This window comes from Leptinotarsa decemlineata, unplaced genomic scaffold (genome assembly GCF_025532065.1).
Source record: "Leptinotarsa decemlineata unplaced genomic scaffold, Ldec_3_MD MMD2_P_RNA_scaffold_5, whole genome shotgun sequence".
Lineage (NCBI taxonomy): Eukaryota > Metazoa > Arthropoda > Insecta > Coleoptera > Chrysomelidae > Leptinotarsa > Leptinotarsa decemlineata.
The window spans coordinates 16,453,955-16,742,312 of record NW_027412532.1 but is presented as its reverse complement, the minus strand read 5'-3'; the positions used below and the strand labels follow the sequence as shown (position 1 = coordinate 16,742,312).

The following is a 288,358-nucleotide window of genomic DNA, read 5'->3' as shown; positions in this document are numbered from 1 at the left end:
AGGCACCACTCTGAGTGCGCCTCAATGATTTTCCTGTAGTGCTTGTGTTTTGTCCTCAATGGTTTCTGATGTCAAAATACTATTGAGGTGAAAATGATAGATTCCAACAATAAAAGTGGCTACAATTGGGTTCCTTGGACAACTTACTCGTGAAAATCAATAACACTTATCCATGGTGATATTTATAGAATTTTCACAATCAAAACGCATTTTGCTACACGGTAGGTTCATTAGTTACTGGTACTACAAACTATTTTTCAATATGAAAAATGAGAATTAAAATTTCCTAGGTTATTAAACTACTCTCAAATCAATACAATTTTGTTGTATTCGATTGAAAATATCTTCATGGGACAAAACTGCAGTAACCCCACTTACAAGAAGTGGTTTCATTTCTCATTGTCGTCGTTTCAACATGTGTTTGTGAGAGCTCCATTGAAATTGTTGAAAATCTAGTATTAACAGTAAAACTTAGTATATTGAACTAAAACGAATATACTTTTGATGCACTGTTCGGAACCTTTGGTGTAGTGATGAATATTCATTCAAAACGAACATGTAACTAGAAAAACTCCGATCATTCTCTTTGGAGCAAAAAGTAAATGTTACCTTGAAGACTTACGAGGATATGGACAATTTATCAGCAGAAGAAAGCAACTTTAGAAAAGAAAATAAACTGCTCACGATAAAATATACACCCTAGAGAAGAGATTGGACATTTTGGAATTGAAACAATACTGTTCAGTTTCAAAAGAGGCTGAAGGATATCACAGTGAATTGGAGAAACGTATTTTGAATATATTGACGACCAAACTAGGTCTTATCATTCTTCCATAAGTCGCCGAAAGAGTGTTCGCATTAGGAAATATCAATACTGATAACCGGCCAGCGGTTAAAAAATTGATTGATGTTGAAACGAAATGAAAAAAGCGAATACTTTCAAAAATTCAGGTTTTGCTGTTTCACCATTCTTCACTAGAAAAGAGGTGCAAAAACGAGTAGAGTTCAAAAAATTCTTGAAGCAAGAGAAAGAAGCTGGTACTCGTAACAAAATACGAATGGAACCTAATGAAATCTATATAGATGGTAAAGAATACACAATGGATAAATGTAAACTTCATTTTAGTCTATGTGGAAGAGGCGTCGAAATCTAAAAATGTTGCCAAAAATCAAGATAATACAGGAGTCAGAAAAGTAAATATCTAGGCCAAGCAGAACACAACTTCTCATGAAACTTCTACAGACTGAAGGGTAGTGTTATCTCAATGAATTGTTCGACGTCTCTCTTCTAGATTCAACCATCATCAAAAAATTTAAAAAAAAACTGATATTTTTTCATTTTTAGAATATTACTCAGTTTCAAAGCTTTTTTCTTCACGCTCTCCCAACGAAACTTATTATAGTAGGGGAGCCCACGATGCAAAATGGGGATTTACTCGAGCGTCATAGAGACATATTAGGTTGCAGAGCTTAGATGATAAAAAGAAAAAAATGTTATATAATATATACCTTTTCATCATGGGGAAAGCGGCTATAGATTTTTAAGTACGTAAAAAAATACTGTTGCACGGACATACTCGAGCGCGTCACATATTGATAGCATCAATGTCCTACGTATTTTTAATAATGTTCGTATGTTAATCAGATCGTTTGCATGATGCGGGTGGTGGCACGTAAGGGTTAAAAGTGAAAAGAAAAAAAAATCGAGCGCGTCAGGTTTTCTAAGGGGTTGTTAAGTGCAACAAGAAAAAGCTCTCATTCAATAATCTGATGTTTTCGATCTGATGTAAACTCGCGGCCATTATTATAATGTGCAGAAAAAGTTCGCCATTTTGAAATACTCAAGCGCGTCAGATTGAGACATATATCTTTCATCTTTATGTTCTAGACGTGCTGTCTCATAATCTGACGATTATCTATAGAGATTCGCCTAATCTGACAAAAAAAAAATTATTTTTTTTCAAATCATTGAACTCAATTAATTGAAAAGCTCAGGAAATAGCATGCAAATAAATAAGTGTATGTTTTTAAGTAGAATACTTGTATTTATAGGAAAATAATTTAGAAAAAATGCTCAAAAAAAATTAAATTTTTCATAATCAATTGGTTAATTAATCATCATCATCATCTTCATCACGAATGAATCTCTGTGATCAGTTGTGATGGCGTCATGGCAACCGAATTCAGAGTGGGGACGGAGTGAGAGAGTGATAGATAGATAAAAAGTGAAAGAGGAATAGACACTCGGAGAGGATAGGTATCACATAGCTGCACGCATTAAACTTTGTCGACGAATTTTTGTTATTTCGGCTTGCGGAAATTGTCAGATTATATATTTTTTTGGTGGAGGTACTTAACCGGGTACAAGGTATCCACCTGTATATTAATCTGCCGCGCTTTAGTAAAACTCGAAATCCCAGCTTAGGCTCCTCTATTGTTAAGATAATTATTAAATCTGTTAAAACAACTAGATTGTGAATAAACGATTGGGTACAATAAAATATTGAAGGGGTTATATTTTTAGGAGTGATTAATTTTTGGAAAAGAAAGTGTTTGGCTTTCTACTACTCCTTCTTGATACAAAAAAACAAGGATGAGGGAATCTTTCAAGGAAAGGAAGGAAGTAATCAATTTTAAAATAAGTAACTCTATATATGGATGTGTAGATCATGCAAAGAAGTAACTTTCAGACACAAACTGAAAGAAAGTCCTCCTGTATTTTCTATAATGTTATCCAACTTGGTATTGAAGAGCCTTGGGACAAGTGTCTTAAGGCGAAACATCGGTGTATACCAGTGAGGGTGACAGTGTTCCATGTAAGTGCAATTTATTACCATTCATTTAAAGTAGAACTCATGTGAATGATATCTGATTTTTAATCCACAACGAATGTTTGAAATACAAACTGAGTAGAGAAAAGTATCTTCTGTATAATTCAGTGTTCATATAGAAGTATTTGTTTCGAAAAAATTTCTTTCGTGTAATTCAATGTTTATTTGGAAGTAGCTTTTTCAGGAGGACTTTCTTTCAGTTTGTGTCTGAAAGTGACTTCTTTGCATGATCTACACATCCATGTATAGAGTAACGTATTTTAAAATTGATTACTTCCTTCCTTCCCTTGGAAGATTCCCTCATCATTGTTTTTTGTATCAAGATGGAGTAGTAGAAAGCCAAAAAGTTCCTTTTCCAAAAATAAAATATTACTTCTAGGAAACAGGTAGAATTTTGGCATTTTATATCAAAACATAATCAGATAAAGGATTAATTCTGGCAACAGATAAATTTAGAAAGCATAAATAATAATATATTATTCCTAGGAATACTCTTATGTAATTTTTTTGATCATTGACATTTTATATAAAGTTCAGTAACGGTTAATGACTAACATTGTGTTGACACACCAAACCGTTATTTAATCACCTCGACACGTGTTTCGATCACCAAGTAATCATCTTCAAGAGGAAGATCAAAGTTTCATCTTCCTCTTGAAGTTTGATATGCTATGTGAAAGTTCTCTGTTAGAAGTCTTTTTGTTCTATTCAAAGATTTTCCTGAATATATGAGTGTTTTGTAGGTATTTGTTATTTTTGAAGTAGGGGTTCACTTGGTTAACGACCTGTTTAAAAAGTTTTTTGTCAAGGAAGTGATGAATCATATTTGGGTTGAAGTTGTTGTTCACTGCAAATAGTTTCATCAATTTTAATTCCTCTGTGAACATCAGGATGCTGGTGAGTCTGTGCTGAGCTGCTAATTTATGTTGATGAGGATGATTAGAATGATTGAAGATAGTTGTGTATGGGTTGGTTTGTGGTGGGTTTGTTGTTCACTTCTGTAATTGTAATGATGAGTTTCTAGTTCCATCACATATTTTATGGTTGATTGCGAAATCATATTTGTTTTTGATTTTTGTGTTTGTGATATGTAAAAAGTTCATTGAATTATTGGTTTCTAGTTTTTTTGTAAATTTTAAGAACCTTGCAGAATTTTATGACATCATATCATCCGCTGAGACATTTTCGTTCTTATCACAATAGTCACAAAGATTGCTGGTGAAAAAAAACATTCATTTGATTGTTTCATTGAATCCCAGCTATAAGCTTTTCATTAAATGTAGATGGAAATTTTCCAAAAAAAAATGTACTTTTTAGGAATGTGTTTTACAATCTGTTATTCCAACATTAGCAGATGTGTCTCTTTCGGTGACAAAACGTGGTGTGTCCAGTGTGATTTTTTTCATAATCATCCAAACAGGTGCTGATGAAAAAAAAATTAGGTTCCACACGAAACTTCGATAAACATCTAGAAATCGAAAGTTTTTCATAAAGGAATGATTTTATATAAATACACTTTAATACAGTACGTTGTGCAGTACAGAACAAAACACATCGATTCCTGTGCGAAAGTAGTGATTTTGGGGGTGAATCGCTGGGGATTAAATTCATTAGAAAATACATTCTCAGGATGTTCATTCCACATGTACGCAGTTCTCCAAATGGAAGAGTTCTTAAATAGTGGAGTTCAAGGTGTACTGAGGTTTACCCCAAAACGATGGGCAGCCACAGTCCGTGGCGTATTTCTGACATGTACCGCTCTTGGTGGAATCAAATGTGCCAAGTCACTTGAACACCTCTCGTGAAAGTATTTATAAAAGAGAGACAAATCTCAAACCTTTCTTTGATGTTTCAGACCATCAAAGTTGCCAGTGATGTTCGCGTCTCCAATCAGGCGGATGGCTCTTTTCTGGATGGTATCCAGCAGCTTCAGGATATGCTCAGAGTCGAAGCTCCATATAAATTAACAATACTCCAAAGAAGATCTGATCTGAGTTTTATAAAGCATCAAAAGTTTCTAACCTACAAATGCTTGAAGAACAAAATGAATGGAAACCAGCCTAACTTGATGTTCATGTGTGTGAAAGAAGATATTTTAGATGTATTTTCTCCAGTTTGTATCTGAGAAAAATTGTGAATGATCCTTACATTTTGTAAATTTTTCAGAGATGTATTCAATGACTTCATGTATTCATGGCGAGCTATCATTGTCTCTTCATCGCAATGCCTGAGGCTGCGGTCCCTGTTATAAGGCAGTATTTTGTTCGAGTTTTCTCGAAATATTTTATATAAATGCTGCGGATTGCTGCATTAATGAAGCAGTTTTAAAGATCTTTTTTTAGACGGTCCTTTTCATAAATGTTTTCGCAAATTTCTCGGGTATATTTTCACAGTTCTTTTCATATTTCTCATAGACTCACTTCCCAATCTGTTTGTAGTTGTAACCCCCCAAATTTTGAAAAGGCAAATTTAATAATTCAAAATTTGGGATGCCAACACCTTTTGCTGATAGGCTACTCAGTTTGATACGGGTGGATGTGAATAAGTTCAACACAGGTCTGATAAATAGCTATAACAGTTAGTTTACTATTAATCAAATAAACCATGAGTTTACTTGATTAATTCTGATATTTGGGCGCCAGGTTGCAAAAGGCAAAACCAAAGAGAAAGATATGACTTGTACCTAGCTTGGATTGAAAGGCAAAATAAATATAAAAAATTAAGAACTTTATTTCCTTTTTTACAAAATGGCTCAAAGCCGGAAATATATATATATATATATATATATATATATATATATATATATATATATATATATATATATATATATATATATATATATATATATATATATATAAAGATGGTGATATAATATTAGAAATATAAAATAATGATAAAAAAATTCAAAATATTCACAGTGTCGATAGTTTTCTGATTCAGTTTCACTGGTTGGAATACCTGGGGTGGCTGAGGAGTCTTGAAGAGGGCTGCAGAGACTTGTAACCACCTGCTCTGGCTGGAGATGGATTTAGAGCTCACGTTGGAGTGCCTCTTTGATTAAGTTATTTAGTAGGAACCTCCTGTCTGTATCAGCCCTTCACCCAGTATACAGTTTCTCGATATCATGCGAAACAATGAAATGAATCAGATACAATTCTACTATGATGGGAAACACAGATATCCTCAGAATTTTAATACTATAGTCTGAATTAAAAAGATAAATTCCAATGGAATTCAGTTACATCAAAGGGTAATGTATCTTAAACTAAAAAAAAGGAAGGAAATAATAGTTTGGCAATCATTAACTATTTTAATACTACACTGAAAATCATCAAACAAATTGACAACTAATCCAAGAAAATATTAAAGATAAGGTACTGAATTGAAGGCAAATAAAAATATGCTACAATCTTTGATAGCTTGTCAATACTTTAAAGTAATGAGAAACCAAAGCTATTGATTTTGAATCAATTAAGGGGGCAAATCCTTCTAACAAAAATGCCAGGGAAATAACAAGCAAAGTGCATATATACAGAAGGGAGGATATCTGGTTGACCTTATAGGATGAAGTTAATTCAGATAAAATGGACTGCTTAAGTATTCTTGATAAGACAAATCGGAAGATAAGGATAGAATGGTATCAGTCATTTACTACAGAACAAATCAGGCCAGAAAACAAATTCTCTCAAGTTTGCATTTATTTCTCAAAAAGAAATTAATTGGACCAAAAGTAGGTCATATAGAAAATAAATGCTTACCTGAGGAATTGTCCTGGAAAGGTACTGCCTGAATGTCACCAAGCAATCAACTTCAACTCTCCTGTCCACTCCCAAATGTACTAGTAATAATGATAACGTCACTGCAGCAACAGGTAGCTCGAGAATAAAATGCCAAGTATCCAGTATCTGAAATTTTATAAAGCGTAGATACTGATTTCCTTAAGCAATTCAAAGATGAAGGAGGTGTGCAAAGCAGATACTTCACAACTGTGTTTTTTTTATTTTTAGAGCAAATTCAATTTTTAGAAAAAAATATCATCAAGGTAATCTGATGTTCTCTAGAAGAAACTCTGTGATCTCACTGTATTTAGAGGATGACTTGAGATTACGAAAATAAAAAGAAATGAATCCTCTAACCTAAAAAAATACCACGATGCAGAATTTCTTCTTAGAACAGTTCTAGCCAAAAATATATTAAGAAATAGAAATTTAGTGAATTAGCAATCTTTGCAAGACTCTAAATTTCATCGATGACTGAATAAAAGCCAGTATAAGGTAAATTAAAAAAATAACCTTCAATCACATGCAGTGTAATTATCACTAATTACAGAAATAAACTGATTTCTATGACTGAATAGAAAATCCAGGAAAGGCAAAAGATATACTTAAACAGATCTCCACAAATTTACTATGAATAAAGATAATTTCAAACAAAAGGTCAACACGTACCAGATATCAAGCGTTCTCGTCAAACGCTGGGAAGGAAGAGATCTTTCTATCGTTTCCGTCGAAAACGAATGCCCTCGGTTTTGCGTTTTTTTTTTCGCAGATTCTGCCGGCAGTGACTATTATACCATTTACGGAGAATAATATGATCGAAATTGTGGTGATTAAACTATTGATATTATAGGTAACATTAAGAATATATGAAGGTAACGAAATATTCGTTACATAGTTCAAACTATGGTGACCCCATAGCTGCTTGAGGGCCTATATATGGAATTGATGATGGTGATACCTGAGTATTCTGGCATTCCAACAATATATTTCTGTCTGACAGGCTAACTGTCTGTGGACATATTGATCTGCTCATAACGTTGAGTCTTCGAATTGATATTCCTTGTGCATTGCAAGATTGCATACACTTGGAAAACTTCTTCAACTTGAAATCTTTCACTTTTGAGATTCTGGATAGATAGAAAGCAACGCCCTGGCAATTTACAAACCTGCCGCCCAGGTAATCAACTGGAGGAATCTAAATAGAAAACTAAGTTTACCAACAGAAAGCGAAAGAAATTCTAGAACATCATCGTGATTTGTATGTCTGGACAGATCAGAGGTGAGACACAGTAAATATTTTGTCTATTCGGATTGAAGTACGATACTTTTACGAATTCTTCCATCAGAGTTCATTATTTGTTATGCATCCTGTGAATTTCGTTTCCATAAGGATACTAATGATGCTGATTTCACAAATAACATGTTCTTGTTCAAATTTGACCCGTAGACGTTTCGACGATTTTGATTTCTAGAATGATGAATTCCTATGCGTTGAATTGAAACCGTTCCGTTTGCTTCGTTTAGGAAGCCCTATAATTTATTTAATAATCGGTATGAAATGAACTCCTATTCTGCGTGGAATCGCCTCTGGCAAAGCCTCAAAATTCAACCATATGCTTTTCTCGGATCTTGTTCTGCGTCTACTTTCCTTTTGTGATTTCCCAACCCTCCAAATTAGTTTGCAATTCCACTTCAACTTGATGACTCACATGCAGACATGAACTGTTCAATTGTACTTTATTGATCTATTTCACCTCCCTCGCGAAGACTGAAATACGTTTCCTGGGTATTCTACAATATTTATAAAAAATTCAGTTCAACCAAGGAAAATTTTTATATCTTGTTGAAGTTCTGTCATTTCAGTACAGAATAGCATACTCATTTATACCGTTCAGCTCATGAAATCTTCGAGAGCAGTTGCATTTCCATTCGAAATGTTTTTAATCAAAAATATAGACATACTCGTAGAACCCCAAACACTTGTAATTACATCTCAGACTATCCGGCACTTCAGACTCAACTGTAATAATTATTTCATAACGTTGCTTTTTCATTCTTGGTTGTTGCCATTGCATCGTTATTATACACTAAAGAGTTTATTGCTAGCTCATAGCGAATGCGCTGACATTTGCTATCTTCGCCATTTCTTCTTGTCTTATTCACAATTCCATCCAAAGTCATTTCGCATATAACGATCCATCCACAAGTGAAGACAGCTGTGCTGCGTGAAGAAACATGCTCACTTATATGGAATATATCCCTAATGTCACCTCACAAACCACAAGAGGAGACCAAATCATCTGTCGGTAACAAATAAGACAGATGGGTATCCGCGGCTAAGCTAAACAGTGGAGACGGGAGTGGGTTAAACAACTTAGCAAATTTCAAATAGATCTTAATGGGCGCCAGGTAAATTTAATCCTCCAGATACCCTAAGTAACTCACAATATCAATAACTTACCAATTAATATTGGAAATAAAAGATAAAGATCCCCAATATGATTTATTTAGTAATCCTAACTTATATGGATTAACCAACAACGCTTCTAAGACAACAATGCGATATTCACACTACTACGCGATGTTCAAATGTCAATACAAGAACGCGGTGTATATAACCCCGAATTCAATCAGCCATAAATTACGGTAGTAACGACGCTCAAAAAAAACTACATAACGTCGAGTAAAACTACCACGAAAATTGAGTAGGTGAAATCGTAAATACTAGTATCGGATGGTAAGACAAACTCGTTTGCGTCGCGTGAGCTCAGGCGTAGGCGCATCGGTGTCAATCAGTAATCGTGAAAGGAAGAATATACCTCAATTTCCGTTTCACAAATATCTATATCAATCAGGTATCAATAAACAAACTCTTAATCAATAAACGATAAACAAACACTATATCAAACAGGTACCAATAAACAGAAGGGCAAACAATTATTTAAATCACTCAGTATGTCACCAATATTCAAATAAATCAATTATAACTTGCGTGCTCCTTTTGGGCCACCCGGTATATGGTGTTAGGCTACTCCGTGGTTCGACGGAAGTGGATCACCCTGTAGTACGGCGGAGATGGATCACCCTGTAGCACCGGTGGATCACCCTGTAGTACGGCGGAGATGGATCACCCTGTAGCACCACCAAGATAGATCACCCTGTAGGGCACGACAATCTGGACCAGTAATGGATCACCAAATAAGACCCAAAAAAAAAATAGGGAAAAAACCCTTAAAGAAGAAAAAAAAAGGAAAACAGGAAAAAAAAACAGAAAAAAAAAGGTAAACAGGCGAAAAAAACAGGAAAAAAAAAGGAAAGAAGAAGAAAAAGGAAAGAAGATGAAAAAAGAAAACAGGAAAAAAAAACCCTACGGAAGAAAATTCTCAATCAGAATCAGATAAAAACAAGGTGAGATTCAACCCCCATTCAATAGGGACTATTTGACTAATCAATACCCCTGGTATATTTTCATTAAGCAAAGTAGCAAGATAACAAGAGTATATTTTTGGGTGCCCTGTATAACCATATGACCCCTAAAAAAAATCAAGAAAATTGAATGAGTGTTGAAACCTCTCTTCAAAACTAATATTCACTTGAATGACAACGCTGGGAGCAAATATTACTAAAATCATTTAAAACACATTTAATGGTAAAATTCTTACCCTGGCCAAGGGGTTTTCTATACGTTTCTTCGTGTGCGGTGCTCTGCACGGAAGTCCTACTGGGACTTGAAGAGTGACTAAGGGCCTTCTGTTTCTTATGAATCTAGAGACGAGAAACGAAGGTTGTAGAATTGAAGAGGTGATATCATAGCTAAGACCACATGAGAAATGCGACAGTGATTCAGACATACCTAATTTCGGAAATCCTTCCACCTGGCACGAGTTCGGTAACCACCACAAATCCTCAAAAGAGCTTAAGTTTCAGACTGCAAGTATCCACACCAAAATGACCAGTCTTCCACTGTACAATCCTGACTTGTAGAAATAATCCCCGTGAAGGATGGTACAAATACAACCAAATATATCCTACAATCAGTCTGATGGTACGCTTTGAACTCCGAACCAAGCTCATCGAAGCCAACTTCCGAATACTAAAAGACTGCCACATCTGACAGCTAACCAGTTGTTGCCACAGTGCGTCCAACCTACCCTACAAGCACCATGGGGGCGCTGTGCGCAACATCATATATCTATCAATTCCTCCACAGCCACTTGAGACAATATCAACAAGTCCATGACCCATCAAAACTCCTTCTCAAAGCAATGCAACCCTAAAACAACCCTTGACAACTTGAGTTACCGATCAGTCCTCCACCCGTGAACAACTGTAGAACTAGTTCGGTGTAGTTCGTCGGAACGACACTACGAAAGTTCGGCGGATGTCAACCAACAGCTGTCTCTTAACCTTGTATATTAGAATGTTTACAAAAGTATTCACTCCAACCTATTTTCAACTATTTACCAATCCTTATTCATGCGATGGAATAGAAACATATAAGGTAAGTCGCCACATCCTTCCCTCTCAGTACAAATATTTGAGCATTCGTATTATGCAGAATATTTACCGAAAATAACAAACAGTATTCAGAAACCAGAGCTAACTAATATTGTTTTTCAGGCGATTTGGCTCTAATATGTAAGTAATCCTTCTGGAAGTGATGAATAACAATCTATGCAAGAAATATTCTTGGAAAGGTATAGGGAATAAGGCAGACAACGGCTGAAAAAAATGATAGGTGATAGCTGTGCTGCGTGAAGAAACATGCTCACTTATATGAAATATATCCCTCTTATGTTGGTTTTCTGCATGAAACCTAACAGTTTGTGTATCTTGTTTTCGGCCGCAGGGCTAGTCAACTACGTCTGTTGGCGTAGCTAGAAAGAATATTTGCACCATTCTAACATTTGAAACAATCGGAACAAACGAAACTCTAGAAAATTAGGCGTCTGAAGCCACAACAACTGGCACGCTTGAAGACAGAGGTTCACGATATTATTTCATAAGAGGTCGACATCTGGCGAATTAAGATCGCCATGTATACCATCATTTTATCGCTTTTCAATTCGAAAAAATATATTTTCTGTTTGTAAGCATAATAAACTGCGCGATACGCGTTCTTTGGGCTTTACTGTGTCAGTCCGAAGGCACTATAGACTCTATGATGGAAAAGTCTACTGGAGATTAAATTAGGCGGTAAATCGTTGGGGATTGAATTCATTTGAATTAACATTCTCAGGAAGTTTATCCCACATGAACGCAGTTCTCCAGTAGATTTCTAATATGTACCGCTCTTGGTGAATCAAATGTGCCAAATCTCTTGAATACCTTCCGTGAAAGTATCTAGGGAAGATTGACAAATCTCTAACCTTCCTTTAATGTTCTAGACTGTCAAAGTTGCAAATGATTTCTCGGATCAGGCGGATGGTTCTTTTCTGGATGGAATTCAGTAGCTTCCGGGTATACTTGGGCGTGGAGCTATACATGAGAACAATTCTCCAAAGAAGGTCCGATCTTTTTGAAGGATCAAAAGTTGCTGTGGTGTGTACAGTTTTCTGGTTTGGAACATTGTTCCAAGCTTCTGGGAAGCAGCCTTTGCAATTCCAATGACATGATTTTGACAAGACATATTGGTGTCCGTTTTAATCCCCAGCAAACTTTTCTAAGCAAAAATCTGAATTGTCTGTCCTGACATTATTATATCCGGTTCGGAGAGATTGATCTTTCTGAAGAAAACCGATGCCTGGGTTTTCGTTGCATTGAACCTGGTTACTTTTACTCCAATTCGAAATCAACTCTAGATCCTTATTGGTATATGCAAACTCTTGCTGTAGGTTAGGTGCATCCGCAGTCGATGTCCTGGAATCCAAATTGAGTGAATAGAAAAGTATTATGTCATCAGCAATTGCATGGCTGCAGGATTGGTTTGTCGGAGAGATAATTTGTGTTTGATTTTTGCGAATATCTTACAAGAATACTATACACAGTTCAATTAACATTTGAACGAATATACTCGTATGAACAGAGAAACGCAAACAGAGGAGCCTCTCGGTACAAGGAGAATATTTTCATCGATAAATGTTTCACATAGGAACCGATAAAAAATATACGTATTCTCTTTATGGCTTTGACAATTAAATACTACGACGAAAAATTTCCTTCAACATAATATCAGATCGAATATCAAATAGATTTTTTCACTTTCAAAAGGAGTAATTTAAGGGCGATTTTGTCGTCATCTTTCTTTTCTGCATCTCACTCACTATTGTCATCATCCGTTACACTTAAACAAAATTAAAAACATAACTGTGGTAATTTCAGGAACCGAAGGCACGACGTTAACGTTATACTTCTTGCATTTAGAGAAGGAGCTCCCCGTCAGCCCTCAAGGGAAGTATAATAGTACATCAGAAGACTGCTATACCCGCAGATAATGAAATGACAATACACCCAACCAACCATAAGTAGAATGTAAATGAGAAGAACATTTAAAACATTATTGGGAGTGCCATTGATGTGAGTACATCCTTATAGTATTGATATTTCAAACAATACCAACTGTAATTTCTACATTCATGTAAAAAATAAGGATTGTTGAATATTTGAAAAAAGCTTCCAAAGCATTCTTTTGTAATATTTTTCATTCAAAAATCGTCTTGTCAGATTATTATTTGAAAAAGTAATATTTAAACTTCACCTTAATCGAATTGATAATATTGCCATGGTAATTTTGAACACGAGCGTTTTCGAATATTGAATATGAACACGAGTACCTTGATTTTATTTATTCATTTATTCATTCAACAGCAGAGACAATTTACAAAAATATATTTAACAAAGTGTGACGAACTACAAAGCATTCAAAGTATTTTGAATGATCATGTAAGATGTCTACATTACAATTTACAATTTCACAAAACAATCAGCGTAAAATATAAAACAATTATTGTGAAATACAAAATATCAATAAACCCTTATGTCTAGTGACTACATAAGTAGAAAATGAAACAATTCTGGTACTTACAATGAAAGAGATGTAACAAATATGGTACTCATAAAGAAAACGATAAGGTAAAGAAAAGCTTCGAAAACGCTATAGCCTTTTCAACTGATTTTTGAAGACCTGTAGTGATACATTAAACAGATCTAAGTTATTATGATATTGATTGTCCAGCTTCAGATACGAGGAATTGGACGGTTCAAAGCATAATTGGTATTGAAAAAATTCATATGAAAAATGTCAGGATTTCTTGTATCTTTTTGTTTGGTATGAAAAGTTATTAGTTGAAGTAGTTCTGGGTAGTTTATCTCACTATTTATTAATTTGAAGAGAAAACTCAAGTTCATAGAAATTCTTCTATCTTCCAATGATTTTATATTTAACTTGGTTGAGAGTTGACTGTACTCATAATAATTTCGTTGAACATTCTCAATCAAATCGATATTTACATTATAGTATGGTTCTCAGGACAAAACCTAGCATTTTGAAACTTTTTGCCACAATTTCTGATACTTGATGATTAATATTAATTTCGCTATGCAATTTAACTCCCAGATCGAGAATGAATATTTCTCTTTCAAGATCAATATTATAAAATGTATATTCAAAGAATATTGGACTAATTTTAGCGAACGTAGAGACTTGACAATTATCGATGTTTACCTCTAACAAATTATTTCTACACCACATGGAAAAAGCTTCGGGATCTTTTTGAACTAATTCAGCATCTTCCCGGCAAATAATTGCGATAAAGTTTGAGATCATCCGCGAACATAAGAAATTCTGAATATTTGAAAACAAACATGTCGGATACAAACAAATTGAATAGCAGTGGGCCATATGGGATCCCTGCGGTAACCCTGATGGATCCTGAATGGGCGTAGATGTTGTATCTCCGTATTTTATAGACAAAGTTTTACTAGTTAAAAAGCTATTTATTACTTCCGCCTATAACAAACGCTTGAATTTTAGATATAAGTAGGCCGTGCTTGACTCTATCAAAGGCTTTGAAGAAGTCAGTATAGACAGAGTCAACCTGTTTTACAAAACGTAGTATCAATAAAAACATTCATAAAATCAAATGAGGTGAAAAATCGAACAACCATCTTTACGCAGTAAAAATATACGAGCGTGTAGGTAAACAAAGAAAGCAATTCTCGGTGATAAAATTTGATTCAAATCAATTAACAAACTACCAAGTAATAATATACACATGTTTCTAATCTCAAAGCAGACCCTTTTCAATAATGAAAACAAATAATTTCCAAGCTATGTAAAATCCAACCACAAACGAAACATAAATCTATTCTCAAGTGCATAACACGAACAAACATTTTCCTTCATGTTCTTTCAAATTTTGTCGACATGTGGAAAGTAGAATATATTCAAAGCAGATTTTATAAGGCCAGAGAATAGTCAAAGCTCTCAAGTGGAGAGCTCATCTACACACATGTTAGTTTTTGTCTCTAAGGGAAAGCTCTTCCACTCGTTCCGAAGTTGTGTTCGCCTCAGATGCAGTTCAAGGAACTGAAATACGAGGACGATTCTGTAATGTTTCACAAATGAAAATGATTCTCACGATTCATTGAATGGGTTGAATATTCCTCCAGAGCTTTAGAAATAGTTGACATCAGTAGTTGTTTTCTTTTTCTGTGGCGCTGAAATAAACCATCTGCATCTGATTAACGGGAAAACATATATTTTTTAAATGTGAATCAAACCCTGATTACCGTCTTGTTGTCTTAAAAAATTATAAATTCCACACGAATGTTCATAATATCACATACAGTGTGTAAAAGCCAAATGGAATAAATTCATTATTTTAGTTATGGTATATATTTTAACAAAATCCCGAAACACGTCAAATTTCAATTATGATTCGACAGACTTTAAGAAAAAAATTATACCCCTACCTTCAACTCCCGTGGAATGACAGGTACAGGAAATATAGACATGTAATATATCGTTGGAAAGGTCCCTCCATTCTCAATTCAAAAATATTATCGCATTCAAGTTTATGGCATCAATTAAGATAAAATAAATTAAAATCATGTGGTTACCGAAATTCGATAAAGTACAGTCAAAACTTATTGCAATATACTCAAAACTCATTTCATGTTGAGGTATTGATAAAAAGAAAGTAACACTTTTGGAAAGCAGCCTTTGCAATTCCAGCGACATGATTGAGCTAAAACATATTGGTGTCCATTTCAACCCCCAACTCAAACTCATCAAAGCAGGAAGAGGAATTGTCTGTCCTGGCATTATCATATCCGGTTCGAAGACATTCATCTTTTTAAAGAAAACCGTTGCCTGGGTTTTTGTGGCATTGAATTGAACCCGATTAGTTCCACCCCAATTCGAAATCACTTTTAGATCCTCATTGAGATATGCAACCACCTGCTACCGGGGTACATATCGACATCCGCAGCCGGTGTCCTGGAATCCAAATGGAATGACGAGACCGGTGTGCTGTCGTCAGCAGAGCAATAAATTGAATTCTTTTTTTGTTTTCAATAAATCGTTGGTATACAATAAAAAGAGGGTTGTAGACAATACGGATCCCTGGGGAACACCATCGTGGATGATATAAGTATTTGAAAAGTGTCTCCCATCCCAGTGTAACTGAGTTGGTCTACAGTGACAAGTGTTGAAAAAGATATAGTTTTTCTAGACACTTTTGTATATGGCGTCCGAATGAGATCTTTTGATTTGGTAACCTTTTTGATCACCGACCTGCCTCCTTGACTCCACAAATCAAAAGATAGTCATTCCTTTTTTGATTTGAAAGGGTTATTTTTTTAGGAGTGAATAATTTTTGGGTTATTTTGAAAGTTACTTCTTTGCATGATCTACATATCCATGTATAGAGTTACTTATTTTCAAATTGATTACTTCCTTCCTTTTTTTGGAAGATTCTCTCATCCATTTTTTGTATCAGATGGAGTAGTAGAAAGCCAAAAACTTTCTTTCCCCAAAATTATTCACTCCTGAAAAAATAACCCTTTCAAATCAAATAAGATTCCTCATGGCTGGGATTAAATCAAATAGGTGAATGACTGTCATTACGATGTCATCGATGACATAAGCAGATCAAGCTTATTCCGTGACATTCAAAATCGTAATTCATGAATGAAGTGTGTGTATTTTCTATAATGTTATCCAATTTGGTACTGAAGAGCCTTAGGGCAAGTGTCTTAAGGCGAAACACGGTGTATACCAGTTAGGGTGACAGTGTTCCATGTGTGTACAATTTATTAACATTCATTCAAAGTAGAACTCATGTGAATGATATCTGATTCTTATTCCTCAACAAATGTTCGATATACAAACTGAATAGAGAAAAGTATCTTCTGTATAATTCAGTGTTCATAGAGAAGTATTTGTTTCGAAAGAATTTTTTTCTTTCGTGTAATTCAATGTTTATATGAGAGTAGCTGTTTCAGGAGGACTTTCTTTCAGTTTGTGTCTGAAAGTTACTTCTTTGCATGATCTACATATCCATGTATAGAGTTACTTATTTTCAAATTGATTACTTCCTTCCTTTTTTTGGAAGATTCTCTCATCCATTTTTTTTGTATCAGATGGAGTAGTAGAAAGCCAAAAACTTTCTTTCCCAAAAATAGTCATTCCATCTGGTCACAGGTGACGCTTCAAGAAACGAGTCGGAAAACGGGTCGAGAATTTGACGCCCAAAGTGAGGCGACACATTATTTATCTCAAATTCAAAATTTTATTCTCTACAGAATATACAGGTACCCAATTATTTTCTGAAAACCACAAAATCATCAAAATTCTTATACCGATTCATGAACAGGATAGATTCTTTCGAAATTTCATCCTTCACACATAGACTCGGTTTCAGTTCAGGAGCCAAGCAATGTTACCACCTGTTTCATCAGTCCCTTTAAACATATATACGGAGCCAATCGATTCTAAGTATGACATTATTGCAAGTAGATATCTCCTTACTTTATCTACTTTAATCACTATGAAAAATAAATCTATGAATGAACAAAAAAAAGTGTTTGTTCACGTCAATTTGTATATCTTACTGTGAAATGAATAGAAATAATCAAAAGCGAACATCATGGACTTTCAATTGGTGTCAGGATTAATTTGTTGTACTACTGCAGAATGCTTGAAATTTTAAATAATTGGTATGTCAGAATCTACAATTCAAATTTGGAAAAAAGGATTTTCTCGTATTAGGATTGTATTGCAAACAGTATAAAATGAAAAGTGGAAAAATGGAATGTTACAACAATGCCAATTTGATTTTTGATAGTTTTGCCATATTGAGTGGACGAAGAAAAAAATTCGGAAATGTTCTACACAAAACTGTACATTACTGACATTTATTTTGCAATAATGACCTGAAGCCTTCAAAATTATTTGATCATCAATACAAAAATATACACCAAAACGTATATATATCAAAACGAATATATCGTGTATACGACGGCACTGATAACTCATTAGGTAGGTGTTCAAAGTAGAAACTATCAATATCAAATTTTTATATTTTGATAGATCATAGTGCCTATAAAATTTCGAAAGAAACTATACGTAAGTTTTCTTCGAATTGTCATATATTGCGCACAATTATACTCATGTGTGAATCTCAATAATCTTACACAACTTTTAGAACTTGGGAATTGTTTCGGAAACATTCATTTCATATTTGAATGAAAGGTTACCTTCATCCTACTGGAACTTACCAGAATTCTTCGTACATACCATCTGCTATTGTATGACCATTAGCACCTGACCAAAATAAATCTGTGAAATTCGTGGGTCAACAATGAATCAATTGTACACAACAAAATTCTTGATGATTCAGTGTATACTAAATATACGCAAGGTGAATTCTTGGATTAATGAAGACGCGCCTATTAGTGTTTTCGTAGTAACAGTAATTGATTTCTTTTCCACTCGGTTTGTATTATCATATATATAATGTGTTTTGGACGTGCTCAGTCAGTTGAGTTATAAACTTCAGTGAAGATAAACCCTATACCCTACTGCAGTAATATTTTATTTTGATCTTTGTTGGAGAATGGAAATTGTTTTCTATGTAAGTACACATTTTGATAATCTTGAGTTGATTATGAGAATTATATGTTGTGAATTGTTGTAGTTGTTTTTAAGCAATATTTCACTGATAAGCTTTGTATAAATATTTTCAAAATTTTATCAGTCGGACTTCGACTCAATTCTATGGACATTTAGAACCACAATGCTCCAAATTATATTTCTGTTTCACAAATTATCAAGTGTTAAGTTCATTTCTGTTGCTAAAAACATGAACGTGATTTCCCAATGTTATTCTCTTCTTCAAAGACATTTTTTATCAATTTTCCTCAATTTTTCAATATGGTGGAACAGGGAAATATTTTTACCCAACTGTATTCTATTTCTATGAGTCAAATATTAATGCCATCGTTATTTATGAACAGCCGTTGAAACCGAATTTATCAAACACCCAATGAAACTGGGCTGAAAGAAATAGAACAGTTACACTGTATTCCAACTTTCAGTGAATTTCATCTCAAATTTGGATGATTATTCACATAATTTCACAAGAATAAACCACACACAGTATACTATCAAAAGTTTTTCAGACAACCGTAGTACAAAATCTAGGAGGCAATTATATCATATTATTTGGAACATTTTGAAATTTTGGAAACTGTTTGGTTAGTTGAATGAAACGAGCATTACCGAGCAGTAACATTCATCTCCAGAGCTAAATACACCGACCATTGTAAACCGTTATTCATAAAACACAAAATTTTCACTGTGAGCTCCATTTTTATACTTGAAACTCTATGTTTGGAGCATAAGCACAAGTCCAACGTCTCCGATACTGAGAGCACTCGAACAAGCCATAATACTCGCCAAATAACAAAAAAAACTTACCTCTCCCCATCCCTACTTAGAATTAACGAAAAAGTCAATAATGTATGAGAGCAAAAAGATATATAACAACTTGCCACCCTGTTTAAGAGAAATCTCCATACACGATATTTCTCGAAAAAGATCCAACTAATTTGATCTCCCTCTTGAAGATGATCGGTTGGTGATCGAAATAGATGTCGAGGTGTTGAAATAATTGTTTGCTGTTAGAAAAAAACTCCAGTGACATTCAACAACCGTTACGGATGCTGAAATATACCGCCGACTTCAGATTTGGAAAAAATTTGTTGAATCTTGCAAGTTTTTTCTTTAGTTTTTTTCATTTTCAAATATCCTCGATAATTGTGGAAGAGTGAAATATGCCAATGTTGTTTATGAGTATCTGTATAACTGTATAAATCCTTGTTCCCTTCTTTTCAACATTATTAACCCCAATCAACATGGTTTCATGAGAGGACGTTCAAATACCACGAATTTTGTAACAATCACTCAATGTATTGCAGAGGGTATTGATTGTCAGTCTCAGACTGATGTCATCCACACTGATTTTTCTAAAGCGTTCGACATACTTGAACATAGTATTCTGCTCAACAAGCTTTCGACTTAATTACCCTCTTCAAATCGTATTTTCACAACCCTGAGCAGTACGTCCAACTCAATGGCCTCAAGTCTATCGAATATATAGCCACATATGGTGTACTACAAGGATCAAATCTAGGACCCATACTGTTCAATATGTTCATTGATAACATCGGAGCTGAGATTGTTGTCAATTTCCTTTTATACGCAGATGATTTGAAACTCTATCACAATATAACATGTTCTAATGATTGCGAACGTCTCGCCCTGAATTTAAATCGCGTTGCTACATGGTGTCGAAAGAATAATCTATCTCTCAACTTATCCGAATGTAATGTAATGATATACTCACTGAAAACAAACTTGAAATTACACAACTACGTCATAAAAAATCAAGTTCTGGAGCTTCATGGCACGCTCACTGATCTAGGTGTTTTGATTCATCCCTCTCTTTCAATAAACATATTGACACTACTCTAACAGCAGCTTATCGCATGTATGGATTCTTAGTTAGAAATACAAAAGACTTCGAAAACGCTTCAACATTGAAATTACTTTATTTCACTTTTGTTCGATCTAGGCTGGAATATGCATCTGTCGTGTGGAGTCCCTACTATCAGGTTCATATAAATCAACTAGAAGCCCTACAGAGGCGCTTCCTGAAACATATGTCTTTCAAAGTTGAAGGCACGTATCCTACTGTAGGAATACCCTATTATGAATTGCTTGTAACTCACAATTTTTGTAGTCTCGAGGTAAGGCATGAATATTATTCATTTCTTTTTCATTCAAGGTCATGAACAATATCATCACCTGCTCTCAACTGTTATATATGTTGAATTTTTGGGTTCCTAGACGGTTATCTAGGAATAGTATCACATTTTATCTCAACACTCCGCGTACAAATATAATGGAAAAATCTCCAATTCGTACAATGTGCGATACCTCTAATTCTGTTGGTCATGTCCTAGATATATTCAACTGCCAGATTATTCAAATCAAAACACATTTCTTAGCTAACTGACAGTTCTGTTGTTATTTTTATTTTCTATATGGATTCACAAATTATATTATGTAAGTACATTTTTGTAAATGCCACTGTTACTCCCTATTCTGTAACTGAGTTCATCCTGTAGAATACTGTATGAAATAAATGAATGAATAAATAAACAAAATTATTGAATACTATATAAACAGTTTGCTCTTATGAAGTTCTCAATTACGATGTTTATGCTTTTTCAGAATGTGGAAGATGAGAAAACTCAAAAAGTAGATGAAAATCCCAGATTTTCTTCACAGAGAATGACTTCTGTTCAATATTAAATCATTTTTTCAGATCGCCTTGAGCGTTTTCATTGTACTTCCCATCAACAGTCTACCAGTTTCAAAAGAGAGCGATGGTATTTGGGAACCCAATGAAGTACTCATCCTGCACTTGAACGATATCATTGATGAGGAATCGTTTGCTCATATTATCAAAAAACGAGAAATTTCACAAGACGGGGCAAAACTTAATGAACTAGAGAGCTCGAATGCTTCAGAAGATGTTGGAGATGCCGTTGAGAGTTTAGAAGGAGCAGAAACTAGGAATTACAGACCTTATTTCCGATTCCGCAAAACCTATAAGACTAGATATAGTAGGCCACAATATCCTCTATCCAATTATGCGAATGATAGAGACAGATTCCCAACGACTTTTTAAATGGATACGCTAACATATTTGTCATTTGATAAGAGATATTAGGGGAAATTAGGTGTTCATGTATCAAAATCTCCATTTTTTAGGAATCGTCGAAAAATGTACTGATTAGTTTAGGAAACGAAACGATGACGAAAATAATGTGTATGTATATATTATTCTAGTCATTTATAAATAGGTACTGATGATTCCTTAAAAAAATATCACTTTTGTAGAGTTATAAGTTGAATATTTATTGAAAAATTAAGAAGAGATAGAAAGCAATATTATATCGATTTCAATCATCGTGTATTTGGTAATTTTCCAGTGTCCCACTATTTATTTACACAATAAATTGTTATCATTGCTCATTGAAAGTTTTTTATTATTTTCATGAACTCGCATATCCAAATATAAATATATCAGTTAGTTCCATATGACTGATTCAAAACAAATCTATATTTAGAAACTGCTAATTATTTAGGAATGTATCGCACTGAAGAAATAAATCGGAAACACTTTCAGATTTTTTCAGGGATTGTGTTTTGACTTTACCTGTAAATTAGGTGTTATTGGAAATATCCACTCTCGAAGAACCAAATTAAAATCCAAAATTTTGTGTGTCAAACTCTATTTTTTTCATTAACGTCAGAGCTAACTTATACATGTTATGAAAGATTTACAAAACATCAAATATAATTATACAGAATGTAACAATTTTGAAATAAATAAACGAAATAAACTCCCAACAGATTGTATCAAAATTCCATTATGCAAATGACTTGGATACGATAAAGTCCCCGAATCGACGAATTTTACCTTCAATTATTGAACAAGAAAGCAATATCTTGAAAGCAAAATTTTGAAAATTACAGGATAATGGTGTACAAGGAATACATAAAATTATCTTTCAACGAAATATAAACATAGGGATTCATGTGGAGTTTTTGAATATGATATAATTTTTTGAAAAAATGTCAATATCTTTTTCAGGGTGTAGATAGTCCTGTGATGCTTTGTTATTATTACAAGAGAATTTCTCAGTTCTCTATCTAAAATTATCTAAATTCGCAATTCCTAAACCTGTTATAATTGGAAGTCATATGCAACATATGTTAGTGGAAATATTTTGTTCAACAGTAAATATCATATATTTTCATTGGAACTAATGTCCTGAGCAGTCAACATTCATTTGCTGAAGTTGATCTTATAATGTTGGTATCCAGAATATACGTATCACACATGTTATGTCGATGTTGAAAATGGTATTTATGGAACTAAGGTGGATTTATGTCAGACAAGTAATCCTAGTTAGGAACTTTTAATAAAAAATTAATGAGTATATCAGAACAAGGGCCATGAACCTCAACTGAATGAAAAAATAGAACAAACGAATGATATTGTGATTTTTTTCATTTCTCAATTCTATTAACAAAATGTGAATCTTCGATACAAAATTGGATACTTTCCAAAATTACGCGAATACGCAAAGCCAAAGGGTGAAAGTATGGATTGTCATCTGAACAAAACTAATACTCTCTCTGGAAAAAATATTCATAACTTTTTCAATAAGTCGCAAACACTGCAGACAGTTGACTTGGAAATGTCCTTTCGTGTTGTAAATTTTTCAAAATGATTTTAAAACATTCCCCGTTTTCACCAAGTCTTTGTGTTTATCATCAAGTGTTCAAACTTTACGAGTGTTCGTTTATCCCTCAGATTTTACAGTTCATCAGGAAACATTATTTCTCATGCTGGCTCCTTATGAACAACCTCACCTTGCAATTCTTGAAGAAGAGCCAATAAAGTCTCGAAAGCTTGAACAGCAAAATAGGTCTCATTATCCTTCTCTGCATAAATGCTTCAATCCTATGCTTGTTTTTCAACTTAGCCAGTCGAGCTCACCTCCACACTTTATAGTGCAAACAATAGATACGTGTTTTGAGCTTTTGTTCCATCATTAGTAGATATGTTGCAGTCAATACCTATAACATCTTCATACCATTAGCGACGAGACACACATCGTCCACACACGTGTCCATATAATCGTTTTGAATGATAAAAAGTGAAGTGTCAAGAGTTAGCTGATATTCTAAAAATATCTACTTCTATTCTCTTAACCTGCTGTGATATCTTTAGTCCAAAGTCTTATTGTTATTTTATTGTATTTGTAACTCATCTACAGTGTGACCGATTTTTAATGGAAACACCCTCGTAAAATTTGAAGTTGTAAACCGATTTTAATTTTTTTTTTGAAATGTCAAGTACTGAAAGGTCTACCTTGGGACAAAATTTGAAATGTTTATTAAAGTTTCAGGGCATACTACGATATTTTTTCTTAGTCGCAAATCGGGATTTTTTATTGAAAAAATCACTATGCCACTGGATTCAGAGTGCCTCTAAACAGGTGTGACAAAAATTTCATGAAAAAATATTCATTATTAACAAAGTTATGACAACTCAAAAATTTGAAAACTCAGACAGCTAACAGTAACAACAAACACCCTATATCAACAGATATAGCCATGAGAATATTTTTTATGATTTCAACAATAAAGTGCCGCCAGATGAAAAAAAAAAACAAATAGCGTAAATATTTTTAATGATAATAACGGAATAACATTCAAGTTTTCACGCAAATTAACTAAAAATGAGACCTAATATTCCAATTTAAATCTTAGTTGCTATGGAAATGATATTACATCAGTTTGACACTTGTGAAAGATTTAAGTGTACTATTGTCAACAATATTCACTTTACAGTTCTTCCAATTATTTTGTGTCATGGCTGCAAGATTCAGCGTAAGAGAGAAAATTGAAATTGTACGCCTTTCGGGAGATGACGTTAGAAGTGCTAGAGAGGTTTGTAGAGTATTTAATGAGAGACATCCAGATCGTCCTCGTATTAGCTGCGGTACGGTAAATGAAACAAATAAAATATTCAATGAAACTGGTGCAGTATCAAAAATAATGTTAAAAAGTAATCCTGTACAAAGATGAAACAGGAATGACAGGAATGATCAAATCATTTTAGATTATTTCGGAAATAATCCTAATGCCAGTATAAGGAATGCCACTTTAGATTTGAATATTCCAGGAGAAACTATTCGGAGATGTCTCAAGGCGAAGAATATTAAACCTTTCAAGCCAAAATGTTTACACACACTTCAAGAAGACGACGAAGCAAGACGCCTGGAATATTGTTTATGGGACCAAGGGAAATATTTAAACAATAGAAATTTCCTAAAAAATATTTTATATACCTACGAAGCCACTTTCACTACAAATGGAGTATATTGGAACCTTTCAAGGCCGAAATTGCGAAAAATCGACCCCATTCGAAAAAAAGGAAAGTGCTGCTTGATCAAAACAATGCATAGTGTCACAAATCAATGAAAACAATGGTGAAATTTCATGAAATGGGCTTTGAATTGCTACCGCATATACCATAATATCCCCAGATTTAGCTCCCAGCGACTACTGGCTACACGCAGACTTCAAAAAATGCTCATCTGTAAGAAATTCCGCTTGAATGAAGAGGTTATTGCTGAAACTGAAGCCTATTTTGAGGCAAAAGGTTATTCTTTCTACAAAAGTGGTATTGAAATGTTAGAGCGGCGCTGAAATGATTACATCGATCAATAAAGCCAATTTTGAACAAACGAAACGCTTTTTTTTCTCAGGCCCAGGATTTTCCAGCACAGGTTTTTATAAGTATGCAGAATGGGGCATATTCAAGTATCTATTTGAAAACACTTTCAACAATACCCGTTGGTAGTATTCAACTACTACCAGTTAGTGTATGCTAAACTACTTGTTTTTGTATTACCTCTAATTTGTTATGTATTTCCTTTACATTTTTTCTGTCATCTGTTTAAAAATCTGTTTTTCTGTTAATCAGCTGTCGCCCCCATACGAACGACACCTCTTAGAAGTTGAGAAACTTGTGCGAGCCAAGGACTGACGAGGTCTTACCTTTTAACGTGTAATTCCTAATGTTTATCTATTTTTTCATTTAGAATTATTACGTATAGCACCAAACAAAGGAATTTTGTCGCTATTCATAGAACTCATTCCACACTTTTCAATTTCCAAGCTTTTGAATGCATCCAGAAACCTATTGTCATGCACTGGTCCCAACACTTTCAAACATTTGCCACTTATTCTGTGATCGTTCTCTATGGCAACTTGAGCGACACTTGTTTTCTTGTTTTCAAACATTTGTCACTTATTCTGTGATCGTTCTCTATGGCAAGTTGAGCGACACTTGTTTTCTCCGATCGTTGAAACAAAACATGCTAAACATTGTCCTTGTAGCGAGATTGGATAGATTAGTTTGTCGCGGAGCTGGCCCATGGCTTGATTTCCTGCGATCTTTTCAGATCTCTTGTGATACTTCTTGGTTGTGAGAGCTCATTCTCTAGCTTGATCTCTTTGATAAGACTCCATATGCTTGACACTGACCCCTTCATATTATAGCTGGCAACATCTCTTCCCCGCATCTTGCGTGTCACAGCCTTGCTATAGTTTGCATTCACAGAGCACATGCAGTGCGGTTTCTTCCTGTTCTTGACAGAACTTGTATTGGGTTTTTTCTGTGAGACCCATGTGGCTCATATGTTTCCTGAGTCGTCTATGCTCCGTTAGTAGAGCCGCCACTACCCTTACAACCTCACGGTTGTAGTTTAGCAGGTCTTCCGTGAATCTGAGCGATGCTTTCTTTATGAACTCTTTCACCAGTCTCATTCCTGGGAACCAATCTATCGATTCGGCTTGCATCCATGAATTTATGGATGTCTTCGCTACCCCGCAGAAGGGTTCTGGGCCGGTCATAGCCTTAGATGCGCCTTCACAGGCTATTACATCAGCCTATTCATTTCCCTTGTGATTCTCATGTCCGGGTACATAAGCTAGAGTGACCCTATTTGGGATACATACTTCCTTGAGTTCGCTCAGACAGCTTCCGACCAATCTTGAGAAGACTTGAAATGAGCTGAGCGCCTAAATTGCTGCCTGACTTTCTGAGAAAATGGTTTTATTCGTGATCTTCTGCCTGTTTATTTCACCTATACAGTATTCGATGGCCGCTACTTCTGCCTGAAACACAGTTGCATTATGTCCGAGGCTGAGTGCGATTCTCGTCTTTGCTCTACCTCCGTATATACCGGCTCCCACTCCTTCTTGGATCTTTGAGCATCAGTATATCAAGTGTCTTTCGCTTTCACAGGTGGGTTATTTTGCCAGCCCTCTCTACTTGGTATGATGATTTTGAAATCTTTTTGAAAGTCGAACTGCGGAACTGTGTTATTCACGGACATTTCTGGTATTGGATCTGCCTTCAGTTCATTTAACAGTTTCAAGAATTCTGTACCGTGTGACTGGCTGATTGGGGTTTGCCCCTGCATTAGCCTGTGTGTCACCAATCGAGCTTATCTTTGTATGTAGATATGCAATGATGGAAGATTGAGTAGGACCTCAAGTGCTGCAGTTGCGGTCGTTCTCATGGCTCCCGCGACTCTTAGGCACGCTAGCCTTCGTATGCCGCCTAATAGCCTAGCCGTACCCGATTGCTTTGTTCTTGCCCACCAAGTCACTACACCGTATGTTATCATGGGTCTCACTACCCTTATATTTTACCATTGTGTCTTTTTTGCGTTCAGCGTCCAGTTTTTCCCGCACATTCTTCTACAGATACCCAGGGCCATCTTGACCTTATGTGCTGACTTTTGGATGCGGAGGTTCCACGTGAGCCTGGGATCGAAAGTCACACCTAAATATTTGACTTTCAAGGCGAAAGGGATCTCTATTTCAATGAGTATTGGTTTCAGTCCACATCACCATTTTCGTTTTAGCGAGATAATATAGTCAGTTTTGTTTGACCAACATATTTCTTATCACAATTCCGCGCAACTCATTTCGTTAATTCCAGACTTTTATTCCAACGTCTTGTCTTTCGGACTGCACAACACATGTTGAAATGTACGTGCAATTTTGAAAGCCACTCATATATTCAATGGTTTTAATGTTCGGACCAACTCATTGGTGTACTTGGGTTCATGTGGAAGCACTATGTATTCTGAATCTCCTTCTTTTCGAAAAGACGAGGCATCACGAAGCTATTCCTTAAATTTCAGTTTTCTAATTGATTTATTCATTATGTTTGATTGATATCTGTTGCTTTCAGCCACCTCCCTAACAACTTTTTTCTGTGTCTTATATCTTTCTTTGCTTATCGGAACAATTACAGGTGGTGAATATTACTGGAGTTTTTTCCCAACACCAAACCGTTATCTTAACATATCGACACGTGTTTCGATCAAGTGATCATCTTTAAGAGTAAAGTCAAAACTTGATGTTAGTTTTGATCTTCCTCTTGGTGATCACTTGGTGATCAAAACACGTGTCCAGGTGTTGAAATAACGGTTTGGTGTTGAGGAAAAAACTCCAGTAATATTCATTACTACACTAAAGGTTCCAAACTGTGCATCACAAGTAAATAACAGTTAGTGGTTACGTAATACTAACCGGTAGTAGTTAGGTATTACTTACAGGTAGTGGCTAGGCCATAATGTTGTAAATGGAAATATTTTCGTTGAAAATATTTCCATGGTAACGGAAATATTGGAAATTAATAAACATACCTTGGAAACATTGAAAAATGTTATAAACAATTCGAATTTGATGTTTATTGAGCCATAAACTCACAATAGAAGAATTTTCGAATATGAAAGATTCATTAGTTTGCAAATAAGTTGTAAAGACATACTGCATAGTATATAGCTGAAGAAATGGGTAAGATAGTTAAAAAATACGGATCAAACAAATTCTTAGGATACGTATCAGATAATGCAAAAAATATGCAACTTGCTGGAATTTAACTAAAGGAAAAATATGGTATTATTCCATATGGTTGTCTTTCCCATGGTCTTAATTTATTATGTAATGATTTGCTCAAAATTATTACTATATCGACACTGATTGATAAAGTTACAGATATTGCAAAAGAGATTAAGAATAAACAAGATTTGTATGAACTTTTGCGGATAAAACAAACAGAAAATAAAAATGTAGAGTCAAATGCAGGTGCCAATAATTGCCCGTAAAAACTCGTTGCTTTTCAATTTTGAACAGTTTAAAAAGTGTATACAAATACTAGACTCAGTTCACAAGTAGTTGCAGTTAGCCAAGAAGCACACAAATCATTATTTAAAATGTTAAACAGTGGATATTAGATATGAAGTATTTTGGGTCAAATTTCCAGCCTAATTAATATCTTTGAATCTATTGGCGAATGGCTGAGAGTTGTAGAGGAAGATTATGGCACTATCCACTTTGCTGTAAAAGCATTCAGCGATATTGAAAGGGTAATTCAGAACAATCTTGAATTGTTCCCACTTAATGATAAAGAGAAATTTGAATTGCTAGAGTTTCTTGACAAAAGAGAAAAGTTTGTTATTATGCCATTATAATATGCTGCAGAATTACTTATTCCAAAATCACAAGGTTCTAAACTTGATGAAACACAAACTATTTTAGCCATAGAGTACATAATTAATATAACAAAAACTAAGCTCAGTATAAACGAGCAAGACATAATAGATGACATAGCAAATTACCGTTGTAAGAGAGGCAAATTAATTGGAAATAACTTCATATGGAAAAGTACTTTTGATAACCCACTCTCCTGGTGGAAAGGACTTCATATTCACTATCACAAATGGCGACACGAATTTTGATGATGTCAGCATCTTCGGCAGCAACGGAACGCAGCGTTTACAGTCACATTCATTCGAAAAAGAAAAACAGACTTACTAATGACAGAGCTGCCAAACTAGTCTATGTATCCCATTATCAAAATTTGCTAAATAAAATGGAAAAAGGCGATAGATCAATTTTTATTTTGGAATCTATTGAAGATTTTGAGGCAATAGACGTGCACGATGAAGATGTTGAGTGTGATGATAGCAATGCTCTGGCTCAACTTCTTCATCAAAAATAAGTTTATTTTTTAATAAGTTTAATATTATTTTTCTTTGTTTGTGTTTAAGTATAAGGTATTCTGTGTTTCGTTCTGTTTTTTAGTTTTTTTGAGGAAATATTTCCAAAAAATATATTTCCGGAAATTTTACAACACTACTAGGCCACTACCATATAAAAACACCAAATTCAGGCATAATGATCTCCTGAGGACGCTAACTTGGTTAGCGAAACGCCATATTGCTATTCTGTAACATACATATCAGTCAAATAATTGAACAAGACAAATGCATTGATGACTCAAACTTTTATAGAAAAATTTTATCAATACATTCACTCCACATCAACTATATGCTTCTTTCTTTACAGAATAACATAAAATGTGTGTATTCAGTTTTACTTCGAAACCATTATAGATAATCAAAATCATACGAAATCTCACAAGAATAATGAAAACATTGTAAACCAATTTCCCGGCACCCAGACACAATACTCCTTCGGATATGGATCCTAATCTGGTTATAATAACTCAATACTTATTCATACGCATTCAGCTACACCTTTCCCTTGGGAATTCCGTCTTAGATTAGCATGAACTCTAAAATTCATAACTGAGTCAAAGGGTGGATATCATTAACCACATTGTGTTGTTGCGGAGTACGAGTTTCCCTGTTGCCGGACTTAACTAGACGTGGGATATGGGGACTCGATTGTTTCGCAGTAGACGTAATAATGTGGCCCCAGGATGCCCCATTTCATGCTCCCTGTTCCGTGTCTCCTCTCAGGTAAATTCCTGATTTACAACACGGAAAAGGGGATTATCGGGCGATGAATTGTGGAATTGTTATTCTCGTGTGAGCCCTTCTGGCAGGGGGATCCGGGTTCTCATCTGAAATGTAGGCACATAACTGACATTTTCGAAGCACAATTGATTCTTTTGACGTATTCTTGATTGAGTTCACCTTTCTGAAGGACACCTGATAATATCAGTAGAAATAATCTGTGATTTTTGTTTTGTTTGTTTTTATGAGGCTACTTCAAATTATAATATCTCAGTGAATACTCTTTCACTTATTCAATTCAATCGAAATAAACGCCATTCGAATCAGTACACTATTGTCAAAGTAATACAATTCGATCAATCTCATCAGCATGAAAATGTGGTGCTCGAGATTCTATGAAGTCGAGGAAGGCCGTTTTTGCCTGCTCCTGATTGGCGAAAGTTCCACCGGTGAGACATTTATCGGAGTGCTGGAAAAGATGGTAGTCGGTTGGCGAGGGGTCTGGGGAGTATAGATATATGGTGGCAATTTTTGGTACATTTCATTGGTTTGGCCCGGTTGCAGAAAGTTATAGTTAATACACCAGCCGCTGACCACCATACAGCAACCATGATTTTTTTGTGAGTTTTTGCTTTTGGGAAGTGCCTGGGTGGCTCATCAGTGTCCAATCACTGTATTTTCATCATATGTGACAATCACATAAAAAAAAAAATTGGGTTGCGCAAAAGTAAAGAAGAACTGACTTCAAAACGTGTCAATTCATTTCGGTATAGGCATTTCGGATGCCGTTCAGTTCTTCCGCCATCCCATGCACCATTCGTGATAGGTCGATCTTCACCAGGGTCTTCGAATCCTTGTCCTGGAATACTGCTAGTCGACTACTCTGAAGCTCATTTTCGAAGCTGAAATCTCCGGAACAAAATTTCGTGATCCAACGTCGAACAGTGCGTTCATTGACACTATCATTGCCGTTTCTACAGTGCCTTGGTTCAATTTGAATTCAGAGGAAAATTGGCCAACAATATTTTAACGAAATCATATAGTAATACGCTGAAAAAAAAGAAAATATTTAAATGCGGAAAAAAATTAACAAACGACTCATTGAGATATGGAGCTACAAAAATACATGAAATCAAAACGGAAAAAACTTTCCAAACAGCCTAATGATATAATTCTCCCCAGGCGAAAAATATTTGATGATTTTTTTTTCAATGTGAGATATATCGACTAATTTGCATGACCATTTCTATTCTGAAGACTATGAAATGATAGCTTGATTATCCTTTTATTTTAATATTTATTTTATGGATATTCTGCCAATTACTGTAATTCACAATTAGTGTGAAGTTTCCCACAACTTTTCATCCACAGTTTATGACGAAGGACAATCGAACAGGGTTTAGAATGAGATTTGCGAACAGTGTTGCCAGATTGCAAATATTAAGAATTTTACCTGTATTTCGATGTTATCATTTTAAAAACACGATATATTATTGAAACATGTCGAATGAATGAGTCAGCATTTTACATAAACTCATTATATCAGCCAACAGTCCGTATACAAGCATTAATACCGAAAAAAATGGGAAATAAGAATAAAATATTATTCACGAAAAATTCATTTGTACTGAAACAGGTAGCGTATGAGAACTGAAAAATTAGTTTTTCTGTAAAAATTTTATGACTTGTGAAAAGTATGTCAATTGAAATATCCTGCGTTAAACAATACCGAATGCCCCGGAAAGACTCATCCACAAAATATCAAATTTCTCACTTATCAAAAATAGCTTGTTGACGAAAATTTCAGAATGAATTATTCTAAAGTATATCTATCGACGTGCCCAAACAGATTTGCGTACCATATGTTCCTTCGGTGTGAAAAAAAAAGTTCCGTATATTGGGAACTGAATTACTTATAAAAGTCAAATTTCTCACTCATCAAAAATAGTTTGTCGATAAAAATTTCAGAATATATCATTTGGAAGTATATCTATCGACGTACTGAAACAGATTTGTGTACCATACGTTCCTTCAATGCGAAAAAAACAATATTTCCTTATATTCGGAACTGAATTACTGATAAAAGTCAAGTAACTCACTTATCAAAAATAGTTTGTCGATGAAAATATGATAATATATTCTTTGAAAGTATATTCATCGACGTGCCGAAACAGATTTGCGTACCATACGTTCCTTAGGTGCGAAAAAAAATTGTTCCATATATTCGGAACTGAATTACTCAAAAAAGTCATGTTACTCACTTATCAAAAATAGTTTGTCGATAAAAATTTCAGAATATATTCTTTGAAAGTATATTCATCGACGTGCCGAAACAAATTTGCGTTCCTTCGGTGCGAAAGAGAATAGTTCCATGTATTCGGAACTGAATAACTCAATAAAGTCAAGTTACTCACTTATCAAAAATAGTTTGTCGATGAAAATTCGGGAATATATTCTTTGAAAGTATATTTATCAACGTGCTAAAACAGATTTGCGTACCATACGTTCCTTCGGTGCGAAAAAAAAGTTCCGTATATTCGGAACTCAATTACTTAATAAAGTCAAATTTCTCACTTATCAAAAATAGTTTGTCGATGAAAATTCCAGAATATATTCTTTGAAAGTATATCTATCGACGTGCCCAAACAGATTTGCGTACCATACGTTCCTTCGGTGCGAAAAAAAAGTTCCGTATATTCGGAACTGAATTACTCATGAAAGTCAAATTTCTCACTTATCAAAAATAGTTTGTCGTTGAAAATTTCAGAATATATTATTTGAAAGTATATCTATCGATGTACTGGAACAAATTTGCGTACCATACGTTCCTTCGATGCGAAAAAATAAGTTCCGTATATTCGGAATTGAATTACTCAAAAAAGTCAAGTTACTCACTTATCAAAAATAGTTTGTCGATGAAAATTTCAGAATATATTCTTTGGAAGTATATTCATCGACGTGCCAAAACAGATTTGCGTACCATACGTTCCTTCGATGCGAAAAAACAATAGTTTCATATATTCGGAACTGAATTACTCAAAAAAGTCAAATTTCTCACTTATCAAAAATAGTTTGTTAATGAAAATTTCAGAATATATCACTCAAAAGTATATCTATCGACTTGCCTGAACAGATTTGCGTACCATACGTTCCTTGGATGCGAAAAAAAATAATTCCATATATTCGGAACTGAATTACTCAAAAAAAGTCAAATTTCTGACTTATCAAAAATAGTTTGTTGATGAAAATTTCAGAATATATTTGAGAGTATATTCATCGACGTGTCAAAACAGATTTGCGTACCATACGTTTCTTCGGTGTGAAAAAAAAAGTTCCGTATATTGGGAACTGAATTATTCAAAAAAGTCAAGTTTCTCACTTATCAAAAATAGTTTGTCGATGAAAATTTGAGAATATATTATTTGAAAGTATATTCATCGACGTGCTGAAACAGATTTGCGTACCATACGTTCTTTCGGTGCGAAAAAAAAAGTTCCTTATATTCGGAACTCAATTACTAATAAATTACTTTATTCATTTAAATGTTCAACCAAATAGTCAAATCAAAGATGTAATCAAATAAAAAATCTAAATTTGAAAAGAACAGAAGAAAAGTATGTTAATCAGATCTGTTCATCTGGAAATTTTTTTAACAACTTTTTTTAAGTGAGAAATTTGACTTTTTTGAGTAATTCAGTTCCGAATATACGGAACTTTTTTTTTCGCATCAAAGGAACGTATGGTACGCAAATCTGTTTCAGCACGTCGATGAATATACTTTCAGAGAATATATTCTCGAATTTTCATCGACGAACTATTTTTGATAAGTGTCTGTAGTAATATTCTGTCTATCATCCTCACTGGTGGGCTTTCGATGTTTCGGCGTAAGACTCGCTTCATCGCCTCGTCAGCAGCAGATCTGGATAACATTATACCTAAAAGCAGTCAGTACATTCATAAAATCACGACTTCATGTCACGAATAAGTTCAATCTAGTCTACTTCCATATAAACATTGAATTACACGAAAAAGAAATATACTTTCGAAACGAATACTTTTATTTTAACACTGAATTATAGGAAAGACACTTCTGACTATTCAGTTTGTATTCCAATCATTCTTATGGAATTGATTGAGATATCATTCACATGATTGCTACCTAATAAACTAAATGAAAGAGGATACATTTCATCCTCACTAGTGGACATTCTATGTTTCGGAATAAGACAACAGCCTTATCGCCTCCTCAGCACCAAATCTGGAAAGCATTATGAGATAAAGCACTCAATTCAAGTAATAAGCAGTTATTTGAAGTTACCTTGATATTGTTTTCTGCAAATAATTGTTCCATACACTCACTTTGTCATCTGTCAAGGAATATATTTGGGGAAACAACCGGCGTGACATTCCGAAGGTAACAAAATCACTGTCGTTCGATAGAATCAACAGAGTTTGTTCTGAACTGGAAATGTTGCGACAATTGATTTGAACGCCATATTCTCAAGAATGAAACACAATCATCACAGGAAAATCCCTAAGGCGCCCTCAGAGCGGTGCCTGTGCGAAAGTAGCGATTCACATTGGATTTGAATCGCTAGAGGTTCAATCCATTTGGAAAAACGTTCTCAGGGAGTTTACTCCACATAAAAGCAGATCTTCAGATGGAAGAGTTCTTACACAGTAAAGTTCGAGTTGAACTGAGTTGAACCTCAAAACGATGAGCAGTCACAGTCTGTTGCGTATTTCTGATATGTATCGCTCTTTGTGGAATCAAATGTGCCAAGTCATTTGAACATTTTCCATGAAGGTATCTATAGAAGAGACACAAATCCCCAACCTTTCTTCGATGTTCCAGGCTATCAAGGTTGCACGTTATGTTCGCGTCTCCAATCAGATGGATGGCTCTTTTCTGGTTGGAATCCAGTAACTTCAGGTTATGTTTGGGGGCAGAGCTCCATACATGGGAACAATACTCCAAAGAAGGTCTGATCTGTACTTTATAAAGCATCAAAAGTTGCTGAGATGTGTACAGTTTTCTGGTTCGGAACAGTGTTCCAAGTTTTTGGGAAGCAGACTCTGCAATTCCAGCGACATGAATGTGCCAAGACATATTGAAGGATTCATGAAGGTCTACCTCTGTGGACCTGGATCTTAGTATCTGGTACGTAGATCTCTCCGTTGAAAACCATCCCAAAAACTTCTTGGAGCAAATTTAGACACATCCCAACCCAGAGCTGAGTAATTTCAGTGGTGCACTGAACAGGGACAACCAAATATTTTACGAGAGAGACAAGCGCAAGACGCCGACAAATCATATCCAAAGACCAACACCAGGAGTCACAGTCTTGTGACTGTGGTAATTTTAACATCACACACCTATTACAGACACATACAATCCCGTACTACAGTCGCACCCTTGGTTCACACTTCAACAAATACGCATGCATACACACACGGGTGCACTCACACGTGTCACAAGATCACCATGCTCATGAAAAGTTGGATTTCAATCTCGATGAAGTGCAAAGCAGCAGGTTGAGGACCACTTGGAAACGAGCGGAGATGAATGATATTGAAATTCTAGCTTCTGCACACATCAAGAATATGTAAAAGCATCTCTCTACCTTCGACCACTCAACTTCGGGAAGTGGGGCATGATACTCGTGGACAGTTTCGCATTTCCCGCAAATGAAATATAAAAACATATAGATAGATAAATAGATCCATTTGACTGTTTTACAATAAGTTAACAGCATGTCATATATCAATGGTCATAGAAAGACGTGGTATATATAAATCAATAAAAAACTTTTTGTTACATTTAGTTTTAAAGGGACAGCACAGTATAGTATAACGTACACATTAAAAATATGTTGTGAAGTAACATACTTCAGAAATATGAATATATCAGTGAAGTATTATTGTTCAATATATTAATCAATAGATTAATAACTATTTAAAAATTCATTAATACTATAAAAATAGTGATCTAAAAGTACATTCCTGAGTCTTCTGATCATTTAATTGCATGAAGTTGGCGGAAAACCAATTTTTTGCATTGTGAATGGATTCATCTGCCATTTGTAAAAGTGTAGATAGATTTGTAGAGGTGTTGATAAAAGAAGTATCGTCAGCAGAGAGAATAGTAGAAGTACCATTAGTAGTATGTAGACAGATGTCGTTTATATATATGATAAACAATAACGGTCCAAGTAACGAGCCTTGGGAGACTCCATATTTGGTGGTCCGAAGATCAGAAATGTTTGTACCTATTTTTACTAGCTGTTCTCTGGTATTTAGATGAGATGATAATAGTTTGAGAGGTACACATTTGATACCGTAACACTCTAACTTAAGCAACAGAAGGTCATGTGAGACACAGTCGAACGCCTTGGAAAAATCGCACATGGTGATAATTGCATGTTGCTTGTTCTCAAGACCTTGGCCAATATATCCAATGATCTTCAGTAAAGCCCTTATTGTTGATTTTTTCTTTCGGAAACCATATTGGGTGTTTGATATAAACTTATTTTTTTCGAAATAATATGTCAGCCTATCTTTCAATAATACCTCCACTTTTTTTGAAAAATATTTATGATTGGAATTGGACGAAAGTTGCTTCAAATATTGGTATCTTCTTTTTTAAATATCGGTTAGACTCTAGATATTTTAAATATGTCAGGAAAAATTCCTGAGGTGAAGCACTGATTGATTAGGAGTGTTAAGGGTTCAAAAAGTAGTTCCGATGGTGTGGTTGGAGATAAAAAAAACTATGTTTATGTGATGGTAATTTTCTTAAGAGATCAGTAGGAGATAAATGGGAGTTCGGTAAACTTTTAATAATGTTATCTGCAACTGTACTGAAATTATCAAGGAAGTCGTCGGGATTATGATCTGAATGATCATTTTTATTGCAATTTTTATGGTATTCAAAATTTATAATTCTCCAGCTATCTTTAACTAGATTGGTAGATCTAGTGAAAAAGTTCTCATAGGCGACCATTTTTGTATATGTAATCGAATTTCTGTAGTCGGTTTTCAGTTTTTTGTAAAATAACCAATATTCCGGATTGTTAGTATTTTTGCAAATTATATTGATAGATGATAGAAATTTTCGTTTTGGAGGACATCTTTTTAGGGGAAAACAATTCTTTACAAGATTATTGTAAGCACTAACCAACCAATCGGCAGATTTTTTCACATCGTTACCCAAATATTAAAAAAATAAATGCCAATTTGCTTTTCTTATCAGGTCACTGAACATTGCTATTGATTTTTTCGTCATCTGTCTTCTGTAATCCACTATTGTTTGCGATCCGTTTAAAGGGACCCTTATGTATTGTCCCATGTGGTCTGACAGACAAGGATCATATATTCCTACGGTACGATTTCCGTCAATATCTGTAATTATGTTATCGATACAAGTTGCAGATTGGCAGGTATCTCTTTTATCTTCTTGAATAGTAACTTCTAAATCAAAAGATTTTAAAAGGGATAAAAACTGTAATAATTCAGAAGATTTTGAAGTCACCAGTTAGAACTATTTTGAAATATTTAGTTGTAATATTCGATAACAGTTCCACAAGGTGATCAAGATAAATATGGAAATCATCAGCACATGATCGATATGAAGTAATAATAATGACTATCAAGGTGGGTAGTTCTGAGGCACAGAATTCTGATACACATTCTTGATTATAGGCTTTCGTTTCTGAAGGTCGACATCTAATATTTGCCTTTAAGAAAATGCAAAGCCTCCATGTTGGTTTATACTTCTGCAGTATTAGAAAGCCAAATAGTATTTCGCTATATTAAAACTTCTCAGGTTGGATTCAGATTGCCAATGTTCAGACAAACATAAAACACTGATATTTTTGTTATTTGAGAAAAAAATGAGTTCATTTATTTTATTTCCAAGACATTGAATATTCAAATGGAAAATAGTAAAATTATTAACATTTTTGAAACAGATCTTGGGAGGTCTATCAGAGTTAGACAGCTATAGACAGTGAATATGCTGCATACTCGGATTCGAAATCCGAAAATGGTTATAATTGAAATACAACATCAGAAACTTTATCCCAGACATGTAGATAGATTAGTACTTTATGAATTGTTCTGTGTACGCAATAGTTACGAAAGAAACGTATATCAAGACTCTGAACTTTAACGTGAAGCATTGGCAAACCAAATCGATTTTCTACTATTTTACTGATACTTAGGTATCAATCAAAAGTCTTTCTATGCCAAAAGCTGATCTGTCGTGAGAATAATCCTCTTTTTATCAATAATCAACATCATGATTTCTTACTGGATGTAGTTTATCAAACGACATCAAGATGGAACTTTCCCGTTTCAGATCATTCATTAACAATTAAGAAGTGTTTTCTCCGTTGGCGGATATTCTTCGCCCTCAATATGGCGTCACTGCCAAAATATTCAACGCACGATTGTACGGGACTTCGAATTAGCCTTCTCCAGAGGATATGCTTTGAATCCATCATGACGGCAACTTGACAAGATACAAAATATTGTCACGATTGGGAGCTACAAAATGTGTCCCAGTTACGTTTGAGATTCCATCATGGAATTCATTCATTGTACACGTGTTAACGAAGAGGAGAAAGACGTGGTAGAAAAATAATGTGAAAGATCAATTCGTTGTTATGAAAATTTGAATCTTATCATACTTCACATCGATATACTCACATGCTTATACTCCGAAAAGTGAAAAGCAACTTAGAATAAGTTGAGTATTAATAAATTGATATGTAGCCGTAATAGAACTTTCTATGTTTTTCACCACTTTTATTTGTAACTATCGTTACTGCAGTTTCATCCTATAGTATTTTCGAACGAAGTATCGAAATTTGAACTCAACGTTAATCACTTAGATTCTTCCAACAGGGACTTCCAAACTTTGACAGCTGCTTGTTGAAGTTACATCTGTCAAATTATTTGTCTTTTGGAAAGTCTGTTTTGCCAGATCACCATGGATGGATATAGCATTCAACAACAGATGCAAATAAACATATATCAAATAAACATAGTACAACGATAAAAATAAAAACAACAATAAAAATTAATTGGCGCACCGGGGCGACTTCGTTGATTCCAGAGGCGCATTTTCTTTTTCAGCTGCAGGAAAACCCGGAAAAACCTGCAGCACCACATCATATGAAGATCTTGATTTACCAATGTCCTCTCTCTTATAAAACAAAATGTTGGGTATCTCCAGAGGCTCCAATAGATTCAATGAATCGCCAGAACACTTCGTGACACGACTATCATCAAACTTAAACCAGTCCGTTTCGTCTTTGACTAAGGCGTAATAATGACCAAATTCAACGCCAGAACCACAGTAAACAATGACTGCATGAATATTATAATAGTGGTCTGCTAGATTGAAATGTTGGTCTATTTCGAACCTTCCTTTAAAGACCATCAGTGTTATCATTAGATTGACTGGTGCCTCAGATATACTTGTTTTCTTATAACAGTTAGTTAGTTTCACGCATGTTTGGCAATACAGTCGATCATCACCTGTTAAAAATTCCATTTTCAGATGATTTAACAATAAGCTTTGCACAGACTGGTTATTAGTCATATTAGGAAAAGCTAGGTGAAGTTCCAGAAATTCACATAAGTTTTCGCTACCCCTTGAACATTTACTACAAAGTAAACAAGTGAGGATTTTTCCAGCAAAAGATTTAAAAACACAAGACGAGATGGACTGTACGGAATCATTCAATCCAGAGCAGTCAGGAGTATTGATTTTGCTATTGTTTTGCTCACGAAGAGTATTCAACAAGAACCCCAAGAATTTGGAATAATTCTCTTGTTGTCCTAACGAGTATCTAGTGGACTCCAGGACTCTAGGAAATCGGTTGGAGGAAAAGACGATACATTCTTACAAAACTGCAGTTGCATGAACAGGTGTTTGAGTTTGATGAATAAGTAGGAAACATTCCCGTTCTCGTTCATCAGTGATATCTCGTTCTTGAAATTCTTCGTCATGAGCAACATTTGTAAAATGCTATTCATGTAGCAAGTGCTTCCTAAATTATCCATTCCAATTTTCTTCTCTAGATTTTCATGACAACTCTCTACTGATTTGTAAGGAAGAACACGTTTTACAGAATCTCTATAAGAACCATTTCTCAAGCTGCCATCGATCCTTCCAAGTGAAGAAGGGTTTCGTAGAAGGATCGATTTGACTCTTGCTTCATGAAGCATAATAATTTTTTTTATCAAAATGAGTGTTTTGTTCGGGCAACGAACCGCTTCTTCGGTCGCAAAAATTGTCTTACCGAGAGGACTTTCGCAATGTGGTGGATGAATTTGAGTTCACTGGTTTATTAAACGAACAACTTATACCCGACGAAACGCAAGATCTGCCAAAAACATCGCCGTTATCTGTGAGAGTATGCAGGAGAATCCAAAGGAGCCGATTTCGCGTCATCCACATGAATTCGACTTCTAGCAGACCACAACTTGGCGAATTATACATTGTGCCTTTGGTATGCACGGGTACGAAATTCAAATAATTTGGAACTGAAGATAAACGACCATAGACAACGACGTGTGTACGCTGAATGGGCTCTGAAGCAGTTGACAGGTGACCCTGACTATCATCGAAAAATCATCTTCAGCAATGAAGCCAATATCTTGATGAATTGGTGGTACGTGAAAAAACAATTTTCGAATTTGGGACGATAACCATCTACTTGAGACTTAATAGCGTCCAATACATCCCGAAAAAGTCAGGGTTTGGTGTGGACTTTGGGCTGGCGGCGTCATTGTTCCATATTTCTTCGAGAACGACGTTGGCCAGGCCATCAAAAGCCAGTTCCATAGACCGATGAATACCAATTTCTTTTGGCCTGAATTGAAATATTTGGACACTAATGACATGTGCCACATTGGATATTCTGTACTACGATTTGAGAGCATGTTCATCTCACATGGCGGTGATGTGAACTGACTTCATTAGAATTTTTCTTGCTGGGTTTTCCTGAGTCGCAGGTGTATGCGAATAAGCCCCAAACCACAGCGGTCCTCAAAACCAACATAACCCATGCCATCGGTCACATCCAGCCTGATTTATGCACCCACCCAGAGAAGCCATGCCTGATATTGAAAGGATGTTATATTCCATACATAATGTCATCAATAGACCTTTCAAACGAATAAAAAATTTCGTTGATATCTCACACACATTGTTTCAATTGAATTTCAAAATAGGAATCGCCTAGTGAAAGACCCTTTGAAAAATTTCAAGCGAATTCAAAAGTGAAACTACTACTACGGAAATATCTGGTAGCTTCAAAATTGGTGATTTTTCCTCCATTTCCAATCTTTCTCAAACATCTCGAATTCTTTCTTGTTGGTTTTTGGATCATCGCTCTCTTGAATTGGCATTCACATGTGAAATTGAACGTAAACATCCACCTGTCAATGTAAATACCGGAATTCACGCAATCCCGCTCTCAGATCTGTGAGGACACATAGCCGGGATTTTAAAAATGATTCGGATCTTTCGCTGAGATAATTAACTTACTTTTCAATTTTAGAGAGGGCAAATTCCTAAAATGAAGTTCACTCGTTTTTAACACCATGCCAATGAATTCAGATGACGTTTCTATTTTTTGGGTGGAAAAAGGTTCGCATTAAATGTGATGAATGCTTTTGGAACTGAAAAATGAGATATCTACTTGATCTGGAGTGAATCCCGAAACATACTGAATGCAGCAAAACATACAATAGGCAAATAACTTTAGAGTTATAATATGCAATGAAACATATAAAGGGTCTTTTAACAGGGACTTCTGAACTCTCTCAATCGATAACCATGGACGGATAAAGCATTCAACAGCACGTGCAAATAATAACATTGTTTTATCAAAATGGCTGTTCCTTTCGAGCAACGTACCGCGCACTTCGCCCATTTTACGGTCGCTATCATCGTCCTAGTGAGGAAACTAATCGCAATGTGGTGGATTTATTTGAGTCCACTGATTCAACAAATGATCGACCAACACCCGTACGTCAACGCAATACAAGATCTGCCGAAATCATCGCCGCTGTCTGTGAGAGTATACAGGAGAAAACAACGACGCATGTTAGCTGAATGTGTTCTGGAAAAGTTGGTAACTTACCCATTTCTGGATAAATGGGTGCGTGAATTTGGGATGATACCAATTCACATGAGATCTAAGAGCGTCCAATGCATCCTAAAAAGTCACAATTTGGTGTGGATTTTGGGCTGGCGACATTATCGGTGGATACTTCTTGGAGAACGACGTTGGCCAGACCATCACTGTCAACTGTCAATACCGAAGATCGATGATAATCAACTTCTTTGAGCCTGAATCGGATGATATGGATACGACACGACATGTGTTCAAATAGGACGGCGCTACGTGATACACAGCTCATGCCACACTGGATATTCTGCACGAGCGATTTGAGGGAATGGTCATCTCACGTGGTATAGGTTCCATCACCTTGCTTCTTATCTTTCCGAACGGGTCAATTATAGGAACTTCGTTTTCTTAGAACCGAGTATACAGTCTGGAGTGAGATAAGCCCTGTAAACCAACAGCCGATGGAAGAGTTGAATTCTCCCTCCAGGACGCGTCTAGACTACTGTTTCGTCAGTCTGGTCGTTATTATAAACATTTATCGGAAAAGAGGTTGTTGATCAAGTCTAATAGGTACTGGCAGAGCCCCGCATTACCAGAGGAAGGCTGATTACAATGAGATTTTGCCCGTTTCCCCAAGGGGTTCGTTTGTAACCGCATATCACCCTACGGCCATTCCGCTGTTGGCACGATTCCTTACACCTCAGCTTGGGTAGGCTGGTCCACGGTGGCATGTTCCGCGAAGGCTTTTGAAGAGTTTCAGTTCCCCTCACCCTAATTATTTCTGCCAGTGACCTGGAATCCGGCGATCCCGTCCGTATGACCACATTGGATTCCCGGACAGGGCCTCCAGTCCCCACGGGATGAAACTGAAATATATTCATCCTGGTTTTTGTCGTTTTTAAAAGTCGAGATTTCGTTTATTCTTAACCTTCAGGTTAAGAAGCCTGTGAAGAAGGTAACCAACCGCATATCCAAAATTTGCCCAATTCCTCGTATAAGGAATGAAAAACTTTTCACATATAGTCAGTGGGCATACTTCCATACAGGCAGATGGATTCCTGTAATCCAAACAATCATTTTGAAATGTGGGGCTAGAGTGTGCAAAATTCGAAGGGTAGAATTTCAATATTTTATACATTTTCACCTCTTCCATACAGAAGGTGATCACTTCACATATCACATTGGAGGCTGGTTAGTTTCAGTGTGTCGAGAAAACTTTATTCCAAACATAGCTCTATTGGAGAAATTTTTAATGGGTGGTCCAACCCAAAACGCACGATGTTAATTGTGAATAAAACAAAAAGCTTTCAGAGCATTAGCTTAATGTTTCTTATTATAATAGAAGGATTTATTACAATTATGTGTTGAACAGAATATCGGTCAAATGCTTGCCTCGCCGAATTATCTCATCCTTCAGCAGTGGAATTGTTCTTGGAATCTTGACGTACACTTTTATTTCCAAATATCCAAAGAAAGAAGTCCAACGGTGTGAAATCACATGATCGTGGCGGCCAATTAACATCGCCATGATATGAGATAACACGGACAATTATGTTCTCGCGCAAAAGGTTGTGTGGCAAGTGACGCCATCCTGTTGGAACCACATATCGTCCAGATCCATATCCTTAATTTCTGGCCACAAGAAGTACGTTATCATACCGCGATAGTGAACAACATTCATGGTAACTGCTTGGTCGATCTTACTTTCGAAGTACTACCATTGTGTACCTCTACATGGTTGAATTTGTCAAACTACGAAACAAAAAAATGTCAAATTGAGAAGGGCAAAAATTTTGACATTGAGATATGACAATTAATATCGTACTAGTAAGTAATATCGTATTAGTATCGTATTAATATTAATATCGTATCGTTGGACCATCTTATAGTATGATTTTTCAATGCCTAACCTAATTCATTGGTTTCATGAGTATATTTTCAAGAGTTACAAAAGTTTCAAAAGGGAAAGTCAAGCATTCTTTCAGTTCAGTTCATAATGTTTCTCCGGTGATGTGACACATTACATTTCATGAAGTGGAAGATTTATGGGTTTTGAATACAATGGAAGTATAAAAGCATATTTCATCTCTTTTTTCAAGAAAGTGATACTTCGGAATGGTTTTTTTTTAGAACCTCTGGCGTAGAATAAACCCAAAACAAACACTAGAAATATCTTCTCAAGATGCCAACTTGGTTGAATAAACGCACGTGGGGTTTTTCATTTCTGGTGATTGGAGAAAGTGTATATTTAGGAGAAAAATCCTTGTTGTTTCTCCACAAATATCCTTCAAAGGATGCATCTGGATCAAGTCAGATCATGCTCATTAAACTCGTAATTGAATTCCAAACCCAAATGAATAAGTAATTCATCTCATCTTCGTTGCCGTCCTTTACGAATGTCGGCCGAGAAGAATTAGAGAGGACGTCGCAAAGTGGGCCGCGACAGCGGAGCAAGGAACGACGCGCCACTATATCTACGGTGAACCAGGTGAGCATATATATTGATTTTGTGTCCCGAGTTGTAGGTTTGTAGAGATTCTGGGGGCTTCACCTGGACTCGGCAGCTGAACAGTTGAACGTTGCACTGCCCCCCTTCGACGTGGCGTGCGGGGAAAAGTGGTTTCTTTCGGAGTCGCCGCCGCCAGGATGAGAGAGGGGATGCTCTATGATATATTCGCCGTTGGTGGCTGAGCTATCAAGGGCAATTTGAGCTGGTAATGAAAGTATTTTCAATAGCGTGGTTATTAACGGAATGGGGTTCATTTCATGAAGCTGAACCGGAACGTTTTTAAAAAATACTCGTATTTCTTTCGATGGTATGGAGAGAATAGGAAATTATCTGGAATTGTTGTCGATTCAGAGAATAATATCATTCATCGTCCAAAAAGTTTCTCCTTGGATAATTTCATACTTTTTATTTCGAAAATACAGTCAGACAGTGTCAAACAAACTTGAACGCCGACCATACACAATTACATTCTGTATCTGTATCTGTAGTTTAGGGAGGGTGAGGGTAAGCCCACAGCACTTAGGCCACATGTGACCCATTATACATCCTCCCAAGGAGTTGTCCTCCTAGGTCATCGTTCATCCTGTCCTTTCCAAGAAGGTGGACAGGTCACTTGGAGACATCTCCTTTATATAGGCAGGTGTAGGTCAAGACTCGCCGAACACACACTCTCTTATTGACGGTAACTCCGGGCACTCGCATAGGACATGCCTGACAGTCTCATCTTCCTGTTCACATATTCTGCAAATGGTGTGTCCACTAGACCCATATTATGGAAGTGTTTCCTTAGTTGATAGTGGCTAGTCTGAAATCATACTGTTAAGCGTAGATTTTTCCTGGTCACCGCCAGATATTTCTTCGGCGCCAGCTTCCCAGGGTCGCTCAGGGTGATCCTGATCTTAGGTCATCGTCCATGCTGTCCTTTCCAGGACGGCGAAGAGATCACTAGAATACATCTCCTTTATATCAGCAGGTGTAGGCCAAGACTCGCTGAACACAAACTCTCTTATTGACGACAACACCAGACACTTGCATAGGACATGCCTGACACCTACCTGATCACACATCCTTCATTGAGTTGTGTCCACTAGCCCCATATTATGGAGGTGCTTTCTTAGTTGACAGTGGCTAGTCAGAAATCCTACTGTTAAGCGTAGATTTTTCCTGGTCATCGCCAGATATTTGTTCGGCGCCAGCTTCCTCAGGGTCGCTCAGGGTGATCCTGGCAAGCTTGCATTATATGATTTCATCCCATCTCTCTAGGGATTGAGCATGGGTGTAACGTTTGGCTAGTTCTGCAATTGTCGAGCTTTCTGTAAATGATGCGTTTCGAGCGGCCACCTCCAGGGAAGAGTGTCCGCTGAAGAGCTACAACGACTTTCCCCCTCGTATCAAAACCTTGATACGAGAGATGAATCGCTTGAGAAGGCTCTATCAATGAACCCTTTTCCCAGGGGACAAAATTGCGACAAATAGGATGGCCAACCAAGTTGAGCAGGCCATCATTGATCACCGAAACGAAAGGTGGGCAGAGCTCTTGGAATCCTTCGAACCTGGGAGTGACGAGCTTTGGCGAATCACCCGCAGGCTCAAGGGGAAGAAGACTGCTCTCTCACCCATTCACGGAGAGCGCAGAGTGTGCTACTCCCCCGCCGACAAAGCGTTAGCCTTTGCTTAATGTTGACGAAGACGACGACATCGACCGCGATATGCTGTTGGAAGACCGGGTTCACCGAATCCTCAGGGACGATGACGATGATGATATCCGTCCAGCTTCTGAGGAAGAGCTGAAGGGATACATCAGGGCCGCAAAGGCCAAGAAAGCTCCGGGGGTCGACTCAATAACTAACAAGTTGTTGAAGAGGCTCCCGGATAACTGCGTCGAATACCTTCTACTTATAAACAGTTCGTTGGCCCTCAGACACTTCCCCAAAAGGTGGAAGCATGCGATCGTTGTCATGATCCCAAAACAGGGTCAGAACCCGCTGTTCTCACAGAACTATCGCCCGATCAGTCTACTCTCGTCGGCGGCTAAGCTGGCTGAAAGAGTTGTACTCCAAAGGCTCAACGAAGAAGTTAGGTACCGAAATGTTCTGCCTGATGAATAATTTGGCTTCAGGAGAGAACACTTCACTGAGTTACAGGCTCTAAGGCTTGTCGAAAATACCATCCAAGAGCTTAATACCAATAAAAAAGTGCAAATTGTATTACTAGACATCTCGAAGGCCTTCGACCCTGTTTGGCATAAAGGCCTTCTGCACAAATTGAATGCGTTCGACCTGCATCGGGGCATGATCCGGTGGATTGGGTCTTTTCTGAAAGACAGAAGAAAGAGAGAAAGACAGAGAGATCCTCGCTGGAGTGCCACAGGGAGCTGTGCTCTCTTCCACACTGTATTCTCTTTACACCAGTGACCTCCCAAGGTACAAGCGTGTGTAGATATCCCTGTACGACGATGACATGGCTCTTCTCTCATCTTCTATGGGTCGGGAGCTCGGTGTCGTCTAGATGCAACGTGCATTCGACGACCTCGAGCGCTGGTACCTCGATTGGAAAATCCGAGTAAACCCAGGCAAGACCCAGGCGATAACCATGGGAAGATTACTATCTTCTCCGGCTAGAAAAGTGAGAATCTCTGGAAGGGAGATTGACTGGCAGGCGCGGGTAATAGACCGTAGGCTCACTTGGAATCCACTTGTACGTCAAATCTAAGATCGAGGGTCGGATTGCAAGTCTGTACCCTCTGATCAACAGAGCTTGAAAAACAAGATTACCATCTACAATACGATGTTCAAACCTGTCATCATGTATGCTTCAGGCATCTGGGGACAAGCGGCGAAATATAATATCTCCATTCTGGAGGTATTGCAAAATAAACTAATGAGGATGATTGTGAATTCTCCTTGGTTCGTGCGGAATGAAGCCATCCGCAGAGATTTGCAGCTGCCTTCCATTCGGCAGTCCATTCAGTCGAGGAATCGGCGAGTTTTTGAAGGTGCGGAAACTCACGAAAATCCGTTAGTTAGGGAAGCTATATACTATGCTGTAGACAACCGCTCCCGATATAGAAGGCCACGACACTCCGTCGGATGAGGCCCTCATGTCCCCCGTTAACGGACGAATAGCTTTTTCATCCATCCTACCCCAGCCAGGTAGGGGTATCCCGTGAAGGGCGGTACTGATGTCTGTGGACTTCATACCGTCATCCCCTCAGTCATGAACCTATTCGTCCTTCTTCGACAAAAATCAGCCGAAAAGGTAAGGGAGCTGGCTCCATCCCGATTGAACTCAAGACATTGGTCAGTGCGAATAAATCCAGTTATCACCCGAAGACGATTGTGGATACTATGAATCGAAACGTCGTGAAGTAACTTGGTTTGGAATCTTTTAATTTTTAATTTTCATTCCTTGTTATCAACTTTTTAGTTTTATCTCGTATTATTGGTTCAATTTTTTTAAATTTTTTGGTTGTTGCTTGTATTATATTCCGTTGTAATTTCAGTTTTTTTGCTTAATATAATTGATATTTTTCAGCTAACCTATTTAATTTTTTAGAGACTCTTTCAGGGATTTGAAATCAATATATTATATTCCTTCAGCAGTTTTTTTCAGAACAAACAAATATGTATTTTCTACACCCGTACTTTAACAATACACTTATATGACCATAATCCGTTTCATAATGATATCCATTATGATACATATTTTTAATAAAGATACAGATTATCAACCAATAGAAACCCATAATTTTTCAATCAAGAATCCTGTTCCTTTGTTTGTCCTAGATTCTAACCTAAGTAACTAATTGCTTTATTTGTCTAAATCAGTTTTCATATTACCTACCTATATTATCAAAATGTCTGAAAACAGCGATATAGAAGGAATACCATCGACTCCAATATTTTCAAAAGATCAGATTAATTACAGTTGTTATATTCAATATAAATATAATTAGAATCTTCATAGTTTTCATATATCCATGATAATACCATTAAGTATGTGTTTTTTTTAAATTACTGTAAATGTGTTCAATACAAATATAATATTTATAGTTTTTCATTATTTATCGGGCTTAGAAAAAATAGCGTTTGCAACTCTCATGTAATGGTTATTAATACACTCGCATATACCATACAAAACTCGCCTTCGGCTCGTTTCGTATCCCGGTTAATGCTCGTGTCTTAATAACCATCATTACATGATCGTTGCATAATATACTATTTCAATATAACCCGTTTACCTAATTTTTCTTAACAATAAAAACTTCAGTGATAGTTAATTTTATAGATTCATTAATAATTTCTATTAAATTCTGGGGCTGTTTTTGGAAAATGATATATTGGAAAAGTTGACTTCAAAAGGAAATATTAGGTATTGAATTTCAATTTCAGTTAAGCAACAGGCTAAAGGAAATATATTTTCACTCGATTTCTGTATGCTCTATGCCAGGAATAGCGCCGTATCTTCGAACAATAAAAACATTGTGATTGAAAATGATGCGATACCACCAACGCTATAAAGGTCTGAACATCATCTTTCCTACCTGAGGGTATGATAATCAGCACATCAGTATTCATAGCTGTAGAACGTTCAAAAATCATTTCATTTTTACGTCACTCGAGGTATATCAGTTCTCATTTGGAAAATGCTCTAGACTGTTTCACAAGTTGAGAAGTGTTATTTTCTACTGTAAATTGATGAATATTCGAAAGCTCATTTGGATACGTGATGACATCCATAAAAACGTGCTCATATTTTGGACTCGAGAATAAATCATGGAAAAAGTCAACACTGAAAAAAGTCTCCATTTTTCTGAATGATGATTAGCGACCCAACTTGGCTTCGTATGCGTAGCAAACATACAAGGGTGATCTGAAAAGTTTTCGACCACAACATGAAGATGGCAGCACTAGTAAATAAAAGCTAATGAATTTCATTGTTCATTTGTTGACTATTGGGTACCAAGTTTCAGGCATTCCTGATGCGCAGTTTTTTGCTTAATATAGTTTATTTTTCAGCTGATCATTTGAATTTTTTATAGATTCATTAAGGGATTTCAAAACAATTCATATCATATTAGACAATGGAAGTCCGCACCAATAAAATGCACTACGAAACATTGTAAACCACCTCCAAACAAGCCTTGTAAAATATTTGAACTAGCTGAGTTGACAATTTTATCGGTATTAACTATTAATTCTTGAGGTGAAGAGGACGATGATATAACGCTGATATACAATAAAAATAGATTGATCGATGTAACCCTCAGCTACTGTTGTAGACTTCCATCCTCTGTGCTTCTCAATATCCGTTATATTTGCTCCTGATTCTGCTAGCACAGAAGCAGAAGAGCTTTAAAACAGTGACCTGTATATTCCGGTAGGTTCAGAAACTCAGCAATGGTAGAGGGCATTTTCCCAAATATGTTTATACCAACTGAGTTGGCACTGCATTTATAACACAACACAACAAAGTTTTTGTTTCGGGGTTGAAATTAGATGATTTTAATGTATTTCCACGTGTTAAAACCGAAAGTTACCATAAAAATTATATATTAGCTCTTGTTTTCAAGATATAGTATCATTATATTATATATATGTATATTGAGTTTTCAACAAATGAAATATTTCATCACCAACAGTTGGTACACATGTTTGTTTACATAACACCCCTCTCATCAGCTGTTCTTAAGTAGTAAACATAACCTATGTGAGTTTGTCAATAGTACGCACGTGGTTGCTATTGAAATTATCATGTGAAGTTGATTTTTAAATTAATTCAAGTGCTGATCTGAAATGCCTCGAAAGTGTGTGAATTCTGTCGATAGCTTTTGCTATATATGTGGTGAAATAACATTTAAGGCTCAGAAACGTAAAATGACACCTATCGTTAAGACAGCCTATGAACATTATTTTGGTGTGAAAGTTGGGGACCAAGATAAATCATGGGCTCCTCATATATGTTGTAATTCTTGTTCCGTCATATTGCGAGAGTGGCTGAAAAATAAAAACCGGGCAATGGCAATAACAGACGACTGTTATTTCTGCTTAACTCCTCCCATTAAGCAAGGTTTATCTATGAAGAAAAGAGGAACGGTTAAATACCCTAATCTCCCATCTGCTCTTCGGCCTGTACCACACTCAGACAATTTGCCAGTCCCTTCTCCACCCCTAAACTATGAAATTTTAGAGGAAGGTGACGAAGACTGTTTAGAAGGAGCAACCCATCCTTCTACATCCTATGACCCTGATTTTGAGGTAAGCGATAGGTCTAGTGATCCGCACAGAATTAGTCAAGCAGAGTTGAGTGACCTTATAAGAGATCTTCGCTTGTCTAAGGAAAAGGCTGAGCTGTTAGGGTCAAGACTACAACAGTGGAATCTTCTAAAACATGATGTGAAAATATCTCAGTACAGACAGCGTCAAAAAGATTTGCTTCCTTTTTTTGAGAAAAAAGAAAACCTCGTAGTTTGTTCTGATGTTAATGGTTTGATGGACTGCTTGAATTTGGATCACACTCCATCTGAATGGAGACTGTTTATAGACTCTTCAAAACTAAGCTTAAAAGCTGTACTTCTGCATAATGGAAATCAGCTACCCTCTATTCCTATAGGTCATGCAGTTCACATGAAGGAAACGTATATAAATATGAAAACACTTCTCCAATCAATCAAATATGAACAACACAAGTGGCACATCTGTGGTGATCTGAAAGTCATTGCTATACTCCTAGGAATGCAATTAGGGTTCACCAAGTACTGTTGTTTTTTGTGTCTGTGGGACAGTCGGGATAGAAAATCTCACTATAAAAAAATGAACTGGCCTACACGAGACCTAAACCCTAATGAGAAAAATGTAGTTTAAGAGCCTCTTGTAGATCCTAAGGATGTTCTCCTTCCCCCATTACATATTAAGTTGGGACTAATGAAAAACTTTGTGAAGGCCATGGACCAGGAAGGACAAGCTTTTGAGTACTTGAGAGCAAAGTTTCCCAGGTTGAGTGATGCTAAAGTCAAGAAAGGCATCTTTATTGGGGCTCAAATCCGTGAAATCGTAAATGATCCTGCTTTTGACATGATTTTAACAGGAAATGAAAAAAGAGCCTGGGAAGCCTTTGAGGGGGTTGTACATGGGTTTTTAGGTAACAAAAGAGATGATAACTTCACAGCATTGGTTAAAGAGCTTCTTCAAGCTTACCACCAACTTGGATGCAACATGTCCTTAAAAATTCATTTTCTTCACTCTCATCTCAATTTCTTCCCACAAAACTGTGGAGCTGTGAGTGACGAACATGGAGAAAGATTCCATCAAGACATTGCCTTAATGGAACAGAGATATCACTGCTGGTCTGTGTGTAGGGATGCTCCAGAAGTGTTTTATAAAAGACAAGCTAAACGACAGCGATCTTACAATGAATCGGATGGACTTAATTGAAATTTGGTGGTACAAACTTCTTTTATTTGTCAAAACACTAAGAATAATGTTTTTTTTATTAATTTTGTACTTAAAATATTCTAAAAGAAACATAACAATATTGTTTTATGTACTTTCACTTTTCACGTATAGTATAACTACTCTTTAAGATTAAGTACTGTGTATCTCAAAAACCAGAGCTAATAAAAATTTTTCATTGTTATTTTCGTTTTTATCACCCCAAAATTAGTAGAAATTGACTAATTTAGTGTAGGAAACATTCAAAAAATATTTTTTTGTTGTGTTGTGTAATTTGAGTTCGCGTAGTGCAACGTATTTATTAAAATAGTCGATGTTTTTTCCAACAGTGCAGAAAAAACGACCTATTTTCGTTTTTTATTTGGAATTTCATTTATTCATTCATTTATTGTCTCATATTAATAAATGGCACAGCTCTTCACGCTGGCAGGCTCCATATATTCCGAAAATAGTACCAATTTCATCATCAAATATTTTTCATCTGGTGCCTTCATTTATAAATCCCAAAAAAATTAATCACTCCTAAAAATATAACACCTTCAATTCAAATCTCTGGACTTTTTCAAACGTAAGAGTTTTTGATTTTTTGGGCCTATAACTTTCATTATTTCGCCTGAAGAATGCTATTACCTTGAAATATTTGCTTGTATTGCCACCATTTTCAACGAGCGCACTCGACTTTATCATTGAAAACTTTCCCCACAAATTTGACGAGTTCCATTTTTTGATTTCTCTTTAATTCTACACCAGCTAAGAAAATCAGAATATGCAATGTCGTAATGCTTGGCCGACTATTTTGGAAACATTTCAATTGAAGTTTTTTTTGCAGTCTCTGCAATATCATCAAGAACACACTATCGTTCTTCATTATGCAAGACATCAAGTACCAGCAAGAAATTTGAATGTGACTTTAAATGAAAAGCGTGAGCTGTAAATACTGTTTGTTGGTAACCAGGTGATTCAGGGTCACCTGACACGGCTACTTCACAGCAAATGCTATAACATGAAAACAGTTAACTGACAAGAGATATCAAAATGTGTTTTTATAGAAATATCAAATTTATCTATTTTATGATGAAAACAGGACAGGTGTACAAAAAACTTTGTATGATATTTGTGTTAAAAGTAGGTTTTATTTTGATGATGAAATTGCCCAACTCGCTACGCTCGTATCACAAACTTTTCCACTCACAAAATAAAACCCTATTTTTTTCACTCATACCATTAATAGCTAATTCATTTCATAAATATGGGATCGAATACAAACTGTTTGATTTTCCTAGTTTTTTCAAATATTTTCTAAACAACTGTGCAAGGCCGTAGCCAGAAAACAATTTCGGGAGGGGTTTGGTTTGGTGGAACAGTAGAAAAACATGAAATATAACGAAAGAAAGAAAATGGTGTTACATGTTCATATATATTTATAAGAAAACCATTATTGAAATATTAACATCTTTTAACAAAATCAAATTTAGTTTTCTAGCTTTATTTGCACCAAACAAATCAATTACCTCGGTGTCGATGTCAGTTCTACGGTGGATTGACATTAACGCCAAACCGTTTAGTCGTTCCTGACTTGTGGAGTTTCTTGAATAAGTTTTGAGGCGTTTCAGAGAAGAGAAAGTCCTTTCAGGGGTAAATCTGGAAACAGGTAGTGTCGCCAAGACCTTTGAAAGTTTATACGCACATTGTCGTAAGGTTTTTCCATTGTGTTTCAGGGAAGTTTTTTCAATATTTTCTTTCAAGCACTTGGTTCGTTTTGACAAGAACTTGATGGAATTTCTAACGGATTTTATAATTACAATAGTATCTGTATCTGTAGACTAGGGAGAGTGAGTGTAGGCCCACAGCATTTAGGCCACATGTGACCCATTGTACATCCTCTCGAGAAGTTGTCCTCTTAGGTCATCGTCCATGCTGTCCTTTCCAGGACGGCGAAGAGATCACTAGAATACATCTCCTTTATATCAGCAGGTGTAGGCCAAGACTCGCTGAACACAAACTCTCTTATTGACGACAACACCAGACACTTGCATAGGACATGCCTGACACCTACCTGATCACACATCCTTCATTGAGTTGTGTCCACTAGCCCCATATTATGGAGGTGCTTTCTTAGTTGACAGTGGCTAGTCAGAAATCCTACTGTTAAGCGTAGATTTTTCCTGGTCATCGCCAGATATTTGTTCGGCGCCAGCTTCCTCAGGGTCGCTCAGGGTGATCCTGGCAAGCTTGCATTATATGATTTCATCCCATCTCTTTAGGGATTGAGCATGGGTGTAACGTTTGGCTAGTTGCGCAATTGTCGAAGTCATCAGGCCGTAGGTGCCACTGGGTCCTAAAATTCTTAGTCCAGCCGCTTCCTTGGCTAATGGGTCGGCAATGCCCTTCGATCCACCTCAGGATAATGTTATTATCTACCAAGGCTTTGGCTAAATCTTAATGCCACTCTAGTACTAGCCCTGAGGTAATACGTTGTCTGTTCAACGCTAATAGGGCTGCTATCAGTGCAGATTGTTAAGTTTTTGCCAGAAATTCCTTTCCTGATTATTTCTTTTGTGGCAATTGAGATACTAGCCAGTTCTGTTTGAACCACGCTAGTATTTTTTGCCATTCCCCATTTAATCCTTAGGCTTAGTGATCTGGAGTGCACTCCACATCTTGAGCCTTCTATAGTTTTTGAGTCGTCTGTATATATGCGTATTGCATTTGTAGCATCTAACTCTGTGTTCTGTTTCATTTGTATTTTGTAGGGTTTATCAAACACAAACCTGGATTCAATTGCATCACTGGTTGCCTGCAGCAGAGGTTGCACAGTGAGCGGCTTCTCGCCGTAGGCTCAGCCTCAATTGACCCATTCCAACTTCGACCAGTAATCAGTTCCATTGCCACGGTTGGTGTTGTTCTCATGGCTCCTGTGATGTTAAAACAAGTCAATCGTTGTATTTCTTATAATTTTTGGATGGCCGTTGCTTGTAGAACTTCCGTGGGGGAATCAATCCCCCTTGATCCCCCCCGGCTACGGCCTTGCAACTGTGTGAAAGTTATAACTGACTGATCACTGAGATCACTGAGTACTGAGAACAATTTCAAAGTTTCTTACCGCGTTCTGGTAATATTCGAAGGGAGTATGACAATTTTTTCCAAAATAATCTGTGCTGATGGATCCGTCAGAGCCAAAGCTGTTTATTTATTGTGAGAAATGTCATTTTAATTTTTTATCCTTTTGCAATATAAGTTGTCATTGAAGTTTTGCCAACTATCCCGTTATAAGAAATGAAAACGAATGAAAATTATTCAAATTATTTTTAGGAAACTACTTTTTCTGATGGCTAGAGAGTTACTGAGGAAAGGCACATGCATAGATTACAACATTTTCGAAGAATATATATGAACACACAATCTAAATCTACTAGGAACTGTCTTGTCAAACAAAACATTCGAGAGCCACTTAACCCATCATAAAATATCAGTTGTGAAGGTATGATACGTAATAAAGTATATTACATTGACACTTTTCCAACATTTTTCATTCAACCTCATGAGTCCGTAGGGCATAATTCGTAAATACGTTTGTCGAGAGAGATTTCCCGGATGACACGTCTTCAAGCCCCTGAATTTTGTTTTGCTGTCGAGTAAACACTTCATTAAAATCGCTAATGAGAGAAAGACCGGAAACAGGAACTCCGGGAGTGGAATAACCTAAATAATTGACAAAACATAACAATAAGAAACGTTCCGATTTTAGCAGAACTCCACAAATATTTACATCAATCTGTTGGGACCAGGTTTCATTGAAGCACCATCACATTATTTTGGTGAATTGACTTTGTTGAGTTAGTCATGCTGTAGTTCCATACAGAAATGTCTCACAATGCTGATAGCTCCAATTGTGCCAGATCCTGTAGCAACTTTCCGTAGATATAACATAATTGAAGAAAATAAAATACGTGAAAAAAATTATTTTGAACGGTTTTATTGAAAAATGTATTGAAAGCTGAAAAATAATTCGAAAGGTCCTAGATAGAAGTCATCACACCACTCTCCTCAGCAATCTACGGTATTGATCAGATAATATAATAAAATAAAAATTATTTCAACCCATTGAATATCATTAAGGAGAAAAAAACTACACATACCTTCTAGCCACTTGAATGAACGAAAATCCATGGAAATTTTTTTTCCCGTGATTATTTTATCAGATATACTTTAGTTAAGTAATTAATTTTTACAAGTTTTAAATTTACATAAAAACCCTGATAATTTTTAAACTGAAAACTTCAAATCCTGTTCACTTCTTGAAGCTTTTATTGATAGCCTTCAAAATAGATTTCCGTTGAACAAATTGAAAAATTTTGATTTTCCACTTTGTTATTAATAATCAAAGACGTTAAAAAGTGAAAAATTCAATTAAAGCAATGACATTTTTTCTTCCTTATTCAAATTTATTCGTATTCTTATTATTTAGAGTTACATAAAAATTAGTTTTCATAATTTTCAACTCTATTTGTTTAAAAATTTGTTATGAACAAATGTAATGCATATAAGATATTTGAAAATTTTTCGGGGGGATTTTTATCATTGATGAATATTATGATGTTTGAAAACAAAATTATTTCTTAAAAATTTTTTGTATTGCTTAAAAACGCATTTCTTGATCAACAATTTTTTTTTGCTACCAAATATGAATTTAGAAATGAAATTTCGAAATATTCATCTCTCACAACTGCCTAGATAGTTATTTCTGGTAAATGACTGCCAAAAAAAAACAAATACTGCCCCGACGAATACCACGCTGGATATTGAATTATATCTGACATAGAATTGGCCGCGGTCGTGGTGCGCCCGACTCACGATCGGAAGACCGTGTGTTCGATTCCCGCCTCGACCAGATATTTTTCTCGAGAGAATTCATTTGGTTGAAGCTGGAATGAGTCTGCGAGCGTGTTAGCAATCACACGTCAAAAGGTAAGACCTCGTTAGTCCTTAACTCGCAAAGTTTCTCAACTTCTGAGAGTTGTCGTTCGTATGGGGGCGACAGCTGATTAACGGAAAAACAGATTTTAAACAGATACATTTATCCAAGATATCTCAGCAGAACCATGTTGAAATCATTCAAGTAGATCGAAAATGCGGTCTGCAGGTGATCTACTTCAAAGTTTCATTTCAAGTATTGATTGAAAGCGTTTTTGTATGGAAACAACTCATTGTGTTCAACCTTCAACCTTCGGGTACAAGTTATAAAAATTGATTGTCTAAATATTTATACAGGGTGTTCCAAATTGAATCGCACCATTGCCAACTCCGTTATTATTGATGCTACGAATTCGGTTGAATGGCCTTCTCGATGTCGAAAACAAGAAAACAATTGACAATCGCTTTTTCAAAATATTTCATAAAATGATATTTTTCATGATAATATTCACAGCAACAAAGCTCATATCACCTTTCTTCCTAAAGTTGAAAATGAGCGACTTATGTGGAAACATTCATTTCTTTCACTAGTACAAAAAATGTCTTCGTTTTGGCTGTAAAATATCGAGTTTCCATTCAGAAACACAACTTCCTTGTTGAACATATATTTGGGACGTTCTCTTGACACTACATGTTGCTTTCAACACAATTCGGTCATTTGTTATATTGATTATAGTTTCAATATAATTTTTCAGTTCATCTACATTCATTTTGTACACCTCATTTCCCAGCAATCCAAGAAAATAAAAATCTAGAGGTGTCATGTCTGGTGAATGAGGATGCCACTTAACACGACTATTTGTAGCAATCCATCTGTTTCAAACAGTCTCGCAACATTCTTTTTACGCCACTGAAATTATGTGCTGGTTTTCCATCCTGCTAAAAATAGATCATATGACGAGCCTCCAGATCAAGATCATCTAAAAACTTTTCCAACACTCTTGTTGATGAATTAATATAACGGGGTCCGTTCAAAGAACCATGGTAGGAAAATGGACCAATAATTCTGTCTCTAAATAGACCACACTAAACATTAATACTAAATCGTCTTTGCGGATTGTGGAGATGGACTAGAAATAGATCATTTCTACTCCAATAATGAAAATTCTTTCTGTTATACACCCCACAATTTGAAAAATTAGCCTCATCACTCCATATAATAGTTTGGATCTCTTATGCATTTATTCATTATCCTCCGACAAAACTCCAATCGTCTCTCAAGATCACCAGGTTCTAGAGTTTGCACTGGTCTTAACTCATGAAGAGGAAACTTATGATTCTTCAGAATTCGTCGAATAACAGAATAACAGATATTATAAAAGTTTTTGAGTTCACCTCACACACACAACACAACAAAAAAAACGCCTATTAGGAAATTCACTATCGGGGAACGAAGTGCTGTAGTGTTAGAGTGCTCTTACGCAATTTTTCTTCAATATTCGAACATTGGTTGGCAGTTACAATAATTTATGACATTGGCATGATGTACTTGAGAATATTTGAAAAATAGTATTTCAACAAAGTTTCAAGACAACATGATTACTCATAATAATTTTGTTTTATAGAATCGAACACATTTTTATCCAACCGCATTAATAAGACGCCCCAGTTCTCCTGTTATAAATCAATTATTGTGGAAAATGAAAAATGCAATTTCTCATTGGCACACAAAAATGAACCACATGATGATGGTTTTTGTAGTTGAATTTTGAGAAATATGACTTCCAATTGTGAGATACATGAAGTAAAAAATGGCATTCAATAATAATAATAATCGACTATACTCATCAACGTGATTAATTACCTACAAGTTCAGCTTGAGCTGAAAATATTTAATTTGAACTCCGTGAGTTGCTGAAAAATATCAGTTCTTGTTTGAACTCAATAGCAGGGGAGCCCACGTTGCAAAATGGGGATTTACTCGAGCATCATGGAGACATATTAGGTTGCAAAGCTTAGATGATAAGAAGAAAAAAATGTTATATAATATATACTCACCTTTTCATCGGTGGGGGAAGCTGCTATAGATTATTAAATATGTATATAAAACTGTTGCATGGACATACTCGAGCGCGTCAGATATTGATACCATCAATGTCCTACGTATTTTTAATAATATTGGTATGTTATTTTGATCGTTCGCATGATGTGGGTGGTTGTACATAAGGGTTAAAAATGAAAAAAAAAATATCGAGCGCATCAGATTTTCTAAGGGGGTGTTGAGTGCGCCAAAAAAAAAGCTCTCATCCAATAATCTGACGATTTCGATCTGACGCAAACTCGCGGCCATTATTATAATGTGCATAAAAAAATCGTCATTTTTAAATACCCAAGCGCATCAGATTGAAATATATATGGTTCATATTTATGTTTTAGACAAGCTGTCTCACAATCTGATGATTATCTAGAGGGATTCGCCTAATCTGACAAAAAAATATTCAAAAAATTTTTTTTTCAATCATTGAACCTAATTAATTGAAAAGCTCAGAAAATAGCATGCAAATAAATAAGTGTATGTTTTATGAGTAGAATACTTGTATTTATAAAAAAATAATTAATAAAAATGCTCAAAAAAATTAAATTCTCTATAATCAATTGATTAATTGGTGAAGAAAAGCAAAATTAAACTTTCTATGTTTTTTACCTATTTTATTTGTAACTAACGTTACTGAAGTTACTTATAAAATATATAAGTTTGAAAATTACCTTATAGGACGAAACTGCAGTAACGTTAGTTACAAATAAATGTGGTAAAAACATAGAGAGTTTCATTTCTCTTTTCTTCATTATGCTTTCCTACCACGAAGTAACGGCTACATCCATCAATTAATTGATTAATTAATTATCATCTTCATCTTCATCACGAACGAGTCTCTGTGATCAGCTGTGATGGCGTCATGGCAACAGAATTCATAGTGGGGACGGAGTGAGAGAGTAATAGATAGAGAAAAAGTGAAAAAGGAATAGAAACGCGGAGGGGGACATATAGGCATCACGCAGCTGCACGCATTAAACTTTCTCGAAGAATTTCTGCTATTTCCGCTTGCGGAAATCGTCAGATTATATATTTTTCGATATCCTTGAATTATTTCCTTTAAAATAAAAGAAATATCAGCCATGCTCGAGAATATCGAGATAACTTTTTTTTACAACTTTGCTGCCCTCCCCTTTCTTTACGTCACTCTCAAATTGTCAGATTACTGAAATATACACTTCTTAGCATGTAATTAACTCACCCTACCTTAATCTGACGCGCTCGAGAATTTCTGATGATCAATTTTTTTTTACAAATCTGATCCTTCATCCTTCACGGGTGACCTTATATATGAGGCTCATATTTAGTGGAGGTACTTAACCGGGTACAAGGTATCCCCCTGTATATTAATCTGCCGCGCTTCAGTAAATCCCGAAATCCCCGCTTGGGCTCCCCTATTACAGAAACTGAGCAAATTTCGTCGTTTATTTTTTGGAAAGAATGGCTTTTTCGTCCACATTTTGATAGGAAATGGTCACTAGTTTTATATCTTCGGAGAGAAAATTTTATATTCTACCCAATGCTTGGTTTTCGACTTGGGTTCCATACCTGGTTAAACCTCAATAGATTTTTTATGAAAAATGTCGGGTCTGATGAGCTGAACTTTCATTCCAAATTTCTCACCCCAGAACCAACATAATGACGGTGTGTGCAAATAATACGTTGTCAATTCTCTGAGTTTTTGAATTTTTTATCAATCAAATGAGATAATCCCAGTCTTCTGCTGAATATCCGCCCGCACTAGTAAATTTATCTCAATTCTAAAAAACAATCACTAGTTGGTGTCCGTTCCAACCCAAATCCAATAAAGGTGCGTTGCCGTCGGTAGAGTGAGTCGTATATTAGATGAAGGAGGAAACTTTTCCGATATCCTTTATAGTTATAGGAAATAACATTAATTTGGCCGGTCAGTAAGCATGTAACGGTGCCATGTATTGCCACGTAGGGAGCAATCCTTTCTCAAAATGGTCCTACAGGGATAATGGATTATTGCCTACCTCAATTTTCTGGATAGAGACTCTGATGGCAAGAGAGTAGTATTACACTGTTGAATCAACAAGTACTTAAAGTTGGGTTTTCGTATTGGATTTAATGATAATTATCTTACCTCTTAATCATAACGAAATCAGTAGGAAACCGAAAATATTAAAGAAAATTCTGAAAGAGTGGAGCTTTCACTTTTTATTTTCGTTATATATTTTGCTTGCTGCGGATGTTGTATTTCAAATGAATATTTTGCCCTGAGTGGTAGGTATCTTCTGATAACTGGTCTGAATACAGACGAACAATAAAGGTTTTTTCTAAAGTACCACCGTCCTGATTTTAAAAATACTGATGATTTAATTTAGATCAATATTTTTCACAGTACTGAGTATGGAGACTTGAATGATCTTCATGATCACTAGATTTGTCGCCTTCAGATATGTCGCCAGATTTGTACCTTTTATACACCTTTATCAAAAACCTTCAGTTTCTAATAGTTTTTTGCTCACCTTAGAGAATTTTCACGTATTGTGGTTACTACAAATGTCATTTGTCAAACTGAATATATTCTATAATTGATGATGACCTTATGTCTATCTCAAATTTTCACTCCCTTTTCCTCCTCGTACTCTTTCACGCTGGAAACTCAGAGTAGAGTTGTGCTAAGGTTTTGTACTTTGATTCTACAGGATCTTCTTGTATATACTTGACGAGTAAGTAACTGAAAAAAGAAATTAAAGTTCAACTTCAAACACATTTCAAGACTATTACTTACTGGCATGTATCGCACTGGAGATGCCGTAAAAGCCGAAAGCGCTTTGTAATTCACAAATAAATCATTTACACAAAATAAGATTCCATTACTGATTTATCAGTCACGTGTATGCAACTTTGACAAATCTCATCTAATACAGGTGTATACAATCGCAGATGCAGGACAGATATATCAACCGGCCTAGGGAGCTATGCGACTCCAAACGGAAAACCACGCCGTCCACTTGTGTGAAGCTCTTTCCGAACAGCGGCTTTGAAAAACTTGGCTTCCATCAAAGGATGTCCAAATTGGTAGTGGTAGGGATTCCTGGATTTCTGATAGGGAAAGTGATGAGATAATGAAACTGCTGCATCTATTGGACCATAATCGTGGCATCTAAAAGATTTGATATAGCATCAAATAACATCTTCACTCAATTTGTAGATGACACCACAATACTTTGGCATGATAAAAATGGCGCACAACTGCATCAAATGATTGAGAATGACGCTAATAAATTATTTTTCAATATATCAAAAACTAACACCATATAAGAAATCAAACTATCAGTTATATGTCAGAAACAAAATTTCTGGGTTCACATATTGATGACAAATTGAAATTCGGAAGTCACATTGAAAAACTCAGAAGAAAATTGGCATCAGGTTGTTTCACAGTAAGAACCATTTCATGGGAACTTGGTGTAGATATGGCAAAAATGTGTATTATGCTTTAATCGATTCACATCTGAGATATGGAATCTGTTTTCGGGGATCATGTAGTCAATATTTCTTCAATATGATTTTTGTCTTGCAAAAAAGAGCAATAGGGTATATGTGCAAAGCTGAATTCGCTTTATAAAACACAAAGTTTCAACACTACCTTTTATTTTCATTTCAGATGCAGTATATCTCATGCAAGAAAATTTATAAGCACTATAGCACTAAATATAACATTACAAATTCCAAAATCGACACAAATAAGAAAATTCCAGATTTTATAATGGTAAAAAAACTGTTCAATCACCTACCAAACAATATGAAAATGTTAGATAGTAAAAAACAATTCAAACATACCGAAAAAAATGTCTACTGACTAATGCTTTCTATTCATCAGATGAATTCTACTGTGAGAACTTTGAATGTTTTGAAATTTGAGTTTGCCTTCAAATCCTAGTTATAGGTACATTATTATTCAATTTGATATGTTCCAGTTATGATGACGAAAAACACTATATTGAAAGTAGTAAAGAAAAAAGTAATACAAATCATAAAATTATGAAACAATAACAACAAAAATTAGTTGGCGCTCCAGGGCGACTTGATTGATTTCAGTGGCGGAAAAACCTGCAGCACCATATCATCTGGAGATCTTGATCTGCCCATGTCCTCTCTTCCATAGAATAGAATGTAGAGTGTCTCCAGAAGCTCCGATTAATTCAAGATATCGCTAGAATATTTAGTGACACGAATATCTTTAAACGTAAAACAGTCCGTTTCGTCTTTGACCAATGCGTAATAATGACCAAATTCAACGCCAAAGCCACATTGAACAGTGACTGCATGAAGATTATATTAGTGGTCTGCTAAATTGAAGTGATCATTCATTTCGAACCTTCGTAAGAGTTTGGTGCTTCCGTCAAAGGTTGAGTCATGTTTGAAAATCATCAGTGTCATTATTAGATTGACTGGTGCCTCAGCTATACTTGTTGTCATATAATAGTTAGTTTGGAGAATGTTTGGCAATACAGTTGATCACCATCCGTTGAAAGTTCAATTTTCAGATGATTCAACAATAAGCTACGCAAAGACTGGTTATCAGTCATATTAGAAAACACTTGTTGAATTTCCAGGAAGTCACATACTTTTTTGCTACCTCTTTAACATTTACCACAAAGTAAACAAGTGAGGATTTTTTATCAAGCACAAGACGAGATAGACTGTAACAGAATCATTCGATGCAGAGTAATCAGAAGAGCTCACGAACAGTGTTCAACAAGAACCCCAAGAATTCGGAACAATCCTCTTGTTGTCCTAACGAGTATCTAGAGGACTTCAAAGACTCCAGAAAATCGGTTGGTGGGAAAGATGATACATTTTTACGAAACTGCAACTGCATGAACAATAGTTTGAGTTTGGTGAATAAAAAGGAAACATCCTCGTTCTCGTTCATCATTAAAACCTCGTTCTTGAAATTCTTCGTCATGAACAACACTTGTAAAATCCTTTTCATATAGCAAGTGTTTCCGAAATTATCTAATCCAATTTTCTTCACAAAATTTTCAGGACAACTGTTTACTGTTCGTGAGGAAGAACATGTTTCACAGAATCTGCATCAGAACCATTTCTCAAGCTGCAATCAATCCTTCCAAGTGATGAAAGGTTTCGTAGAGGGATCAATTCGGCTCTTGCTCCAAGAAGCTCTCCCAAATTCACTTTGATTTATTTGTGCGTCCGTTGTATTCTTATTATATTTATTATTAGTTTTCCTACCTGACTATTTACCATATCGATAGATATCTAAAGATGATCGTTTTTTGTACGCTTTGTAAACGACTTTGTCAATGGGAATTAAGTACTTCAGAAAATAAAGAATATTTGGTTTGATTTAAATTTAGAAAGAATGTAAATCGGTATGAACCATACTTAACTTTTGTGGGTTTGAAAAAAAATCTGTTTTTCCGTTAACCAACTGACTCACCCCTACGAACGACAACCCTCAGAAGTCGAAACTTGTGCAAGCTAAGGATTAATGAGGTCTTACCTTTTGACGTGTGATTCCTAACACGGGTTGGACGATAGCAAGTGAAGATCGATTGTTCAGACTAGGGTTTGAACCAATGACCAACACGGCAGTCAATTCGAGTGAGTGAACAAAGCACCCACGCCGAACCGCTTGGCTACCGACCGGTTTCAATGGTACATCGAATAGATGCAACCACTTTGGATCCATCTGCGCACCTATATGGATAACATATTTTTGGAGAGGGTTTTATTGATATTATCAACTTGATGAGTTCTTTATGCGTTGATCAATAGAAAAGTGTAAAGCCAAACCCTGCAAATTATTGCCAACAAATCAGAGGAAAGTTCTCATTCATGCTCGCCCCACGTAATAATGGGGATAATAAACAAATTATCAGACTGACTTCAACCAAGTGCGTGCAACATGACCATTTTTCATTTTTATCTAATAATCTCATTTACACATGTTAAATCGTCATAACTGTTGGATTAATCACAAACCATATTACAGTACATTTTAATTGTCAACATGATATTAGGTGAAATTGAACTATTACATTTGTTCACATCCGTTTCAGAATAATCCCTATTTTAATAGAGATTCAGTATAGTTATAATGTTTATGACATTGATTTATTTACAGAAAAAGTGTTTAATCAAATTTAAGAAAGTGAAATTTATTCGCCATAAGTAAATTTTAAATTATAATAGTGGGATATCGTATTTTCGACAAATTGGAAACTTTGTCAATTTTTATTTCCACAAATCTGAAAATATGCATTCAACGGCCTGAAGTAAACTGGAAATCTGTATAATATATAGAAGACGAAGGCTCATTAGTTATTATTAGTCGTTTTATAACTTGTGCCCGTTACCTACTACCTTAGCTAGACCATGTTTATTGAATTATTGGAGGTTGATTGATTTGTCACACTAAGTACTAACTGAAAACTAAGTACACACTAACTGAAAATGCCTTTGGAAAATCATCAAGAAGAAGATCAAACTCGTGAAGGTGATCACTTGGTGATCGAAACATGTATGGGGGTGTTGAAATAACGGTTTGGTGTTGGGAAAAAACTCCAGTAGTATTCATTGCTAAACCAAAAGCTCCAAACAGTGTATCACAAGAAATAGGTGATCTCACTGAGCTCAGTATCCTTTGAAAAATGCACAATATATATTGACTCACTGCCAATCGAATAGAACTCCGTTGTTGAATCCGATTTGGAGCATTTTCTGACTTATTTTTTGTCTATATTCCCACGAAATCTGATATTATTTCAGAATCACATAGTTTACCAATTTTTCTTCAGACTTCTTTTCCTTTCCAAAGTCGATGATCAATCACCTGATGTTGGCGATCTGATATTAGGAAATCGATATGAAAGAAAAAACAACTGCAGCAAAGCAATAACAAGTATTTCTGGTATTTTTAGTAAGTCTCTTCTTGTACAATAGGAAGGTTGAAAACAACATGGATCCCTGGGAAACACCAGCATTGATGGTGAAGATATCCATTGGAGAACCATCAGTGGCTACTTTTGAGAAATGATCTTTGGGAAAGCTGCTGAATTACGAAGGAAAACAATACGTTGAATGGAAAAACTCTAAAATAAAATTTTCAACATCATGGCAGAGAAATTCAAAGATGTTGGAAAAATACACACTACAATCCAACACTAATCGTCTTCTCAGTTCCACTATTTCAAAAATAAGACAAATAAAACAGGTGATTGTTCATCGTTGATTCTAGACACCATGATCTGTTTTCGAATAAGCGTATCCACATTGTCACAGATAAACAAAATTCAGGTGATCAATTGAGCAGAGTACTTCTGTTATTACTCACAGTGGTGTTTTATAAGGGCATTTTTAGTTTAATGTATGAGTTTGAAAATGTCCTTATAGGACGAAACTACAGTAACATTAGTGACAAATGAAAGTGGTAAAAAACAGAAAGTTTCGATTCTCATTTTTCGTGATGATTTCCTATCACGTAGTAGGTATCCATCAATCTCAACCACGATCAGTTGGAATATGCCAGCATTTCCAAAATTCAGAAAAAATACCTTAAATTATAATATCCTCTTCTGTTTTCCACATCACTGGTAATGGAGCAATTGATCTCAAAGAAAGGGAGAAACCTTTTTTCGTAAGCCGGAAAAGAGCTTGTGAGTTCACTGGTGATTTATTTTTTGATTACGATGACATTGATTTCATCAAGATTTGAAGCTTTGTTGATGTTGATGTTGAAACAGACAGATTTTGAAACAGATTTTTTTAAAACAGTCGTGGGTGCTATTTCATTAATTATGTGGTGGAATTTGTATTGTTTGAGAAGTATTTCCAATAACGCAAAATTTTTGAATTTTGGGTATTTTAGCGTCTTCCTATCGAACTTACAAAAGACTGGGAAGATTTGAATCGAAGGGGTTATATATTTTTTTTATATTTTGATAGCTCAACAAGACTGGTATTCACCGACTTACCCAAAATAAATTGATGGATGTATCCGTTAATATGTGGAAGGAGATCATAATAAACAATTGAAACTTTTTATGTTTTTTACCACTTTCAATGTATAAGTTTGAAAATTTCCTTATAGGACGAAACAGCAGTAACGTTAGTTACAAAAGAAGTGGTAAAAAACATAGAAAGACTCAATTCTCTTTTCTTCAATACCCAAAATAGATTTTATTTCATATATGTACCTATACGGTTGCAAAAATTATTCAACTTCACTAAAATTATTCGTACGTTACTGGAGCAGATGAATTATCTCCATAATCCGGATCCGGTTTATAGAACTCATAGAGGCAGAAGGTGAAAACAAATATTTGTCCAACCTTGTACATTCGCTACATCCTAACCTCTTAAAGGGCATTTAGGCGTGCACCCCTTCACTATGGGTTAACAATGTCATGAATAGAGAGAAATTTATGTAATACATTCGCTACAATGATCTGCAATTTCCGGCAGTGAAGTCATAATATGAGATATTACATGATGAAATGAAGAAATACTTGGTGAAATGTAACACGAACGTATATCGGATAATTGCCGGAACTGAGAGAATATCGGTTGAAATAGGAAGCAATAATGCAAATTCGGATAATATTGACTATCACACATTGTGCTAGCTAGAATAGTTTTTTACGCCATCTTTTTGATGGGTTCACCAATAATCATGATTCACCAATAATCATGATGTCTCACTGTATAAGGGTCTTAAATCAATATTAGGTTTAGTTGGTCTAGTAACAAATACAAAGTAAAGGTGAACGAAAATAAGTAACTGCACAACCAGAGAAAAGGGAACAGAAACAGTATATACATATACATATATAATATACTAGTTGTTGCCCGCGGCTTCGCCCGCGTAGAATTTGGTAGTTGTAGTACTAATTAGTACTACTAGTACTATGTTGCTATATCACTGATGTTCCAATGTTTTGACAGAATCAGAATCAACGAACTTAGGCGTGCGCAGCGTTATAGAACAGTGCTTTCAAAAAATTCTTCTACTGCGCCATCTAGGGGAGAGTTACAGAAAAAGTGATAGCCTAAAAACCATCTCTATGAAAAATTACTCATACAAGTCAAGTTTCATCACGATCGGTTGAGCGATGTAGAAGTCTATCACTTACCAACCAACCAACCAACAAACATCCATTTTTATATATTAGATTTATTTCAAATAGGCATCCTAATATACAAAAACATTTTAAAATTATATAGTCGCAGTCCAACTTCATAACACTAAAATATGTATGCTCGGAATTATCCAAGCATTCAATAAATAGGAAAATTAGGTATATACAGTGTGTCAATTTGAAAACTTCCCACCCTCAATATCTCCCTTCCAGTACATAATATGAAAAAATGGTCAGACAGGTCAACTTTATTTGCAAGGGGGACACTCTGAATGAATATTTTCAACCCTCGGGGTTCAACCCCCTAGGAGGGGTGGATGTTACCCTCAGAATTTCAAATGGAAAAGGGGGTCAAGTGGCACATCATTTTGAAGGGCATTCAATTCGCTTGCCGACGGTGCCCTCATTTATTATTTTCCGAAAATGTAGTTCTAAACTAATAGAAGTAATTAGAATTGGCCTATACTAAAATGCCTGGTTATCAAGTTAGTATGCAAAGAAATACAATTTATTGACTCTCTTATAAGTAAAACTTGTGATGACGGATCAGCTTTTCAACTTTCCATCAGGGGTAAAATTAGACAAGCCTCAAAAAATTTACATTAATTAGTTATCTGATTTCGGTGACTTTCATTTGGGTTTATTATCGGATTTAAAACTCTTATCCCTTTTTTGTTACTTCTGCTATAAAAAGTATCGTTTTTTGAGCAAAAAAGGTGTTCATCGCATTCAAGCCATTTGGTAGTACTATCATTTCAGTTTCATTTGTTGAGCTGATCAGCGATACCTTAGAAAGTATATAAATTGTAAGAATGGTTTACACTATCCAAGACCGAATTGAAATAATTTTTATTTATGGAGAGGTGGGCAAGTGCGCACGAAGGGCGGCATCTCTTTTTAATGAAAGAAATCCAAATCTTAATATAAGTCACCGGTATGTGCTTGATTTGGTGACAAAGTTTTCCGAAACTGGTTCGGTGAAGAATAAAAAAAGGAATAACCCCAGAGTACTGAATGAGGATGCTCAAATTGAGGTGTTGGGAACATTTGCTGCAGAGCCGACTAGCTCCTTACGATCAGTAGCAGAACAGACGGGAATGTCACACGAGACTGTAAGGAAAGCACTGAAAATGCACAAATTTCATCCATATAAAATGCAGATTCTCCACGAGCTCCATGAGGATGATTATGACAGAAGAATAGAATTCTGTGAAATCATGACTCTTCGAATCAATGCTTTACCTAATCTTCTGTTCAATATCTGTTTCAGTGATGAATGTTCATTTTTCCTGAATGGCAATGTTAATAGGCAAAATTGTCGCTATTGGAGTGACGAAAACCCTCACAATTTTCGAGAAGGACATACACAACACCCACAAAAAGTTAATGTTTGGGCTGGTATTCTTGGAAATGCCATTATCGGACCTTTATTTTTTGAAGAAAACTTGAATGGTGATCTGTACCTAGATATGCTTCAAGCACCTATCGATCCACTTATAACTCACGAGCTCGAAACTCAAATTGATGCACACGGTAATTCACTGTTGCAGGAAGATTTGTTACATTTCTAACAGGACGGTGCGCCACCTCATTATTTTCGCCCCGTCCGACAATGGTTGAACGAGCGATTCCGGGAGAGATGGATTGGCAGAAGGGGATCAATTGAGTGGCCACCGAGATCACCGGATTTGACTCCATTAGATTTTTTTCTTTGGGGATATCTCAAATCTGTCGTTTATAAAACACAGCCCACTGATATGGATGACCTCAAAGGACGAATTACAGCAGCATGCCGGTCAATTAGTGGTGAAGTTTTCCAAAATGTTCGAGAGGAGTTCGAAAACAGACTGTATTACTGTTTAGAGCAGAATGGACAACATTTTGAACATATTATTAGATAAAGCGTAACAAGATGGTTGAAATTTGTTTTTTGCAATTTAGTATTTTTTGTTTGCACTCGATGCGTATTTCGTTAACTAAGTAGTTCTACATTCCTCTCACATCCACGAATTCGAATATTACTCAAGGGTTGGAACGATGCTACCTAGTACGATGCTCACCTTTTCCAATAGTCCATTACAATCATTTGTTTTGAATACCAACCTGAATACCAAACATCTAGTGCGGGCGAGTTTTAATCATTTATTCTTATTCACTTCTAATCACCGTTCGTTTGGAACGTTATTGTTCAAAAACTGCTCATCAAAAACTAATGAAAAAGGTATCATTGGCAAGAGAATTGAATGCCCTTCAAAATGATGTGCCACTTGACCCCCCTTTCCATTTGAAATTCTGAGGGTAACATCCACCCCTCCTAGGGGGTTGAACCCCGAGGGTTGGAAATATTCATTCAGAGTGTCCCCCTTGCAAATAAAGTTGACCTGTCTGACCATTTTTTCATATTATGTACTGGAAGGGAGATATTGAGGGTGGGAAGTTTTCAAATTGACACACTGTATGTTATTATAATACCAATGTTTAAGTGGATGTTGTATCTTCAAATGACTAGTAAGTCCTTTTTCCTTTTTTGAGTGTCATAATAGATTCACTTTGTTTTATCTCAAGCGGGAGGTTATTGCAGTCCAATAGTCCTTTATGGAATGAGGAGTTCATGGATTATGTAAAGTTCAAACGTGGTACATATAAATTATAATTCTTCCTAGTGGGGTAATTATGAATTTGGTGATGGAAAACAATATGAGGGTGCATTACCGGACAATATTTTGAAGACGAATACCATGGTTAGATAAAACAGACGGTCTTTCACAGAAAGCCAATCAAGAACTTCCAACATTGTTGTAGTTGGCGTATATCTATTACATTTTAAAATTAGGTGCATGCCTCTATTCTGTAGTTTTTGCAATGTAGACAAACAATTTGCATCAAGTTGTGATAGTGAAGTAGCGCAGTAATCGAAATGTGGTTGAATGATTGATTTGGAAACTGTAATGGAAGTCCGAAACGGTAAGCAACTGTTTACACGACCCAAAAAATAGTTTTTTAGCAATTTCAATGCGGATATAATTGAAATGATTTTTCATATTCAATGTTTGATCCATGATGAACCCCAAATATTTGAACTCCTCGACAATTTCAAATTTTTTTATTGTGAATATTTATACTTAAAGATGTTTTGTCGATTGAATTATATTCACGTTGTATTGTAATTATCATTGCTTCCGTTTTATTGACATTATTATATCATTAATTTTATTGATGCAGTTTGTAATTCAGGTTCACTCTCTGCAATCAGAGTACCAACTGCAAATAGGCTGATGAATTCACATCCATTATTGAAGTTGATGTCATTAATGTAAAGAACAAACAGATGCGAGCCCAAGACACTACTTTGAGGTATACCATTATTGACACCTTTTAGGTCTGAATATGGGACTTTTTTTCTAGAAAAGAAAGGAAGTCCAAGTATTCGGTCTATATAAATTCCAGCCCGCATAATCAAACGAAACCTAACTTGAGGTCTGACTTCTCTGAAATGTAGTGTATTATTTTCACTCCAAATGTGATCAATATTTCTATTAAACTAAAATACCACAGTTCGAAAAAGTACTTCCGCCGGTCCATATAATGTTTTTAAAGTTTTGAGGAAGTTTGTAGGATCTATCCTATTTAAGAGCTAGCTACAAAATTCCACCCTTTTCTTAGGATCACCTGGATGTAATTTTCATCAAATATGTATCTTATAATATTTCGAACCACTTTTTTTGAATTCCCTCCAAACTCACGTCTGTGGCACATCCATTTCTGCCGAAACTTGACGCGTTGATTTGGAAGGATCTGCATTTATATAAAAAAGTAACAAAAATTATTATACTCCTTCGAATATGGAAAGAACGATTATTTTATCTCGGCTAATAAGTTATTTCTTTGTTCCATTCTGCTTCCATACTTCATTCTTAGTTTTTGAAATGCACCGTACTCAGCCAAGTGTTTGGCCAAAATTTCGAATAATATTCTATCCGACTGTCTTTCCGGATATAATACAAAATAAATTTGTCCTATTTTCGTATTATTCCTATCAAATTAATAATAAAGTTTCAACATATCTCGTTTTTCTTCATTTGAGAATGAGGACATTTCAACTGAAGTATGTGTGCAAACTTATGATGAGTTCTGACAACTAGTGTTTATTGAACAACATTTTTCGTTGGAGTCATGACCATCTCAGATGAAGTTGTTTTTTTTTGAATACCTGTGGTTTCAGAAGAGCAAATCATAACAAATTATACATCAATGAAATCAGAATGAGAAGCACAGAAAGAAAAACAGTCAATGATGATGGCCAGAAGACGAAACATCGAATAGTAAATCTGAACACGAAAACGTGTAGCTGAAAAAAGTGTCAATGAAAATGTGGTTTTGGTTTTGAGCTAGGTTGTTAATATGGCTAGAAAAAAAGAAATTTCGATTTTCAGTTTTTTCCGGATATTTTTGGAGGTATTCGGAATTTTCCAAAATTCATAATTTTTCCAAGAGTGGAAAAACTCAACTTTGCCCAATTCAAGCTTTTGACTTAGGTATCTCCTGTAGTTTGTGAGATCCCGATGATAGGGGTCGAATTCGAATTACCCTGTATAGAAACAACATTTCTCCCAACTAGTACAATTCATTTTTTTTATTGAAATGTTAATGTTCAACAAGGAAGTTGTGAAGTACCTGAGATTGTTGGACTTCATGGTTTGATGATTATAATGCGCATAATACAAGAAAACCTATTCATTCTATTGGATGCTCACGTACACACAAAGACAGACCCTCCAAATATTTCATGGCGAATAACTCCCCAAGCCCTATCTCGAGGACCAATTCGTTCGGTTGAGAGTCGACTCTGATAAATGAACAATTGAGTTTGAATCGAGCCTGAATTGAGCTTTCATTAGTTCATGCAGCCGGCCTTGGTTCGTTTTCGTGCTTTATCCCGATGACATCTCCGGTTGTTCTTCAGGTTTGCATGTCAATTGCCAAGCTTTACTGTCACGCAGTCTTTCGCGAAATTCGAAGGCAGTGGTGAAGTAGACAAGAAATAAATTTCGCATTTGAAAGATTGTATCTGTGTTATTCAATCGGTTTGTTGGTTTTTTCAAAGAAAATAACTGATGCTTGTGTCGCACTCATAATGAAAACTTGCAATTCATCAATATACATTGCATTTCTTCAATGTCCCCCCTTTTAGTTTTTGAAAGGGTCAACTCAAAAATTTGAAATTCGGGATAATGAAATTGATGCATGAACACTTTATTTTGTAGTGAAATTGACAAATGTTACTTCCATGATGGCGACTGGGCGCTATCTGGGAAAAAAAATTAAATAAAAAGAGGGGTTTTGTGTCACATATTTTTGAAGCTCCTGATAAATGCTTCACAACCCTAGAATATAATGTCAATATCTTCCAATAGCTACAAAATGGCGAAACTTTTAATAATTGCCTGAATACATTGACATTGTGAATATTAACTACATAATATTAGGTAATGAGCTTGGGGTTAGTTCAGAAGATGCTCGAAATGGTTGCCTTGAACTTCTTGACATATGAACAACCCATCTGATATTTCACACCGAACATTTTCGAACACAATAACGTCAATATCTCTACAAATATTCATTATTCTCTGCCGTATATCCAATATTGAAGCAGGTTCAGTTTCGTACACCATTTGCTCCAAATACCCGTATAAAAAAATCCAGAGGTATCAAATCTGGCATGCGGGCTGGCCATTCTGTAGGACCTCGACGGCCAATCCAACGACCGGGAAAAGTAGTATCCAAATGGTGTTTTACTTGTCTGATGGAGTAATGTAGTGGTGCTCCATCGCTTCGACGATTTCAGTAATGAGAGGGTCAGCAGTAGTTTCCAGCATATTCAAATAGAGTTCCCGTGTTGTATTTTGATCAATAAATAAAGGTCCTACATTATGGTTTCCCAATAATCCTGCCCAAACGTTAATTTTTTCTGGATAATGGGTATATGTTTCCCGGAAAACCTGGGGGATGGTGTCACTCCAATAACGGAATTTTGTCTGTGAACATTGCCGTTTAAAAAATGTACATTCGTCACTGAAACGTATATTGTGGAGATAGGTAGGATGCCTTGCAATGGTTTTCGTCATGATTTCGCAGAATTCTGTTCTTCGTTCAGGGTCATCTTCAGTTAATTGGTGTACCATTTTAATTTTGTATGGATGATACCTATTCCTCTTCATAAGTCTCCACACAGTAGAAGGAGACACCTCACAAACATTCGCGACGGAATAAGCGGACTGTTCAGGATTCACTACCATCTCATCAATTATTTGCACTTGCTATTGTTCCGGAGTGAACGGATGACCTGGGGGCTTTTTGTTATGTACACTACCGGTACTTGTGAATTTCTACAGATTCAGAAAACGTCAATTGAAAATCCTTTCAGTCTCGTGAAAGTTACGCGTCGCACAGTAAATTAAAATCGCTTCAATTTTTTCTCTCATTGGACAAGAATCGACCATTCTAGAGATTGTTGACGTGGTACTTTTCTACTAGTAAAACCGAAAACTAAATGAGAATATTCTAACTGAACAATGATGTTCATTATCGTACTGATATTTTTTGTCGTTTTATAAACAAAAAATAACTTAACAAACCTCATCGGGTTGTTGGAATTGCCATATGGCAGATAAAAGGATATATTTCTAGAAATATCTATATTAATGTGTTTAGCTTCAGGAAATCATTAAATGTTCCGCCATTTTATAATAGGTTAAGATATTGATTTCATATTCTAGAGTTGTGAAGTATTCCTCAGAAGCTTCAAAATGATGTGTCATAAGACCAACCTTCTCATTTAATTTTTTTCCCAGATGGCGCCCAGTCGCCATCTTGAAAGTTTCATCTGTCAATTTCACTTCAAAATAAAGTATTCATGCATCAATTTCATTATCCCAAATTTCAATTTTTTGAGTTGACCCATTCAAAAATTAAAAAGGGGGGAGGGCATTAAATGAATGTACTGTATGACTAAGATTTCCCATCAATACTTTATTTTTTACATAGATCAGAAAGTAACAAATCAACAGAAAATATGATATGTAACAATGACAAATATAATAAAATGATGCAAGAACATAGGCTTCCACTTCGAAATCACAATCATAGAGAATAATATCCAGTGGTAAATGCGTTAACCGCGAAAACGAAGGTTGAATTTCGAAGTCTTAGTAACGACTGTCTAGACAGCAGCATAGTCATCTTCATTTCAATCAGGCTGTAAAATGTTCCCTTACCCATTCAACTGGTGTTCGTCAGGAGGACTATTGGTTCAAGTGTTTGGTTATGACATGGAGGTCAATGACCGCTCTGGCACAGTGTAACCCTTACTGTGATGAACAAACTGTTCACTTTTACGGACGTCGTGGGACCTTCACTTAATTGAGCGACGGGGCCTTCTGAATCGGGTGAATCGTCTATAGTATAATCTAGAGCTTCCCTGACTAGCTGACTAACATGAGTTTCCGCTGACTCGAAAAGTCACTGATTCCTCGAGTGAACGGATTGCTGTATTGTCAACAACTTCAAATCTGCTAATGACTTCATTCTGCACGAACCATGGAGCATTCACCTGCATCGGTAAGATCTTCTTCTGCATTCTTTCTAGAATGGCAAGATGAGAAGGAGCGGTTTGTCCCCAAGCGCCTGAAGCATACATAATAACCGGCTTAAACATCGTATTGTATAGTAGAACCTCATTTCTAAGGTTGAGCTTTGACCCAATGTTAACCAGAGGATAGACTCTAGCTATCCTCTATTGAACTTCGCTCTTGACTTTCTCAATGTGATGTGCCCAGGTGAATCGACGATCTATCAAAAGACCTAGGTACTTGACTCGCGGCTGCCATTCGATCTTCCTAACTGAAATCGTAACCCTTATGTCTAGAGAAACGTTACGTCTCCCCAAGTCTATCGCCTGGATTCACCCGAATCTTCCAATCCAGGTACCAGTATTCGAGGTCGTCCAATGCACGTTGCATGTAAACGACCCCCAACGCCCGACCCATGAAAGACGCGAGGAGAGCTGTATCATTGGCGTGAAGGGAAACTTTCCCGTGAGTGAACCTGAGAAGGTCGCTCTCAGAGCGACCAGGGGAGAGCCAAGCACTCCAGCTTGGCTCTCCCTGACAAGAGACAAGGTTCCTTAAACTCAAACCTGAAATTTTTTGCCTTTCTGTTGATGATCTGTTGAACTGTTGATGATCTCCAACACGTATCTGATTTAGATCTCATGGAGCTTCTTCAACAACCTATTGTTGATTGAATTAACTCCCGGAGCCTTCTTGGGCCTGAAGGCCCTTATGTATCCCCTCAGTTCTTTCTGCGAAGCTGGTCGAATCTATTCGTCATCATTTTCCCTGCGGTAAGTAACATTCAAGCTGGACATCATGAACGATATCATCATCCGAGTCAACGTTATGTCGAAACTGACTCTTCATTGTATTTGCAAAGGCCAATGCCTTTTCGGCGGGAGAGTAGCAGGTGCTGCGCTTTCCGTAAAGAGAAAAGGGAGCGGTGTTTCTTCTTTCCAGCCTGTGGAGGATTTGCCAGAGCTCGTCATCCCCAAGTTCAAGCGATTCCAAACACTGGCTCCATCTCTCCTTTCGGTAGTCAGTGATGGACTGTTTGACCTTGTAGGCCATCCAGCTAGCCGCAGCCTTGTCTCCAGGAAAGTGAGTCCGCTGATAAACTTGTCTGAGTTGATTTCTCTCCCGGATAAGGTTCTGTATCCTGGGAGTAAACTCATTGTAGCTTCGCAGTGGACACTATATCGTGGTTGTGGCTGCGCGAAAAGCGTTGTTCACAAAAAACTTGAAATCCGCCACCGCCGTGGCGAGTTTGGAGTGCCTTACGGTCTACACCTATCTTCAATAGATGAGCCTTAAAGGCTCCCCAGTCCATGGACTATCTCATGCGATATTCCTGGGGAGGAGAGTCGTTACCCAGCATCAGGATGAATGGATTATGATCTGAGTCCTCTTCCGACAAAGCGTGAATTTCGCAGGATATAGAGACGTTTCTAATCTGTTTCCAGTGGGGTTTTCTTTCATTTTGTGTCTGAAAGTCACCTCTTTTGATGATCTGAATATCTTTATATAGAGCTACCACTTTGAAATTGACTTCTTCCTTCCTTTCTATGAAAGACTTTCACATTTTCTTGTATCAAGATGAAGAAATAGAAAGCTGAAACCTTTCTTTTCCATATTTTACTATACCTCTTTGAATGTCTGAAAAAAATGGTTACATATAATGTGGTAATTGGAAAGCTATTCAGACAGATGTGATAATAATCCTCATCAAACTAAATACGTCAGTTACTTTATGCCTTTAATGCATATTGTGAAAGTATTTTCACACCTTCACATTCAAATCAATATCTTGGAGGTTTCGCAGAATTGAAACTATCACGCTACAACAGGAATTCACATGGCCTCACACAAAAATGTGACACGCATGATGAAAAGGGGTTTCAATTGCGCTGAGTTTGTTCATGTAGAGGATGATAATAAAAATTAAAGACACATTTTCGTTTGCTTGAAATTGAAATTGATAGTTGTGAACTTATTTTAATAGGTACAAGTTGATGCGACATTGTGACAAAAAAAAGTGTAGGCATAAATACTCTGCAACCCGTGTGAAGCCGGAGAGTGTCGTTAGTTTCTACTAATGGAAGATTCAATGAAATTATTTTCATTTGAAAATCAGGTATATGATGCTTCCCTATCTATTTAGCAAGGTGATATTCACCCCTGTCAAATGCTGAACTAGAAGGGCTGAAAATACTCCTTGAACGTGTCTTCCTTGGAAATAATATCATTTTATCCCTCTGCTTGGATATTATTTCCTGAAAAGCAGATATCAACTGTGGGGAGTTTTTAAATTGGGATGATGTTCACAGATTTATACGAAAGCGTTGAAGGGCCACACAAAAATATTTTTTTCGATTTGTATAATTCTGACTTTCATCTCAGAATTCTGACTTGTAAGTCAGAATTCTGACTTGTATCTCAGAATTCTGACTTGCAAGTCAAAATTCTGACTTGTATCTCAGAATTCTGACTTGCAAGTCAGAATTCTGACTTGCAAGTCAGAATTCTGACTTGTATTTCAGAATTCTGACTTGTATCTCAGAATTCTGACTTGTATCTCAGAATTGTGACTTGTGAGTGACTTGTGTGTGCCAGTCTTCACTTACCTATACAGTAGTTTAATGGAGTGAGATCGTCAGAACACAACTACTCCCCTGGCTAATACTACGAAGGGCGTGGGATTGTATCCGATAGGTGTCAGTGCAGGATTCTTCGCAGAAGAAATGCCTGAATATGTTTTTGGCGATACCGCAATTGTATCTCCAGTTATATCGAAAGAAGCGATTCAAACAATGAGAAAACTTTCATAATCTTCATATTTTGATAAATGCAAAAAACTGCCTTATAATACTGAATGTATCATTATTATTCCCTGAGATACAAGTCAGAATTCTGACTTTGTAGTCGACTAGCTTTATGCCTGTATCGTTGTCCGAGTTGATCTGTTATTTAACAGATAAAACGTCCTACCATAGTGTATATTGTAGTATTTTGAATCAGTATTCATTACAGTATGTTGTTCTGGGTAGGATGCCAATCATCACTATCAAAAAAAAATTTTGTTGTGTATTTGAGTTTGAAATTGTAGGTATAAATTAATATTTTTCATTTATACTGTAAACCATTGAATATCTTATTAACAAATGTGCTTTTCGATTATTGATTTCTTAGTGATGCCGACCTAGAAAGCGATATTTTTTGAAAATGAACCAATAAAACTACAATGGAAAATCCTCAAAACATTACGAGGGGGACATGCTGAATAGCCAGTTTAATTTTCATTTACAAGGTGATCAATAGAAAAGTTAACTGTATTCAATTTTCATCTAAGCTATCTCCTAATTTGAAAAAAATAATACAACATTCTTTATGTTTCTCCAACACCTCAGTCAAATTTAAGTCATAATAGTCCTATTTATCGACTTTGTCGGATTGCCAGTGAATATCTTGTTACAGCAGATTTATTTTTTGGCGCAATCTCGATATTGAAAAAAAAATGATACTTTATACAGTGCGAGTCTCTAACATGGAACAAATTCACTAAATCAAAGGTGTTGTTTCTTTCGGAAATATGCTGGGACACGTCGATTAGTATTTTAAAGTGCCCTTATTTTAATACAACAAAAATTATACAGTGTGTCTCAAATATGAGATATAACGTCATCGATAATTTTTTTTAAATGACAACCTTTTTTTTAATGACTTCAACAAGTTGCACATGCCTGCCAAATTTCATTTTTTTACTCCTTGTCCTTTGAAACATATTCAACAAACATTATCTAATTCAAAAAATGAATTCAAAATCAATAGTCTTTCGTTAACAAGTGTTCAAAATGTTCATTCGCTAACTGACAATACCCTAAACGTAACTGAAACTCGTTTTGAACATTTCTGATTACTTCGCCGGAAATTAGCCTACACTCCTGTCTTATTCCTTCTTTTAAATCCTAAATATTTGCCGGTTTGGTTTTAAAAACTTTGCTCTTCAAGTAACCCCATAAGAAAAAGTCCAAAGGTGTTAAATCCGGAGACCTAGGTGGCCATTCATAAGGTCCTCTTCTGCCAATCCATCTGCCTGGATATACATCATTCAGGTACTCACGGACAGGTCTTGCAAAATGAGGAGGCGCGCCGTCCTGTTGAAACCAGATGTTTATATTTGGCACGTCAGCTTCTATAGGAAAAGGGAACAAAAAAGCCAAATTTGGAACTAGGTCCTTCTGCAAGAATTCTAAATATCTTGCTCCAGTAAGATTTTCTTGGAAGAAAATCGGTCCTATAACTCGATCACCAACGATCCCTGCCCTAACATTGACTTTTTCTGGATGTTGAGTGTGGCCTTCGCTCATCCAGTGTGGGTTTCTGTCTGCCCAATAACGACAATTTTGACGATTTACCACACCATTCAACAAAAACGTTGATTCGTCAGAAAATATAAGTTTTCTTCATGTACAACATTCCTGTCTAGTAGATCCATCATTTTTTCGCAAAACTGAAGTCTTCTATCTGGATCAGTAAGTTCCTGGAGGATTGTTATTTTATATGGATGACATTTTGCAGCTACAAGAACTCTTGCCACTGAAGACTGGCTAATTTCGAGTTCCCGAGCTATCTGCCTAGTGGTGACATGGGGATTTTCTTCCACAGAGAGAAGAACATTTATTTTGATCTCTTCACTGAGCGCATCCGACGATGTTCATTTGTTTTTCTTAAATGCCCATTTTCCCAGAATTCTGAGATACAAGTCAGAATTCTGAGATACAAGTCAGAATTCTGAGATACAAGTCAGAATTCTGAGATACAAGTCAGAATTCTGACTTGCAAGTCAGAATTCTGAGATACAAGTCAGAATTCTGAGATACAAGTCAGAATTCTGACTTGCAACTCAGAATTCTGAGATACAAGTCAGAATTCTGACTTGCAAGTCAGAATTCTGAGATTCAACTCAGAATTCCGACTTGCAACTCAGAATTCTGAGATGAAAGTCAGAATTATACAAATCGAAAAAAATATTTTTGTGTGGCCCTTCAACGCTTTCGTAGATTTACTCCCAATTTCATCGCAAACTCGTTCATTCTGTCAACAACAAAATAACCTAGGAAATGCTAACAGTGATTAATTCAGTTTCCACTGCCTTAGTCATTCTCATGAGTTAAATCAGGATTTTCAGAACAAGATACCATATACCATTTCTCATTATATTGTCGAACACAAATTATTCTCTGCCGCATGTATGCAGCGTTGATAAAGGATAAGGATTCATTTTATCAAACAAGACCAAAAGCTCTAGCTGGCATAATTGTTTATGCTCCCAAGAGTTTATTCCAACAAAGATAATATGATTAATCCGATTTGGACTGGAAACTTGTTTTAAGTTGGGTTCACTGTTGTATGATGAAGATTGATCCTAACCCTACCGTATCTTTAATCATAATTAGATTCCCGTTTCAGATTTTCGAATATACTAGGTCGTTCATCTGATAGCAGAATTAAATAAAATTTTATTTTTATCAGGAATCACGTAGTAGGAATCACACGTTAATAGGTAAGACATCGTTAGTCCTTAGCTAGCAAAAGTTTTGACTGTTGAGAGTTGTTGTTCGCAGAGAGTGACAGCTGGTGTGCTGGTGAATGGACAAACATATTTTAAACAATTTTTTTAAAAGAGGTTTTCAGAAGAAAAATGTATAAAATATCTATTTTACAACGACCTGTAGCAGTAGTTCATTACGGCCTCGTCCATCTGTTTGTCGGTTCTCGTAAATGAAATGAGATATCTAAGGTCCCAAGATTATGAGGAGAGTGGAATAATATAAAAGCTGTTTCCCCGACAATTTTCCATTTTTTACAAAAACTTTGAGTAATAAAAATGTTCATAGAAACTCAATTGTTCCACTCAAAAATGTTGAATTTGAAAGCTACAGGAAATATCGATGATTTCCGTAAAATCAAATCTCATTCATATCTCCGAAATCACGGCAGATACCCAAAAATTCCACATGACAAATATTGTGCGTCTCAAAAAGTACTTCTTAATTATCCAAATTTTTTTAAATTCTGTATTTCATCAGTTATTTGAGAATTTGTTAATTTCAATCAGATTATGAAAAATTTTGGTAAGTGTTGAAATATTGCACCTGAAAACTGCGATTATCATTTAACTTTTTGATATATCCTTTTCTTCATTCTGGTTTTTTAATAAATATTGTAGTTCGAGAGACCACTAATTGAAAATAATAAAATTTTTATCTTGCAATGAAAGGATTGGAAATATACAAAATTGTCTAAGAAACATAATAAGCAGAGGAATGTAGGCTTTCACGGCTGGCGTCAATGTCTTGGTTTTATTCCGGGTTTTGGCGTGGTCTTCTCTGGTTACAATTTCCGAACGTTTCACCATTTAGTCCAAGTCTCCAGAAAACACTGCAGCCTCCTGGGCTTATTGCGTTTATTCTCCTATCTTCTCATGACACCCATTCCATCAGTCTGGTTCTCTGTGCTAATTTGTACAGGATCCGTGTGGGATGTTCATCGTATTCTTCTGGACGTAATTTCGTACGTCCATATATTGCCTGCCTCCTGTGATTCAGTGCCTCACATTCGCATAAGATGTGTAGAGCTGTTTCTCTCCCTTCGTTGCATAATCTGCAGCTGAGGTCTCTGTTGTACAGCCTCATTTTATTCAGGTGTCCTCTAAGCGGCAATGACCGGTTAGTAACCCTGTAATTATTCTGAGCCGATCCCTACTATATTGAAGTAGTTCTTCGGTTCTTTCCTCGGACGGTTCCCTAATTAAGGCTCTACTGTGTTTATTGCCAGGTACTTTTGTCCAGTACTCTGTGTGTTTCTTATTGGTCCATATCCTAATCTGGTTTCCTACCAATGATTTTGTTACCCCCAGAGATGGTTCAGGACCTAGAAAGTTGATGATCCGCGTCTAGCGCATTCATCAGCTTTATCATAACCTGTGATTCCTGAATGCCCTGGCACACAGTACAAAGTTGATTTGTTCCTATTTGCAAGTTCATTGAGTTCTTCATGGCATTCCCAGATCAGTTTTGATGTCACATTCGGGTTTGTCAGAGCCCCTAGTGCGCTCTTGCTGTCTGTAAAAATAAGCCTTGCACACTGCAAGATAGCATACACTTCCGCCTGGAAGACGGATGTGTATTATAGTCCTAGCGGATAGCTGAAGTTTAAATTTCTATCCGCTCGGTATATTCCAGCTCCCGTTTCATGTTTGATCTTCGATTCATCTGTATACCAGGTGTTTTATCCAAACATGTTTTCGGAATGACTAATGGTCTTCCACTCTTCACGGCTTATGATTTTGGCCGTGAAGTTTGTGTTAAAGGTGTACTTCGGTGTCATGTGGTCCGTGCATATATTTAATATGTGCTCCTCCACTTGTTCCGAAATTTCTATTCGGTCCGATCTTTTATAGTGCGGTGAGTTTTCCAGTCTGAATTGGCCCATCCTGGCCTTCCCCATTATCACAAGGTGTAAAGGAGGTAGATTGAGGAGTGTCTCCAATGCAGCTGTTGGGATATTTCGGCCACGCCACTGAAGATGACTGCCGCAGTTGCAGTTGAAACGTTTGGAGATTGTAACCAATGAAGTGATATATAGGAATGTAGCTAGAAGACTTCCAGCGCAAAATCCCATATATTATCTTATGGTGCTTCATTCTGGCAATTTTTGACCTCAGGCCCAGTTCACACTGGACGTCTGACAGAGACGAGGCGCGGACCGCTTGTCCCTTTCGAGTGAACTGGCCCTGAGGTCCAAAAATGGTGAGAATGAAGCTCCATAAGAAAATACCTACATGGGATTTTGCGCTGGAACTCTCCTAGCTATATTACTATAAAACACAAGTCTCACGCGCGCGTTTCGCTAACCAGGTAAGCATGATCAGGATAATTATCACGGCTATGTTGATTCTTTTATGTGTATCTGAATAAATCATTACCTTAAGAAATTGATATCATTGAATCAATTCCCAGCATGCTGGTATTGTACTTGTCTAGAGCATTTATGAAAGCGTTATTTGATGGACCACAAACTATATGCCCAGGTAGACGGTTCCGGTAGAAGGAAACACAATTGCAGAGAAAATATTGGCGACAGGAATCTCACAATTTTCAGTGAATGTCCTCTCGCAGTCTTTCATCATTACGCCTCACAAAAAATTCCAAATTCACTTCACCTCATGATCGACAATCGGATAAAAAAGTTCATTCAAATATTCAAGGCAACGATTATATGGTAGGTCACGGATTTGTCTGGACAATTTGCTGATATATCTTTGGGTTTGCTCAAGCGCATATATGTCTTTGACAAAGTAAGGAATTCAAACTGGCACAGCAAACTCGAAGATTGGTCTCATAGACAGTAACGCCATCTCTCTGCAACAAGTAAAAATACCCTATCATTTTTGTTGAGAAGAATAGAATCTACCTCTACTAGAATCTTCCTTATCAACATAAAAGGAGTGCGTCGGTGTGACGTGAGTCTGCTGAGTCGAGTAATCGAAGCGATACGGTCGGAGAAGGATTCTGGTTGTACTGCGAAATAGTGATTTTGATGTCTGGGGATTGTGAAGGTATTGTGTATTTGTTTGTGTCGTGCGCGTGCGATATCCATGATTTACAAAATATGCATTATAAAATATATTTTCAAAAGAAACAGATATACGATTGATTCCTTTATAGTTTTTCCATAATTTGTTTTTCATTTTAGATCATGGCTTATCATAACACCAGGTATTTTTGGTGCTTTACAGGTTTCAATGGAACGCCCCTAATAAAATACTGCTCTTCTAGGTTATTGAAACTAAGATGGAGAACAATGCACTTTTGCTCATTCAGATCCAGGAATCACTTTTGCCACCACTTTTCCACTGGCTGAAAGATATTGGACATTGGTTTTCTATCCAGGTCTGGGTTTGTATACAAAATTTTGGATTCAAGATTTTTAAGAATTACCCCAGCATCAATCGTTTGGAGATTATTAGAAAATTTGGAATTTTTTCTGAATTCTTAGTTTGTTCACAAGTGAGGTATTTGTTTACATGCGGGTTCAAATTTCTGAACGTCATTACTAACCCAAATAGCTCTTGAACGAATCGTAATTTACAATAACATAAATAAACATGTTTTGAACTTGGTAACCAGTTCAACATTAAAGTATCCGATCCAGTTTCCTCACAACGCGCTTCAAAGTTGCAGCGTCTAATGAAAACGCCGATAGATTGAGGGCAATAAATTGGAAGACCACAATAAAGACACCGCATTCACCGACTACTTGTCCGACCGATAAAACAAATTCTCTCTAAATAAACACGGAATTTCAAAGGAGACTTTATTCAACACGATCCCGCCATTAGGTCGAAACAATAGCGAATCGCGAAGTTCGGAATATACGGGAATTACTCAGCTATAGGCGGCCGGGGAAAAAATAATTAACAGTTTCCAAAGGAAGGTTCGTTATTTATCACCCGACGTGTTTTGCGGTGAGGCGGCGGTCGATAGAGGCCAGGTGAGTCGTAGAAAAGCCCAGGGGCGGCGAACGGGAACATTCGATAGAGAGAAACGACGACGACGGACGAGGGTACGTTTACCCTGGGCGACAGTGACGAAAGCGGGGACCGTCTTCGAAGATGCGGAACGTGAAATACGTTTTCTAGCGGTTCTTTTTTCCCCTAATTATTGGTGAACGAGATATTGAGGTCATCGAAATGAATAAATAAGAGGTTGTGGAAGTTTACTTTGGGTTTTTTATGTGCATTGAACTTATTTCAACTCAATTGAATTCGAAACGATATTTTGCGAATCATATCCGTTCAAGACCATAAAACTTTTTGAATTGAAAAATACTTCACTACTTTAGATTCATTCATGGAGTTATATCAAATCAGAGATATTACTTTTTTATATGGAATCAAATGTGAAAAAAGTTCCTTAAATAATATTAGTAGTTAAGTAATAGCGATACTAGATACATGCCATGAAGTTCTCTCACCCCTTAGTATAAGGGGTGGTGTCATTTATGAAGAGGTGTCAAAAAGGCTTCAAATGTCTTCACGAGAACAATGAATTGACGTTACTTCTTGAGCAACCCTGTTAGTTCTTGAATAGTGAAATAAAATACAAGTAACAATAGAACGATTGAACAAAAAATAAAAAATAAAGTATAAAAATTATAAATAGATAAAATGAAACTGAAAATAAAAATTTGAGAGATTCAAAGCCACGTTAGTTCACGACGTTTCGATTGTTAGTATCTACAATCGTCTTCGGGTGATGACTGGACTGATTCCTCCGAGAGATGACTATTTATGGGTCGTTCAGTGGGAAATGACCGTTTGGTGGGAGTTGGCCATTTTTCGCTTGATGATGGATTTCCATATGTTGCGTACCTCTACAACAGCTTGGCTGAATACGTTGTTGGACAACATGTATGCGACTTCCTTGAATTTTCTCCTAAACCAATGTTTCTCTTTGTGTATGATCTCAGCTTGGGACCACTCGATGTTGTGTTGATGGATCCAAACATGGTCTGCTATTCCTGATTTGCTGGTATCTCCTCGCTGTGTGTGTGTTTCTTATGCTCGCCAATGCGAACATTCAATGGCCTCTTAGTTTCACCAATATAGGATTTTCCGCACAGGGTATCCGGTGAATGCAACTCTTAGAATCGCAGTCCGCGTCTGATGGCCTGATTTTCGTGAGGCTGCTACGGATAGTGTTACCGGATCTGAAGCAGGTTCTTATGTTGTACTTGGAACCAATTCTTCTTATCCTCTTCGATAATCCTCTGATGTAGGGAAGTGTAAGCACTGGTTGTGACGACTTCTCTTCCTTGCGAGGCTCCTGCTCTCTTTCAGCCAAAGTCTTTTCTACCATCGCTTTGGAGTTGCCATTCCGTTGAAAATCATTTTTGATGATGTCTAGATCCTTCTCGAGACCTTCCTTCGTATTGCAGAGCCCAAAAGCACGGTTGATGATTTCTCTTTCAGTCGATTGATGGTGGTTGGATTTGTGGTTCAGATACTGTCCCATGTGAGTGACTTTTCGGTATACAGATGTTTCCCACTTAGTGTCGGTCCTCTTCACCGTAAAGTCTAAGAATGGCAATTCGTTGCGGATTTCCTTCTCCATTGTGAAAGTGATGGAAGGTCTCATGCTGTTGATATGTTTCAGGAAGGCGTCTAGTTCAGTATTCACATGGTTCCATATTATGAAGGTGTTCGCAACATATCTCAACCAGACTCGAGGTTTCTTGTGGGCTTCTTCAATCGTCAGAGTTCCAAACAACAGCTATTCATTTTTATTTCTCTTTTTTTGGTTGTTTCAGGGATTTTAAATCAATTCATATCTTAGACAATAGAAAACTGAACTAGTAAAATTCATGAATCACTAAAATAAAGTTGTCAAAAGAAATACGATGGCTCATTGCTTACTTCAAGTGTAAATTCATCTACTGTGTAAAAACCGTTTTCTGATAAATGTTTTTGAAGGTATGAGGAGACAGAGTCTTTATTTCATTTTGCAGTAGATTGTAGGGGAGAGTGGGGTAATTGCGAACACCTAAGAAAGAAGTTAAATTAAACAAAATACTGAAAGTTAACTATAACTGATCAATCTTATGTTCTCATAATCAACGTAGATAAATGTTCCATATAAAATAAAATAATAATACAAAAACAAAACATTGGAGTCCGAGATTACCCCACAACACGTGGGGTAATCTGCCAGTTTTTGGCGCCTTCATAACTTCTTTCTTGAGATACTGAGGATACACTACAAAAACACACTTTTGTCTATTTTCCACTATATTTCTTTATTGTTGACCGGTTTCGGCTATTATACCATTTTCAAAACTAACTGATTACATTTAAATCCGAGTAATTTATACCTATATTATTCTAGCATAAATGATTTGATATACCTGATATATCTGATATACCTGATATCCGGTACCTGCGTTTCATATACCTGTAAAATCCATGAACATAACAAAGCTTTCAATATAATGTAGGTTTTGGGATCTGGACTATAAGTTCAGGAGAGGACTATTGTTTAATTCAAGTTGTTCGTTGAGGACAATAGAATTGGGATCTTTCTTTGACCTGTTTATTTCCATAGATTCCAACAGATTCATCATTTTCCCTTTTTCGCATGTATGTAGGATCTTTAAATTATCTTTATCTATTTTATGTTTCGAATTTTGAAGATGTTCGTACATTAATGATTTTTTATCCGAAATGACATGTTCGTGGTACCTTGTATCAAAATTTCTCCCAGTTTGGCCTGTATATATGGCAGGGCATTCACCACATTCTATTCGATATATACCAGATCTCTTTCCTTTCTCTAATTTAGGTTTGGCATTAAATAATATGTTTCCTAAATTTCCGTTGGATGTGTAGGATGTTTGTAAATTGAATTTTGAGAGATAATTTTTAATATTCTCGGAGATTCTACCAGCATAATTGATACTAACATATTTGTGTTCTGGTCTTGTGGAAATTGAGTATAGTTCTGTCATCATTGATTTTTGTTGATATTTCATTATTATGTTGTTAACTAGAGTGGTAGGTATTTTGTTGTTAACTGCTATTTGTTTAATGATTGCAATTTCACTTCGGAGGTTTTGATCAGAAAGGGGTATTGTGAAAGCCCTATGTATCATTGACCTGAATGCAGACAATTTCTGTGAAATCGGGTTAAAAGAGTCAAAAGGTATTGTGCAATCTGTGAATGTGTTTTTTCGGAAAATGTTAAAGTCGAGTTTATCATTGTTTTTGGATATTGTCAGATCTAAAAAATTTATCTCATTCAGGTCAATGATACATAGGGCTTTCACAATACCCCTTTCTGATCAAAACCTCCGAAGTGAAATTGCAATCATTAAACAAATAGCAGTTAATAACAAAATACCTACCACTCTAGTTAACAACATAATAATGAAATATCAATAAAAATCAATAATGAAAGAACTATACTCAATTTCCACAAGATCAGAACACAAATATGTTAGTATCAATTATGCTGGTAGAATCTCCGAGAATATTAAAAATTATCTCTCAAAATTCAATTTACAAACATCCTACACATCCAACGGAAATTTAGGAAACATATTATTTAATGCCAAACCTAAATGAGAGAAAGGAAAGAGATCTGGTATATATCGAATAGAATGTGGTGAATGCCCTGCCATATATACAGGCCAAACTGGGAGAAATTTTGATACAAGGTACCACGAACATGTCATTTCGGAAAGATCCTACATACATGCGAAAAAGGGAAAATGATGAATCAGTTGGAATCTATGGAAATAAACAGGTCAAAGAAAGATCCCAATTCTATTGTCCTCAACGAACAACTTGAATTAAACAATAGTCCTCTCCTGAACCTATAGTCCAGATCCCAAAACCTACATTATATTGAAAGCTTTGTTATGTTCACGGATTTTACAGGTATATGAAAGGCAGGTACCGGATATCAGGTATATCAGATATATCAGGTATATCAAATCATTTATGCTAGAATAATATAGGTATAAATTACTCAGATTTAAATGTAATCAGTTAGTTTTGAAAATGGTATAATAGCCGAAACCGGTCAACAATAAAGAAATATAGTGGAAAATAGACAAAAGTGTGTTTTTGTAGTGTATCCTCAGTGAACATGAATTTCCACAAAATAAACAAGTCGTCAATCGAAGAAGTTTCTTGAGATAGTCGAATACTACTTTTCGGAATAGAATAAATAGCAGCTGCATTTTCCAAATGAGAGTGTTTTACTTTCAACATCCCGAATAGCATTTTCTGTCTTCTAATTTGTATTTGGTCTCAGTCTTTCTTTGGTAACTTGGTAGCATCTGAAATCTAGGCAGTTAAATATAAGTATATTTCAAAATACATCATTTACAATTTCATATAAATACAGGACAGAAAAAAAGGATATATAATAAAAAAAGGATATAAAATAAACTATATGAACTATACGGTATGTAGGGGTAATTGCGAATGGCCGGGATTACCCGCCTAAAATTATCCGCCTTTAGCCGACACACACCATATCACAAACCAATATTTTTATTTGAATTTAGAATAACGTGGTGCACGCGGTAACTCCCTAAAAACATTGTTAAATGATACATTAATTAAAAAATATAATGTGATATTCCTGTGTAATACCTAAAATATCATACACCTTTTCAATTTTAGTAAAAATATATACATGAAATTGTTGATAAATCTTTAAATAAACATACTCGTGAAACGAGCGCGTCGTCACTCCACCACTTATTGTGCGACATTACGTCTGGGATGGACTCACGATTGCATCACCAGGAATATCGTTCATTCTTTTCTAACATAGTGAAACATACACCTCTGCGATTACTCCACCTTTCCCAACATACGAATGCCAGCAAATTTAGGAGATTTTTCATATTTTGCATGATGATGACAAGAAGAAGTCATTTTTTTGAATGTAAAAAAACAATATTTTTCCCGCAATTAATTCAACATATTATATAATAAATTTGAGAATATTTGCATAATTTATCGATTAGCTCCATCCCTAATTAATCACTTCAATAGAATGAGCACACTAGATAATATTGAATTTTTCTGGAAGGTAATATCCCATAATTTTCAATTTTTCCTAACTGCTGGACTCGTATACAGAACTCTTTCATAACTTTCTAATGAAAAGTTTCATGTGGAGTTCCAATGATTAAATCAATGAAAGCGAATAGGGACGCACAAATCATCCCATAACAGGTCTTTGACAGTTGACGTGGCACAGATTACGTATATACATTGGGTCGATTCAAATTTCCCTCAATAGCTAATCAACTATATAATGGGAATATTGATGCTTCATGTCTGTTACAGACCCGTACACCAAATACAATAATCTCAAATATTAAGTCATCAAGAATCCTCAATTTGTCTGAAATTCGTAATTAATTAATCGTTATTCACCTGAAGAGACAATATGTGATCCATTTTTACGAGGAAGCATTTCTGAAACTGTCAACTTAAAAGTGAAATATATTTGAGAATGTGTTTCCACAATGTTTATGATGAGTTTGAAAAAAATAAGAAAGAGAACATGAAAAAATATTCGAAATAATTCGCTCAATGTCAAAAAATACAATTTGAATTAAATAATTTTTCATGAATTCTTATACAAAATCGATTTTGGAAGGGTCAAATAATTATTATTGCAACAACAAGAATTCAATTGAATATATATTATTCCGTAAATTGAAAAAACCACTTGAATGATTCAAAGACATACAAGGTCCATTATAATCAATTCCATAGATACCAATATTCAAAAATATATTTGTGAGAAATTCAGAATATATTTGGTTGTTTTTTTTTTGAGAAAATTGACAAATCCGGAAAGACTCAAAACTTGAAATCATGAGTATACCAGCTGACTAACTGATTATGAATTCAAGTAATGATACTATGATGTGTCCTAGATATTTGTGAATACCTACCTGAAAATTTTAATTCAGGTGTCGAGTGATATCAAATAATTTCAAAAATATTTCAGTGTGTGTGAAAGTTGAAAAAAAATTATTGAAAATTGAACAAATTGAAATATTCGAATGTTTTCTCACAAAACTATTGAAAATTCAAAAACAGTTCTGAAGAGAATTTAGATTACCTATAAGCGATCATCGCTTGGGGATGGAGGAAGCTCAGAGGAAAATATGTTCAATCAAAAATGTTTTTCAAATCTAATAAATTCAATTTTTTTCTTTCGATACTACTGACAAGGATGAAAGCGTCGGAAAATAACAAGGAACTTTAGATATTGTATGGTTCCGCAAAATATTAGGAAACATATTTTCCAATGGAACAGTTATCATGTTAGATATACGATTCACTTCCTTTTTAGTTTTTCCATAGTGTGTTTTTCATTTGAGATCATAGCTTGCCATAACACCAGGTATTTTTGGTGCTTTACAGGTTTCAATGGAACGCCCCAAATAAAATACTGCTCTTCTAGGTTATTAGAAATAAGGTGAAAAACAATACATTTTTGCTCATTCAGATCCAGGAATCACTTTCATCACCACTTTTCCACTCACCGAAAGATATTGGCCATTGTTTTTCTATCCAGGTTTGGGTTTGCCTATAAGAATTTGGATTCAAGATTTTTCAAAATTACCCCAGCATCAATCGTTTTGAGGTTCGATCAAAAATGTTTTTCAAATCTAAAAGGATGAAAACTTCGAAAAATAACAAGAAACGTTATATATTGTATGGTTTCGCAAAATAAGTTCTTTGGAATAGATGAACTGACAATTTTCATTATTTATACGTTTCATTAATTCTTAGAAAGTTATACTGGAATAAAAAACTGAAGGAACTAGATCCTTTCAAAATATAAAAAAAAATATATTTTGACAGGTGGTGAATATCGAAAAAATACACTATATAGAACTCGGTTCACACAAAAAACCTTCAAAATTTCAGCTGGTGTTTTTGTAATTTTTTTCTACATCTTTCTCTTCCTAGAAATTCAACAAGTGATATATGTTACTACCCGTTTGTAATCCAAAATACATTCGGTCCAGCTCCTACTACTGTAACACAAAATTATCTCACATACGGGTTATAATTGGCCGATACTTGAAACACTTCATTGTGAATGATTTCCACTGTACAGTTTATAAAACTTCAACACGTGTGTCGCTTTGCAATAGCTTCCTCAATCCCACATATCTATCTGTATCTCTGTATCTGTAGAGTAGGGAGCCTAAGTGTAAGCCCACGCACTTAGGCCACACGTGACCCATTGTACATCCTCCCGAGGAGTTGTCCTCCTAGGTCGTCGTCCATCCTGTCCTTTCCAGTCCCAACCCGTGGGTTGGGCTACCTATCGGGCGCGTCCCCAGGTGGCGGATAGGGGAACGGCCAGGGGACTGGAGGTCCTATCCGGGAAGCCAATGTGGCCCAACGGACGGGGTTGACGGACTCCTGGTCAGTGGCAAAAATAAGTAGGGTGAGGAGAACTAAAACCCCCCAAAAGCCCTGCAAAACATGCCACCGCGGACCAGCCTACCCAAGCTAAGATGTAAGGAATCGTGTCGACAGCTGAATGGCCGCAGGGTTATATGCGGTTACGAACGATCCCCTTGAGGAACCGGGCGAAACCTCATTGTAAGTAAGTCTTCCTCTGGTAATGCGGGGCTCTGCTAGAGGTGACCAACCCACATATCTATATCAAAGTTATTTTGAATTCATTAGCACCATCTAAAGGTTTGTTCTGGTTCTAACATCCCAAAACGTTTGGAAACTTCGCGAGACATGGTGCGTACAAACAAAAAATCTGAAACATTCGGACACTTGTTTGAACCAGAACGCTTTTGAGGAGACCACTGTGCCACCTATCGTATATATGTAGAGATGTAGCGTATCCCTATAGTCAGTTCAAATGTTATCCACCCTCAATCATCAACTATTCAAATCAAATAAATAAAAAAACATCCTACCAAATAGCCCAAACAAATTTCCACATGAATGCGCATGAGCAACGGGAACAGTTCTCAACAGTTCAGCATCGAGAGCAAGAACAATTCGGGACGGTTCAAAACAGTTTAGGATCATTTCGCAGTCAAAACCAGAACAAAGGCTTCATCAGTCCGAAATTATCCTCAATAAACCAGAACGCTCTATATCAACTGCGCATGATCTTGACGTCCTAGAACCTGAATTTCGCAGAACCAGAACAAACCTATAATGATGGGTAGTCCTTTGAGTCCCCACCTTGCTGTATTACGTTTACCCGTGGGTTTGTTAATATCCAGATAAACCGTAGTTATTTCATTGTTCAAGTACGGGCGGTTCAGTTACCAACTGAAAACATTCAACAGGGCCGTGGATCAAAGATGTTATCATCTATAAAATAAAATATTCCTAATCAAAATGGGCGCCAAGGGATTTGGCCGGTTTGAAAAAACCACTACAAGCTTCAAACAAACTAATACCCAGGATATAACCTAATATATGGGCACTAAACCAAAAAAACACACTCAAGATAAAGAAAAACGTGAACGTGATATCACTGATTCTATTGTTCTAATTAACGATGTAATGAGCCGAATCTTCCAAGAAGTTCGGAGGAGAGAATTGAATGTGACCAGGTAACACATCAATCATTCAATTCTTTTCAATTATGAATAAGGTTTTAAGTATAATGTAAAATAAAGGCATCGGTTTCTCCTTTATTAATTCATTTCACCCCAAAATACTCTTTCAATTCTTATGTTTATTGCTTCCATAACGATTGTTTCCAAGCCATATGCATATATTCACCAAGTGAAAAGGTGTAGCAATACAAATCTCCAAGTCAAGCCGAAGTCAATTCCTAATCCAAACTCGATTGAATCAAGTGTTGAATTCGCTTCTTAATAACCCAAAATGCACCAAATATTCAACCCCTAACAGCATTTAAAATGTACATCCGCACTTTTGCGAAAATCAATCAATGAGAGTTATGAACATTTATCAGGTTGATATCTCCATGATTTTCTCCAGGAATGGCCAAGAATTTACGCCGTTTCGAATCCGTACCGAACCCAAGAGTTTTTGTCGCGCAGAAAAGGAATATATTAAGAAGTGACTACTTTTTTATGGTTTTCTAGAAATTTGAATCCACAATGAAACTAAAAATAAATAATTCAATGAAATATACAGACTTTACAACTACGAAAATCAACAAGAAACATGATTTCACAACTTGCCACAAACCTACTCATACATACATTACCAATAACCATTCTAATCATCCTTATCAAGATAATTCAGCAGCTCACCATAGCAAGATCCCCAGAAAGAACAAGTCAAACTTCGACAAGGACAAAGAGTCAGATGTCTACAAGCTGACATATGACATTACTCAAGACACGCTCGAAACCACGGGCGTGAAGATACGCCCGAAGACACGGGCGTAAAGACACGCCCGAAGAAGCCATCGTATGGCGAAACACGTGTTGCGTATTTGTAAAACTGTTCAGTAAAAATCTCACAATAAAGTGTTTTTTGAATACGTCATTCGTGTTTGTTTTAGTCTGAATCTCATTTAATTATAATAATACATCCAGAAATGATAAATAAAAACTATGACGAAAGAGTTTTGATTGGAAAATATAGCATCTCTGACGATAGTTTTTTCAATGGACAGGAGTATAGCTCAGACGAAAGATGTTTTCTCGTTGAACAGAGTTGCGACTTTGAAGATAGTTTTTTCAGTGAAGAGGATCATAGGAAGATGGAGAAAATAGTCGAAACAGCTGAGAAAAAAAAAATAACCGGAAGAAGAAATAAAACAAGTAGTTTCCAAGCAAGTCATAAAAAATCCAGGTCACAACGTTTCAACAAAACAAGAAGCTAGAAAAAGCAAAACTAGGATAAAGTCTATTAGAAAAAAAGAAATGTATAAGTTTCTAGCAAATTAACGAAGATGGATTCTGAATAGAAGAAAAAAGAACGAAAAAACCCCAAGAAATTTCATGAGATAGAAACTACGTAAGGATTAAGTCTATTGAAATAAAAAAAAGTTTTTAGCAAAACAACGAAGATGGATTTTGATAATGAAAAAAAAAACCCTGAATGAAAATCCTCACTTTCGAAACCATCCTGTAGCGCCCGAACACTTTGGGCAAATATATTTGGTGTATAATGTAAATTTCATGTGGATTTTATAACTGAAATCTCAAGTGACCAGTGATTGACTATCTGAATGTATTCTGAGCAAAAATGTGATCGTCAGATAATTTTCCATTGTGAGTTTTATGTACTGAAATGGAGCAATTCTGTGAATGAAAACAAGTTTTATATTACAATATTTATATTGTAGAAATTTCACTCAGCGAAAAGTTTCAAATGGAGTAAATTGTATGTCTTATAAGCAAGGAAGTCTATTAAAAAAGGAAAGAAATATTCAAGTTTCTAGCAAATCAACGAAGATGGATTTCAAAAAGAAGAAAAGAAACGAAAAAACCCCAAGAAATTATAGGGAATAGAAACTGTGTTGAAAAATATATTTTTTAAAATATGTCTTTTCCGTTAGTTCGAACTTATATTGTCTAATTTTCACTTTTTGAGCACAATTATTGTCTAATATGATATGATAAATTGATTTCTGAAAAAATCTGCAAAAAATAAAAAGTTAGCTGAAAAATAACAATAATATTAAGCAAAAAAAAAACTGAAACTACAATGAAATAAAATACAAGCAATAACCAGAAAATAAAAAAAATTAATATCAACTTTGCGAGTGCGGAGAATCAATCATACATTGGTGAAACTAAGAGGTCATTGAAAGTTCGTATTGCCGAGCACAAGAAACACACACAGCGAGGAGAAACCAGCAAATCATGAACAGCAGAACATGTTCGAACTCATCAACATAACATCAAGAGGCATCAAGTTGAAATCACCCACAAAGAGAAACACTGGTTTAGGAGAAAGTTCAAAGAAGCTGCATATATGTTATCCAACATCGCATTTAGCCAAGCTATCTTAGAGATACGCAACTTATGGAAACCTCTTATCAAGCGGAAAACGACCAACTCCCACCAAACGGTCATCTTCCGCTAAAACCAATGAAACGGGAAGAGGGAAGAGGGATACGTGAAAGCACTCGAATGACCTATAAATAATTGGATCGAAACGTCGTGGAGTAACTTGGTTTGGAGTCTTTTAATTTTTAATTTCCGACTCACACATGGGGCGATTGACTGAGAGAACGAAACACCCATGTCGAACCGCCCAGCCACCTTATTGAGTCTTTCGAAAAATGAAAAAAAAAATCAAAATAGTTGAAAATGAACAAAAAACCCTGGATAAAAATCCTCACATCCGAAGGTCGACATGTGGCGCCCAATCACTTCAGGCAAAAATATTTTGATATTAACTGAGAACAATGTTTATTTTATGTGGCTTCCATATTGATAACTGAAATCGCAAGTGACCAGTAACTGGTTGTCTTATTGTCTTATAGGCAAAAATTAGAACAATTATTATGTTATAGTCTATCCATTCCTAATTGTAACGGCAATAAAAATAATATTACAGTCATAACACCAAACTGATATTTTTGCACTCGACGCGCGTTTCACTAACAAGGTTAGCATCTTCAGGAGAAGAAAATTGATACTGAATCTGAAGACAAGGGTTAGCTGTTTATATATCTAAAGTTTTTTGGTCCGATGTGGACTTTGTTTGTTAAATGATGAATATCCTAATTGGATAATCAACTAGTGGAATCGTGGAACCGTGTTAGGAATCACACGTTAAAAGGTAAGACCTCGTTAATCCTTGGCTCGCACAAGTTTCGACTTCTGAGGGTTGTCGTTCGTAGGGGTGCGACAGCTGGTTAACGGAAAAACAGATTTTAAACAGAGAGATTTTTTTAAACCACTACCTGTAAATTAATTTGTCAACAATAGATTGAAAAGCGGACAAATTAATTTGCAGGTAGTTGTCAAATATGGCTGGGTAGACGAAATCAAGTATTGTGCTTTGAACACACCTTCTTCAAGGGGAAAACGTGTTATAATTTTACATGCCGGGAATGAAAGTGGTTTCGTACCTAACGCTTTGCTTCTGTCGGCCAAAAATATAAAAGATTCGTTTGCTGATTACCACGAAGATATGACTGCGGCTTCATTCGAAACCTGGTTCAGTGAGCAGCCTCTCCCAAATATTTCTCCAAACTCGGTTATTGTATCTCGGTTATCGACTACAATACCAAACAATAACACAAAAAAGCAGATATTGTTGATTTCCTACGAAATCATGACATGGAAATACCCGAAAAGGTATCACTGGCGACCATAAAACAACGTTAATTCAAAAAAGAGTATATTATTGATTCGATGTGTGAAACACGTGGTCATATTCTCATACGTTTGCCTCCATATTATTGTGTTCAATCCAATTGAAATGGTTCGGGCAGCAATGAAAGAAAGCTTGCGAAAATGTCATCAGTCACCGACTTTGAATGCTGTGGTGCATGACAATATAAGGCGAGTGGTGAATGAAGAAGGTAATAGTGATTTGTGGAAGAACTGTGTGGCCCACGTTATAAAAGGAGAGAACAAATATTATGTTATAATATATTATATTTGTTTTCATTGTATTTTAGAGTTTTCAACTCGGAAATCAACTATCTTAAATTTCGAAGTTTTTCATAATTACCAATGGTGAAAAAATTCAGTTGAGATAACTTTTCCATGGGGTGATCAATTGCCGACGCCAATGTCGAGGCGGGAATTCCTTCTCTGTGCTGTTCCAATTGGTATTGGAAATACTATACAATATTTCTATTGTAGTAATTTCACCCTGTGATCATTTTTGAGTGAACCAGATTGTTAGTAAATATGTCTTTGGAAAAAGAGTAAATACATCCCTGAAGAAGTTATTGTATAGCGAAACAGGTATTGCGTTTATGTAAAACTGTTCAGTGAAAATCTCACAATAAACTGTTCCTTGAATACGTTATGGATTATCTTCAAGTATCGGCCGATTCCATTAAATATGAAAAGTCATCTTCATCCTGAGGAGTCTACTGTTCTCAACATATAGATATAACTTCGATCAATTTCAATAGACTGAATGGATTTGAATATTGCTGTAGTGACTCGCCGAAGAATATTTTTGAAGCGAATAAAATATAATTGTGAAAATGTCACTTGCAGTAAAATTCATTATTACGAATGAAGAGTTCGTATATATGGAACGGAAAACACAAAGGAAGTCAGTCAAAGGGAAACGATGCAGAAACCACTGGGTTAATCGTTTTTACTGAGATGAAATAGAGCAATGTTATGTTAGAGTTTTCGTCAATTATCGAAAAGAATGTATCACCCTTCATAGTATAATTACCCTCTGTAGGTGATTAGGAAAGCTATATCGATTTCACATTAACCGCCCTGGATGTGACCTGAAAGACACAAGTCGTAGATAAGCGAAAGACAGAAATGCTTCCCTGTCAATTGAGACGCAACCGTCAGACAAAAAGTTCAAGTTTTCTTAGAAACACTAGACATTTTTCTCTCATAAATTTTGTATCTTCTGATTCGAGTAGATTGTATTTTGTTTTACGTCCTTTCAATTCCCAATGTTATTTATCAAAAGGGAAAAAAACTGTATCGAGCTCAGGATAATAAAAAGTTTAGAAATAGTGAACGCAGTAAATATGATGGATCTGTTCGGGGAAAATATAGACAAAAAAGTAGTTTTCAGCTCAACTATTCCACCTCCAGTTAGGATCATGATGAATATTACGATAAAGATATTGAAAGAAGTAAGATCTATCACATCATACACAAAACCAGATCAAATTACTTTCAAGCCCATTGCACTTCATTTCTAAAAAAAAGATTACAAATACGTTTGGATATTGAAATGCACGAATTTGTTGACACGAATTGTTGACAAATCACTGAATGCCGTAAATGTGTACACCGTGTACCCCAGGGATCCATATTGTCCCCACCTCTCTTTTTATTGTATATCAACAACTTATTGGAAAAAAACTATGACTCCAATATACTGCTTTGTTGACGATAGCACACTTCTCTCGTCATTTCATTTGGATTCCAGAACATCGGCTGAGGATGCACATCTTCATAGGCAGCAGGAAGTTGCATGTTTTGATGAGGATCTGAAAGTGATTTCGAATTGAGGTAAAACTAACCAGGTTCATTTCAATGCCACACAAACCCAGGCATCGCTTTTCTCCACAAAGATAAATATCTCCGGACCGGATATAATAATGTCAAATCAGACAATTCAGGTTTCTATCTCGTTAAGTTTGTTGGAGGTTGAAATGGATACCAATATGTCTTGGAACAATCATGTCGCTGGAATTGCAACGGCTGCTTCTCAAAAGCTTTGAACACTATTCCTAGCCAGAAAGCTGTACACCCCCGCAGCAACTTCAGATGCTTCATAAAGCTCAGATCAGACCCCCTTCGGAGTATCGTTCTCATGAATGGAGCTCCGCCCCTGAGGCATAACTGAAGCAGCTGGATTCCATCAAGAAAAGAGCCATTCGCTCTATTGGAGACGCGAACATCATTTGCAAGCTTGATCGTCTAGTCTAGAACATCTAGTTGCGTTCCAATGGAAGCTACATTGGGAGGGAGAAAACGATTCTCGTTCAGCTGTCTGATAACAAAGCTTGCATCTAATTGGGAGCCTTGTGAAGCCTTATTTTTCCCTAATATTCGAAGATTGATTCTTCTGTCGATCCTATACATGGCGTCTTTGTAGTGATAGATGTCCTCATCTTTAATAATTTATAATATCTCTCACCCCACCTCGTGGAGTTTGACTAGAAATATGATAGCGAATAATATGTTTTTCTCAGATATTTCTAACGCCTAAAAAACTGCACATCAACTCAAGCTGGACTACATTTTGAGCTCACGCTATACGCAAAATATACAGTTTCCTGAAAAGTGCGATTTGACGAAATGTTTTTTTAATTTGTAATATAACGGTTCTATTTAGCTTGTCCTATTTTTTGCGTGGATCAAATTCAGTAACTGAAGTTTGACCCCCTTCCTGTTGACAGATTGATCTGATATTTAGTACATACATTTAGTTTTGATGACAATACAATTCAATAAATCATGTATCATTGTAAATCCAAAATGGCCGCATCTACGAAATGGCGGTTTACATATTTTTTCACAACTACCTCAATATGTATATCAACTGACTGGGCTTGGCTAGTAGAATAATAGTATCGAATGGATTTGTAAACGGCGCTATTGACTACATTGCAGAAACTGTTCGGCCTCAGTTTCGTCGAACTCAAATGCATGTCACAGATGTACCGTCAGTTCAGATCAACTTTGGAAGAGACGGCGCGGCGTACATCTTATTCACCCTAAGGCCATACAGTTTCCAGCAAAGTTCAGTTATGGGACGGCTTGATTTTGTTAAGGGATTCCACTGTCCACGAAATGAAAAGCAGCACTGTTGTGTATTTAGGCTCGAAATTATTCGAAGAAGGACAAGCATGCGTGGCCCTGATTCGAGTAAAGTCTTTGGAAGGTTCATGTATTGAGGAGTTTAATTGCAATAAATATTCGGAAAATAAACTGTGTGATACTGAGGTACTGAATGGACTGAACAGGTTAATTAACATTGAGTAACGAAATTAGAAACTTTAAACTTGATAATAAGATAAGTGGAAGAAATGTTTGTTATCCGGTTGTATTGAAAAAAATATAAAATAATGATGGAGATAACGTACTGAAAGCTGAAAAATGATTCGGAAGGTCCTAGAACGTAGTTATCATACCACTCTCCGCATGACAGTTCAAAACAGTGCCACTCGATTATATGTTTTGTCATAAGGTTCTGGTATTTTGCAGGATGCTGCTGAAAATACCTGGGTATATGTATTCTGCTTGTTAGGATATACATGTGGTCTCTTCTCAACAATCAACAACTCTGAAAAATATTTATTAAGAATTCCATATGAATATGCAACACCTCTATATGAGCGCCCCTTTTGAAGATTGGAAAATACCCTCTTTGAGTTGCTAATAAGTGATTGTAGAGCTTACAGCTCAATGAAATTCGAACCTCGAATATGTCTCCGGAAATTCTAGCCCGTATTTCAATATCTGGAGTGTTTCTGAATGAGATTTTCTAATATAAAATATCATCATTCACATTCATTGAGAAACGGAAGATAGTCCAGAGAATCATTAAATCATTCACTGAAAATCACAGTCATCTCTTCAAAAAAATAGAAGGCTTCGTGAAAGAATACAACATTTGGTCAATTATTATTATTATTATTTATTTTCTATCGATGCTAGAAAAAGCTATTGTTTAGTGAAACATGTGTCGCGGTTTTGTAAAACCCGCGACACGTGTTTTGATGAATATAAATCGTTACTCAAATAGAAAACAAACATATGAGGAGATCGAAATAATTATATTTTATTTTCAATTATAGAAAGTTTGTAGGTTTGACAGTGGATATTTATAATGGGCTTCTTACATATGCCAATAGTTTCACTCAAATGAAAATGGAACCCTTCTATTCATCATATCAAATATGCATGTTTCACTTGCTTATTCACAGAGAAAATTATATACTGAAAAATTATTGCTTGAAATTCAACAGAATTTACGTCATAATACATAACTTTTTCATAGATTATTGACGTCACTAGTCAACTGCGACGTTATTCACCATAAGTAGTATTACTTCATGGAACTGGTATTTCGTTAATTGACTTAAGAAATCTCACACCATATTGTATAACTATGAAGAACAATTCATTTCCCCAATTTAGAGTTCTTTGATATTGAATGTGGTATATTTTCATCGAATCGGATCTATGGAATAAAATATATTGGACCAAATGCAACAGCGTGAACTTTTGTGCGCTTCTATCTTTTGCGTAACGTCAGTTTTGATGAATGAATTTCCAATCGGTTAAAATGTACTAATGTTTACTTTGACAAAGATTCATTAAAACTCAGTCGAATAATCTCCCAGACGTGGATACAAATAGGATTGCAGCTTTTATTCAGGTAACGTATCATCAGCATCCACAGAAATGCAGTGAGTGGAAGGCAAATGATGAGAAATTATGTAAAAATATTTCACCTAATATAAAAGATCGAGGGCTTTTTGTGGAATTGGTCGCGGTGGTAGTGCGCCCGACTCACGATCGGAAGGCCGTGGGTTCGATTTCCGCCTCGACCAGATATTTTTCTCGAGAGAATACATCTGGTTGAAGCTGGGATGATTCTGCAACCATGTTAGGAATCACACGCTGAAAGGAAAGACCTCGTTAGTCCTTAGGTCGCACAAGTTTCTCAACTTCTGAGAGTTGTCGTTTGAATGGGGACGACAGCTGATTAACGGAAAAACAGATTTTAAATAAAAACAGATTTTTTTTTCCCATTTTGTTTCTGAAAGTTACTTCTTTGCATGATCTACACATCCATGTATAGAGTTATTTATTTCAAAATTGATGACTTCCTTCTTTTTTTTGGAAGATTCCTACATTTTTTTGTGTCAAGACAGAGTAGTAGAAAGCCCAAAATCAGTCACTCCTAAAAGTATAACCCTTCCTATTTGAACAAGATTCCTCTTGGCTGGGATTTAATCAAATAGGTGAAGGAATGTCATTACGATGTCATCGATGACATAAGTAGATCAAACTTATTCCGTGACATGAAAATCGGAATTCACGAATGAGTTGTATATTTTCTTCGTATAATGTTATTCAGATTGCTACTGAAGAGCCCTGAGGCAAGTGTTTTACGGCGAAACATCGATGTCTACCAGTGAGGATGGTAGTGTCCCATGTAAGTGCAATTTTTCATCATTCTCTCCCTTTATGTTAATGCCTTTTGCTTCCATTGAGGTGCATTAAGCCATTTTTTTTATCATCCATTCTGAGTAGAACTCCTGTGAATGATACATGATTCTATTCCTTACGAATGTTTGGAATGAAAACTTAGTATGGAATAGTGTCTTCTGTATAATTCAGTGTTCATATAAAAGTATTTGTTTCGGAAGAATATTTCTATCGTGTAATTCAATGTTTATATGAAAATAGCTGTTTTAGGAGGGCTTATTCTACCAGTGTCTGAAAGTTACGTCTTTGCATGATCTGAACATATATAGAGTTAATTATTCCAAAATTGATTATTTCCTTTCTTTCTTTGGAAGATTTCCACATTCTTTTTGTATCAAGATGGAGCAGTAGAAAGCCGAAAACTTTCTTTCCCAAAAGTTGACGTATTCATAAATTGTTGAATGAATAGCGCTTCACGTATTCTATTACATTTTGTGAAAAAAGAAACCAATACCTAATTCAATTTTGCTCCATTCTCTGTAAGTGCTGAGAAGAGATTCATTTTCACTTGTTACAAAATCATATAGAAGATATAGAAATGTACATTGATATAGTTTACACACGTTGAAAGAAGTGATTTTTGTGGATGACTGACATGATGGTGTTCTTGCAATGTATTATAACACTTGTGAACTATTATTCCTCTCATTTCTTTCCTTAGAAATAGCAAACAGTATATGGAATTCAGTTCAGTGTTACCAAGTTGAAAGGAATTATAATCTGCAGAAATTTTGGCGCTACGCATCACGTGACTACTTCAATTTTGGTGTCCTTCCAGTTCTGAAGTCATAATTGTTTCATGGTGCGTTTATTGTTTGTTCGACTTTTCATTACATTCCAAAATTATCACATTCAGAAAATATTTTGCAAATGCGATAGCATGTTGAATTATTCCACGTCAATAAAATAATACGTTCGAGTGGCCTCTAATAATATACAGGGTGTTCATTAAACATGCGGCAAGAATTTAAGGAACTATTCTTTGGACTACTCTAGGGATATTATGTCCTCTGACTATTTTTGATACGGAGTTTTGTTTCGAAGATACGGAGCGAAAAAGTATTTCAATAATAACAATTCATTACCAAAAATTACATGTCAAGTTTCTTAATTTACATGAACTGTTGAAAATGACTACCCTCCGCTCGGATACAAGAATCCAATCTTCTCCTCATCGACTGCCGAACTATTTCAAAAACACCAGGATCATTTCTGATTGCGTTGCACCCAGCAATTATCCGATTTCTCAAATCTTTTACATCTAACACTGTAATCGGAATGTTGTAGATAGGTACCAACGGAATTGTTAGATTTTTTATTACTTGATAGGTCCATTGTAGAACGCTATACTTCAATTTTGTCTACGTTAATAATTTCAAAATTACCAAAATTATTATTGTCGAAATTCTTTTCCGCCATGTATCTTCGAAACAAAGCGCCCTATCAAAAATCATCAAAGTCCAAAGAATAGTCCCTTCATTTTTTGCCGCAAGTTCAATAAACACCCTTTATTAAGTTATTACGGAGTATTCAAATATAAGGCAAATATATGTATTTCATCAGTTCGGTCTTCCATTATCTGATATAATATAAATTGATTTGAAATCCCTGAAAAAAATTAAAGAGATTAATTGAAAATAACAATTTGATTAAACAAAAACTGAAATTACGAAGAAATAGCATTCAAGCAGCAACCAAAAAAATAAAAAATGTATATATCAATAAAAGCTGAAAATTTAAAACTTAAAAAATATTATTAACAGGAAATGAAAAATAAAAACTGAAAGATTCCAAACCAAGTTACGTCACGACGTTTCGATTGTTAGTATCTACAGTCGTCTTCGGGTGATAACTGTACTTATTCCTCCGAGATCTGACTATTTATAGGTTATTCAAGTGCTTTCACATATCCCCTCTTATCTCTCTCCGCTTCATTGGTTTTAACGGAAGATGACCGTTTGGCAGAGTTGGTCGTTTTTCGCTTGATTAGAGGTTTCCATATATTACGTATCTCAACGCTAGCTCGACTAAATGCAAATTTGGACAACATATACGCGGCTTCTTTGAATTTTCTCCTAAACCAGTGTTCCTCTTCGTGGATTACTTTAGCTTGAGCCCACTTGATGTTATGTTGATGAGTCCAAACATGCTCTGCTATTCCGGATTTGTTGGTTTCTCCTCGCTGTGTGTGTGTCTTGTGTCCAGCAATGCGAAATTTCAATGATCTCTCAGTTTCACCGACGTATGATTCTATGCACTCGCAGGGTATCCGATAATCTCTGGAGCTAATGATCTGTTCAGAGATTCCGCCATTCAGAACTTGTCCAGATTTTTACTACCAATAATTAAACGACTGCAAGGTTAAACATCTTTGGTGAAAAATTTGGTGAAAAAACTACTAGGGGAAATCGAAGACAAAGAGCAGGATCAACTGATCAGTTCCGACGTGGAAAGCCTCTACACCAACGTTCCTGTAGAAGGAGCACTTCAAATCATACAGAAGAAGTTATCCGAAGATGAGGACCTGTAAGATAGAACAAACTTACCGATACAAGTGATGATGGAATTACTAGGATGCTGTGTACGAAACTGCTACTTCCAACTGAAGGACGAATTCTTTACGCAAGATGAGGGAATGCCAATGGGTTCGCCACTTTCACCGGTTATAGCCAATATATATTTGGAGTGGTTTGAGAAACTCTGGCCATAGAAGAAGCCCACAAGAAGCCCCGAGTCTGGTTGAGATACGTAGACGACACCCTCATAATATGGATCCATGGGAATGCAGAAACAGACACTTTCCTGAAACACATCAACATCGTGAGTCCTTCCATCACTTCCACAATAGAGGAGGAAGTCTACAACGAATTGCCTTTCGTAGACATTTTGGTGAAGAGGACCGACACTAAATGGGAAACATTGTATATCGAAAATTCACTCACACAGGACAGTATCTGAACCAGAAATTCAACCACCATCAATCAACTAAGAGAGGAATCATCAAGACTCTACTAGACCGTGTTTCCGGGCTCTGTAATACAAAGGAAGGTCTCGAAAAGTAACTAGGCATCATCAAAAATTACCTTCATCGGAATGGTTACTCCAGATTGATGGTGGAGCATGCTTTATCTTAAAGACAGCAAGAGCTCCACGACGAAGAGAAGCCGCCACAACCAGTACTTCTACTTCCCTGCATCAGAGGATTATCGGAAAGGATGAGAAGGATTGGGTCCAAGTATAACATCAGGACCTGCTTCAGATCTGAGAACACTATACGTAGCAGCCTCACGAAAACCAGGCCACCAAACACGGACTGCGAATCCAAGAATTGCATTTACCGGATACCCTGTGAGTACGGAGAATCATACATCGGTGAAACTAAGAGGTCATTGAAAGTTCGTATTGCTGAGCACAAGAAACATACACAGCGAGGAGAAGCCAGCAAATCCGGAATAGCAGAGTATATTTGGACTCGTCAACTTAACATCAAGTGGGCTCAGGCTGAAATCTTCCACAAAGAAAAATACTGGTTTAGGAGAAAATACAAAGAAGCCGCGTATAAGTTGTCCAACAACGCATTTAGTCAAGCTAGCGCAGAGATACGTAACATATGGAAACCTCTAATCAAGCGAACAAACGATCAACTCCCGCTAAATTGTCATCTCCCCTTAAAACTAATGAAGCGGAAAGAGGGAAGAGGAGATAGGTGAAAGCACTCGAATTACTATAAATAGTCAGATCTCGGAGGAATAAGTCCAGTTATCACCCGAAGACGATTGTGGATACTAATAATCGAAACGTCATGACGTAACTTGGTTTCGAATCTTTCAGTTTTTATTTTTCATTTCCTGTTAATAATATTTTTTAAGTTTTTAATTTTCAGCTTTTATTAATATATACATTTTTTATTTTTTTGGTTGTTGCTTGCATGCTATTTCTTCGTAATTTCAGTTTTTGTTTCATAAAATTGTTATTTTCGGGTGATCTTCTTAATTTTTTCAGGGATTTCAAATTAATTTATATTTTATTAGACAATGGAAGTCCGAACTGATGAAATACACCACGAAACATTGTCAACCACCTTAAAACAAGCAAATATATGTTTTATCAATTGTATGAAACTTTCAGGGTTCGCAGTAAGCCTTCATTACTACAATTTTCAGTTTATGGTGATAGAGTGATATATGAGTGAAGTGTATTTTTTCAGTACGATACTTTTTTATTTTCAGAAATCAAATTTTGTATTTTGTCTTCTGGGCATTCAATTAGATATTTTTCCTACTTGAATTTGTGAAATGACTCGCGATTTTTGAAGCTTCAGAAATAGTATCGATGAATTTCGAACAATTTAATTTCGTCGTTTCAAAGGCTGTCCTAACTATGTGTTGGTACAATGGCCGCAGATAATTTTTGATAGTAGGCACAGCAAAAGTATAGTTGTCGACATTCATTTTTGTCTCAGAACAGAAAGCATCAGTAGGATATCTGATTTTTTTGTGAAATAATTTCAAAAATCTTCGTTGAATAACTTTCAAAGGGTAACAACGTAGGAAATGTAATATAGTTGGTGTTTATCGGAGGTTTATGTTAATAATGGCGAAGGTTTTGTGGCAATCATTGTCAATACTGCACCTTCACCAAATTCGTCAGTCAATTTATGTTATCGACATATATTGTGCAAGGAGGGAACGATAACTATTTTCCATATACAGGGTGTTCTGAATTATGTCGGCACCATTGCCAACTCCGTAATTATTGATGCTACGAATTCGGTTGAATGAGCAAACTTTAGTATTTTTAATGGCCTTCTCGATGCTGAAAGCAAAACAATAATTGACAGTCGCGTTTTCAGGATATTTCATAAAATTATATTTCTTCAAAAAAAGCACCCTATATTCCATCACGCATTTCGATTCGTGATAATATTCTCAACAACAAAGCTCCTATACCTTTTTTCCTAAATTTGAAAACTAGCCACTTATGCGAAAATATTTATTTCCCTCTCTAGTACAAAACATTTCTTTGTTTTAGCGAATATAGAGCTATAAAATATAAGGAAAATATTGAAAAACATCAACTTTACGTTGAACACATATTTAAGCCTTTCTCTTGACATTGCGTGTTGGTTTCCACACAATTTGGCCATCAATTCTATTGCCTATAATTTCCATATAATTTTCCAATTCATCCACATTATTATATTTTATTTTGTACATCTCATTTTTTTGAAATCCCCCAAAATTAAAATCTAGAGGTGTCATGTCTGGTGAATGAGGAGACCACTTAAAAGAACCATTTGTAGCAATCCAGATGTTTCCAAAACAGTCTCACAACATTTTTATTTCACTGAATTTAGATATGTGCTGACTTACAAATTGTTGAAAATTTTCAAAACCTGGTAGGTGTTTGTTATTTGTATCTGGACAACGAATAATTTTCCGATAAACATTTTATAGGATGAATTTGTTTATTTCGACGAGATCCATCAATGACATACTCAGTTTTTGAAATGTTCTCAGCAACTTCACTTAGCACCCTAGGAGCTAAGTAATAGGTATGCGTCGATATAGAAAATTGTAAATATCTCGAAAGCGATCTCCTCCAGCATTGTTGAGGAAGTCCACATTTTTTACTTGGATAAGGTTTGAAAATATTTTTTTTTAAAAGTACCAAAAGTTCACTGTCAAGAAAGTTAGGGCAATTTGAAATGAATAATGACAGCGCATGTAGCGCTCTCTAGATGTTACAGGAAAATGATTACGAAATTATGAATTCCTACGTCAAAAAAACCCCGGGTACCAAACAAACAAACACCTAATTTCAACACCTTGTAACTAAAGCATTTCCGGAACAAAGTTTATATAGATTTTTTTTCTTAAAATTCTCTCAGAAATACGTCACAATAGTGCAACTTATGTTGCACCCTGTAAATGGCTCTTATGAACCAAAACGTCACAAATAACTCATGAAACATTTTTTCAATTAGCTTGTTTTCTCTCCACCTCAGTGTGATTTTTGCGTCCATACCCTCTATCATTTTTGTGTACGATACCAACTCACGATAATTCGTTGTTTGCAAATCAACCTGTTTTTCGTTTTTCTGTCCATTCGTTTCTTCATCATTCATTCTGATATCCTATATTGTGATATCAATAAAATGTTGTTGTACAATCACGTTATATTTCTTCCAATAAAAGTTGTCGGATAGTTCACATCATGGAGTATTCAACAATTTCCTGGACTTCTGAAAGTTGACAGGACAAATTGATGAATCACTCACGATCCTTCTATCAAGACGAGTTTCTCTCGGGAATCTTGGCGTGTGTTCAAGTGGAGGTGACTGAACTGGTCAGCTGGCGATTCGTCTAATGGAAAAGTTGTTTCGGCAATGTTGATTGACGAAATTGAAATGAAAGTCAGTGAGATGCTCATATCAGAATATTTCAATTCAGATAATACCAAATTCATATATCTTCTCAAATAGAAATCTAATTATCTATCTGTGAGTTAAGTTAAGACTGACCTTAACGAATTGTTCTTTTAGATAATTTGATTCACAGCCAGTCTTCAAGTATGTCCACTCATTTATGTGAAGTTTTCTTTCTTATAGAAGAAAATGGACAAATTCGGATTTGCAGTTGGTTATCTCGTTCACGGGCAGATGGAGCGATGACAAACATGTTGTTTGTCGTTCGCTTCAGCCTAGTTCGAGAAATGATACTTTGAAAGAATTCGATTTTCAATTATCGGAAATCATCGACATCATGTTGATCATAGACACCACCTTGTACTGACGAGAGGCTAAATACCCCGAAATCTGTCTGCAAGTGTGTTTCAATATTTGAAAATCGATTACGACAGTTGTATCGCTAACAGGATATGCAGAAATAACTCTGTGAAGAATCCTCCCTTGACACCTGTTAGATATAATCTAACGCCTTTCGTGGTATTAGCCAAGGGAGTAGTTGTTTTCTGATAGGTGTCAGTCCATTGACCTGCAGTGTAGGTAGTTTGAAACTGGTCTAAACGAATTGGTCTATTAGATAATTTGATGTATATGATTATCAATTTGCATTGGTCATAAAACTTCAGAACTATTCAGAATATCAGAGAAATAATGCAAACCTAATTCAGAAATATTCTTGAAAGCAATAGTTCATAGTAATTATACTCCAGTTCATGATGATATCGCCAATTCATTCACTTTCTTTGGGAAATATAATTTGTAGAGATGCTAATTTTTCGTATATTTCCTATATAAATATTTATGTGAAGAAATTCTGAAATATGAAGTTGAAAATAAAATGAATTGAGAAGCTGAAAATGAACCATGAAAAAATGAGAAATACTGTGTTGGTAACTCGTGGAGAAGGAATAGACATTATTCAAATAGATTTAACCAATGAACATCGTTTACAAAGTTGAATGGTAATGAACTAATTTCACGACTAATGTGTATACAGGGTGACAGTTTGAAAACTTACAATGGATATATCCGAGCAGCCCAATGAAATAAAAGTCGTTAAAAACAACTTCTATAATAGGGAGAGGGAAACAAAATGATGTCATAGCTAACTTGTTTTCACTTACTCCCTCGTACCCAGTCACCTCAACTTTATAGTCTTGAATGGCAACTCCCTACTTGTTGTAACTCATCTTAAAGCTCTTGAGAAATGCTCTTCAATGATACTCTACAATGTAGAAGTTCTTGGTTTATCAATTGAAACACTAATTATTTGAATCTGACTTTTATTTTCGATTATTGACTGATCGTTTTTGGATCGTTCTTTCCTTCAATTGCTCTATTGAATCAGTAAGCGTCTTGAAAACAACAGATTTTATGTGGCCCTAGAGGAAGGAATCAAGAGGATATAGGTCCGAAGATCTAAGGAGCCACACAATGTAAATTGCCGTGCATGTCTCTCTAATTCTGTAATTCATGAATCAACCGAGGTATGATAGATCTTTCTAGCATGTTAGCATACATATCGCTTTTAAAATTCCCTTCTATGAAGGGACCAAGGACCAATAATTGAATTTCCCAAAATTCCAGCCCAAGCATTAACTTTATTGGGGTATTGCGTATGCACTTCTCCATTAGCGATAGTTTTCTTTATTCGCGTGCCCACTTGAATAAAAAGTGCACTAGTCACCAAAGCAAATATTTTTGATGAGCCGAGGTTCGGCAATAAGTCTAGCTGTCATAATTTCACAAAATCCAGTTCCTCTGTTGGGGTCATCGTAACCAAATTCTTGAAGGATTTGCATTTCATTTGGATGAAATTCATCTAATTAAGTACTTTTCTTACAGATTCACGGGATAATCCGGTTGCCGTAACTGCATGACTAGTCGATAGAATATGATTCATTATAATCTGTCCGAGTATTTCTATTTGCGTTGCTTTGTCCAGTTATCTTGGTTGATCCCTTTTTTATTTGTGACAGTGATAGTTTTTCGAAAAGTTGCTACTAGTTGGCGAATGTACACGTGACTTAAATTTCTCTCCTTGGGTGCCTCTGGTTAAATACTTTAGTTGCTGGTAACAAACACTGATATTCCCTACCATAAATGAAAATAAATCATTTCCACACGTTCAGTTGTGTTGTACACCATTGTTGCAAATTGTTTCAGGTTCAAATGAACAAAAATACCACATGCAAAATTTTTATCAATGCTGTGATGGTAATAAGGATGTTTTCAAACATTTCCTAAATTAATAATAGACAATAAAATTTTTCATTCAATGAATAGTTATTTATCAAATGAACCAAAACTAACTACACCAAATGTAGCTTTGTATGGTACCAATGAAGAGCATTTCTTGGTATCACAAGTAAAGGATTGCCATTTGAGAATGTAACTTTGGAGTTGGTTATTTCACTCTCAAACAGCATGATATTCTTCTCTCACGAAGAAGTCATTTGAAGAATGAACAGAAAACACAATCTGCATTCATCAAAGAGAAACAAGTATCCTCAAGGTAGCTTTGATATCGACCGCCGAACAAAAAATCTGTTTTCTTCGGCACCTCCAACTAGATAAAACTCAAAATCTGTCACTATCAGCGTTTCCACCTGCCGTAGGTTGTGCTCTGTAGACCCTTGATTATCTTGGACAGGAAAAGTTTCATTATTTGTCAGATCCATAGATGGAGTGTTTGTGAGAGGACATGTCCATGCTTCATCATACTCAGGATGGTTCTTCAAAGATAGTTGAGCCCAACAATAACTTCGTGGTGCACTAGCATCACTTATGAAACCTATGTCATGTCGAAACCGAACCGTCTGGTGTTGAATCACGAATGCTTTGTTTTTAGACTAAGGTTTTATCCATTTGCATTTTATATTATGCTGAACTGGATGGGAGAAAAACTACTTGGAAATCAAATCGTATATACTAGAATTGATTTGAAACAAGCACTGTTCACTAACACCAGAACTGCATTACTCTTCTCGACAACCAAGTTATCGTCCTCAGGGGGTGAAGTAAAATGTCTGCTGCAGATAACCTATTTGGTGATAACAAAAAGTTAAGATTTGATTTTTAAAAAACTAGAAATTGATTTTAATTGTGTTTTGTTCACCAATATTTCCAAACATATCCAAATGGAGTTGCGTGAGAGAATAAAAGAAACGGAAAAGCGAGAATGAAGAAAACTCTGAAAGAAATTTCAAAGACATTTTTCATAAACTACATCAGTTTCCTACTTCCTCAGAGATATAATACTTACAACTTCTTCCTTCAGTTCGTTCTCATTTAATTTCAGCGAAATAGATTGAAACCCTCAACCACTTGTATTTATCAACTAACTCAACTTGTAAACGATGTGAAAACTCCCCGAAAAACTTCCGGAAGTGGAATGTTTTGCTCATTTATCAATCTCACATGATTGTATTCAAACATAGATTAACTTCTCGTTCAAATAATTTTACTTCCGAAGTAATTTTCCCGGTAAAAATCTTCAGAAGTTTATAAGTCCTGGTCTTTTTTTTTCGAATGATGCCTGTGGTATATGAGGAATGATTAGGGATGAGGCGTCTTTATAGCATTTTCATGTTTTTATGGGGCAGCATGTTCCAAAATAGATATTATGAGAGACTAGATTCATTAGTGAACCCAAAGTATATATTTTTTTGTCGAAATCTCTTTAAATGTATGTTGTAGCCAGAAATAATTGATTGCTCACTTCATCTTTTTGCCCTCCAAAACGATTTTATGTTTCAATTTTTTTCAAAAAGGTTGAGGGGGGTCAAATAATACTTTAATTCAAAGAACTCTTCATTCTCTGCATACCTCTATTTTTGTTCGATATTTTCACAAATTTGCACTCGAAAAATTAAAATGAACATTGTTGGATAATCAAACTTCGTTGTGTTCATTTGTTTTTCCACTACATCACTCCAGAAGTATAAAATATATCTTCACTGGTATTCAAGTATCAGAATATTGATGTCAAAAGTAGGTACATAGAATGTTCTGTAAACTTCAAGCTAATATTGGGTTGATAAATTTTCATCATCATAACAATAAGTGAGCCACAGAAATAATCCAGGCAGAATAGTATATCACAATTATGTATAATATCTGATGAGAGAATTTCTAAAGACATGGTCAGATAAAGTCAGTCATGGTCAGCAAAAAAAGGCAAAGTTCACTGCCCAAAGAGAGGTGAAGTGATAAATGTTGAGATAGGGCATAATACTTCTGTTCGAACCATCACTATTGCATCCGATATCAGTGAAAGTACCGCTCACAGAATTTTGAGGTAACACAAATTCTATACTCATACGACCAAAATAGTTGATTCACTTCGTTAAACACACACAAAAACCTAATATCTCAAGATGCATCATATTATTAGTCTTTTTTCCATCGACACTAATCTAATTAGACATCTTGTTGCTGGATCATAATTCTTTAAACATCTGGACGATGGTTTGGCCATTTTGCGAGCCATCTAACTTGTCTATTTTCTCCAAGTATCCGGAAAATTCTGCATTCATTGTATTTTTCCCACATCTAGTACTAGTTCTTACAGGTCCCTTGCTGGATATATGGCCATGAAGTATTTAGCCTATATGATCCACTATTTCACATCCACATAATATATAACGAGCTCTCTATGACCCTGAGGACTCCGTTATAGAGCCCTATTTCGTTCAGGTTTCCTCTCAATGGACAATGCTCTCTGTACTCGATCTAAACGGATTTCTTCTCGAAGCGCGTTTTGGTAATCAAGTTAGAAAAAATCATCAGGGGATCTCTGAAACTTTTTTGTTGAAGCAGTTTTTTTTCTGGCGGTTTTCTTGTATCGAGGTTTTCTTGTATGTGTTTTCAGATATATTTTTCAGTACTCTTTCTGTATGTCATAAACACCCGTACCAATCTGGTTTCGTATACAAAGTTTTGGTACCCTAATAGCTGGTTCGGAGACTATGTATGGAATAGATAATCTGTCATATTTTTCAGCTTTGGTTTTATTTATGATACCTAATATCCTGCCATCCAGTAGAGAGTCAATCCTTTTTTGTCAGTGGATTCCTTCATTTCCAGCCCAATCTCGATGTCAGTGCCAAGTGCAGCTTGGCTGCAATTTCACGCTGTTAGATTTTCTGAATACCGAAATATATACCACGAAGCCTGAATCTATTGATGACTAACAGAATTGAATTATTGATAATGCATGATATGATAGATAATATATGCAGACTTTTTGAAGATCAATTTTATTTCTTCATGGATTTCATCGAAGGTCAATTCCAACTTTGAATGTAATAATTTTGTATGTAATCAGTTTCGTTAATTATCCTCCAGAACTCCAGAACTCATACATGAAATCAGGAATCAGTAGAGACCAAAAATATCACTGTTCGTAAAAAGATAGGGTGGCTCTGAAATTGAATGGGAGGACAAAATGAAAGAAACGGACTGTTCACCTCTTGGAAAATTACGACGTATCATATCTTTTTTTGCTCAGAAATATGTTGACAGAGATTTGTAGAGTATTCTATCTTCACTGAGCCCTCTCATAATGGTGTTTGTGATTATCACAGATGAGTGCGAGCGAGAAACAACGTGGAAAACCTTGAGTTCCACAAGAAACCCTCTCGCTCATTCCAACAGCCCCCGCGTATGGTGGATAATCCTGATCACTGATTAGGTGGAATTCTTCTAGAAGGACATTCAAGAACACCTGCAGCCACTCAATTTAGACACTCTAGCTCTAGTGCTGTTCCAAGTTTCCAGCTGAGAGCTTTGATAGCCGAAGCTCAATGAAATACATAACCCAAATACTCCAGATGACGTTCAAAGAATTCTAGTGGGTTCCAAGAACTGCTCCAAAACCAGAAGAGCTGAACCCTCATTGGTGGAAAAAACAACAAGCTCTCACCATCATCTGGTCAGAGGTTTCAACTCACGGATGGATGGAAATCAGATTTTGATTCGATTCGTAGAGGTTCGTGTTATCTCCAAATACGGAGATTTGTCAATTTCTAAAAGGTGCAGATCGATAACATGCTTTAATTTGTATTATAACACATCCACGGGCATCTTATACAAAAAAATACTCACCGCAGTTGACCAAGTATTTCAACGGACATTTGAGCTGGGATGGTCAAAGAAAGGAGTCGCTGAATATGAAGAGAACCAGTTTATCAATATATATGAAACGCAAGATTCGAACAACTGATGCCACAATGGTGAACTCACGTAACCATAACATCTGGTCAGGTCAGAGCCCAAACTTTATGCCTCAGTATGGAATTCTAGAAAGACAAATATGCAACGCTCCATCTCAAAAGAAGATGATTACAAAGGGGATGTTTAATCAATGAATGAAATGGATGAACATTTGAATATTTTGGTAATCCTGTATCACATCGCGTCTTGCGTTCATAAGGTTTGTTTTTGACTATTTTACGTACAGTTGAGAAAGGGATTTCGGTCAATTCTGATGTTGCTCGAAACCAAACTAGAGATGTAGATTCGCATATACATGAAAACATACTCTCTGTGTTTCAAAATTCAAATGCATCCTAATCTTATTCACTGATATCTCTCTTTCGCATTGTTCACCATGGCTATCGGAATCACTACACTGAAAAATGTCTGCGTTGTTATCACACTCATTATTACTATTAGTACTTGTCCAAGGACGCCACATTTCAAACAGGTAACAAAAATTTCAAGTAATTATAACTGCACCAGTATCGAATTTCAACACTCAAATCGCGATTAGTTTCTGAACTGAAAACGACGGCGATACCCATCTCCGCATTTCCGATTTCGGTTAGTAAAAATTATCCAATACGAACCGTCAAGTCTACAGTCTATGTGGACTAGTTCGCTGCCGGTTCATTTCTATGTATTGGTTTTTTGGCCTTTGAGAGTGCCGCCAACTTCAAGAGTGCACAATATCGCTTACTTCGACTACACTACCGTAGTGTACAGTACTATTAAAAACGCCACGATGTTAGCGAAACGCGTCTAGAATAAAAATAGTATTTGTGAAAATTGACTAATTATTATCATCATGAAAAATGTTATTAATTTTCATCAAGTAACGGGGCAGTGTATTCATGATGTGATGAAAGTGGTTCTCAAATAATATTTCCATGAGGATCATTGAATCATTTCAATTCAAGACAAACATCATCTCATTCTACTCAAATCGATAGAACTCTATTGATTTTCATCTGTGCACACTACCTACCCGGGAAATATAATGGAAAACCGAAAATAATTTAGTTGCAGGACATGCAACCTAATTTCGAAGCTGTATCAATCCACTTTCTATATGGAACCTGTGTATGCATTTCGAATCAGATTTGAACTATAACTAATCAACTTGCTACACGTGTGATACTCGTTTGAAGATTTTATGACTTACTGGGCGGTGAAATCAGTGGGTTTCTGGATATGTCATCCTCAAGATAATTTCGCATAATTCGAAAATATGTGTGGGTGGCTCTGATATTTACAGTGTAGGCGATACATGTGACATTTGATTGACTTCTTTTTCCGTTGAAATATGATTCTTGGTTACTACAGTCTAAGGTTCGGTGACAGAATTTCATTGATGTTTTTAATCAAGTAACATCATATTGTCAGGCTTTTACCAAACAGTTTGCAAAACCGTTGCAGGTGTTGCATTGTAATGTGAAGTGTTGTATAGCTGTTGTATAATGAAATATATGTTGCGGTTTTGTTAAATGTTTAGAGAAAATGTTACAATCAATCGTTACTTATATAACAGTTGGGCTGAAAAGTTGGAAAGCTAATACATTTTTTTTAAATATCACTGGAGTTTTTCCCCAACACCAAATCATTATTTTCAACACCTCGACACGTGTTTCGATTACCAAATGATCATCTTCATAGAGGAAGATTAAACTAGTAACTAAGGCGAAGCTAACGCTATTTATGCTATATAGATATCCCATACAGGTAAACCATCTAGGTGTACCACCCATACAACTATACCAACCTAAATTAATTTTACAATTTTGCCTTATCTATTATTTTATAATATATGTTTAACTGTTATAGCTGTATATAAAACAATTCACAGCTATATAAAAATTAATTTCACAATATTGCCTATCTAAATTTATTTTTGCAATGTGTCCTTATGTAGTAATCAGTAAACCCAACAATATTATTTTAACAAGCTATTTAGTATGCTCTTTGGTATAGGTCCGTCATTGTTATTCATAATATTATTGTATTTACTTATTTCTACACTCTCAAAGGCATCTAGTTGACTGTTGTTGTTAACTTGAAGTCTATGGAATGGTTTTGTTGCAAAATGTGATGGGCGACTGCTGATTTTTCAGGTCTTCCATATTTTAAGTGTGCTATATGTTCCTTATATCTTACTTCAATAGATCTTTCTGTCTGTCCATAATATTTTGCATCGCAGTCCTTACATTCAATTTCGTGAATTCCAGACATTTCCGAATTCTCGACTTTGTCTCTTGGACTTCCCAAAAGGCTCTGTAGTGTATGACTTGTTTTAAAAACCACCTTCATACATAGTTCCTTGAAAATCTTTCCAAAGTTCTTCGTATATTGGTGGTATGGAACTAAGATGTATTTATATTGGTTTTTGTCCTTTCTGAAAGTCGAGATTTCGTTCATTCTTAACCTAAACTTCTTCTTCCTTATTATGTCATCTACAATACCCCTCGAGAAACCGTTAGTGGCTGCTATCTCCTGTATTGTGAACCTATCATGTGTTAGAGGGAAAGTCAAAAGACGATGCAATAAAAAATTCAACCCAGCACGTTTGTGCTGTCCACAGTGATGTGAACTGTCAGGAATATACCTGTAAGTGCTTGTTTCTTTTCTAAATATATCGTATTCTAACCCTCCACATTGGCTCCTCATTACCAAAACGTCAAGAAATGGTAGTTGTCCCTTATTTTCTGACTCATACGTGAATTTTATTGATGAACATCTATTATTGAAAATGGAAACAATATCCTCAATATTCGATTTTTTGGTATCGAATATCGCGAAAATATCATCCACATACCTTAGCCAAATCCTAGGAAAATACTTTGACTTTTCTTTTGTTTCCATTTCAACAAAATTGTTTTATATACAGCTATAACAGTTGAACATATACTGTAAAATAATAGATAAGGCAAAATTGTAAAATTCATTTAGGTTGGTATACCTGTATGGGAGGTACACCTAGATGGTTTACCTGTAGGGGATATCTATATAGCATAAATAGCGTTAGCTTCGCGTTAGTTACTACTTTAATCTTCCTCTTTGAAGATGATCACTTGGTGATCAAAACACGTGTTGACGTGTTAAAAATAACGATTTGGTGTTGGGAAAAAAACTCAAGTAATATTCATTACTTCACCAAAGGTTCCAAACAGTGCATCATATGTATATAATTTTTTTTGGTAAATTTTAATTTTATCATTCGAAATATTTACTTTCGAAGGCGATATAACGATTATAGCAGTCACACAATTTTTCGATACCATTTTCAAAGTGAGATTTGTCCTTAGGCTCAAAATAGGCAAAATAGGCATGCAATGTTGCCATCGTTTTCATTGATTTCTGACGCAATGTATTATCTTGGTGAAACAGCGTTTTCTTCCGTTTGAAATGGGTCCGTTTTTAACTATTTTGTCATTGGAATGCCCCAATAATGCTATCTAATAGTCTCCGTTGATGGTTTTTCCCTTTTTAAGACAGTCGATGAATATTATACCTCGCACATCTCAAATTACTGATACCCATAACCTTGCCAGCCGACTGTTGCTTCTTTACATGCTTTTGAGTCGATTCATTATGTGCAGTCCACTCAGGTGATGATAGTTTTGATTGTGGTGTGAATCTATGAATCCATATTTCGTCCATTGTCACATGTCGTTGAATGAATTCGAATTTTTTCATGGTGGAGCAGCTTCAAGCACTGCTCAGAATCATCAAGTCGTTGTTGTTTTAGTCGGTTGTGAGCACGCGTGGCACCCACTTTGAACAGAGATTTTGCATGCCCAACACTTTCCTTTGATATCCTCAGTATCTCGATCGACTTCACTTTGCAGTCATCCAAAATTATTTCATTGGCTTTTTTATGTATTTAACGGTGACAGCCTCTTTCTGGAATCCACTGCGTGCTTCGTCCTTGATGTTCATTTCACCTCGTTCAAACTCAGCAAACCACTTTCCAATGGTTAATTTTTCTGTGCAAAGTCCGAATAGGGTTTATCAAGCTGAGCAGTGCCTTCAACAGTTTTTCCCAGAAAGCAATGCTCCATCAACACACAAAATTCCTTCTCATCCAGTTTCCTCAAACTAACAAAAGTAGCTTCACTCAAAATGTTCTCATGAACTAATTGTCCCATGTGTCTTTTGAAGAATAGGGTTGACTAAAAATAATATGGATTCAATATTAGTAGCGCCATCAGCAAGTATCGTCCAAATCTATCACGTAGTAGTAATTCTTTCGTGTGTGTAACCTACATCACACAGATCCTAAAATACCGAGTTCATAACCATTTCAGCCGATTGGTGTGTTTTTGGGTGCTTTTGACATATTCAAATGTTCATGTAATATAAAGCCAACAAGTTCTTTTTATATCTTAACAATGTCAGCTAACTCACGCAACTTCACTTTTTAATCATTCGAAACTATTTTGTGATTTTTTTATGTTTTCTTATGATACTGCCTCATACGGATGTCCACTGCGTTCTGCATCGTCGGTGTCTCTACGACCACGTTTGAAGTCAGAAAATCAACGTTTGATTGTTGTTTTTGATGGAGCGGAGTCCTTAAAATACGTTTCAAGCCATCGCTTCGCTTGAACGGTATTTTTTCCCATCAAATAGCAGTGTAAAACTAACACGAAATTGTTTTGGACGCTTGTTTTGAAAATAACAAAAGTTTAGTCACTCTCAGCAAAATAACTCACAATCTAATGAGAGAGAAGAATATCATAAAAGTTTAACAGATTTTTTTTGAAGGTTAGTACCAACTGAAAAAGCGGTGAAGACTAGAGCCATCTATGTATTCGGCCCGAGACTTTTCAACCCATGTAGGACATCAGTTAAAATATTTTACAATCGCTTGCCAACTCCTTACTCAAAAAATACCTAATTTGAAAAACTATTTGAAAAACAATTCATATGAAATTTGAGCATTACGCTGTTCAAACGAATGGGGTTTTTAATCGACAATGGCTGATAAAGCGTCCATTAGATATATGACCAATTCAGAAATGATTTCAAAGCGAAGTTTTTTATCTGTAAATTTGAATTATTCGAAACAAAATGAGTCAGCAATAACTATTCGAAATACAGAGTGAATCTGCTACAATAAATGGAAAAGTTCGTCGGGATTTTTTGACAAGTTACAGATTATAAGAGTGATGGTAAATGAAATCCAATAATAATAATAATTAATAATACAGCACATCAAAAAAAATTTTGTCTTGCTGCCGAAAAAATATCAACTGATTTTGGTTAATTCATCTATGCTGATTCCAAAAATACAAACCTTTTCTTTGTATCAGCTCTAGTTTTCGAGATATAATATACTCATCAAATACTTAAATATTCTTACATTTCTGTATATTCCACCACTATAATTGTAATATGTTTATAAACAAACTCAACAATTCTACGACAAATGCATACTAATGACTTCTAATTAAAGTGTACCTATTGGAAATGCCCATAACATGAAATTAGCGCTAATTGCTGCTTACCTATTGTCCGATAAGTAAATACTATTTTTTCGGAAATGGCCTTAATAAATTCCTATGATGTCGACTGCATTCCATTGTATAATTGAGTCTGAACTTGTGTTTCGTTGCAAGAATTTGTTTTTGACAACTGAAATCCATGGCTTCTACAAGCAGACGTTGTTGTGACGATTTTTGCTTTTTGCTACATATGTGGCGAGTACATTGTGAAAGAAAGTAGAAAACCAAAACCAAAAGGGCATATCAAGCCTATTTTGGTGTTCATTTAGGAGATCAAGATAAATCCTGGGCTCCACATGAAGTGTGCAAAACTTGTCTTGAAAACTTGCGACACTGGACGAAAGAACAACAAAAATGTTTGAAATTTGGTGTTCCAATGGTATGGAGGGAACCAAAAAATCATTTTGACGATTGTTATTTCTGTCAGTAATTTTGAAGAGGATTCAACACGTCCTTAGCGCTTTACTCAGGAAGAGCTAAGCGATATTATTAGAGATTTGAACCTTCCAAAGGATTCTTCCGAGTTGCTTGCCTCCAGACTAAAGGAAAAGAAACTTCTTCACCCAGACACCAAAATCACATACTACCGTGATAGAGAAAAAGATCTTGTGTTTTTTTTTCAGCAAGATGATATGGTTTTTTGTAACAATATTAAAGGACTGTTAAAAAAAATGGGTGTGTCGGAGTATACACTAGATCACTGGCGTCTTTTTATCGACAGTTCCAAACAAAGTTTAAAGTATTTCCTTCTACATAATGGCAACAAATATGGATGTAAACCAATTGGACATTCTACAAAACTGAAAGAAGAATATAAAACAATAACGCTGGTGCTAAAAACCATCAAGTATGACCAACATCAGTGGGCAATCTGTGCTGATTTTGATGTAGTGAACTTTCTCCTGGAACAACAAGGTGGCTATACAAAATATCCTTGTTTCCTGAGTCTTTGGGATAGCAGGGCTAAGGACCAACACTGGAGTAGAAGAACATGGCGTTCTAGAGATGCTTAAGTTCAAGGAGAAGCTAACGTAGTTAACGAATCATTGGTCGACTGAGAGAAAATAATATTACCTCCGGTACATATTAAACTAGCGCTGATGGAACAATGTGTAAAGCTCTTAACCAGAATCGTCTTCGTTTTGAATACTTGTCCAGCAAATTCCCTGCACTCAGTAAAGAAAAATTGACAGCCGGAATATATATTGGGCCCCAGATGAGAAAACTTATAAAAGATTCGCATCTTACAGAATCGATTACTGAAATTGAGTGTAATTCATGGTGCTCTTTTGTGAAAGTTGTGGAAAATTTTCTTGGAAACAATAAATCGGAAAATTACCGGGATTTAACAAGCACGGTTGTCATATATTGACAATATATATATATATATATATATATATATATATATATATATATATATATATATATATATATATATATATATATATATCCAGATTACTGCTGGAGTCTTCAAAGGAACCGTCCTTCAAAAGCCTTTGCAAGAAAATCATATTAAAGGAAGTTTTTAGGTGACGCCGAATAACAGATTTGTGCTGCGATGCTGGTTAGGTTACATGAAAAGTTAAGTTTTTTTGGCAGATATGTGTGATGATTTCTGTAAGTATATTGTTGTACAATGAATATCTTACTTTTTATTCGTGTTTCGTTTATTTGATGGGTAGCAGCATTACATGTATGTAGGTATGTAGGTATAGCGTTAAATTACCCTATATGTTAGAAATGTGATATTATGTTATCGTATTTTCTGAAAACGATCTGATGGAGCAAACCTGGTGGCAATTTTGGATTTAGCAGACCCAAATTACCTAGAAAAATTAAAAAACTTTCCGGCAGCAAACTGTGTATTTACCAGTGTAATCAATCTACACCTAGGTCTGAGTGGGTGAGGGATGGAAATGAATTAATCAAACGTAAAAAACATCAGGATATAAGAAAATCAAACAAAATTCAACTGAAAATGAAACTATATATAGTACAAAACCTGAATATGAAAATTTAAAAAATAGTGGTGATAACTCAACAAATCATCCTTCATTGAATAATTCACAATCTGAATACCCAGCCACCCTGGGTATTCAGGGTATTGAAATTATAAGTTTTCAGGTAATGAGAAAGATGTACTATATGATTGTTTAAGAAAGTTCTGAATGTTAGAATGAGATACCTTGTAGTCGTTGTCAAGGAAGTTGTTGTTGTCAAAAGAAAGATCCACAAAATACAAAATTGTCAGAAAAATAAAATAATCATTCATATCACTTCCCTGACAAACAATTTCTGAGTGTTGTCTTAGAAAACTTGTTTTTGAAGAGTTCAAAAACATATTCACCATATATTCTCCTTCAGCGAGTGATAGTTCGTATAGTGCGTATTGGAAAAAATTGAATATTCAATGAATTTCAATGGAAACTTCCTTCTGACATTTTGAAGATATCAGAAGGATGTGTTGCATGATCATTTGACTATGAGAAAACTCTATTCAAATAACGTGCCACGCAATATCACTGTTGACCAAGAACAAGAAAGGGTCGATGATTCTGAGCAGTGTTTGGCCATGTTCAAACATAGCAAATCGGAATTTTTGCGTCGATATGTAGCAATGGATGAAGCATGGATCCGTCACTTCACTCTGGAATCAAAACAATCTTAATCTGAATTGAGAGCAACTGATGAAAGCTCCCAAAAGCACAACAATCGGCAGTTATGTCCTCTGAATTTTGAGATGTGCGTGGTGTAATATTCATTGACTATTTTGAGAAGGGAAGTACCATCGACAGTGAATATTCTTTGCGTTATTGGAACGTTTGAAGGCCGAAAATACAAAGAAACGACCGCATATGGCAAAGAAGAAAAATTGTTTTATCAAGACATCGCACCGTGTCACAAGTCAATAAAATATTGGAGAAACTTCGAGTTTCCCCCACATCCACCGAATTCGCCAGATTTGGCTCCCGGCGACTACTGGCTGTTCGAAAACCTCAGAAAAATGCTCATCGGTAAGAAGTTTTAATCGAATGAGGAGGTTATTGCTGAAACTGACACCTATTTCGAAACAAAAGATAAATCTTCCTACAAAGTGGTATTGAAATGTTAGAGCGGTGCTGGAATGATTGATTTGAATGAATCAAAACGCGTTTCCATTCTTAGGCACGGGACTTTTCAGCCCATGTGTTAGACATACTTTCGGTGGAGTTAAAAATAGTATATAATGTTTAAATTATTATAAATAGTCGACGCGTTTTTTGAATATAAAACTGAGAAACATTTGTTCAAATGTAGTATTGATGAAATATCGTTAGGATTAGGTAGAGGATACTGTTCATCGTTCAGGTTTAGTACTGATGAAAACTAAACCAACCAAATATTCTGATTTTTTTTATTATCACCTAATCCTTTATCCACAACCACAATGGGTGAGTTTATCGCATTCAAACAGATATACTGGAACATTTTATTTGATATTCATGAAACACAAATTGATGTTTGCTTTCAAATCCCTAGAACATAATGTTTTCAAAGTATTCCCTTGCAAGTTTTTTGCAAATCGTGGTTATTAGCAATCTGTTTTGGTTATTAAGTGCCAGTAAATATCAATTCCACTAGGAAGTCGTTCTTCGTCAATATTTCACTTATGAAAGCATTCTGAAAAGGAGAAGCACGTTGAATTAATAAAACTACAATCGATATATTTCTAAATTTATCCTGCTTCTTCAAAAATTAAAATGTGCACCATACGGAATATTTCTCGCCATCTATCAGTTGTGAGTGAAAGCATTTCACATTTCAAGTGAGTTAGGGTGGATTATTGATCCACAGAAGTTTTTCATTCGCTCCTGTTACTCTAGATGACGCAATATACTCAAACTTGAATCTCTTTCTCACTGAAAATATAAGGAAGTTTCAAACGTTTCACGACGTAGGGAATTCTCCATAACAAGTATAATGCATTATCTTAGACAACTGTCATTTTTGATAAAAAATTAAAGATTTGTTGAAATTCAAAGACATCTATTTTTTCATCACAAAGTTTACTGAAAATATGTAAATTTCCACGTAGTGTTTCCTCAATCGAAATTTATTTCAACTGTTAATTGAAAGATGCCAATTAAGCACAGTTCATTAATTCAGGTACACGCCAAGCAAGTTTGAAATATAGTTTTCATGGCAATTCAAAGATCATTCTGTTTGAAATCATGTATGATTTGAAAGACATTTTTCATTGACTCTACTGGGGATTTCCACCTTGAAAAATCTGAAAAAAGGTAAATTGTAATGGAATTGTAGAAAGGGCTGAATACAAAGCGATAGAAGAACGACACTTTATTGCTTTTCTTCTATTCGAGTTCGACTCTTTTCGACGTTTTCCTTCATTCTCGACATATGTCGAACACATTCTGAAATAAAACGAATCGAAAAGAAACACTTTTACAATAAGAATAATATCTGTACAATTTCTAAGCTTTTCTTTCTTTTGAATAGGTGAAATTATTAAATACGAGGACTGAGAATTTTAGGACCCAGTGCCACCTAGTGCCTGATGACTTCGACAATTGCGGAACTAGCTAAATGTTACACCCATGCTCAATCCCTAAAGAGATGGGATGAAATCAAAAAATGCAATTTTGCCACGATCACCCTGGCCGACCCTGGGAAGCTGGCGCCGATGAAATATCTGGCGATGACCAGGAAAAATCTACGCTCAACAGTAATATTTCTGGGTCTAGTGGACATACCGTTATGCAGGATGTGTGAACAGGAAGATGAGACTGTCAGGCATGTCCTATGCGAGTGACTGGAGTTATCGTCAATAAGAGAGTGTGTGTTCGGCGAGTCTTGGCCTACATCTGCCGATATAAAGAGATGTCTCCCAGTGACCTTCCTGGAAAGGACAGGATGGACGATGACCTAGGACAGGGGTCTCCAAACTTTGAAGTCTTCGGGCCATAATGATTTTTTCAGTTTGTTCAAAGGGCCAATTTCTGCCCTTAACTATATTTCGAGACTAGGATAGTCGCAAAGTGCGTGACCTAAGCAAACTTACACTTTTTTTGCATTTCAATTATCATTGTGTATTGTGACACTTAACGACATCTAGTGGCGAGTAGTGGTACTATGTACTATCTTTTTCAGCTACCCGCTAGGTGGCATAAGGCGTAATTAAATATTTGGAAGTACTAGTGTATTCCGATCACCTCGAGATGGCAGTAATAATTGCATATAAAAAGGCTAGCGGCGCAACTGCGAGATAGTCTGCGTAGGAAAGGCGAAGGAAGCGAAACTGTCTATTGTGAAATAAAGTAACACCCGTCAATACAAGTATTTTGATTTGACTTATTATTTCTATGTGTGTGTGATTTGTTAGTATGGAAAAGAAGCGAAAAATCGACAGTGTATGCAGAACGTTCCAAGAAAAACGGAACTTTCAGTATTTTGTGATTGAGTCCAGTAATAAGGCGCTATGTTTAATTTGTAATGAAACCATAGCTGTTCTCAAAGACTATAACATTAAACGACACTATAATCGAAACATCTTCAAATTTACTCCAAGTATACAGAAAGTTTGCGGAAGGAAAAATTTGAAACTTTGAAACGCGGACTCAAATCGCAGCAATCTTTGTTTACCAAAGCGAATACTGAACAAGAGTCTGCAACTCGCGCCAGCTTTCGTGTGGCTCTTGAAATCGGAAAACGTGGCAAACCATTCACCGATGAAGAAATGATAAAAGAATGCTTGATTGCAGTAGCCGAAAAAATATGCCCCAAAAATGTAAATTTATTTAAAAGTGTCAGTTTGTCAGAAAACACCGTGGCTCGGAGGGTGCAGGACATCGCAGAAAATATATCATCTCAACTGTCTGACAAAAATGGACATCTTGAGTGATTTTCTCTAGCATTGGATGAGTCAACGGATGTGTCAGATACTGCTCAGGTGTTGATTTTTATTCGCGGAGTTGATAAAAGCTATGTAGAACTTCTTGATATTGATAGTATTCACGGCACGATAACTGGGGCAGATATTTTTAAGGGAGTTGAAAATGTCATTAATAAAAAGAACCTTCGATGGAGAAATTTGAAATCTATAACAACTGATGGAGGCAAAAATATGTATGGTAAAAATAAAGGAGTGGTTGCACTTGTGTCAAAGGCTGTAGAAAATGATGGTGGTTCAAAACCATTAGTCTTACATTGTATCATCAACAGTCATTGTGCGGAAAATGTTTGGATATGTCTGAAGTTCTAAAACCAGTCATATCAGTTGTTAACTTCATCAGATCCACTGGGCTGTATCACCGACAATTCCGCGAGTTTATTCAACATATTGGAGAAAATGATTTACCATATCATACTGCCGTACGCTGGCTTAGTTGTGGAAAAGTCCTTAAGCGCTTTTTTCGATCGATTTTTTTTTAATGAGAAGCAGCGCCCTTTTGCCGATTTAGAAAATAGGGAATGGATGTGGAAATTAGTCTTCTATGTCGATTTGACAAATCATATGAACGAACTGAATTTGAGATTGCAAGGAGAAAATCAGCTTCTCCCTGATTTATACACCAATATCAAATCCTTCAGGCAGAAAATAATACTATTTCAATCGCAATTACGAAAAAAATGTTTCACACATTTTGAAACATGTGAAATATTCAGCCACACTACAGAGACTGAATTTCCCGTCAATTTTGCAATCGAAACTTTGAGTGCTCTGGAGATAAATTTTGATATTCGTTTTTCAGATTTTGATGTCATTGCGAATGAAATTAGGCTTTTTCAAAATCCTTTTGATTCTGACGTTGAAATCCTGGCTCCGGAAGTCCAAATAGAAATTATTGATTAACGGTGAAGTGATATGCTTAAGAACAAATATCAAAATTCATCTTTGTTGGATTTTATAAGAGTCTTCTTATAACTGCTCAAACTTAGATACTTAAGTTAAGTTTTCTTTGTTATCATTTCTGTCGTTAAGTTTTACCTTGCAAGTAAATAAAACCGAGTAATTATCATTCTGTGTTTTCTTCTTCAACTTATCACAGATAGTAAACAACAGTAAATCATTGGCTGTCTCGGGCCGGATTGATGACACTGGCGGACCAGATTTGGCCCGCGGGCCGTAGTTTGGACACCCCTGACTTAGGAGAATAACTCCTCGGGAGGATGTACAATGGGTCACATGTGCCCTAAGTGCTGTGGGCTTACACTCACCCTCCCTTACACTCAATCACCCTTATCAAATACGATAAGTGACTGATAAATAGAGCATTTTCTTTTGGAAAAATATCTTGAATTCACACAGTTACCTATCGGGTTGAACTAAAATGTTTACCCTATCAACATCTTTATGAAGCATTCCATTAAAATTTGTTTTTCGGAAATATTGATAAAAAACTATCATTTTTTCTGCAAAAACTTGAACCTTCTTACTTTTCTTGAACATTCATCCATTCAACAGGAGGCAACCTTCACAACTTTGAGTGAAACTCGGTTAATGTTTCTAAAGATGTGAATTTCAAACTGTATCACTAAAAAATGATAATTTTAAAAAAGAAGTCAAGATCAAAAAAAAATAGTCTAGAACCCTAAAAATACCAGAACATGAAAGTTTTCGACGAAAAAATTCGAAATGAAATAGAGCGTCGTTCTTCTATCGCTTTGTATCTATCAAAACGAAAACTTCAACTAATCCATAACAGATGAGCTGAACAGTTCAGGGCCTAAGAGAAAAAATGCGTTTTCTACTCAGGATTGGCATTATTCATCAACGTAATTTCCATCAACAGCCACCCAATCATTCCAGCGTCACTCTAACATCCCAATACCACTTTTGTAGAAAGAATTCTCTTTGGCCTCAAAATAGGCCTCAGTTTCAATAATAAGCTTTACATTCGAGTGTGCATTTTTTTGAGATCTACGGACACCTGGGACTGGGAGCTGGAAACCAAATCTGGCAGATACGGTAGATGTGGGAGCAATTCAACGTTCAATTCAAATAGTTTTGCCTTTGTTTTGGTTGACACGTGACACGATGGAACAAATCTTTTTCTTTGTCGTATGCGGCGGTTTTTTTTGCAATTTTGGCGTTCGCACGCTCCGATAACGCTATATAATATTCACTGTTGACGATATTTTCCTGGTCGACGAATATTACATCACGCACATTCCAAAATACCGAGGTCATAACATTCCGGCCGATTGTTGTGCTTTCGAGCGCTTTGGACGAGGTTAACCTGTTGCTCTTCACACAGATGACGATCGTTTTGATTCCGGAGTGAAGTGTTGGATCCATGTTTCATCTTTCGTCACATATCGACGCAAAAATTTCGGTTTGCTGTAGCCAAACACTGCTCAGAATAATCAAGACGTTCTTGTTTTTTGTCAACAGAAAGCTCGGGCGGCACCCACTTTGAACGTCCACTGCGTTCTGCATCATCGCTGTCTCTATCATCACGTTTGAAGTCTGCAAACCAATGTTCAATTGTTGTTTCTGATACAAAAGTAGTATCACTCTTAGCATAATAACTCACAAACTTATGAGTAGAATATCATGGAATTTCAACAGCTTTCTTTCGCAGGTCAGTACTATTCGAAAAAGCGGAGAGTGCAATAAGACTAGCACCATCTATGTGTTAGCTCCCAGACTCTTCAGCCCATGTAGTATTGCTAGCATATTAACACATCAGTATATATTATGAACAGTATTGCGAGTAGAATGTTTTAAAATTTGTAACGACTCTTCTGTTTGGAAGTCAACAGATACCGCAGGGTTCAACAGATGACTAACATGAAAGTTCCTCTGGGAAAAAAGATAATGAGAGCAGATATCTGTTGACTTACAGATGGATTGAAATACCTTCGGATTTTGAAGTAAATATATGTCAATGATATATTCGTGAAAATATTGGCAAAAACAGATATCACACACAGTTCTGGAAGCGCTTGGTTATCTCCGAACCACTTCCAAGTTAGCATTGAACTCCAGAATCAACAAATTTTATAGTCTGTATTTTTGATCTCTAAACAAAACGTAACAAACGATATCATCGAACCAGAATTTGTAATTGGTATTGCTTCAGGCTTTATCAAACAAACACTGAATATTTAGACTTCAAGGAGAGTTTCAGATTCCCGGAAAACTCTAACAAGGATGGTCCATTCCAAAGAATCCTTCGGAGTATCTTAACAAACAAATGTTAGACTACAGCAGCATATACTTTGTACCTGCCCCACTGAGAACCCACTGAGATTTTCAGAATCTGGCAGAACTCTTGTCATCTTGGTAGCTGAATTCATTTCATCGACTCTAAATAGGTTTGAGCCACCATCTTCAAATCCAAAGGTCTCTTGAAAAGTGATTCACTTATCAATTGACAACTTTCCTCAACAGATCCAAAAGTGCTACTTTGAAATAGTAGATCTCCATTGGTTCACGTCACTAGCTATTGTTATCAATCAATCAATCAATCAAACATTTATTGAATCAGTTTTCATTTACAATCACATTAGGCAAACATCATCATAAAATACTGGCTGATACAACAGGTCAAACTATTATAGAAAAACAAATACAAAGCATAACTTAAATAAAAATAAAATTACTAAGCTACCATCAAATTATGATTATGACTCAAGGAGAAACTCATCCACAGAGTAGTATGCTTTCTACAATAAAAAGACCTTAAGCTTCCTTTTAAAGACATTGATGTTTGAGGACCTAATGTCATTACTAAGTTTATTATATAGTTTAATCCCACAGCTCATGGGGTGATTCTTAGATACTGTCAATCTACTATAAGGCTGATATAGTTGAAGGTTATTTCTGGTGAAATGTCCATGGATTTGCTCATTTCTAGGAATAATTGAAATATTGTTCCTAATATATATCAGAGTTTGGTAGATATACAAACTAGGCATTGTTAATACACTATAACGAATGAATAATGGCCTGCAGTTTGCACTTGAAGATGCCCCAGCCAGAATTCTGATTACCTTTTTCTGAATAACAAACACTGATAAGCCCCATTGTTCAAGACCATAGGAAATCACTGACTGAATTAAACTGTGGTATAAAAGCATGAGAACATCAAAAGAGACTGTTTGTTTCAGCCTACGAAGTAAATATATATGTTTACACTGAGCTTCAGTTTGACACTATCAACATGGAAACTCCAGGTAAGTTTATTATCAATATCAACACCCAACTGACTACGGCCAGTCAGGTAAGATCTAACCCAATTCAATGCAGGACCACATATACCATAAAACTGCAATTTGTGTTGCAGTATGTCATGGTCAACGAGGTCAAAAGCTTTGCTCAAATCAAAAAATAACCCCAGAGTCTGCTGTTTGTTTTCCAAGATTTCCAACACATGTTTAATGAGTTGATCAATTGCGCCAACAGTGGATTTATTTCTTCTATAAGCATTCTGACTAGAAGAAAATAATCTAAATGATTCAAAGTAATCATATAATCTTTGATAGAAACAGTATTCAATAATCTTAAAAAACTGACTAAGTAGTGATATAGGCCTGTAAGATGCACAGTCAGATCTCGAGCCCTTATTTTTATATATTGGCAAAACCTTTGACATTTTCAGTATATCAGGAAACCTCCCCTCTATGAAAGTGGAGTTAACTATATGAGTCAAAGGCTCAGAAATTACATTGGCAACGTTTTTTATAACAAGACCAGGAATTTCATCAATACTGGACGATTTTTTCTTACAAACTTTTTTGATAACTTGTTCAATTTCCATCTTAGTTGCTGGATATAAAAAAATACTTTGATGTGAAGATGACATATAATCAATATTTTTAGTATAAGGTTTGGATATGCTACTGCTAACAGTTGAAAAGTACTCACTAAAAAGGTTGCATATAGCAAAATCATCAGAAAGAAGGACCCCATCTCCAGCACTTTCTAGACAAGGTATTACATTGCCAGAATAATCAGTCTGGGATTCTTTGATGATTTTCCAGGATTTTTTCACTTTATTATCAGCAGAAGAGATTCTATCATCATTGCTAGTTTTCTTAGCATGTTTCAATTTATCCTGATATATTATTTTAAGTTCTTGATATTCCCTCTGATATAAACCATTTTTATATACTTTGTTCAGCTCAGATAAATCGGTTATCCTTCTACTGATTTCTCTCAACTCAGTAGTTATCCACCTGGAGTCCACAGATTTTTTTATCTTGACTACCTTGTTTGGAAATGAAGTATCAAAATAATAGGAAAATTTATTATAAAAACTATCAAACTTAGAATTTGCTTCAACTGCGTCATACACTGAAGACCAATCAGTCTCCAGCAGTAAACTAGAAAACTTCTCAATATTGTAGTCATTAAAACATCTCTTGTGAGTTTCTTGGTTATGGTCAACCTGATCATAGCAGAAAGTTGCCAGCTGGAAAGTGTGATCAGATATATAGGAATGATTAATGGAGTAACTAATAGGATTAGAAGTAGACAAAATATTATCAATACAAGTTGCTGAATCACCCCATATACGAGTAGGTTCACTTATAATAGCACTAATGTTATGTTGCTCAAGTATATTTATGAAGTCAGTTCTCTCATTAGTAAACCTTAACATATCTATGTTAAAGTCACCACAAGCTATTAATTCTAAGTTTTTATACTTACTATACAACATCTCAAGTAATCGATCAAATGAATCAAAAAAAGTTAAAGTATTACCAAGAGGTGATCTATATACCGATAAAATTATGATAGTTTTATTCTTACCGGTTAATGCTAATGCACATACCTCAATATCTTGCTCTATACTAATTTCTATAGGAATGTTATTTACTTGCAAGGATTTTTTAGCAAAAATGCATACCCCTCCCATGATACGTTTCTCCCTACAGAAAAAAGAGATTAAATTATAGTCAGTTATTTGAAAAGATGAACACTCTTGTGATTTAAGCCAGCTCTCACTAATACATAGAATATCTGGAGAATGTTTGTCTAAAATTATCTCCAAATCAAGTGACTTATTGTAACAACCCTGTACATTGAAGTGCATCACACACAATTCAGCACAGATTTCAAGTTGACATATACTCTTGTTAACTACTTGACTGCTATTGGGCTTCGAAAAATCCTGACAACTGAGAACTCCTTGGTTATTAATTGGTATAACTGGAACTAAGTTATAGTTGCAGTTTGTTTGGATGGATGAAAATTTTTTCTAAACTTAAACCTCCTGATTACGGATCCTTCTGGCCAGATGGTTGGTTCGTATACTTCCTGGACCTTGTCTAAAGGAAAAGTTACTTTGTAAGTGGAATATCGCTCATTCCTATTCCATTCTACACACTCAAATGGTATTTGAGGTGCCGAATCTTTTAATAAATTCAGTAAATCTTCAGACTTTACATCAGCACCAATACGAGAAACGTGCAAATGTCCCAATTTTGGGATTGTTTTAAAATTTTCGGATTTATTGCTACCAAGTAAAGGTTTGTATTTATTTACATTGTTTTTATGTGGGGAATACCTACTGGGATTTCCACTAGTTTTTACTTCAAATTCGTTATCAGAAGACAGAGTTTTGTTCGGTATGTTGTTCACCTTTTTTACTGTATGGCTATAAAGTTTTTTTAGAATATTCTCAGTTGTAGATATTTTAACTGGATTCGATTTTCTGCTACTAGATGGCAATATAGGTAAGAAATCTGAGTTATTCAATTGTTGTTTCAATAGGTATATTAGATCTTCCTGCTCTTGGCCCTTTTTTCCAAATGAAAAGACAGTTTATTCACAGATTCAAATTTGTCTTTGATGTCAGTCGCTTCTTTCAACCTTTTATTACAGTCACCACAGGTTATGTTTGCTCTTGTAGCATGAACATTTCCTTCAACACTATTGTTTAGTACTTTATCACTGACTCTGTTTATATAATTCTTCAACTGGATGCTTGTCACCACTACTGGCACTTTTAAAGTAATTAACATATCAATTAGCTCATTTTTTTTGAGCTTATTTAGCTCTGTTGTTAAAATCGCAACTTCATGTTCAGCCGCCATATTGCCATGACATATACTATCATGACATATACTAACTAATCCTTCAACACGATTACAAAACCTAGAGAGAAGTTACTGGAGTATTTCTCCTTTCTCAGTCGACCGCCATAACCATTTTCATGATTCGTTGACCATTACTTGAAACCCTTTTCGATCAATCAGACACTGTGCAACTTGCATGGCTCTTTGACAACGTTAGTTCGATCGAACAAGGAATTGATACTCTGTTTCAAACTAGATATTCGTTTCTCCTCACCAAATGGAGTTGTTTCTGTGCTTCCCTATCCATTTGTATCCATAGATGTTTAGAATACGCCAACTCAGAAAAACGAACAAAATCAATCGAGAGGAAGAATTAATTAACATCTTTGAAATCTGGCGACCAGCACTCAATTGCGACAATATCACCTCATTCAATTTCATCAATAGAAACGATGATATTCCAATGGAATAAAACCAAATAACCCAACCAGATTCCTAGTATCTGCTTTGAGGAAACTGAAAAACTGCCTCCGTTGTCTCGTCATATTAAGTAGTGTCCACCATAGTCAAAGTCTATGGGTCTTTGACTATGGTTTCGAACACGTTGTCTGTCGACTCTGACATTCATATCTACCGACATTGGCGCAAAACTCTCAGAGCTGAAAATGATATTATGCTTGTTAACGCTCACAACAAATGCAATAATATATAAATTCACAATAGTGAAGACTCACTCCCACAGAATAAAGAATATATATTTTGCCAGTCGCAACGATTGTCGATCGTTCTAACCTGTGGTGAAAGTCGTTGTTTAAAATTCTACAACAGCGATATTGAAAATTATTTCATTGAAAAATTTGTACCCGAGTCCACAGTTTACTCTCAGGGAAAACATTACCCACTTTCCCTCCCACTCTCCCCATCCATATGTATTCGTAATCGCACTAGTATTCTGCAGCCTTTCAACGGAAATTACCCGAGTTTAAGCTGCTCCTACGAAGAGCAAGAAAAATTTTACAAATGTATATAGACCAGAAGACGTTATTATCAATAACATCAAAAATCACTGAGGAAACTGTTCATCAACATATTATTGAATATCAGAAATGTTTCAAAAAACGCTGGTGTCTCTCGTGGCTCTAGTTGTAAAGATTTTTTCAAAACTTATCATATCTCCACCTTGCTGTGTTTGTATATATTTGGAGTCTGTGTTTTTGTATTCTGTAATTTGAAATCTTTCAAAACTAATAGGCAAATTCACACCATTGATACAAGACAGCAAAATGACTTACATGTGCCATTTTCAAGGGTCAATCTTTTATACAGCGTGACTCACGGTCGATGGTAGGTTAGACGTTTCTGGAAAACGCAAAGCATGATTTTTCTGAAAATTTCAACTCTCACATTTCCTTACCTGTTCTATCGATCTAAAATATTTTCAGCATTGTGGCGTTGCCACTTCCATCAAAAAGTCCTTGCAACGTTATTTTTTTAAATGGAACACCCCGTATATTAAATCATTTTTTGAATCTCTCTGATATTTTAATACTTTTTTGTTGATAATGTCCTATACCTATATCTATCTGTTTTCGAGATAAAAAATGAATTGTGCTAAATATGGTCCAAAACATAGCCTTATTTGATATTAAGTACATCAGTACTCTCTATTCATGAAAAGTTGATATTTTGATGATAGTTTGGACAAACTTGAAATTTTCAAATAACACCAAGGAATCTACTCCATATCATACAGGGCGTGCTAAAATTACTATTATTTCCATTGTGAATAAAAGTAGTCAAAAGTTCATTTTATTCAAATGAAACCCCCTATATATTACTAGGTATATTGAAAGTCGGTGAAAAATTCTTCAAGATGATATATTAGGTCCCTACACCTAAATCGTCAAGTTTTCTCAATAGAGTCGCTTCTTCTAGAAACATTATTTTTTTTTAGAATTTGGATTTAGGTAGCAGTGGAATTATCAAGCTTATGGCAGTTTGGTTACTTTTATAAGTAATTTACAAAGAGTTATCGATGGTGTTTCGAATCATCTTCCAAAATGAATGCAAATATCGATGATTCAAACGAAGTTCTTATGAAATTATTCATTATACACATGAACAAAGTGATCAAATCATTGTCAGAACGTGTAAAAAATTCAATCAAATGTATCCTGAATTAACACCAATGAAAGAGAGGAAGTTTGTAAGGTTACAAAATGATTTCCTTAACTATGGCTCAAAGTTTCCAGGGAACAACTGTACCAAAAATCAGTCATTTCTAGGTGAAAAGTAAGATTTTGTGGGCTAAAACATGTGAAAGTACATACAATAACAGAATAGGATGATTCAAAATAACAAAATTGTAAACAAAATATCAAGTTTTCACAATAAATGCTGAAAATGTTGTCCATTACATTCTAAACACTTTAAAATGTTTTTTGTACGCGACTTGTGGTTGCTTTTTCAATTTCCTGGGGATCCAGATCTTCAATACTCCGCACTATTCGCCGTCGCAATTCTTCTTTGGTAGGCACTGGAGTACTGTATACCCTTTCTTTCAAAACACCCCATAAAAAAATCAAGTGGCGTGAGATCCGGTGATCTCGGTGGCCAATCCCACGGTCTTAAACGCCTAGACCAACGATCGTCAAAGAGTTCGTCAAGTTTACTGGAAACTTCCTGGGTGGAATGAGCTGGCGCTCCGTCCAGTTGAAACCACGAATTTCTATATTCCTCTAAAGGCAAATTTTCAATGAAATCGGTTACAGTCGTCCTTAATATTTGGAGATATCTCTCTGCATTCAGTGTGTCTTCATAAATGAAAAAGCTAATTTTATTGTTTTTCAGAATACAGAAAACATTCAGGTCAAATTTTTCTTGAAAACCCATTCCTTTTGTAACATGAGGATTATGATCAGCCCAAAAATGTTTATTCCTTCTATTGAAAATACCATCCCCCGTGAATTTTGATTCGTCGCTCCAAATTATTTTTGACAAAAATTCCCGATCTTCCTGTGTATGAATCAAAAGGAATTCACAAAAATGCATTCTACGTTCGAAGTCTTCTGCTTTTAGAGCTTGAACTTTGGTAAATTTATACGGATGCATTCCGTGTTTTTTCAAAATTCGTTGTACTGAAGCATGTGATATACCTAAATATTTTTCTGCACTGCGAATGGAAGCTTCTGGATATGCATAATAATATGCCAAAACGTTAACAGTATTGTCCTCATTTGAAGTAACAGGTTTTGGTAATGTTGAAGGCGCTTTTAACATGGAGCCATAGTTAAGGAAATTATTTTGTAATCTTACAAACTTCCTCTCGTTCATTGGTGGTAATTCAGGATATATTTGGTTGAATTTTCTACAAGTTCTGGCAATGATTTGATCACACTGTCCGTGTATAATAAATAATTTCATAAGAGCTTATAAAAGTCACCAAACTGTCATAAGCTTGATATTTCCACGGCTACCTAGAAATCAAATTCTTTAAAAATTATTTTTTGTACACCTGTTATTGAAAATCTCTTTGATAGAAAAACTTCAATCAGAACACCTACCAAAAAATCATTTAGAAAAGTTCACACATGCAGTTCGTGATATTGGTAATATTAAATCCCTGTGAAGTTACTGACAATGACGAAGTAAAATTCAGTCCAACTGTAAAAACCAATAATCCTCCTTAAAATAACGTGAGTTGGCGTATGTATTTGTAACATATACCTTGTAATCCAAAGATCGTGTGTTCAAATCCCATGGACCTTATAATTTTTTTTATTATCAACAGTAACGTTATACAAAAAAATTTGTATGATACATTTGTTAAAAGTGATTTCATTTTGCTCGTGAGTTAAGTCCACTTGCTGACGCTCGTTTTGCAATAATCCCCACTCACAAAATAAAATGCCACTTTCAACACTTGTAGGTAAAACTTGAATAACTATTTTTCTACAAAAACGGCTTTATTAAAAAAACTTGACGATTCAGGTAAAGGAACATGTATATCATTTCAAAGCATTTTTCACCATCTTTCAATTTATCGAGTAATATACAGGGGGCTTCATTTGAAAAAATGAACTTTCGACCACTTTCATGCACAATGAAAATAATAGTAATTTTCTCACGCCCTGTATGATATGGAGTTGATTTCTTGGTGTTGTTTGAATATTTCGAGTTTTTATAAACTATCATCAAAATATCAACTTTTCATGAATTGAGAGTACTGATGTAATTAATTTCAATCAAGGCTATGTTTTGGACCATATTTAGCACAATTTATTTTTTATCTCGAAAACAGATAGGGATAGGTATAAGACACCATCGACAAAAAAGTATTAAAATAGTATAGCGATTCCAAAAATGTATTAATATATGGGGTGTTCCATTTAAAAAATAAAATTGCTAGGACTTTTCGATGGTAGTGGCAACGCCGCAATGCTGACAATATTTTAGATCGATTAAACAGGTAAGGAAACGTCTAACCTACCATCGACCGTGAGTCACGCTGTATAGGTCACCCCTTGTGACTAGGCAAAGGTTGTACAATAAACTTGCGTCCGAAATTAAATCATGTATAACACTGGAATCATTCGAACAATGTCTTAGGCAGTATATTTCGAAAGGTGGATTTTACTCCCTGGAAGAGTTTCAGTTTCAATTCTTGATTAATTATCTACCATTTCTTTTTTTTTCAATTCTATACATGTTTCTGCATGTCATCAAGAAAATAAAGTATTATTATCATTATTGTTATTATTACCTACAAACACTTGTCAATCACCTTTCGAAAAATAAAATTGTGAATCATGAAAAAACTGGTGCTGTTGCAACTGATATTTTTCTTGACGGGCAGGTTTATTGACTGAAATTTGATAATACAGCACATCAGGTAGTCTTGATTTGTTATTCGTGACTCTCTATATTTTTCTTAAATGGCCAATATCAATGCTGTTGTTTCCCAGGAATCTATATTATCTCCAACACCGGCCATGACTGAGTCATGGCCGGTGGGAGAAATCGTACATACATAGTTATTTTTCAAAAACTACACCTTACGTGTAGTTTTCGAAATTACTATGGATCTTTATCAAGTAACGGCCGAATCAATCAGAAAAAAAAATACATAGTTATTGTATTGAGGGAGGGGCTTCTTACCGCCATGACTCAGTCTGGCAGTTGTAAGGAGATGAAGATGATAGAAATGACTATCATAATGTTGCGAGCTGCTTTGAAATATTTGTTGTATCAAACTGGAAACAATGACATTACTCAGAAACATTGTGTGTGATTATGAAGTTCCCTTCTTTATGAAGCTCCAATTAGAGCCTCTTCGAAATACATAGAGTTCCATTACGAAACATAAACTTGGGCTGGAAGATTCTTTCTTAAAAAGAGCCACCTTACGTTCCACCTTAGCATCGTTTTCAGAGTGTTTAAAGGATTTTCCTGAAATTCTTACGTATATCCATCCAAATATTTTGTTGATATCAACATGTACTACTTTTGGGCATGATTCAACTTTTGATAATGGAAGGATTTGATGGAATTGTGTTCAGACTGAAACTTGCGAATTGCAAAAATTTTTTTCAATATATTCCACTTCGATTGAAGCCAAAATGATTTCGGAATCAGATTTCGAATTAAACTATTAGTGAAACAAATAAATGCGAATTTTACTGACCGCATTATATCTTTCTCTTTTCGGTAGCAATTTCATTACATATATGACGATCTGCGTAATCATATTATGCTTGAGATAAGAATATAAAATTCAATCATTTGTCTTAAGTTTTATTGGACTTATTACATATATCATTTTACATGTCTTATTTTACAGTAACTGCACCTACCAAATGATAAATAATTGATAATATTCGTTTTGAAGTCCTGTAGTGTACTCCTGGGCGGGGTGATGTAGAAAGTGTATCTTCAATCGGAGAGTTATTTCCTGAAAAAATTAAATATTTCAGTTCTGAACTGAACAGAACAAATTCGTTTTGGTAAGTAGATTTAGGAACTGAAAAAAAATGTTTCCTCATAGGAACAAAAATTCTGTCTTCCGTCGTGTGTTCCGCTAACCAAGTAAGCATAATCAGGAGATGATCTAATCTTAGCCCGAGTATTTCTGATGAGAGAAAAGTGTTGTCAAAATATCCCTTTTGAATGTCCTAAGTCCGAGTATTTCTGGTGAGAGAGAAGTGTTGTCAAAATATCCCTTTTGAATGTCCTTATTATCAGTAATCAGAGCTACTGTACCATTCCCAACTAATTTTTAATTTAATGATGTTAGTACAAAGTATTAGATTCGAAGTTTTATACTTCAACCTAATAACCTATAAAATGAATGCGTGGAATACATCAGTTTTCTCCACCGCTAATGGAATTTTTTCATACTTTTTCTCTTTTGTATATGTTGACTGTTCAAAAAATAAAGTGGATGTTAAAATTTTGCGCGCCACGTACATTCAATTAGCATCTTTTTTAAATTTTTCATGGTGGTAAACTGGTCTTGCACATATTTCACAGTTTCATAACTGTTTCGCGTGTTCGGTGATTTTCTACTATCGAAAAAAATGAATAAAAAATTGCATAAAATTTTGTGTTAAAAATGGAATATTGACAGTGGCATACGGTGATTGTACTCTGAGTAAGCTTTTCACAGAAGGTCGAGTAGATGTGAATGACGACACTCGCCCAGGACGCCATATCAACAACCGATGATAATGTTAAGGAAGTGAAGAAAATTGTTAAGAGGAATCATCGAAAAACTATTAGAGGAGTTGCTAAGGATGTCGGCATATAGGTTGGATCATGCCATGAAATTTTTTTGGGAATTTTGGGTATTGTGGCAGCAAGGTTCGTTCCAAAAGCGCTGAATTTCGATAAAAAAATCCGTCGCATGAAGATCGCTAAGGAATTGTTGATTGCCATCAACAGCGATAAAGATTTGCTGTAAAAAGTCATAGCTGGTGACGAATTCGCGCAAGGAAGAGAAGCCGTCACAACCAGTGCTTGCACTTCCCTATATCAGAGGATTATCGGAAAGGATAAGAAGAATGGGGTCCGAATACAACATTAGAACCTGCTTCAGATCCGAAAACACTATCCGTAGCAGCCTCACGAAAACTAGGCCACCAAACGTGGACTGCGATTCCAAGAATTGCATTTACCGGATACCCTGTAAGTGCGGAAAATCCCATATCGATGAAACTAAAAGGCCATTGAAAGTTAGCATTGCCAAGCACAAAAAACATACACAGCAAGGAGAAATCAGCAAATCAGGAATAGCAGAGCATGTTTGTACCCATCAATATAACATCGAGTGGTCCCAAGCTGGGACCATACACAAGGAGGAACATTGGTTTAAGAGGAGATTCAAAGAAGCCTCATAGATGTTATCCAACAATGTATTCAGTCAAGCTAGCGTGAAGATACGTAACATATGGAAACCATTATCTAGCTAAAAATGGCCAACTTTCGTCTAACGGACATCTCCTGTTAAACCGGTGAAGCGCATGAATCAGTCAAGTCGTCACCCGAAGACGATTGTAGATACTAACAATCGAAGCATTGTGAGCTATAATTTGGCTTGGAATCTCCTAATTTTTTAGTTTTTGTTGAATTGTTCTATTTTTGTATGTATTTTATTTCACTGTTATTTCATTTCAGGGTTTTTCGCTTAATATAATTGATATTTTCAGCTATTCTTTTTTCAATTCTTCTTTTTATCAGTTCTTTCAGGGATTTCAAAACATTTTATATAATATCAGACAATGAAAGTCCGAAATGATGAAATTCATCATGAAACATTTCCGATCACCTTCAAACAAACGTGAGTATATGGTTATGACAACAAAACCAAAGTCCAATGGAAAAGCCCAGTAAGGACAAGATAAAAAAGCACGCCAAGTTCAGTCAAATGTCAAGGTTTTGCTCTCTGCTTTCTTGGATTACCGAGGCGTTTTGCATCAGGATTTCTTGCCACATGGTCAAACAGTCAATAAGGAGTATTATTTCGAAGTTATACGCTGCTTGTGCGATTGTGAAAAACATCCGGGATTGTGAAAAAACAATAAATGTTCCTGTATCGCTTAGAGAGCTGAAGGTCATATCAAAAAGTGCGTATCAAAACTGCCTCGAGGACTGGGAAAAACGCTGGTACAAGTGTATTTTATCTGAAGGGGATTACTTTGAAGAAGACAACATAGAAATTGATGAATAACTGAATATTCACATTTATATACGCAGCCAACAATTGTCATAGGATTTTGTCTTTGAAAATAATATGATTGTTATATGGACAAAAAATTAAATAATTTTTGATTACAAAACGCTTTCTTTGTACTGCAAATTTAAAACAAATGTATACGTTTATAATTCTCATAACCACAACAATAAAGTCACCTGTCAAGTTGTCAACTGATAAACTCACAGATAATTGTCATGAGTATATAATATAATTCCAATGAAACTGAAGATTAATTCAAAGTTCACATGTTTTTCTTTTTTCATATACATTTAATTTCAATTAAAACGTGCCACTCTGCCATCGTGCTAACAGTGATGAAATCACTGTTGTTAACTCGTGTTGATAGTTCAATTTTTCATTTTCTTGTTGTTGCTTGTATTTAATTTCATTGTTATTTCAGATTTTTTGGTAAATTTCCGTTTTGGGGACACCCGGCGATTTTGAAAAAATGTTTGACTGTACTTACGTATTTTGATGCGTAGATTACGAATCCGAAAGAAAAAAGCGGCGCTCTCCCTTATTTGAAAAGTTACGGCCCTTCAAAGTTCAGAAAAGGGCAACTTTTCAGCCTTCTTTTTCACTAAATAAACTATTTAAAAACACATGCATTTATTCACTAGATCACCTTTACACCTTATTCCTCCTTCTTTAACACTTTTCACTTCAATAATCAACATTTTTCTTATAAAAATGTTAAAAAATATACGGAGCTGCTTTTTGGTTACATTTCATTGTATTTTACGTTTTTAAGGTTAATGATATGGTTGGTACGACTGATGCAGTCAATATTCCTAAAGTAATTCAAATGTTTTTTGCCTTCATTCTTCAGCTCGTAAATTGGTTTTTGGCATTTTTCCTATAATTACAACAAATGTACTGAGCTTTTTTCTTCGGTATTTACATAATTCGCTTTCTATTGCATCTAATCATAAAGTGTCATAATTTAATTTGCACTCTTCAATGCAATTAGTACAACGTATTGTTGCTGCAAACACTCCTACTTGAACCAAATATAGAATTGAATTATTTCTTACTTTCACTAAAATATGAATTTCGTTCAAATTCATTTTGTATTTTTCTCTCACGTCAAACTAAAAATTCAAATCTACGAATTTAAAATAGTAGGTGACGACAAATACCAACCACTTTTTTTCTGAAATGTCACTAGTATCTAACCTACAAATATAAGAGTGACACCAGGAGAAGCATTCGTTTATAAATTAAGTTTTTTATAAGAAAAGTGTTGATTATTGAAGTGAAAAGTGTCAAAGAAGGAAGAATAAGGTGTAAAGGTGACCTAGTAAATAAATGCTAGTGTTTTTAAATAGTTTATTTGGTGAAAAAGAAGGCTGAAAAGTTGCCCTTTTCTGAACTTTGAAGGGTCGTAACTTTTTAAATAAGGGAGAGCGCCGCTTTTTTCTTTCGGATTCGTAATCTACGCATCAAAATACGTAAGTACAGCCAAAAAATTTTTCAAAATCGCCAGGTGTCCACAAAACGAAAATTTACCGCAATGACACCAGTTGCGTGGATAACTCCCCTTTCATCAACCCAGTTAGATGAGGTAATAATACCATTAAGTAAGTTAGCAGTAGTAGCTGTGATTTTTGTGAGAGTTTCTATGATTTGACCAATACTAAAGCACCCTAAATCAGATGATATTTTATCTACATAAATATCATGGATATTAGAAGAGCTATGTTAAGATCTCCGCCGCATATGATTTTATCTATAGTAGGATGTAACAAACTTTGAATACCTTCCATTTCACCTATGAAAGAATTATCATTTATTTTTGGAGGCTTGTATATTGCACCAAGAGCAATAGTTTTACTTTTGATTTTTATATTTACCCAGAGTTGTTCCGATACCCTTTCACGATGATTCAATTCTATGACTTTCCTCCGGGATCAAAACGATCGTCATCTAACTAATGGAGACTAACTAATGAACCTCATTCAAAGCACAGTAAAGAACAACAATTTGCTGGAAAAGTTATGGCCTCGGTTATATTGGGATATGCGTGATGTAGTATTAATCGACTATTTCGGGATGAGCAATCCCATCAACAGTGAATATCATATAGCGTTATTGGAGCGTTTGAAGGCCGAAATTGCAGAGGAACGACCGCAGAGAAAAAAACAAAACATCGTGTCATATTTGTACAGGATGAAAAAACGATATATTGCTAAGAAAAGGGCTACCCTAGAAGGTTCATGAAGGAGATAGATGAAGTGCTCCTGAATTACCGATTCTTATGAAACCTGTTGAATGGGAGTAGAAAATATGTTTTAAATGAGAGAGATTTTATTCTATCATCCAGTCATCGGACAATCATTTGAATGAAAATGACAACTTTTACGTAGTACCTTCAATATATTTTTCCCCAATGAGTACTTTTTCAAATACGTTCAAATATTTTCTTTTAGGAATTGTGAGATTCCCCCCAGTGTTCAGAGAGAAAATTTAAATATTCATTCTCTCATTTCCCAATATGAATTAGTACTTTATTCTATTAACAACGTATACAATATTCTTTGTACATCAGTATCAATGGTACCTTCTCAATTTTCAAATCGATCGGTGAGGATATAAAAACAATATATTTCAGATTGATGTTTCGGCCATCAATCGGTTCTTTCAAGGTTGAAGTGTGGTGTTTTTGATTTTTTTGATGATTATGAAATTTTTTCGGCATCTTGAATAGATATAGAGTAGGAAGGATAAAAATCTGTGTTTATACCGTGATTAACTTTATTAACTTTGCTTGGTCCGGATCTATTCATTATTATTGAACACAAAATTTATTCATCATTATTGCCACTAATCAAAATATTTTCGGAAAAAAAACATAACCTACTCCACATCATCTGGATAGCAAATGACGCTCATGTGGCCATTAATATCATCGTCTGTCAGTTGGCCCAAGTAAACTGTAACTGAATTTTCAAATGCTCCTGACGACACCAGTCTAACCGTTGTTGTATCGCAAGCGACAACCTCCACGTGTTTTCCTGCAAATATAAAAAAACATTATTTTTGTTGGACAATACTACGAAGCCGAAATAATTGGTTAGTTTAGTAAAAGTTCACTATCAGTAACCCACTAGACATAAGGACAGCGAAAGTCCTTATTTTTCTTATTGTCTGATTGATTCGGCCGTTACTTGATGAAGATCCATAGTAATTTCAAAAACTACACCTCACGATTTGATCTCCACAAACTTTATTTGAAAAATATATCACAACATGTTTCGCTAGCACAGTCGATTTTTCAAGTGATTCATACTTCAAGTTGTTCCTACACTAATATTTATATACGACAGGTAACCATAATTAAGACTACCTCCAAAAAATAACCTAAACCTCTACATGAGGTACCTGTTCAATTATAATCAACTGAAGCATATGCTTCAGGTAGATAGGTAATTTTTTGGAGATAGTCTCAATTATAGTTACCTGTAGTATGTAAATATTAATGTAAGAACAACTTGTAGTATAAATCACTTGAAAAAACTACTGTGCTAGTGAAACATGTGATATATTTTTCAAATGAAGTGAGGTGTAGTTTTTGAAAAAGAAAGTACTTATATCTAGTGGGAAAAAATTTCAATTCATCTACTCAGTTACTGTATTTATTTTTAGACTCAGGGATCAGTGATGTTTCCTGCAAAAATTGAAAATGACATGTCGACCCATATATTGTTTTATTTTTGAGAAATTGTTCATATTCGATTCAGCTTATCTGAACCTTTTAATATTGAAAAATAAAAAAGTTAAAGAATGTATGTTTGAACATAGCGGCTTCCTTTGAACATAAAAGATCCCCAAAACTTCAAATTTCCCTCAGCACAACATGAGTGATACAATTTGTTCAAATATTTTCCCAGGCCGGAGGTGTCTTTCGAGAACGTGCCATTTGTACAGAATTGCCAACCCTTTGTCTCTGATAATGAAATAGAAACGAGTTATTTATGTGTACGAAGAGAAAAGGTTCTCTTTGTGTACATTGGGAAATACAAATTTAAATGTATATTCGAAATTGTTTATTTGAGAAACCGGTAGAGAACGTGACCAAACCTACAGATGAAATTTCAATTTGATGAATTTAAGCCCTCTACAACTACGTTGAAACTCATTCCTACCCAATTTGTGATAATACTACACCGTTTTCCTTGCCAACGTCTTCAGTAAACTATACTAAAACTTTTTTATATCTTACATTGCTATAAGAGCGTTGAAAGACTCATTAGCTGTGATATCATTGGTTGCATTGCTATTACCATTTCGAAATTACATATTACTCTGTTCAAAATATAAGGTGAATTTTCATTTTTCTCCATTTCGTTCTCTTCAAAGTTGTCCCCCTCGAAAATAATATACCCGTGCATGCGTTTTTCCAGTCCTTAAAACAATTCTAATATGCACTTTTTGTTATGTCCTTGAGTTCTCTTAGCGATTCGGTGTTCATCTTCTCAATTTTCACAAAAAAAACCCTACTTTCATGGATCTCTTCAATCTTGAGAACAGAAAAAAGTCGCAGGAGGCCAAATCTGATGAACACTATGACTGAGGCATGGTTACGGTGTTGTTTGTGTTGATCGAACTTGACGTGCTTTTTTGGACTTGGCCCTCCTGGGACAATTGGACTTTGGTTGTCATAACCATATGCCCATGATTCGTCACCAGTTGAGTCATCATTAAGCAAATCTGGATGGCCGTTGATGTTAGTCAACAATACCTAATCAGGAATTAATTTCGCTGCCACACGCTGCAACCCCAAAATTTACAAAAAAATGCATGATATGAGCCAACTGATGTGCCAATATTCTCAGAAACTTATCTAGTAGTGATTCGACGATACTTTATAACAGTTTTTTCCACTTTCACACTCTATTCATCGAAAGCGATCTCTGTTGTCAATAAGAGGAAATGCTGGAACCCCGAAACATTGATGTTATGTGGTTCAAAATCATATCACAGAAGATCACTAAATTCATATGCTGCGTTTATTAACCATCTAGTGATACACAATATATGTCTCAACTTTCTTCACTTGCTGGAACCTTTGACTTTCTGCAAATCAATCATTCCAGTGCCGAAGTTTCCATATTCGGTGACTTCAATTTCCATAATTTCGAATGGCTCAAATTTTCAAATATCAACGACGAACAAGGTAGCGAAGCTGGGGCTTTCGCAATAAGCAGCAGACTTACTCAGGATTCCTGATCGTGATGTAGAATATGCTAGTATTCTGGATCTGTACTTAACAACCAATCCAGAAATCAACACAGTCACCGTAAGGTCTCCATTGGGATCTTCAGACCACAAACTCATTTCAGTTTTGACTGAATTATTGATGAATTTTGGGAAACAATCTAAGCCGCGCAAAGTTTGGCATTACAGATCAGCTGAGTGGGAGGATCTTCGAGACCATTTCCGAAATTTACCCTGGCTAGATGTTTGTTTCAGCTCTGAAGATCCATCAACTGCTTCTGAAGTCACGGAAGTTATTATATCATCCATGGATGCATATATTCCTTCATCAATGAAACGACTATCTGACGGCAAACCTTGGTTTAACAAAAATTGTTGTCGCCTTCAAAAATCTAGTCTACGGGCAGTGACGCGAAAATCCCAGTTCCGGAAACCAAACTAGGTTTGATAATGCTCGCAACAGCTGCAAACTTAGGATAAATGGAAGCTAAGAACTTCACAATCAGAGAATTAGGGATGAACTGCTTGCCAATCCCAACGGGTCTAGATCCTTCTGGTCGGTAGCTGAAGCTGTTACTAAGGACTTTACAACATCCACAATTCCACCACTAACACGAGCGGATGGTTCAATTTCAACAACAGCCACGGAAAAAGCAAATGTACTAGCTGAACAATTTGCGTCCCACTCCACAGTCGATTTTCTGGAAAAGACACCACTCACTATTTCCACACTAGAATCCACAATGCCCAAAATCATTTTTCGACAGCGTCTAGTCAGAGGAATTTGATGAAGTGCCCGTCTTCGTACTTAAAAAGTGCGGAAATGAACTCGCATCAGTATTTTGCAGACTTTTCAACCTGTCTTACAAGAAAGGGGTTTTTCCTTCTTGTTGGAAGATTGCTCGAGTTCAGTCTGTCCCTGAAAAAGGCGAAAGAAATATAGACCAGTCGCTTTGCTATCAGTGATATCGAAAATCATGGTGATAGTCGTAAATCACCATATCCTCAAATATTCGGAAGGCTTCAACATCTTGAACTAGCATCAATATGGCTTTCAGAAGCAACGATCAGCAGGCGACCTCCTATCGTATGTCACTCATATTTTGAATAACGCAATCGAGAAATATGGAGAATCAAGAGCTGCTGCGCTTGATATTTCGGAGGCCTTTGGCCGTGTGTGGCATGAGGGTTTGCTGGCCAAACTCCGATGCTATGGCTCATCGGATCGATTTTGCGTATGGTTCTCCAGCTTCCTGAAAAAGCGTTCCCTGTAAATGGCCGTCGATGGATTTCTCTCGAATACTTTCACCATTCACGCTTAATGTTCCCCACGGATCCACATTGTCTCCAACCCTCTTTTTATTGTATATCGACGACTTAATGTAAAATCCAATATATTGCTTTGCTGAAGACAGCACACTTGTTTCTTCATTTCATTTGGATTCCAGGACATCGGCTATGAAGATTTAATCTCCAGCGATTCAAATCCGATGTGAATCGCTACTTTCGCACAGGCACCGCTCTGAGAGCGCCTTAATTTTCCTGTAGTGCTTGTGTTCTCTCCTTGAAAAAACATTCTCCACAGTTGTTTATAGTCTGGGGCGTCCAGGGCAAGCATCGTCATTCAATTCTTCTCGACCTTCTGTGAAATTCCTGTATCACTCGTGAACATCTTTTCGACTCAGAGTACAAACACCGTATGTCATTGTCAACATTTCAAGAGAATTTGGGCACTTATTTTCATTTTAACACATTTTTTCGATAACAGAAAATCGCCGAACACGCAATACACTTTTATGTGTCTCACCAACAAACTAAACTAAACTAAACAACCGCTAAACGGTTGAAACTAAAACATATGTTCGAGACGAGTGTACTAATACGAAAAATTAAAAGTAATTGCTAATCGAATGTATGTAATCCGTCAAATTTGACCATCCACCTTATTTTTTGAACTTGTTGCAAAATACAGTATTCTCTAGATCGGTAGATTCTTTGGAAATGTTCACAAACATATTTCAGAAAGGAATAAATATAAAAATTTCATGACTCAACGTACTACTGATCTCATAAAAATGCTTCAGAACGAAACTCGCACATGAAAAGTCATGTGGTAAAATGCTTATTGCTTCATAGATGAAAATATCCAAGATCATCAAAGATAGAATCTCTGGCGTAAAATGAATGTTCCAGAATACCACAACCGAAATTCTCTTCTTAACGGGCGTTCCGCCAACCAAGGGGGCTTCTTCAAGAGATGAAGGACACATGAAGTGTGCGAGTGTGTATCTAGGGTCACAAAGAAAAGAAACTAATTCTTGAATTCTATCCCCCTTCAGTGGAAAAGTCAGACATTTATGGAGATGATATAAGTTTTTTCTCGAAATGAGTCAAAAAAACAACGTCTCCGAATATTAACATGTTTGTAATCAACACATAATTGCCCTGTTTGTAGGCCTTGTTAAAGTAGGAGGATTCCTGTGAGGATTCCTGCACTGACGCCTGTCGGATATAATCCAACGCCCTTCGTGGTATTAGCCAGGGCAGTAGTTGTTTTCTGATAGGCGTCAGTCCATTCAACCTACTGTGTAGGTATATTCGAGACTGGCTTGAACGTTTAAAGTTCATTTCTTTAGATTTGTTCACTGCCAGTCTTCAAGCATAGCCCACTGACTAATAAGAAACATTATAATATCAGCAATATTCAATTCGTTTCCGAATATCCACCCAATTATTGATTGAAATGTAATAGCCATTATCTACAGATATGTAATTTCACTAACTTTTTTAAGTGTATAACTTTCCTTGGTTTGAAAACTGAACAAGCCTTAATTATGAGAAACTTTGCTGAAGTGTAGTGAATGGCAAAACCCAATACACTTACCCCTCAACTGAAACGGAACTTACAAGTTTCCAACCCAACGGTGTCAAAACACCTTTCAAAAATCCACAAACCGGGAAAATCAATGCGTCCCTTCGTGTCAGCTATTGGATTTCCTACCTACCAAAGAGCAAAATGGTCCACTAAGGAATTTGAAAGCTTGCCTATTGCGGAACCAGGTTTCAGTGTCGACAACTATTTAGAGTTCATACAATATACAAAAAACAACGTTCAGCAAGAAGGTGAGATTTTGGTTTTCTATTATGTTGGTTCTTTATTTCCTAGCGCCCCAATTCCACAGAGCTTACAATTTCTCAGGGAATTACTAGAGAAAATAATTTCAATATCAACGAAATTGATGAATTCGTTTCTCTCACTAATTTGTGTATGAAACGAAACCGTTTCTAGGTAGAAAGTTGCTTTTATGAACAACAGGAGGGAACGGCTATGGGTACCTCCTTGTGTCCCTATCTGGCAAACCTGTTCATGAGTAAATTCGAAATGGAAACCAAAGAAAAATCAATGTATTTTCCTAGGATATAGCTCAGGTGTGTAGATGATGTTTTTGTGATATTCGGTAACAAAAAATAGAATATTTAGGACTTTGTTTTCACTTTGAGTAACAGATTTCCATCAATAAAATTCACGTATGAGTTAAAGAATAAGGAAAAACTTCCATTTCTGGACTTTTTGGTAACGAAAAGCCGATGGGAAAAGCTGGAATATACGATACAATACAATACAATACTTTATTTTTCCTGAGACTTTTTTACAAGCATGGAAATCGTATGTATTCAGGATGAAAACAAGCACGTTCGGATATATTCCTGACAGTTCACATCACTGTGGACAGAACAAACTTGCTAAGCTGAATTTTTTAGTGCTTCGTCTTTTGACTGAGAACAACTCAGTAGTACTTGTACTAACTGAGTTGAACTTCGCCTTTTGTTATATCAGCAACTAGCTCTGTAAATATTTGTATGTAACTACAGCTGGGAAACAATAAAGACGATTATCATTATTATTGTTATTATATTTCTTCATCGTAGTGTGCGCTGGTCAGATCCTATCCCCCGAAGCCCCGATACATTCGGGAGGGTGCGCCAGCATTATCAACCAATGACCACTCCTCACACCGTAGGGTAAATGGGGTTCGAGAATCATGTGCCCTGAGCAAGCGCAGTGAGCCAAGAATGACAGCCTTCTGCATCTGTGCGGCTAAGATTTCTGCATTAGTGCGGCAAGCCGGTATGATTTCAAGATTCGATAGTAGAGAGGACATCATTCCACCAAGGACTCCAATAATCAGAACAACCATCTTGGTAGAGTGATCTGGATAGTGTCTGCGGAGTTCGAAGAGAAAATCTCGATATTTTATCCGTTTTTCCTCCTCTTTTCTGACGATATTCGTCTCGCCAGATGCTGAAAACTCCACGACAAATATCGTTTTGGTCTGGTGGTCGAGAAGGACTACATCAGGCTTATTAGCTTGTATGAGCCTGAAGATGGGGAACGAATAATTCCAATGAATTCGGCACTTCTCGTTCCCCACAACGGATTCAATATCCCCGGAGCGTAGGGCAACACCGGTGTCTCGTCAATACCGTGAAAGTGCCGTAGATGGTAATATAGCACTCTCAAGGCCGCGTTGTGTCGATGGATATAAGCCGAGATCGCATATGCTGGACATGCTGATAGCAAGTGCATTAGGGTATCGGGGGCCTCGCGGCAGGCCCTGCACCTTGTGTCAGGAACCTCTTTCCCCATCACGCGACTGCGGTAGACTAAGGTGTTGAAGACACCATCCTGACAAGCCATGATGAAGCCCTCAGTTTCCGACTTCAGCCCACTCGACCTGAGAAAAGCGAACGTCAGGCGCTTTGATAAGCCAAGGTCTACACTGTCATTGAAGAAGACTCCATGCATTGGCTTATCCTTGTGTCTCCGCAGGAGTAAGGTGAACTCTGCGACTTTTATCTGAGCTTTTTGCTGAACGGGTTCATCAGCTGCTCTTGCAGCTGCCCGAAGGAGGAATGCTCCAATTCCTGCTCTCTCATGGTCACGGACCATGCAGAAAAGGGGATCCGAACTCCTGATGACTTTACAGGCTGTATCCAGCCGTGGAACGGACGATTTGGGATGCAAACTCCTATAGAGATGCATCATTTTTCGGGTCTTTACGTCGAGTTGATACAGCTCCTCCCGAGTCCACTTCACTACTCCAAACGAGTAGAGTAAGATTGGATCGGCAAGCATATTTGTTGCAGCAACTTTGTTCTTCCCCGACAGTTCCGATGACCAGATCTGTCGAAATTTGTGCTGATACTTGCCGTGGAGAGAGTTTTTCACTGCAGTTACCTCTTGTGAGTGGCGTTGTTCCACCCCGAGGTAAATATACGTCTCTCCGGCATCCAGATGGTGTAGGATGCTTCCATCTTCGCCTTTTGTTATATCAGCAACTAGCTCTGTAAATATTTGTATGTAACTACAGCTGGGAAACAATAAAGACGAATATCATTATTTAAAATAAGTCATACACTACAAGGACTCCTAGGAAATCCATAGGATAAAGTCAAGAATTCGGAAAAGTCTGGAATTTACGGAATTTAATGTTGAGACTGCGATGCAGAATATTATGGCCAAACTGAAAGATCTATTGAAATGAGATATAAAGAACACTCAGCACACCTAAAATACGAAAGATCAGAAAAATCTGCAATCGCCCATCATATTTTACAACAAAACCATTCCAAAGACTAGTTCATTGATATCAGTTAGACAGGTTAACAACAACAGGTATCTGTAGAAATAAGTGAACATAATGATATTATGAATAAGGATGGTGGATCAATACCTAATACTATACTATATAGCTTTTCATATTTCATTCATCATATTTACCTGACTGTTAGATGAGGCGATATTGTAAAGTTAATTCAACACTACTAGATAAGGCAACATGTAAAATTAACTTACGACAATTAAGACGCAGGTACCTAGCAGAGGTATCTATGGTATAAATAAGAACACTATTGTATGTTATTTAGTTCAATCTTCGTGAAGATGATCATTTGGTGATTGAAACACGTGTCGAGGTTTCAAGAATAATCAACTGAAAAAAAATTATTTCCACAACCATATTTCTTTAGATGGCCAACGTTTCGAAAAGTAATCCTTTTCTGTTTTCGAAACCCAATAAATGCAATCTGTAATCGCGACAGAATTATTACCAGGTATATTGCCAACGCCACAAGGTATATTTTCCAAACGTCGACCATCTAAAGGAATCTAAGTATAGAAATTCTATTTTCTCGATTGGTTTTTCAATTTTGAGGAGAGCTTGATGAATACGACAAGTTACTGACGAATTGGAATCTTCAGTAATTTATATTACGCAGTAACTTCAGCAGATTCTTTATTGATCTAGTTTTGTTTATTTTTCTCATTGTTGAAAGTTACACCTCCAATAGACCGTAATAAACATTGACTATTTCACAAAAAATGTATTTCAAAGAATCTATGGAATTTTACTTTTACCTGCTTTTGAGTCTAGCCCGCAAAGCGTGTCAGCTAATTGGAGGTTGGCATTATCCAGTCCTGGAGAACCCCCTATCTGCACATAATCGTCTAATCCACGTTTCTGGCACTGAAATAGCAAACCAATTAGTGGCGACTAGACAAGCAACATATTGTTTGTACGAATACGAAACATGGCAACAGGATATTAAACATTTCTCCGAATTAGCTTCGCAGACACATTCACAATAGATCGTATAACGAAAAATCCATTATCTTGAACAATAATTAGAAAACTGTAAATATTAACAGTTTTATTGTAGTGCTGGAAGATTTTTGACATTTTCTTCAATAGAAATTCATCGTGTATAACTTCAACGGTAGCTTTTGACTAGAAGAGTATGTATCTCGAACTTAATAGAAAATAATATTCTGAAGTAACGAATAGTGATCATTGATCCTTACCAAAAAGATTTCTTTTAAAGGGATTATTCAAAATATGAGGTCTTCACTAACGAACCTAACCTAAGAGACCAAATCAGGCAAGACATGCAGATTACCCACTGTGTTTCAAAATGTTCAATACGAATTTTATGTCAGATTAGGTTACTGTCTAGATACATCGTGTAATTGTTGCAGCTACGAACTGGAATAAATTGAATTTCAAAAATACCTTCAGTTCTGTTGCTACGATATACCTAAATTTGACGCAACTTGTGACACATTATTGGAATAAGCTCTGCAAGATAGTTTCGAAATGCGAAAGGAGTTTTTCTGTTCAAAAAGACCGGTGATGACGTTATTAATCAAAGGTAGTTCTCCCTGTACACAGATCATCGTTTTAAATAACAGTAATTCAAGATCGGAAATCAAATTGTTTCGTGATTTTTGAAAACGTTAGTTATCGTGCTGATACCAAATTTATGCATAACTTGAGACACACTGTATATGTCAATTTGGAATTTTCACCAGAAATGATGAAAAATTGAAGTTTCACTCAGAATCACATATTGATTAGTTGGAAAGGATAATCGAGAAGTATATTTCAAATGAATGAATGAATAATTAAATAAATGAATAAATGGATGAAATAATAAATGGTCTGATTGCTTTTGAAAATATTCAGAGATTATTGTGTTTAATCAAAACGAATTTTTTTCCAAAAGAACAAAAGAAAGGTTTTTTTATAATCAGTTGTTCTAGAGATATGTATGTATTCTCTGCAAATTATTTAAGAAACACATTTTAACTGCCAAGATCCCTCTCCACTCATTTTGGTGACATGAGACAATTTTACCACTGTGTATGTGTTGAAAGCAAATCTGAACGAACATTGACCATTTAATTTTTTTTTCTTTTCTGTGGAAACATTTTGAAGATAATGAAACAGACATCACAAATAACTGCATCTTATAAAAATTTTCAGTTTCCAAAATAATCTGTCAGTGATATACTATAGGAATAATGACATAATTTTTGTTTGTGTTCGAAATCAACATTCAAAGAATCACTCGTGAAGTTCAGATGATAAAATCTAAAAGTATTTTCGTCAAATTTGACCTGAATATTTGTTCAAATTCTCCGTATTTCAGAATCTTTTCATTCAGTAAATTTCTCTTATTCAGGCTTCACTACATAGTATAAAACAGAGTCGTTTTCCGCTGTCTGTCCCTATGTATGCGTAGATTTTTGAAACTACGCAACGGATTTTGTTGCGGGGTTTATATGTATATAACATACATAATATGGTAGAGACACACTAATAATTTCATAGGTTTCACCTTAAAAAGGTGTACAAAGATTTATGGACTTCTGGCAGAATCTTCCACGATTGGCTCACCCAAAGGGGTTTATTCACCTTTCGAAGCTTGATACCCAACAGTTGTTGGACTACAGTAGAGATGAACTACTATGTCTAACAAGCCTTCTTACAGATCACTGTCATTTGAATCATCATATGCAGACACTCGGACTGTCGAAAGAGAGTGTGCGTCGCCTCTGTTTTTAAAATGATGAAACAGCAGAGCACATAATTTGTGTCTGCCCCGCTGGGGACCGAATCAGGTTTTTAGAGTTCGGTAGAGCCGTATTCTCACCATCTGACCTGAAAGATCACTTACCATACAAACTAATCGGCTTCGTATATATATATATATATATATATATATATATATATATATATATATATATATATATATATATATATATATATCTCAGGGATAACTCACAATAACCATTTTTCATCCTCCCCCATTTTTTTTTTCAAAGCGATTTTGATCAATACAGCACTGATCATTATCCAATTAAGTACCTTAAGTACATTGATCATTCAATATAGCTCCAATGTAGGCCCTCTACAGCATGTTATTTAAATGAATATTCTCGAAGATATTACAGATTTAAAATGCATGTTCATATCGGTTGCGGCGGTACCGGCCGCACGGCCGGCGGCCGGGCCTATAAATATCGCGGCAAAGGCCGCGCTTTGTCCTATAGCACTATAATTAGCAGCAATTGCACGCCTTCATATGCGTATTTAGTATCATCATTGCACCCATGCGAAGCCAGGGCGCGTCGCTAGTTTGACATATAACAACAACCGGGGTTTTTTGAGGAAATACATTTTTTGATGAAATCGTATCACTTCAAAGTTCGTATCAGTAATTTTACTTTTTTTTTATGAGGTTTCAAGTAGCTACTGAATGAGAAAATATTCGATTGATTCAAATTATTTCTCCATAATTTCATCCATCACTTACCTTTTTCTTATTATATCAAACAGATGGAGGCTTATTTCGTTTAATTGGATATCATTTTGAAAAAAATTACTTCTAACACATTAGAAAATTTCCTTGTTACCAAATTATTATACCATTCAAAGTAGGTGTTCACACAGCCAGTGAATCCAGTTTGATAGGGATAATCCGCTTTCCATAGGCTTCAGTGTTATTGAACCAGTTTGATAACGATCGACAAAATTGGTGTTTGCATAGATATTGACGTTGCTTTTAGTAACATCGGTTTTCATAAATCCTTTTTCTAAATGCCTTCTGAATTCTCAAATAATTTCGATTGGAAGACTTTTGATGTATCCTATTGACTACTATCAGATGATTATATTTTGTTTTCATGTCAAGTATCTCAATATTCACTCTACTGAATGATCTTTCGATCTGAAACCTACATATACTCCTACAAATGCATAAACAGCAATATATATTACAGATCAGGTTACATACACTCAAGGTATATTTCGTTTATTTTCCGAAATAGTCAGGGCTGGAGAAAAACAGTTTGGAATCGACAAATCATTTCACAACGTGGGATAAAAGAAAAAACATAATCGAAATGTCGAATAATTTTTTCAGAAAACAGGTAATAAGTAAAACATATTTTTATTGAATATAGGTTACAAAAAATAACTTTTGTCTATTTTCTATTTCCATTTTTTGTGACCGGTTTGCTTGAAAATAGTTTAATAAACTCAAACAAGTCTTAACAAATAAAAATCTCAGTAGAAATTAGATCAAAGTTATTTTTCCTTTCCTTGATTCAATGAGTGAAAGATTATCGAATCCAAAAAGGCTAAAAATTAATGATTTTCCACAAAGAACTTTCCACATACACAAAACACACATGCACTACCTCCAACCGAACCTTGTGGATGGTGCCAGTTTCTAGTTCAACGCCTCTACCATCGCTGGGCGTCGCTCCAACATCCAGTGCAGCCACTTTTACTACTGCAGGAAATAAGGTGCTCAAACTGCAGTTCGTCCTCTTTCCATAGTTTCGGAGGGTGTATATGTCATCCGTTTGGAACAATACGTTACAGGCTGAAAAGATAGTGAACAGTTTTCATTGGCTGTAAAAATGTCTCCGCATCTTGAATATATCTGATGGAGAACAGAAATGAATTGAACTATGGTCAATGACTTTTTTCTCGTATAATTTTGGCAAAGAGCGCTAATATTTCTGAACAATTTTATTCCGGTTCTACTTATCCTCCACTTCAAAGTTAACTCTGTACCGGGGGTTTCTTTTATCTTGAGGTTGGATGCCTCCCCGTCTTGGTGGTGGAAATTATTTCATTGAGAATCAGTGCCTGAATGGATAAACTGACTGATCCTAAGCAACTTTTGTTTCATAAAGTTTTTTCGAACAATAAACCCACACTTTCAGACTGTTTTCAGCGAATAACTCAAATATGAAGTACTTTTTTAGAAAATGTTTTCCCAGTGAAAATATAGCCTATAAAAAACCCAATAAAAAAGTAATAGCTTGTTGAAGGTTGGTTCTTACTCGTCAAACGTACAGTTACAATAAAACGCATTATTCAAGGGTAACTCCTAGAAACTTTCTATAAAAGTCCTCAATATTAAAACTGAGCGAATTATGACGAGAATAATGTTAGTGCCGTTATTTTTGTTGCTTATAACTTATAATATGATCCAGGAGTTTGACCGGTTTACAGTGCTTGGTTACATTTCTTGGTCCACAATGCTTGATTATTTTCGTGATAAGTTACTTATCCAGAACAAGCACTTTTCTCAATCATCAGAAATGCAATACTCTTCTCGTAGCATGTTTCAACAATGAAGTTGGCGTCTTCAGGATATGAGAAAAACTTCATTTGATTCCAGAAGTTCCAGTACTAACTTATATAGGTTGCTTAATTTCCGTGCTACGGATTTACATTGAAAAGTACAAGTTTTTTCAAACATTTCAAAAATGTGTATGTTTATTGAAACTTGAAATATTGGATTTTGGTGTGTTGGGGTAACAGTTTTCTCTTCCGTGAAAGGATCAACTTTGAAGTACAGGGAAAGTAGAACTAAAATCCGATGTTTAGTGTTGTTTTAACAATACCGCTGTGATTTACTTTATAACTAGACTGAATACAGTGCATTTTTTTAATGCTCCCCCCCTTTTATTTTTGAACGAGTTACTCAAAGAAATGAAATTTGGGATAATGAAATTAATGCATAAATCCTTCATTTTGAAGTGAAATTGACAGAAGAAACTTTCAAGATGGCGACTGAGCGACACCTGGTAAAAAAAATAAATGAAAACGGGGTCTTGTGACAAATCTTTTGAAGCTCCTGAGAAATGCTTCAGAACCCTAGAATGTCAATATTTTCAACTACTACAAAATGGCGGAACTTTCAATAATTGCCTGAATACATTGACGTTTAGCTACATAATATGAGATAATGAGCTTGAGGTCAGTTCAGAAGATGCTCGAAATGGTTGCCTTGAACTTCTTGACATATGAACAGGCTATCCGATATTTCACGCCGAACATTTTCGAATACAGTAACGTCAATAACTCTACAAATATTTATTATTGTCTGCCGCATATCCAATATTGAAGCAGGTTCAGTGAATCAAGTACAAAGGTGTCAAATCTGGCGAGCGGGCTGGCCATTCTGTAGGACCTCGACGGCCAATCCAACGACCGGGAAAAGTAGTATCCAAATAGTTTCTTACTTGTCTGGAGTAATGTGGTGGGGCTCCAACTTGTTGGAATACAATATCCATATCGAATTCATTAGGATTCGCATCGACGATTTCAGTGATAGAGGGTCAACAGTAGTTTCCAGCATATTCAAATACAGTTCCCCTGTTACATTTTGATCAATAAATCGCCGTTTAAAAAATTGTACATTCGTCACTGATACAAATATTGTGGAGATATATAGGATGCCTAGTAATGGTTTTCGTCATGATTTCGCAGAACTCCGTTTTATCCCAATTATCCCAAATTTCAGTTGAGTTGACCCGTTCAAAAAATAAAAGGGAAGGACATCAAAGAAATGCACTGTATAACCCATTTCGATGACTATTTCAAATGATCATTCTTCTATATAATTTTGAAGGAAATATTTTTCAACATTAACTTCCGAAGAAAACCACATAGCAAATGAGTTCAAAATGTGTAGATCATGCACACTGTAAATGTGTAGATCATGCACAGAAGTCACTTTTAGATAAAAATCGAAAGACAAAGCCCTTTCCAAGCAACTTATTTCACAAAAAATTAAAATTTCACGAAAGAAAATATCCTTTCGAAATAACAACCACTTTTATAAGAACAATGACTTACTCAATAATCACTTGTTTTCTATTTAGTTTGTATTCCAAACATTCGGTAGGAAATTCAGGCAAACAGCATTCACAGGAACGCCATTCAACGTGATATATGATAGGGACATTGTTTTGGCCTTGGTACTTAACAATAGTCATTGCAAATGCCAATCTCATTGAAAATTGCACACGTTTGAAATGAACTTTCACATCTGTAGGTATAATAGGAATTCGTGGTAATATTTATTTCCACCTCGGAACTTGCCATCCAAAATGCTGGCTTCGACAATTTTTTTCAATAACTTTTCAATGACTAATCGTGTGCCGTTGCGAATAACTTTGGTACATGATCAACATATCTTTTGAACTCATTTGATTTCTTCCTCCTTCCGAAAGTTTTCAAAATTATTTGTATAATGATGTAGAAGTGGAAGACAGTAGCTATTCCTTCTAAACGAACCTTTTCTAAAAATATACCCCTTTCAATTTGATGATAGGTACTGATTTTTTGAACTACATGAACTTTGGTTCTATTCAAGCTAGCAATCACCGAATCCTTACAGAATTGCCAGTTCTATGTAAATTATATCCAATAATGTTGAGTATTATTGAAATTACAGATACTTTGATTCTACCATTGATAAGTCAATCAGAAATAATTGTTCATCTCTTTGCCGGAGAAAATCAATGTTCAATTTGGTGTGCATTGGTATGTCGAAAAAATAATTGATTTCATGAGAATGTTATGTCATAGCGTGTTTAGAATTTTTCAAATTTCCGTTTCGACCTGTTTTCATCTACCGAAATTGTTGAACGGGGTATCTACCATATTAGGTAGATGGATTCACTATTGTCGTAATATGAACCGGTAACCTTTCAACCATTAAGTTACACAAAAATACTCTTCATGGCTATTTATCGCAATATTTTGCCCAAGGACAAACTAACAACTAACATAGTGATAAGAAAATAAAGTTTCCGAAATATTAGTTTCCCCCAACTACCTATACAGTATGTGGTAAACGTCTGTCGGAAAATAACCACTTCCCTGGCTAATACCACGCTGGTGTTGAATTATATCCGACAGACATTATGCAAGATTCTTCACAGAGGCTAGTCTCGCAGATGTTTCTAATTCATTCAACAGCAAGACAATGCTGAAATTATTCAAGTAGATCACCTGCAGACCGCGATTTCGAGGTATTACCTCTCGTCAGTACAGGAAAGATCCTATCCAGACGGCAAAGTGTCTGGGACTCGATTAATTTCAACACGGCCCCGCTATATATATATGAAGTCTTCATCTGAGAGGAAGATTGTTAACTAGTATAACATCGTTGAATACAACTGGCCGATACTTGATGAAAATCTATATTAAAAAACTAATTAATACAGTTTATTGCATGATTTTCACATTTGTTTCCCTATACAATAGCTTTCCAAGCATAAACTGAAAGTTACTTCTAAATTACAACCATTTTATACTCTAACCTATTACCTACTCGTCTACCTAATGAATGAATCTGAAAAGATCAGGTATGAATTCATTAAATTTTTCGAAAGTATGCCTGTAAATATACCTATATACGAGTGTTTTTACCTGTAAATGAACAGATTCAATAATGGCGAATTATCCAATTCATTTTAATCGGTCATATGATATTAAAATTTTTTTTGAATTTGTTTATTTCCATACTCTCCAAACAGGTCAAGTTTCAAACCTTTCTTCTGGAAATGAAGGAGCTTGTATTCATGGTTGAACTCATGTCCCTTTGTAATTAAATGAGTGGCATATGTGGAATTCATTTTTCCATTCTGGAAACTATATTTGTGTGTATAAATTATCGTGTGGCTCATATCCGATATTTTCTAAAAGAAATCAAAAGTGAAATTCCAACTGTGTAGGAAGTTGGGAGAGATTAATATTTCGAAATATTCATTTCCTTTTACGTATGGATCTCTACTCGATAGTTTTCACTTTTGATAATATATTAATTCTTTAACAGAAATGCAAGCCGTACTGAAACTCATCATATCATCAGAATGGGACATTTAGATCTCACCCATTTGTTTTTTGTCTATTGTTTCAAAAATTCATCATGATTTCGTAAACTCCACTTCTCCAAAATATGCTTTTTGAGAGTTTTCACTGTTGATGGAAAAAGTTACACCCATCGACCACATTTCAAAGTTGGAATATTCATATGTAGTGATTTCACTTCTCTGATGAATTGATACTTTCTTAGCAAATAGTAATTCCATGTATTCGAATCTACTTAGGATTTATTGATTCCTTCGAGATGGTTATTATTATTCACTTCATTGAATATATTCAGAATGAGAACGATTTTTCTAACTCAAAACTTCAAATTGGTTACTTGAAAGAAGAAGTGGGAGGAGTATGGGTATATTAGAAAAGTTTCATTGCAGCTCTTTAAGCAAGAGTTACTTGGTGAAGTGTTGATTCCACCTCTTTTTAATATTCTTTACTGAACCTTCATGTCAAAACGAATATTTTTATATGTTTGAAAACTGTTATTCGTAATATTGTAGTGAGTGTTTGGCTCAGACTCAGAGAAAAAGTAGTACGGTACTGGATATAAGAAGAACTACTGAATGAAAACAGTACTACTGAATTAAAACATTACTACTGAATAGAAAAATATTACACCGAACTTGTGGAGCCCCAGCTGTTCTGCCTCCTGATTTTCAATATTTTTATCAATGACATAACGGCAGGCACTTCAAATAGAACAACTCTCTTATTTGCTGAAGAACTCGAAATATTTTCCGAAATTGCTTGTTTCAGCGATGCACTCTGCCCCACTCACCATATTTCCAAGCACTTTCTCAAAGGTAAAACCTTCGCCAATCATGATCAGGGAAAAATGGCCTTCGTTGACTCCATCGAATCCCGAGTAACCAATTTTCAACCTGACTCGACCAATTGACTTGTGTTATGTTGTCAAAAGTGCCTTGATTGAAATGTCGCTTATTTCGATTGAATCGAATAAGTATTCACTGAGATATTACAGTATGAAGAAGACTCATAAAAACGGAAATAACTTTTGAAAAAAATCTATTATATCAGAAAATGAATGAAAATATGATATGAAATAAATACTTACGATTGGGGTTTTTCACAAATCTGACATTGAAGCTAAAGGTGCTTCCTCTTGCTGGCATCCAATATTGTATAAGAGCAACATTTTGGGAACTGAGAAAAATTTGTTTCACTTTTTTCTCTCCACAAAATTCACTGAACCTTGACCTCAGCGGCCTTGGATGGTCATGAGGACTGGGAAAAAACTCTCCGTTCAGTTCCCAACCATCAACTACCTGAAAAAAAAATAGAAAACAGATAGATAATCAGTTTTGAAGTAACATCCCCAAATTTGATGTATTATTAGGAAACACGGGATCAACTCAACTAAGGCTAAGACATGTTTTCGCCTTAGTTTGATTATCAACCGAAGATTCTGAAGGAGAAAATATACACAAACTGACTGAAGAGAACAAAATTTGCGCGATAGGCCGTTGTCGAATAAAATCTGAAGTACGAAGCGTTTCGTCTGCTTCACTTCAATAAAGATTGCGATAGTTAGTTTGAGGAACTCATAATAACGATATTGAATGTCGTTGATTTTTGGATTTTTTTCTGACGTTTCGCTGACGTGAGTATCTAGCATCCTCAGAGGTTTATACATCCTGAGTTTATTACCGATGACACCGATGACTAGATATTACGGCCGCGTAAAGCGTATTTATATCGACTCAGGTAGTCTGGAGTACTAATACTTACACCTGATAATATGTCAATAACTCTAGTCGACCCTTTTCTACCTGTCATCATGCTGTTTGCCACTATTAAACTTCTCAGAATAGGATTCCATATTCGGTTGGAATTCCATTCTAAGTCCGCAATTGAGGTTGATAGTGTTCCATGTAAGTGGAATTTTAGATCGTATATCCTCCATGCAGTGTGTCAATTTTAAAACTTACAATGGGCTATATCTCACGAACGAAAGTTGATATCGAAAAATGCGCGAAACTGTTTCTAGGATAGTAAGGGGGAACTGAAGTGACATGAAAGAGAACTCACCCCCATCAATCCACTAGGCCCCACTCACCAAAACTCAAAAACTTCAAATTGCAAACCCCTTCTTGTGATACATCATTGAAAAGACTATAAAAACTGCTATCCAATGATATAAATAATAATTGTACATGACGAAGCAATTATTGTGAAACTTTGGCTTAACCATTCGGCGGTCGCGCGCGGACTGTCACTCCGCAAGTTTAACATTTTTGCGATAGTTTTTTGATAAGCATGTTGGCGGCACTGCAAGTAACAGTAGTCTCCTGAAATATCTTGATAATGATCAGTATAGAGTCACAGGTCAGTGGTTGCATTTGTTCCAGTGTTGTGTCCGTTGCGGAGTGAAACTCCGCGCACCACCTTTCTTGTACCTATTCTTATTTCGAGTTGCGGAATGAAAATCCGCGCGCGACCTTTCTTGTACCTATTTTTACTTGAAGTGAGATTTCAGTAATTGCTGTCATCAAAGGTGAGTCTATAATATTTGATTTCTGAAATGTGTTCAATTCATCCAAAAATTTTAGATGTGCTCCTGGGAACAAGAACAAAGGCATTTGGAAAAACTCATGTCAGAATGTTTGATGGATAATGATACGCCTGAGAATAATTTCGAAACACAAGAGGATATTCTTGAGACACAAAGTATCGATAGTGACACAGAACAAGAAATTTCAGACCTAGAAGATTACAATGATGAAACTCCAAATCAGGAGACATGGACGAACTAGGAGAGAGAACCTGATAAAACATCTTCCTGGTGTGAAGCCATCAGTGACAAACTTGAAGAAGGAAGCAGAAATTTGGTCTCACTTTTTTTCTGATACAATTTTTAATATAATTGTGGAGAACACAAATCAACACATACAAGGAAAACGTTGTTCATTATCAACGAGAAAGAGATGCTAAAGATATCGATTTATTGGAAACCAAGGCGTTCCTCGGTCTTGTATATTTATGCGGAGTTCTAAAGTTTAGTCGCCTGAATCTTGAGGAGTTGTGGGATACAAATGGTACAGGAGTAGAGCTATTTCGACTTACGATGTCTAAACAAAGATTTTGTTTCCTCTTGCAACATATAAGGTTTGATGATTCAACTACACGTGACGCACGAAAGAAATACGACAAGCTTGCTCCCATTCGAGAAATATTTGATAACTTCGTCAATAATTGTAAAACTGCTTACTCTCCGTTTGAATACGTAACCATTGACGAAAAACTCGATGCATTTCGCGAGCGGTGTAGTTTCCGTCGATATATACCCAGCAAACCTGCTAAATATGGCATAAAAATGTTTGCGTTAGCCGATTCAAAAACATTTTATACGAACAATTTGGAAGTGTATGTTGGCCGGCAACCTGAGGGACCTTTTGCAGTGAATAATTCGCCCAAAGATGTTGTTTAAAGACTTTGTGAACCAATAAAAGGAACAGGCAGAAATGTTACAGTTGACAATTGGTTCACCAGTATGGCGCTTTTTGAAAATTTGCAGAAAAATTTCAACTTAACTCTTCTGGGTACCATAAGAAAAAACAAGAGAGAACTGCCTCCAGAATTTGCTCGTCCTTCAAGTCGTCCTCCTCTATCAAGCATGTTTGCTTTTCAGAAAAATGCAACATTAGTCTCTTATATACAAAAAAAGAACAAAAATGTTTTATTGGTATTGGTATCATTTTGACGACAAAATTGATGAAAACACTAATAAGCCGGAAATCATTATAGATTACAATCAGACCAAAGGAGATGTTGACTGCGTTGATAAGCTCTGTGCAGCTTATGATGTTTCAAGAAACACTCGAAGGTGGCCCATGGTGGTCTTTTATTCAATGTTGAATGTTGCTGGAATTAATTCTTTTGTCGTATATGCAACTAATAATTCGAAATGGAACATTCAAAGACGACAATTTTTACGAACGTTATGTTTTCAACTAATTATTGCTTCACCCTGTACAATTATTATTCATACCATTGGATATCATTTTTTATAGTCTTTTCAATGATGTATCACAAGTAGGGGTTTGCAATATAAACTTTTTGTGTTCTGGTGGGTTGGACCTAGGGGGTTGATGGGGGTGACTTCTCTTCCATGTCACTTCAGTTCCCCCGTACTATCCTAGTAACGGTTTCAAGCATTTTTAATATCAGCTTTGGCTCGTGAGAAATAGCCCATTGTATGTTTTAAAATTAACACACTGTATATTTTATTGTGTTGCGTTTCTATGAACGATATTTGTAGCCGTTATACGAGGTAGGAGATCATAATGAAGAAAAGAGAATTGAAACTTTCTATATTTTTACCACTTTCATTTGTAACTAACGTTACTGCAGTTTCGTCCTATAAGGACATTTTCAAACCTAAACATTAAACTCTTTTTGATGTATAATATCTCTTTTTGAACTGTCTATTCTCTTCATAGGAAATATAGAATTCAAATCAATTTGGAGTCGATCAAAGCTTTTGTAAAATTCATGATTGATATGGTATTCAAATATTTCTGTATCTGTTTTGAAATTCATTGTAAATATTTTCTTGACTAAATATTAATTGTGTTTCATTTTATTCCTGCAGGATTATCATAAAAATTTGTTTTGAATGAAAAATTATATGACAGTCTCAAATAGCTGTATAAAGGATATTTTTCGGGTTTTCTGGCCGTGGTCTGCAGGTTTTCATGCATGACGTTTCGTCTACTGCGGCAATGTGGTAACGGTGGCAATACCCGAGCTGGTGCTCTGGTTCTTGTTGTTGTTTAACGCATTAACTACTATTTCCGTACTGGGCGCGTTATTAATATCCTTCAGCTTTTATTAATATTCTTTGTCTTTTCTTTTCTATTGAAATTATCACTATGCTTCTGAATCTTTATTGCCTCTTTATATATTCTTGGATAGTAATTTTGAGTACTGTCGAGAGTATCTTTGGCCACAGCCGACTTGTCGGTTTGTCCGAGGTGACAACTTCTCTTGTGTTCGGAGAGACGGTTTCCTATACTTCGTTTCGTGATTCCGATGTGGACCGACCCGCAGCTACACGGAACGGTATACTCCTGGCACTGCTAGAGGTTCTCTAGGATCCTTCGCTAACCTGAGACTTTGGCTGATGGTTTTTGTTGGCCTTCGGATATTTGTATGGCCTATATCGTGTTCTCGTCCAGGCTGTATGCACGGATGAGAAGATTCATTTTTTTCAACATACCAGATGTCGGGTCCCGACTGAGTCTTTTATATGTCTCTGGCTTGAGTAAGGTGGCCATTTTCTCCTTATAATCATTAATGTTCATCACAACGGTGGCATTGCCTTTGTCAGCCGGCAGTACTAAGATGTTTTTGTCTGTGTTGATATTCTTCAACGCATATTGTCCTGTCGTGTTATGTTGGCCTTGGGGGTTTCGCGGGCATTAGAATCCTCTACTTCTATGCGGATTTCCTCAGCAATATCGTTGGGTAAAGTGCGGATACCTGATTTGACATTGGCAATGATGTCTTCGTGTGGTACCTTGGCTGGCGCAATAGCGAAGTTTCCACCTTTGGCCAATATACTGAACTCATCTTCTGGCAGTGTCCGGTCGGAGAGGTTAACCACTGTTTGTCTGTTGTGCTGTGATACCGAATCTTTCTGGTGCTTTATACGTCTCTTGGTAGTGGCTAAACTTGTGATTTTCATTGTTTCCGTCGTGAGATGGTGCATTTTGTCCCAATCACTCCAGTGTAACAAATTACCCAGTTTGATGGTAAGGTACATCAGTTTTATATTGACCTTGGCTACCTGCTTTCTGTTATGGTGTATCCTCTCTCATAATAGAACTTTCTCGGTGCGTTTGTAGATCCTATCGACCTGTGTTTTGAAGTTCCTCTTTTTCATCTCAAATGGTCTTGATTCGAGTATTGCGTCAAAGCTATATTCCGTTGATGATCAGTATATGCCATTAATTTCTCAGGCGTGAGTATTAAAATTCATCAACATAAATTTGAGTCATGACTTTTCCGAGACTGTAAGTTTGAAAATCATAATATGTTTCGTTGCACACGAAAATTTCATTTCATAATTGGAGAACATGATAAATAATTAACAAATGACACAAATAAGGAATATTTAGTAATTGTTTTCTGAAGAAACGTACTTTGTGCATACACTGAATCAATTTGTTATTCCGGACAATGATTTCAATTAGTAAGATCACACAATGAAGAGTCTGTAATTACTCGTGTAATGTTTGATGTGAGACAAATGACCTTCTATTTGAAGTGAATATTGTTGCTAAAATCACATTTAAATGAAGTTTAGTGTTATGAAAAATATCATTTAAGGTAGAGAGTTGAGAACGACATAAATTAAAACGAAACACTTTGAATGAATTAATAAACACTTTTGTTCAATTTTCGCTAGTTCAATAATTTTCACGACTTATTATCAAATAAAAAACTAACTAATATACATTTGAAATCTGAAAACTATGTTGCATAGGGAGTTTGTAGCTGAGCTCGAAGGGAGGTAGTTGAATGAACAAAAGTGCCAACTATAAAATTCAACACTGGAGATTATAGAAATTACCTGGGTTGCCAAATTTTGTTTGGATAAAAAACCTACAATGTATGAACATTTACAAGAATCAAAACACAAGATGGGTAAAGATAATCTCAAAATCCTACACACAAGTAATGAAGGAAATAGAATGAATTTGTTGAAGTCCATAAAAATTGATGAATCAATTGAAAACCCAAAATATATACCCCTAAACGTGCAACTTGATTCATGTAGGTCTCCACTCTTGAATTTATGAGTTTGTCAATACCAATAATTTCTAAATTCTCCAGTATTGAATTTTATAGTTGGCACATATCCATACATATATAAACACATATATAGGTATGTGTAAATTAGTAGATAACTCTAATTTCTATCGAACGTAAGATCAGTTGTCAATGTATTTGTAACTTGAATGGGACTATATTCTTTTTTTTTTTCAATGTATTATAATATTGATAATTCTTCAAGTCAACGAGTCGGTGAATTTTCAACTGAGATATTATATGAATCCATTTTTTTATTTGTTTCTCAAAAAGTTTCGGTGTATGATATTGCTTCATTTCAAAAGGAATAGAGTTATGTTATTTCAGCCCTGAATAAAAAAAAAACTTGTTAGTAATTTTTTTTTCGGGTTTTGGAACATGAGAGTCTCATATCTCATGATGCACTGTTTGGAGCATTTGGTGTAGTAATGAATATTACTGCAGTTTTTTCCCAACACCAAACCGTTAATTCAACACCTCGACACGTGTTTCGATCACCAAGTGACCGTCTTCAAGAGGAAGATTTTCCTCTTGAAAATCAAACAGTTTGATCTTCCTCTTGAAAATGATAATTTGGTTATCGTATCATGATTATGAGTACCTGTCATTGAATCTTTTCTGTACTTGTGCTGTCTAGTAACAGTTGCCGAAACAGTTGACGAATGTCAGGAATATAAGTTTCTGCATACAACTGATTTGAGGAGAAGGTGAGTGGCTTATCTTATGATTTTCATGAATATTTTTTGTATGTTTTCTAGATTATTTATATGTCTCTTCGCTACTGCTTTCCCTGACACTATGGCATCCTTCTAATGGCTCTCCACGAGTGCATGGAAGTATCCAAGTTTTCGTAATATATGGTGAATATTTTATTCCCACTTTGATTCGCTCTCTGAAATACTTTCATATATTCAATCTTTCCAGCGAACAGTAAATTGAAATTTGTTAGATTACTGTAGTATGGTGTACAGGACGTGTATTCGGTTTTTCCAATATTTCTTGTGGGGAGTCGATTATCGAACCACTCAAACATTTGGCTAAGACCCCGATCAGCTTCAACTTTCAGCGCATTCCACTTCACTTGCTTTCAAAATGAAATACTTTGTAGTTTGAGTAAGTCATTTTCATGCAAAGTGAAGAGCAGTGGTCACAGAACAATTCTTTACGGTACACAACTTCAGAGTTGGTTACTGAATTTTCAATATTTACTAATTGTTTTTTGTCCTTCGAGTGAGCCTTTTTCATTTCCGAGGAAATTTTCCTAATGCCAATATTTTCCGGGATATAAATCAGGTGTGAGTGACTGACACTACCGAACGTTTTGGCAAGGTCGACGAATATGTATAACGCAGAACATTTTTGTTCTGAATTGGTGTTCTAGCAAAATTTTATATTGTTCTGATCAATTGAGGATTTTTGTCTTCAATATTATCTAGAATATTCTTTCTAAATTTGAGGTAAGAGAAATGAGTCGATGGTTAGACATATTCAATCTGTTTTTTTTTTTATAAATTACTTTGATAACTGCGGTCTTCAAAGCAGCTGGAAATTCATCTACTTCCATGTTCCATTTGATGATGAACGCTGATGTAGGAACTATTTCATTTAAATTGACAGCGAATTATTTTTAGGAGAGATCAATTTCTGATTTTATATAAAGATGAAAGAGTAGAAAGCCGAAACCTTTTGATAAAAAAAGATGGTAATCTTCCAAAGAACGGAAGTGATCAAATAATTTCAAAATAAATTCTTCAGAAAGATGTGAAAATTTACATCTGCCCCATTTTTCTTAATCACTTCCTCAACTATCGCACCACTTACAGAAATGTGGTTAAACTAGCCAAAAGCAAATATTAAAAAAGTAGAATGGATAAAGCTACGAATAAATCAAAAGAAACGTTGTGTATCATTAATGAACTTACTGGCAAGAGACACAAAAAATTTGTAAACATTCCGTTTTCTCCTAATGAACTTAATGACTCCTATTGCTCTATTGCGGAGGACTTGACGAAAAATATAAAAGCAGCCGGTGACCCCTTAGACTATGTGAATATTAAAGTTACGAACACCTGTATATTATATGATGCAAATACCTATTACCGAACTGCAAGAAACATTATTTTCCATTTAAAATAAAAACTCCACAGGCTCAGATGAAATCTCTGTAAAAATCCTAGAAAATATTCCGATAAGAATACTCGATACATTAGTTGGTCTAATAAATAATTCATTTAGAGAAGTGATTGCCAGTTTGGCAATGCCATATTTCAATTTCTTCTTCTGTGATATAACCAAAGCATTTGATTGCGTGAATCATAAAATTCTTTTACGGAAACTCAGTAGCGGTATAACTGGAATAAGTCTTAAATGGTTTGAGTCATACTTAGCAGATCGCACCCAGATGGTCAAAACCACTTCATACTCAAATGGAGGTAAAATTACTTGCGGCGTCCCACAAGGTTTGGTACTGGGCCCACTTTTATTCTTAATTTACATTAATGACCTATCGTCTATCAACATACAAGTAAAATTTACTTTATTTGCTGATGATACTACAATTTTATGGCATGCCCCTAACAACCATACGTTGTATGAAGTTATTGAGAATGACATCACGGAAGTGAAAGACTGGTTTGACTCAAATCTTTCGAGCTTGAATTCATCAAAAACAAAAGTAGTGTCCTATCGTTGACAGATTCCAGCCTTACATCTAAATATTATCCAAATTGACAACGTACCAACTTCTAAATTCCTTGGCTTGTTCATTGACAAAAATTTAAAATTCAACAAACATGTAGATACTTTGAAATCTAAGCTCTCCTCTGGATGTTATGCAATACGAGTAACTGCATTTGAGCTCGAATCTGCAGAAGCTGGAATGATTTATCATTTCCTTTTTGAATCCCATCTTCGTTATGGTATTTGCTTTTGGGGTGTATGTTCAACCACATGCCTTCAATCAGTATTAGTAATACAAAAACGTGCAATAAGATACATATGCAAAGCCAAGCCTAGGGACTCTTGTCGGCCTGTTTTTGCCTCTAACATAATCCTAACTGTGGTCTCCGTTTTTATATATGAGAAAATCTGCCTCCTCTTCTAAAATTAGGGGATTGTTCAACAACTTGAACGAGCCAATGTATCAAACCAGGCAAAGATTCAGCTTTAAATTACCGCCGCTTTCTTCGACCCTAGTTAAAGTTTCCATTATTTACAACGGTCTCAAAATGTTCAATCACCTTCCTCAAGCTATAAGAACCATAAATGACCTCAGAGCTCTTAAGAAAGAGTTGAAAGACAATAAAGTATATTGAAAAAAAATTACTTACCAAGTTTCAGCCATTTTGGCTGATGTGAGTTTTTTTCATGGGAATGTATAAAATCGAGTATCGAGTTGTCATTGAATTATGTTTTTGAAAGGAAATACGCCTACGCAAACCAAAGATGAACTGGATTCTGTGTATGGGGACTCTGCACAAGCATATGCCACATTGAAAATGTGGGCAGCTGAACTCAAACGTGGCCGTAAGAGCAGGACGTCCCAAAACTGCAACTACCGACGAAAACATCGCCAAAGTTCATCAAATGGTGCTAGATGGCCGCCGAATTAAACAAGAATTAAAGAGCCCTAAGGCAAGTGTCTTTCAGCGAAACATCGATGTCTACCAGTTAGGATAACAGTGTTCCATGCTAGTGAAAATGTTTATCTTTCATTTAGTATATTGTGTTGGAATCCTGTGAATGATATCTGATTCAATTCCATAACGGATGTTTGGAATGCAAACTGAGTAGGAAAAAGTGTTTTTTGTATAATTTACTGTTCATATAGAAGTAGGTATTTATTTCGAAAGAATGTTTCTTTCGTGTAATTCAATGTTTACATGGGAGTATCTGTTTCAGGAGGGCTTTTTCTTCCAGTTTGTGTCTGAAGGTTACTTCTTTGCATGATCTACTCTATGTATACAGTTACTTCTTTTGAAATTGATTGCTTTCTTCCTGTCTTTGGAACATTCCCACATTTTTTTGTATCAAAATGGAGTAGTAGGAAGCCAAAAACGTTCATTCTCAAATATAACAGAGATTATGAATATGTCAAAAGAACGTGTTTGTCGTATATTGAATCAACATTTAGACATGAGAAAAGGCATCCTCGAATCGGGTGCCGCGTTTGCTCACATTAGACCAAAAATGTTTTAAATTGAACATTTCCAACGTTTAGTTGGCGCAGTTAAGGCAAGGTAAATCCGAGTTTTGGCGCCGATTAATCACTATAGCTGAAAATTGGATACACCATTATACACCCGAAACGAAAATACAGTTCATTCAGTGGACTACAAAGAGAATACCGGCTCTAAAAAAATCAAAAACTGTTTTTTTGGCTGGGAAAGTGATGGCGACTGATTTTCGGAATAGTCATAGAGTAATTTCAATCGATTATTTTCAAAAATAAAAAAAAATCATTACAGGGGCATACTACGCACCATTACTTAACAAACTGAAGGCCGAACCTGCAGAAAATAAAATCCTGTTTCACCAAGACAACGCACCGTCTCACACATTGGTGGTTCAAATGGCGAAACTCCACGAATTACGGTTTGAACTGCTTGATCATCCAACTCACTCACCAGATCTAGCGACTTCGTTTTGTTCTCTCATCTGAAAATGGCGCTCGGAGGACAGATTTTTGTCGAATGAAGAGGCAATCACCTTCGTGTACAATTATTTCGCAGAGAAAAATGCCGAGGCATTTGCTTTATTGCCTCTCCAATTCATTAATAAAATTACAAATTACAATTAAAATGAATTTACTCATGTCATTGATGATAGTACGTATTGGACGTCCTTTCACTCTTTTCATTTAATCCCAGCTATAGGAATAAAAAATCAATCTCTCCTAAAAATATACGCCTTTCGATTCAACAAGTGATTATTCCAGCAACTTCGATATGATTTATATTCATATACATCTCGAATTGTATCCGTGCTGATTCGTGCTGACAGTTTTCATCGTATGTCTATTCATTTTTTCAGGTTATGGAAGGTGATCATACCAAAAGAGGTTGATAAAAAACCAGTATTCATATATTCGAAAGTATTTGTTTTGGATAGATTATTTTCCAGTTTGTATCTGAATTTTCACATCATCATTGGGAAGTTCTCAATCAATTATATATCTAAGAAATAATCTAAAAGATTTTCTCTTGAAACTAGTTTCTGTTGGAGTTGACTGACTTTGATACGTCTGAATGATTTATTCACGAAACTTACGTAGTTTTATCATGGTAAAATCTTCTAGATAATCAAGAGAGAATACGAAAGGACTATACCACTATCCAATTTCAATTTTTATGCAAAGTGAAAGAAAAGAACTCAAAGGCTTTTACAGGTCGAAGTTACTTCCAGAATAACATGCAAAATAAAAAAGGCAGTAAACGACTTAGAGTGCACTTGGATGTTCTTGGCGTTCTTTGAGATAAATGAATTGCTTCTACCTTCGGCATCGGAAGTAACGTGTTATAAAATTTGATCGTCATACTCTTCAAATGCTTGAGAAAACAAACTTTATTGAGGTGTGACTATTTGTTGAGAAAATTTCCATTCCACTGACGTGAGAAGTGACGCAGCTTTTCAATTTCAGTATCATCACACATTTGTGTGATGATACTGAAATTTTTTGATGGAGAATTAGGAAGCTGAAAACTTTCTCTCCCAAAAATGAATAGCTCTTGAAAATATACCGCTTTCAACTGAGACTAATCATATTCTGTCCATTATATCAGTTGTCGAACTGGAAACAAGTATTTAAGGAACATAATAACACGTACTGAAGCAATTTTAATTTTTCCCCAAACGTTGGTTATTAGCAAACAATGGCGAATGTTGGTAAAAATTCAATTCTACCGAAGTAGAAATTATTTGACACAAGTGGCTCGATAACGTATTTTGGAAATTGCCTCCAAATCCATGAAATACCTAAACGTGATAACAGTTTTACCATACTGGAATTGCAACTTAAAGATCTTTCCAATAAGATATTGTCTTGAAGTAAAACTACTTCACACCCGCTTGACTTGAGGAGTAAGCTAGTGAATGAGTGACGAGAACGTTACGAAAGGTGTGATTGGGCGAGGCGAACGAAAGTTGGGAGGAAGGTATAAGTTGGTGAACATAGGAAGAGTCAGAGTTCAATAATCAATCAATCAATCAATCAAATTCATTTATCTGAAGATCACAAGTGGTATACAACATGTCAAACATTTGGAGTATACAGAGACAAAAATCAAAATTACAGAGTACAAAGTTGAATGGTTGAATGCTGATATGATATAAGTACTTTTAGTGTACTAAATATTGAAGTAAAATATACAATTACATAGAGAGTACTGCAGAATACACTATCAGTGATTTATATAGTGAGAAATTTTTTCAAATGCACCCTCAATAAGTACTTTTTTCGGTGACTTCTTGAATCTGAAATAGGTAAGTTCATCTGTGATGTTTTGGGGAATTTTATTAAAAATTCGAATTATGATGCTTAGAGGACGGTTTTGCGGTCAAGTAAGCTCTGAATAATTAAGAGAAAAATATCATACGTTGCGTTGCCACTAATTTCAGCTTAGCAGGAGATTTCATTGCTAATTTCTGATATTAAGAAGATAATTTGAATGTTCTTAATATAAATCGTCATGTTCCAAAATTATAATTCACTGGTAAAAGCCATGTGGTTGAAGACCAAAGACTCTTTGTCACGTCACGCCAAGAGCACAGAATATCCCGAAACTTATTTTGAAATTACTATAATGATTCAACTTTTGGATGATTCCGTCGATCAGCTTCAGTCGAGATTCCAAAATGATAAAGCCACATTATCATCTCTCAACATTTCAATTCCTTCTGTGTGTTGCAAAGAACAAATCAATAGTAAATATCAAGAAAATTCCGTTGAGGTATATGAAAATATTCAGAATGGGACTTTATGAAGCGGAATTAGACATGTGGCTGACAAAATGGCTGTAAGAATCTGAACTAGATCAACCAACATGTGCCATGTGTCATTTCCAACATTCACGACACGCTTCAAAACTTATTTAAGAAAATCCACAAGCCAGGAACGATTAAACGGTTTGGCGTTAATATCAATGCACCATAGAATTGACATCAACACCGAGAAGGTAATTGATTTGTTCGCTGCAAAGAAAACTAGAAAACTAAATTTGATTTTGTAAAAATATGTTAATATTTCTGTAACCCCCCCCCGAAATTGTTTTCTGGCTATGGCCTTGAAAGAGAGAGAGAGATAAAGAATAATTGACACTGACAGCTAGCATGTTATTGACTTTGAAAAAGGTGTGTTTGTTTGTCTATATTGAAACTTCGGAACAATACAGAACAGTTTTGGTGCAAGTGTTATCAGAGTCATCTGCTGAGCCTATTAATGAGAAAAGTGGATGTCAAATGCATTAACTTTGAATAAGATTAATCAAAACACACCATTATTCTTTTTGTAGAAAAAAAGTTAATGAAGGAGTGTTATTGCCATAGGGAAGTTGAAAATTAATTTCAATAAATTTTCATTATGAATTGTATTAATGAAATTTTTGAATTGTTACTGGTTTGAAAATCGATCGTGTAAATTTTTAACAATATCTAATATAAAGACATAAATTATACTGAGGTGATCAATGTCTGATCTTTTGTTAAGGCAGTTATTTGATTGTAACTGTTGATTTATTGTAACTGTAATTGTAACTGTAACTGTGAAGATCAGACATTGATCATCTCAGTGGAATATATGCCTTTCCTTTGGATATTGATAAAAATTCACATGATTTTCAAAACAATAACAATTCAGAAATTTCATAAATATAATTCATAATTTCAATTCATTTTTGGAATAAATTTCCAACCTCCCTATAGCAGAGTTTTGCATCAACACTCCCACAATGATTTTTTCCCACAAAACTAATAGAGGTGTTTTTCAAATAATCAAATCTAAAGTTAATGCATTTAACATTGAGTTTCCTCATTGATAGGCTTACATAACAGCAGACGACTCTGAACACACTTGCATCAAAACTGTTCTCTGTTGTTCCATAGTTTCAACACAGAAAAACAAACACACCTTTTTCAAACTTATTCACATGACAGTTGGCAGTGTTAACTGATTGTTCTTTGTTCCTCTCCTTTTGGTTTTCAACCACATGGCTTTTACCGTTATTTTATAAATTTAAAACAAATAACGACTTTTATTAAGTAAATTCAAATAATCTTCTTTATATCAGTGATAAGTCAACCTCTTTTAATGTAGTGATTTGTTTTATTGCATTGACAGTAAGTTGAGCCTTTTGTAATAATATTATAATATTGTACTATCATAATTTTTGTAGCTCTTCCTTTAAAATGGTAATAGATGTCATCGAAGTTTCTGACGTACAGAATATGATAAACTGTTTTTCAGGTTTTGATCGGTAAACTGTGTTATTTTTCATCATCACTGGGATTGATTTTACGACGTTTCGGCAAAGTTACATTTGCCATCTACGTGGTGATGTCTCTTGGGTGTTAGGAATTAGACTGACCTTGCTCAAGTCTATTTCTTATTATGCAGGGTGTTTATTAAACCTGCGGCAAAAAATGAAGAGACTATTCCTTGGGACTATTCTAAGGATATTTTGTCCGTTGATGATTTTTGATGGAACGCAATGTTTCGAAGATATAGGGCGAAAAAGCCTGACTCAGCTTGACTGCATCAACCTTTCTCGAAAGCATTTCATTACTAGAAACATATGGATTCGTTTTCCAATGGCATTCCAGGACCGCTTCCCAAATTTCTGCTACCGCAGTTGTCGGTTGATTGGTCAAACCACCAACACTGACATAAAAACTTGGCAAGTTGACTTGGGTGTCACACCAATCAGTGGTTCCACTTATGTCTCGCTTGCGTTCAAGCTGTTATTTTTTTCAAGTACTTTTCTTGGTTATTCGGACAGTCATTTGAAAAAATTGGGTTCCATCAGTTTTCTCGATGTTATGTTTTGGGTGGAAATTTCGACCACCCTGTAAATTATTTTCGAAAATTCGATGGACCCTTTCATGACTTGATGCCTAAGGTGTGATTCTGTGAAATTTCACATTTTCAACTATTACCATTTATGAGTTATGATATTTTCAGAATGGTGCTGTAACTGTCAAATTTTTCAGATAAAAATTAATATCTTGAAAACTTACAAATTTGGGTATAGACATTATTTCACAAAGTGAGCCTGAAATGTGTTGAGAAATTCAAAAATATAATAAAATACAGGGTGTTCCAATTGGAAGGAAGTTGCCCTCAACTTCCGGTATAACGAAAAGAGACCGGAAGTTGAAAATATTTTAGTTGAGAAGGCCATTTTGTAGAATCCACAACTACAAAATTTCATGTTTTTATTTTGAATCGTTCTCCATATATTCCTAACGAACGCTCGTCGTGAAAGAAATTGAACAAAAGAAGTTTTACTTCAGTCGTGTGGTCTGAAGGACACTAGCTTTCTTCAATTGAAATTGTCTCATCTTCCATAATTTGCATACTGATGTAATTATCGTTAACAAATTGTAACTTCAAGTGTGCTTACCGATATGAGACCACCATTTTCACAAGGTACATTCATAAAATTCAAACGGATCTCGATGATTTCATCCGTTCACTGAAAATGTAGGCACCACATGCTCGTCCGTCAACGGCACCTGCTTTGTGGTAGTAGTCTCCTTCCTCGGAAGTCATATATATACAATCTGAAAAAAAATTGATGTATAAGATGAAGTTATATACGTTAGGCGAAGGAGTCGTATCTGAATTGCATACATCTGGATTCTGTAGAAATATGAAAACAAGGTGTGTGTAAAATGCTCAAAACAATTCGATTTTATTATTCAATGTAGTTGCTTTCGAAGGCGATACAACGATTATAGCGGTTATACAATTTTTCGATGCTGTTTTGATAGTACAATTTGTCGTTAGCACCAAAATAGGCCTCAGTTTGGACGACAACTTCTTCATAGGCAATGAATTTTCATCCAGTAAACATTCTTTTGAGGTCCGAGAATAGGAAAAAGTCGCTGAGGGGTAGATCTGGAGAATACGGTGGATGCGGTAGCAATTCGAGGCCCAATTCATGCAATTTTGTCATCGTTTTCATTGATTTATGACATAGCACATTGTCTTGATAAAACAGCACCGTCTTTTTCTTCAAATGTAGCCGTTTTTTCGCGATTCCGTCTTTTGAACGTTCCAACAAAGCTACGTAATAGTCGCTATTGATGGTTACCCTTTTTCAAGATAGTCGATGAATATTATAACAAGCGCATTCCGCAATGCCGATACCATAACCTTGCCAGCCAACTGTTGCGTCTTTGCACTCTTTGGAGTGCATACATTCGTGTTTTTCATAGTGGAACACTGCTCAGAATCATTCATTCGTTGTTATTTTTGGTCGATTGTGAGCTCGCGCGGCACCCTCTTTGAATAAATCTTTCGCATACCCAAATATTCATGTCCGATATGTCAAACACGTTCCTTTGATATCTTTAGGGATTCAGCTATTTCGATCGACGGTAATCCAAAATTATTTTGTGGACTTTTTTTATGTTTTCGCCTCTTTGGGCGTCCACTGCGTGCATCCCCTTCAGTGCTCATTTCGCCCCATTCAAACCCATCAAACCACTTCTCTATGGTTGATTTTTCTGTTGCATAATCCGAATAATGTTTATCAAGCCAATCCTTGACATCAACAGTATTGTTTTGCCCCAAAAAGCAATGCTTTATCATCACATGAAATTCCTCATTATCCATTTTCATCAAACTAACAAATGTTGCTTCACTAAAAATCTTCTTTCCACAAAATAATGATCCGAGAGCTCTCAAATTTATACAAATGTTAGGCAATGGTTAACTAGGAATCATATGGATATATTACTAGTTGCTCCATCTTAGTGTTAGTCTACGACAATCAAGCTGCGTTGGAAGCTCTTGGCTCCTTCCGATCAACGTCTAAATTGGTAGCAAATTGCCAAAAACGACTCTCCTCGATAGGAAGACTCAACAGATTGTCATTAACAGATTGTCTCTGGTCGGGATTTCTGGCCATACTGACCGGGAAAGCAATGAGGCTGACGCCTCCCTTACGAAGGAGGGTACTGCAAGCAGCTTCATCTGACCAGAACCTGTCATTGGCATCGCTTCAGGCTTTGCCAAATAAAGATTGAACATCTGGATGGCAAGAAGATTTATGGACTTCTGCAGAATCTTCCAGGATTGGCTCACTCCAAGGTGTTTATTCACCCTTCGAAACTTGATATCAAAAAGTTGTTGGACTGCAGTAGTGAGAAACTACGATGTCTAACAGTTCTTTTTACAAATGACAATATCATTTGAATCATCATATGCAGAGGCTGGGACTATCGGAAGACAGTCTCACCATCTGACCTGAAAGTCCACTCACCATACAAACTAATCGGTTTCGTTTAGAAGCTGGATTCATTTAGTCGAGTGTGAATAGGTGTGACCCACAATAAACTCTTGCGGGTTGTGGTGGAGGATCGAATAGACCCACTCACTACGCAACTCACTGTTCACTGCGCAACCTCTGCTGCAGGCAACAAGTGATGCAATTGAACCCAGGTTTGTGTTCAATAAACCCTACAATATACAAATTAAGCACACTACAGAGTCAGATGCTACAAATGCAATACGGATTTATACCGACGGCTCAAAAAGCAAAGAAGGCTCAGGATATGGAGTGTACTCCAGGTCACTAAGCCTAAGGATTTAGTGGGGAATGGGAAGAAATACCAGCGTGGTCCAAACAGAACTGGCTGGTATCTCAATCGCCACAAAAGAAAGGAATTTCTGGCATAAATATAACAATCTGCACTGATAGCAGACAAGCACTATTAGCCTTGAACGGACAGCGTGTCACCTCAGGGCTAGTACTAGAGTGCCACCAAGATTTAGCCAGAGCCTCGGTAGATAATAACATTATCCTGAGGTGGATTAAAGAGCACGACAAGAGTGAGGTATTGCCGACTCTTTAGCCAAGGAAGCGGCTGGACTAAGAATTTTAGGACCCAGTGGCACCCACGGCCTGATGACTTCGACAATTGCGGAACTAGTCAAATGTTACATCCATGCTCAGGATAGACGATGACCTAGGAAGACGAATCCTTGGGAGGATGTACAATGGGTCACATGTGGCCTAAGTGCGTGGGCTTACACTCACCCTCCCTACTCTACAGATACAGATAGACCCACCCACTTTGGACCTAACCTAACCTAGTCTACGAACTTTTCAGTTCATTTAAGTGCCTTCTAGAATATAAAATAATATATAATGATAAAAATAGTTGTGTTTGTAGAATAAAGAAATGACATCATATTGCCTAAACTATGTGAAATACGAATATAACGAGAACTACTGTACGCTAATTAACATAGGCGGATGCCATTCAGCTCAGTCAGTTATAGAGATTCCTCTAACTATTCGTAAACCCAATCCAGGAGTGTATCCAATTGTCACCCAATGCGTCACAGAGAGTCGCTGAGAGTCTCAGAACAGCCAAATAAATTCGTGTTTGATGAGCTATTTTTCTTTCAATTTTTTGTGTGAAAAAGGTCCTTTGTAATTTTTTTTGTTGGATCAAAAATTTTCGCAGATTATTAATTTAGTTTCTGACAATGATTGAGACTCCTTCGAATGCTTCATCAGAGCTCTACTATGAATTAATTTCATATGTGAACGATATACATGCCAACACGTATGGCAACACTACATAATTTGAGGAAGGAAAACTGACATGAAACTCACCAAACATTGGTTTATCTATGTTGTAAAAGTTAAAGAGATATATAAGAGAAAACAGGTACGAAAACAAACGATGATGTGGGGCTCAACATGAAAGTCGTACAACCACAGACACTCCAATTATGAATATGCTATTCAGCAATATGTCTGTGGTTGTACAAGTTTCATGTTATTAGTCTCGTATTTTTGTTTGTTATCGAAATAATATTGAAGTACAAAGTGAAAAAAAAAGTTATTTTTGTATTATTCAATGTTATTGTAAAAGTAGTTGTTTTAGGAGAGCTTTTTTTTCAGCTTGTACCTGAATGTACCTTCAAGTCTTCATCTGCACATCATTGTGGAGTGTTCATTTTGAACTCAATTGCTTTTTGTCTTTGTGAAAAACTTTTTCACAATTTCGATATGGAGATGGAGCAGTTGGAAGCAGATACTTCTCCTTCTCGAAAACTGATCCCCCGTTTATCGTTTTTCCTTTTTTAAGATGGATGAACAAATTTTTGGTGAGTGTTATTCCAGTTTTTTCTGCAATTCAACTTGGCATGTATATTGTTTCTTTATGAAATGATTTTATTGAAGAATTCATCTACAAACATTTTTTATTCCTTTTACCTATAAAAACAACATTTGATGATATTAGTTGAATCACCTTTTCGCAACTAATTTGTGAAGCAAACAAATCATTCTGAGCTGAAATTGAAATGGAATGATTTGTGTTATGCTGATTTCTTACTGTAGGGTGAATCAACATCGCATCTCAAGCTAACATCTTTGCTGCTTCGCATTTCAGAAGAGATATCCACAATCTATTCAAAATGTCGTTGAAGGCTTCCATGTTCAATTGAATTATTTCCAAATTGCAAATATGTTGAGAATTTGCTATAGTATACTCGTATTTTCCTATTGGAATTACTCATTTACGAATTGTAGTAGAAAGTTTTCTACAGTATTCTTTCATCAATGGAACCCTTCATAATTGGTGCTTTCGAAAATGTTTTGACTCAGCCAAATGAAAATTGCAATCACAGTGATCTGAAAATTGCTATCACTATCAATATTTTCTTATAATTATCCCTTTATATGCATACCAAATTTGAAACGAAATGTCTTTGCAGAAAATAGATATATATTATGTTTTTTCTCGAAATTTTTGCTGTTTATCATTCGATAACAACGTAATTTACAAGTGCTTTTATATATATATATTTCATTTCAAATTCATTAATGAACATTCCTTGTTAACCAATTCAACAGTTCTACCCCATGATTGAAAAAAACTTTTACTGCTTGCTATTAGGTTTTTATGACCTAATCAATGTATTTCACGACCAGTCTGGGTGGATTCCAAATGAATGATCTCTCAAACTTCGCTATCTAAAATGTCTTCGAAAGTGTGTATGGTTGTGCCTCAAATAATTTTTCAAGGACAGAAGGACAAAACACAAGTACTATAGAAAAATCATTGAGGCGCTCTGAGAGCGGTGCCTGTGCGAAAGTAGCGATTCACATTGGATTTGAATCGCTGGAGATGGAATTCGTTTTGAAAAAACGTTCACAGGAAAGTTATTCCACATAAGCGCAGTTCTATAAATGAAAGAGTTCTTCACGTTCGAGGTATACTGAGTTGAACTTCGAAAAGAGTGAGCAGCCACAGTCCGTCGTGTATTTCTGATATGTACCGCTCTTGGTGGAATTAAATGTGCGAAGTCACTTGAACACTTTCCGTGAAAATGTCTAAAGAATGGAAACAAATCTCCAACCATTCTTCGACGTTCCAGACCATCAAAGTTCGCGTCTCCAATCAGGCGGATGGCTCTTTTCTAGATGGAATCAAACAGCTTCAGAGTATGCTTAGGGGGCGGAGCTCCATAAATAAGAAAAATAATCCAAAGAAGGTCTGATCTGAGTTTTATAAAGCATCAAAAGTTGCTGAGGTGTGTACAGTTTTCAATTTACAACATGTTATTGATAATAATGTTAATAATTACTTAAAATGGCGAGCAAAACATAGTCGGCTGTTTTATGTGCTCCTGAATATTCCATAAATATATCTAAAAGTACGTCGATAAAAATTGTGAAAAGTGACACAAATACATAAATACCTCTCCGTCCAGAAAAATTCCAATATTTCAAACATGGTCATAACATGTGAAATGAAAGATGAAATAGAATTGGTAGTGAATAAAGCGGTGAGCAAATCCATAAAAAGAGAGCTGAACATGAAAAAAATCATATATAAAGTCACACAGGCCATCACAAAAACGATCAACGATAGTTTTTTAAATTTGGAGAGAACAGTGGCGGAGCTGAAACATAAAACCGAAGCTGAAAATAAACAATTAAAAGACAAAGTTGAAAAGTTTGACCAAGAAATGAAAGAAGTGGTTAAGAAAACAAATATTTATGAAGAGAAATTAGATTTCATGATCAAAATACCAGGCTATCAAATTTGAGAGTTTTCAACTTGAATGAAAGCCAAGAAGACACCAGAAATGAAATTAAAATTTTGCTTTAATCTAAAATGGCCATCACCCTCAGACATCAATTCATGCTATCGAATTGGAAAAAAAATCGATGAAAAACCAAGAGGCATATTCATAAACCTACGTACCTATTCTTGATTTGAAACAAAATATTCACTCGAAGAAAAGACTCCTGAAAGGAACCGGTGTCGTAATAAGAGAGGATCTGACGAAAGCTAGAGTACAGTTGCTAAACGATTCCATTGAAAAAACTGGCTTGAAGAACGTATGGACTGAAAATGGGAAAATCTTAATAACAAAGTGTCCAGAATTAAAAACAAAATAGAACTTGCCAAAATTTCTATACAAGATAAATGTTAACAAAATATTTCTCTTGTTACGTATCGTAATACCTGCCCTTCCAAATAGTAACGGCTAAAATACAGATTTAATTTTTCTTTCTTTTTTTCCGATTATATCAATATTTAATTATTTTTTTAGGATGCACAAAAACTAGTCTCTGATACATTTCAGATTATGATTGAATATCTAGAAGACTTAGATAACTGTGCTGAAGTTGACACCAAAATTCTGATTGATTTTCACGACTATAACCAGGTAAGTGCAGGGAAATGGGGGTGGCGCATTTCAATATTAGAGGTCTTCATAAACATTATGATGAATTATTACCCTATACAGAAACGACTGAAACATTTCTAGACTTGATTGTTCTATCTGAAACCTAGATGAATTCACAATTCCCAACTATAACATTTATCATGACGAGTCTTTCTACAATATATGCGATGGAACAATAATATATGTAAAAAATAATATCACAGTAAACCACAAAGTGATACAAATAAAGGATAATAATTTTCTTAGAATAGAGTTTTTTTCGAAATTTCTACTTAAAAATAAGAAAGTGGGTTTAACAGCAATATACCGCTCACTAGCAACAAATAAAAATGAATACATAGAAAATTTAGAAGTCTACCTACATGATCTGGAAAAAGAAGAATTAGAAATATACATAGAAGATATAAACATTGACATAGAAAAAAAAGATTCTTACGACACAAATAGCTACTTAAATCAATTGAATGCAAACGGTTTCATAACCTATATGAATAAACCCACCAGGGTCACAAAAGATTCCTCTTCCATAATAGATCATATATTTATAAGAACAACCCCTGAAATACACAAAATTATTGAAATTGAGTCAATTATATTCCAAACAGACATGACTGATCATTATATCCCTTTTATTTACATTTCAGCACCCCTTTGCACTGACACTATAGACTCAGAGAAACATCAACAAATTCATCACCTAAATCTACAAAAATTAGATAACTTATTGAGCAATGAAAATTGGAAGAATATTCTAAACGAAAACAATACACAACAAGCTTACAACTGTTTCATCGAGAAACTAAAAACTAACATAGATAATGCAACTGAAATTTGAACAATACATAAAATAAAGAAAATCAAACCATGGTTCAACTGTGGAATAATTAGATCAATAAAACAAAGAGATCATCTTAAACATCAACTAATTAAAAAATACTCACAGGATTTAGAGATCAAATACAAAAACCACAGAAATAGACTTAATCAATTGATTAGAAAAACTAAAAATGAATACTATCAGACAAAAATTGAAGAGGCAAAGGGGGACTACAAAAAACTCTGGAATAAAATAAATGATGCATCTGGAAAAAACAAAAAAAATAAACACATTGAAAATACAATAATTGTCGATGACCAAAATATGCACATAAATGAAAATAAGACCAAAGCGAACAAATTTATTATATTTTTCACAGAACACGGATACAAAATGTCAAACAAAATAGCTCACATAACTTTACCACCAAATTTTTCAAAATCCGAAAAAAGTTACTCATCAATATACTTACAACCAGTAACAATAAATGAAATAATTATCATAATATCAAAATTGAAAAATAACAGCTTTCCTGGAAATGATAAAATCACAGCCAAAACTATTAAAACATATACACAACCATATTACAACACCCCTACAGTATATAATCAACCTCTGTTTTGAAACATCTATAATACCACTACAATGGAGAGAATATGTCGTAACCCCTATTTTTTGAAATAGGAGACACCACTCTCATGAATAACTACAGACCCATTTCTGTCATCAAAAATTTTGCCAAAATATTTGAACACGCTTTGAAAAACAGGCTGCTTTATTTTTCAACTTGCACAAAATTATAACTGACAGGCAGTACGGTTTCATTAAACAATCTAGTACTGAAAATGCCATAGCTGATTTCCTCTAAAAAACAGTGCGAGCGTTAGACGAATCATCAAAATGTCTGGCTTTCTTCTTTGACTTTGCTAAGACCTTTGATAGGGTCTCACATAATATCCTTTTGAAAAAATTAAAATACTACGGAATTCGAGGTATCGCATTGGACCTGATGCTGAACTATTTGAAATACAGAACATAAAAAGTAAAGTTTGGAAGAGAAGTGAGCTCAGAATTGACTGTCAAAATGAGTATACCACAAGGGACTATTCTTGGGCCACTTCTTTTTTTGGTTTATATGAATAATATAGTTCAAATACGAGACTTTTCGTCCAATATAATATGCTATGCCGATGACACAGTTCTGATATTCACAGGCACAAGCTGGGAAGAAATAAAATCAACCGCAGAAGCAGATCTAAGAGAATTTCAAATTTGGCTGGACCATAACCTACTCACCCTAAACGTCTCTGAAACTAAATTCATACCATTTACACCTACGGTTAATTCACAACCCACTACAGATTATTCTATAAACCTTCACAAAACAACTTGCACGGACACAAATACATGTACCTGCCCAGAAATAGATCGAGTATCATCTATAAAATATCTAGGAGTGAGTCTGGATCAGCACATCCGCTGGACTGAGCACATCTCGAATTTAAATAAACGACTGAGAGCATTATTGCACAGATTTTACACTTTAAGAGATATCCTCTCACGCAAAAACCTACTAATGCTTTATACTTCCCTAATAGAATCCGTTCTAAGGTACAGTATTATAATATGGGGAAGAGCCTTCGTTAACAACGTACGTCCTCTACATATTATACAAAATTCTATCATAAAAATCATATTCAGAAAAAAGAAACAGTATTCCACAAAATTACTATATGAAGAAACAAAAATCCTACCAATCAGTCTTTTGTATGTTCATCAATGTATAATTCGAGTTCACACAACTAAATACTCACTTCGAAGCAGATCTGTCCAACCAACCAGACAAACTAGTAATGAAGAATTAGCAATACATACATTCAGAAAAGTTATAACCCAGAGAACGTTTCTATTTTTCGGTCCAAAATTTTACAATGAAATATAAGTACATTTAAAAAAAGTTGACAAACTATGAAATTTTAAAACTGAAATAAAGAACTATATCCTGAAAAACAAGGAAACTTTCTATAAAATACAACGGTAATGAATACACTCACCATTTGCTGCTATCCCTGTCCTCTATAAATCTTTGCCCGCCAATATTTTCAATATTTTTAAGATGATTTTATGTACAATACTAATAGTTTTTTTTTAGAGAAGTCCTGGATAAAACACATACACAGGCAATCATGCCTAGGTATGTTTTACTCAGAGAGCAAATCTAACCCCATTTTGTAAAAAAAAAAATTAATTTTTTTTGTGCATGCAATACTTGAATAAAACTTGAAAACTTGAATAACGAATAATTACTCAATAACAAGTTCTGTTCCGCAGGTCAGAACCGTGCTCTATGGCTCGATCAAAACCTCGATTCCAATGAAAATTTGCTGCTCTCGTGATTCGTATTCGAAAATACCATATAATTTCAACATAGTCTTTCATTTCAAGTATACAAGAAGCTTCCTGCGAAAATTGAAAAAAAAATTGAAAATTGAGTCGATAATAAAGTTTTCTTCTTCGAGTTTTAGAAGTCATTTTCATAGCCGCATTATTTACTACTACAATCATATACTTTATGACAAAACTAATTTAAGAAAGCTTCCCCAATTTGAATAAATAATTATGGAACTCATTTCAGAATTGACGGAATTATTGAAATGTTTTCCTAGCGCCGGATTTTCAAGTCATTTTTTCGGCCACCTCGAGCTCAGACCCACTAGCCTCAGTCTTGCACAAGTCCAACGTCCTATCCAGCTTCACAACGCTACAAAAACTTCAATGCTCAAATCACGTGAGCCTAGATTTGCGTATTTTTCTACACTACATTTGGTATTGTGTGGGAGTGAAATAATTTCAATAATGCAAACATGCCGATACATCGAAGAAAGCAACATAGTCGTATCAAGCAAGTGGTACTGCAATTAATCCACAAAATCACTGAGACATTTCTACCCGCTATGCCCCTTGAGGACGCCGCTAAGGCAGCCGACGCTGTTTATCACAGAGAGGAACATTGGTTTAGGAGAAAATTCAAGGAAGCCGCATACATGCTGTCCAACAACGTATTCAGCCAAGCTAGCGTAGAGATACGCAACATATGGAAACCCATTATCAAGCGAAAAATGGCCAACTCCCGCCAAATGGTCATCTCCCACTGAACCAGTGAAGCGAAAAAAAAATGGAAATCGGGGATTAGTAAAAGTACTCGAACGACCCATAAATATTCATCTCTCGGAGGAATCAGTCCAGTCATCACCCGAAGACGATTGTAGATACTAACAATCGAACCGTCGTGAACTAACGTGGCTTGAAATCTCTCAACTTTTTATTTTTATTTTCATTTATATTTCTTTATTTCTTGTTCAATCGTTCTATTTTTACTTTTATTTTATTTCACTATTATTTCATTTCAGGTTATTTTTGGTTAATATAATTGTTATTTTCAGCTATTTATTTCCAATTATTCTTTTTTTTTCAGTTGTTTTAGTTTCAGTTTAGTTTCAGTTTGGTTCAGTTCAGTTTTAATTATTATTTTCTTTATCGAACCTATTTGAATCAAAAGATTATAATATATAGTTAAAATACGTCTTCTGTTGTAAATCAATTTGATATTATCATTATTATTGACACTGATAATATCAAATTGGGGACCGAAAGTTCTACAAGCAACAGCCATCCAAAAAGTATATCAAATACGGCATTGGCTTGTTTAAACATCACAGGAGCTATGAGAACAACACCAACCGCGGAATTAATCGCGGGTCTGACACCTCTGGACCTGTATGTTAAGGAGGTTGCGTTAATGGTCATGTTACGAATGCGCACGGCTGGTGTAAACCTCGAAGTAGGAATGAATCAAATGTGGCTGAACCTATGGTGAGAAGCGCCTACTGCGCAACCTCTGCTGCAGGGAACCAGTAATGTAATTGAACCCAAACTTGTGTTTAATAAACCCTACAAAATACAAATAAAATAGAACACAGAGTCAGATGCTACAAATGCAATGCGCATACATACAGACGGCTCAAAAACCATAAAAGGCTCAGGATGTGAAGTGTACTCCAGATTACTAAGCCTAAGGATTGAATGGGCAATGGGAAATTCTAGCGTGGTTCAAAAAGAACTGGCTGGTATCTCAATTGACACAAAAGAAATAACCAGGAAAGGAATATCTGGCAAAAACATAACAATCTGCACTGATAGCAAACAAGCCCTATTAGCCTTGAAAAGACAACGTGTTACCTCAGGGCTAGTACTAGAGTGCCACCAAAATTCAGCCAAAGCCTCGGTAGATAATAACATTATCCTGAGGTGGGTTAAAGGGCACGACAGGAGTAAAGGTAATCGCATTGCCGACTCTTTAGCCAAGGAAGCTGCCGGACTAAAAATTTTAGGATCCAGTAGCACCTACGGCCTGATGACTTCGACAATAGCGGAACTAGCCCAACGTCACACACATGCTCAATCCCTGAAGAGATGGGATGGTATCAAAGGATGCAATCTTGCCAGGATTACTCTGCGTGACCCTGGGAAGCTGGCGCTGAAGAAATATCTGGCGATGACCAGGAAAAATCTATGCCTAACAATAGGATTTCAGACTGGCCACTGTCAACTAAGGAAACACCTCCATAATATGGACACACCTCTATGCATGATGTGTGAACAAGAAGATGAAACTGTTAGGTATGTCCTATGCGAGTGTCCGGAGTTATCGTCAATAAGAGAGAGTGCATGTTCCACGAGTCGTTGCCTACACCTGCCGATATAAAGGAGATGTCTCCCAGTGACATGTCCACCTTCTTGGAAAGAACAGGATGGACGATGACCTAGGAGGACAACATTTCAGGAGGATGTAAAATGGGTTACATGTGGCCTAAGTGCTGTGGGCCTACACTCACCCTCTCTACTCTATAGATTCAGAATATCAAATTGATCGTAGGTTTGGTAATGAAAATGTATAAAGTCTTCGACACGTCCTCAGATGAGTATACAAATAGAATAGCTTTCTGCCGATTGAAATTTGAACATCTGAATTTCGGGTTGAATCGCGCTCAAAGTTTTGCATTGTTCGACGTTTCGGCTTTGACTTTGAAGACATTTTCGAAAAGTAAAAAAGTGTGACTGTACTGAAAGATACACTTTGGAGTTATGATGTTCTGATCCTGCCAAACCTTCAAGACTATATGACTCTCATTGACCCATGTTTCATTCAAATAAAATATAGATTTACCCAGTGTTCTGAATTTCTCTTAGATAGTTTCTTCTCAATTCTACAATCTCTGATTTTTCTATTAACATGATCTTTCTATCTAGTTTTCCAACAGTGCCCCCCTTTTTGGAGTGTTGTGTCCACGAATTGTTTAATTTTTTATTTATATCATGCACACTCGATGTATATGTATATATGTTGTTGGTTGGCCAATCAACCAATTGGTCAAACCACCAACACTGACATAAAAACTTGGCATGTTGACTTGGGTGTCACACCAATAGGTGGTTCCACTTATGTTTCGCTTGCGTTTACGCAGCTATTTTTATGAAGTACTTTCTTGGTTTTTCTCATTTTGTCTTGTATCGACGACCGCCTGCCCGGTACTGACGATGCCCAATAGGCTGAAACAGCTGTCTATCGGTGGCTCTTAAATTGAAATCAATATGGGAATGATCAAAGAGCACTTATCTATTTATTTTTTCATTTTCATGAAATTATTTTCCAGCAGCTTGACTGCATTAACTTTTCTAGATTTCATATCATTTCTAGAAACATGTGGATTCGTTTTCCGATGGCATTTCAGGTTAGCTTCCCAAATTTCTGCTACGGCAGTTCTCGGTTGATTGGTCAAACCACCAACACTGACATAAAAACTTGGCAAGTTGACTTGGGTGTCACACCAATAGGTGGTTCCACTTATGTTTCGCTTGCGTTTACGCAGCTATTTTTATGAAGTACTTTCTTGGTTTTTCTCATTTTGTCTTCAATCGAGGACCAGCTTCCCCGGTACTGACGATGCCCAATACGCTGAAACACCTGTCTACCGGTGGCTCTTAAATTGAAATCAATATGGAAATGATCAAAGAGTACTTATCTATTTATTTTCATGGATATATTTTCCAGCAGCTTGACTGCATTAACCTTTCTAGATTTTATATTTTATATATATATATATATATATATAAAAAATAAATAAATAAGTACTCTTTGATCATTCCCATATTGATTTCAATTTAAGAGCCACCGGTATACAGCTGTTTCAGCCTATTGGGCATCGTCAGTACCGGCAGGCGGTCCTCGATTGAAGACAAAATGAGAAAAAAACAAGAAAGTACTTGATAAAAATAGCTGCGTAAATGCAAGCGAAACATAAGTGGAACCACCTATTGGTGTGACACCCAAGTCACGCAGCTATTTTTATCAAGTACTTTCTTGGTTTTTTCTCATTTTGTCTTCAATCGAGGACCGCCTGCCCGGTACTGACGATGCCCAATAGGCTGAAACAGCTGTATACCGGTGGCTCTTAAATTGAAATCAATATGGGAATGATCAAAGAGTACTTATTTATTTATTTTTTGATTTTCATGGAATTATTTTCCAGCAGCTTGACTGCATTAACCTTTCTAGATTTTATATATATATATATATATATATATATCTACATTGCTGCTTGATTCTGATATTGATGGAGGAGATGAGCTGAATTTATCATCAATATCAAAAGTCAGAACTTTCACCAGATATCGACGGTGAAAAAAAAATCTTGCTCACATCAAACTTTCTTGAATAAGTCATTACGGTTGTGAGCTTCAAAACTTTCCGTCCGATTCATAATTCGAACAGGCGGAGTTGTCTGTATAATGTATATGCTGAAGTTTCAATTGTTAGCGAATAAGAAAGTTAATAATTTGAGATGTTTATCAAATGAAGAAAAAATGTTATAAAGAGCAACATATTCATTTTATATTCATCTCATCGGAGAGTTTATTTTTGAAAATGGCTTACATTATCGACGGTATGGATTTGAAAACAGGCTATAACTTAAACTACATATTATATGTATAGAAATCATTCGTAGGCACACGAAACTATATCCAGATAGTGTACAAAAATCTTTATGATCCTATCAGTAATTAAACGAAAAACAAAAATTGAAAGGTGTATATTTTCAGTAGCGATTGATTTTCATACAAAAAAGTGAGAGACTTTGAAAGAGAGAAACAAAGCAATCAGTTTCAAAAAATTAACTCTTCACAAAGATCATGTTAATCAGTAACTTTCAGATACAAACTGGAAAAATTGGCTCCCTCAAAACAGGTACGTCCATATAAACATTGAATACATACAACTACTTTTAACTATATAAGAACCTCGTGCTTTTCATTGAATTTTACATTTTTCAGATATTTTTTACACAAAATACAATTTGGGTAAATACAAATGGGAAACGACATCAAAAGTTTTTCGGATAATGTAAAACAAATTATATATCCTTGTTTATTTTTCTTTGGTGTCGCTCTGAAGTTATTTTTTATTTCTGTTGAACAATGGTGTTTTTTCTGTCACTGTTGAATAAAGGTATTTCTTTCTGTCACTTCCAAGGTAGATACGACTTCAAAACTTCTTGATTAGAATTTTATTCACGTGATTATGTCATTTATTTCAACTGATGACGATAACGAATTACCACAGGCAGACAGACCTGAGGTAGAAAACTTATACACAGATATAACATTCACATTTTTCAATCAGATTTCTCACAAATGATAGTTTTTGAGTTTTTATAACCGCTAGAACTGACAGGGCGGAAGAACATAATGTACTTCAGCCTGCATTTTAGGTTATAAACCTCGCTCCCTAATTAGCAGTAAAATATTGTTGTTTCCGACTTCAGTTTCTCCTGTGTTACCAGTAGAATGATACAAATGGAATTATTTTCATCATCATTAATTCCGTCCATGACTGACACTCTCAAAGAAAATTGGGACAGTAATAAAATTATCAATTTCCAAAAAGTAACATATCAATAATATGATTTGAATTTTTGGGAGAGAAAGGATTTAGCATTCTACTCTTCCCTTTATACGAAAAATGTGAGAATCTTCCAAAGAAAACAAATAATTACAAAATAAACCTTCAACAAAGAAGTAACTTTCAGACACCAACTGGAAGAAAAAACCCTCTTGAAACACCTACTTTCATATGAACATTGAATTATTCGGAAAACCTTTTTTCTTTTCAATTGAACAGTCATAATATACTTTAAGTAATAGTTGAATGAATGATATAAATTACAGTTGAACAAGAAATTGGCATTCTGAGTCTTTTCGGTCGATTAAAGTTATTTATTTTCCAACAACAACTTTGTGACATAACCTTGTCTAACTATATACAAATAACATCTTGTCATTTTATTAAATTGAGCCGAAACGAAAACATTCACTAATTAACGTTGTTCCCGATGACGTGAAAACAAAGAAATTGTTCCATCGAATTTGAGAAGAGTTTTTAATTATGATGAGTGAAAAACAACTTCAGTTCAAGATGCCAAGAGAGATAATGTAAATTAACAAAGGAATTCCAAACGTGTCGAACGATTTGACAATTTTATCGGAAAACAAAAGGGTGGAAATTTCAGAAAGTTTCAATTTGGGGATTCGAGGAAAGGCATTCTTGGAATGAAGATTATGTTCGTCTAACTTATCGATATTACATTTTTTGTCATCAAAATTTCATCATGATGGCATTGGATATTTTCAATTTCTACATACCAATGAAATCCTGTATAAAGATTATTTGAGGAATGACAAAGTTGAATCCTATCAAAATCATCTATCTCTATAAACATCTTTTGCAAAAATAAGTTGCTAACTCTAGTCAAATCTGACGAATATAATATTTGTCAAATGGCATTACTGTCAATAGGATATGGTAATAATTTTACAACTGTTTTCAATATACAGTTCATTGAAAAATGCTACACAGTGTCCTGATGCAATTTTTTTCGACATCAATCATTGATACGTACAAAAGTATTACAGGAAACATTATTGACCGACTTTGAGGCCAACATCTGTGGTGTATTATGTGTTTGGAAAAACTTTTCGATGCTTCAAATCGCCACTATCCTTCAAATCACCACTATCCTTCACCAACATTTTGCAAAGCAATGCTCTTCCTCTCCACCATTCAGAAACAAAGATTCAACAAGCTACTATAAAGGAGTTTCGAAAATTAAGAGGTTAACATTTTCACGAAAACTGAATACCTGAACTTCATGGTAACATGAAAATTTCTATAACCTGTCCAGAAATGAGACAAACTACAGCAGTATATCTATACAGGGTGTCCCTGGACTTCCTCTTTTCCCCTCGGGAATGTATAGATGGGGTCAAAATATCACCAGTACTTCATATAACTTTTTTTCCTAAAAGTCTTCGTAACCAAGTTACGGGCCCTCGAAGTTACAAAATGAAAAATGTTTTTCTTTGGTAACTTTTCGAGTGAATATTCAAAATCATCCAAATTTTGGTAATTGACTAAACAAATGAATTCCGTCGATGAGCTTTCATGCAGGAGTCAGTTGTTTTGCTACAAAGTCAGGAACGGACTACCCCCGATGGTCCAAACCCCAAAACGTTGAAATGACAGATATTTTTCAATATTTTTCAACAAAATAAGGTTACTTGGACAATTTTATGAATAAAAGTACTCGTGTGGAAAGTCGATCGGAGCAACGAGTCTTGATAAAAATGTAGTTCTACTCGACGACATCAAACCCGCTCGTCCACCATTATTTGAAATGAATAATTATCAAAGCAGAAATAATAATGATAACGTTAATTCAACAACATTTATAACAGGAATAATACAAAGTATGCTAAAATGAAGTCGTAAAGAAAAAGTACAGTACCTATATGGAAGTTTAAGTCACAATTGTGATAGCAGATATTTTTTCAAAAGAAATATCAAGTTCTGTAGATTCGTGGTGTTTTTAAACTAACAAGCTACTCTACTATGAAATATCGAATTCATTCCATATTTTGTATGTACATAATACGTGTGGAATAATCACGTTTCGTGTTGATCAGTTATCTGAATCTCATGAAACTCAACATTCGAATGTTTCAAATTCTTCTTCACAGCTAAACTGTTGAGGAGTTTCACTGATAATTATAATTTTATGGGAGAAATTCTTTAACACGAATCTAAATTTAGCTGAAAAAACGCACATCGGAAAAAATATTTACTATACTAATAAAAAGCAAACGAATGAACTACAAAAACGGCTGCACATGATCAGGTGAAAAATATCCAGGGAATAACGATGTTCCATTTTTTTCACAGATGTTGACAAAAAAACCTTTTAGAAAGTTTTGATAAAAAATGAGAAACTGGAATGCGATTTTGTTTTGTTGAGTGGTGCGTTGTCATATGACTATCATTGTATTGTCAATATTCTATAGGATATTTTGAATTTTTTTGATATGGCCGAACAGTTTACATTCAATGAATATGCAGATATGCATGTATTTTATGGACGAGCATTTTGTAATGCTGCAGAAGCTCGTCGTCTGTATTCCGAGCATTTTCCCAATCGAACGGTACCGTCAAGAGAAACATTCGAGCGTGTCGATCGCAGCTTGAGGGAGACAGGTATGTAATAATTGATAATTAATTTGAGCACGTTGTTTTATTTCGATATTGTTGTAGGTACAGTTTTGCCAAAACGAGGTGGTGAGGGCGCTCGTAGGACTGTACGTACCGTTGTATTGGAGGAAAATATTTTGGAAGCCGTCGCTGATGATCCTTCAATGAGCATCAGAAATCTATCAGAACAGTTCCATACATCCAAGTCCACTATTCATAGAATAATTAGGGAACAACTGCTCCACCCATTTCACATCCAGAAGGTACATGCCATGACACCTCAAGATTTTCCAGCACGACTGGAATATGCCAATTGGTTCATGGATAGGCAAAGAGAGGATATGACTTTTATTAATCGAGTTTTATTCACTGATGAAGCAGGTTTCAGTAGAGATGGAGTTATCAACTCTCATAATTTCCATATATGGGCCGAAGAAAATCCCCATGGGATATTGCAAACCAAACACCAACGGAAATTCAACGTGAATGTTTGGGCTGGTATCATAGGAAACCATCTTATAGGACCATTCGTTCTACAGGACCGATTGAATGGAGAACGTTATTTGGAGTTCATTCAGAACGATTTGAATGGACTTTTGGAACATGTTCCATTGCAAACCCGAAGAGATATGTGGTTTATGCATGATGGCGCTCCTCCTCATTTTAGTTTGATTGTGCGTGACCATCTGAACCATATTTTCCACAATAGATGGATTGGTAGAGGTGGGCCATATTCATGGCCATCGCGGTCTCCGGATTTAAATCCATTGGATTTCTTTCTTTGGGGGCATCTAAAAAGCTTTGTTTACGCTACACCTATTCACACAAGAGATGCATTGTTGAATAGAATAACATTACATTGTGAAGCCATACGAAACGACCCTGGAATGCTATTTCAAGTACAGAGAGGGTGTCTTCGCAGACTAAGAAAATGTATAGAGAGAGAAGGTGGTCATATCGAGCAGTTTCTGTAGCGGATTTTTCATTTCTGTTTGCTCTTGAGGCTCTTGAGTTTCGTTAGTTAAACGTGTTTGCATTATAAAAATTCGTTATGAACATTTAACCTATCATTTCCATTTTCCTTAAGAACTAATATTTTCGAATAATGGTAGACATCTCAGGATAAATGTTGTTGAATTAACGTTATCATTATTATTTCTGCTTTGATAATTATTCATTTCAAATAATGGTGGACGAGCGGGTTTGATGTCGTCGAGTGAAACTACATTTTTATCAAGACTCGTTGCTTCGATCGACTTTCCACACGAGTACTTTTATTCATAAAATTGTCCAAGTAACCTCAATTTGTTGAAAAATATTGAAAAATATCTGTCATTTCAAAGTTTTGGGGTGTGGACCATCGGGGGTAGTCCGTTCCTGACTTTGTAGCAAAACAACTGACTCCTGCATGAAAGCTCATCGAAGGAATTCATTTGTTTAGTCAATTACCAAAATTTGGATGATTTTGAATATTCACTTGAAAAGTTATCAAAGAAAAACATTTTTCATTTTGTAACTTCGAGGGCCCGTTACTTGGTAACGAAGGATTTTAGGAAAAAAAGTTATATGAAGTACTGGTGATATTTTGACCCCATCTATACATTCCCGAGAGGAAAAGAGGAAGTCCAGGGACACCCTGTATATCCTCCGGAAAGATGACGACGACAACATTCGTCCAGCTTCTGTGGAAGGACTGAGAGGGTATATTAAGGCTGCAAAGGCTAGGAAATCTCCGGGGGTCGATTTGATAACTAATAGGTTGTTGAAGAGGCACCCGGAGAATTGCGTCAGAATGCTTCTGAATATCATCAACAGTTCACCGGCCCTCAGATACTTCCCCATGCGATCGTCGTCATGATTCCAAAACATGATCAGGACCCGCTGTTCCCACATAACTATGGCCCGATCAGTCTACTCTCCTCGGCGGCTGAGCTGGCTAAAAGAGTCGTTTTCCAAAGGCTCATCTAAAAAGTCGAGGACCGAAATGTTCTGCCTGACGTGCAATTCGGCTTCCGTAGAGAATACCCCACTGAGTTATAGGCTCTGAGACTGGTCGAGAATACCATCAAGGAGCTCAAGTTTGATAAAACAGTTCATGTAGTCCTATTGGAATGGCAGGAAGGCATTCTGCACAAATTGCTCGCTTTTGACCTGCCTCGGGGCCTGATTCGGTGAATTGGATCCTTTCTGAAGTGTAGAACTTTGCAAGTTAGAGTGGAGAGCTCCCTGTTCGACAACGGGGAGATCGTCTCTGGAGTGCCTCAAGAGCCGTGCTCCCTCCTACGCTCTACTCTCTTCACACCAGCGACCTTCAGAGATCCGAGCGTGTGAAGGTAACTTTATATGCCAACGATAAGGTTCTCTTCGCCTCTTCCATGAGTCGTGAGTTCGGGTAAAGTACCTCGATCTTCTAATAGGCCGTAGGCTCACCTGGACCCCGCACTTCGATAATGTGAAGGCAAAGATCGAGGGACGGATTGTGAGCCTGTACCCTCTGATAGATAGATAGAGAATCCAGATCATGCCTTCAAAATAAAATTACGATCTATAACACAATGTTCAAGCCTGTTATCTTGTTCGCTTTAGGCGTTTGGAGACAAGCGACTCCGAGAAATCTCTCTATTTTAGAGAAATCGCAAAATAAGTTGATACGAATGATAGTGATGGCTCCGTGGTTCGTGCGGAATGACGCCATCTGCAGAGCTTTTCAGCTGCCTTCCATTCAGCAGTCCATTCTGTCGAGGAATCGGCGAGTTCTTGATAATGCGGAACCTCACGATATTCCGTTAGTTACGGAAGTTATAAATTATGCTATAGACGACGTACCCTCCCGATATAGAAGGCCCCAACACTCTTTTAATGGATGAATAATTTCGTTTGTCCTCCTGACGAACACACTAAGAGTAAGGAAGCTAGGCTACAACCTGTTCAAATTAAGACAATCAATCGGGCGTCATCCAGAGTTATTACTGGCTACGCATTTGTGCAGTTTGGTACACTTTCAAACCTTTCAATTCACTTCTACACCCCACTGGGTTCATTCAGAAATTTGTTATACTATGAGACATAATTCACAAACAGCTACACTATGTCAGAAATAGAATGAAACAAGAATTCATTTGTGTCAAGTTAGGAGTTTCGCTCTCTCTTTTTCTTTTTTCCATTGATACTCCTTTCTTCTCCATGTCCTGTAATGGAAGACTTTTTTGACTTTGCCACTTGGCATCGACGTGCGTCTTCGAAAACTGCGCTCGGACCCTTAAAAAATATTTCTGCCAGGCACTCGCGCCGGCGAAACGTCAGGGATATATTCCAACAAACGACGACTTAAAAATCCGAAACAACAAACAGTTTCTTCATCATGTATCATTTTGTTCAAATTACGCATAACTTTCCAATTAACACATTTTGTACTGTTTCCTATGTTGTACCACTTTCATGCTACTTTTGATGCATTTTTAAAGTCAGTTTAGCAGAAATACGCCGGAAATTAAAAACATAGGATTTCAATTCCAAAAAGCCCTCGGCAAGTTTCATTACTATAAGTTTAGTCATCCTGCGTATTGAATTTTCGAAATAAGAAGCAGTAACTCAAAATCAGATATCTGTATATGTTTCTGGAATTTTTAACAATATTTTTTATTTCGAACAGATCAGTGCCATACATTTATTTCACTAATGAATCAATCAACTGAACTGAACTGAAATTTCATATAACATTCCTCATAGAATTGGTTCAATCAAAAAGCTCGTTCTCCAAATCTCATTACGATTTTCTGTTCAATTAATTTTCATTTAGCCATTCAAAAGTTCTTATAATAGAAAAACTTGATGAAATTAACTCCCAACGCATTATTGAATCAGAAATTACTTTGATGTTAAGATGTGACATGACAATGACCCAGAGATTACGATATGAAAACTTTTAGATTGACTTCATTTGATTATAAATATTTCTTGTTAATTCTCAAATCATTTTATTATTAACGAAGTAGAAACAAGAATCCTTGTAGCGATACTGAACATACCATATGTATTGATCATTCATTATTCAGTGACAATATTTTCAATACTCAGGTTCTCTTACAAGAAAAACATACTAAAACATAATTCTTTCGTCTTTGGAAATAATTACAAAATCCATCTCTGAAATTCACGATCAAACTGAAACTAAAACTACAGAGACAAGCAGAGAAACTATGAGAAAAAATTTGCACAAAATAGCCGAGGTTCATACATACTGTGATTTGTTGGAGAAAAACTCCACATCACAAGTATTGAACAAGTGAATGAATGAAATAAGTTTCTAGAATTTGATTCAGAATTCTTCCTCCAAGATATTTTCCTTTCATGTTTGCAGATGATGAAACTTCATGATGGATATTTTCTAATTTCATATCAAATGATATATGTATGTATTATGTAATATGTATAAATATATGTAAATGTATAAACTGTATTATTATATAAGTTTGAAAATGTCCGTGTAGGACGAAGCTGCAATAACGTTAGTTACAAATAAAAGTGGTAAAAAACTGACAGTTTCATTTCTCTTTTCATTATGATTTCCTACCACGTAGTAACACGGCTACATCCATCATTTTATATGTTGTTTCTAGACCTCAAATTGGAAATTTTCGAATGAATAACGATTTCAGTTTTGTTTTCCTCAATTTTGCAACTAATTTAGGTACATACTTCCGCGACATAGTTCTTTCATGCTGTTAATTGAACCTTTCAGCAGCTTTTGGCCCATATCCATTGTTCGAGCCACCATTACTTCGTTTTACTTCAGAAGTATTGAGTTTTTTGTTTTTACAATATCAGTATTGAATAGTTCCCTATTCAATATCTTCTTTGAGAAATAATATTTCTCATCTTGCTGTATTGACTTTCCTACGACACTATTTTCTCCATTATAAGAAATATTAATCTTGTAGGGATACAACACCTTTGTGATCACTGATGAAATTTTGTGATAATTCAGGTACATTTATCATCTGATGAATGACGAGCTTCTCACCTGCTTGGAATAAGAGATATGATTGTGTTTAAAACCCAGAATGAAGGCCGATACCCCCACACTTGTATCCTCCTTTGTATCTAATCAATGTCTCAACTAGAAAAACTAATTCAGCAATCTACGGTTATGATCATGTATTTTTTACTTATTTTATTTTCAAGTTTTTGGTTTATAATTTTTATTTACTTTGAAGCTACACACTTCTCGCCACGTTTTAAACTTTTACCTCAACTTGGGTGGTGTATCTCTAACGACTCATAATTTTTAGCCACCCTAACCTAATCCCGATTATGAGTTGACAAAGTTTTTTGTATAGCTTTTACTGTATTTGTATCTTTTTCATAGTATACTACTATTCTACCAGTCAAGCCCTGTCATTGTATACCCATTATGAGGTAGTTGCGAAAAAATATTTAATCCGCCATTTTGTAGCAGTCGCCATCTTGGATTTACAATCTGTTAATCAATTCATTGAATTGTATTGTCATCAAAACTGAATGTGTGTCCCAAATATCAGATCAATCTGTCAACAGGAAGGGGTTCAAACTTCATTTAGTAAATTTGACCCAAACAAACAGGGCAAGCTCAATAAAACCGTTTGAAAAAAAGCAAAGAGTTTGAGTAGCCTATGAAACAAAAATTTGACAAATTCTAGGATAAAAAAAAAATTGTGAGCTGTCACGGGATGCCTGGCAGATGTGAAACATCGAAATCATTTTGTACAAATAATATGAATAAAAGAACAGATTACTCATATTGCATAATGTGAAAATTTCATATCACGAATTGTTTCCAGAAAATGATGATTGTTTATCCAACAAACATTCAATTTCATCAAATAAAAAAATGAAAAATTTAAAAATTTGTTTCAAATTGTGACAACTCAATTCCTTTAATTAGTGACTTCGAAAATAGTTGTATTCGCTGTTGCCTCTGAGGTATCACTGTGATAATTGTCAGTCTTTATGGAATTTATTCTTCAATCAAGTGTTTTAGTGCATTATTTTTGATAAGAATCAAATTAAATTTATTCAAAAATCAATCAAAAACTATTATATGCTATGAAAGTTGTGTAAATTTTAATCTTACAAGAAAGTACATTCCACATTTACTTGAGACAAACCAAATATACGCGGGCTCAATTCACAGACAAATGTCCACTTCAATTATCGAATATAAAAATATAATTAATTCACTGATGACTTGATAGTGTGTCGAAGTGCGATTTTGCTTTTTTCACAGGAGGCTTCTCACTTTCTAAATCATCACTGTCAGACATATTTTATTTTCAATTGTTTTTAAAAATCATTAATTTAATGAAACTCAGGTTATTTTTACTGTATACTGATGTACACACTACAGGTATCCAAACTCAGTGTGGCGAGAGAGATATCGTAAAGCCGAACCAGTAAGACAATAATCGCACAGTCGCTTGCGCATAGCGACCCGTCGCCACGTCCTGCAACGCCACGCCAGCAATCGGTTTTACGTGCGGCTTTAGAAGTTTCACATAAAAAATTCCACTGATGTAGCACATCTATTTAAATTTTATTGAAGGAGTGTTACTCTTATACCAAGTAACCTGCCAGAAACTGGTCAGCCTGTCCTGAAGTCTCGGCATTTTTTAGTTCGTTTAGTTTAGGGTTACGTTCAAAATACCGTCTCAGAACTTCTGGGAGAGTAATGAATAGTGCATAGCTTATAATCTGGAATCTAATCTGGAACATCAAAGAGAATTTTTACTTTTATAATTTTTCATGTAGACCTTCCACACCTGATTCCATCAACAACAAAATGGGTCAGAAATGTGAGAAGTACGTGCATCTTCAAGTTGTTTTTGTATCCAATGCTTTGAAGGAAACTCATTTTTATATTCAACGGGTGATGATCAACTGTATCACCAAACATGCGCCAAACTAACTGACTATCATAAGAAAACAAGTATAGCTGAGGCACCAGTCAATCTAATAATAACACTGATGATCTTCAAATATGACTCAACCTCAACACTTCAGTCTAGCAGACCACTATTATAATCTTCATGCATTCATTGTTAACTGTGGTTCTGGCGTTGAATGTACCGATCGCGAAAGAATAGCACCTAAAGGCTGACTTTCGACCAAAAGAGGTCAGATGTCAATCTTGCTGAAGTGCCCATCAGTAAGTTGAGGACCGCTCGGAGAGCATGGGTGGATGGAGTGGGGTAGTAGGTTCTCCTCGCTAAATAAATGGGGGGGAAGAAGCTCCTACTTCAGGGCACTCAACCCGGGAGGGGGCATATGGGGGGTGTAATCTGGTCATTATTTCGAAAGACAAAACGGACTGGTTCTAGTTTGACGATAGTCGTGTCACTTAGTGTTCTGGCGATTCCTTGAATTTATTGGAGCCTCTGGAGAGGACAGATCAGAAAGAGAGGACAGATCAAGATCTTCAGATGATGTGGTGCTGCAGGTTTTTCCGGGTTTTCCTGCAATTGCAAAAGCAAATGCGCCACTGGAATCAATGAAGTCGCTCTGGAGCGCCAATTAATTTTTGTTGTCATAATTTCATGATTTGTATTACTTTCTTCTTCAATACACTGTTTGGTTACTAAACTCATTTCTGCTCCACTATTACTTCTGCTAATTAGGGAGATTGTAGGAAATGATCTCATCCATATATCAGATCTGAAACATTTTTTTCAACGTGCTCTTTACCAACTGAGATGGTTTTGTCAAACTCATTCTTCTCCAGAGGTTCCAGATCTTGGTTTGAGTTGTGAGTTTATGCAAATCCATAATAATTAGTATATATCCAGATTTATGCTTCATCGTTGAATAATACTATATTCAAACATAATTTCTGTGTCAAAATCAATGTTCAAAAATATTCTGCTGTTGTTGAGTGAAGCTCAGTAAGATACTGAACAACACTGTTTGATTCTGGGGCAGTGAAAATCCACAAGTTCCAGGAATTACTGAACAATATATCTGTTTGAGAAAATGTTAGTATTTTTGTAGCAGTATTTCCATGAAAGTAATCCCTCATTTGAACGAGATCTCCGTTTTTCCTACAAATAATGTCTTTGTGCAAAGCTACCTTTCAAACTGTGATTTTCTTGACAACATAAATATTACAGGGCTCTCTTTCTTATATCGATTCCGAAATATTTTTCATATCCTGAACACACTTTAGAATTCTTGACTGCCTATAGCAACTCGCAGCCAAATTCAATTTGAATAATCTTTTCTGAATTGTATTTCATACAAATTCAATACCAATTGTGGATCAGACTGAGCTTGAATATTTGATAAAGAAAATCATTCAGAGCGGAGCGTTATATGTTTCTGAATGTTTGTCATATTATCGTAAGAAATGGGTCTGTTTTATTTGATGAGATCTTCAAACGTTAGTTGAAAAACGCTCACCTTTTATAAAAAAGTCATGTCCATTTGAATTGAATTATAAAACAACATATTTTTCTTCGGGACCGAATTTGAAGGCGTAGAGGTCCTGGGATAACAAAGTTAGAGGCCTTTAATCATTTTCCGAATGAAAGAAAGTTTTTTCCACCAAGAACGGCAGATATGTATTATTGGCAAATTATAAAATTATCGAAATTAATAATATAATGAAAAATATCATAGTAATTTCATAAACTACACCTCACGGTTTGATCTCCACAAACTTTATTTGAGAAATATATCACGACATGTTTCACTAACACAGTACCTTTATCAACAGTGATCTGAATACTTCAAGCTACTTCTTACACTAATATTTATATACTACAGGTTACCATAATTGAGACTTCGTTCAACAAAATACCTGAACCTCTACCTGAGGTACTTTGGAGGAGGGGCATTGAATAGCAATAATAACAAATACCAGGCGTCACATATCATTAAATCATAATTTTTGAAAGAAGTTAGTTTTACGATTGAATTGAAACTTGTGAAATCAATACGCAGTAAAATTAACGAAAATGATGTTTTATTGACTAGAGCAGATTAAGGCAACACTGTGGTTGCTATTGACTGAATCGACTATCAGTGTCATTGCTTTTCGTGTATTTTTGGATTTTTTTTCCTGACGTTTCGCTGGCGCGAGTGGTTAACTTCTTCAGAGGTTTAACCATCATGGCCTGCTGTCCGATAACTTATTTTTAGGCTTCGTAAAGCGTATTCATGCCTTGTCAGGTAATCAGTTGTATTTGTACCTGCATTTGTACCTGTATCCGTACCTGCACTTGGACCTGGAACATTAACAATCTTGAAAAAATAGCAGAAGGCCATGAGTTCAATCATGAGTACGAGGTGTTACATTTAGAAAAGAAGAGTTTGAAACTTAATCTTCTAGAATGTTTAGAAATCAATAGATTCAGGAATTTGGGTAATTTACTGAATGATCAATTAGAACTCAATAACTCTCCGTTACTAAATATATTTTTTCAAATGTGAAAATGGAACATAAGTGCAGGTAATTTACTTCGTTAGAAACTCAGGTAAAATATCAGCTACTTAAAATTCAGGTACTTCGTTTACAGGTACTTTGATTTCAGGTACTCCATAAACTATATATATATATATATATATATATATATATATATATATATATATATATATATATATATAATATATATATATATATATATATATATATATATATTTTTAGTATTGAATGTGTAGAATTAGTTGAAAGACACGCCAGATGAAGCCATTGTATGGCGAAACACGTGTTGCGTTTTTGTAAAACAATTTAGTGAAAATCTCACAATAAAGTGTTTCTGGAATACGTTCGAAATAAATAGTATTGATATTCAAGCTACTACACCAAGTTTCAGAAACACATAAAATATCTGGGTTCTCATCTTTTAAAATAACCTCGATTTGGTTTGTCTTATTTAAAATACATTGAGAGTTTACATGCATAATTTTTAAATTTTTTAATGATGAGTCTACTAATTTGAGCATTGAATCAGAAGTCATTTGAGACATTTGACGGGCGGTGCCGTCGAAAAGATTTACAAAATTGAAATCTCTTTATTATCACTTTTTCGGCCAATGTGATGGATTGTATAAAATATCCTGAAGTTGCATGTCTTTTTTTTGCGTTTTACTTCAGTCCATATCTGCTTTTCAATTGTACCTTTTTCTTTGCCTTCCGAGACAGAAATCACTGTATCTGCTGATGAACTTGACATAAATGACTGTTCCATATCAAATAATTCTCCTTCGCCTTTTTTTTCCCATCACATAAGAGTCGCACCAACTCGATATTACAATCTTTAAGATCTTTTATATCTGTTTTTAGACTCGATATCTCGTCCAATAATATTCGAGTGCTACAAGGCGAAACATTGTAAAACATAATGAAATATAGTTGATCGTTGAATAGAAAAAATAATCGAGGACAATTATCGATGGTCAAGAGGTTGAGTTATCGAAAGCCTTTGAATTCTTGATGCGTGAATAGTGATAAAAACCCGAAAAAAATACGATACTCAAAAGAGTTAGAACCAGGAGAATCATAAAAACCAAAAGACATTGGAATCGGAGAGAGGGTCAAGGATATATCTGGATGTCTCATCATCAAATAAGTCTGGGGTGGCTACTGCTGGACACTGCCAGAATCCCGGATCTCCAGGATAAGAGGAGTCGAATTGGAGAATCACAAGTCAACAGCTTAGAGTTTCCTTGATGGTTTCAGGGAATAGGATTAAAATCCGAGATTGTAAGGTTCAATGCATTAAACGCTTGGGTTAGACCCTATATTTGTTGAACATTTCTATAAAGACCATCATTGGAAAGGAATTGAATATTTGACAATTGACACTCTGGTTCATTAGCCGGATCAATCAAATTATCAAAAAGTCAAGTAACCTATAAAACACTGTGAACTGTATCCCTGTGTACCAGTGTTGATCTACAGTGACAAGTGTTGAAAAGGGGTTCAGTATTCCTATAAACTTCTGTAGATGGCGCCCAAATAAGAGCTTGATTTTGGCAACCGTTTTCAGCACTAATCATTAAGCTTTTATAAAAAGTCAAGAACCGATCGGAGTCCTTGCCTCTGTAGATTCACAGCTAGACACATGTACCGTTATCTTGCTCTTGATTGAGAAAAGGGTAAGGTAACGTTACAACATAATGTTTATTACTATTCTTCGAAACTTGATAGACCTAGTTCAGAGCTCATTTCTGCAGTTTGTTAGGAAGAATTGAGTCAATAAGTCCTTCAGAGTGAGAACAGATGTTCAAGACACTTTATTACATTTTCGGATTTCGTTTGCTTGACATCAGTTACCCAAAAAAGCTGAATTATTATCATTATAACAATCGTTATTTCACTCATCCGAATCAGTAATTATTTTGTTACATTCCAATGATGTAAACGTGTATTTAATGTGTTATCTGGATTCAGATAGAGGTTTCTCAACAATTCAATTTTCATAATATTCACATATTATTATCACTTTCAGAAACTCACCTGTGATGTGGTGATCCAGTGTTCTCTTCGTGCGGGATGACGATGAAAATGCTCCCGCAGGAAATTCACGTCGCACCTCAAATCGTCCCAGTGAGAGTGGTTTCAGGTTTATCTGAAACATGAATTGAATATGTGATGCGATTGGTAGATATTTGATGAACATCTATTATAACGTACTCAAGTAACGCTTCATTGTGAGATTTTAACTAAATTGTTTACAACCCCGCAACACGTGTTAAGTGCGTTTTGATGCTTTGTGATAATTTCGCAATGAAATATACGTGAAAAATATGTTAAATAATTGAATGATTAAGTCCGGACTTCCATTGTCTACTATATAAAATGATTTGAAATCCCTGAAACAACTAAAAAAGAAGAATTGAAAATTATATTACAATTATATTAACCAAAATAAACCTGAAGTGAAATAATAGTGATTCGGAGGAATCAGTCCAGTCATCACCCGAAGACGATTGTAGATACCAACAATCGAAATGTCGTGAACTAACGTGACTTGGAATCTCTCCACTTTTGTATTTTTTTTTCTTTCTTTTTTCATTTCTTTATTTTATTTATTCAATTGTTCTATTTTTACTTGTATTTTATTTCACTAGTGTTTCATTTCAGGTTTATTTTGGTTAATATAATTGTAATATAATTGTATATATAATAATGGACAGGAATATTTAGACCTACCATTTTCTGTTGTGGACAATGGTGTGATCTATCAAGAATATATCTTGAAGTACCTGTATTCATCCTGTAGACATCAAATTCTAGGCCCTGATTACTTCTGATCACTAAGACATCCAGAAATGATAAATCTTGTTTTCAATTCTACAGTGTCACCGATAAAGTCCGCATCAAATGGGAAACTTTTTTATTTATCGTTTTATGTGAAATTTGATTTTGGCAGTAGATTTTGCTTGAGAAATGATGTCAAATGGCGTCTACAAAATAGGTCACGTGATTTCCTTAACCTGTCAAAATTGACATTTAAAAAAAGAAACATCGAAAAATGACATTATTCTTCAAAATATCCAAAAATATCAAAGGATAAAAACATTTTCTTTTGTAATTTTATGCTCACACACCAAGTTTCAAACCCATAATAAGTATTTTATATTTTCACTATTTTTCCGCATTCCTGCTTTTTCTACTTATCAAAATTTAAGCACACCTGTACTAAATCATTTATTTTAACTAAACTTGTCACCGAATTTCTTTTTTTGTAATATAATAATATTTTAACAGCCTCTTTAATGTTAAAAACAAATTTTGAAAAATAAAAGTTGTCAAACTTGATGCAAAGTTCATCTAGTTTCAACGGGGCTTTCAAAACTATACAGTACTTGAGTTTTTTAATGAACAAATGGCCTCACAATATGAATTAGAACAAAACGGAACATTAGGAAACATCATTTCGTGATTCTTGAAGCCCATTCAATAAAAGAAAAAAACTCATAGTATTTACATTTACCTACCCCGCTAACAACACTAATTTAGGCTGTGAAAAAATATGAAACTACATAATGTGTTTTAGAAAACGTCACTGTCACTGAATAAATTAATGCCCGTTAGTTCAATGTAATGTATGAAAATTAAAATAATATGTTATCTTTACAAGAAAAAATTGAAATTGTGTTAATTTGTGGTGAAAACACATTGCATCGACAAGTGGCTGATATTTTTAACGCAAGACATCCTGGTAGACATGTACAGCAATCCACTGTAAGAAGGATTTTAAAAAAATTTAAACTGACTGGTTCAGTTGAAAATACTTTTAAAAAACGTCATAATCCATCACGCAATAATGATGAGGTTCAGTTGGCTGTCTGCCTGGATGTTATCGAACAGGGAAAATCAAGTATTACCATATTGTAGATAGAACTGGTGTTAAAAGAGAAAGCGTAAGAGCAATTTTACATAAAAATAAATTCAAACCCTACAAACCCAAATTTATAAATACCTTAAAGGAAAGAGATTTCGATGTTCGACTAGATTTCTCTTTCTGGTCCCAAGGAGAAGTAGAATTAAACAGAAAATTTCCTTACAAAATCCTATGGACCGACGAAGCTACCTTCACATCGAACGGCGTAGTCAGTTCCCAGAATTGTAGGTGGTGGGCTCAGGAAAATCCTCATTTTGTGATAGAATGTCGGGACCAATATTCATTTAAAACAAATGTGTGGTGCGGTGTTTTAAATAATCAGGTATTGGAACCATTATTTTTTAGACACAATTTAACTTCTCAGGATTATTTGCAATTTCTAAATACTGAGATCAGTGATATAGTGGACAATATGCCGGTTGAAATAAGACACAGTCTGTGGTATCAATGTGACGGGGCTCCTATTCATAGTTCAAGACAAGTCAAAGAGAAACTATTAGAAATGTTTAGGGGCAAAGTTATTGGGCGAAATATGGAGCAAATATGGCCACCTAGGTCGCCAGATTTAACCCCACTAGATTTTTTCTTGTGGGGTTACTTAAAACAAATCGTTTATAAACAAAGACCTTTTCGTGACGTGAATCACCTAGAAACTGTTATTAGAAACTCTATTTTAAACATAAACCCTGTGAGTATCAGCAACTCAATAAAAGATATATCAAGAAGAACAATTATCTGCATAGAACGCGATGGAAGACATACAGAAATGTAGTGTATTTAATGTCGTGAGTCTTTTTTTCGTGTTTTTTTGCTATTAGGTATAGGTACATGTTTATTTTCAGTTCCTTTTAATTAAGATTAAATTCCACTGTATTTTTTGTTAAAAAAACAATAAACACTCTAAGATATTGTTTCCTAATGTTCCGTTTTGTTCTAATTCATATTGTGAGGCCATTTGCTCATTAAAAAACTCAAGTACTGTATAGTTTGGAAAGCCCCGTTGAAACTAGATGAACTTTGCATCAAGTTTGACAACTTTTATTTTTCAAAATTTGTTTTTAACATCAAAGAGGCTCTTAAAATATTATTATATTACAAAAAAAGAAATTCGGTGACGAGTTTAGTTAAAATAAATGATTTAGTACAGGTGTGCTTAAATTTTGATAAGTAGAAAAAGCAGGAATGCGGAAAAATAGTGAAAATATAAAATACTTATTATGGGTTTGAAACTTGGTGTGTGGGTATAAAATTACAAAAGAAAATGTTTTTATCCTTTGATATTTTTGGATATTTTGAAGAATAATGTCATTTTTCGAAGTTTCTTTTTTTAAATGTCAATTTTGACAAGTTAAGGAAATCACGTGACCTAATTTGTAGACGCCATTTGACATCATTTCTTAAACAAAATCTACTGCCAAAATTAAATTTCACATAAAACGATAAATAAAAAAGTTTCCCATTTGATGCGGACTTTATCGGTGACACTGTATATGTGAACTATGATTTCACTAAGAGTATCAATCCATTTGCCATCTACTAGCTACGAAAGTGGGCTCTCGAACTTTTCGTCACTTATATTGAAAAAAGTTAAATTTTAAATAAAAAAAATCAAATTAATCTGAATATTTAGGGCTAACTATCGATCGACATATGGAGTGGAACATCTATGTAAAAAAGTAACACAAATCCTTTGTAGCCCATTTCATAAGTTGAGATTTTTGGGTACGTTTTTATGTTTCGAACATATGAAAATGATGTATTATCCATTCGTTAAATCTAGGATCATGTACGGAATAGAGGGTTGAGGGGAGTTTAAAATCATCACTTGAGACCTCTAAAAGTGAAGCTGAAAAAATTTCTATGAATGATGCTGAAAATAAATGCTACTTATTGTTCTGATGACCTTCAGTTACCTTCCAGTCATAGACACTTCTCAGTATAAGTCGAAACACCTGTTACAACTCATCGATCATCATCATGATACAAGAATATTACTGTAGTTATTTCCCAACTCTAAACCGTTATTTTAATACCTCGGCTCGTGCTTCGATCAACAAGTGATCATCTTCTAAAGGAAGATCAAACTGTTTCAAAATAATACAAGAAACAAAGCTGATATGCAGTTCAGAACAACAATAGCCAAAAAATCACAAGAACAAGAGAATCTCTTCAAATTATTCGAAAGTAATGTATTAAGTTGGTAGGAGAACAGGACGAAAAAAAATGCAGAATTAGGTGATAGTGAAGGGGGTGTATTGAATGCATATAGGATAATAAATGTGAATGGAAATAGGTATATATGTTTGTATTCAGATGTAGGTTATATTTGATGTGTACGTTTGTATATATTTGCTTGATACGGATAAGTGGATAAACATTTCTATTCGAGACAATGATGTTATTAGATTCTGAAAATTCCAGAAAATAATTCTCTTATACAGTAGTTTTTGTGGGATTGTTATGTTATTCATATATTTATCATTCTGGGCAAATGAACATTTTCATTCTCATTATTATAGGGTGTTTCTTCCCCGCTTTTGGGAACTTTTTCACGAGATGGAGCTGTTACTAGTTGATAAATATTTCTCTCATACATACAGTCGAGCCGCGAGCTGCTTAGTTTGGATCTTTCCTGAACTGATGAGAAGTAATACTCCGAAACCGGTCTCTCGGTGATCTACTCGATTGGTTTCACCGTAGTTCTGCTGCTGAATGAACGAAAAGCATATGCATGACTATCATCTGTGAAATATCTTTCGTAAATGTTTGTCGGATATAATGCAATGTCTAGCGTAATATTATCCGGGAGCATAGGGAAGCATTTACAAGAACCTACTTCGTAGGTTTATAGAGAGAAATGACTCTTTTGAAATTTTCCAAAGAAATATTTATTCCTTCATCTGAATCCACCAGATTTATTCCACCATCAACAGAAAGAATTATAACAAAAAAAATCCTGGTCAAAGGCAGATTCGAACTCATAACAGCTGTGTCGAAGAACGAGAAGAGTACTACTTTGCCAATTCAATTATTATATTGGATTTCCTCTCGAATGTTCAAACACGTGATAACCTGAGAGAATCAAGTCATTTCTCGAGTTCCATCCTGTTTATAGAGATGAATGAAATACGATACGTTTCAAAAAAGTAACTTTTTATTATAAGAGATTCAATATTTCAGTAGAAATGGACAGATCATGATGACGGGTCAGGTGAAATAGAAAGCTTCCAAGGAGAGAGGTGACGAAAATTTAATTCATAGAGAGATTGTCAATATTATTGTTGAAGCATTTGGAACGTCTTCAATTTATTCAATACTCATTTATATTTCTTAACAAAATGTATTTCTGAGACATAGTGTATTTTTGAAGTACTTGATTTTGAAATAATGCAGGAGATAACTTTGTTGTAAATTACGAGAGAATTTCACATAAACAAATGCTTTCACAATAAGTTACCGCCAAAAATTCATTTTGTACACGAATTATATTTTTTGATATACCAGGTGACCCGGAGCCAATTTACCCCCTATATCTTCGTTGTTATTTTATATGGATGTTTCAAATTCGGTACTTAGATTTGATGTTATGAATTTACAAATATGACACTTCCGGTTTAACCGGAAGCGCATCCAATTTTTATATTTCAAATGGAAAGTATGTAATTTTTTTTTGGAAAATTACGATTTGATATAGAATTGCCTTTCCAATGATATGTCACAATCATACTTTCAATTCACAATCTGCCGATATAACTGAAATTTTATTCAAAATCACTTTTTGTATTCCCCTCGTAACGAAACATTTTCATGAAAGAACTATATTGTTTAATTCATAACCGAACTTTTCACACAATGAGTGTTATGCAGACTAACTATTTTTTAAATTTTAGTTTTTCTCCATTTTTCACCATCAATACACTCATTTCTTTTAAAAGCTAACATAGTTGGTTTAAAACTCAAATACATATTGAAATACAAGACATGAAATAAACGTCCATATTTTTGCTTCCTATTTATTTTTTATGAAGATAATTTCTATGCTATACCTACATTTGTATTGAACATTTTAACTTCATCTCAATTGGCTATGATATCGATTTCTTCTATAGGCCTAGTATTGTTTTTGAAACTGCAGAATCAAACGCAACAAAATATTTATTTCGAATAATTTTTCTACAAAATACATTTGGAACGTATATAGTTTTCTAACTCAATTCGAAAGAAATAATAATAATAATATTTATTTCATTTGTTGAACGGTATGAGACATTACAATAAACATTCACATACCGTAACAAGGAAGACGTTCATGTATAACTGAAAACAAATATATATAAATATAAAACAACAAAACACGACAGATACTAAACTGCACATTTTATGAAGTTAATTTACAGTTTTTTTATCGGAAGTAACTGATAAAACTCGTCTACGGTGTAGCAGTTTCTTTCGATAAGATATTTTTTCAATTGTCTTTTGAGAATGCAGATGTTCATTGAGTCCTTAATCGAAACATCCAGCTTGTTATACAGTTTGGGTCCAAGGTATAGGTGACTCTTCTGATAGAGGGTGAGGATTCGCTATCAACAACCCTCTAGCTCTAGTTGCATATGGGTGATCTTGCTGGTTTACGCTAAATTTTTCTTTATTCTTATAAACGTAGAGACACATCTCAAATATATACAGACCAGCAACTGTATTTCCAGCTCTTTGAATGAGCTTCTATATGAGGTCGCCATCCTAAACTATCAATTACTCTGATCGCGCGCTTTTGTAATATAAATACTTTTTGAGCAGAGGAGCTCATACTCCAATTCAAAATTCCATAGCGCAAGTGACAGCCAATAGTTGCATAGTACAGATTTAGGAGCACCTCTCTTCCACAATGATTCGACATAAATTTCAGTGCATAACAGTTCTTTCGTAGTTTATCACATAGTGAATCTATATGAGGAACCCAACTCAGCTCATGATCCAGAATTAGACCTAGCATTTTTGTTTCTGGTTTGGATGTCACCTCTAGTTGGCTATCTTCATATATGTTTAGAGATTTTGGTGTTCTGCATTGTGAATTTGACTAATTCTGTTTTGCTGATATTTAGTGCTAAATGATTTTTCCCAGCTCTTTTCATTATCTTCTCATATATGGATTCTGTTGTTTGTGCAAGTGCTTATGTATAACAATCAGTGACCAGAACGCTTGTATCGTTTGCATATGCAACTATATGTACCTTTGAAAAACTATTCAGGTATTGTATCAAGTTGTTCACATAAATAAGAAAAAGCAGTGGTCCGAGTATAGACCCCTGTGGAACTCCTTGCTTGCAGGCCAAGGACTGACTGTGAACACCTTGAATTCTCACTGTTTGTGGCCTGTTCTCTAGATATGACCTTCATTCAATCTTGGGCAACTTCACGAACCCCATGACGATGCATTTTCTGGATTAGTACATAGTGATCCACAAAGTCAAATGCTCTAGATAAATCGATTAACAAACCACAAATTTGCAGTTTGTTATCCAAGGCTGTTACTACGTGTTCTATAAAATCATATAAAGCTGTTTCCGTGCTTTTATTTTGCATGAAACCATGCTGGTTTGTCGAAAGTAATTCATTTTTGAGGAGAAAAGATAGTAACTGATTTTTAATATTCATTTCGTATACCTTGGATATACTAGAGAGAAGACTTACCCCTCTTCTCATAGCTATTTGAGTCTCTTTTTTTTAAAGATCGGGGTAACGATTGCAACTTTTATATTTTCTCAGGGAACATTCCCCATTCCATGGAAAGATTTAACAGATACGTCAGGGGGTAGACTATTTCTTCCATGCATTTTTTTAGAACCTGATCATATCCACTAGCATTGGAATTCTTTAATTCATTTATTAAATCAAAAACCTCATATTCCTTGATTGGGTAGCGAAATGTGGAGTTTAGGCAGAGTGCGACTGTATTATCCATAAAATTGAGATCATATTCTCTTTGTTCTTCCGCTTTCGTGAAATGAGCATTGAAATAGTTAGCCATGTCAACACATGACACCTTATGTTCTCCACTAAAAAAGGAAATATCTTTGGGCTTATAGTTTTTTTTCTGGATATTATTTATAGTTCGCCACATGATTTTTGATTTATTGTAGGAACTATTTATCTTATGCTCAATGCATATTTGATTATTCTGCTTTAGTTTATCCCTGTATGTTATAGTTACTTGGCGACATATATCCTTAAAATTTTCGTTCACTCTCGCGCATTCTGAATATAGAGAAACCATGTTCTAGAGTTAATAGAGTTCGGGGGTAAGGGGGTTAGAGTTGACTTTCTTTGTTTTTTTTTGGCTGTTTCAGTGAAAAAGATACCTCAATGTAAAATTGAAGGATTTCATGAAATCTATTATATGCTTCATTAGGACATGTTTCCTTGTAAACATTCTGCCAGTTCTTGTTTCCCAGTAGTATTTTGAAATCTGCGATATTTTTCTCTGAGAAACTTAATAAGAACTTGGAACATTGGAGTTATTGGTGGTATTTTTTGTGAGGAATTCAATTATTAGTCCATAGTGATCTGATAAATGGAAATCCTTGATATATACCTCGTAATCTGCCATTTTGGTTATGAGAAAATTATCAATGCACGTGCTCGAGAAGGCTGTCATTCGGGTTGGTTCATATATTGTATACATTATGTTCTACGTGCTTATTACATCATCTAGCTGGTTCCTATTTGAGCTACTTTTCAAAAAATTAATATTAAAATCCCCTCCTATAATAACTTTCTCATCGTCCCTACAAATTAGTGTCGATCATCCTTCAAGTAAGTCTGAGAACAACTGGAAATCTCTCATTGGTGGTCTATACATACAGATAAACGTAGTTTTATTTTGTTGTCATGTGATGCCGCAGCATTCAAGAACACCCTCGAGACCTGTGAACACCTATGACAGACCCAATTAATCTAATTGTTCAAAATGTCGCCCGTTAACGTGAAAGCATTTTTGTATTTTTTCGGAGCATGCCGAAGTTATTTCGTTGATGGCGTCCTTACTCTGTCTTCAAGTTCCTCGCGATTTTGAGGTCTTCTATTAGCATGAACTTCATTCTTCAAGTGAATCCAAACAAAAAAATCATTGGCGTGAGGTCTGGTGACCTTGGTGATCAACGAACTGGACCATGAGTTCCAATCCAATTCTCGTTGAAGGTTCTAGTAAAATGCCCTCGGACTACGTTCGAATTATGTGAAGGTGCTCCATCTCGTTGGGAAAACATAACACGGCGTGGCGCTAAGAAAATGTCTTCAATAAAATTTTGGATTCCATAATTTAAATTTATAGGTACCGTTCACCTGTTGAAGCTCCATCAAAAATAATTGGTCCCAGTATTCTGGTTTCAAAAATTCATAGCCAAACATTGAATCCAAATCTTTCCTGGTGTCTTTCTTCTCTGAACACAAGCGGATTTTCTTGTGCTCAGTAACGTTAATTATTTCTATTGAAATTACCTTTGTTCATGAAGCGTGATTCATCACGGTATACGATATTGTAATGGAAATTTGGATTTTCTGCTTCTTTTCGTATAACTCAGTTACAATACACAATCCTTCTATGCGCATCATTTAATACAAATATTGATGAATTTGGTATTTTAATGAACGATAGCGGTATTTTTTCAAAAATTTTCTGGCTGTTTCTCTAGGCACCTTGGCCTCATATTCGATCTGCCTTAATGATGTATTTGGATCAATTTCTAACGCTGCTAGAACAGTGATCTCCGTATCTTCGCTTACATGTCCCCCATCGTTATTATTCCGTTCTACTCGGTTGCGGACGGTTAGGATACCTCTCCTGGTACAGACGCAAGGCTAAACAGGAATTTTGGGTAAATCGGTAGTAGTTGTTCATTTCAAAAAGGATTATCTTAAAAAATTCAGAACATTCGAAATGTCTACAGTTTGGCGTAAACACAACGAAAAATCAATTCAACAAATTTAATTACATAGCTAACTAACATGTAGTCCAAAGGTTCAATACAAATGTAGGTACACCATGGAAATTATCTTTATAAAAAATAAATAAAAAACAAAAATATGAAGGTTTTTTCATGTTTTGTATTTCAATATACAGCGTGACTCACGGTCGATGATAGGTTAGACGTTTCTGGAAAACGCAAAGCATGATTTTTCTGAAAATTTCACCTCTCACATTTTCTTACCTGTTCTATCGATCTAAAATATTTTCAGCATTGCGGCTTTGCCACTTCCATCAAAAAGTCCTAGCAACTTTATTTTTTCAAATGAAACACCCCGTATATTAATACATTTTTGTAATTGCTTTGGTATTTTGATACTTTTTCGTCGATAATGTCCTATTCCTATCTCTATCTGTTTTCGAGATAAAAAATAAAATGTGCTAAATATCGTCCAAAACATAGCCTTAATTGAAATCGAGTACATCAGTACTCTCAATTCATGAAAAGTTGATATTTTGATGATAGTTTGGACAAACTCAAAATATTCAAATAATACCAAAAAATCGACTCCATATCATACAGGGCGTGATAAAATTACTATTATTTCCATTGTGCATAAAAGTAGTCAAAAATTATTTTTTTCAAATGAAACCCCCTGTATATTACTTGGTAAATTGAAAGATGGTGAAAAATGCTTCAAGATGATATATTATGTCCCTATACCTAAATCGTCAAGTTTTCTCAATAAAGTCGCTTCTTCTAGAAACATTATTTTTTTTTAGAATTTGGATTTTGGTAACAGTGGAATTATCAAGCTTATAGTAGTTCGGTTACTTTTATAAGTAATTTGCAAAGAGTTATCGACGGTGTTTCGAATCATCTTCCAAAATGAATGCAAATATCGATTATTCAAACGAAGTTCTTATGAAATTATTTATTATACACATCAACAAAGTGATCAAATCATTATCAGAATGTGTAAAAAATTCAACCACCAATGAATGAGAGGAAGTTTGTAAGGCTACAAAATAATTTCCTTAACTATGGCTCAAAGTTTCCAGGGAACAACTGTACCAAAAATCAGTCATTTCTAGGTACAAAGTAAGATTTTGTGAGCTAAAACATGTGAAAGTACAGACAATAACAGAATAGGATGATTCAAAATAACAAAATTGTAAACAAAATATCACATTTTCACAATAAATGCTGAAAATGTTGTCCATTACATTCTAAACACTTTAAAATGTTTTTTTGTACGCGACTTGTGGTTGCTTTTTCAATTTCCTGGGGATCCAGATCTTCAATACTCCGCACTATTCTCCGTCGCAATTCTTCTTTGGTAGGCACTGGAGTACTGTATACCCTTTCTTTTAAAACACCCCATAAAAAAGTCAAGTAGCGTGAAATCGGTTACAGTCGTCCTTAATATTTGGAGATATCTCTCTGCATTCAGTGTGTCTTCATAAATAAAAAAAGCTAATTTTATTGTTCTCCAGTATACAGAAAACATTCAGGTCAAGTTTTTCTTGAGAACCCATTTCTTTTGTAACATGAGGATTATGATCAGCCCAAATATGTTTATTCCTTCTATTGAAAATACCATCCCTCGTAAATTTTGATTCGTCGCTCCAAATTATTTTTGACAAAAATTTCCGATCTTCCTGTGTATGAATCATAAGGGATTCACAAAAATGCATTCTACGTTCGAAGTCTTCTGCTTATAGAGCTTGAACTTTGGTAAATTTATACGGATGCATTCCGTGATTTTTCAAAATTCGTTGTACTGAAGCATGTGATACACCTAAATCTTTTTCTGCACTGCGAATGGAAGCTTCTGGATATTCATAAAAATATGCCAAAACGTTAACAGTATTGTTTTCATTTGAAGTAACAAGATTTGGTAATGTTGAAGACGCTTTTAACATGGAGCCATGGTTAAGGAAATTATTTTGTAATCTTACAAACTTCCTCTCGTTCATTGGTGTTGATTCAGGATACATTTGGTTGAATTTTCTACAAGTTCTGGCAATGATTTGTCGTGTATAATAAATAATTTCATTAGAACTTCGTTTGAATAATCAATATTTGCATTCATTTTTGGCGATTTTTTGAAACACCGTCAATAACCATTTATCAATTACTTATAAAAGTAACCGAACTGCTATAAGCTTGATAATTCCACTGCTACCTAAATCCAAATTCTAAAAAAAATAATGTTTCTAGAAGAAGCGACTTCATTGAGAAAACTTGGATTTAGGTATAGGGACATGATATATCATCTTCAAGCATTTTTCACCATCTTTTAATTTACCGAGTAATATACAGGAAGTTTCATTTGAAAAAATGAACTTTTGACTACCTTTATGCACAATGGAAATAATAGTAATTTTAGTACGCCCTGTATGATATGGAGTCGATTTCTTGGTGTTATTTGAATATTTTGAGTTTGTCCAAGCTATCGTCAAAATATCAACTTTTCATGAATTGAAAGTACTGATGTACTTAATTTCAATTAGGGCTATGTTTTGGACCATATTTAGCACAATTTATTTTTTATCTCGAAAACAGATAGAGATAATTATAGGACATTATTAACAAAAAAGTATTAAAATACCAGAGCGATTCCAAAAATGTATTAATATACGGGGTGTTCTATTTAAAAAAATTAAGTTGCTAGGACTTTTTGATGGAAGTGGCAAAGCCGCAATGCTGAAAATATTTTAGATCGATAGAACAGGTAAGGAAATGTGAGAGGAGGAATTTTCAGAAAAATCATGCTTTGCGTTTTCCAGAAACGTCTAACCTACCATCGACCGTGAGTCACGCTGTATATTGTAGTTTTTAACCAACTTAATCAACTTAGCATTTAAAAGAAATGAGTGTATTGAAAAACTAAAATTGTGAAAATAGTTAGTCTGCATGAAACTTACATGAAAATTTTCAATTAACAATAATGTTACACGATATTGTTCAGTATTCCATAGCATACTTTCATCAAAATGTTCCGGTACGAGGGGAATACAAAAAGTAATTTTTTATAAAGTCTCAATTATATCGGCAGATTGTGAATTGAAAGTATGATAGTGACATATTATTGGAAAGGTAGTTCTATACAGAATCGTAATTTTCAAAATAAATATATACTTTCCATTTGAAATTTAAAATATGGATGCGCTTCCGGTCAAACTGGATGTTTCATATTTGGTTCGATACTTGGTGAATTGTACATTCATAACATCGAATAGAAGTACCAAATTTGAAACATCCATATGAAATAACAACGAAGATACAGGGGGGTAAATTGGTTCCGGGTCACCCGGTATAGTTGGAATAAAAGTATAATGGATGAATCACTAATATTTTTTCAATATTACAATCCCTTGGTTCGTTTTTCATATTTGTTTATAATAATAAAAATATTAGTGGATTTTTAACCCAACACCAAACCGTTATTTTTACCACCTCGACACGTGTTTCAATCACCAAGTAATCATCTTCAAAAGGAAGATTAAACTAAATATACATACAATGTTGCCCTTATTTATACCATAAACCTCTGCCATTTACTTCTATCTCATATGGAAAACGCCAAGCGACGACCTGTAAGTGATTGTTTCCTTCCTAAATACATCGTATTCTAGCTTTCCACATTCACTCCTCATTACTAAAACGTCAATAAATGGAAGTTGTCCTATATTTTCTAACTCATCGAGGAGTATTGTTTCAATATATGTCTTAATACCTGTTTTTTCGGTAATCAGATGTCGCCCCCCGATACGAAGGACAACTCTCAGAAGTTGAGAAACTTGTGCGAGCTAAGGACTAACGAGGTCCTACATTTTAACGTGTGATTCCTAACACGGTTGCAGAATCATCCCAGCTTCAACCTGATGAATTATCTCGAAAAAATATCCTGTCAAGGCAGGAATCGAACCCAGGACCAGATATTTTTCTCTAGAGAAATTATCTGGTTGAAGCTGGGATGATTCTGTAGATGATATTACAAGGAAGAAAGAGTTCAGATTAAGAATGAACGAAATCTCGGCTTTTAGAAACGACGAAAAGAAAGATAAATATATATCAGTTCCATACCACCAATACACAAAAAATTTTGGATGAATTTTCAAGGAACAAGGTATGAAGGTACTATTCAAAACTAGTCATAAATCACTATATAGCCTTTCAGGAAATCCAAAGGACAAAGTCTGGTATTCGGAAAAGTCTGGAATTTACGAAACTCAATTAAGGACTGCAATGCAACATATTATGAACAGACTGAGAGATCTATTGAATCAAGATATAAGAAACCATTCCATAAAATTCAGTTCATTAAGATTAGTTAGACAAGTTAGCAAAAACAGTATTATGAGTATCGATGGTGGACCAATATCTGATAGTTTACTATATATCTAGTTGAGGTATCTATGGTATCTATTGTATGAATAAGGACAACGAAGATTGAGTTCCATCTTCCCCTTAAAGATGATTATTTGGTGATTGAAACACTTGTCCAGGTGTTAAATATAACGTTTTGGTGTACGGATGGAACTTCACTAATATTCATTACTACACGAAAGGTTCCAAACAGTGCATCAAAAGTTGAATAAACATACGTCCCTTCAAATGCATTACAAACAATTTCTACTGAGTTATTGTGATTTTGAGAACATTTTTGTTCAATCAAGTATTTAGTTTATTAAACACTCTTTGTATTGGTGACAGGTTTCATGTCCACAGAAAGTCCCAGTGCGAGAATTGTACCGTTCTGCTAATTGAATTTCTGCTTTTGACATGTAATTGCATTATTGAAAGTAATCTAAAAATATAATAATGCAAAAGCGCCCGAGTCTTGAAGTTTGATATTTATTAACATGTGTCCTGTTCAATTGAATTCCATTTTCAATTAAAATATCAATCCACTGAATTCGAATAATGTACAGTGAGATCCGAAAGAACTAACCAGACATTATTGGTACTCCAATGGTGTGACATCACTTGCTTCACAGAGGGCGCTATAAACTTAGACCTAACAGATACAGTTTTTCATTAAATTAAGTTATTAAGTGGGGTCCATTAGTCATTGGACCCCACTGGATGTATATCCGGATAACCTCAATGGTTATTAGGTTTAGCCAGTTCAAATTTCATTCCTCTCAGCCGTATGGGGGTGTGAGGGAACTGATGGTCCATTGAGACGATTATCTAACGTTCTCTTACATCTTGATGAAGCGAACCGAAACTGTGGTAGTCCATCTGATTACTTCGGAAAAAGTGTTCGAGAGGTTACGAGCAGTTGGTTCAACATTGAAAACTAAGAAATATTTTTTGCATTGAGAAGTAGAATTTTCAGGGCATACAGTTGAAGAAAGGGGAATTCTTTCGGATCCAGAAAAGTTATCAGCGATAGTTATTGTTGAAAATTCATCAAGAATTTTTTTCATCATTAAATAACAAAAAAGGAGAAGTTGCAAGTGATGTTTGTGTCTCAGCTTCAAGGTATGCTTGGGGGGCGAGAGCTCTATACATGTGAACAATACTCCAAAGATGATTTGATCTGAGCTTTATAAATCGTTAAAAGTTCGGAAAAGTTTTCCAAGATTTTGAGAGGCAGCCTTTGCAATTTCAGCGACATTGGTGTATTTCAACCCCCAACAAACTCATCGAAGCACAAAGTGGAATTGTCTGTCCTGATATCATTATAATAATAATAATAATAACGAGACAACACGCGTCTCGTATCCAATGTGTGATGGATTACAGGGCGGCCAATAGGCCTTTCACGCCCGCAGTGCGGCGAGTAGCCGCCAATCTACGATGTATCCATCACACTTTAAGCCAAGGCGTGCTGCTGACCACCAAACAGCACTGCCTTGATAGGATACGAATACTAGTGGCTGCTAAGAAGTCACTAGTGAGGCGAGCGAGAATCAATTTTGAATTCATACCGGCTTGCCGCAGAAATCTTAGCCGCACAGATGCAGAAAGCTGTCATTTTTGGCTCACTGCGCTTGCTCAGGGCACATGGTTCTCGAACCCAATGATCACTCACTCCACGGTGTGGGGAGTGTGCATTGGTTGATAATGCTGGGGCTTCAGGGGATAGGGCCTGACCAGCGCACACTACGGTAAAAATAATAATAATAATAATAATAATCGTCGTGGAGTTTTCAGCTCCTGGCGAGCCAACTATCGTCAGAAAAAAAAAGGAAAAGTGGATAAAATATCGAGATTTTCTCTTCGAACTCCGCAGACTCTATCCAGATCACTCTGTCAAGATGGTTGTTCTGATTATTGGAGTCCTTGATGGAATGATGTCCTCTCAACTCTCGAATCTTAAATTCATACCGGCTTGCCGCACTAAGGCAGAAATTTTAGCCGCACAGATGCAGAAGGGTGTCATTTTTGGCTCACTGTGCTTACTCAGGGCACATGATTCTCGGATTCAATGATCACTTACCCCACGGTGTGGAAAGTGGTCATTGGTTGATAATGCTGGCGCGCCCTCCCGCTTCAGGGCTTCAGGGGATAGGGCCTGACCAGCGCACACTACGCTGGAAAAAAAATAATAATAGGACAGAAGGATCTCCATCAGTCCTTGAGGGTGGTGGAAGTGTACATGCATGCTATCGGTTTGAAATTCGGGGTAGACAAATGTGCAATGGTCCATCTCAAAAGTGGACGATGCGGGGACTACGGAGAGGATGTGCAGCTCGTAGATGGAAGCATCCTACACCATCTGGATGCCGGAGAGACGTATGCTTACCTCGGGGTGGAACAACGCCACTCACAAGAGGTAACAGCACGGAAAAACTCTCTCCGCGGCAAGTATCAGCACAAACCGATCTGGTTATCGGAACAGTGGGTGAAGAAAAAAGTTGCTGCAATAAATATGCTTGCCATTCGAATCTTAGTCTACTCGTTTGAAGTAGTGAAGTGGACTCGAAAGGAGCTGTATCAACTCGACGTAAAGACCCGAAAAATGATGCATCTCTATTGGAGATTGCATCCCAAATCGGCCGTTCCACGGTTGTACTTCCCTTGACAACAGGGAGGCCGTGTTGGTATCAACAAATATCAAACGACAGCATATAGACCACAACGTATTGTGACAGTGAGAGATATTTTTTTTACAATTACCATTAATTTGGGTATTTTCACATCAACCCCACAAAAAATTCGTGATGAATTTGTGTCACAACTCGATTCGCTGACCCCGTAGCTTCCTCGGTAGAAAATCATTATCATGGATAGTGTTATTAATTTTCATTAAGTGTCTGGTCAGTCAATACATGATTATATCACATAGTTTCATGAACTCATCTCCACAAATTACAACCAGTTTGAGTCCATTTTTAATTGCACTGGTACTTTCAACAGAACCAAATTTGATGAACCAAGTATAAAGTTAGGCTGAAAGGAAAGTAAAAGAAAGGGCCACAAATAATGAGAAATATTGCTGTTGAAAATGTTGAAATGAGGCAATTATTAGAAAAATACTCTAATGAATGTCATCGTCATAATGAATATCAGGTGAGGAAAAATTCAAAGTGTTCACTCCTTTGAGAAAGGAAGAAAACTTTTAAAAATTGTTGTTGAATTGATACTTATGAAATTTTATGAAAGATTGGCTCTGTTAACTATAAAGCGAAAGTGGGAAAACACTGAAATGTTAATATTGAAGATACTAATTTAATAATGATATATTTTTTCAACGTCTCAGGATGTGTTTTTGTAGGCATTGTAGTTATACAGAAATTGAGTCCGTTTATTGCTTGAAACGTCTCTTTGACAAAAACAAATCTATTCAATTCCGGCTAATTTTGATTACGCAATAATAGAAAACAATACTATAATCTGTAAACGCCCACGTTCCTGTAAGTGGTTATGTGCGAGGAATAATAATGAGTAAATTGATTCACAAGATACGTGTTTTTCAAACAATGAGTGGAAATTCAGCAGAAAATAGAGTAAAGCGAAGGAAAAGTTTCGGAGAAATCATCCAAATGATACTATTATAATCTTAATTGAGTCTTGAAATGATAGTGTTTCATTTAATTAGATCATTAACAAATTTCTGAATGAAAAAAGCCTCCTAGATTGAATTTCAATCAATATCAGAGTGGGTGTATTATCTTAGGGTTTTTTGAAATCATAAACTCTAAATTACATAGTTCTTGATGAAACAGTTGACACTTCTCATGATAACCCAATTTGTTTAAACTTAACAGCTAAGTTCACCTGTTGCAATGACCACACTCTATATATTTTTGTTCAGATCTGACGAAAGCCTATATAAGAGAGGTGGAGTTACAAAACTGTCATCAATGGATAATGTGTGTTAGGTTAAGATAACATATAATGGATAATGCGTATTAGATAATTAATTAGAAAGCCATAAGTATTTCCAGAGTGAGTACAATCGAACTTTGTTTTACTGTAACAATTTTTTACAAATTCATATTACTACCTTTCAATTCCAACAATATTCTCTCGTGTGCTAGTATGTACAATCATTGTAGATGTCGTATTTTTCAAGATATGATTAAAATTATTGTTGTCAAAAAACACTTTATTGTGAGGTTTTCACTAAACAGTTTTACACAAACGCGACACGTGTTTAGCCATACAAACACTTCTTCGGGCGTGTCTTCACTAACTATATCCTACGTATTCAATGCTTCATATACTTAATTTTGAAATATGAAGTACCTTCATTTCAAGTACCAACCTGGATTTTTCCTGGCCATTTAATACTTGTGATGCACTGTTTGGGAACTTTGGTGTAGTAAAGAATATCACTTGAGGTTTTTCTCAACACCAAACCGTTATTTTAACACCTCGACACGTGTTTCGATCACTAAGTGATCATCGTCAAAGGAAAGATGATCACTTGGTTATCGAAACACGTGTTGAGGTATTAAAATAACGGTTTGGTATTGAGAAAAAACTCCAGTAATATTCTTTCATCAAAGTTGGATAACATGGTATTTGAGGTGTTTGTCTGGAATGGTTAGAATCATTTATTAGATGTCGTTCTCAACGTGTGAATCTGGAACTTCATCAAAATAATATAATTCGTAATGTTACATCTGCCAATACCGATATTGATATAGGTGTTTCACAAGGATCTATTTTGGGCCCAGTTCTTTTAATTTTGTAAAAAAATTAAATCGCAATTCCTTTCCGGATATTGAGATACTATTTATGCAGACGACACTTCTCTACTGATTTCCAACAAAAATCAAATAGAACTAAAAGTAACCTGTGAGACTGCTTTATGCCAACTGACTTCTTGGTTCAATCAAATCACTCTTTATTTTAATGCACAAAACTAACCTTGTGAAATTTCATAGTCATCAGAGGGAATTGGTAGATGCAGATATAATTTCAAGTAACACACCCCTGCCTAAAAATAACAGCTGTAAATTCTTATGACTATTCGTTGACTCACATTTAGATTGGAAAGAACATTGCAATCTCCTGATTTCCTAACTTTCATCTCTCCATTATATGTTCATAAATCTCAAAGTTGTTGACATAGCAATAATTGATAAACTTACACTACGCACAAGTAGAAATTCTACTGAGGTATGGTATTTGCCTATGGGGAGACTCTACACTGTCGAATAACGTCCTCATACCACAGAAAAAAAAGCATTAGGTGTATTGCTGGTGTGAAAAAAGACTATTCTTGTCGAGATATCTTCAAAAGATTTGAAATTCTGACCTCTACGGGCCTCTACGTATTTGAAGTTTGTATTTTTGTGTTCAAAAATAGGGATTTGTTTCTCATAATTAACGATTTCCACGAATACAACACAGGTCGTAAGGATGATTTAGGATTACCACTCTCGTAACGCAATATTTCCTATAAAGCTCCAGCTCGAATCGGCGCAAAGATTTTCAACAACTTACCTTCCTCCATCAAAAGCTCAAAACATGAACGTACTTTCGAAAAAAACTCAAAGGATACCTGTTTAAGAAATATCTATACTTTTTAAATGAACAATTTCAACTTGAACTTTTATTTAATGTGAATCTGTATTTTTATGTAAGTCAATATTCTGTGTACTATGTATATGCATATTTATTTTGTGAACATGTTTTCGTAGTGTTATAATATCCTTAAAGTACTGTTATTTTCTTATTTTACATTTTTTCATTTAAATCCAGACCATACTACCATGCGGTTGTAACCATGACTCTTTCTTTTACAACTGTATGTTGTCTCAAAGAAATAAAGTGATTTGATTTGATGGCCATTTAATGTTTTATGGAAAAGCTCTAGGTACTTCAAGTGTGAAATAAGGTATATAAAGCACTGAATATGTAGAATATAGTTAGTGAAGACACGCCGCATGGGCCCATGGCGAAACACGAAAACTATCGGCCAATTCCATCATATATTAATTAAATTGGTTCATCATATATAATTGAAATTGTGCATATGTTTCTTTCTTGCATTGCCTGCTACCAACACCCTTTAATTATCCTGAACGAATGTCGACTCTACTGAAGCAGTTCTATCGATCGCTTTTTGTATAACTGTCCCGTTTTCATAATAAAATAGATACTATTATTATTTCCCTAAAAACACATTTTGACATTTCTTTTCAGTTAACTATTTTCATGTTATCGCATTTGTTGTGAAGTAGCCGTTTCAGGTGACGCCGAATCACCTGGTTACCAATAAACAGTATTGTTTACACCTCACGCGTTTTATTCAAAGTCATATTTAAAGTTCTTGCTGGTGTTTCATGTATATAAAACATTTGTAACTGAATTCAATTGTATCTATATATATTGTTCATAATAAAACTTCTTCGAAAGTTGAATAATTATTTTTTGTTCATTGTTATTTGGTCTAAAAAATCAGATTAAAAATACTTTTAACACTAGTGTTAAGAATATTTTCAACACGCTACTTTGTGAATATTATCTTTTAATACTTGTACGGTGAGAGTTCATTTAATTCATATTTTCTTCACTCTGTTCTTTTCTTATATCACGTACCACCCTGTACAGACAAGTGGTTGTATTCCAGAACACTTGAACCTCTCACCGTACATAATCCGGCTCGAAGGACCATGTTTTGTTTGTATGATCAAACTGAATTTTGTAGCATTAACCTTGTTAATAAAACACCACTTCAACATTTAACTATTTACTTCGATAGCAGGTATTGGAAGATTTTTACAGTGCGTGAATATGAAAGAGAACAAACAGATGTTTAAGTATTGCTGTTTACGACAAAACTAAAACTAATATACATTGAACCGATCAACGCTCTCTCGTGAGGGATGAACCGTGAGAGGTTCAAGTGTTCTGGAATGCAACCACTTGCCTGTACAGGGTGGTATGAGACATAAGAAAAGAACAGAGTGAATAAAATATAAATTAAATTAACTCTCACCGTACAATACTCTTGACAACCATTAAAAATGTCACATTTAATGACAGTTGTACAAGAAAGATTTTCTATGTGCTTTCTCAGGTGTGTTGCCCAATACTCTCCAAATTCCTCATTGGTTGGTTCAGGGCCCATATACAGGGTACAGCGCGACGACTGACGATTAGCCAAATAATGGGATTTATTTTCTGAAAATTGTCAAATATACGTTTTTTGATATGTTACATCGAATGAATATAATGACATTTTTCCAACATTTCCGGTAAGACCGGAAGTTAGTACCAAATTGCTTAATTCAAGTAGAATGTCCTGTATATTTTCACATTTTTGAATACCTGGCATAATTTCAATGTGAGTTTATGTGCTACACCGTATAACAAAAAATGAACCATTCTCGAGTAATTCATTTGTTTACTCAAAAAAATAGTTATTCGGCTCTGATACGACCAAGAAATTCAGGAGGTTGAAAGAATATGTAAATAAGCTTTTATATTTTTATCAAAATACCACATTTTATCGTTCTGTGAGAATGTTCGAAATCGATAACTAATTCTGAAGATATAAAAATGGCCCAAACCTAGTTTCAAACTCATTTGAAACATTCTCAATATCAAAAAATCAACTGTTCTGGAGATATTTCAGTTTTCCTTAAATTAACACTTCAATACTCACTTTTTAATTAATCGGGATAAATCGCCTAAAAACGTGTGTTATTGAACTCAATATTTAGACTAAAACAATATGTTATTTGAAGATTGAAGTGTTTCAAGTTTTTGGTCGAGTAAATGTGTATGTTCTCTATGCGAAAACTTCTTATATTATGTTTCCACTCCCTTTACGACCGTATCATAACATTTCTCCATCATTCTTCATTCGTGGGGTTTCCACTGAACAATTCACAAAACCGCAACATGTGCTTCGCTATAGAATGGTTTCCTCATATGGTGTACTTGCTTCTTCGTCTGTGTGCGAAAAATATTTTAGAAATTCGTCCTGTCCTTCCTCAATTTATTTTCTTCCTCCCATTTTCTGTTGCTTCAAGTGTTCAATGGACTTGTTCCTATTTATTTGTTCCTTCTCTTTTCATTTTATATTCTTTATATTTCTGTTCTTTCAATATCCTTCCTATATCCGCCATCTCTTTGTAGTTACTTGATCTGCTCTCCACCATATTTGATAGATCCCTGCAATCTTCTTTCACTATCATCACTAATTTCGCTGGTATTACTGATCTTATATATTTTCACCCCACTGGGGTCTCCAATGTCAATTTCATGTATGCTCTTGACAATAAGTGGTACTCTTATTAACTTCATTCAAGAATATACCTGAGTATTCCTCACTTGAATTATACTTTACATTCGAATCAATGGTTGTTTTTTCTTATTTTTCACATCACTCTCATATAATCCAATAGAAAGTTGTCGAAAATCCTTCATTCGATCACTTATGGATTGTGGTAGTAGTTATCCCGAAAATAATACAACTCTGTGTAGAAGGTGCTGGTGGATCAAAGACTTTGTCAACCACCATATGCAAATATTCATCCGAAAAAAAAAAGAATTTTTTGCAGAATGTGGGGATAGATCCATTTGAGAAGTCCAGATATACTTAAATGCTTTGCATGCATTCAAATCTTTTTCCACAGATTCTATGTGAATAGATTAAAATACGCCTCTGTCTAAAATATCTACAGTTAGGATTTGGTAAAGAAAGCCATATAAACCATGTATCAAAATATTTACAATCGGACAGCAAAGGCTGTAAAAAAAATAGTACGTGGACTGAATAAGATAACCCTCAACAGCCTGATGAAGTCTGATGTGACTAGTATAAATATCTACAGCTGAGACATATAAAAGAAATTGATGATATTTGATAAACACGCATCAAAAAGAGTAGTGTTGTGAATCATGCCCTAAAAAAAGAACGCTGGCCGCCACTGGTGGCCGTAAACCAATTGTGACGTAGCTAAAAGCGAGCGAATGTTCGATGTTCGCTGCCATTCTAGATGTTGCGAAAATAATGCTACCGGCTTCGACGGAATTCCGCCTTCAATTGCCAAATATAAGCGCCATTCACTCACCCATCAAGTTTGATTATTGCTCTGTGTAGTCAATTAATGGTAAACCCGCTGGGAAAAACGTAACAGTATTGTAGCTCTTGTAATTGGGAAAAGTGCTTGTTTTTTTTATTTATTTATTATATGCCAGTTCTAGCTTTCATTGAGAATAACAGTGGGGACCTGGTTTTATATTTGATTGTTGGCATTTACGGTTTCTATCATAACTGTTAATGTTATTTGTGACAATAAATAAATAATAAAATAGACCACTGATTTTTCTTTTCTTATAATTGTTTTCTGTACAACAAATAAAAATGAAATTTTAACAACCAAAAATTAATGGTTCAGTTTCAATTTCTAATCATTGTTACATATTGCATTGACAATTCTGGCAGAAATCATGGTTGCCAACCATGGAATATACAACCTGGAAATCACTTTGATTCCTAATGACCATCGTCCTGTCAACTGACAGAATTTGATCTTTATAAATTTCTTGTTATAATATAATGAATGATTAAGTGTTCTTTTATAAAAACGATTAAAAATCAAAAAGTTGAGAAAGTGGTTTCTATCTGCACTCTTAACCCTTTCTGCCTATATTGAATTAGAAAGTGAAATATCCCAACAACATCAAGATTGGCTTCCAAATTCGGTTTTCGAAGCTGAATAGGTAAGAAATATTTCATTTAAGCTAAAAGGTCCGCCGTTACAAGTTGAAGTAGGCTCATTGGTGCTTGAACTGGAATGAGTATTCCGAGAATATAATCGTTGGGAAACGCAAGACCAAACCCTCTGTCATGAAAATAAGTTATATCTTCATAAACTCCAAGAAAACTTTTATTTCTTAATATAAAAGACTGTAACTTCGATCTTCTCAGGAAAACCTTTGAATGTGATATCCTTAATGAAATGGGGATTGAATGTTGAATTCAATAGTGACCGTTTGAATCACCAACAGAAATAACAGTGGAAATAAAGTGAGTTTTACGAGCGATTCTCCATCTCGAAGTGTTTACGGTAAATTTTGTTGTTTTACTTGCTGAAGGTTTATCTAGTTCTTCATAGGTACTTCAATTACAAAATTCAATGGATATACATATCCAAACATTATAATAGGGTACATTCGGAATTTCAGTCGTCACCTTCATCGATCTAGATAATACTAATATTTCTTTATTTCACTTACATATTCATTCTTACGTCAAGGTAGTCGACTAGAAGATCTGGCTGACAAACACCGATCCATGAGTGGTGGAGTATTGGTGTGGTTGCTGTGAGATTTGATTATTCATTCATTCATACTCATCGGAGAGACAAATAATGAACAATGGACGTACCAACCTCAGAAAAGGTTTAAAAACCACATCAAACACTTACTTTCAAAGGTGTTAAAATTTTATTTATCAGAATATGTTTCTGAATTCTAAAACAATATCAACAAATTTTTTCATGTTGATGAAAAATCACAACGTTTCTCGTGTTTAAATTTACTTAGAGTACCAAATAATGCAATCCTTCTCACCGAAAATAAAAAACTTCCCTAAACTCAATTCACTTTCGTATCGAAATCCTCCACATTCTTCTTCTTTTATTATGATTCTAAATACATAATCGAATAAAGGAAAAATATTGCACTGAAAAATAATAAAAACTACTACCCGTAGGTCATATTAGTGACTTGATTAGATTTTATATTGTATGTGAGCCGAAAAATTTCAATGTTAGGTTGAGTTTTTTTTCTACAATATTCTACAGCGATCGGATATGTCAAAGTTTTTCAGATCATAATGACATCACATTTTTCAACCACGTTGTTCTCAATTCATTCTGGACAGATGATATTTTTGTTGATTGTCATCAGTCATTGAAATGTTACTGTTTGTATTTTCGGAAGACACATAAAAAACTGTTTTTGATTACTTTTATCAGTAGATTATGTATTGATAATATTAATAATAATAATATTTATTCATCCATGTTGCATACAAAATAGAATTAACATCTTGAAGATAATGATGAATAAATTGCAAATAAACTGAGGGTTCAACCCTTTGTGTGGTTAAATTAACAAATAAAAAAAATAAAATAATGTTACATATAACACAATCACAATTACTCACGTAAAACAATTTGTTGTAATAGCTAAAAAATAAAATAAAATGAAATATAATAAAATATCAATGTCATACATTCCCGCATTGATAGGCAAAATCAAAGATTACAAAAAAAATTTAGAAACACACAACCACATACAGACAGATCACGGAATTTTATACTTGTTTGTGAAGATAACAAATATTGAAGTTTTACACATTATATATAGGTATTGATAAACTAGGGAGATACAAATATTGACTAAATTAATAATATGAAATATATAAAATACAATAATATACATGTAATGAGAAGAATGCAGAAAGGGCCAAGTTCAAATATTAGTAGTGCGAGGTTCAAATTTCATGATTTGAAACTGTTTATCTTTTGTCTTGTGTTATTGGATCAAATTAAATTATGAACACTCTCCCTAGGTAAGTTCTTTATAAATCTGACTAGTTTACTTTTGAATTGGTTGATATTACGTATCTGTTGAATATTCGAAGGTAAGCTGTTGTATAGGTTTGTACCCAAGTATTGATGACATTTCTAGCCCACCGATTTATGCATACGAGGACATTGGAACTACTTACGATGCCTAGTACTATAGTCATGGGTAAGTGTCACTAACTGATTCTTGTGTTTATGTTGTCTTATGTTACAGTTTTTGTAATACAATTGTCTTACGTTTAGTAGTCCCGAATCTTTATAAAGTGTATCACTTGGATATCTCAAGCTCTTAGATAGCATCAGTTTTAGAAATCGTTTCTGAATGACTTCAAGAGAATGGATGTGACTTTTAGATATACCTCCCCATCCGAGTAGTCCATAAGTGATATGACTTTCCACAAGACTCTGATAAATTATCTTTTCTTGTTTGAGGTCAAGAATATCATTCAACTGTCGGAATTTATAAGGAGTTTTTTCAGGAGGAAGTTGATGTGATGGTCCCATTTCACTATTCTAAGATATTTTATTATATTGGCCGACATTATTCGTGTATTTTTTTCCAGAGGTAGAGAATCAAATTTGTGCATTGTTGTTTCATAATTAGAAAAAGGTAAGAAATGAGTTTTATCTATGTTGATAGTTAGAAGTTTGTTGTCAAAGAACGATTTGATTAGGGAAAAATCTGATTCTACATGTTCTTTCAAAGTAGGCCATGACTCGCCCTTATAAAATATTGCAGTATCATCTTCAAATCTGAATATTTTTCCTTTGCTCTGAATAGAAAATAAGCTGTTTATGTATATTGAAAATAGTATAGGCCCCAGCACGGTACCCTGAGGCACACCATATTTTAAACTTTTGATACCACTATGTGTTTCATTTATTCTGACACATTGTGTTCGATTCTCCAGGTAGTTTTTAAACAACAGTAGACAATTGTCTCTTATCCCAATTTTTTCCAGTGTAGATATCAAAATGATGTGGCTCACGGTATCAAAAGCCTTTGCAAGGTCTATGAAAATGTTAAGACATGGTCTACTTCCATCTGAGGCTCCATAAATATGATTTGTCAGCTCAATAATGGCATCTTCCGTTGATTTGCCCTCTTTGAAACCGTACTGCCTATCAGATAGAAGTTTATATTTATCCAGATAATTGGATAACCTGATTTTTATAATTTTCTCAAAGATCTTACTGAAGTTCGTGATGAGAGAAATCGGTCTATAATTGGTAGCTTCCGTTGGGTTTCCGTTTTTGAATATAAGACATATGACAGATTTTTTGAATTCATCAGGAAACTGTCCAGTTTCAATGCATTTATTTATAATATAAGTGAGAGGACTAGCTATCTGACTCGCCATCTCCTTGAGAGTTTCCGCTTTAATAGTATCTATACCAGGCGACTTCCGGTTTTTGAGATTATATATAATTCTTGTGACTTCATCTTCTGATGTTGGACTCAGGAAAATTGAATTATTTGTTGATTTTTCTCTCATTGGATTTGAATTGTTTCCCAAACTTTTCCTTGCCAATGATTTTCCTATATTAACATATGTTTTATTAGAAAAATTCGTCATTTCTTTTTCATCATTGATCACATTGTCTTCATCATCTTTTATTTGATTTATCACTTTAGATGTTTTTTGACCAAATACATTGTTTATTGGGTACAGAAATCAAATATTCCAACAAATAACAGATATATTTCGAACGATTTGAATCAGAAATTGGTGGATTTTCTCTTGAACTAAGACTCTAATAATGTAGATCCAAATGAAGAATTGCGAAAGGCTGATGAAATATATTAGCGGTTTCAAACTTTACAGTGCAAGGAAGAGTTTCAGATCCAGTAAAAACTGCTGAATAAATCAATGAATAGAAATTGTGGCGACAATTACTTATCTCAAAGGAAATCAAATGAAGTCAAATCTATCCGTAATCGAGTTCAAAAAATATGATGAGGATATCAAGGAAGTCAAATCATAGGAAAACACAACGTTGCTTAGGTATAAAATGAAGATGAACTTCAATATCTGCTACAAGTTACTTTATCGAAAACCTCGAAATCGTCAGTACTATATGGGATGAAAAGCCTTGGACCTAGCACATAGATGTCGCTGGTTGGTACTAACCTTCCAAAGACAGATGTTGAAATTTCGTGTTTCAACTTTATACTGCTTCTTGATTGGAAAAAATACAGTTCAAGCGAAGCAATGGCTCGAAAAGTGTAAATGAAGCGAAAAGTAAAATAACAATTAAACGTTGGTTTGCTGACGTCAAACGTAGCCGTGATCACCGATGATGAAGAACGCAGTGGACGTACTGAAAATCCACAAAATCGTTATGAATGATCAAAAAATTAAGTTATGTGAGTTAGCTGACATTGTGAAGATATCAGCAGAATGTGTGAGCTTCATATTGTATGAGCATTTGACTATGAGAAAGCTCTGTTCAAAGTGAGTGCCAATAACAAGAACGTCTTGATAATTCTGAGCAATGTTTGGCCATGTTTAAACATAATAAAACGGAATTTTTTCGTCGATATGTGACAATGGATGAAACATGGATTCATCATTCCATTCCGGAATCAAAACGATCATCATCTGAGTGGAAAGCATCTGGTGAATTTCGTCCAAAGCGTCCAAAAGCACAACAATCGGCTGGAAAGGTTATGGCCTCGGTATCTTGGGATGTACATGTAATATTCATCGACTATCTATAGAAGGGAAATACCATCAAAAGTGAATATTATATATCGTTATTGGAGCTTTTGAAGATCGAAATTGCGAAGAAACGACCGCATATGGCACCGTCAATGCACAAATCAATAGAAATAATGGCAGAACTACCTGAACTGCATTTTGAATCGCTTCGTCAGATTTGGCTCCCAGTGACTACCGACTGTTCGCAGTACCAAAAAAATCTTTACCGGTAAAAAATTTCTCGAATGAAGAGGTTATTGCTGAAACTGACGCCCATTTTGTGGCAAAAGATAATTCGTTCTACAAAAGTGGTATTGAAATGTTAGAGCGGCGCTGAAATGATTGTGTGGCTCTTGATGTTGATTACGTTTATGAATAAAGCCAATTTTGACCAAAAAAACGCTGTTTCTTTCTTAGGCTTTGGACTTTTCAGCAGCTTCTTTCCAGTGAGAATAACAAGAATATCAAATCCCGTTTTGGTCATGATGTGATCACTTTGAATCTGAAGTACAAGCATCAGAAACACTATATGTAATGGCAGAAAAAAATGCAACTTTTTAGGTTTTTGCCGATGAGACTCTGAATTGTATATAAACGCTTCTTTGAGAACTATATTGGATGATTTAGCTGCCTCTGGTTTCAATTCACGAAGTTGTCAAAAGAAATTAATTAAATACCTGCATCTAGTATAAAAATCCTATATTTCCAGAAGTGCATTTTAGAAATGCTTTAACTCTTATTTATTGTCCAGAATGTTGTTAATTTTCCTCAAAACGGAAGATAACATCATTAGACTGGCGTTGCTGCCAGCTCTACCTTAAATTTAGTCAATTAGCCAGAAAAAAACAGAACAGCCACCAGATACAAAGTCTGCTGTGTCAGCAATATTCCGTTTTGCATCATGATCGGAAGAAGTGAATGTTCCTCCTGTTGGGTTGAATTTACAATTGTTGGGAATCCATGACTTCAAACCTCAAAAAAAGATTTTCTACAAATATTGGTTGTTGAACTGAAAGAATTACGGGAATCTCGAGCAGCTGAAGTCATGAGCAATATTGCTTCCCAATTGTCTCACATCAGTAAATCTGAAGCAATCGATATTGAATTCTACGAAATTGGAAAAGAGAAAATGACTCGTATACGTATATATCAGTGGATATCAGTCTGAAAGTGATTTCGAAAATTTTTTTGGCTTTCTATTTCTCCATCTTGAGGGTAGAAGAAAGAACTCAAATAAATTTAAAATGAACTTTTCACGAGAATGTGTAAAGCATGCATAGTAAGAAACTTTCAGATACAAGAAAAATGTCCCCCCCAGATGAAAATTTAATTACATAAAAAGAAAATTTCTCTCGAAAGAACTTGAAACATATCCAACTTTCAATGTAAAGAGTACAAAATTCCAAATAGTTCAGGCAACTACATTTTTGCCAAATAGCTCTAATGTTTCATCTAATGGCACCATGGAGATGGATGCAACTCCTCCTCGCGTAGTGAAAAATCTTTCATTGAGAATGAGTTGGAAAAAGGAGAGACAATAATTTTCGATACATTCCCGAGTGGAAGGGTCATTTTTTAATCAATATCCCACATATCCAAATTTTTTTTGCAAATAACCCAAAATGTAAGTTTTCTATCAGAAAGTCACCAGTAATGAAAATGGGGTGTGCGAAAAATTCTAAAAATGGTGGATTCATGGTGTCTGTAGATTCGATGAAGATGAAGTAATGGCTTGTTGGAAGTTGCTTTTCATCTGTTATATGTTACAAGTGAAAGTTTCAATGATAAGTAACCAAAAATACGAAAGTATACCTAAAATGCTCCAACTGATGGTTCTTGAGTTATTTTGGAAAAAACGCTATTTCTGCAAAACTACAAAAAAATGGTTAGATTTTGTTTTAATCAATTCACGAATGGGATCAAGAACAATTGTTATAAAATATAATATACTGGAAATCGACAGACATCCCGGCAACGAAATTATAATCACGAATGAATCATTTTCATTCAAGAAATATCCTAAACCTACTCAGGAAGTAAAACATGCAAATCGTTTTTCCTTGAAGTAATTTTTTTTAAAACAACTGAGTACATCTCAATAGAGATATCTGGAAAACGAAATATGTCACATCTAAATTCATATAACGAAAACTCTTGTGAAGAGTTATAGAATGAAAAAAAACGGCGCTAGGAGCCAAGAATGGAAAAGTGCATATCTAAAAATTCTGATTATTCTGACCATTTATTCGAGAAATCGATTCTCTTTCTCAAATCATGAAAAATCAATTCCACAAATGATTGGTAGTTTCGTTCAGTCTCTGCTTGCTTATATCCCGTATGGATCACCACAAAATCGAGATTTTTTCTTGAAGACCACAAAAGAATTTCCTTTCATGAGTAATTGAATGAAATATTTTCATGCCATTAACTATTATTTCTTTTAGTGTCGGAAAATGTAACTTTTTGAATAATCGAATACAAATTATGAAAATAGGCCGATGAATTTTCACATCGTGAAACTTTCAGGTCTAGAGAATTAGGTTAAAAAAGCTCTGTTGAATTTCTGGTATTCCTAAAAATAATTTGATCTGATATGGATTGACTGAATTTGGAACTTCCACCTCTTTTGATTTTTCGTGAATGTCATAAGGTAAATGGAATTTTTGTACCAATTCCATTATTGGTAAAGTTCATTCTGTTGAGTTGCAAATCTATTGACGTATGAAAGCCACTTCAAATTCCTCTCTGTATTTTTTTGGAGCTGTCAAAAATACAACAATGAGTTTCTTCGCTTATATTTTTTCCGAAACAATTCATTCATTTCTGCCATTGTTTTGGAGAATGAAACAAAATAATTTTCAATCGTATATTCTATATGTACTCACCCTGCTTCGAGGAAAGAAAGAGTGACCAACTGCAGAAGCCACAGTCAACCCGCCTTCGGGTTGGCCGGAAACCACCACCGTCAAACTCGCCACCAGGAAAACTACGGCCAGGTTACTCATCCTAACAGGTGGCAGTCTTCTTCCACCAGATCGGACACGGTGTCGCGACGCGTAATGTGAAATCTCTTCACGACGCTCTCAGTTATATAGCGTCGTTCGAACGCGCCACAACGGCCCTTGCGCCCAAACGAATCGACTACGTCGTTTTCCTATTGTTTTTCTATCAGACACGCACTGCCGCACTGTTTCAAGTACCGATGAAAGATTGTTTTTTCACTTGACGTTCTTCAAGTTCAGAGATTATATTCAACAGTAAATATATCGATTGTATTCAACATTTTGAGTGAGTTCCAGATGTTGTTCAGGTTGTTACTGGAGGTCGTGGTAATATTGGAGGGGGTGATTCTGTGATGATTCTGAGAAGAAAACTGTCGTAAATCTACAAGATGAGCTTCAGTTATGATGAAACTGATTTAAATTTCACCATGTGCCTCGTAGTGTCAAATCAATGAGCTGAGCTCAGTTTTAACACACATTATTTTCATGAGATCGTTCATATGCACTTTGTGTATGACTGTACAAATGGAAATTTTATGATGGAATTATTTGGAATCACCTCAAACTAGGCTAAAACGTCAATTTCTGTATATTCAGATAACTAATAAAAACGTTTTTTAGTTCCCCTCCTCTCAAAAACTTTTCCATTGATCCTAATTCGACGATGAAGCACAGCAAAAAACGCCGATTAGGTAATTCACGATCGTGGAACGGATTGCTGTAGTGTTGGAATGGTCTTAGGTTATTTTTCTGGCAAACCAAGTAGGATTCTAATACATCATATACGCTCCAGTATATTTTGTACTTGTGAAATAATTAGATACTTTCACATAAGTCGCTCATTTTCAACTTTAAGATAAAACGTGATATGAGCTTTGTTGTAAAGAACGTTTTTACGAATCGAAATGCATGATGAAATATAGGCTGTCCCATCTGAAAAAATCCTACTAATTTGCCAATTTAACCGAATTCGTAGCATCAATAATAACGTATTTAGCAACGGTGCCGACTTAATTTGGAACGCCCTGTATATTTACAGTACTCATCATCGTCTGGTCGGAAATTTATTCGAAATATACAGACAAATCTGAGAAAATAGCCCAAATCGAAAAAAAAAGAATGAAATAGAACCGCATTCGGAAACTGTAACTAGAAGCATTGCTAGAAATCTAAACGTTGGTGATCAAGTTTTTTGAATGATGTTGTCAAATAAACTACCTAATCCTATTATATTCAAATAGTTCAAGCACTGCTTTCCTGTGACCTTCGGATGCAGAATTCTGCCATTGGTATCTCCAGAAACTGACAGCAAATCCACAGTTTGAATATAAAATCATCTTTACAGTTGAAGCTGACATTACATGACAATCTTTCTTGAACTTTCATGGTAATCATTCATTGTGTGAACAGAATCCACATGCTATTTCAGTGATAAAGTAATATAACGTTAATAAACGAAAAGAACTTTTCACTATTTTCATATGACTTAATAAGATCGAAGACATATTCTGCTCATATCAGTTTCTAGTGGAAAAAGTGAAATTCAAATCTAGATAGATGTTTCACCTAAATATCTTCCAAACGGTATGAAATATTGAAAGATAAATGCTTTTATACATAATGACCAATTCGTTTCAGGAAAAGTAGCTAGTGACGCCGTAACGAAGGTTCAGAAAAGAAAAGATCTGTTACCAAAAAAGGTAACACCTCAGGCGTTGCTGATACTTCGAAATACTATCTCCATCCTCGCAGTCAACATTTATACCACTGAGGGTGTCTGTATCACTAGCATACGAAACGTTCAGTACGTTAAGTTCCATTCCAGCACGGCCTTCCAGCCCCAATAATGTTGTTCTCTCCAAAGGAGACATCGGCCATGAAAGCCTTATGAAGAGTTCAATACTTTTTCATAGCCCAGTTTGAAATTGACAGCTTCAGAAATGTAAGAGGCGTAAAATGAAATTTAGGCCTGTTAGAGCCTGTTAAAATATTGATTTCTAAAAGTTTTCTTGTCACAATCATCGGTAGAATCATCTTCCCAAGTATATACCTACATCTACATCGCAAACATTGTTTGGTACCCCTAAATAATATTCATTCAGTAATGTATGTAGAAAATTAGAGCCATGTTGCCTTGCAGTGAAAGGCAGAGGACGAATCTCGTCGGCGGTCGATGTCGAAGCTTGGCTTTGGCCGCCTTGGGGAGCCTCTTTCAAAGATTTCATCCTCGTAAGGGGATATATCATTGCCATTATTTAGTAATATATGTTTTATAGGCATCTAATTTCCGTAGGGACACTTTATACAAAGATGAACAGCGAACAACTATAGTAAAGAATAGTAACGATGAAAATGATATTGAGTAATTTCGCAAGTACTGGAAGAAATTTCATTAGATTGTTGGGAAATTGTTGATGAACTATAAGACGATACAAGTTGAGGAGTTACTGACAGTAGTTTTAGATTTTCAGATATTTCGATACGAATAATTCATCAAACTTTCAACGACATTTGAGGAAACCGATCAAAATGATTCCCTCGACCTTTTGTACAATTGTTGTACAAAAGGTACAAAAATACAGATTTCGAGCTTGAGAGCTCGAGCTGTATTTGACAGAATTATCGACAGTATTGCTAAATCTATTCGCGGCGGATGGCGCTCTACTTAACCTCCTTGATATAATTCGAAGTCACTTTACATGTATTTTTTTATTTGAAAATAGTATTTTTTCATTAACACTCGCACCTGCTGCCTTATTTGTAACCCTCCTTTGCGTGCTTGCTGCCTTGGGTTTGGTAACTGATTTTCAGGCTCCCTCTCAGGAATCAGAAAATATCAATGGTCATTTTTCTAAACAATATTACGGCTGATTGATTCCAAAGTTTAGATAAAATAAACATAGTATGAAAAGACAAAAAAGCGCGCTTTTATAGCATACGAAACTAAAGAATGGAAAATAAATATAGTTTAAAAACTCAAAAACACGCTTTTAAAGAACATCGTACTGAAAATTGAAGAAATTTTTTCAAATAAGCTCAAAACAATAACGAACGAAAAATAATAGTATTATTGTGAAAAAAGCGTGGGCGCTTTGTGCCATATTTTTTGTATAGCAAGCGCCCGCCGCTTGAACTATATTTATTCATTTTCAAATATTCAATGGCTGTCCTCGTACAATGAGAAGTTGAGAATAATTCAGTAGTAGATACTTAACTCCTTTCTATAGCTGCCCACTGTTCAAGCCAACATGAGTATGAATGCTTTAGAATATATACAAACCACCAGTCCCAACTCAATATACCTCCTACAAGTTGGTTTTCAGAAAAGTCATCACTCAAAACTTATTTTGATATATAACAGATGTTGATTTCTCCAATTCACGAACACTTCAATGTCCACCAGTTCTTGGCTTGAATAATCAAACGCTCAATTAATTTGCTATTACGGATTCACATCGGGTACCAACCGATCTCCTTTCTTTTTGTACTTGATGTTATATACACAGTTTGCTCTCGTGAGGGCCAAAATATTATTCTCGATGTTTATTTTATCTACACCACGGCACATTGTGGGATCCGGTTCAAATCTCAACTTCACGGGCGGAATTGATACGATGAATAACACAAAAGCACCGTGACTTTGTTATCGTTTCCACTATTGTTCCAAGTCCTCGGAATTCCTCTTCGAATGGGATTTCTCTTTCAGGTATATAAATCTTAGTGATATTGCCTTATTGTTTGGAGCTAACTGGATTCCATTGGTAATGAGATCAGCCAAAAATACTTATAGTTTGATTATTTGATAACATTTCACTGGTAGGACAGTCCCCAAGAATAGCCGCAATTCTCGAGTTACCTGTAACAAACAATGAATTGATTATGTTGCAGATGGCATTAGTTTCTTGTATGGGATGTTTATGTATAACATTTAGAATTTCAGAAAATCTGAAACTCGGATCAAAATGATTCTACTCGTATATTTGCCACAGGACAATATTAATATTCCTAGTTTGGACTTCCATTGTATAATATTATTCTAAATCTAAGAAAGAACAAAAAATTTAGAAAGAAAAGCTAAATTATCAATTATATTAAACAATAGAACGTAAAATGAAAATACAATAAAACGAATGAAATAATCAAGATAAATGATGAAAATAACCACAGAGTGAAAAGAAATAAAAAAGAATGAAAATGTTCAGACCACACGACTGAAGTAAAACTTCTGTGGCTCCATCTATATGTATATACAGGGCGTTCCAACGAAAACTTGAACCCCCCTGTAAGTCAGAAACAGACGTGTAATAGAAAATTTCACAGACACATCCATTTTTATTCCTAGCAGGACTAATTCTGATATGGAAATCGTACTCGAAACTTCACCCCTGCGGTCAGCAACTACCCCCCCCCCCAATTTTTTAAGAGGCATGGGGGTCGAGTGATACATCATTTGAAAGATCTTATGTCCCTCTATTACTTCTGTGATTTTTTTTTAAATTGGTTCATTCGTTATTGACAAATCAAATGTTGAACGTTTTATTTAAGGAAAAACAGAAAATTCGCTGTCGCTCATTTTATTGAGGAAATCAACGAAAGTAATATTAAAGGCAACACAATCAACGAATAAAGCATTCAGTCTACTTTTAAATGCGTTCCTTACCTTATTGAAGATGTCCGTAGTCAGAAATCGGCATTCCTGAACAATTCTCTATCGCAGGTCTTTTAGATTTGTAGAATTTATTTAATTAGTAGTAACGTTTTGAAATGGACCATACTGTTAGTTTTATCTGCACTGGTAGTTTTTGTTGAATCTAGTTATCGCAGAACAAAAAGTAGATAGTTGGCCACTGTCACTTCTTCACGAATTATTATTCAGTTATTCATTCTACTAAAGAAAGAATGGAAATTGTTGCCACATATTATCGAAATAATGAATGTGCTAAAGCTGCTACAAGATTCTATAATACGAATCAACCAGACCACAACGTGAGCTATCTATACGTTATATAATTAATCGGTAAGTTTCAAATTTCAGGTTCTGTTCACAACAGAAAACATGAAGTATCCCGTCCTGTCAGAAATGACGGAGTTGAAGTTGCAGTTTAAGGACATGTATAAAAGGATAATCGACAATCTATCAGACAAGTAGTTACAGTGTTTGGTGTATTACCTACTAGTGTTTTTCGGATTTGAAAGCCTACAAATTTCATCCTTTCAAAATGAAGCTAGTTCAGGAATTAAACGAAGATGATTCTGATCGTCGACTTCAGTTTTGTGAGGGGTTCAGCAAGAAATTTACCAATAACCCAAACCTATTATACAATAGGTACATGTTTTCCAGATGAAAGTTCTTTCATGTTGAATGGTAAAGTCAACAGACATAATTGTCGTTACTGGAGCGATGTGGATCCTCATTTGGTGATGGAAACACATTCACAAACCCAAAAAAAATTGAATGTTTGGCCGGCATTCTTGGTAATCATATTTTTGAACCATACTTCATTGAAGGTAATACCAATGGAGACATATACGTAAATCTATTACGGGACTGTGTAGATCCTATGATCACACAAATTTTAGAAAATGATGACAATTCAGTAGAAAATGAAATAACATTCCAGCAGGATGGTGCACCCCGACATTTTTATGTTCGGGTGAGACAGTTTTCAGACGAACGTTTTCCAATGCGTTGGATCGGCAGAAGGGGTCCAGTGGAGTGGCCAACTAGATCACCTGATCTCACACCGATGGACTTCTTTCTGTGGGAACACCTGAAGTTGAAAGTGTACTCTACTGAGCCTACTAATCCAGAAGACCTGCGACAGAGAATTGTTCGGGGATGCCGATTGCTGACTCCAGACATCTTGAATAATGTACGGAACTATGTATAGAACTAGGTGGAGGTCATTTTGAACAACTTATTCATTCATTTTGTTTCCACGGATATTATTTGTTGTTGATTTCCCCATTGAAATGAACAACAGGGAATTTTCAACATTCAATTTCTCAATAACGAATGAACCAATTTCGAAAAAAATTACATAGGTAATAGAGGGCCAAAAGACCTTTCATATGTCGTATCACTCGATCCCCCATGCCTTTGAAAAAAATAGGGGAGTTAGTTGCTGACCGCAGGAGAGTTTTGGGTATGATTTTCATATCAAAATTAGTCCTCCTAGAAATGAAAATTGACGTGTTCTTTGAAAGTTTCGATTGAATGTCCATTTCTGACTTACAGGGGAGGTCAAATTTTCGTTGAAACGCCCTTTATAAATTACTGTATTTTATGGGGTTGCAGTCAGATTGGAAAGGCTGTTACAAAGAAGACTCTTTGTTATGTGTTAAGCTTTCGATAAATTCGTTACTTTCGTCAGCACAACTGAAATAGATTACAATATACTTATTTTATATATAAATATAGAACATTTACTAACGGGAGAATAATATAGACACTGGAACATCACGAAAAGAAATAATAGGCATAACAACTTTTTTTTAATATGTCAAATTTTGACAGAGTGTTATGTGGAAAAATTCTGTATACTAGATGATTTTTTCTCATTTTTCTCGTATTCTACTAAAAATATATAAATTTAGCTCAAATTGTTAAGATCTTCGTTATTGATGTAAGTCATTTCTAAAAATGTTCTTTTAGTTAAGTTGGTTTCTCTATCCAAAATTTCTGGGTTCTCAAAATCCATTTTGTGATCCTCCTTATTGACGTGTTCACTTAATGCGCAAAAATTAACGTTTCGTTTGCAGTCGCTTTTGTGTGCGTATATGAAATTTTGTATATTATGTTGGATTTTTGTTTATTCAAAAGAGGAGTTTTGACCTAACTACTGCCGGGTAGTAAAAAAAATAGTGTCTTACGGTGAAACATCGATGTCTACCATGTAAGTGAAATGTTTACGTTTCATTTGGTATATTGTGTAGAAATCCTGTGAATGTATCTGATTTAATTCCATAACGAATATTTCGAATACAAACTGAGTAGAGAAAAGTGTTTTCTATATAATTCAGTGTTCATATAAAAGTATTTGTTTCGAAAGAATTCTTTTTTCGTGTAATTCAATGTTTATATGGAAGTGGCTGTGTCAGCAAGGCTTTTTCTGCCAATTTTTGTCCGAAATTTACTTCTTTGCATTATCTATACATCTATGTATAAAGTTACTTATTTTAAAATTGAACACTTCCTTCCTTTCTTTGGAAGATTCCCAAATCAAGATGGAGCAAGAGAAAGCCAAAACTTTCTTTCCCAAAAAAAAACAGTGTTTCAAATTTAAAAATTGCCTATTTTATGTTATGTACATGTACACATGAATGAATAGATTCAGGAATATAACATCTGCCTCTTCTCCAAATATACTGTGACTGAATAAAAATTGTTCTGAACTAAAATCAATTTCAGTTTCTTCTTTATTTTATGCTCTTTGAACTTCAATCGTTCACCTCTTCTTGTGATAAGCATGTTCATGGCAAAGGCATTTTAATGTTGGTGATTAGACAAATGTATGAAAAAAGTTGGCCTGAACGACTCATCCCATCTTAGATCTAATGTCAAAGTATATTTACAATGTTCAATTCGTTCCACGAACATCGCCAACAAATGATATTTTGTTCTATAATAATGTTATGCCCGAGTTGAAAGTATATGGAAAAAATCTCGGTCAATGTACCAAAACTAAACACCGTTGGGGGCAAGAAAATTAATACTGGAACCATGTATTCTCCATTCCGTCCTGTGTTTTCAACAAACAAATATAAATCAGTCACTCCCGTTCGCAGTTGAAGAAAAAATATTCGATTCTCCGTTTGTTTCTAGATTACAAAAATGTCATGTCAAAGCGAGAAAACTTGTCCTCGGTCTGTGTTCCAGAGATATAAATCATTCTCTTCAAATTTTGGTTGAGCAGAGTCGGAGCGGGATGTTTATCTGCCGCCAGCAAAAGCCAAATAAAGAAAAATGTGACAAAAGTGATTTATTTCTCAAGTTTGTTTTCATGAATGAAAAACAATAATATTACTATCTCTGGGTTATTTTCTTCGCGTTTTTTCAATTATTCCACTATTATCTTTTTAAAGTATATATAAAATGAAGAGTTATATTTTATGTTATCATTTCAGAAAAATTTCAGACAAAATTGAAAATAATTTATTAGTGACATTTTATCATTTTATTTTTCATTTACACAACAGTGAAAATTTTGTGCCGAATTTTTTTTTCTGCAAATACAGACTTGATGAATGAAAATGGAACGAGGCAGGTGAATAAAAAAAATGATTGCTCAGTTCCGTCGGTTCTTATTTTGACTGAAAGAGGTTAATTTTTTATGCATATTTCCAACCACATTACCCCCTCTCTCGGCAAGGTGCGATCTAACCTATACGCTTTTTCACTTTTGGAAGTATTTTTTCAAGAACAAAGAACAAGCACTACCAGAAAATCCTTAAGGCGTTCTAAGAGCGGTGCCTGTGCGAAAGTAGCGATTCACGTTAGATTTGAATGACTGGAGATTAAATTCATTTAGAAAAATTTTCTCACGAAGTTTATTCCACATAAACGCAGTTGTCCAAATGAAAGAGTTCTCGAACAGCGAAGTTTGAGTTGTAGCGAGTTGAACCTCAAAACGATGAGCGGCCACAATACGTCGCGTATTTCTGAAATGTACCGCTCTTTTAATCGAATGTGCCAAGTCACTTGAACGCCTTCCGTGAAAGTATCTGTATGAGAGAGACGAATCTCCAACCTTTCTTCGATGTTCCGGACTATCAAAATTGCAAGTGTTGGCTCTTTTCTGGATAAAATCCAGCAGGAGATACGTCAAAGCTTAAATTGACGCAAAGTTGCATTTTTTGTGCTCAACAAAATACCGTTTCCAAACTTGAAAAATTCCGAGTATTTCCTTAAATATCAGGAAAGAACTGAAAATCTGAATTTTCGTTTTTATTTTTTCCAGCTTTATTTGACAGCAAAGCTCAAAACCTAAAACATATTTTCATCGATACTTTTTTTCAGCTACACGTTTGCGTCATTTTTTTTTCTATTATGGGCGACATATTGTTTTTACACAAAAAAGGGTGCTTCTCATTCTGATTTCATTGATGTGTATTTCTTTATGAAATCATAGATATTAAAAAAAATAACTTCATCTGAGAAGGTCATGACTTTATTGAAAAATTTTGTTCAATGAACACTATTCGTCAGAACTCATCAAACATCATAAATTTGCACAACTACTTCAGTCGAAATATCCTCATTCTCAAATGAAGAGTAACGAGATATGTTGAAACTTTAATATAAATTTGATAGGGGTAGTACGAAAACAGCACAAACATATTTTGAAATATATTCGGAAAGACAACAGCCGGATAGAAACATTATTCGGTATTTTGGACAAACACTTGGCTGAGTGCAGTGCGTTTCAAAAACCAAGAATGAAATCATGAGCTTGTTAAAAATGCACAAAAAGTATAAAAACAGGTGTTTGAAATGATGGCCTTCCTCTTGAATACATAAGCGAGCTCGTCGTCTCAAATCAAAAAAAGCCCTAACAATATCCCTTCTTCTGAGAGATCTAAATTGGGTGATGACATTTTCTCTAAGTTCACCCACTGTGTCATATTCTTGCTTTCCATATATTTGGTTCTGTAAAGTTATCCACAAGAGAGTATACAAAACGGTTAGGTCAGGTGACCTTGCCAGCCACATCACTGGTCAGATTTCCTAATCACCTATTAGGAAATCTTTAATGTAAATATTCGCAAACTGCTCATTCATTATGAGGAGGAGCCCGCCATACTGAAACCAGCAGTTGTTATAATTAACAAGGGAAAACGTATCCGTATATTCTTCGAATTCGTTTGTTAAGAATAGGTTTCCCCGTTTAGTGTTAGAGAAGAAATGACACATATTCAAACGAAACCAAACTTATGGTTTGACTTATCTGAAGTGTCGTGGATTATTTTCACTTCAAATGTGTTCATTATTTTCATTAAAAACACCACAGGTCGTAAAAGTACTCCCGTCTGTCAAAATTATGTTTCTCAAAAAGTTTTAGGGTCTACCCTATTCGAGAGCCAGCTACAAAACTCCATCCTTCTCTGAGGATCACCTGGATGTAATTTCTGTGAAATATGTATCTTACAACATATCAACGTGCCTGAGTGTCGCAGGAGCCATGGCAACGACCCCAACTGCAGCACTTGTGATCCTACTCGGACTTCCACCATAACACATCTACATACAAAGAGAAGCTCGACTGATGACACACAGACTAATGCAGGGGCAAACCCCAATCAACCAGTCACAAGGTACACAATTCTTGAAACTGTTCAATGAACTGAAGGTAGATCCAGTATAGGAATGTCCGTGGATAACACAGCTCCGCAGTACAACTTTCAGAAAGATTTCAAAATCATCATACCAAATAGGGAGAACTGGCAAAACGGCCCACCGGTAAAAGCGGAAGAAACTTGGTATACAGGTGGCTCAAAGTCCCAAGAAGGAATGGGAGCCGGTATACCGGGTGTCCCAGAGCTTTTAGGCCAGCAGATATCTCAGTTACCTGCAGAACAAAAATTAAAACAAAAATATGTATCATAGGAGAACACAAGCACTTTCATGCAGCATAGCAAAATCCACCCCTTGGTAAACAACCCCCAAGAAACCACCCCTAACTTTTGTTTTTCAAATGGCACGCCCATGTTTGTTTTGGTTCAACTTACAGTCTTTTTCATTTCTCGGTCAATGATGTATCATGGTAGGTAGAATGACATGCAGAATCATAGAAAATAAAAACACAAATGAAATATTAATGTTTAAGGTCATCTGTATTTTGATACATGATACTACAGAAAATGTTCAAAATGTTGGCCAGCACTTGCCACACATGCTTCAAGTCGCCGAATCAGCGCGCGAGTACAGGAAGCCCTAATCATTTCCGGAGTAACGGTATGACAAGCCTCTAAAATTTTTTGGGTTAAATCGTCAATATTCATTGGTTGTGTTTCGAAGGAAACTCGTTTCAGATATCCCCACAGGAAAAAGTCCAGTGGCGTGAGATCTGGAGAACGTGCAGGCCATCGCACAGGTCCACTATTTCCAATCCAACGGTCTCGAAAAGTATCATTGAGGAATGTAGTAACTACATTATGGTTATGTGCAGGAGCACCATCTTGTTGCCACCACATTTGTTGTCGTTCTTCAAGTGGAATATCTTCCAGGAGGGCAGGTAAACAATTTTCCAAGAAATGTAAATATCGGAGGCCCGTCAAAGTGTCTTGGAAAAAATGGGGCCCGATGAGTCGTCCATTATGTAAACCACACCACACGTTCACACCCCACATTGTTTGGAAATTGGTTTCTCTAATCCAGTGAGGGTTGTCCTGTGACCAATAGTGCATGTTATGTCGATTAACAGTACCATTATTATGGAAGCGGGATTCGTCACTCCACAAGATTTGATTGAGGATGTTTGGATTGTCATGGACTAAAACTTGAATGTGAGCAATGAATGCCGTTCGTCTTTCGAAATCGGTAGGTCTGAGTCCTTGGTGTAAATGAATTTTGAAGGGATGATACTTGTACTGTTTGAAAATTCTTTGCACAGATGACTTACTGATCCCAATCTCTACCGCCAATGCACGAACCGAAATATGAGGATGTGCTTCGGCGTAGGCCAACACATTTATGCAATTTTTCTCATTACGCACGGGAGTAGGATGTACTTGATCTGTTTTTCCTGGAAATGATCCCGTTCGCATGGTATTTTCTACATACGAAAACGTACAACAATATCACGACTGATGGCAATGTGTCATCCAGATATCAGAGAAATGAAAGGAAGCACAAAAAGTTCTAACATTTTATCGCCTCTTTTTCTGCGTAGCGTCCACTTTTTCTGGTGTCTACAATGCAGAACAAGTCGATCAGTCCAGTTAATAGTAACCACTAACGTATTCAATTTTCTTGAACAATTATGATATATCGTTGGTTGAGAAATAACAAGAGCTGTCAGTTGAACGACAAACAACATGGGGTTGCCATTTGAAAAACAAAAGTTAGGGATGGTTTCGCAGGGGTTGCTCGCGAGGGGGTGGATTTTTCTCAGCTACATGAAAGTGCTGGTGGTCTTCTATGATATACATATTTTTTTTAAATTTTTTTCTGCAGGTGACTGAGATATCAGCTGGCCTAAAAGCTCTGGGACACCCGGTATACGGAGGCAGCACTCAAGGAGCTGAGTACCCAAAATAGGATCACTCTAGGTTGAGTACCCGGAGATGAGGGTCACAAGGGCAGTGATGAGGCCGATGTTCTAGCCCGTGAAGCCGCATCTGAGGCTATGATCAGTCCAGAACCCTTCTGCGGGGTAGCGAAAACATGTACCAAGACATCCATAAATTCATGGATGCAAGGCGAACCGATAGATTCGTGGAATGAGCTCCCAGGGATGAGGCAGGCGAAAGACTTCATAAAGAAACCATCGCCTAGATTGACGAAAGACCTGCTAAACGACAAGCGTGAGGTTGTAAGGGTAGTGGTGAGTCTACTAACGGGCATAGCCGACTCTGGAAACATATGAGCGACATGAGTCTGACGGAAGAAACCCGATGCAGGTTCTGTCAAGAAGAGGAAGAAACCGCACTGCATGTGCTCTGTGAATGCGAAGCGATAGCAAGGCTGAGACACGCAAGATGTGGGGAAGAAAAACCAGAGGTTGCCAGCTATATGAAGGGTCAGTGTCAAGGCTATGTAGTCTCACCAAAGAGATCAAGCTAGACAATGAGCTCTAATAACCAAGGAGCATCACAATAGATCTGAAAATGTCGCAGTGATTCAGGCTATGGGCTAGCTCCCCGAAAATCTAATCTAATCTACAACATTCCAAACCACTTTTTTAATTCCCTCCAAAAGCTCGTCTGTGGCACATCCATATCTGTCGTAACTTGATGCGTTGATTTGGAAGGATCTGCATTTATTTAAAAAAGTACCAAAAGTAATTATACTTCTTCGAATATGGAAAGAACAATTATTTTACCTCAGATAATAAATTATTTCTAGTATTTTGTTCCATTCTGCTTCCATACTTTATTCTTGGTTTTTGAAACGCATCGTACTCAGCCAAGTGTTTGTCCAAGATTTCGAATAATGTTCTATCCGGCTGTTATCTTTCCGGAAATAATTCAAGATAAACTTGTGCTGTTTTCGTACTATTCCCATCGTTTTTATTCTTTTGAGAATGAGGATATTTCGACTGAAGAATTTATACAAACTAATTGTGTTTGATGGGTTCTGACAAATAGTATTCATTAAATACAATTCTTCGATGAAGTCATGACCATTCCAGATTTTTTTAATACCGGTGGTTTCAGAAGAGCAAATCATACTAAATGATACATCAATGAAATCAGAATGAGAATCCCTCTTTCTCTTTATAAAAAAACAATGTGGCACTCATTAAAGAAAAAAATTGATGATGATTGCCAGAAGACAAAACGTACGATAGTAAATCTGAACATGAAAACGTGTAGCTGGAAAAAAGGATCAATGAAAACGTGTTTTTCTAAAACTACACCTCGCGATTTGATCTCCACAAACTTTATTTGAAAAATATATTCACTAGCACAGTAGCTTTCTCAAGTGTATGAATGACTATAGATCTTCATCAAGTAACGGCCAAATCAATCAGAAAAAAAAAAGTGTAAGTTTCAAGTATTTTGTTAAAAAAACGCAACTTTGCTCAAATTTATGCTTCGACGTATCTCCTGTAATTTAGGAGATCCCAATGGTGGGGGTCGAATTCGAATTACACTGTATTATTATCAACTCTGTTCAAAAAAATCTGTTTAAAATCTGTTTTTCCGTTAATCAACTGTGCGAGCTAAGGATTAACGAGGTCTTACCTTTCAACGTGTGGTTCCTAACACGGGTTGAACGATAGCAAGTGAAAATCGATCGTTCAGACTAGGGCTTGAACCATAATAATAATAATAATAATGATAATAATAAATCTTTATTTCCCGTCGACAGTTACATGTATGGGAATTGTTCAGACTAAATCTAAGGGCTCTGTTAAAAAATATAAATATATATAAAATACAGATACAAGATAAGACAGGCACATGCAATGATTTTAATTTTGTGTTAAAAATTCAGAAAGTGAATAAAAACATTTGTCTAATAAAAATTGTTTCAAGTCTTTTTTGAAATGTATCACATTTTTATGTTGTTTTATGGTATCTGGGAGTGTGTTAAAGATTCGTGGCCCCATGTAATTGGGAGCAAAATATGCAATATTCACTTTCGCAAATGGAATGGACATTAATTGTTTACTACGAGTGTCATAACCATGAACATCTTCATTCAATTCGAAATATGGTCTACTTTTAAAAACATAAACAGCCATTTCAAAAATGTAAATGCATGGGAGAGGTAATATTCCGCACATTTTGAAAATAGTTTTACACGAGTCCCTAAATGAAATATGTGCCAAAGTACGCAATATGCGTTTTTGGCTAATTATCCGATGCCGAGGTGGAATTTCCCCAGAGACATATATTATACCTCAGCCTTGAATCAATTTGGGCGTAGTAAAATGCCAGTAACTGTGCCTTATTGAGAAAATCTCTAAGATTCAAAAGAAGGAAATTCAAGGAATTCAATTTGTTTACTAGTTTTTCACAGTGGATTTTAAAACTCAGAAATTCATCCAAATACACCCCAAGAAATCTGACAGGTTCTTGAGTGTTTGTCAAAATTGTTTGATTTACTATAAATTCTAGATTTTTTGTCACCTTCTGGCGATTGTGGAAACGTACTACCTCTGTTTTTTCCGTATTAAAAAATAAAGAACGTTCATTAAAAAAATTTGATATATTATCCATCACATCTCTACATTTAGCATTTAGTAAGTTAGTGTCAGATGCAGACAACACCAATGATAAATCATCTGCATAAGCAGAGTGATGACAACTCTCCAAAATGCAGTCAATCTGATTGATATACAAAATAAACAACACGGGTCCCAGTATGGACCCTTGCGGGACACCCATATCGACATCTCGACATTCAGAATTTCTTTTATATTTCGTACTATCAGAGGTTATTTGTATAGATACATATTGTTTCCTGCCCGTCAGAAATGATTCAACCCATCTCAGTGGGAGTCCCCTCAAACCAAATGATTCTAATACTTCTAATAGTTTTCCATGATTAACACAGTCAAACACTCGGCTTAGATCACAAAAGATAGCTGCTGGACATTCATCAGCTGCAATATGTTCGATTATTTGGTTGAAGAAAGATAAAATAGCAGTAGACGTTGATTTTCCGTCCTGGAACCCATGTTGTTTATTCGATAAAATCTTGTGCCTTTCAATGAAACACCAAAGACGGTCTAGAAAGGCATATTCAAATAACTTTGAAAATACAGATGGAATTGTTATCGGTCTGTAATTTTCTAATAATTTAGAATCTTTTTTCTTATGTATCGGTATGACCTTTCCAATTTTTATAGCATTCGGAAATGAACCTGTTAGAAAAGATAAATTCACCAGATGAGTTAGAGGAGCAATAATATCCTCGAGTACCTCCCTCAAAAGAAATCCTGGGATATCATCTGATCCGGCAGAATTTTTATTTTTTATTCTTCTTTTTAGAAGTAGAAGAAGTTCTCTTTCTGAAAACGGATGCAGGTACATGCTCTCCTTATTAAAATCATTGTTAAGTTTAGGAATACTGGTTTTAGGAATATTGTTGGATAAATCAATAGGAGTTTTGATGAAGAATTGATTGAAGAGGGAAGCTATTTCAGATGCATCTTCAGTCAATTCTCCATTACTGTTGATTACTATATTTTGGTCAGTTTTCTTATATTTATTCGATAATTCCGAAATAATTGACCAAGATGTACGTATAGTATTTGACGAGTTAAATATACGATTTTGATAGTAGCTTCTCCTTTTTTCAATTATTAGAGATGAATGTTTACGTTTTGCATCATTGTATATGACTGCAAAATCAGGATATGTCATTTTTAGCCTAAAAAGTTCCTTTAAGTTGGAACTAGAACGAATGATAGTTTCATCGACCCATTTTTTGCATTTATTTTTATGGTAATAAGTGCGATTGGGGAAACATAAATCGAAATGATATAAAAATAATTTATAAAAATAAAGAAAAGCTTCATTCAGATCTTCTATATTTTGTAATGCTGTCCAATCCTCTCTTTTTACTGCATTATGAAAATCCTGTCTACTTTTTTCATCAAAACTCCTCTTAATCTCAGTTATTCTAGGAACTTTCATTTTAGTAAATAAATCAATTTCAAGAAACACGGTTCTATGATCGGATATTTCGTTATCGAAAACACAGCACGGCCCTTTGTTATCAAAATTTATGAAAATTTGATCTATTTTAGTAGATGTAGTATGTGTCACCCGGGTTGGCCACCTCACCATCGGGCGCAAATCAAAACATGATAATATTTCACATAACGAATTAAAGTATATGTTCTTGTGCATGTCGAGATTAAAATCCCCGCAAATGATAAAATTTAGGTTAGGTTTATATAAATGATACAACACATCATAAATATTTTTGAGAAAGAACTGAACGTCTCCACAGCAATTCAAAATGATATTAGTCGTTCCCTTTGTTTTGAATGATGCCGCACAGACTTCAAAATTCTGTTCGTTACAAAAATCGTTTAAGTCAATAGAGTGTATTTGGATGTCTTTTCTTGCCCATATAGCAACACCCCCGCATTCTTTTGTCGGTCTACAGTAGAAGGAAATCAAATCATAATTAGTAAAATGGATTGAGTTCATTGCAATTTCTTTTAGTCCAGTTTCAACTAAACACAAAAATTTTAAAGTTTCCATATCACCTGTATCGCTCAAAAGGTAGTTGATTTTATTAGTTGTCAAGGTGTTGACGTTTAACATAAGTAAGTGAGGTTTGAAAATTATGGAACTGGGCGGTTCACATTGCGTTTCACTAAAAAACGGTTAACACATGCACCATACGGCCATTCCTCCGGATCCATTGCTTTCTTAAAATTACTCTCATAAATAGTTACCTTGAATGAGGAATAAATAGACGGATATTTTGAGTTCAACGCTTCACAATTCACCTCCGGAAAACTTCCAACAAGTGAATGTTGTAACTCATTAGCTGTAGTTTGGGGATCCAATCTGTACACATGCAAGGAAACATGTTTTGGCACTCCTTTCACAGACCCAGTGTCTTTATTCTTTCCAATGACAAATGACCTTTTTCGTTTATTAACAACTTCTTTCCAGGCTCCTTGGGATTGAGAATTGGTAATTCCATCCTCATTATTGATACAATTATTCAGTAGTTGTTCCGTTTCGACCTGGGCTATTGCCCGTGATAAGTCATTTAATGAAATTTTTTTAGTTTTTTGGGATTCCGTTTTGTTTTCTGATTCCATTTTATTTACTTTTACGATGTGTAAGTCAGATATCTTTTTATCACTAGTTAGACTTTTCTTTTCTTGTACTTTTTCATTGCCAATATGTTTTGTAGGTTTAACTTTTTGTTGAGAACTGTCTGATTCGCCACTAAAGATATTTTTGTTGTTCATTTGATTTAACAATTCTACTTGTTTGTTCAAAATATTGATCTTATCACGAAGTTCGTCAATGATGATGTCTTTTTGTTTTAAAATATATTTGAAAATATTAATGTCTACCTTCTTATCGACATCAGCAACACTGTCCATGACATCGTAGAAGGCACTATCACTTTCTGCCACGTTTTCATTTATTTCACAGCAAATCATGTGTGTATCATCGATAATTTTAGCATTTCGATATTTTGAGCAACTAATATGATAGGAACTCTCGCAAATTGTACATTTATAGCCAGTAATTACTTTGGATTTACACTTTTTACACAGAGCACCAGCCGACGAGCTACTACTCCCACCGGCCATATTGTTAGCAGTCAATTCGAGTGAATGAACAAAGCACCCACTATGCAATAGATAATAGTATATTAGTAATGATAGTTCGATCCCTATAGATAATTTTCTTCTAGAGAATGTCTCAAATTGAAATTGATGATATGATTCTGCAATATCACATGACTGACGGACTGCAAATGAATATGATGATCCCTAGGTAGCTCAAGGAGTTATTAACATCCTCTACCGAGAACACAAGGCTAATGACCAAAGCAGTTGATGTCGTTAACACCCAAAAAAATAATAGTATTTTGTCATAATGCACGATAGACTGTTTGAATTTTGATAATGGTGAAATTCTATAACATCAAAGTTGACACTTGAAATGATTGTATATAGGTGTAAACGATACACAATCTTCGAAATGATATATTTTCTTGATCAGATTAAACTCTCTTTCCTCTCTCTTTCCTCGGCTTCATTTCGTGTTTCTATAATCCGAAAATTATCCATGAAACTCATATTCTCCAATCCCTCGAGATGCAGGAATTCAATCACGAATTCGAATCTCAATTTGCTATATTGAAAGCATCTTTCCAAATTGATTATTGCTTGTGAATCTCAATTCGCAACATATTATTCTGTTCAGGGATGATTCCAAGAATCATTAAAATAAAATTCCTCAGTCGATATTTTCGATAGTCTATTAAAGTGTCCCTCGGAATGATATTATGTGAATTATCTAAAACCAACAAATATTCGTTAATGGTTCTTTTCCAAGTTATTTATTTCAGTTCTTTCCGTAACAATTTTTATTAAACAGCAAAGAATACATAGTTAAATAATTACGTTACATGAATAACTATTTAAATTGAAGGGGTTGTATTTTTAGGAATTATTAATTTTTGGGAAAGAAAATTTTTGGCTTTCTACTACTCCATCTGGATACAAAAAAATGGATGAGGGAATCTTCCAAAGAAAGGAAGGAAGTAATCAATTCGAAAATGAGTAACTATACATGGATGTGTAGATCATGCAAAGAAGTAACTTTCGGACAAAAACTGAAAGAAAGTCCTCCTGAAACAGTTACTTTCATATAAACATTGAATTACACAAAAGAAAAAAATTGTTTCGAAACAAATACTTCTATATGAACACTGAATTATACAGAAGATACTTTTCTCATCCTCACTGATATACATCGATGATTACTTCCTTCCTTTCTTAGGAAGATTCCCTCCACCATTTTTTGTATCAAGATGGAGTAGTTGAAAGCCGAAAACTTTCTTTCCCAAAAATGAATAACTATTTTATGTGCTATTTGCAATTCATCAAAAACTCGAGAAATACACCTAAGCATAAAATATGCTTGTATTTTGCCTATTCTCTCAATTTGAATGAATCCTCACGACAATAGAAAACAAAACAAAAAATTTTCATATTATAGGTTATATAATATATTGGACAGAGAATGTAAATGCAATGGACCAAAGAAAGAAGTGAGATCGGGTATTTCATGAATGAATACTCCTTGGAATTTGCGCATGATATGATAAATTTGTGTCAGTTTTGTACTAGGGGAATAATAAAATATTATCAAACATTGTTCCATTTTCAGCGGGGTATAATTTTGATTTTTTTTTTATTCGGGAAGAGTGTTGATATTTTTCAGAGGTGCTGGGAGCATAGTTTTGGACCAAAAAAGAAAAAAAATCTCTGAGTATGAGTCCTGCGAAACAATGGTAGTTGTATTTTTTCTGTAAATCTACTTACTTTGGATTTACATTACCTAGTCATATTTTTCAATATTTGAATAAATCCATATCAGGCTTTGGAAAGTATGATGTTTAGTAATTTGATACCACTATATAGAGAATCACTTGCATTCAAACTGTGTTTCTTAAATATAATTTTTAATAAAGTGTTTTGCACTGTTTACATGCTAGTCATTGTACTATGAAATGTTCCACCCCAAGCTATTATACAGTACCGAATTAACGACTCAGCTGAAGATCTATAACACATATCCAAATTCTTCCTCTCTAGAATATCTCGTAGGTTATAGAAGGTGTAAATAAGCCTTCTCAGTCTTTTTGTGACTTGACTTATGTGCTCGACCCACATGAAATGCTGGTCCAGCATAACACCCAACTACTCGATAGTTGAAGTATCTTCTATTATATCACATGTACATGTTCAAGATCGGTAGATTATAATCAAGCCATGTTTTAATCTTTTGGAGCCCGCCTTCAGCAAGTTTATAGACATATTCCCATGATTCTCCTGTGTATACAATAGCTGTGTCATCAGCATAGCAGATGAGGTGACCACAAAAGTCTATCATTTCTGTGATTTTGTTTATGTAAATGAGAAAGAGAACTGCTCCAAGAACAGTTCCCTGGGGAACGCCAATAGTGATTTCTTATGGGGTACTCAACTGTGCATCAATTTTAACTCTTTGTAACCTATTTGCTTAATAGTTCTGCAAGACATCTAGTGTGTTATCTCGCACTCCATATCTATATAATTTTTCTATTAGTAGACTATGGGAAACGGTGTCCAATGCTTCACACGCTCGGACCTCGGGGGTCGCTGGTGTAAAGAGCGTGAAGCGTGAGAGATAGTACGGCCCCCTGTGGCACTCAAGCGAGGATCTCTCTGTTATCAGACAGGGAGCCCTTCACTCAGACCTGAAAGGTCCCGTTCTTCGGACCAGGCCCCGAGCTAGACCGAATTCAAGGAGTTTATGAAGAAAGCTTTCGCACCAAATACACAAGTTTTAGAATTCAACTATCTTGAAATCGATCAGATTTTGTGCGAAACGTTGAAACAAATATCAATTTAATTTCTCAGTTATAGATGGATATACAGGGCGCTAATTAGCTGTTTCCACTATTGGTATATTGGAAACGGTAAGGCCTATAATGTCTGTTAAATTGGACAAATGTTTTCTATTTTGGAAAACTAAAACCATCTCTTTTCAGATCGTGAATATCAGTGATTGTTTTGAAATATCTGCCAAAAACTAGAATTTTTTATTTGACTTTATCGCTTTCATTTCAAATGAAGGCCAAAAAACTTTTGATACGATTTTATATTTTTTATAATCTAATACGAACCAATTTGTAATGCGACGTTTCGTTCATTACATTACATAATCAATTTTATTTTTTGAATACGGACCTCTGATTTTTCCCATCGATTTTTGGAGCTACTGTAATGAAATATATTATAGTCGAAGTAAACGATATTGTGTACTATTAAAGTTGTCGGCACTCTCAGAGGCCAAAATAAACAATACATTGAAATGAACCGGCAGCGAATTACTCCGCGTGGACTGTAGACTTGGCGGTTCGTTTTTGATAATTTTCACTAACCGAGTTTTATTATTGGTTGAAGAGTGATAAAATTAAATTTGAAGTCATGTAACGTTGACGAATAGAAATCGGTAATGCGAGGATGGTTTTCAGCGTCGTGTTCAGTTCAGGAACTGATCGCGATTTGAAGATTGAAATTCGATATTGGTGCAGTTATAATTAATACTTGAAATTTTGGTTATCTTTTTAAAATATGGCGTCCTTGGATAAGTACTAATAGTAATAACGAGTGTGATAACAACACAGACTTTTTTCAGTGTTGTGATTCCAATAGCGATGGTGAATAATGCGAAAAAGAGATACAAGTGAACGAGTTTCGGATGCATTTGAATATTGAAACGCAGAGAGTATGTTTCAATGTATATAAAAAATCTACATCTCAAGTTTGGTTTCGAAGGGAACAAACTATTATAAGCACCATCAGAATTGACCGGAATATAGTCAAAAACACACCTCATGAACGAAAGACGCGATGTGATACAGGATTAACAAAACCTTCAGATATTCATCTAATAAAATCATGGAAAAAACATTATACGACTGTTACAAAAGCCATGAGATTCCTACAACGAAATCATAAAGAAGAAACTGAATACTTCCGGTCATAACGTGAGCTGCTGTGACAAAACTCTTCAGAATTGGATAGAGAATCTAGGGTTTAGATTTGAAATAATAAACAAACGTCAAGCAGTTATGGAAAGCAGAAGAATAGTGGAATTGCATGACAAATACTTTGAACAAATTACCAAATATAGACAAGAATACCGGCAAATTTTCTATTTGGACGAAACTTGGTATGACACTCACGACACAGTTAGGAAAAGGTGGACTGATGGTTCGAGAATGTGTACGTCTAACATGCCTGCAAACATAGGATCGTGACTAATCATTGTGCATTGCGGAGGAAGTACAGCATGGGTTTCGAATTCTTTTAAATTATGTGGAAAAAATCTTGGGGACTGCAATGTTGACTATCATAAGAATATGGCAGCTAATATTTTCTAGAAATTATTTGAAAAGACATTGATCCCAATAAATACTCATTTCTTTGACTATACGTTGTGTCAATTAATTGAAAATACCTAATTGTAGACTATTATCGAAAGTTCGAGTTTTCGTCAGAAAATAGTTTTTCGCATACAATTCTCTTGATCTATTCATTTCATCAAACACAATAAACATCTCCTAGTTACTGCTAACTTGTCACTTTCAATTCACAAGCCTTTGTTCTGACGAAATATACGCCAACACTTGTCGAGTTCCTACGGAAACTTCCTCTTCCGAAACGCAAGACTAATTACAAGGATTTTGGAACGGGAAAGTGTATTTCTCTTTGATAATGATGTTGAGAGACAGCCATTGATCAATAAATTCGTGGCATTCCATGTCAATTTTCACAAGTTTAATTTAAAAATATACACTGTACAAGCTACCTCGAAAATATTGTGATTCAATCAACGGTTATATTCTAATCGTGATAAATTTATATTCGGTTAAATCGTCGAATTTAAAATCTGCTTCAGGAGAAATTTCAGGAGTGCAAATAGATACCAAAAATGCTTTCTTTTAAGAAGTCGTTTGATCGATCATAAGTTAAATTTGCATTTTTCCCAAACAATATTCATTTATTCATCCATTTTCATTTTGTCTCCTTCAAAATTAGGGTTATGTCAAAAGTGAGTGGGTCTATTCGACCCTCCACCACAACCCGCAAGGGTTTATTGTGGCTCACACATATTTAAACTCGACCAAGTAAACACAGCTTCTTAAAGAAGCCGATTAGTTCATATGGTAAATGATCTTTGAGGTCAGATGGTAAGAGGGTGGTTCTACAAAATTCTGAAAACCTGATTCGGTCCGCAGCGAAGCAGGTACAAAGTATATGCTCTGCTGTTTCATCATTTTCCAAACATAGTCGACACACACTGTCTTCCGACTGTCCGATTTTCTGCATATGATGATTGAGACGACACTGATCTGTAAGAAGGCCTGTTAGATATCGTAGTTCATTCCTACTGTAGTCCAACATAGGAGAATGGCAACGAGAGTGGGTATGACTGGAAGGCTGTTTACAGATTCTGAACAACAGTCGGGTATGAATCGTTAGAGCTGTCGCGGAAGGCTGTTCAACTGCTTACGGGGCATGGCAATTTTCCGGGATACCTGGCTTGATTTAACCTGGGTCCTGAGTTGGCGTGCCCCTCTGCCTGAAACGGCAGAGCACGTGATAGAGAGATGCATGTATGGGGACAAGTTTGGATGAAGAGAGTGGAAGGGGAACATGGAGCGTGCGAATGAAGAACTGACACTAAGGGCTATGAATGGCCAACGGAATGAACGGATTAGGTTTGTTAATGAATGGGCGGAGAATGTGGTGAAGGATGAGAGAGACGAATGAATACTAAGCTGCTGGCTTACGAGACATCGGTAGTGGACCAAATAAAATTGATACCACACTGAGAGGTGGTGGTGGCAGAATCAAGTAGTGGCATACTCAGTTCAGGCAGGACAGTGAGTTGGTTTATGTAGAAAACTCCGTCGAAATAATTGTATGGGGCTATATGGGATGGGTGAAATTCATTCGTACTAAGAATTTTTACTGCTGTTTGTTAAGTTTTTTTTTCTATGGAAACTGAGAATTGAGATGAGGAAAATGAGTTCATTTTTGTAATTATTATTAAGTAATATATTGTAATTTCCGGATAGTAAAAAAGAAATGGGTCGTCTGATCCGCTAGTTTCGTCCCCTCGTGTGTGCGACGTGTTACGCGTCGCTCACATGAGGTGGGGGGAAAGTACAGAAGAGTAGGGGTTCCCCTGATAGTGGTGGCGCTAGAGAGCGTGAAGCTGTCAGTTGTAAGGCCTTCAGGCTTGGCCGGCGGAGACAACGGCGTTATTCATGTAATCCAACAAATGTAGTCCTACTGTAATTCAACAACAACTGATTTCAAGCTCTCAAGGGTGAATGAACGCCTTGAAGTGAACCAATCCTGGTAAACTTTGCCAGAAGTCTTAGAATAGTCATCCAGGTGTTCAATGTTTGTTTGGCAAAATTCAAAGCAATGCCCATGAAAGGTTCTGGTCCTATGAAGCTACTTGCAGCACCTTCTTTGCAAAGGAGTCAGCAGCTTCATTGCCTTCCAGACCAATGTAGCCAGGAATCCCGACCAGTCGTTTCTGGCGATTTGCCAGAAACGACTCTCCTCAATAGGAAGATATTTTGTAAAATCCTTTATAGTGAAAATTATACAATGAACTGTATAAATTAGTTTTGATATAGATGTTCATCAAGTGTCGGCCAGTTCTATTCAATTAATTTAGATATTGCTCGAGAGGAGCCAAGAGCTTCCACCGCTGCTTGACTATCCGAGAAAATTTGTATTGACTTGTGTATGAGGTTGGATTCTATCAATCTCTCCGCACACAGTTCAATAGCATATATTTCTGCAGCTGCAACTGAAAATACCTGCATCAGAACCTGATCCACCTGTGAACTAACAACTATCTGCCCTTAAAATTTCCTTCTCCCGGAAGATGCAGTCTTTCCTAGTCGAAAACAGTACTGTATAAGGCAGTTCGTAGTTGATGGATGGAAGCATAATGTCAGAGGTCATTCCCAGAATGTTGAGACTTCCAGTTTCAGCTAGCATTCTAGAGTACTCTGCATTTGATTGCTTCGTACAATTGGCGATATGCACAAGTCTATATGCAGTCCATATAGCCTCCCTCTCCAGAAATATATAGAGAGGGGTAGCTCTAGAAGAATCTCCATGGCCGCTGACGGTGTGAAACTGATAGCCAGAAAAGCTTGTAAGCCAGAGAGCTTCGCCTGAGCCGTTCTCTGTTAAGCCTTCGGCCACCACGCAAAAGCTCCATAAGTGATCATTGGTCTGACAATTATAAATCCAATGGATTTGTTTGGGGCCTGAACCCCAAGTTTCACCACAAATCCTTTGACATATCCATATGGACAATCTGGATCTATGTAAAACTTTTTTTCAAGTGAGCGTTTCAAGTTTTTTTATCAAGGACAATGCCAAGATATTTCACTTTCGTTTCAAATGGAATGACCCCGCCAATGAGTAAAAGTGGAGTTGAATCATCCCATTTTCTCCTCCTGGTCAAAGAAATAATCCTTCAAAGTAGTCACTCTCAGATATAATATACTTATGCCGGCATTTTTTCAATCCTCCAAGCAGTTTTGATGTGCATTTTTAGGTATCTTCTTGAGCTCTCAGCGGTTCGGTTCTTATCTCCTCAATCGTCGCAAAACGCCGTCCTATCATGGGTCTCTTCAATCTTAGGAACAGAAAAAAGTCGCGAGGGCTAAATATGGTGAATAATCCTTATTGATCGTCGACCATGTGGCAAGTACACCTGGTACCCTACGCTACGGTGATCAAAGAAAACAGTGAGCAACACCTTGCCATTTGATCCTGGGCTCTTGCATTGGGACGATTGGACTTTGGTATCGATATCATAACCATATACCCAAGATTCGTCACCAGTTACGACCCTGTCAAACAAATCTGGACCGGCTTTTTTTTTGGTCATAATTCAGCAATTTTTGAACGAAATTTGCTGCCACACACTTCATTGATGTGCTGAGGCGTCCAGGTTGAGCGTCGTCATTCAGATCCTCTCGACCTTCTGTGAAAAGCTTGTACCGTTTGTAAACATTTTTTAGACTCAAAGTAATTGTTTTCAGAGTACTCAATACCATTTTTTACACAAAATTTGTTAAAAATTCTTTGATCAGTATTTTTTTATAGCATACTATCGCCGAATACTTCTAACTCTTTTGCCTCTGAATAACAAACTATAAACATGACAAACAGCTTAAAACTATATATTTTCGAGACAAATGTGCCAACATGAGAAAAATGTAAAAAAAAACTGTTAATCCAAAATGTAACCCAAGAAATTTGAAAATAAGTGATATCGAGTCTACTTGATTAATTTATCTCTTTTTAGGTGCGATGAGGTGAGTTCTTCTGTAATTATTCAATAAGATATTAAATGAAACAGTTTAATTTGTGAAATAAGTTGAAACGAAGATATTTCAAAATAACACGACCGGAAAAGTAATCAGGTTCAGTTTCCCTGTTAACAAAGTTAACAAACACAATCATGACTTCGAATCACATTCAAAAATATCTTTGAGCCTAGCAGAGTACAACACATAAAATTCTCACCTTATTGGAAAATCGGATCAGCACAATTGAAACGTAACTTCGAACTAAAGAGATTTCCTTGTTTTGCCATTGAATCTTCTTATCTGAATCTATAAGTATGTTCAAGATCTTGTTTGCCTCCAACGTCATATCATGTTAATATCAACTGAAACAAGAAAATATCGTAGTCTCTTAAATCCGAGGATTTTCCTAATGATTATGTAATTATTTAACAGTAGGATTAGGATTTTGTTGTTAATTTCATTTGGTAAAATTCAAGAGTTCCCTCGTGGAGAAAGACGTAGTTTATTTATAGTGGGAGACAATAATAATTCAGACAGGCGAGTTTCCAAAACTGTTGATTTTAGGATTCTCTGCAGATATTTGTGTATTAGAAACTTGAAATAGCACATTGCTCTAAGGCAATATCTGAAGAGAGTCAATAATTTTTTTCAATTTTCCTTTGGAGTGACGTCTTCGAATAATAATAAATGTTGGGTATAGAAATTTTTTTATGTGTAGTGTAGGGATACAAATCAGCAGTTTCTTCAACCGTATCAGTACTCGACATTTTGGAAATTTTAAACTTCAAAATACCGTACCACAGGCGTAACTGACCACTTCGACACTGTTAAATGAGTTCCGCCAGTTGATTGCAGTTAAATCTGATTAACCAGAGTACGGAGACCTGTTTATTTCACCCAATAGATGCAAATGCGCGTGATGATCATGCTTTGATGACGCATCTGTCATTGTTTGCGTTGCTTTTTTCATTGGATGGATATAGTTTAGTACTGCTTAGTGCAGTTACTCCAATGTTTCCAAAAAGTAGTTTATCAAGCCTAAATTGAGACATAATATTCGCATTTCATTTGCTTTTAGGGAAAATTACAATTTATATTGAAATCTCCGGCAACTCAGATACCTACTCAAGTCGATAGGAAAACAAGTATTAGAAATTTTCTCCGGCCTAGAAATGAATAGCTGAAGATCCTATCATTCAATTCGAACTCTAGAAGGTGGTTCTTATTTCCTAAGCTGCAGACATTCATGAAAAATAAAAGTCAATTGGTCATTCTGAGGAAGAATAACTTTTGTCGTATTTTGTTATTTTAATGGTTCATTGGCATATGTTTCTCTACATATTTCGGTTATGTTGTTTTTTGTATTTATAAAAAAGAATGTGGTCGACAGTCTGCATCAACTTTCACTTGATTATGTAAAAAGTGTTGGCTTCTTTATTTTATTTCACTTGATCATAACTTTGGATCATAGATTTGGTCTTCTAGATGAAAGTCTACTTCTTATATCTTTTGTTGTCTATTTCAACAGATATATTTTCTGTTTTTCTATATTTGTTTATATGTTCCTCTGTAACTTGATCATGTGATACAAATATCCGTATTTTTTTTTCTTTATTTTCTGTTCCGTAAAATTCTTCATTACAACCCCACTTCTTATGTTATATCTGCTTTTCCTTCTTGACACTGTTTTGTATTTTTGACTTTGACTTCTGGAATGACCTGATTATGGGTTGGATTAGGTTAGGTCCAAAGTGAGTGGGTCTATTGGACCCTCCACCGCAACCCGCAAGAGTTTATTGTGGCTCACACATATTCACACTCGACCAAATAAACCCAGCTTCTCAACGAAGCCAATTAGTTCGTATGATGAGTGGTCTTTCAGGTCGGATGGTAAGAGTACGGCTCTGCCAAACTCTAAAAACCCGATTCGGTCCCCAGCGGGGCAGGCACAAAGTATATGCTCTGCTGTTTCATCGTTAATGATGTAGTCGGATAGTCAAAGTGTAAGATTCCCACCTTGATACCCGCGACAACCTTCCCATATGCGGGTTTTTGCTCGTCAGCTACACCTGACGATGTCCTAGATTCAACCGTGCAGGACTTTTTCGCCTCTTCTTTTGGGACTTCGTCTGTTTGTTTTCACTGCCTTTTCCTGATTCATTAACCGAATACTCTTGAAAATTTACAGTTTCCCGAACTGGTCTCTTTTTGTTAGTATTGCCTTTTTCTTCTATTTTATTAACGTTTTTTATTTGTCCAAATCTGTTGTTTCCTATGAAATATCAGTTTATTTTCTAAAGAGGCCATTTCATTAATTAGTAACAGAATTATAGATTCCCTATAACTTAAGATTGTTCCATTATAGCTGAAAATTTTTTAAAGGAGGCTATTATCTTCCTTCAGGAGTGATTCCTATTTTATGGCTGGTGTATTATTCTGGTTACTCTGGTTATCTGCTTTGTGTTTACATTCTGCCTTTTTTGAATCACTGGCTTGTTTTGAACATACTGGATGATAAATTTGTCCACATTTTAGGCAGCAGGGGGTTATACATTAAAGACGCAATAATTTCTCTCTACTTCTCGTTCGACATAGATTTACTACCAGCTCCTTTAGCTCCACCTTCAGTTGGTTGAAATTTGATGTGGTGTGTGCATATGTGATTATGAGTTCCACTTCTATTTTGATATTTCATTACGATCCATAGTCTCAACTACATAACGAAAACAATTTTGTAATAAGTACTGATTTCCTGGAAAAGTGCAATAATTTTAATTTTCAGATGACTTATACCAACAGTTTTAAGAAACACCTTTTCGATCATGATAACTGTTGTTTCATTTTCATCATATAGAGCTTTATACAGACTGACTTTTGCTCACCTGAGCTTGAAAGAAAAGTTATCAAGATTAAAAAAAACATAGTCAATTGAAGAAACAGCATCATTTTTATGAAATTATCAACGTTTTTTCTTCGAATTGAAAATACTCTCCATCCTTTCAAACTTGGCGACACTATTTCAAACTTCTCTTTATACTAAACTGATGTCCTTCAAGATGTTCTAAAGTCCGTATCACTCAAAAGTATCCATCTTTATTGACAAGTGAAAATCAATCATTTTTTTCATGAAAAAAAGCAGATTTCTAATAAATCAAAATAAAAATGATTTGAGTGAAGCAAACATTTTATCGGGAATATTTTTTCTGTGAATCCACAAGTGGAAACCTCTTTTTCATGTTATTTTTGAAAATTCAGTTTCGTTGTTGAAAACAAGCAATTTCTCTTTTATTGAATGAATAATTTGATATGGAGTCAATTGAATTGATTTTCTAGTTCATCATCAAGATATAGAAGTGAATCATAACAAAAAATAGTCATTTTGTATGTGATAGACGTTTCCGAAAAGTTAATGATCTTTTTAATGAATGTGTTCCGTAATTCTGAGTAACAGGATGTTTTTTTAAAAATATGCATTTTCCAAAAGTTGCTGTAACTTTTTTGTTTTTATGGAATCATTTCCGAAGTACTTTTTACGTAGAATTCAGTGGTATAAAAATCCCATTTTTTCAAATGAGGTATCAATAGTTAGACACTCTGTATATTCCTACATATTTCAATAAACCTTAAAATTACCTTACCAGAAATGTAGCAAATTTAATGTTTTGCTAGGGTCAGCTTTGAAATGCAGAGCCTTTAGGTTTTTTTAAACGCACATTTTGATCAAATAGGCTTTGGACGATGCGGCGATAAAACAAAATGCAGATGTTTACTGGTAGCTGTCAAATTTGTATTTAAACAGTAAAGACGCTCTTCAATTGGTGGTTGTTGTTTAATTTTCAAACACATTCGCAATGAAGTATGAGAATTATGAAAAATGGGATATGATAGTCCGTTTTATATGCAGAAGCAGCAAAAGCAGCAGCTATTTGTATCAAATAGGAATAAGGAGTTGGAAGAAATAGTCGTTTCAGGAGCGGTTAAAAATAATCCCAAAACGTCAACTCGGAATTTGAAAATATCATCAGGCCTGCCAAGAACTAACGTTAGAAGGACTAACAAAACAAAATTCAAGCCATATATGACCAGAAGAGTTCATCAGTAGCCTTTGGATTGTCTTCAACCTTAATCGCACTCTTTCAGTCCTATCTACGGGATCGAAAACAATATGTTCAGCTTAATGGTTTCAAATCTACCGAATATAGTTCTTCTTCCGGTGTTTCACAAGGTTCAAATCTGGGACCGTTGCTCCTCAATATATTCATTAATGATATTGCAGATGTTATAGATGTATATTTCCTTTTATATGCCGGTGATCTAAAACTATACTGCCTCGTTGAGAACATAGATGATTGTGTGAACCTCTCAGCAAACGTAGAACAGGTTGTAGAATGGTGTTATCGAAATAACTTGTCGCAGAATCCGGATAGATGTGAGGTCATGCCCTACAGTTTGAAAACGAATATCTTGATCTATGATTATTCAATAGAAAAGGTTTCCCTGGTGAGACCAGAAACATTTACTGATCTTGGCGTCACATTTGACACTGCACTATCATTCAATAGGCAATCGATAATCTTGTAACCTCCTTCTGTCGTTTGTACGGATTAATTACACATAACAGTAGTGATTTCAAAGAAACTTCGACCTTGAAAACTTTATTATATGCTTTCATAAGATCAAAATTAGAATACGCGTCAGTTGTGTGGAGCCCCTTTTATCAATATCACATTGATAGAACAGAAGCAATTCAACGACGATTTTTAAAACTGCTAAGCTTAAAAACCGATGGCATTTATCCTCCAATAGGAACAACCCACTCTGAATTGCTACAAAAGTATAACTTTTGCAGTCTCGAAAAATGGCGTGAATATTATAGTGTTGTACTAACCTATAAAATTATCAAAAGCATAGTTGACTGCCCAACATTACTGGAAAAGTTCAATATTTGCATTTCTAGAATATGTTCCAGACACCCGAGTACTTTCTATATAAAAACATCTCGCACAAATGTTCTGGAGAATTCTCCGATCCCTACCATGTGTAAAGTGACAAATTTTGTTAGCAATAATTTAGATATATTTAGTTGCAAATTGTGAAATATAAAATCCCACTTCCTAAAATAATTGTTTTGTCACCTATATAAAATGTGTAGTGTTTATAGTCACTTGTTTGTATTTTTTGTAGACTTTACAGTTACTTGTATTTATTATACTTTGTTATTTCGTGCTCTGTAATTGGGCTATGTCCTCTAGGCTATCACAAATTAAATAAAATAAAAATAAAATCAGTTCAGACCAGGAGATTTTGAACGCCGTATGGCTTTTTACCAGTGGTTCCTGGAAAGCCGGTATTTTCAACTGCTACAATTCTTATACTTGGGCACAACAAAATTCTTATTCTATTTAGTGTGTGTGCGGGTGTTTTCAGGGGTAGAATTATCGGCCCGTTCATTTATAATGGCTCTCTCACATGTCAGAGGTATTAAGAAATCTTAAAGCAACATATTGAACCCCTTGTTGATGAATTGCCATCTCAGAAAAATATATTTTCAACAAGACGTTGCTTCGTCCCTCAACAATCGTCACAAATGGCTGCGAATTTTAGTAATGATTGGATAGCCAACCAACTATTTTCGAAATGACGATCAATTCTAGATACGAATTGGAAACGGCAGTGATGCAAAGTTTCGCTCATCTCAGTCCTATTGAACTAACTAATTCAGCAAAAAACGTACAGAAGAGGTATCGCCTGTATGTAGGAGAAGCTGGTAGACATTTTGGACACCTTCTCTGAAAAAATACATTTCATCGTTTGTTCTTTATCATTATTATTATTGTTGAAGTTTCATTTATAAGTAGTTAATATATTGAAAATTGTATCGGTTTTATTGAAACTATGGGTAAAAAGCTTTCTCAGTATTTGATAGCTACTTCTGAATATTTTTTTTTTCATTTCATTACTGCGTCGTCCAAAGTCTACTTGATCAAAGTGTGCGTTTCGAAGTCTACATAAAAACAATTAAAAGAGGACCCTAGCAAAACATCAAGTGTGCTACATTTTTGGAAAGGTAATTTTAAGCTCTATTGAAAAAAGTAGTTTTTTATCAATAACTATTGATATCTCATTCGATATAATCATTGAATTCTACGTAAAAAAGTGCTTTGGAAATGTTTTCATCGAAACAAGAAATTTTTTACAGGTGAAAAGTTACAGCAACTTTTCGAAAACGCACATTATCGAAAAACATAATGTAACTCAGAAACACTGATAGATATCGATATGCGGTTTTCTCCATTGAGTTTTCCATGAAAATTCTACTGAAAAATTTTTCCCTATAACTTTCCAAATCTGTTAGTTCATTCAGTAAGGAGTATCTCTAGTTTTTATCTCAAAAAATTTCACATAAACCTTCATTTCAGATATTTATGAAATGTTTTCATTTTCACTGTTTCGCTTTAAACAAAATTCGTACTTCGAAGCAACTTTTTTTCACATATCTTCTGATTTTTCAAGTTTTCATACCCCGACTTCATTCATGCCAGCCCTTACTTGCTTTCTATATACTTTCAAAATCCCACTTACCATGTCTATTGCAATATTTTCCTAATTCAAAATTATTAGCTTCTCTCCCACAGGAAAAAGGTGGAGCGGCAGTTTTTTCTCCTAATTCGAAGGCAAATATTTGCCCGTTATACGAGATTTGAGAGTATTATGCTCAACATTATATGCCTTTTATCAGCAAGGATAGAAAAACACTACGTTTCATCTATTTTGGTTATATTTGTAGTTGATTTTCAATTCCATCACATGTTATGAAAGATTCGTTTCGAAAGCACATGTTTCCAAATATTTGTATGTTACACTCCATCTACGTTCGGTAGAGCTCCTGAAAGCACTTCATCCTAAATTATTGCCCACTTACCAACAGCCATCATTATTGATAGCCTTATAGCACGATATATCAATTAATTGACACTTGTATCCTCTCATCAGTAGATTGTGGGATTGTTGCCTATTTATAAATGAATGTCTGGTTGATAAATTTATATTTGACCAAACAATAATATTCCTCATTAATATTATTTTGAGTTATACAACAGTTATCATACTGAAAACCGATATAAGAATATATTCAGATTGGAGGTACATGGAGAACATCTATATTATGGAATATCCAAGCAATATGGATCATATGTTCAGAAAATTCCAAATCAAAGTCAATCTACAAAACTCAAGTTTTTCTTTCAGAGGGAGAAAAATCTTCGTTTATATAAATTTCAATGAGGCTGGAAGTCAAGTTCCTTCTCGATTTACTTCCAAATAACATACATAATGATTTTTTTGCGTTTAATTTCAAGTGACATGCGCATGAGATGTTATATACAGACTTGAGATCTTCAATTATGATTTCTAGAACTTCTAAGTTATCAGCATTCTAAGAACAGCATATACCATCTGAGAGAAGTATTTTTCAGACACAAACTGAAAGAAAAACTATTTCAATACGACCCATTTCACATGAAAATTCAATAAAGACTTTTTTCTATTAAGTTTGCAAGCCAAACATCTGTTAAGGACTTGATTCAGATATTATTCACAGGACTACTACACAAAAAAGTGAATGAAAGAATTGAATTTCACTCAAATAGAATGTTGAAGCCACTTGATCTTATGTTGCTCTTCTTTTGCTTGCAATTGCAAACTTCCAACGACCTCTTGGTTTCACCGATATAGGACGAACGGTTTTCTGATTTTTCTCACCTTCAACACCTTTTTCAGACATAGAAAAATATTAAAGTTCAACAGGAAGCATTTTGAACCACTTTCAAACAAACACTGTATCGTTAAATTTGTCATGTCATTCAGAGTCTTTCAACTTCTATGTAATTAGCAAAATTTCCACTTCGTTTCACTTCCATATCGTACATATCTTCAAATGATGAATATTGTGAAAATGAAAATTGTCATATTGATGAAGAGATTCAATATCACAGTCCCTTACGGAGATCTACAATCAGTAGAATTCTTGGTAAAAACTAAATTTTTATTGGTACCTCTCATCAAACTAAAGAACACGGTGGTCGGGTCTAATTGATAGATTACTCAATCAACAGACAGAAGGAAGGAGAGTGGTCATTATCTAATATAACCCTTGCAGGCCCTCCCGTTGTTTTCAAACTGCAGGGAATTAACTTCATTGAAAGGGATTGTTGAAATCGAAATAGCAATCAGGACACATGTGCCCTTATCCGAAATCAGAACACATCACTACTTTCGGAAAAATGTTTCTGTAAACAATTTTATATCGGTTTTCTCCAAGAAGATAAATTTCTCCGAACCTGATATGAAAATGTCAGGTCAGACAATTCCGCTTTCTGCTTCTATAAGTTTGTTGGGGGTTAAAATGGACACCAATATGTCTTGGCCCAATCATGTCACTGGAATTGCTTAACCAGAAAACTATACACATCTCAGCAACTTTTGATGCTTTATAAAGCTCAGGTCAGACCATCCGCCTGATTGGAGACACGAACATCACTTGCAACCTTCATCATCTGAAACATTGAAGAAAGGTTGGAGATTTATCTCTCTTTTATAGATAATTTCACGGGAAGTGTTCAAGTGACTTGGCACATTTGATTCCACCAAGAGCGGTACATATCAGAAATACGCGACGGACTGTGACTGCTCATCGTTTTGAGGTTCAACTCAGTACACCTCGAACTTCACTGTTTAACAGGTTGAGCGCCATGTGATTTTCATCAAACTTTTATCTGGGCCACCACGTTTCTTTTGACAATTCACATCATTATGCATGTAATTATTAGTTTCCGCAATTTTTCCTCATTTTTATATCCAAGTTACACAAAAAATGAGAGCGGACACACGTGTCCGCCTTGGCCTCCAGATTACTCCTAGAAGACACGGGTGTCCGCTTTGGCCGGCACAAAAATGCTTTCACCGATCGGACACGACTTTCAGCGAGGTGACCGCCGATAGAATTTCACAAGCTCCGACAAGTTTCCTTTTCAGTTTGTCATTTTGAACTTATCAGTGTGGTTGTTTTATTGATATTATTCGATAGTATCAGTATGAGCAGCCGTAGAAAACGAATTGTTGCCTTGGCTATGACAAAAAAAGACGATGGTGAGTCTCTTCACAAATATTTGGTAAAAGAATTTTCAGTCATTGTTTTCAACAGATGATAATTCTGAGTCCTCGAGTGATCCTTTTGCGGACGATTCGTTCGATGATACTGATGATGATAGTGAGTTTGACAGTGGTCAATCTCAAAGGTTCCCAGAGGACAACCACGACTCATCTTAGCAAGTCGCAGATATCACGATGAATGCTGAAGGTGTGATTCATTCAGAATTCAATATGAGTCAATCAGATGATGGGATGAATACAGAAAATGTTGAAAAACAAATTTCACCTCAAAATTTACACACTTCTGTTTGGGATATTCCATGAGGAGAGCATTCACGTTTTGAAGAAACATTTGTGTGAGGCATAAATCCTCAATATCATGCAGCATTACAAGAAAGTAGACCTATCGACTATTACTTGGCTTTCGTGAATTGGAATATAATTGACATGATAGTCGATGAAACCAATACTTATGCCACCCAGGTGGATTTTCCGAAACGAGGTTGCCCCAAGCGTAATGAGCCGAAATAAATTCGAGTTCCACTTCTCTGACAACAATCTGTGTCTGGAAGGAGATCGCTTATATAAGCTCATCAAAAACCTGCAAAATGTTCTGTATAGACGAAACCATGATACTTTTTCAGGGAAGATTGTTTTTCAGACAGTATAATCCACAGAAAACCCATAAATATGGTATAAAATTGTTCAAATTGTGTTCAGAAAATGAATATACCTGGAATATAAGCATATATGCAGGTCAACAGAACAAAGATAATCCGAAGAATAAAGAAAAAAAAGGTGAAATTGTTGCCAGAGAAAATGAACGAGGAATATGTGTGCTCAAATGGCGAGATAAAAGAGATGTCTTGATGTTGTCTACATGTCATACTGACGAAACTGTACAAATCTACCGTCGTGGAACCATCATCTAAAAACCAAAAGCATCGATTTATCGGATCAAATGTCGAGTTACAGCACAGCTTTTCGAAAGACCATACGATGGTACAAAAAAATTGCCATAGAGCTACTTTTGGGTACCACAATTTTGAAGTCCCTCTTCATTTATGAGCAACAACAAGTAACATTTCTATAAATTATTTTCGACATTCTATCGTGGAGGAATTATTGAAGTTCGAAGAACAACGGGTTGTTGCTCCTTGCCTACCTGTGAGCTCATACTCTATCGAAATCAGATTGTAAAGCTCGTGAAAACCGAAAATACTGTAAGGATTGTTATAAAAAAAAGTCGACGGTCTTATAGTAAAAGATAAGGTGAAAAAAGTCATAACTTTTTGTGTTCAATGTGAAGGAAATCCTCGATTCTTTTTGGAATGTTTCAACGCCTTCCATAAAAATCGTTGAAAACCTCGACATGAAATTTTTACTTCTCATTCAATTCCTTTTTTATATCCTATTGAATAATTTTCATTAAATGATTTCGAAATGTCCTTGAAAAAATATGAATAAAGTTGATTTACGTTCTATTGCTTTCTGTCGCCTTCCAAAATGATATCGAAAACCTGACACCAGCGTTCTCTAGCACAAGGCCATAGCAGACACCACTACCTATTGAAAATGTTGTAGAAGTTTCCGCTCGACGTAGGCAGAACAAATAATTTCGAAGTGTCGGTCGGACACCAGTGACCTCCGTGGGCCAGTTGGTAAATTTCCTGAAAATGTTTTTCTAGTGATTCAAATCCAATGTGAATCATTACTTTCGCACAGGCACCTTAAGGATTTTCCTGTAGTGCTTGTGTTTTTACCTTAAAAAAATATAATGCCAAACATTTGTTTGTCGTTGATTTTCTATATTTCTTCAGCTATGATTATTTTCACTCGACTCAACTGTTATTGCCAAGAACTTGCCATAATAGAATTTAGTTTGATTCATCATTTCAAATGTATTTCATTATGAAAATGAATGCTTATCATATTCGTTTCAAAAGAGATTATACAGTGTGATACACTTAAGTTGATGACACTCCATTTTTGAAAGCAGAGATATTTGTTAAAGACGTACTTTCCGCAATACTCAGACCTAGTGACAGCCTTAAACACAGCCTACTGCGTTCCTGCGAAAAGGACAAAATTTGAGTTCGTTTCTTCATTTCCATATTCAGGTTCCATTTTAAATTAACGGTTCCGATTAAAAAGCCATAGAAATGATTAAATAGTCAAAATCAATCGAAAACATGTTTTTCCTATGCAAAACACAAGCACTACAAGAAAATCCTTGAAGCGCTCTAAGAGCGGTGCCTGTGCAAAAGTAGTAATTCACATTTGATTTGAATCGCTGAATATTAAATTCATTTGGAAAAACGTTCTCAAGAAGTTAATACTTTAACAGTGAAGTTCGAGGTGTACTGAGTTGAACCAAGACACTTGAACACTTCCCGTGAAAGTAGCTACAGAAGAAAGACAAATCTCTAACCTTTCTTCGATGTTCCAGAATATCAAGGTTGCCAGTGATATTCGCCTCTACAATCTGGAGGACGGCTCTTTTCTGGATGGAATTCAGCAGCTTCAGGGTATGCTTAGGAGCGGAGCTCCATACATTAAAACTGTTACGTTATTTTCTTAATCACGGGTACTCAACGTTTTACTATTTAATATCGCCCCGTATATGGCTCCACATACAAATAAGTCGAACGAATATTTGTGCGCAAAAAAAAAACACCATAGAATGCAAGACGGGATCCGCGAAGATTTTGTGAGGAGGTTGAATAGATATCGGCTGTACGAATGAACAAAATTGTTATCGTATTATATGGATAAATCATTCAAAGTGCCTTATGCAATATTGGTGTTATTTATGGTTATGTCTGGTGTATGGTATATGACCAATATTGTGAAACATTAAATTTGGATTTGGATTGGTATCTGCTGTACGGTTGTTGGAAAGAGCGTCTTTGATGTGCTAGGAGACTCGACACTCAGAGGTAAACATTTTTTCATAACCGTGTTACCCTTACAATTCAGTTCATTCTCGATCACGACTTAATCTTTGATATCATTACTTTTTAGACGTTTTTTTAGAGCTATATCGCTGCTTGTTGTCAAGCAGGAAAGGTGGAAAATTTTCTCTGGACCTTCATATGAGATACAAGGTGAATTATTCATTGGAAAGGCGAACTGTTAGTTGAAAGGAAAAGTTCATCCATTGAATGAATTCAAGAACAAAGATCACGGATGAGTACTCCATAGAGGAGATTTCTTTTCTTAATTTTCGATTATTTTACTTATTTTCACTACAAACGCGATAATAAAAATAATTATCAAAATAGTCATAATTAATAATGATAGTAGTTATAGTGATAGTTATGATAGTGTGATAGTGTTGTTGAGATGTCAATAAGGCCAATATCTCTTTCCTAGTGAAGTGATAGGTGTATTTCTCTATACTTTTTGTTACTCTTGCAAGAGTCCCCAATTACATAAGGTAGGGACCAGTATAAATGTAGTAACTTGTCTATATCGTTTTCATATAGTACTATATATTTGATAACTCTTAACCATTTCATTTTTTTTGTTGGGCAAGGGACTGATGATTAGTTAATTTTAGTGTTTTTTTTCAACAGCAAGGGCTTCAAAAACCACTTGGCGCCCAAATTATTTCATCAACATTGTAATAAGTGTGTTAAAACCTTTAGTAACCCACGGCCCTACCAGAGCAGGCGCATTACCTGCCGTACTAACCCCCCCCCCCTTCAAATACGGTCCAAAACCTGGAAATTAACATACATACAGATTGAAAGTGATAAAACAATACTATAAAAAAGGTCTGATCTGAGCTATATAAAGCATCAAAAGTTGCTGAGGTGTGTACAGTTTTCTGGTTCAGAACAGTGTTTCAAGCTTTTGAGAAGCAGTATTTGCAATTCCAGCGACATGATTGTGCCAACACATATTGGTATCCATTTTAACCCCCAACAAACTTATCGAAGCTGATAACCCCAAGTGTCAGTTGGAAAGTGGATGCTTCAAAAAAAAAGCAAAATCCCCATTGAACTTCTCAATTTTGAAGAAAAAATTGAAATACTAAGGTTATTTGGTGATGGTGAACGAAGTAGCAGACAAGTTGCTCAAGAATTCAACATAAGACATCCGCAACGGAATCGTATTCGACATGGAAAGGTCCGCCTCCGTGCAAAAACTTTTTACTCAAACAGAAAGTGTATTGAAGAATCGCCCAGTATCATGATGCTGATGATAATGTCTTAGCTTCAATTCGTGCCTGTCCCGAAATCGGTTTGCGTGAAGATGTCTCGTTCATCATAAAATTAAACTTATAAACCAGAGTTCTTGCACATATTGAAAGAAGTTGATGATTATAAATGATTAGATTATTGAAAGGAAAGAAAAATTTTGGTCACTACCAATAGTATCTGCTCGAAATTGCAGATAATGGTCTACTGAAAATTCCCACTGGGTTATAAACTGTAAGGACCAATTCTTTCAAAAATTTAATCATTGAAAATCTGCCCCTCAATGTACGACAAGAGATGTACTTTCAGCTAGACGAAGCTTCCATTCATAATTCTTGGATAGTTCGAGGGTGGTTAAACGAACATTTTCAATTACGTTTGATATGTAGAAATAGCCTAATGAACAATGACCTCCTTGCTCTTCTGATGTAACTGCAATAGAGAACTTCTGGAGAACTGTCAAAGATAGGATTTACGAGTCTAGGACACCAAATCAACATGAACTTTGTGCGGGAGAATACGGCAAGCCAGTCGTGAAATAAGTATTCCAGAACTTAGGAGAGTGGCCAATAATAATAGAAAAAGAATTAAAAAATGTATCAGAATCGGAAGCAGGCCATTGAAAGAGACAATATTTGGAATTGATGATGACGATGATGATGACTGCAGGACTGGTCACTAGTCACACACGAATAATATTTCAGCAAGGTACAAGAATATCTTGGAGAAATAACATCTTGTTTTGATAATTTGTTAGACAAGAGCATAAACTATCTGAAAAAGCCCTGTTCCAAGAATTCAGGAATTCCAACCGATCACCTGATACGACCTCTAAAGCGTTCGAGTGCGTCTCTCATGACATATTATTTGAGAAACTATATTATCATGGCATCAGAGGTGTATCTCTATCCTTCATTAAATCATATTTGTCGAATAGATACCAAGCAGTCAGTATCAAAAATTGCATTTCGAATTTTGAACTTGTTGGACATGGTGTTCCCCAAAGATTAGTATTGGAACCACTTCTGTTCATAATTTACGTGAACGACATCAGTAACTTCCACCACATATATTCACTCTGACAAAAATGCGATTGAACTATCTGGAATATCAAATGAAATCGATAAGAAGGCAGAAAATTGGTTCGTGACAAATCCACTCAAACTGAATACAGATAAAACGTAACAGTTACAGTTTTCAGCAAGCTCTGCCGATTAATCAAGTGCAGACAACGTTGAATTACGTGGGTTAATTTTCGATAGTACTCTCACTTGGACCTGTCATATCAATCAATTGAGCAAAAAACTATCTAGAACACTTTTTTTAATGCGTCAGTTGAAAAATATAACTGGTTTCGAAAAACTTAAAATAACATATTTCTTTCTCTTCCATTCTCACATCACCTATGGTATTAAACATTTTTAAATTGCAGAAAAAGCTCTCAGAATAATAACTAACTCCGATTATAGAGATCATTGTCAACCTCTTTTTTTGAAATTGAGAATAATGCCGTTACCCACATTATTTATATACAACGTTTCATAGACATTCATAGAAAATCAACTTCATTAACTAAGCCATCAACTATCTTTCCGATAATTTTAAAATTCTTAGTATGCCCAAAATAATAATAAAAAATTATTTATTCTATTCTGTGAAAGAATACGTGAATCATTTCAAATGTTTATAATGTCAACATACTCAATTTTGTTTTTATACTTTGGTATGTGTGTTTCTTGTTTGTTTTTATACTATTTTAATTGGGTGCTGGTTAGTTATTAGAGCACTTCGTCTAGCTTGATCTTTTTGATGACCTTGATATTGATTCCTTTATAAAGCTTGTAGCCTTTGGTTTTTCATTCCCCCATCTCCCATGTTTTAGCCCTGGTAACACTTTGCATTCACAGAGCACATTCAGAGCGGTTTCTTCCACCACCTGGTAAAATTTTCATTGATCTAGTAACATATGATACTCTACTACATATGATACTCTACTAACGTATTATACTCACATGTTAGTAGATCTACCACTACCCTTACAACCATACGGTCGTAGTTTAGTAGGTCTTCTTTGAATTGAGGATGTGATTTCTTTATGAACATTTTTACCTGCCTCATTTCTGGGAGCTTGTACAACTAGTTTCGCAATTTTCTAGACTCATCATGGCCAAGGATACTGCTTCGAGGACTTATACATCGGACTCCTCGTTAACCTGGTAGCCTTCATGTATACCAAGGGTGATTCTATTGTGGAAATCTAGCTCAATGAGTGCGCTGTAAGGTCAGTCCTTACGAGTCGCGAAGAGGCTTGGTAGAAACTGACCACCCCAATTGTTGCCTGGTTACCAGAAAATGGAAATGGTTTCATTTCCAACCATATGCCTGAGCAGTTCTCTCACGCAGTGTTCGATAGCGGCAACTTCTTATTGATAAGTTCTGTCCAAGGCTGAGTGCCATTTTTGTCTTCCATTTTAGGTTTTATGATCTCTTCAGCTCCTGGAAACTTTCATGAAATTGTGAAATTAATTATTGCTTACGAAATGGACTTCAGAACATTATATCCTGATAACCGGTCTGTAGGTGATCTATTCGATTAATTTCAGCATTGTCCTGGTTCTGGACGAAAGAGAAACATCTGCAAGATTAACCTCTGTGAGGTATCAATTTCCAACGTGGTATCAGCCGAAGAGGTAGTTGTTTACTGGCAGGTTTTTACCAAAACCAACTCGTAGGTTAGTTGAGAGAGATGAATATTTCGATACTTCATTTCGAAATATTCAATTTTTTATACGTATGTATCTTTCCTCGATACAGTCTTTAGACTTAGGGCTTTCTTCACAAGATGGAGCTGTTACAGTCTATCTCTTAGTCGAATGTTTCCTACATGCAGTCGAATCGCGTTGAAATTGATCAAAATATTCATTTTCTCAATATCCTTATACAGCAGGGTTTCTATAACTGATCGGAAGTTGGTGGGAAATTGTGATTTATACTAGTACTAAAAAGGTGGCTATGAAAAGGAGTGAATTTTCAAAAATCACTTTCTGATATTGATGCTGAAAACTTGGATTACTCAATTCCCATCTAAGAAAACATCAGATCCAAAATCATTCAATCTCAAAGAAGAATACTTCAAACTGAATTATAAACTTGAAGACTATTAACTCTTCACCAACAAATTCCATGACCTTCCAACAAAGATTCTCAAATCAATTAGAGTTAAACCCTATTCGGTGAGTTGTTAGCAAGTATAACCAAATGATAGAGTTTCGGAAGTTTTCACGGGATAACTTTCAACTTGATTATAACAACTCCGTTCATCCCATGTTTCTCTCAATAACCATTTTGAAATTTGAAGGATGTTCACAGGCTTGTAGAGCTATTCAAAGGAAATATTATACCTTCATCATAATCGGAGGATCTTTTTCAGCAGAAAACTTTCATAATAGCTATCTTATGAAAGGATTGAATACTTATTCTTCATTTCTTTGAGTTCAGAAAGTAAAAAATCCCCTGAAAGAAACTTGCACGGGTAATCGAATGAAGTATTTTGTATCTTATAGGATGGATGAAAAATCAGAAAATAAAGGCCGAATTGTTAGGAGGATTTCCTGGATCACTTCGTGTTATATATGAAGTATTGCTTTTATCCGAGTATTTCTCATGTACTGTCATCATCAGATGATTTCTTCCTCATGAAGTTAGTTACATCAGGATATCTTGAGTAAATAAACATTTTTTACTTTTCGAACTGTTTGTTTGAAGGTGATTGACAATGTTTCATGATGAATTTCACTAGTTCGGACTTCCATTGTCTAATATATGAAATGATTTGAAATCTCTGAAACAACTGAACAAGAAGAATTAAAAATGAATAGCTGAAAATAACAATTATATCAAACAAAAATAACCTGAAATGAAATAATAGTGAAATAAAATACAAGTAAAAATAGAACGATTGAACAAAAATTAAAGGAATAAAAATTTAAAAAATAATAAAAAATGAAAAAAAAAACAAATAAAAATATTCATATATTTTCATTCATTATTCATTTTCATTTTTATTTTTTAATTTCAATTTTGGTTCAATCGTACTATTTTTACTTCACTATTACTACTTATTTCACTATTATTTCATTTCAGGTTATTTTTGCTCAATATAATTGTTATTTTCAGCTATTCATTTTTAATATAGCTTATTCTTGAAGAATTATGAGTATTCACAACAATTGTTTTTTCATTTATATTCAATGCTGAAAGTTTCGGACGCTTCACGATTCCCGAACAACTAGCGTCTTTGTTGTATAGCTTTTTATTCAACGCACTCTCAAAGTAAACTGAACAATATCACTAAGACTAAGACTAAGATTAACCACTCTAAAATGGCCTTTAAACTTTCGAAAGAAAATAATGTAATATTTCCTTCTTATGGAATAAAGCCAAGTCGGTGTAATTGATGGGTGCAGTGTGTCTATCGACAGGATAATTCAAAGAAATATCTATTTATACCGCCTTCAAAAAATCAATGTTTTTTTCAATCTCCTTCAACTAAATACATATCTGTTGGAAAATGTCTTGGTTACTACTAGACGTATTTCCACATTTGTCTCAGTTATTTCATTAATTTATTTATTGATTTATTCAGATTTCGGATACATACAGATATAACCCAAAACAGTTCACATATCTCCAGTTCACGAAAACAAAGAAAACAACCTTAAATTATAGATATTTTTAAATATCATCACAGGTTTAGATTACATCTGAAAAATTTGTTTTGTGTTAGTTTCAAAGTGAGAAAAAGACATACAAGAAATTTCCATCCCTTAGGAGTATTTATTGAAACTATTAGTCTAGTTCACATGTACTTTTTTTTGTAACATTTTTCAGCCCTGTCCAAAAATTACGACCAAGGTGTCATTCGATTCGTATTTTTGCCTATAAAGTTTGAGGAAAGGTCCGAAAACGCTCCGATAAAAATTACAAAAGTTATAAACAATTAAGTGAAAAAAAATGGGGTTTTAGTTTTCTCTCGATATCTCGGAAAATTTTCAAAATTTTGGAAATTTGAAAAAAGATTTGAAAAGATCAATGAATTTGCGTAAAAAAAGTCCGGACTCCCGAAACTGTATCTCGATCATTTATAATTTTTACAGAGCCTGAAAATAGAGACAAAAGTGAGTAGTCTGGCTTCCGCGCACCTTTCGTCACTCTGACATAAAAAAAATATTTAAACATATTAAATGTAAATATTGAGGAATGGAAGAATTCATGTAATGTTGGGATCAATAAACAATAATCCGCAGTCATTGAATTGAAAGTTAATATAAAAATACCCATAATTATTAAAGTAAAACCCTGGCATTTTTTCCTTTGGTGAAGTTATCCACAATAGGCAAAAAAATAGATTACCATTGCCAAAATAAAAAAATTGTTATTTTCTATTTTCTTATTGACAATTGAAAATTATAATTTTATAAAAAATACATGACAATTTTTTTTTATTTTTTATTGTTTCAATGTCTCATGGCTGAAAACTAATTATTAATGTAATATAAAAAATTAAAAAAAAAATTGTAATGTATTTTTTATAAAATTATAACTTTCAATTGTTAATACAAAAATAGAAGATAACAATTTTTTTATTTTGGCAACGGTAATCTATTTTTTGCCTATTAAGGATAACTTCACCAAAGGAAAAAAATGCCAGGGTTTTAGTTTAATGATTAAAGGGATTTTTATATTAACTTTCAGATATTCAGAAAAAGTTAATAATTAACAAATTTATAATTAACGTTAAAATTGGGATAACAATTTTTTGACAGCGGATTATTGTTTATTGATGTATCCCAACATTACATTAATTTTTTCATTCCTTAATATTTACATTTAATATGTTTGAATATTTTTTTTGTTTTTATGTCAGAGTGACGGAAGGTGCGCGAAAGCCAGACTACCCGCTTTTGGCTGTATTTTCAGAGCTCTGTAAAAATTATAAATAATCGAGATACAGTTTCGGGAGTCGGGACTTTTTTTACGCAAATTCATTGATCTTTTCAAATCTTTTTTCAAATTTCCAAAATTTTGAAAATTTTCAGAAATATAATAAAAATAACTAAAGCCCCATTTTTTTTCACTTAATTGTTTATAACTTTTGTAATTTTTATCGGCGCGTTTTCGGACCTTTCCTTAAACTTTCTAGGCAAAAATACGAATCGAGTGACACCTTGGTCGTAATTTTTGGACAGGGCTGAAAAATGTCACCAAACAAATTAAATCGACTACATGTGAACCAGACTATATTGCTAAGCCTAGGAATAGAGGCACTTTGGCCCAAATTGGTATGTTCACAGCTTACATTGACAAATTTCCCTTTTCAGGTGTTTCTGGATGGTACACGGATAGATACTAAGTATAGTAGTTCTGTAGCATCATAGTAATTACTAAGGATTCAAAACATAAAAACCGTTATTGACACCACTCGTTCAAAAATCTAATGAATTTATTTTTGATTCTCTCAAGTCAAACCTTATAGAAGTTACAGCCAGGACTACAGATGACGCTGGCAAAACTCAGTCTACTATATACATAAGCAAAATATAATGATTTGATAGCTTCTTGCTTGTTGAAAGTTTTGCAAATTCTACTAATGAATCGTATCATCCTGTTACATTTGTTTATGGTATATTCGCAATGTAAATTGATACTCAATCTATTGTCAAAGATGACATTAATATGTTGTCCTTGCCCAGATTTTTTCCAAGTAAATTGTAGTCAAATTCCATCAAATATTGATTTTTTATAATTGAGACAGTCGAACATTTATTCAAGTTGTTACAGTTGCAATATTGAGCGAATCGATAAACGTCAGACTGGACATTTAAGCAGTCTGCCTTGGACTTTATTCTTGAAAGTATATTCAGGTTATCAGCGTGCAACAATATTTTGGAAAATTTTAAGCACTTTTTTGAGTCATTTATAAAGACTAAAAATAATAAAGGATCCAGGTAGGAGCCTTGTGGTACTCTCGGCGTTACTGCAATATGTGTTGATTTGAAACCATTTATTGTCACAATCTGTCATCTTTTGAAGACATAGGAGAAGAATTACCACCGTAAATCACCATGTACACCGATCTCAGCAAGTCTGGAGATGAGTAAGTTATGATATTTTTTTTCGAAGGCCAGTACAGCAATGTACTGACAATATATCATCACATTTGTTTCGATTGATCTTTTTGAAAAAACCTATGCTGCTTCTCGATAATCAGACCATTCACGCGATTGAACATCTGATCATAGATCAGACTTTCTAGAAGTTTGCTAAATATACATAGTTTACTATTGCCCCTATATATGGTGACTTTTTCGTTCCTGAGTTTTTATATACAGGGACCAGATACGCGGTTTTCCACATAATAGGAAATTCACTCACTTCTGTAATGTGATCTACACATTACAAAACTGTGTAGGTCATGCTAAGAAGTTTTTTAAGGGCAAAACACAAGCACCACAGGAAAATCCTCAAGGTGCTCTCAGAGAGGTGCCTATGTTGGATTTGAATCGTTGGAGATTAAATCCATTGGGGAAAACATTCTCAGGAAGTTTATTTCACATAAACGCAGTTCTCCAGATGAAAGAGTTCTTAACAGTGTAGTTCGAGGTGCAACGAGCTGAACCTCGAAACGATAAGCAGCCACAGTCCGTCGCGTATTTTTGATACCGTAAAACGGGGTTACTTTGAACCACGTGGCTACGTTGAACAAAATATAAATTTTGTAATATTGACTCATAGTGAAATAACCATTAGATTTAGCGACATCTAGTTGTCACCACTCAATTCATCACACATTCAGGAATGGTATAGCAACACTGGTATTTGAATACTTTTTGTGAAGTTGGCAATCCTGACTTGTCATTTCTTACCTACAAAACTAACGTTAGATGAGGTCTGCAAACGTTTGTTGCTGTAGTCGTAATTATTTACACTACATGTTTACTAAATATATTTGCTACAATAATACATTATCATAGCGAAGCTATATTGAAGAAATTTGAGATATTTCAACACACTTTTTTTCAGAACAATGTGCTTGGATATCATTTTCTGGGTTACTTTGAACGCGTTTGATATAGATAAAGCACCCTCAGAATATGTTGGAGATATAAAACTAGATAAATTTTATTTGGTTCAGTTTAAGTTAAAACTCTAGTCCATCACTATATATGAAAAGTTACTTCCATTGATGACTTAGAAAACCAAAATGTTGAAATTTCATTTTTAAGAATGT

General features: G+C 35.4%; 2 protein-coding genes across 2 annotated transcripts; one reads left to right on the top strand and one right to left on the bottom strand.

The window, feature by feature from the left end:
- The first annotated feature begins 18,528 nt into the window (after positions 1-18,528).
- Positions 18,529-22,163, top strand: LOC111513680 (uncharacterized). Its single transcript, XM_023169906.2, has 2 exons — positions 18,529-18,687; positions 21,445-22,163. Exons 1-2 carry the CDS (start codon positions 18,670-18,672, stop codon positions 21,808-21,810), a joined length of 384 nt encoding a protein of 127 aa, XP_023025674.1. The 5' UTR covers positions 18,529-18,669; the 3' UTR covers positions 21,811-22,163.
- A 118,739-nt stretch (positions 22,164-140,902) lies between these two features.
- LOC111512493 (corticotropin-releasing factor-binding protein) lies at positions 140,903-267,087 on the bottom strand. The gene is given in 11 exon segments (XM_074169644.1): positions 140,903-141,075; positions 146,237-146,390; positions 155,012-155,120; positions 158,636-158,823; positions 164,203-164,413; positions 179,576-179,643; positions 179,646-179,735; positions 208,846-208,957; positions 240,310-240,785; positions 243,642-244,282; positions 266,931-267,087. Coding segments are annotated over 9 exon segments (1,059 nt in total). The 5' UTR covers positions 240,430-240,785; positions 243,642-244,282; positions 266,931-267,087; the 3' UTR covers positions 140,903-141,068.
- Between the last annotated feature and the right edge of the window lie 21,271 nt (positions 267,088-288,358).